Genomic DNA, 288,358 nt, shown 5'->3' with positions numbered 1-288,358 from the left:
TACTATTCTCTATAGCTAAGTCCTTTATGGCATGGATTGTACTAGCTTCTTCTCCTTGCTCATCTGTAACCTTCCACTTCAACAGTGAGAAATCTGGTTCCTACCATCTGTCATCCAATTTCTTAATTGTTTAATTCCAGGACACATGTATAGTAATTTCCGTATTATAAATTTGTACCTCCACATCAAACAAGTTTATCAACTACAGTACAGTGTTATATATACAGTGTTATATTTACCTTTGCTTTTAGTCTTATAGATTCCATTCATTTCCAAAGTTATGGAGATCAGGAGATTTTTTCCCCCTAATATGAAGTTAAACTTGATCACCTGAGCTAAGATGGAATCCAGAACACTGGATAATATTCCATTGTGTGGAATTATCATAGTTTGTTTATACATTCATCTACTGAATAATATCTTGGTTGCTTCTAATTTGGGGTGATTATGAATAAAGGTGTTATGATCATTTTCATGCCAGTTTTGTGTGGACATAATTTCAAATAAGTTGGGTAAATATGAAGGAATGCAATTGCTGGATTATATGGTAGGGTTCTGTTTAGCTCTTAAAAAACTGCCAAACTGTCCTCCAAAATGACAGTACTATTGTGCATTCTCATCAGTAATGAATGAGAGTCCCTATTGCTCTACCTCTTCACTAGTAATTAGTATTATCAGTTTCTTGGATTTTGGCCATTCTACTAAAAGATGACATATGAGCAAAAGCTAACATTGAGAAGGATGGAAAGAGTTGCACTGAATTTCCATACACTATTCAATCTCATTATTTCTCCACTTTTAGACCATGTATATTTGGAACTTGGGTTGGGAAAAAGGCTTGTGTGTTAGTGTTATAAATCTTGCTTTTAAAACTGTCTCGTGTATTCGTTTCATAAGAGAAATTGTCACTGCAACTTTCTTCTGTGCAAGCTCTAGACACTTGCCATGATCCTGTAGCATCCTCTGTCTCTATCAGAGGTCCTCCATTTATATCTCTAGAATCCCTGATTGCAGTCCTTTAATCCCCTTTTCATTTTTTCCAGAGCAGTAAATTTTCTCTTTGATCTGCCATTAAACTTCCAAGCCATACTCAGGAGGGCTTATTTCCAAAACCAAACAAATCCATTAAGGAGGATTCTTGTCCAGAAAATTCTCTTCTAGAACTCTATGACTAATGTTTTATTTAATAATTTTGTTTTGTTTCGTTTCCTACTACATGCCTTATCACCCATGGATTACCCCAAAGAACATCTACTCACCCACCCAACTGCATGACAGACTTGGTCCATCCTGGGACTCCTCAGTCTAGAGTGAAAATAATTTTTCTTAAGTGAGATTGGGAAGCATAGAGACTGAAATAGCTCGTTTGGGAAAGAAAAGAGAACTGGCTGATCCAGAGATGGAGGGAATGAATTTTGGAATTGGCTGCATTTATAAATAATGACTGGCCATGATTATTGGTTAAATATTAGAGCTTCTTAAGGAAGTATCAACGTGGCTGTAAACTTTTAGGAAATCAGTGTACTTTGGGAGGCAGCCAGAATAAGAAACTGTCACAAAGCTTTGCATGATGGGCCTCCACAGTGTCTCCGGTTCTGAAAATTTGTCACAGTCCTGCCCACCCTTATTCCCCTTAATATTCCCATGGATGAGATTTCAGACCTCCTTGTAGGACATTACTGTGGTAACATAGTTGGTTAAAATGTCAATTTGAGTGATTTTAAATGGCTAACTTTCAAGGCCATCATGGAGTATCCTTTATCTTTAAGGTGTTGTACATAGTTTGAGTAATTAACAAATCATACACTTCATAACTAGATTTGTCTACTATGTTTTTAAAACCATAAAACAGATATTTGAGAAATAGTAGTCAGTTAAATTTATATGCATATGTGATTCTTCTCCACTTTTATTTGCCTTTTGGTAACACTTTGCCTATGTTTTTCTTCTGATTAGCATCCCCATCTTTTTTCTCTTCTTTGGCTCAGTTTTGCATGTATAAATACTCCCTACTTCTAGGACCTATGGTTATCTATGCCCATATTGACAGAAAGAAAAATCATAGAGCATTCTGTTTTCCTCAACAATAATTCTTATTTAGTGGTAAAGTGACAACTTATAAATGAGAAAATTTCAAGTAGGGTAAGTTCATAGAAACTTTATTTTTCCTTTGTTAATCATTCACTTCTGTCATCCTGTCACCACTAAAATTTTTCATCTTTAGAAACTAATTACCAAGGTCAATTTCTAACAATTCCTTTATTCTGTAACTATGGAAAAAATGAACCATTTGAGTAGAAGCTCTGATTAAAAATGAAACAGTCAAATAAATTGAACAGGTGACATTCTTTTCAAGGTTTATAATTCATTTTTACTAGTAGAAATTGTGTTTCATATAATTAATAAGAAGTTTTTACTGGGCTCAGAATGAGATTCAAGCAGGAGTTTGTTAGTTATAACGCAGAAGAAATATTTCTATTTGGCCAGGATTAATAACTTCTAAACTCCAAATATGCCAGTATGTATTCAAAATCCTAAGTTAAAGACTAAATTAGAGATGTTGTGAAATTTTGCACAAATTCGGGCTTTCAGAATGATTTATTTTCCATCTCTCCTTCATTTTCAACTGAAAATACTTCCTATTCACTCATAGTTTACTTAAGGTGTAATTATAAACTCTCGGTTTTCTTTAAATGCTTGGCAGGTGTCATGTGAATTTTAAGCGAGGTTCATTCTCATGCCATGTAAGAAATATTTGTTCACAAAGAGCCTTAAGCTTCTCTAACCTCTGGTAGTAAAATATGCTTATTGATTCATTATAGCTATATATTGAAAATAAGATAATGCATAGGGTTTTTTTTCTTATATTAGAACTTACTCTTTTTTATTAAGTTGTACCTGACATAACATTATACTAATTTCAGGTGTACAGTGTAATAATTCGGTATTTGTAAATATTGTAAAATGATCATTACAATAAGTCTGGTTAGCATCCACCACCATACATAGTTACAAAATTTTCTTTCTTGTGATGAGAATGTTCCAGATCCACTCTACTAGCTACTTTCAAATATGCAATACAAAATTATTAACTACTGTCACTATGCTATACAGTACATCCTATGACTTACCAGTTTTATGACTTGGAATTTGTACCTTCTCACCCCCCTTACCCATTTCACCTGTCCCTCCCAACCCCTCACCTCAGGCAACTACAACCTGTTCTCTGTATCTAAACTCAAGTTTATTTGTTTGTTCATTTTGTTTTGTTTTTAGATTCCACATATAAGTGAGATCATACAATATTCATCTTTTCCTATATGATTTATTTCACTGAGCATAAAGCCCTCAAAATCCATCCGTGTTGTCAGAAATGCCAAGACTTCATTCTTTTATATGGCTGAATAATATTCCATTGTATACATTTGCCATATTTTCTTTTTCTATGAATCCTTTGATAGACATTTAAGTTGTTTCCATGTCTTGGTTATTACAAATAATACTGCAATGACCATAAAGAGACATATATCTTTCAATTTAGTGTTTAGTTTTCTTTAGATAAACACTCAGTAGAATTGCTAGATCACATGATAGTTCTATTTTAACTTTTTGAGGAACTTCCATACTGTTTTCCATGTGGCTATACCAATTTACATGGGGGTTAAGATTTCAGCATATGAATTTTGGGGAGACATAAATAGTTAGTCTGCAAGAGTCACCTTTAAGACAAGAATTCTGATATTGGAAGCCTTGATTTTGGGGGGAGAAGAGAGAGGATACACAAATGTAGGAAATATAGAGAGGAATCCTTTGGGACTATCCTAAGTTATAAAATAATATTTTCATAAGCAGTGTAGCCTTGTGATGTTACAGAAGAAGAAAAGGATAAATTTGTTACTATATATGGGGCTCATGGGTGGTTCAGTCATTAAGCATAATGTCTTCAGCTCAAGTCATGATCCCAGGGTCCTGGGATGGAGCCCCACATCGGGCTCCCTCTTTAGTGGGAAACCTGCTTCTCCCTCTCCCACTGCCCCTGCTTGTGTTCCCTCTCTCACTGGGTCTCTCTCTGTCAAATAAATAAATAAATAATCTTAAAAAAAAATTTTGTTACTATACAAAACATGATAGTCCATGAAACACTATGTCAACTATGAAATATAAGTCATAGTTCAATTTGGTAAGCAACCATGTAAAAATTCAGAAATTTAGCAAAATGTTAGCAAATTAGCAAAAAGAAAAGAAAGAGAGAGAAAGTATCAGTGCCATATTATTGTAAGATACACTGATAAACCTTCACATTATGTCTACTTAGTCAATTCTTTCTGATGCTACTAGCCAAGGAACACAGGAAAAAATTGCCCATGTTACTGAGATAATAGATGAAGTTTATCTGACTTTGTGTTAAGAACAGAAATGATCCCGTCAGACTAAGCCATTCTGATATTGGTTCTCCATCCTGTTTTCAAATAAACACACTACTAATTATTGAGAATTAATGCTGAGGGAAATGCTGGTTTCATTAGGAACTTCAAGAAGTAGGGACCCCTAGATAATGTGATTGGCCATATTTTTTTGGCCAAAAGACTGATTCTTATATAACAAAATCAGTAGATTCTAAACCACCTATATCTTAAGGCTGATCCTGCCTCATTCCTACTCTTACTCGCTGCTTGACGGTTAAACACTATAAGTCATTGTCACTCAGTTCCAATAAGAGATTTCTGTTATGTTGTTTGGAGTGCTCTCCTTCCTAATCTACCTTTGCTGGGCTAAGTCTTACTCATTTAAGTTGTTACTGATCGTTGGAAGAGTAATGGCCTCCCATAAGTACCCAAAGCTTAACCCTGGAAACTGAATATACTGGATTACGTGGCAAATGAGAACATTGCATATGGAAATAAGACTTATAATCATTTGCCCTGACATGGAAAGATGATCCTGGATTATCCAGATGAGTTCAGTGTAATCACAGGAGACCATAAAAGTAGAGGAAGAAGTCAGGAGAGAATCGCAAGGGTGGCAGCATGAGACCAGTGTGACAGCTACCGTTGCTGCCTTTGAATATGAAGGAAGAAGGCCACAAACCAGGGAGCCTGGTGATCCCTAGAAGCAGGAAAAGGCAAAGAAACAAATTCTTCCCCCAAAAGGAATGCATCCACGGAAATCTTGATTTTAGCCCTTTGAGACGCATTTTGGACTTTTGACCTCCTGAAATAAAAGATAATAAGTTTGTGTTATTTTAAACTAGTAAGTGTGTGACAATAATATATACTATCATTCTTAAATGGTCTTAAATGGAACTTTTTAAATTGAGCAAATACTGTTTAGTAATATTTGTTACCTATCTGAGAATGTATGCTCGATGAAGACAGGGATTATGTACCTTATATCCCAGCAATACTTTCAATGTGTAACATAGGACACAACTCAATAAGTACTTGGTAAATACTCATTAGATAAGATGGATTTTTAAATAAGAAGCTGACTGAGGTTTGCTCCTCTGTGGCTAAGGACCAATCTGAAAAAAATAGATGTTGATTTCCTTATTTAAATATTTTGAGAAAAGGATCCCAAGAAAGTAAGAATAGTTTGCCAGGGAAGCAAAAAGACTTTCCCCAGGGGAGTACTATTAATACTAGGACTTCCTCCTTGACTTCCTTGTGAATACATCTTCTCTCCTTTGAAGGCAGGGTATTTATTGCCCTTCAATCTGAATTCTAATTCATATAAATTTACCTGAATCAGAGTATTACTTTTATGACTATTTACAAATATTCCTAAAGGTAGGTGGGGCCCTAATCCAATAGAACTGGAATCAGATACATTAGAATCTAATCTGATAGAAGAGGAAGAGACACCTGCGGTCTCTTTTCCCATGCATGTACACAGGAAAGGCCACATGAGGACGCAGAGAGAAGGGCAGCCATCTGTAAGCCAGGAAGATGTCTTACCAGGAACCAACCCTGATGGTACCTCTTTTGGACTTTCAGCCTACAGAACTGTGAGAAAATAAATTCGTATTATTTAAGCCATTCAAATGTGTGTGTGTGTGTGTGTGTGTATTCTTAGTATACATATAGAATATTTATTTAATAAACCTACTGTTGGTATAGGAAATTAAAACAATTTAATGTTTCATAATGTTTCTATATCAGTATTGCTTTCATGATAGTTCCATGTTCAAGAATAGATAGTTAAGTAATACAAATTGAGAAGAAATAAAAAACTTACTTTTTTCCCTACACTTAAAAACAAAAGGAATTAGCTGTCTGGAAATGATGGGAGACACTGATACTGTCAAGTCACAGAAGGATATTTAGGAAATATCCAGTCATTAAAAAAAATTATCAAATGCTATAAATCATGATTCCATGAAGCCCTGTCATAGTTCATGTTGCCAGAAGAGTGACATCTCTACATGAAGAATTGGTTCCAAACTTTCTGAGCATAACCAAATTCTTAGGAAATGTGAGTAAATATCAAGAGAAGTGACTGCTTTGTTGGCAGATTTACTGGGACATCAACCAAATCAATTCAGCAAAGGAGGCTTAAAATTACTTGCAGCAAGTAATCCTTGCATCTGTTTCTTAGGAAGCTATATTCTGTTATTTTTGCTTATTGAAATTATTTTCAGTCTGTAGGTTTCAATAAATTTTGTTGATTTCAAATAGTTTTTTATTTATTTATTACTAACCTCTACATTATAATGACCACGAACCAAGGTCAATTTACCAACACTTGTTAATTTTTTAAAATGTAAATAAAAGTACAGAAATACTAATTGCACAATTCATAGCCTTATACCCTACTTGAAATTTTCATTACCATTTAAATAAAAAAATGCATTATTATACAAAAATATCTTTGTCAATATGCCAGATACTAAAAGGACACTAAGAAAATATGTTTTGTTATAATACTCCAGATTAATTAATTTAATAAACATATTTGAGCATTTATTATGCATCATGTCTTCTACTGGAGTCCTAGAGGAACTTATAAACAAATAAATCTATATGATACAATGTAGTAGAAACCATGATAAGTGAATACAAATATATATAGTCCATTAAAACACATAAAAGAGAAATAATTCACTAGGGAGAAGAGCACTTTAAATAAGGGGAATTGAGTTAAAATCTTAAAGACAATGTGGAAAAGAGGCTACTCTGTGTTTGAGTATGCCAGAGAGAATGCTTTATTTACTTGCAGTGTTTGTTACAAAGCAAATACAAGATCCAAAAGTCTAAAGATTTTTTGGTAACAAAAACACCTCTACTTTATATATAATGTAGCACTTACTACTATAGAGCTTGCAAACCACTGGAGTAGGACCCGAAGGACCTTAAATGTGTGATTTATTCTCTGGGCCCTGGGCAAAGTTTGATGTCATCTGGTGATGGACTTCCTGGGCCAGGAGGACAAACTGTGGACACAATGAACTTTTAGGCCATCACGAGCTGCCAGGGCTATGTGCTGGGAGGAGGTCCTGGCCAAGGAACCATCCCACTAGGAGTAGTACACCTGCTCATGGTGGAGCTCTAAGGGGTTGCCCAAAGGCCCTGGGTCCCCCTCCTTTGAGGCAGTGACCTCTTGACACCCCCCCAGCATTCCCTCAGTGGCTTGCCTCCCTGGTGTAGCCCCTGATGGCGCCACACCTGTCCTTTGCTTGCCTTAACCAAGTGCCCCTCCCCGAACCCTGAATGGTATTTCCCTCCCTCCCTCCCAAACTTGTCTCTTATTGGCTGAAGACGCCTGGGGTAGGAGCTTCCTCATCATCCTGCTCCCCACAGCTATAACTGGAGCCAGGCACCTATACCCTAGACATCCTCCTAAAGCCTCTGCCATGTCCTAAGGTGTTGACACTGGCAGGGTGAGGAGAGGCCTGCCTGCTTCCCTGCTGCCCCGGTGCTCTACTAGTTGTGGCACCCCTGGCCTCCTATCTTACTGGTTTCAGGTTGCCAGTGCTGCCCATGCACCCTGTTCCTCTTTTCCCAACCTGCATCCTGTCCCCACTAATAAATTCTTGTCCACAGGACACCAATTGAAAAAAAAAGAAAACTCTACATACATATATATTAGTATATATAATTTTACATATCTATATAAAATGAGCAAATCTTACATTTCTAAGCAAGAAGTTTTCTGCTAAAATGTGCACGGCTTATAATAAGATTAAATTGTAAAGACTTCTATTACTAGTTAAGATGTAGAAATTAAACTTCTAAGACACCATCACTCCCAGCAGAAACAATGTGAACAAGCCAGATAAACAACAAAGCCTTCAGGATGTTGTTTGGTTTTGGTTTTGGTGGAGGTGGTGGTAGTGTTTTATTGTTTGTTTGCTTTCCTTTCTTTATTTTCTTACCATACTAAGAAAACTAAATTAATGTGTAGCACGCAGCCTTTAAGTTAGTCACTGATGATGCCTTTGTTTCTGATTTTCTCTGAGGGCACGTCAGGTCCTCTCTGAGTGCAAAACAGTGGCCCATGAATGCCATGCTTGGGTTAACAGAGCTAATAAGGGTCCCCTTAGCCACTCCAGACCTTCCCTGAGTACACTGGAGCAGCACTCAAAGTCTGCAGACAGAGTGAAAAGACAGATGGAGATTTTCCAATGCCCAGGAATCTAGGGACAAGGCAGAAGAAAAATCAAACCAGTGATCAAACGAAAAACATCCCCGGAGGAAAAAGGCTGGAAGCCAGGCTGTAAAGCAAAGAGAGACCACTCATGTTTGGGAAAACTGGAGGTACTTTTATAAAATACAAAGGGATTGCTAAGATCTCTCCAGTGCTTAGGGTGCAAGCATTGCTGAAGGAAAGTCTAAACTGTGTCTTCAAAATATTTGAAAATAATAGTGAACTAACTAAACTTGTAACCAAGCCCCCATACAACTCAACCACAGACTATAATAACTCAATCTGCACTTACAACAAACACTAATGGCCTTATAGAATGTAGGGTTTGTGCTGTTCTTGAGGTAAGTATTATCTACTTTAGTCTCTATTTTTGCACACAATGATTGCCATATAACCATGTTACGAGAAATTTGAAAGAGCAGATATATGTGATCCATAAACAAGGGTTAAAAAAAAAAAAGCAAGCCCACAGGTGGCCAAATACTGAAATTAGACAAAGACATTATTTTTTGTAATAGATACCATAAAGAATCTAGAAAGAGTAAACCACGTGTACAAAGAGTTGGTGACTTTCCAGCAGAAAATGGAAAGTAAAAAAAAAAAAAAAAATGCTAAAAATTTAAAAGTATATATAATATTAATCTTAAAGCTGACTTGATACAAAGAAAAAATAATGAGCAGAAATGAAACAGACCAAAAGGAGTTCTTTAAATTGAAACACAAAGAAAAACAAATACATAAAAAGTTGAAGCAACACATCTGAGATCTGTGGCATAATATCAAATGGCCTAACATGAAAGATGCTGTGGCTTATCTGGCTTGAAATTGGATTTCAAGAAGGAAGGGAAAAGAATAGAGCAGAGAATTTGTATGGCAGGATAATGACCAAAAAATAAATCCTAAAATTAATAAAAAGGCTTCAATCCCAAAACCTAACAGATTCAGTGAAATGCAAAGGAAAATACAAAGAAAACACCAAGGCACATAAAACTGCTGAAAAACCTGAGAAAGAAAGAAAATCTTAAGAGCATCCAGAGGAAAATACATTTTTCATATACAGGAAAACAACAGTAGGAATTTTGACTGACTTCTCAGCTGAAACAACAGAGCTCAGAAGATAATGGAATGTTACCCTGAAAGTCCTGCAAAAAGATTAGGCTGTTAAAATATTGCTTTTTTATAATTAGATTGTTAAATCACTGCTTTATTTTCTGAGAATTTTTCTTAATCAAAATAATAGGTATTTTACAGTGCAGGGTAATCTTAGGTTTGGGCCTGGTAGAAAGAAGAAATTCGTGGAAAATGTGTATGATAATCATGATAATATCTATGTTGTCCTTGAACCTGTGAACTGAGAGTAGGCACTTAAGAGTATCCTGAAGTATTGGGAGGGTTCAGAAAAAAATCAAAACCCCCAGGTTAAAAAAAGTAAAAGACAAAAATTAATTAATTTTGGGATCTTCCATTCCAACCAGGCGATGGCATCAGTAATTGGTCATAAAGATTCAAGTGCTACTGTAGCTGTGTGAGCTTATGGGTATCCTGCTTTATAGAACTATGATGAGTTAATTCAAGTGCCCTTTACCCTCTGAATTAGGTCCTTTATTAAACAAAACAAAGAGAATATTTTCCCAGTGTCTGTGGAAGTCTTTTCAATAACCAACATGGCTCTAATCAAAACATTTAGTAGTTGAATCTTACAAGACTCCAGCTCCATTTGGACATTTTGTTTTCTATTTGATTTAGTGTTCTAGTATCATTTAATGTAAACATTTTTGAATCTTCTATTTCTTATCTTTACTGAGAAAAATAGTAACTAGCATAGATTGCCTCTATCACTCCCCTCTTCGATGGAGTGTATTTTGCAGTTGTCCTGACCCTTTTCCACCATTGTATGTTCATGAATGAGGGAGACCAAGTCTCTTTTTAGAGGACGAAATTATCTTCAGACTTTGATGCAATTTGATAAAACCTTTTGAGTAGAAGAGATGAGTTTTTGCATTTGGAAGGGATGAAATCTTTGGGGGCAAGGAATGTGAAATATTTTTGTCACTGTACAGATGTTGGTAGGCAGTCTCCAAACCTGGCTGCCATATATTTCTTCCCTTTATGCTCATGCCACTCTTTAAGCAACAGATAGAATTTATTTCACTGTTACTCATTTTTTTCCATCCCCCTCATGCTCTGTCTCTGCATGACACTTCTTTCTTTAGTTTCTTATTTTAGTCACTATGGATTATTCACACTAATATTGATTATTTAAAACACTGTATTAAAATATTACCTGTCTTTGTTACTGAGGTGTTTGGAGCTTCTTTAAATTTTGTACCTTTGGTGAGTACATCTCGTCTGCCTTGCCCTAGTCCTGGATGGGTGAGAGGGTAGAGAGTAGTCAAAAGACATCAAACCTATTAGAATATAAGCTCTATAAAGACAGTTTCAAATATGTTTTGTATATTACCTTATCTCTGATGCCAGGGGGGCGCTGGTGTTCTTGCAACTTCTCTGTGATAGTCCCTTTTCTTCCTCTCTTCCCTGAACTAAGGTTTTCCTGCAGGTTACCTTAAATGATCCTTTACCCTAAGTTATCCTGATTTTACCATCTTGCAAAGCTCTGGAAGGTGCTACTTGCTGACATTTGAAAAATAAACAGACCACTAGGCTATTAACACACCTTCCTCTAGTGTCATTTTTACAAGACTGCATTTTAAAAAGACTTTGTAAAAGCAATGCATGTGCCTAATTATTAGTAACAAATGCTGTGTATTTAGCAAATTGAAAATGCAATAATTTCTTAGACTTCTAAATGCTAATGAATTAATGAAAAAATCCAAAGTTGAATTCCTTATTGCTCTTTCTATACATTTTATAGAATTCTACTATAGAGTACCAATCAATTGAGAAAGCAATTTGAGTCAGAAATGCTAGCTTATTCACAGGAACATTATTAAATCAATTAACTTACTAATGGCATCTGCCAGTTCATTTTAGGAAAGGCTCAGTAGCAATAAAATTAAAGTACAGTCATAAATTTTTCTTTGTTCCAGGTGTTGCAGGAAGAAAAATACTAAAAATGTTTTCAACTTTGCCTTTAACATTAATCAGATTGGGATAAGAAGCTCAGAAACAAGTTATGCTGTCAAATGGGAAATCTATTCTGAAACATTTCTCATTAAGTGAAAATTATTTTTATGTAACCTTTTTTAATTGCTGAAAGTGCAATTACCTTTCACACATTTACTCTCTGTTTAGGGTCAAAATGAAACAAATCCACACTGCTACATTTTACATCATGTTTCTTCTGACTGCATCCTTCTCTTCAGTACTGTAAACAGTTCTAGTTACTGTCTCTTAGGAAGATGTAACATAATAGACAATCTTTGAAAACAGTGAGATAAGAACAAATAACCAAACATTGAGATGTATTTACTTAGGGTGTAATCAATCTGCCCAATGCTAGGTAGAAAATGTGAAAGATTTAAGAAAAAGCTAACACGTAGCCTTCTCTTAGGAAAAGCTGGCATTTTTTTTCTGATGAACCAGAACCTGTATCAAGATCACTAGAAAAAAATATGCATTTCTATTATAGTTCATGGGAAAATACAGGGTACCTGTGCATTTAAAAACCTAAGGTATAGCTCATCATGGACCATTAGAAATAAGGTAATTTCAAGTGTTCACAAAATAACAAGAGAAAAGAAAGAATAAAACCAATTGGTAAATGATAAGAAAAATCAAGTTTCATGAAAGAATGTTATGTTTGGATTATATTCAGATAGTCTTAAGTGTAGAAAGAAATCAAAGGTACAGCCTTTTTTTAAGAAAGAGAATTAGCCAAGTTTTTTAAAAATTGTCTTTCTATCCATTTTAATGAAAGTGTTGTCAGCAACACTGAAGCAAAATTAAGACTAAACATGAACATATTTCAATTCAAAAAATAACTTGCATATATAATTTTTTACCATCCTGGCAATAGCAATAAGCTTAAATAAAATGTAAAATTTGTGCTTCATACTGAAAGAAAAAAAAAAAGGCGATCTCTTTTCAGCTCTCCTGTTGATTATGTAGATGGCACTACGAGTTAATAATATGGTCAAAGATGAAAATTTCACATTTCAAATTGCTATAAAATCTTATTTTCAATGGGCTTCTATTTCAAAGGTGTTTTTAATGTTTATAGAATCGTAAGAAAAACCACTGGGTCAACTTCATCTCTTATATATCTAATGATTTATTTCCTTTTCCCAGAGTTTTGTTGTCTAATATGTGGTCTGCTACATCTTAGTGATACGTATTTTGTGCTAATTAGACTTGTAGAATGACCCTGATTCAAATGCCATTCCAGATGATGTTATATGATTTATTACATTGGTGGCACTGAAATGTTTGAAACAGTGCTAAATTATCAAATATCCCGGTCCTCTAACTTTAATATTCTAGATGATCATGCTTGGGAGATGTTGAATGTCATTGTTTGAGATGTTCCAAATTATTTGAAATGCTTCAGATGAGAGGTATAATAGCTTTGCAGCACTCATGTTCCCATGGCAATCTGTGAGAAAACCAAGCCTTACTCTTTCTGTTAAAGCTAATTTAATCCTTTGAATTAAAGAGATATGTCCAACCTTATAGCAACAGAGGTGTCAGGAAACATGAACTTTGGAACTCTGTATCAGGATATGATTTTAAGAGGAAAAAGTTGATAAAATACAATTTGTGTAATTTATTTGATCTCCCATAACCATTCTGTGACAAGAGCATGCAAAAATGTCAAGAATAGAAATTTCAGTGTTTATCGTCTGCCACAAGCCCAGTGAAGACTATAAACCAAAAGGATGAAATACTTTCCTGAGAAATCCAACCACATTTTTCCCATGTCCCAGAAGTTGCATAATGCATTTCTTTGTTAAAACTCAAATGCTCAAATTAAATATATGTTACTCAGAAAGCAGTGGTCTTTCTCAAAATTCTGAAAATTGGTAATATCCTCTAATCTGATATATACTATTACCACTATTAGATAAGCTTAAATCCCCTCTAAGACACATCTCAGGGTCTTTCTAGTCATGCTTTGTTTTTGTTTTTGTTTTTTTAATTCACTCATACAGGCAACATTCATTAAGAACCAAGAAAACCTCAAGCTTTGTGCTAGATTCTGGGAAAGATGAAAAGGTGTAACACCATATTGTCCATGATTCTGAGAATTCAGTAACTAGATGGAGAGAGACAGATGTGCAAACAGCACTGGTCCTATTGTATATAAAATCAAATATTGAAACACTATGTGGTACAAAGTAGAGGTAAGAGCTAGATGCTTTGTGAATGCGAAGAAAAGAGTGGTTAATTCCATTAGATGGAGAAATAGAGGCCCTAAAGTTAGAAGAATATTTGAGCTGGAACTTGGGAGAGGAACAGGATTTTATCAATCAGAAAAGGGACAACCATCATTGTCAGCTGGATCTACATACACAGACATTAAAGAACGAGCTTTGCTGTTTTATAAAAGATCATCAGTGATGATAAAGTAGAGGCTATATTTGAAGGAAACTGTTGAGAGGGGAAACTGAAAAAGCAAGCAGGACAAAAAAGGAAAGAACACATATACTAAGTTAAAGGGTTTGCTGTTTATTTAATTAATGGTGACTGAATGGAGGTTTTAAGCAGAAAAATTGTATGATAAAAATCTGTGTTTTTAACGAATTCTCAAAATACTATAGAGAGAAATCTGACATAAGAAGAGATGGTTTGCAAAGAGGGCAGATAAAAGGTGGCCCAAACAATATATGAGATCCTGAATATTAATGCAATAAAGGTAAAGAGAAGAACATGATTCAAATGTCTGTTGGGAAACTGAGTGGAGTATGATCCTGGAAACAAAGAAGGAATAGACAAGTATAGGGGGAAGTTTAGAAAACGGGGGAGAGGACAGATAGTAAGATTAATTTGGGACAACTTAAGCTGGAAATGTCTTAGAGAAATATAAAAGTTATCCAGTAGACCAGAAGTCAGCTAATATTTTCCATAAAGGACAAATAATAATTTTTGGTTTTATAGGCCATATATATCTCTGCTATTCTATCATGAAAACAGTCATTAGTAATAAGTATATGAAAAGGTATGATTGTGTTCCAATAGCATTTATTTGTAAAAACAGGCCCTCTGGCCATTGTTCACTGAACCCTACTGTAAACTGTTGAAAATATCTAACTTTTGCAAAAATGCCATTGTCATAGTTGGGTTCCTGGAAACAGATGCTGAGAAGGGGAAATCTATAGGGGGTTTATTGAAGAAGGCACTATAGAATGACAAAGTAAGTAAGGAATGAAAGCTTGAGCAGAAGTAGAACTTGTACTTGTGGTGTGCTGATAAACAGAAAAAAATAATTTAGCATTTGCTGAATTTCATGGTGTATCTAATCCTTCTAAGCTGACATTATAAATTCACTGAATGCAGAATTGGGTATAATTCACACAACTGGCTCTCAGAAGCCATTTGGAGCTGGTTCCAGTACACTGCTGAATTGAACTATAATGCAGTTGCAACAGAGGCCTCAGCAGATCCTAGAGTCTGGAGCTCAGACTCTCTCCACACCAAATTGAAGCAAGAGGGCTAGGTCTTTATACCACTACAGTCATTGAATGTGAGCTGCCTGAGGAAAGGGCAAAAGAACTCCCTTTAGCTAAGAACAATTCCTGGAGAGGAGTTAGCTATGAAGCTCAAGGATGGAGTGCCTTAACCATGAACATTATTATCTGTAATGAGCATCATAGTACCCAGAGATTGCCAGATAGTATGAGTATGTTTGGGTAAAATTATATTTTATTCAAATATTTCACAATATTTACCTCCCCAAAATAGTAGCAAATATAGTAGCAATTGTATCTGTCATAAATCTACCATTTCACAAAATATTTTCCAAAAATTTCCATTGATTATTTTGTTAGCCAAATGATTTTCTTTATTAGATAAAACAGGACATGAATAGATTAAGCAATTTCTATACAATTTGGTACTGTCGATGATAATACCAAAGTTAATGATCACAATTATAGCCTCCATCCTTCGCTTAATTCAATATGTTTCTTCTCGTTAAGAATCAGCTTTAACCATAATAAAGGGCAGGAGCTCTGCAGACAGAACCACATTTGAAACATGTCCACATCTTATTTTCTTGCCTTGACAAAGTATCTTAACTTCTCTGAGACCTGTTTTCCAAATCTATACACTGAAAATAACATCTGCTTTGTTAATGTCTGATTTGATATTATATGTAATCCATGTATTTTAAACCTTGCCCATCATCACTTTCCATGTGCTCAGTTCATGAATTATATCCCTTCCTCTACCTACTGCCTTATTTTTGTGCCTTCTTTCATAGCCAACCTTCTAGAAACTGGTGTCTCACTAGTGATTCTCAAACTTTAATATGCTGGACAATCTCCTGGATATCTTGTTAAAATGCAGATTCTGATGCAGTAGCTGTGAGGAGCTGCCTGAGATTCCACATTTCTAATAATCTGCTAAGGGAAGCTGATGCCATTGGTCCACAGACCACTGTTTGAGTAGTAAGAATTACTCCTAAGGAGGTAAATGCCACCTCATCCCCAGGACTCCACAGCAGCTAATGAAACTATGACCAGTTGGTTTTACTGCAATTTAGGAGATTTTATCTTATCCCTATGAAACCATATAGTCATGTATTTCCTTATTTCTTTTCTCTTATTCCTTAAAGTGCTTAATCTCTTCACCCTTTAGCACTAAATTTAGACTCAACCCCTCTGAGAAATATTCCACTCATAGGAACATGGAGAATGTTGTAATATTAAAAGGGGAAACAAAAAGAATCATATCTTTTTTAAACCAGAATACAATATATAATTCTTTATTAAAGCATGATTTCTTTCTTTAATTTTTTCAAGAAAAAAATGTGAATAATGATAGTTGTTAGCAAGTGCATATCAAGTAAATTTAAGACATGGAGACGTTCTATTACTGGAGCAGTTAAAAGCCCATGATGATCTGAAAAAAAAAAAAAAAAGGTGGAGAGGAAGTATCCTTACACCATACCAACCAGGATAGTTACTCTTTTTCTTCTCACATACCACACATGCACACACACACACACACACACACACACACACACACAATTTAGCTTGAGTTCCAACAATTTTTATACTACCATGAGGACATGGTACTCTATGAGGATATGGTTACTCATATGAGGACATGGTTACTCATGAGTAACACAAAGATTAAACTAAATAAGATGAGTAGATCAGTTATTTAAGTATTCACCAAAAAGGATTTGAGGTAAATGTCAAAGTGAAATTTTCAAGTGGGCTATGAATTGGTAGTAGGAAACAAAAAAATAGACTGAATTTATGATCTAATTAGACAAGAATGCAGCATCCTTCTGGAACTGAAGTGATCATATGCAACAGGAATAGAAACAGCCTGGCTACAAGCAGAGCAACAGATAACAGACCCATTTTATATTTCAGGAAACTGAGGCATGAACAAGTTAAATAACTTACCCAACATTACACAGCAAGTAAGTGGCAATGTTACCTTCTCATTCAAGTAATCTTATTCTAGAGCCTGCAGTTTTAACTCTTAATTATATCCCAGACACCCTTCTTGGAATTGGGGTGTACAAAACATGGCAAAATATTTATGAGTCCCTGTGCTCGTGAAATTTACAAATCTTATATTTGGATGTGGTTATCTTTCTGCTGAGACCTGGACAGAATTAAATTAAATATATGAAAGAAGGCTGCTAGAAGTGTAAAGCTGGGCACATTTTAGTGGCATCTACTCGTCCCAAATTCAGAAACACACTGGTAGAATCAGTGTCACCCAGAATCCCTGGATTACAGTTTAAGTGTCCCTGTACACGTACATACACATATAAACACCCATTCATACAAATGTACAAGGGACACACATACTTAAGAAGTAAAGTGTCTTTCCCAAAATCATAAATATTTTTAAAAGATAAGTTTAAGGTTTAATATTTAAAATGGCTACTCAGAACCATTAGTTGTAAGAATGACATTTACAAGACATTACTCTGAGCACTTCATTACTTTGGCCACATCCCGAAGCAATCCTTAATAATTTCTTTAATGGAATGAGCAGATCAGAACTGTAATGAACCTCATCAACTTTTTTAAATGGATATTTTATTAGTTAAAATAGATATCTGCTTCTCTGTGTTTAAACCTTCCATAAAAATCCCACATCAGTCATACTGGATATTAAAAAATAAAAACAAAAACTAGCTCTCTTCATTTTGATCAACCAGATCTAAATGCATTTTTGAGCTAGTCAAATCTAAGTATATTTCTGAGGACCCAACAGACATAGAATGCAGAGCTAAAATAATTTAAAAATCCCAATATTTTTCTTTCTTCCACCATAGCGCTTGTACACTTGTAATACTTATAAATGTAATATCAATCTCCTTTGGTTCTACTGGATACCAAGTGGCATGATGACATTAGCCCTGGTGGATCCCAGGTCAAAGCATATATAAGGGCATCACTGTGTCCTCATCCAAGAATAGGATCCTGAGCTGACCCTTTTGTCTAAAATGTCTAGAAATTAGTAAGTTCACTGTTGTCGATCAAATGATGGGGCAGATTTATAAAGTCAGTAAATTAGACCCATAAGCAATGTGGTAGAATTTTTATAGCCTGGAAACTATTGCAGAAAATGGAACAAAAAGATTTATGGCTATTAGACTGGCACAGACTCTGGTATAGGGTAGCAAAAAAATACTGATGAAGTTTTCAGATTGAAATTATAAAATCTATAAGTAGGCAAGTCCTGGATTTGATTTTCATAGATCTTCTAGCCACACATAAAAAAAACCCCAAAATATCTATTATGCAGTCAGCATCAAAAATGGACCTTCTTAACCACACATATATATGTAGGCGATATGTATACATTTAAACAAAATCAAACCATACTGTGTGTTAACAAATTATTATAGACATGTTCTTCTTTATATGACTTTATGTAAATTTACACAATGTATCTTATAAAGTTTCTTTTCTTTTAGATTACTAAAATGTGAGGAGTATAGACAGAGAGGAAAGGACAGAAAACGCATATTAGTTTGGATTACGAAAATGTGAGGAGTGTAAGCAGAGAAGAAAGAATGGAAAACACATACACAGTTTGTAGAGCTGACTTTTTTTCCAATCTCTTTACAAGCTCTACTTTTAAAATGCAAGGACATTTTCAAACATAACATAGAATTGTAGTGCAATAAATGCTTGATAAGAACAATTCTCAGTTAATGATTCAGTCTTAAAGAATTGTGTTTTTACTATAAGCCACTTCAAATCCTTTTAGCAGAAGGTGAAATATAAATGTAGAAGTAAATAAAATAAACAGCAGCACCATAATACTGGTTTATATTCCTAATTTAAAGTAATAGCGAATTCATTCCTTGCAAGAAAACAAAGAAATCTTACCTACCTCACTTTAACATAATATTGAGTTCCAGCTGCCCCTGCCATTGAACCCTCCTTCCAATATAATGTTTTCTGCCTCCCCCTAACTATGCAAAATAACAAATAACCAATAAGAAGTTGTATAATAAAGGATGGTGGGAGAATCTAATAACAAACACTATTTCAACTTTAAGTAATAGGAGGAAAGTCAAAGTGCTATTACCCAATGCAAGAGGGCTTGAAATTGGTAGATTAATTAAAATCCACTTTAAATTGAAGATCCCCTCCCAAAAAAAGACACATTTCTAACTTAAATACTTTATCATAACTTAAATATGAAAGTATATATTTGTTTGCTAAACTTTTGATACAGAGCCAAAGGTTTTTTTGAACGTAGATTTGATTGGAGCTTAGAATCACCTATCTTAAGTAAACCACACCCAAAATTTAACATCAGTTTACCATTTCTCAAATTCTATCAAAAGCACAGACACATCAAAATATGAGTAGAATGCATTTTTAAAAAAATATTTGTACGCCAACCTTTCAGAGTTGACTTACCCACATCTAATTCTACAGCACTTTAAAAAATCTTTTTTCTTTCTTTGTTGAGTCATTCCAAAGTATTCAATTCAGTTTTCATGGCAACAGAAATTGTTTTTATTTTTGCACTCAAATTCCATTGATTTATGTAATAGGTAATTGAATTTAGTAATTCAACTTAGTATCAATGAACTGGCATAGTGGGGGAACAGACAAGATTGACTGGTTAAGCCCTGAATTCAAAGGGCAGAATCAGGAGGGGTAGAATACTAGATAGGAACCTACTAGTCATGAGTACTCACTCAAACATTACTGCAATGAGAGGTCAGGATGCTTTCCAGAAGGAACTGTTGGTTAATCTGATGAATCAATCATTGGAGCACCTGGGTGGCTCAGTCAGTTAAGCGTCTGCCTTTGAGGGTCCTAGGATGGAGCCTCACGTTGGGCCAGGCTCCCTGCTAGGCAAGAAGCCTGCTTCTTCCTCTCCTGCTCCCCCTGCTTGTGCACTCTCTCTCTCCCCCTCTCTGTCAAATAAATAAATAAAATCTTAAAAAAAAAATTCTGTTGAATCAGTAAAGTGCAGACGGCTTCAGAGGACTTCCAATATATTAATGATTAAAATACAGCAGTGTCTGATGAAAGATATGTTTGGGGTGCAGCTGGGATTCAGGCAGAGGCAGAACCATTGTCTGCAAGAGGCATAAGAGGAAAGCTAGAAAGTTTCTGGTGGGAGAAGAGTGGCATGGCCACAGATAGGTCCTGTTAATGTAGTATTACATGTATCCTACCACAAATGAAATCTCCAGACCTTCTAATTCACCTAAGAGAAAATGACTGCCAGCAGTTTCTGGGTTTAATCTCTCTCTCTCTCTTTTTTTTTTTTATCCTGGAAAATTAATTCTAAGACTTAAATATTTTGGTACCACTTTCAAAGTTCCAGGGAAGGACTTTTAATTCTTAAGTGCCCATCTTGGCCCCAAACTATTTGGCTGGCTGCTCTTTGAAAGTATGTGCAAGTGGGGAAGATATGTTTAACGTGGGAAAAATACTGAATGTCTACTTCAGATAAACTTTCTCCAGCAGTGGAAAAAAAGGAAATCACAAGGCAGATTGAATTTAAATAAAAAGAAATCAAACTAGTGTTCCAGGCAGCAGGAAAGCCTGAGACCCACAGGCTTAAATAAAAACAAGCAAACAGAAAGGAAAGTAAGGCAAGATCACATCACAGTTTTGTAGGCCATGTTGGGAATTTTGCCAGATTACTTTGAATTAAATTAATAGCCATTGAAGAGTTTTAGGCAGAGATATGACTTTATATCAGTTAATGTTTTTTAAAAGGATCATCCTGGTTGCGGTTTCCAAATGGCTTCAGTGAAGACTCTCATGACAAAAAGCGATGAGTAAAGATGAGAGACAGAGATCTTGTAATTACATTTAAAGCAAAACGGTAAAAATAGCAAACATTATGGCAGAATGTAATATATTTGCAAAAAATATCTTGTCTTTGTGGAATTGTAATCAAATAGAGGGAAAGAAACCCAAATCAGAATTTGTTATATTCATTGGATAACCCTGAAGAGAGATGGTTTTTCATAGAGGCAAACCAAGCACTTGTCTGTCAGCAAGTATGCAAAACTCATTCAGAGGATATCATCTTCAACTCTTGGTTCTACTTTAAAAATTTACCCAAGCAATTTCCACCGCTATGCCAGTCTCTAGCATGTCTACATGCTAGGAGTGCTTGAGGACTGAAGATAGAACTTTCCTTTAACAAATTTAGGCTTTTTGACACACAAGCTGGTATCATCCTCTCTTTCAAGCATTTGTTTTTGGAGTTTTGCTTACCTCAATGTGAGCTCTGAGACAATCCTGAAATGTTCTGGGCTTGAATCTCTTCATATATAAAGTAGGGCTATTATTTCCCATTTCACAGGGTTATTTTGAAGTCTAAATCTTTAAGTGCTTCACTTACCTACTGAATAAAAAGCAGCCAATAAATAGCAGTTGTACTTAATTCTGGGATTAAGCTTCTATAGCAAAAGTAGGTGACTTACAATATAAATTAGTAAATAATAACATGATGAGCAGAACTTTTCTGCCTGAACTTCTACCATATTTAACCAATTTACAAACTAAAGTTTAACAGAGAACAAAACCATTATCAGCACATAAAAGCAGGTTTGGGATGAGTTTTAACTAAATGACATAATTCTCTTCTTGGACTGATTTCAAAGGATGGAATAGAGACTCAAGTTATCTCAAAAAAAAGTGGGATGATTTCAGTAATGCTTATAGACTGGACTGGAATGGAAAACCTACTACAAAGTGAGGCAACTGTAGACACAGGCTACTCTCTTTCCTGCTCTCTCTGAAACCATATTTGCACAACAGTGTAAATGTACACAACACTACTGAACTACAAATGGTTAAGATGGTTAATTTTATATTATGTATTATTTTACCACAATTAATTTTTTTAAAAGTCCCCGCTATGTTTCTGGACCCTTACAGAATCCCATACTATGATGAGAACCATGTTATCCACCACAATTACAGTTTGCACATTACCATCTGCCACACATGTTCCAGATCTCTCAAAAACCATCTTCAACAGCTTTTATGTGAAATCCTTTTAGATAATTTAGACTTAATTCCTAAAGCTGAGAAAAAAACAAATACCATAGCAATAACACCATAAATAACCTCCTTTTCTCTTTGCCTTGGGTACCACAGGAATCCCCTTATTTCAACTTTTTAGCAAATTTCTTTTACTGGGCCAATCTTGGAAATGGATGCCAGATAAGTCTAAAAGGAGGATGAGTGTTGATAACCTCCCATGCCCGACTGTCTTCATCTGAATTAAGCCAAATGTTATACCACAAGTGGCCAATTCTCTTCCTTACCCTTTGGCAAAGCATCCATCAATATAAAATTTCACGTAAACAACTGGGATGAGTCTAAGAAACCACTGTTCTTGTTTTATATTCAGATCTTAAATAAATAAAATATGTCAATCAAAATGAAATTTTAAAATTCAGTTAATTCATGACAGCAGCATAGCATGTTAAAGCCAACAATTTATTAAGAATTTATAATAAAAGATGCTGAACTCTAGGAAACAAACTGAGGGTTGTTGGAAGGGGAGATGCGTGGGGGAATGGATAATTGGGTGATGGGCATTAAGGAGGGCATGTGATGTAATGAGCACTGAGTGTTATATGCAAATGATGAATCACTAAATTCTACCCTTGAAACTAATAATATAGTATATGTTAACTAAATTGATTTTAAATAAAGAATTAAAAAATTACAATTAGGACTAGACACTATTCTAAACAGTTTGTATTTACTCACTCAATCTGCACAACAAAGCTATGAGCTAGTACTATAATCTGCATTGTGAAAGTGAGGGAAAAGTTCCAGAGACATTAGGAAATTTGCCTAATATCACACATAAATGGTGGACTGCAATTTTTACTTCAGCAAATCAGTTCCAGAACAAGTAATCTTAATCATTACTTGATACTGCTGAATGAAGAAAGTAAGATCCAGAGAGGTGAAATGATTTCTCAAGACCATACAACCATGTAATAGAAGAGCCAGACCTCTTATTCCCAGTCCAATGACTTTCTTCCCTTTTTCACATCAAAGCAATCAAAGTAACCATTTTGTAATCTCTCAGTAAGACAAAGTAGTCCTACTGACTATGATATGACAGTCTTCCATCCCTGTCATAGTAAGGAAGTGAGAATTTAAAGGGACTTTAGCCATCAGATATTTGACCCCTCTGTCATATTATTCTTCTCCTCTTTATGTTGGTTAAATTAGGTTAAATTACAGCACTTACTTATTAATTTTACTCTGATTAATTCAAGAGTTTATAATTTGAAGCAAACACCATGTTTCTTTCTTTTTTTCTTAAATATCACCATTTATTTATTTATTTTTAATATTTTATTTATTTATTTGATTGGGGAGAGAGAAAGCACAACCAGGCAGGGCCCAGAGGGTGAGGAAGAAGCAGGCTCCCTGCTGAGCAGGAAGCCCAACGTGGGGCACGATCACAGGACCCTGGAATCATGATCTGAGCCAAAGGCAGATACTTAACCTACTGAGCCACCCAGGCGCCCCTAATTATCACATTTAGACAATCTTTAAGTGGTTGAGTTAAAGCACAGCTAATATATAATTACAAGTTTAGGGGCCCCTGGGTGAAACAGTCCGTTAGGCATCTGATTCTTGATTTTGGCTCAGGTTGTGATTTCAGGGTCGGGAGATCAAGCCCCACATCAGAGCTCTGTGCTTGGCATAGAGTCTGCTTGAGATTCTCTCTCCTGCTCCCTCTGCCCCTCTCACTCAGGCTCTCTCTCAAATAAATAAATAAATCTTTAAAAACATAATTACAATTTTAATAACATTCTAAATTAAGATACATTTCTTTTAATATTATACATTCCTTTCCTGCATGTTGAATGGAAAATGCCATAAGATATTAGTTAGGTGGTCCTGAGATTTGATTAGTTGTGATATTCCTGAACTTTTAAAATTTTTCCTCTTCTTTTTGTATGAGATGACATCTTTTGGCTGTTCTTTGACTTAGTAGCTAATATATTAAGTTTTTGAAAACTGTATTACACAGACACGTATTTAGAATATGATTAGTTAGGAAAAAAAGAAGAGACACAATATAAATATAAGTTACTCATTCATCACTGTCATTTAACTGGCATAATCACACTGATAGTTTGGCCCCTTTCCTTCTCCTAGGCATTAAGAAATGATTTGATCTTATCGAACACACAAGTGTCACCAAATGAGTATAAGTCATACTGGTCTAAGCAGGTACTATCACCTTGATAATGTATAGAAAACTATTTTGTTTTACTTACATGTAAACATGCCCCCCAAAAAAATCTTGGTAAAGACTTGGCTTTTATTTTCAAGTAAATGACTGCCTTAAGTCACTTGAAGTGTACCAAAACAAAACCAGAACTCTTATTTGAAATCAGATCACAACTGTGTTCACGTATCACGTTACAATTTAATCAATAGCCAACAAACTATTCTGAAATGATTGCAACCATTAGAGTTGTCTAAGCAATTCTTACTTTCTCTCAAATCAATCCATTTATTAATAGAGAAAAAGAAAAGAAAAAATAAAAGGAGACTACTTCAAGCTCCCCCCCCATTATTCTTCTCAAAAGGGAATAGTACAAAGGTGAGACAATGTAAGCTGGTCATAAAATGTTCAAACGAGAGAAAGAAATCACGGCATGAAGAAGATCATTTTGTCGAGGCTAAAGGGAATAATATAAAATTGTGTTCTCTCAAGGCTGGGGCCAAGGCCCCAATTCTATCACTATTGGAGAAAATGATGCAAGTTCAAGAGTCAAACTAGTTTCTACTATAAAAGCAGTAGATTATTCTGTGATTAGTGCTTGAAACTGCTAAGCTTTACCTCTGCCTCTATTGAGCAGTATTCTCAAATAACCTGGTTTCTGGTAACTGTCCCTATCTACCAGGATATGTGAAGTTCTCTAATATTCTACATAAATGGCAACATTTGAGTAAGATAAATATTAAGCAATTTGAGGTAACAAACTGATTCCATTTTGAGGTAACAAATCTGAAATTGCATTTCCTACTACTTTGTTGTTAAGTACGGAGGTGATACAATTAAACCCAATAAGCACAATATATGTATTTCTTTCTATAATGGTGATTGGCTAGTGTCCTTCTACACTTACCCTCACCCTCTTCTTTGAGTATGCCAGATTCAGTGGCACTGTGTGGCTCAGCCGGTTAAGTGTCTGACTCTCAATTTCACCTTAGGTCATGATCTCAGGGTCATGAGATCAAGCCCCACGTCAGGATCCATGCTCAGTTCAGAATCTACCTGTCCCTCTCCCTCCCCTTTTGCCCCTCCCCTCACACTCTTTCTCACTAAAAATGGATAAATAAAATCTTAAAAAAAAAAGAGAGAGACCAGATCCACATTTGCACAGTTCTTGGCAAGGCTTGGAAATTTCATCATGGCCATTGAATAAGTTGATGGTAAGTAGTGGGCACAAGAAAAAAATCCCATCACTCTGGCCCAAACAGATGGATGTTCCAATTAATTAATCTAGCCATATTCAGTTCCTGACTCATGAGGGGTATCTACAACACTGATACTAGAGTTCAAAATGAAGAGGGCAGCATTTAGGCCAGAATATTCAATTTAACTACAGTAATATGCCAGAATTATCTAAACAGAAATAACATTGGTAAAATACAGAAACGCTAAAGTGGGAATACAGCTGAGACCGAATCAGGGCATATTCAAAATGGCTTCATTTGGTAGGAAAATATCTTATGGGTTACAACATGTGAACCATTTTATTATACACAAACACTTAGACTTCAATCAATATTGCTCAAACATGATGATGATTATAGCTATATTTATAGTTGATCAATGTTTCAGTGTTCAAGTAGAATTCTAACAAACTTTCTAGCAAAGAAATAATCTGTATCTGCTATCCTGTTTTGCTCCAAAACAAAGAATTTTAAGAAACTAAATATAGTAAAAAAAAAAAAAAAACTAAGCCTCATTCCTATTTTAATGAATTACACTATTGAAATTTGGATAGTGGCAATATACTTTTTTTTTTTTTAATGTAGAAGACAGGATCCTCAATTGTAGCCCATTGTGGGATTTTGTTTTGTTTTGTCTATCCCTTAGATCACCCTTTAGTTGTTAGATCCATCTGGACCTTGTTCTGATATTTAGTAAGTCAAAGGTAGACAGCAGGGAGGGATTTGAGGCAAGATTCAGGAAATGTTTGGGGACTATAAGGCAGCATGCTTAATGCAGTGAGTGGTTATAAAAAGTGAGAAGCTCAATATTCTACATAAGGCCATAAAACTTTTTAAATTGTATATATCAAGGCACCAAGGAAATAGTTGGAATATACAAATCATGATAATTCAAGGAGGGTTTTGTAAAACGATAACACAAAATTGTGGGCAGAGTACAGGAAGACTGTGAAGGATAGCAGTTCCCCATGGCTAGTGAGAGTAGTGCACCATTCTACCCAATAGACTGAAGAAGGAAAGAGTTACCACTGTTTAGAGGCTGAGAAGTCTTTGTGGAAAGATTGTCTCAAGGAGTTGAAATCTTTAGTCAAGGAACTCAGCTGGATCCTGGCTGTACCACAGGAAGGAAGCAAAAGTAATGATGATTCCCACCTCCTTCTCCTCTTCCAATCTATTGCTGAGCTTCCCAATGGCTAAGCCCACTGGAAGCTTGAGGGAGAGAACCCATTAATGTAATCCATATAGATCAATTCCTAAGGCTTTGGTGCAGATGGAGAAGGGTGAGGATTTGGGGGGGGGGGAGGTGGAACGCATCCAGCATGTATATAGGAACACAAAGTCATCCTTTCAAGCCTTACTGACATGTAACTATTTCTTTAGAACCATGCTGGGCGATGTGTTAGTTTTGTCTAAAGAAGAAGACAGAGATACTTAAACGTACCAAGCATCCATTCCTGGGTGCTTGGTACGTTTAAGCAAACAAGCTTTGGAGTCAAGCTGTCTCAGTCTGAATTACCCAACAACTCTTTAACTGTTTGACATTGGACAAATTACTTAGCTTCTCTGTATATAAATCTCTTCATCTCTGTAGTAAGAGTGTTATAAATCCTAACTCAGAGAAGTATTTGGAGCATTCAACAAGATAACAAATGTAAATTAATAAGCAAAATTAAAAGCAAACCTCAATAGATAATTATCATGATAATTTTGTGACACATTAGTAATAAAAAGAATGGGTAGCAAGGATGAGAGCTATACCAATTCAGACTCTCAAAGCTTTCTCCTGTTGATTTTGTTCTAAGTTATTTCAGACTGAAGAGCCATTGCAAGTGAAGAGGCAATGCTGAACTCAGCTAGGTTCATCTCTAGCTTCTTGAAGACTCGGTACAAATTGGAATTAACAAGAGATTTTTTTTAGATGTTTTCTTTCTACAGAACATGATAATGACAAGAATAAGTGAAATCATGAATAAATCTATCTGCTCAGTGTAAGCCTGAGAGTGGCAGAATCTGTAAATGCACCCCTCCAATGGTTTTGATTGGAATACTGTACAGTCACCCCCTTCTGGAATCAAAAGATGCCATTTTTCATATTCTGAAAGGAGCACCACAAGAGGTCAATGCAGAAACAACTTCCCCTCATAAATCTTTGCTCTCTTATGAAGTTAATCAAAAGAAGCCTGGAGAACAGGAGGATTATCTGTGCATGGTTTACTCCAGGGGTTATAAGGTTTGTGGGGAAAAAAAAAAATTACCTGCTCACAAACTGCAGGCTATCTAACACCCCTGCTGGCTGTCATGTCCTCCTGAAGATGTAAGCGCATTCGTCATTGCATAGAATGCCTGCCAAGTGTGCCTTTATAAGCAAGGATTTTAAAACTATTTAGATTCTCTTACAAGATTTGACTGAAGTATGTTTCTACTACCTTAATTTTCTGACTAGCTTGATTTTGCAATACAATCTAATATTGTAGGATAATTATTTCCACAGCCCTGCTTTGTCTAATGGAGGTCTGTATTTTTTGAACAGAACAGAAAATACAAGATAACTGCAATGATTTGCCCTTCTTGTGGCATTTGGATCCCCTGTATCTATGCCATAGCACTAATAGATTTTTAGGAAAGCATAACATCTTACTGGGTGCCCTACAATAGTATCCTGTAAACAGGAAACTTTGGTTTTCAAAATTGTTTATTTTATATCTTAGATTAGTTAAAAGATTAATGTATCGGTTTTTTAGGGCTGCCATCACAAGGTACCACAAGCTGGGTGGCTTAAACAACAGAAACTTAAAACACTTCTGGACACCAGGAATCAGAGATCAAAGTGTCTGCAAGCTTGTTTCTTCTAAGACCTCTCTCCTTGGCTTGTAGATAGTCATCTTCTCTGTCTTCACATGGTCTTCTCTCTGGGTGTGTCTGTGTCCTACTCTCCTCTTCTTATAAGGACAAAGTTCATATTGGAGTAGGGTCCACCATCGCGACCTCATTTAACCTTAATTCCCTCATTAAAGACCCTATATCCAAATAGGCACATTCTGAGGTACCGGGAGTTACAACTTCAACATATAATTTTGTGAGAACAAAATTCAGCCTATAATAGTCAATTACTGTATAAGATGTTTAAAACATACTTCTGAGACAAGAATTGTAAACTTTCTGTCAGGATTTTGAGCAGAGTCAAATTCATGACTGATGAAATATAACATACCCAATACTATTTCATTCTTTGCATTGGTTCTTCCCTCTGCTTTCCCAAGGATAGTTCCATGGCTCACTCGCTTTCCTCCCTAAGCCTCTACTTAATGTCTCTTTCTCAGTGAAACATCCCTGATTTACTATACTTGGACACTGTCCCCAAAACTCTCCATCACACTTTCCTTCCCTGATGTTTCCCAAAACACTTATTGCCTACTAAATATTTTACATTTTACTTATTTTTTATTGTTCTTTACTATTAACTAAACTTAAAGTTCTGTGAGCATAAACAGTTTTGTTCAATATATTTACAATAGTACCCCTAGTACCTGGCATGTAATAGGAGATTAGTAAATATTTGTTGAGTTAATATAAAATAGTTTCATAAATACCATTGTTTTCTATTAAATAAGAATAAAGAGTAATTTATTCTCTCCAACTAAGTCTCCTAAGTACTAGTGATACTTTAATGTTATATGTATGGTATTTTTGGAGGTATAAACACATCTAAGCTTTGTATTTCCAGATGCCTTTAGCAAGCAAAGAACTTCTTGCCAACATGGTGCTAAAAATTCCAAGCATACTCACTTCAAACAGATACTGATTTAAAACACCTCTTCAAGTACCTTGGAGTATAGAAGAATGTGACAATGAGTGTAATTTTTGTGAAGAGTGATATTAAGGTCTACACTGGGGTCAATGAGAGGATGGATGAAATGAGGTTGGTTGAGATAAGAAATTAATTCCAGATTAAAAATTCAGGGATGTTTGATGTACAATGGTGCCATTATAAATTAATAAATAGAGTAATGGTTTTAGAAATGAAAAGAATGAATATAATGTAAACCAAAGAAAGTAAAGATGGAGAAATAAAAACTCTGGAGCAGTAGATATTTATATTAGCTGTCTTGTTTAGGTGGCTTAGGAGATCTGTTGATTTACCTGGAAAGCATTTGAAAAATGAGAAGTTAAGCTCAGCCCATGTATTTTTTTCTAGAATTGCTAGTATAATATACTAGTACCCATAGTATGTACTTCATTAAAATTTAATAATATAAAGGTAAATAACTTCTTTCATGGAAATATATATTTAAATGACAAATGTGATTGTCCCTTTTCCCTCATCTCTTCCTCTCTCCCTCATAATTAACTACAGACTGCAATTCTGTGCACTGGCTTTACCATAACATCCCTACCTTAGCCTTTAAAAAACTCCTTTGTAAACTGGAGGGTGTTTATGAAGTCAGGAAACATAGGAAAATACACGTAATGTTATCAAGGACCTCTTCAATTATAAAAATAAACAAACATATTAACTATGTTTCAAGAAATCATGGACATCCTGTAAAAATACAGGGGCACACATTTTTACCACTTGTTTTGTATTATTCCCAAAAGGAGTAAAATCACATTTCCCAGTTATTAGAATAAAACTCTCAAAGAGTCTATACATGTACATCTACATAAACTTGAATTTCAAATAGATAAGTACAATTAGGGCAAAGGCTTACTATAATAACCTTAAAACAATATTCTAGAAGAAAGCTAAAGAACATTCCTACAACTTAATAATTAGAAATTGTACATGGCTCTTCCTAATAGTCACTACAGGTCACTTTCTAGACTATGTTATCATCTCTCTGACCTACCATTTTTTATCTTAGTATTAACAAAACTTCTTGTTTTCCTGGTGGTAGTGGCCATAACTTCCTTTGACCATCCCTTCTTAACTCAGTAACAAGATTAAATAAGAATATATTCCTTTTCTGGGTGGGGGGATGGGTTAGCCTGGTGATGGGTATTAAAGAGGGCATGTATCGAATGGAGCACTGGGTGTTATATGCAAACAATGAATCATGGAACACTACAAAAACTAAGGAATGTTATGTATGGTGACTAATGTAACATAATAAAATAAAATTTAAAAAAGAAAAAAAGAATATATCCCTTTTCTGTATTCAAATACTACTTCATATAGCTTGTGTAGTGTGCTGTTATAAATATCTCTTTACAAGTCTTTCTATTCAATTTGTTTGTGAATATCTTAAAGGAGAAACCATTTTTTATTCTTGTTCAGTCTTTTGTTCTTTTATTCAACAAATATTCACTGACAGCCTCCCTCTGTATTTCATTAAAACTAGCATGTCATTGATGGTAAGATATACTATATTATTTTATGTACAAATAAGAAAGAAAAATAATCTTTTCAATTGATCTATGATCTGCTATTGATAGTATAATGCATTCTGTTTATAAAGATATTTTAAAAGTTTAGCAATGTGCATTTCAGACTAGATGAAATTTGGTGTGTACAAGAGATTGTTTTGGGTGCCCAGTATATATCAGTGGGGAAAAAAAGCCAGATTAACTTCCCTGTCCTCAGGTGATGCTATCTGATCAATGACTAAAAGAAGTGAGTACCTTTTCTATGTGGATATTTTGTGATTGATCACTCCAGGCAAAAAGAAGAGCTAATGCAAATATTCTGAGACAGGAGTGCACGTGGCATGTTTGAGGAAAAGCAGGGAAGCCAATGCGATTGAAGTGTGAGCAGAAGAAAAACAGAAATTGAGGTAGGTGATAAAGAAAGGTAGGAGTTGGATCATGTGGAACCTTAATGGGCCATCAGCATAGCTAAGGCTTATGCATTAAGTAAAATGGAGATCTCGCATAGTGTTTTGAGCTGAATAATATGATCTTATTTGTGTTCTAACAGAATAATTCTTGCCACAAATAAAAAAGAAGGTTATTTTGGCTCAGATGTGAATGGTGGTGAGAGGGAAATTGACTCTGGATATATTTTAAGAGTAAGGCCAACAGAGTTTCCTAACAGATTGGATGCAGAATCATAAGGAAAAAAAAGTGAAGGATGTTTCAAGCACTTTGGCCTGAGTAAATAAAAAGATGCAGCTGTCTTTAACTGAAACAAGAAGGGTATATAGATAGATAAGAAAACCAAAGCCTGAGTACTTGGATACACCAACATTAACAGTGCAGGAGAAGAGGAGAAATCAGCAAAGAAATCTACAAAGGACTGTTCAGGAAAGTAAAAGGGATACCAAAGGTGCTGGCATCCTGGAGACAGATCCAACCTCAGGACACAGGAGTGTAAACAGTACAGAGTAAGTTCTCAATAACTATTAAATGAGTAAATTGCTTTTTACCCATTGGCTATTATATGGTTTATGAAGTCTACTTTCTCATCCAATTAGAGTACAGAGTGATGATATCCCATAACTTCTACCATACCTTACTCCACCATTAAAACCCACAGAGTACAGGTAGGAGATCCATAGCAAGCCCTTCACAGGGATCAATTAGGTATGAGAGGGGGCATTATACATAAATTCATAGAGAAGAGACAAGGAAAGAGAGGAGATATGAAACTCATTCTGTCAAGTGGTGATATTTATGGTCAGTTCTGTTAAGTTTTGCTGGATGAGAAAGCTGACAGTATTGCTCTAAATGATGTTTGGAGATTTATAAGTAGATTTAAATTCTTTTCTTATTCCCTTTCATATTTGTTTTCTTTAACAACAAGAGTTGAATTGTATTCGAGGGAAAATACTAATCCTCATAATTATTTGTAATTTTTTCTCCTTTTGGCCATATAAATTCTGGTTCTAGTTATGCCCATGAAGAAGAATTCAAGCAGACTGGTTGAACACTTACCACCCTCATGACAAATGGTGTTTTAGGTATGGCATTTCAATTTTGGTGCTGTGGATAGAAATGTAATAAATCAAATATTTATATGCTGTTCATTTTTGACAAAGCCTGTTTGAGAGGGACATAGAAAAAAACATATTTTATGAGGAAAAAAGCCTAGATAAAAATCCCAGTCATATAATTTACTGCAGTTTAGAGTTTACTACTGCTATTAATGGGCATTTTCTATTAGATAGTATATTGAGATAGTAGTAGACAGGTGACTAGAAGAGAAGGATTTATGAAATCAGCTAAGAAGAGATAAAACTGAGGTTACATGGAGACTTATAAGTCAGAGAAATTGAGGAGTAGATAGAAATAGCATTACAAAGTATATCAAGGTCAAGTAACTCATATTGTGGCATTGAGTGAATCGATCCAGCTGATCTGTAACTGTCAGAATACTACAGAAACTATTGCAGTGATAGGTTAAAACAAAGCCTTCAAAATATATCATTGTATTTGTCTTATAAAAATAATAAACTATATATGTGTGAGGATGTTTATATCCATATATGATGTAATCTAGTTGAAATGATTACAATTAAAAGGCTGGAAAATTCAGAGTAAAAATTAGCAACAGTAAAAGGGTAGTTTATTCAAATTAGGAAAAATTTTAATATTTTTTATATTATTAAGTAATTAGGGTGAGTTATTAGAGATTTGGGGTCAAATAATTCAGAGGTTTGTTTATAATAGTCTTCGTAATGGTTGCCACATCTTCCATCTTCCTGCCCCTTCTATCTAATGAATTGATTCCACATAAAATATGGCTTTAATTATGTTATCTCTCTTTGCTATTACTGCTATTCAGAAACACTTAATAACTCCACACAAAGAAATAAATCACAAATACTTTGACATAGCATTGAAAGCTGACACCACCTGTCTCCATCCTGCAGATGAATCACTTTATTACTCCTCAGTAAGACTCCTTGGATCCAGTAGATAGGTGGGAGCTACTTTGCTCATTACAGCCTCTTGGTTTTCTTATTCCTTAATCTCTTAACCAGAGTTGGCCTCTGCTTCCCACGCTCCACCATTGCTGCCTCATTTCTCCTCATTCCAATTCAAGCCTCACCTCCTCTCTAATGACCTAGTTACTGCAACCCATAAGTAAAATCTTATCTCTTATAATTGGATACAAATATTTTATTGGGAAGTAATGGTTCCTATGTTTATACATAACAACCACAAAGGCCAAAATATTGTTAGAATGTGAAGAATGTGATGAATAATGATGAACTCACTTATATTTGATGCTAGGAAAACTGATTTAAGCACAGTAAATATGTCATAGCCAAAAATATTAGTATAGATATTTAGTCAGTCATTTGAGTAAAATGCGGGATTACAAAAAACAGGTGATTCTAAAAACCTATAAATGCCTTAAACATTTTATTTGAATATAAAGTATTAAATGCACATCCATTCACCAATTATTTTTAATGTAGATCCCAAATCTTATATTTAAATGTTTAAAGTTCTGCACTATCTACTTTGCATAAACTACCAACTAATGTGTGAATTTCAGCTTGAGTTTTTTCAAAGATAGCTGGAATTTCAGACAGTTGCTAAGCAATGTAATGTAGGATGTCTCCAGATTTTTCTGATTTTCTCCCATGTTTTTGTGGTTTTCTGCCTATACATCAGTTCAGCAGATTTTTTTTTCCTCTCATCTTCATCAAGTCTATCCTAAGCATTCAAGTTCATTTTCACGCAAGCATCAACACTTCATCTTTCACACTCATATTTCATCTGAACAGGCATACTTAAAATTTATAATTGTAATGACAATGTTAACTGGAATAAACAAGTTTAGGAATGAACACAAAGGACTTTTGGTAGATTCAATTCAAACAGTACAAATACACAGGCTTTTGATCCAAGCCTTCAGTATGCAATGAGCAATCATCTGCATTATCTGCAGAGTTGATTAACCAAAAAGTCAGTTAAGAAGTTTTTTATTATAAAACAAATACTCAACATATACGAATTGAGCAATTATTAGCTGAACACTGTGACGACAGGTCTGCAGTTGTCAGAATGAAAGACATGTGAAAGGTGGGGACAAAGGAATGAATGAGTCTAAGCACCAGCATCAAACACATTACAGTTTCTCTGAGATCCTGAAAAATAGCACCAAATAAATAAATAAGCAAATAAAAGACAGTCCATGGTCTCAAGGCATAAAAAACTGTAAACAGAGATGGAAGCTGATGGAATTGTTCCAAGATTTCTTTTTATCCTTTGCTTAGAACTCTTTCACTCTGGGGCGCCTGGGTGGCTCAGTCGTTAAGCGTCTTCAGCTCAGGTCATGATCCCAGGGTCCTGGGATCGAGTCCCACATCGGGCTCCCTGCTCAGCGGGAGGCCTGCTTCTCCCTCTCCCACTCCCCCTGCTTGTGTTCCTGCTCTCGCTGTGTCTCTCTCTGTGAAATAAATAAATAAATAAAAATTTAAAAAAAAGAACCCTTTCACTCCGGTTTGCTCCTTTTAACTTCCAACCGGGTGCTTCTTACCAGTGCTGACTTCCTCTTCCACTTCTGCTACCCACCCTACTGAGGTCCAGTCAAATCAAGGGTGGTGGGAGTAATCAAGATGCCAATTATTACAATGTCTCTAACTCTAAAACAAGTTACACAAATATGAAAGCAATAAGGTTCAGTATTTTCCCTACGTTTCCTCACAGGCTGACAAGTAGAACACGCAAGACAATACAGGCATGAAACCACATGATCTGATATCTACATGGATTTGAATAAAGTTAGTAGGACAAAGTACAGTCCAATGGGATGTGAATACACAAGCTTAATTAATATTTTTGTACATTTGTCAAAGTATTTAATTCATGATAAACCCTTCCCAAACTTCTTATAGAACCTTCTCCTTACAGCTAGAGCATAAGTGACTATCCCTCAAATTATACTTCACTTCCTTTTTTGTAAGTATGTGTTTCCTCTTTTTCTCATCATATGATCATTGCCATAGAGAGGGAGCCTCATCACCTGAACAACTAGGATTTCCACTTATCCCATTCTGTGGCAGTTGACCCTCTACTCCATTTGGTCCAGCCTAACTATGTCTTCTTTTCCTTTTTTATTTTATTAACATATGATGTATTATTTGTTTCAGGGGTCCAGGTCTGTGATTCATCAGTCTTACACAATTCACAGCGCTCACCATAGCACATACCCTCCCCAGGGTCCATCACTCAGCCGCCCCATCCCTCCTACCCCCCTCCTCTCCAGCAACCCTTAGTTTGTTTCCTGAGACTAAGAGTCTTTTATGGTTTGTCTCCCTCTCTGGTTTCATCTTGTTTCATTTTTCACTCCCTTCCCCTATGATCCTCTGCTTTGTTTCTCAAATTCCACATATCAGTGAGATCACATGATACTTGTCTTTCTCTGATTGACTTATTTCACCTAGCATAATACCCTCTAGTTCCATCCACATCATTGCAAATGGAAAATATCAATTTTTGATGGCTGCATAATATTGCATTGTGTGTGTGTGTGTGTGTGTGTGTGTGTGTGTGTGTATCACATCTTCTTTATCCATTCTTATGTTGATGGACATCTAGGCTTTTTCCATAGTTTGGCTATTGTGGACATTGCTGCTATAAACATCGGGGTGCATGTGCCCCTTCAGATCACTACATTAGTATCTTTGGGGTAAATACCCAATAGTGCAATTCGGTCATAGGGTAGCTCTATTTTCAACTTTTTGAGGAACCTCCATACTGTTTTCCAGAGTGACTGCACCAGCTTGCATTCCCACCAACAGTGTAGGAGGGTTCCCCTGTCTCCATATCCTCGCCAACATCTGTGGTCTCCTGACTTGTTAATTTTAGCCATTCTGACTGCTGTGAGGTGGTACCTCATTGAGATTTTGATTTGGATTTCCCTGATGCCGAGTGATGTTGAGTATTTTTCATGTGTCTATCGGCCATTTTGATGTCTTCTTTGCAGAAATGTCTGTTCATGTCTTCTGCCCATTTCTTGATTGGATCATTTGTTCTTTGGGTGTTGAGTTTGGTAAGTTCTTTACAGATTTTGGATTTTAGCCCTTTATCTGATATATCATTTGCAAATATCTTCTCCCATTCTGCTGGTTGTCTTTTGGTTTTGTTGACTGTTTCTTTTGCTGTGCAAAAGCTTTTTATCTTGATGAAGTCCCAGTAGTTCATTTTTGCCCTTGCTTCCCTTGTCTTTGGTGATGCTTCTATGAAGAAATTGCTGTGGCTGAGGTCGAAGCGGTTGCTGCCTGTGTTCTCCTCAAGGATCTTGATGGATTCCTGCCTCACATTTAGGTCTTTGACCCATTCTGAGTCTATTTTTGTGTGTGGTGTAAAGAAATAGTCCAGTTTCATTCTTCTGCATGTGGCTGTTCAATTTTCCCAACACCATTTGTTGAAGAGACTGTTTTTTTTTCCATTGGACATTCTTTCCTGCTTTGTCAAAGATTAGTTGACCATAGAGTTGAGGGTCCATTTCTAAGCTCTCTTTTCTGTTCCATTGATCTATGTGTCTGTTTTTGTGCCAGTATCATACTGTCTTGATGATTACAGCTTTGTGATAGAGCTTGAAGTCCGGAATTGTGATGCCACCAGCTTTGATTTTCTTTTTCAACATTCCTCTGGCTATCCAGGGTCTTTTCTGGTTCCATACAAAATTTAGGATTATTTGTTCCATTTCTTTGAAAAAAGTTGATGGTATTTTGATAGGATTTGTATTAAATGTGTAGATTGCTCTAGGTAGGATAGACATTGTCACAACATTTGTTCTTCTAATCCATGAGCATGGAATGCTTTTCCATTTCTTTGTGTCTTCCTCAATTTCTTTTTTTTTTAATTTAGTTATTTATTTTGGATGTAGTGATCCGTGATTCATTGTTTGCGCATAACACCCAGTGCTCCATTCAATAGGTGCCCTCTTTAATACCCATCACCAGGCTAACCCATCCCCCCATCCCCCTCCCCTCTAGAACCCTCAGTTTGTTTCTCAGAGTCCACAGTCTTGAGTATGCTATAGTTTTCTGAGTACAGATTCTTTGCCTCTTTGGTTAGATTTATTCCTAGGTATCTTACGGTTTTGGGTGCAATTGTAAATGGGATCGACTTCTTAATTTCTCTTTCTTCTGTCTTGTTGTTGCACTGATATCTGTGCATTGAATTTATATCCTGCCACTTCACTGAATTCCTGATGAGTTCCAGCAGTCTTAAGCTCAATAAACTTTTGTGGTCACTTTGTCTGATTTCCACAAGGTGTCAGAGATTAGTATTTTGTGAATTCACTGACTTTATATTTTCTGTTTCTACTAATGTGATGGTTAATTATGGGTAATCTTAACTCGGCCATGGGGTGCTCAGAAATTTAGTCAACATGGGGTGCTTGGGTGGCTCAGTCAGTTAAGTGTCTACCTCAGCTCAGGTCATGATCACAGGGTCCTGGGATTGAGCCCAAGTTAGGCTCCTGAGGGAGCCTACTTCTCCCTCTTCTTCTGCCCCTCCACTCGTTTTCTCTCTCTCTCTCTCTCTCTCTCTCTCTCTCTCTCTCTCAAATAAATAAATAAATAAATAAAATCTTTAAAAAAAAAAGAAATTTAGTCAAACACTCCTCTGGATGTTTCTGTGAAAGTGTTTTAGATGAAAGTAACATCAAAATAGGCAGACTGAGTAAAACATACTGCCCTCCTTAATGTTGATGGGCCTCATTCAATCAGTGGAAGGATTTAATATAACAAAAATGATGAGCCCTCCTCAAAATAAGGAAGATTCCTTTTTGCATGATGGTCTTTGAACTGGAGTACTGGCCTTTTTCCTGCCTTAGGACTTGAAGTGAAATCAATTTTTTGGAGGTCTAGAGTCTACCAGCATTTGGAGTAGAACTACACCATTGATTCTCCTGGTTCTGAGGCCTTCAGACTCAGACTGGAACTATTACTATATACTCTCTGTGGTTTTCCAGCTTCCCAACTCACCCTGAAGATTTTAAGAGTTGCCAGCCTCCATAACTATGTGAGCTGATACCTTATAATCCCTCTCATATATATATATATATATATATATATATATATACACATATACATATGTGTATATATATACACACACACACACACACACACACATCCTATTGGTTTCTCTGGAGAACCTTTATGAATACAACTAAAAAGCTTTTCTATAGTTCTGTTTTCAGAGGAGATATCTTCTCCCCCTTAATTCTTGCTCTGATTAATACTGCTAAGGCAATAAGTTGTCAACTGCTATTAATCTTAGTCTCTTCAGACCACCAATGTCTGAGTTGAAGTGACTGTTTCACTTAGGTTTCCTTTTTACCCCAATAGTGACTCTCCAAATGCCTACCTCAATTTTATATACTGAAATTTATGAGAAGTTCTCATTTTGCCCCGGTGCTTAGTCTAGGTTGCTAGAACAACACATCCTAGCCCTGATAAGCACCCAAACTCCTACATATTTGATTTTTAAAATATTACATATGGTGAATTAGAAAAAATAATTTATGAGGCATATTTACTCTTAAAACATTGTCCTATCCTACAGAAACACACACACACACGCACATGCACATGCACACAAAACTTTATAATAATTCAACATCAAGTTAGCAAGGAATCTAAAATATTATGTATATTATAATATGTAAAAATTGTGAGTGATTTTATAAAATAAACCATACTGGACTTATTTAGAATGTTTAGAAATTTTTTAAAAAACTGAGCGTTTTATGCCACAGATGATGTGAAAAGACACAGACATTTTTTATTATTAAAAAAAATGACAATCTTTCTACAAAAAAATCTGAAATGGCCACTTGACCCCTTTTATCTGGAATGTTAGGATACCTTACATTAGATGGATAGTCTGATAGTCAAAGCAGATGAGAACCAAAACCTCAACACCTCACAGAAGTGCTGATATGTGCAGCAGCTAAATAGAATTATAGAAGTTCTGATGAACTAGACAGTAATGAGAACAAGAGTGCAAATATCTGGGAAATGTTGGGGTTTCCTGCACAGAGAGTTGTCTTCCCCAGCTACAATAGAATTTAATATTGGTACACCATATATGCTGATCTATCTTAAAATCCCAACTACAAATAAGAGAAAAACAAGGTTTAAAGATTTCATGTCCTTGAATATACTGCAGTTCAGTATCTAACACCTACTTTTATATGGGCCTTGAATATTTTTTGGTCTTCTGTGTATGTTTGGATCAGCAAGAAGATTCACAAGTCACAACTCAATTTTCCTGGCACCTTTAACTTTGTCTTAGAAAAGGAAGTGAAACATCAAAATGCTCAGCTCATGATTAGCACTGAATGAATTTGTCATACCTTATGTTCTCTTTGTGAAGTGAGAAAGTTTACCAGAGTCGATGAAACATGGAGAACACTGCAGGAAAAAACAAAGATTATATTATGAAAAAATAAAGCAATATTTCTAGTATTTATAATTAAAAGCAGATGAACTTAACATTCCATGGAATTAAACATGAAAATACAGCTGCTGAGAAGCACAAACAATATCTCTTAAATCCAGGATTTATTTGAATACCCAAGATCCATTTAAATATTATGCCTTATTTTCTCTTATTGGAAGAACCTCTTATGAATATACTTCCTACATCATCTTCAACATGAGATTCAAGAAATAGTCACTGAAAGTCTATTATATGCTAGGTAATGTATTAAGCACTGTGTGTTAAAAGATATATTGAATAGGGTACTAATCTGAATGATGCTAAGAGTCCATGGGAGAGAGACATGCAAACAAAAAAATATTATGTACTCTAACAGGCTCAAGTAGGTTTTCAGGGGGTTATGGGAATAAGGAGATTGAAATATTCACTTAGGCATATCAAAGATCACATCCTCAAATCAAGAAAGATCAGTTGGAATTTTCCAGGAAAATAAAGTTAGAACAAGCTTTTCAAGCAGAAAGAATATTACTTAAATAGGCATGAGGGCATTCAACATCATGACATAGTCAGAAGAATACAAATAGTTTAGTGTGGGTAGACTGGTTGATATGATTTACAAAGATTGACAGATGACCTAAGCCAACTGGAGAGGCCAAAATGTGAAGGGCCTCAAATTGCATGGTAAGAATTCTGGCTTTTATCTTGGAAGTACTCACCTTTTGCCAGGCATTTTGCATATATTCATTCATTAAATTCCCTTGAGAGTTGTGTGAGTTAATTATCATCACCCTACTCCTACATAAGAAGAGTGAGGTATATAAAGTAAAATGAGATGTTAAGAAATATATACATAGAAGTAGGAATGATTTTAAGTTCTGGTGTATTTTTTAGACTCTGGCAAAAATCAAATAGAAAATATTCATATATATCAGCTTATATGTAAGCCATCTATAATTAATCTGTCTGTGTAAGACCACACTCACAAGGAAAAGCTTCTTGATTTTATTCAGTATATTTAGAAAGACAAAATATTATCTCTCTTAGTATATTTTATTTCTAATGACATCATAAAAATAATCTAGTGTGGACATTCAAGTTATATATATATATATACAATTCACACACATACATATATGTATATATTTGTGAATATTACTGCCCCACCATTACCTGTACCACCACCAGTAACAATCAGATAGAACTTGTAGTGTTCTGTATTACATAAGAATAGTAGAGGTGGGAAAGACTTCAAGAGGGGATTTCAGTACTTGCTATTTTAAATATAAGCCTAATAACCCTTTCTGACCTTTTGGTAGTGTTTTGGCCCTTTGAAACACTACTTTTCAAACCTTTGGATTATTAGAAACAAATTTTATTTAAACTTTGTGGGTCACATTCTGCATTCCTACTTTATGAAACTGCTTTTTGCCTTATTAAAATATCTAAATCAAAATGCATCCCTTATTCTTATCATTTTCAAAAAATTAGGTGCAAAATGAAATTCTAATACTGCCTTAAAAACTGAGTTCCAAAAAAAATTAACATGAAATTACTAAGTAATGCACAAATTAACACAAATCAGAGTTCATTACGTGGCATTAGCAGCTAATTTATTGAAATCATTATGTCTGCTGTTAAAGAGAGCCATATGCCAACTCCAGAAATAACAGGCATTCAAAATCAGGGTCATTGCCTTCACATTTGCATATGTGATACATTAATTGATCTCATGTGCATATTAAAATTAAAACTGCATTTTTCTTGAATATTCCCTAAGAATTTTGGATAGCATTATATTATTAAGGCAAATGTTTATTTCTAGATAACTTCTTCTGCATATGTAAATTTACTCATACAAATCATTTAGTTACGTTTCCTTATTTTTCTTACATATCAAGCATGATTTTTTTCTTCTTTTTAGAAATTTTTTTATGCTTTTATACTTCTATCTTTATCCTATATGCAGTGACAAGTCTAATAATTTAACAGCCATTTCTGAGATACATATTTACCTTAAAGTAGAAGGAAATAAATTATTATTATTATGTGTTAAAAAAATCTTTCCCACTAAATTGTTCTAAAATAAACAAATTAAAGAACTTTTTTTTAGAGTTTCTCTGAAGCATTTTTTTAAGTTTTTATTTAAATTCCTGTTAGTTAACATACAGTGTGATATTAGTTTCATATGTACAGTACAGTGATTCAACACTTCCATACAGTAGCCGGTGCTCATCACAACTGCACTCCTTAATCCCCATCACCTATTTAGCTGATCCCCTCAACTACCTTCCCCCTGGTAACCATCAGTTTGTTCTCTATACTTAAGAGTCTGTTTTTTGGTTTGCCACTCTCTTTTTTTTCCTCTTTGCTTGTTTGCTTCTTAAATTCCACATGAGTGAAATCATATGGTATTTATCTTTCTTTGGTTAATTCATTTCGCTTAACACAATACTCTAGATCCATCCGCATTGTTGCAAATGGCAAGATTTCATTCCTTTTTATGGCTAAGTAATACTCCATTGTGTGTGTATGTGTGTGCGTGTGTGTGTGTGTGTGTGTGTATCACCCCCTTCTTTTTTTTTTTTTAAAGATTTTATTTATTTATTTGAGAGAGAGAGAACGAGAGATAGAGAGCATGAGAGGGAAGAGGGTCAGAGGGAGAAGCAGACTCCCTGCTGAGCAGGGAGCCCAATGTGGGACTCGATCCTGGGACTCCAGGATCATGACCTGAGCCGAAGGCAGTCGCCTAACCAACTGAGCCACCCAGGCGCCCATCACCCCCTTCTTTTATCCATTCAACAGTTGATGGACACTTGGACTATTGTAGATAATGCTGCTATAAACATCAGACTGTCTATATCCCTTTGAATTAGTATTTTTGTATTCTTCTGTTGAATACCTAAAAGTACAGTTGCTGGATTATAGGGTAGTTCTATTTTTAACTTTTGAGAAACCTCCATTTGTTTTCCACAGTGGCTGCACCAGTTTGCATTCTCACCAACAGTACAAGAGGGTTCCCCTTTCTCCACATCATCACTAACACGTGTTGTTTCTTGTGTTGTTGATATTAGCCATTCTGACAGGTGTGAGGTGATATCTTACTGCAGTTTTGATTTGCATTTCCCTGGTGATCAGTGATGTTGAGCATCTTCTTATGTGTCTGCGGGCCATCTTCTTTGGAGAAATGTCTGTTCATGTCTTTTGCCCATAATTTAGTTAGATTATTTGTTTTTTGGGTGTTTAGTTTGACAAGTTCTTTATAGATTTTGGATACTAACCCTTTATCAGATATGTCATTTGCAAATATCTTCTCCCATTCTGTAGGTTGCCTTTTGGTTTGGTTGATTGTTTCCTTCGCTGCGCAGAAACCATTTTTTTTAAAGACTACCCATACCTTTATTATTTAATTTTTTTAATTTTTTCAATTTTTTCATGTTATGTTAGTCACCATACAGTACATCATCAGTTTTTGATGTGGTGATCCACAATCCATTGTTTTCGTATAACACCCAATGCTCCATGCATTACGTGCCCTCCTTAATACCCATCACTGGGCTAACCAATCCCCTCTCCCCCCTGCCCTCTAAAACCCTGTTTGTTTCTCAGAGTCCATAGTCTCTTATGGTTCAGTTCTCCCTCCGATCCCCCCCCTTCATTTTTCCCTTCCTTCTCCTAATGTCCTCCAAGCTATTCCTTACATTCCTCAAATAAGTGAAACCATATGATAATTGACTTTCTCCTCTTGACTTATTTCACTTGGCATAATCTCCTCCAGTCCCATCCATGTTGATGTAAAAGTTGGGTATTCATCCTTTCTGATGGCTGAGTAATATTCCATTATATATATGGACCACATCTTTATCCATTCATCTGTTGAAGGGCATCTTGGCTCTTTCCACAGTTTGGCTATTTGTACAGAAACTTTTTATCTTGATGAAGTCCCAACAGTTCATTTTTTGCTTTTGTTTCCCTTGCCTCAGGAGACGTATCTAGAAGGAAGTTTTACAGTCCAGGTCAAAAAGGTTACTGACTGGGGCGGAGCAAGATGGCAGAAGAGTAGGAGACCTGGATTTCGTCTGGTCTCAGGAATTCAGCTGAATAGGGATCAAACCATTCTGAACACCTACGAACTCAACAGGAGATCGAAGAGAAGAATAGCAACAACTCTCTGAACAGAAAAGCGACCACTTACTGGAAGGTAGGACGTGCGGAGGAGTGAATCCGAGGCGATATTCGGGAGGATAGACAGCAGGGGAGGGGGCCTCCGTCGGTCGCTTCTGGCAAGAGATAGAGCCGCAGAACACAAAATCAGAACTTTTAGAAGTCGGCTCCGCTGAGGTTTGTCACTCCAGTGGCTAAGCTGGGGGTGGAACCCTTGCAGGACAGTGTAGTCTGAGGACCCTCGGAGTCACAGAAAGACCGGGGGTGCCTGAGTGCAGCAGAGCTCCCAGGTATGGAGCGGGGAAGCCGGCTGCAGAGATGGAGCCGAGGCGCGGGCTCTCAGCTCGGGGTTGCCATAAACTGATCTGCAGCCCAGTTGGGCCACTGCTCCTCCAACAGGGACCCAACAAGCGGCAGATCCGGGGAGACTCCCCTTCCTCCCCCGGGAGGAACGGCGCGGGAGTGCATAGCAGGGATCTGCTGGGTTTGGAAACTCCACACAGGGTCGGGTGCCAGAAATAGAAACACTCGGTCACAGGCCAGATGAGCACGGGGTGCGCCCGGAGACTGGGGACACGGGAGTGACTGACAGCTTTTCTCTGGGGGTGCACTGAGGAGCGGGGCCCGAGTTCTCAGCCCCTCCGGGTGGAGATTGAGAGGCCACCATTTTCACTCTAGTCCTCCAAAGCTGTACCGAGAGCTTGCAGGGAACAAAAGCTCCTGAGAGCAAACCCGAGCATCTTGCTTACCCCGGACCGACAAGGGCGGGGCAATTCCGCCTCCGGCAAAGACATTTGGGAACCACGGCAACAGGCCCCTCCCCCAAAAGATCACCACGAACAGTCAGCTAGCCAAGACCAAGTTTACCGATCAAGGAGAACAGGAGAACTCCAGCGCTAGGGGAATACTGCACATAGAATTCATGGCTTTTTTACCATGATTCATTAGTTTTTCAAAGTTAATATTTTTTAGCTTTTTTTTTTTAATTTTTCTTTTTCCCCTTTTCAACCAACATCTTATCAATCCCATTTTTAAAAAATATATTTTTTATTTTTCATTTTTAGAGTCATACTTTATCCCTTCATAGTAGTTACCCTTATTTTTGGCATATAGATATATATATATATATATATATATAAGTTGTTCTTTCTAAAATTTTTAGATACAGTTTCTTCTAACAGATCAAAATATACCTTAAATCACTAGTGTATGGCTTTGTTCTAGTCTCCTGCCTGATCACATTCTCTCCCTTTTTTTTTCTTTTCTTTTTTTTTAAATTTTCTTCTTTCTTCTATCAAAAAAATTCTTTTTAATTCCTTTTAAAAAATTCTTTATAATTTTCATCTTTACAGTCATCTTCCATCCCTTCATTGTATCAACCCTTATTTTGTACATATATAAGTCTTTCTTCCTTTAAAATTTTAGGAGGCACATTCTTCTAACAGACCAAAATACGCCCAAAATCTAGTGTGTGGCACTAATCTATGCACTAGCCTGATCACATTTGATCATATTCTGTTTTTTTTGTTTTGTTCAGTTTTGGTTTGTTTTTATCTTGTTCTTTTTCTCTTTTTTTTTCCTCTTTCTTTTTTCTTTCTTTCTCTTTCTTTTCCCCTGGTTTCAGGTCTTTTCTGATTTGTATAGAGTTTATTTGCTGGGGACGTTGTTAACCTGTTAGCATTTTGTTCTCTCATTCATCTATTCTCCTCTGGACAAAATGACAAGACGAAAAACATCATCTAAGCAAAAAGAACAAGAGGTAGTACCGTCTGCCAGGGACCTACTCAATACGGACATTAGTACGATGTCAGAACTAGAGTTCAGAATCATGACTTTAAAGATACTAGCTGGGCTTGAAAAAAGTGTGGAAGTTATTAGAGAAACCCTTTCTGGAGAAATAAAAGAACTAAAATCTAACCAAGTCGAAATCAAAAAGGCTATTAATGAGATGCAATCAAAAATGGGGGCACTAACTGCTAGGATAAATGAGGCAGAAGAGAGAAGCAGTGATATAGAAGACCAAATGATGGAAAATAAAGAGGCTGAGAAAAAGAGAGATAAACAACTACAGGATCACGAGAGCAGAATTCGAGAGATAAGTGATACGATAAGACAAAACAACATTAGAATAATTGGGATCCCAGAAGAAGAAAGAGAGAGAGGGGCAGAAGGTATATTGAAGCAAATTATAGCAGAGAACTTCCCTAATGTGGGGAAGGAAACAGGCATCAAAATCCAGGAGGCACAGAGAACCCCTCTCAAAATCAATAAAAATAGGTCAACACCCCGATATCTAATAGTAAAACTTATGAGTCTCAGAGACAAAGAGAAAATCCTGAAAGCAGCTCAGGAGAAGAGATATGTAACCTACAATGATAGACATTAGATTGGCAACAGACCTATCCACAGAGACCTGGCAGGCCAGAAAGGACTGGCATGACATCTTCAGAGCACTAAACGAGAAAAATATTGCAGCCAAGAATACTATATCCAGCTAGGCTGTCATTGAAAATTGAAGGAGAGATAAAAAGCTTCCAGGACAAACAAAAACTAAAGGAATTTGCAAACACAAATCCAGCCCTCCAAGAAATATTGAAAGGGGTCCTCTAAGCAAAGAGAGAGCCTAAAAGCAGCATAGACCAGAAAGGAACACAGACAATATACAGTAACAGTCACCTTACAGGCAATACAATGGCACTAAATTCATATCTTTCAATATGTTGAAAGTTACCCTGAATGTAAATGGGCTCAATGACCCAATCAAAAGACACAGGCTATCAGATTGGATTAAAAAACAAGACCTATCAATATGCTGTCTGCAAAAGACTCATTTTAGACCCAAAGACACCCCCAAAATGAAAGTGAGGGGATGGAAACCATTTACCATGCTAATGGACACCAAAAGAAAACTGGGGTGGCAATCCTTATCTCAGACAAATTAGATTTTAAAACAAAGACTGTAATAAGAGATGAAGAAGGACACTATATCCTACTTAAAGGGTCTACCGAACAAGAAGATCTAACAATTGCAAATATCTATACCCTAACATGGGAGCAGCCAATTCTATAAGGCAATTAATTAAATTGCCTTTATTAATTAAAAGCAAATTAAAAGCAAAGAAACACATTGACAATAATACAATAATAGTGGGGGACTTTAACACCCCCCTGACTGAAATGGACAGGTCATCTAAGCAAAAGATCAACAAGGAAATAAAGACTTTAAATGAAACACTGGACCAAATGGACTTCACAGATATATTCAGAACATTCCATCCCAAAGCAACGGAATACACATTCTTCTCTACTGCCCATGGAACATTCTCCAGAATAGATCACATCCTAGGTCACAAATCAGGTCTCAACCGGTACCAAAAGATTGGGATTATTCCCTGCATATTTTCAGACCACAGTGCTTTGAAACTAGAACTCAATCACAAGAGGAAAGTTGGAAAGAACTCAAATACATGGAGGCTAAAGAGCATCCTACTAGAATGAATGGGTCAACCAGGAAATTAAAGAAGAATTTAAAAAATTCATGGAAACCAATGAAAATGAAAACACAACTGTTCAAAATCTTTGGGATACAGCAAAGGCAGTCCTGAGAGGAAAGTATATAGCAATACAAGCCTTTCTCAAGAAACAAGAAAGGTCTCAAATACACAACCTAACCCTACATCTAGAGGAGCTGGAGAAAGAACAGCAAATAAAGCCTAAAGCCAGCAGGAGAAGAGAAATAATAAAGATCAGAGCAGAAATCAATGAAATAGAAACCAAAAGAACAGTAAAACAGATCAATGAAACTAGGAACTGGTTCTTTGAAAGAATTAACAAGATTGATAAACCCCTGGCCAGACTTATCAAAAAGAAAAGAGAAATGACCCAAATCAACAAAATCATGAATGAAAGAGGAGAGACCACAACCAACACCAAAGAAATACAAACAATTATAAGAACATATGCCAGCAAATTAGATACCTGGAAGAAATGGGTGCATTCCTAGAGATGTATCAACTACCAAAATTGAACCAGGAAGAAACAGAAAACCTGATCAGACGTATAACCCCTAAGGAAATTGAAGCAGTCATCAAAAATCAACTAATAAACAAAAGCCCAGGGCCAGATGGCTTCCCAGGGGAATTCTACCAAACATTTAAAGAAGAATTAATACCTATTCTCCTGAAACTCTTCCAAAAAATAGAAATGGAAAGAAAACTTCCAAACTCGTTTTATGAAGCCACCATTACCTTGATCCCAAAACCAGACAAAGACCCCATCAAAAAGGAGAATTACAGACCAATATCCTTGATGAACATGGATGCAAAAATTCTCACCAAAATACTAGCCAATAGGACCCAACAGTACATTAAAAGAATTATTCACCATGACCAAGTGGGATTTATCCCTGGGCTGCAAGGCTGGTTCAACATCCGCAAATCAATCAACGTGATACAATACATTAACAAAAGAAAGAACAGGAATCATATGATCCTCTCAATAGATGCAGAGAAAGCATTTGACAAAGTACAGCATCCTTTCTTGATCAAAACTCTTCAGAGTATAGGGATAGAGGGTACATACCTCAATATCATAAAAGCCATCTATGAAAAACCTACAGCAAATATCATTCTCAAGGGGGAAAAGCTGAGAGCTTTCCCCCTAAGGTCAGGAACGTGGCAGGGATGTCCACTATCACCACTGCTATTCAACATAGTATTAGAAGTCCTAGCCACAGCAATCAGACAACAAAAAGAAATCAAAGGCATCCAACTCAGCAAGGAGGAAGTCAAACTCTCACTCTTTGCAGATGATATGATACTGTATGTGGAAAACCCAAAGGACTCCACCCCAAAACTGCTAGAACTCATACAGGAATTCAGTCAAGTGGCAGGATATAAAATCAATGCACAGAAATCAGTGGCCTTCCTATACACCAACAAGACAGAAGAGAGACAAATCAAGGAGTCGATCCCATTTACAATTGCACCCAAAACCATAAGATACCTAGGAATAAATTTAACCAAAGAGGCAAAAGATCTGTACCCAGGAAACTATAAAATACTCATGAAAGAAATTGAAGAAGACAGAAAGAAATGGAAAAACGTTCCATGCTCATGGATTGGAAGAACAAACATTGTGAAGATGTCAATGTTACCTAGAGCAATCTACACATTCAGTGCAATCCCCAACAAAATACCATCCACTTTTTTCAAAGAAATGGAACAAGTAATCCTAAAATTTGTATGGAACCAGAAGAGATGCCAAATAGCCAGAGGAATATTGAAAAAGAAAAGCAAAGCTGGAGCATCACAATTCAGGCCTTCCAGCTCTATTACAAAGCTGTCATCATCAAGCCAGTATGGTACTGGCACAAAAGTAGACACATAGATCAATGGAACAGAATAGAGAGCCCAGAAATGGACCCTCAACTCTATGGTCAACTAATCTTTGACAAAGCAGGAAAGAATGTCCAATGGAAAAAAGACAGTCTCTTCAACAAATGGTGTTGGGAAAATTGGACAGCCACATGCAGAAGAATGAAACTGGACCATTTCCTTACACCACACACAAAAATAGACTCCAAATGGTTGAAAGACCTAAACGTGAGACAGGAGTCCATCAAAATCCTAAAGGAGAACACAGGTAGCAACCTCTTCGACCTCAGCCGCAGCAACTTCTTCCGAGAAACATCGCCAAAGGCAAGGGAAGCAAGGGCAAAAATGAAGTATTGGAATTTCATCAAGATAAAAAGCTTTCGCACAGCAAAAGAAACAGTCCACAAAACCAAAAGACAACCGACAGAATGGGAGAAGATATTTGCAAATGACCTATCAGATAAAGGGCTAGTATCCAAAATCTATAAAGAACTTATCAAACTCAACACCCAAAGAACAAATAATCCAATCAAGAAATGGGCAGAAGACATGAACAGACATTTTTCCAAAGAAGACATCCAAATGGCCACAGACAATGAAAAAGTGCTCAACATTGCTCAGCATCAGGGAAATACAAATCAAAACCTCAATGAGATACCACCTCACACCAGTCAGAATGGCGAAAATTAACAAGTCAGGAAACGACAGATGTTGGCGGGGATGCGGAGAAAGGGGAACCCTCCTACACTGTTGGTGGGAATGCAAGCTGGTGCAGCCACTCTGGAAAACAGTATGGAGATTCCTCAAACAGTTGAAAATAGAGCTACCATACGATCCAGCAATTGCACTAGTGGGTATTTACCCCAAAGATACAAATGTAGGGATCCGAAGGGGTACATGCACCCCAATGTTTATAGCAGCAATGTCCACAATAGCTAAACTGTGGAAAGAGCCAAGATGTCCATCGACAGATGAATGGATAAAGAAGAAGTGGTATATATACACAATGGAATATTATGCAGCCATCAAAAGGAATGAGATCTTACCATTTGCAACGACATGGATGGAACTGGAAGGTGTTATGCTGAGTGAAATAAGTCAATCAGAGAAAGACTTGTATCATATGACCTCACTGATATGAGGAATTCTTAATCTCAGGAAACAAACTGAGGGTTGCTGAATTGGTGGGGGGTGGGAGGGATGGGGTGGCTGTGTGATAGACACTGGGGAGGGTATGTGCTATGGTGAGCGCTGTGAATTGTGCAAGACTGTTGAATCACAGATCTGTACTTCTGAAACAAATAATGCAACATATGTTATGGAAAAAAAGAAGATAGTAGGAGGGGAAGAATGAAAGGGAGTAAGTCGGAGGGGGAGATGAACCATGAGAGACGATGGACTCTGAAAAACAAACTGAAGGTTCTAGAGGGGAGGGTGGTGGGGGGATGGGTTAGCCTGGTGATGGGTATTAAAGAGGGCACATTCTGTGTAGAGCACTGGGTGTTATGCACAAACAATGAATCATGGAACACTACATCAAAAACTAATGATGTAATGTATGGTGATTAACATAACAATAAAAAATTTTTTAAAAAAGGTTACTGCCTGTGTTCTCTGGGATTTTTATGGTTTCATGTCTCACATTTAGGTCTCTCACTCATTTTGAATTTATTTTTCTGCATGGTGTGAGAAAGTGGTCCAGTTTCATTCTTTTGTATGCTGCTGTCCAGTTTTCCCAACATCATTTGTTGAAGAGACAGTCTTTTTTCCATTAGATATTCTTTCCTCCTTTGTCGAAGATTAACTGACCATATAGTTATGGGTTCATTTCTGGGTTTTCTATTCTGTTCTGTTTATCTGTGTGTGTATTTTTGCGCCAGTAGCATACTGTTTTGATTACTACAGCTTTGTAATATAACTTGAAATCCAGAATTGTGATGCCTCCAGCTTTGCTTTTCTTTTTCAAGGTTGCTTTGGCTATTTGGGATCTTTTATGGTTCTATACACATTTTAGGGTTGTTTGTTCTAGCTCTGTGAAAAGTGCTGTTGGTATTTTGATAGGGATTGCATTAAAAGTGTAGATTGCTTTGGGTAGGTTAGACATTTTAACACTTGTTCTTCCAACCCATAAGCATGAAATATCTTTCCATTTCTTTGTGTCATCTTCAGTTATTTCATCAGTGTTTTCTAGTTCACAGAGTTCAGTTCTTTCACCTCTTTGGTTAGGTTTATTCCTAGGTATCTTAGGGTTTTGGTGAAATTATAAGTGGGATTGATTCCTTAATTTCCCTTTCTGCTGCTTTGTCATTGTTGTATAGAAATGCAACTGATTTCTGTACATTGATTTTGTATGCTGTGACTTTACTGAATTTGTGTATCAATTCTAGCAATTTTTTGACAGTCTTTCAGATTTTCTATACATCCACTATGTCATTTGCAAATATCTTCTCCCATTCTGTAGTTCACCTTTTAGTTTTATTGATTGTTTCCTTTGCTGTGCAGAAACTTTTTATCTTGATGAAGATCATATGATCATATGATCTGTATCATATTATCTGTAAATAGTGCAAGTTTTACTTCTCTCTTGCCAATTTGAATGTCTTTTATTCCTTTTTGTTGTCTGATTGCTAGGAGTTGCAGTACTATGTTAAATATCAGTGGTGAGAGTAATACCATTAGAGAGAAATTTAAAACTAGTGAAATATAAGTTATTCACTTATTGACTTCATTATAAATTTCACACAATTTTTATTCTATAATATATAGGGCACCCACAATAGATATCACAAAAAAATCTCAAAATCACACATTACATATAGGACCAACTTTCATACTAAATTCAGGCAAAAAAAAAAAATTGAGATAAACTGAAACATTATCTTGTGGTGTACAGATTGCAAGGGTCCAATATATAATTCTCTCTCTCAAACATATACACAATTGTTGTGAATGTGCCTGGTCAATATTTCATTATATAGCTAGGTTTTGCCATCTATATTCTGTGATGTTGAATTACATTGATGAGATATGTAATTGTTACAATGTGGAGTATTTGAACTTATATATTTCAACGACAGGAAAATGACACTTGTACCACAATACAACATAGCTCTCTGAAACAAGTTTCAGGGTAGACTTCAGAAAACCAATGCTTATTTCCCCATTTCTAAAATAAAATAAAAATTTCTAACTTGATATATTACCCTCGTAAGACTGCTGCAGAATGTGTGTATGTGCGTGTTTATGTATCTCTGTGTATATCTATCTGTTTGGAGGCTGCCTAATACACAAATTGTATAAGAATTTAGGGAAGAAAATTAAACAATTAAAAGTAGAGATATCCACTCACATGAAAAAGTATTTCTCCTAACACATAGGAGATAAAACTTTGAAATAAACCTATACATTTTGGGGGGAAACCTTCAGGAATTAAAGTTATTTTTTAATAAAAAATAGAAAAGATTGGATACAATTTTATTGAGTTTGAACCTAGACATAGAAATTAATTATTGAACAGCATCTTATAAAAAATAAATTACCTTAATATTACATAAATACACAGATGGCATTAGATTGATTGATAAAGATATAGACAAATAAGTATTCTTTCATGAAGAAGCAATCGTTTTTCTGAAAGATTTTATTTATTTATCTATTTGAGAGAGAGAGAGCACACAGGTGAAGGAAGAAGGGCAGAGGTAGAGGGAGAAGCACATTCCCCACTGAGCAAGGAGTCCAATGTGGGGTTTGATCCCAGAACCCGAGCCAAAGGCAGTCACTTAACCAACTGAGCATCCAGGCACCCCAAGAAGCAATCTTCTTAACTGTAGAAAGACAGATACATATATTGGAAAGTACACACAACCCTGTGTTAGGAAGCTGGAATTCAAAGAGGAATTTATTTAGTCAGAATATCAATTTAGTATAAAATAATGCAGTTAGACTTAACAGTCTCTAAGTTCCTCCCCAGTTACTTAATTCTATGAATAAAGTCCACTCTATCTATAATGAGAATTGAAAATTCATGACTGGAGTCTTAAGTGATCACATGAGATTCATAAACTTATGTTTGGTTAAGTTACATAGAAAATCAAAGGATTGCCCAACCCTTTCTTTCATCTACTTTCTTGCTTCTTCCTCCAACATGATCATTCATTAATCAAATAGGACAAAATCCTACTCACTGATTGGGCCACACTACTAATAAGGAATCATGCTCACAGATGTGGCCCCTTTCTTCTGCTTATTCTCATGTGTTAAGATAAGGAAGCTGAGCCAGAGACCCTTGAAGCCTGTTCAACTTTTCTCTGTTCTTCTAATTAAGGACCACTCAAATGCTTGACAGATTTCACCATGTGGGATTTTGGTGAACATTTGAGAAAGAGATAAGAACTGCATGAAAATTCTGCTTCTTGTTGGTCTTTAGGTAATAAATGTCATGTTCTCCAATCCATCTTTGACCAGTAAGCCCTTGTGATAGCCAGCAATGCTGTAGCCAAAGAGAAGTGTTATTTCATTTCCTATGTACTACTCTTTCTGGTAGGTCAAATCCTCACGGCTGTAAGTGACTCTGAAGAAAGGATTCAAAAACATTTTGCTCCATAATCCTGCAACATCTTCCTTTTAACAAAGCCTCCTCTTAACTCATTACACACTGTGTAGATCTTGCTTCATGTGCCAGCAGACCAACCTTAGCAGGGGAACCAACCTGGTGCAAACACAGTGTACCTAGAAATATTCATTTGTTCATGGTAGGTATGTGAGTCAAGGTAGGTCAAGGGCCTTCCCAACAAGCAAGAGCTCTCTTCCAGGGCCACAAAGGGCCACATAAGGTAGACGTAACTCAGGGAATTCGTTGTCAAGTTCACTTTCTACATCAGATGAGACTCTATTCAAAGTTGAGAGTTGAACATATGAGAGTTGTTCAGAGAGAGTAAATGTCTTGGAAACACTGGGTCACTTAGAATCCCCAGAAACATACTGGGCTCTGTACCTCTTCTTTTGATTAAGTAAAGTACATCAATATCACTTTAGTATACATATATTTTTTTATTTAAGTTAGTTCAAATTGTATTTTTGTAACTTGTGTCCAAAAGAATCATATTTCATCTTCTGAAAATTTAACTCAATATTTCCCCATAATTTAGAAGTTTTTAGAAAATATTTATCAGCCATTTCTACTTTTTGTCTTTGAAAATAAATGTTATTTAAAGATTTTTGGTTTCCAGATCTACAAAATTTTTTTTTCTTTGAATTCTTTCTCACTCTTTTAGTTTGTCTTCGGTGACTTGTGTAAATACTGTAGAAAGGAGAACTTAACTCTTTAATATACACATAAATATGGGAATATATCTTTGGTATGGACTTTAAATAAGTGTATTGCTTTTCTTTATGAAATAACATTTAAAAATTCTTACAGCCTCCGAGTTCTAGTTATCAGAGTCAGAAATTCCATTAAATTCTTCTCTATCTCAAAAATCCATAGAGTGTTCAGTGAAGAAATATGGAAGTGAATAAATCCGCAGAGCTTCACAGAATGGCAGCAGAGAAACATCACCAGTCAAAAGATTAGAATGAATTTCTGGAAGACAGAAGGCTGATGGGAGCACCTTGATGGATATGTTAGAATAAAAGGAGTGATTGTTCAGTATATTCAACGGAAAAAGCTGCAGTGGAACTAGCAGCAATTTTGCACAGTGCAGCTCCCTAGAGTTAGGAGCTAAGAAAGAAAGGGTATGGGAGAAAGGGCAGAAATCATGATGACTGATGGAGAATCAAACTGAAAGACATGTGCATGTTCCAGCCACCCCCATCCCTGTGCATTAGGAAGTGACATCTGCTTCAATTCCAGATATAGACTGAGTGATATGTTGAGGGAGATCCATGGCTCCCAGACTGAGAATTTGTTCACATTAATCAGACTGGCCTTGTTTTGGTATTTGAATGTGTCCGAATTCTTACCTATGTGCCTGCTTCATACTTATGACCTGGAAATATCACAGTAAAATCTCAAAATATCACACACACACACACACACACACACACACTGCATACATCTCTTTCATTCAAGGAACAGGCTTATTACAACAGAGGTAACCCCTGCCAGCCACAGAGGTAATCTATGTGACAACCAAGAATCTGTTGATCTCTTAGAAATTCAATAGTTCTAAAAAAAAAAAGAGTAAATTTGAACAAATGAGACAACTAATCCTGAAGGAAAAGCAATAATATTCAGATTAGAGAATAGAGTACAAACAATAAACCACTTCTAATTAATATGTCCAGTTTAGATAAGATATTGTTTCAATGAGGGGTGCCTGGGTGGCTCAGTTGTTAAGCAGCTGCCTTCAGCTCAGGTAATGATCCTGGGGTCCTGGGATACAGCCCCGCATTGGGTGTCGGGCTCCCTGCTGAGCAGGGAGCCTGCTTGTGTTCTCTCCCTTGCTATATCTCTCTCTCTGTCAAATAAATAAATAAAATCTTTTTTAAAAAAAAAGATATTGTTTCAATAAAATATAAACAGTCTTTTATAAATTGGAGTAATAGTTATCTAAAATTTAAAATATGGTTACTGAGAATTGAATCCAATAAAGTATTTGAAATGGAAGGTTAGAAATTACTTCAGAACATAGAACTAAAATGACAAATAAAAATGGTATAGAAGATACTGGCAATCCATATTTCCATATTCCTCCATTGGAAGAATGAAGAAATATTTAAACCAGAAAGAATGAAAAAAAATGGAAGGAAAGAAATTAGCAAAGAAATAAAAGAAAGGAAATTTTCCAGAGGTAAAAAGAAAGACATAGGTCTTCAGATTGGACATACTCAGTATCAAGAAGATTGATTCTTTTACGCCCACACTTACCCAGAGATCTCACATAAAATATATCTAAGAAAAAAATAAGGAAAATTCTCTATAAATTTCCAGGGGAAAAATAGCTAATCTTTATAAGAAAATAAGAATAACAACAAAGTTTAAAATTCTCACATCCTCATTGGAATCTAGATGACAATATATTCCATCTATAGAGAATGGGCAAAATAAGATGCAGAAAGTTTACTTTCCATGCATTCTTTCTGGGAAAAAAATTAATATGTACTGCAAGAAAGAAAAGTCACTCAAGCAAGTGTCAGACATGGGCTTCAGAAATGAGTAGATAAGACATTCCTATAGTAGCAACCATTCAGCATGCCTAAGGAGGAGTCACTATCAGAGCATTCAAGAAATCATTAACAGATTGACCTTACTGATTTGAAAAAGGCCTGTAGTTCCTGGGACCAAACAACAAAATGTAAGCAGAAAATCCAAGAGAAAATATAGAGCTCTAAATAAGGAAGAAAATGCAAAACAAATGAACATGTGAGATGCTTTTGAATGATGAATAAAAAAAGAGCGTGCTTTGAACTGTTGTTGGGATTTTCCCCTTTTAGTTGCAAAAGTTCTGAAATAAATGATTTTGACATAATTTTAATATGGCAAACACTGCATCTCAGCCTGAAGTTTTCAGGGTCAACCTCTAGTGAAATCATGGAACTCTATCAAGAGAGTTTTAAGCATATTATTTAAAATTATATAAATAATCAATAAAACCAAGATTTATTATAAAACATGGAAGAAAAGGGGAGGAGAAAGGAGTTTAATTGAAGTTAATCTTTAATAAATGGAAGCAGATAATGCTTACAGTTGATCAATCAGGAAATTGTGGCATAAGCCTACAATTTACATAATATAGATGACCAAAGAAATACTAAAATCAGAAACAGTCCAAAATTGTATACACTAGAAATGGGAGATGAACATGTGTCTTAGAGACAGATATTCAACAGTACATCCTTTAGAAAGTTTTGGAAATGTATTATCTTTGTATGTCCCAATTTTACAATAATAAAAATAAAAATGAAGTTATAGAGAGCTTGTTTTCAAATATTTTTTCTAAAAGATGAAATAATTTCTTCTTGCCATATTAGTCTTCTTTTCAACATATATAGGTTACATGGAAAAATTGTAATGGGGGCTAAATTTAAATTAATTGAAATATACCCTATTAGAAAATTCAGTCACAAAAGTATTTTAACTTTTAATTTTTATCTTTTGCATTTATAAAAATAAAATTAAGAAATAAGCCATTAAAGGTAATGTTAAAAATTGCAATGATAAATTCAATTTAAACTGTGAGGTCATTGTACATTTAGTGTGGGTCTTTGGGCTTCTTCATCAACATCAAGGTTAAGTGTGAATTTCAATTTGAAGTGATAGCCATGAAACATATAAAAGCTTTTCATCAAACAAGATAAGTGTTTTAGATAGTTTGGAATGATTTTCAATAAGGATTTTAAAAATGATTTTCTTCTTAACCACAATATTTTTCCCTAATCATTCTATCCTATCAACTATTATTTATGTGTTTGTCCCTTAATCAGAAACTTGTTCTCATTAGGTCTATCAGCTTGACCATTTTACCAGGTGGCTTGACAATTATCAGAGTCTGTTGCCAGGGGGGAAAAAAAGAGAGAGAGAGAGAGAGAGAGAGAGAGGGAGGAATTGGAAGAGGAAGTACATTATTATCTGTTTCAGTAGTTGAATTCCAGAAGAGCCTGAGCTCAGGAAACATGAGTAAAACCTGAGATTTTTAGAAGGCCTTCCAAAACTGGTTGACCCCATATTGTTATTGTTGTGCTGTTGCTGAGTCTAACACATATATCAAAGATCATCTAAGGTACACTGCTCTAGCATTAAAGCTGCTCCCTCCACATTAGAAAATTTGCATAGGAGTCTTAGAAATTAACTTGAGTGCCATCTGACTTTGAGTAAAATTTGTAACATATTGGTTAAAAATGTGGGCTCAGTTGGACTGCTAACCCTATTGCTCACTAACTATAAATTAATTTCTCTGTGCCTCTACATCCTCATCTATAAGATAAAGAATATTATACTTACAGCTTGGTGATATGATGAGGAATAAAGACATGATGCATGAAACACCCTTGAAACAGAGTCTGACTCAGCTGATGTTTACTGTAATTTTTATCTGCTCATTACAGAAACTCATACAAAGAAGATTCACAAATATCACTGGATTTTACAGCAATTTCTGTTCAATTCAGAGCATGGCCCTGTGTGATTGTCCTAATCTCTACTCCCTTGTATGGTTGGACATACAGAAAAGATTTCTTGAAAGTCATTTTGGAAGGATGGGGGAGGAAGTAGAGCTGGGGTACTGTATGAGATGTGTTGAGTCTCAAGAGTTTTAAGGTTTACAGCCCAGACAGGGAATCATAAAGTCCATTTATGGCTAGCCCTCCTGACAGCACTTTATCTATGAACTAGGATGATTTTCCTGACCTGCCTACAACTTTCTTTCTTAACTTCTTCTGATATTTTCAGATCTGGTATCTTGGCTTGCAATATAGTGGAGAGATGTGAGAAGCACATGGTTTTCCAAGTTGTTATTTTACTTCAGTTTCAGCCTTTCCTTTCCTCTACACTTTCATCAGTTCACATGTATCCACACCTACACACACACACACACACACACACACACACTCACACACACATACACACACACTTCAAAACCCTACATACTCATATAAATATATACACACACAGGCTTATAGCCAGAAATTCTTTGCTAATCTTATAAACTTCTTGTATTAATTTTCTATTGCTGCTGTGACAAATTATCATAAACTTGATGTTTCTAACAACAGAAATTTATTATGTTACAGTTATAGAAACCATAAGGCCAAAATTAATTTTATAGTCTGGAATTAACATACTGCCAGAATTGTGCTCCCTTATGAGACCTTAAGGGAGAATCCTTTTCTTGCCTCTTCTTCTTCCAGCTTCTAACTTCTGCTGGTATCTTTGGTTCATGGCTACATCAATCCAATCTCTGTTTCTGTGGATATATTGCCTTCTCTTCTTTCTGAATTCTTCTTCCTCTACCTTGTAAGGATGCTTGTGACTGCTCTTAAAGTCTACTTAGATAATCCAGGATGATTTCCCCATCTCATGGGGAATATAAGATAATATTTACAGGCTCCAGAAATTAGGACATAAATATCTTCTGGGGCCATCATTCTGCCCACCGCATTTCTCTTTTTGAACCCTCTTTATATAAATGGCACCATTTTCTTCCCAGCCACATAAGCTGGAAGCTTCACTATAATCGCTACTTCTCCATTCTCCTCTAACATTGACATCTCACAATATAACAAGCCCTCCTCCCCACCAGTGACTCTAAAATTTACAATATTCTCTCCATGTGCACTGTCACTGCTATAAAGATGTGAATTAGTCTCATCTGTATTATTTCAATAACCAAATGAACCTTCCTGCCTACAAGTCCTTCCTCTTGTGTTCATCTTCCGCATAGTTTCCAAAATATTTTAAAAACAAACATCATGTTCTTGCCCAACTTAAAAATCTGTCAGTGGTTCTTCACTGTTGTCAGAATGTATTTAAACTACATTAATGACACCATCATCCACTTCTTATCTCTACTTGCTCCTTGACCATTAGTCATGTATAAAATGTGTGCCCAGTGCTACTGAGCATGCCATTTCTGTCATGGGAAGAGCCCTTCTCCTTGGTACATTGGAACTTCCTTCTTAGTCTTTGGGGTTTACATTGTATATCTCCAAGATTTCTTCTGTGATCCTTTTTCTGAATTGTTTAGGTAATACCTCTCAAATATTCTTTAGCTCTTCATTTCTCTTAATAGAGCACGACATTACTACTACTCTCTCAGAATTTTAACTACTCATTTATAATCTTTCTATATTATTAGATTTTTGTATTTTAAGGTATTTTCTTTTCTTAGTACCAAGCAAAGTGTCATTATAGAATAGGAACTCAATAAGCATTATGTGAATCTGTAAGGACATGCTGGGGTGCTCAATAGCTGTACATCATAGGACATGTGCTCAAATATCCAACTCAACATACTGAACTTCAGGGCAGATAAAATGAACATAATTGCCATTTACATGAACAGGAGGTTATAATGAAATAATAAATTACACTAATGTATCAATGGCTTCATAAAACAAATCCTATGTCTTGTTTATGCAAAATATGATGAGGTTCAATAACTTTCCAGGACAGTTTTTTACTAAGTGGTGTCTTGGGAAATCTGCCTACTTTTTATATTATGATTTCTTCAACACAAAGCATGGCTTTGAAAATATAGAAGGTTGCAGAAGGATTTTACACAGCCTCATTCATAAGGTGACACCCGTCTTTTCTACTCATGTCTATGAACTACAATGAGTCATACAACTTACCCAACTACATCTAGACTGGGAAGAATAGTCTTCCAGGTGTCCAGATAGGAGACATCAACCAGATAAGCTTGAAGTGACCATTATATATGCTCTTCAATTAGCTTCTGAAGAGTTCCAAATCAATGGCCAGACTTTATCTTATTTATATCTCACTCTCTTCTTTTTCCTCTTCAAAATAATTAGCCCATTATAGACAGGAACAGAAGTCAGTAACACGTACATCCATTACCAAATCAAATGGTTGAAAACAGTTGTGGCTGATAGGTCTTAAAGTCATCATTTTTTTTTTTACTCTAACCAACCGTTCTGCAATTTGAAAGTATATTCAAATAATTATACATGTTTTAACAAATGCTTACTCAAACAAACCATCTGTCCTTCTATTAAATGAGATTTTTGGTTTTTTTTCTTAAAAATTATCTCTCAGTTGTAACTATTATCTAATGAACATGAGTTGGATCTTTTGTGTCTGTGGTTGATGCTAAATGATTTAATGAAATAATCAAAACTCTAACTGTCTACAAGAATGTATTCAGAAGATTTTCTTGGCAAGATGACTAACCGAATCTATAAAATTTTAATGGTGAATTTAATAAGATAAGGAATGTATGTGGTCTATGGATGCAATTCAGAGCAGCTTCATATCAACAATGCAAAACCTCATCTACCAGGACTCTTTCTAAAAGAAGCTGACATATTTTCCACAGTCCTTAACAAGTAAGAAAGAGGCCATTTGTTTTAAAATATTCAAGGGTACACAGGAAATATTTTCTCTATCCTATTTTTTTCTGCATAATAAACTATAAACTTGAACAAGGGTCTCATTCTCATTGTATCACATAAATATGCTAGAAAAGAACAACATATATGACATTTGGATATATTCTATGTCAACAAGACACTTTCCTCCTGGATGTGTTATAAGAACAAAAAGTTCAACTTGGTCTAAATAAATGAGCTACAAACTTCTATAAAGGCAAACAAACAACAAGAAAATAAAAAATAAACATAAAATTGTAACTAAAAATCCATGACCATAAATGCTATTTTTTAAAAAAGTAGTTTTCTACTGTTCATTCCACTAGAAATTTTATTTTATTCATTCACATATGTATCCATTCAACAAAAATGTATCTAAATATTTAATCTATTTGGATTCCACAAAATGGGTGATTTAAAAGTGAATGAGAAAAGGTCTTGCTCTCAGGAGACTTGCGGGTTCTAGTATGGGAGATCTATGTTTTGAGTGTTTGTGTGTATCACTCTTCTAGGACCTATGATATAGATACATGAAAAAGTATCTGAATACATCCAGAGTTTAGAGAAATTTTTTTAAGTTTCTTTTTTTAGAGTGAGAGAGAGAACACAGGTGCACAAGTGGGGTGGGAGGGGCAGAGGAAGAGGGGAGAGGCAGGGGAAGGGCAGAGTGAAAGGAAGAGAGAGAGAATCTGAAGCAGGCTCCACATCCAGTGTGGAGCCCTATGCAGAGCTTGATGTCACAACCCTGAGATCATGATCTGAGCAAAATCAAGAGTCGGATGTTTAACCGACTGAGCCACCCAGGCATCACAGAAAGAAATTTTTTTTAAGTTTATTTTTTTTTTTTGGTAATCTTTACACCCAACATGGGGCTTGATCTCATGACCCCAAGATCAAGAGTTACATGCTCTTCCGACTGAGCCATCCAGGTGCTAGAGAAATTTTTAAAACAGGACGCCTGGGATGAATATAAGTCTTAAAATGAAATCACATCTGAGAGAAAAGAGGTGTTGATTAAATTTCACATTAAAGTGTAAATGATCTAGTCCCACATTGACGGATTTATGGAGAAGACACGGGAGAAAATCCCAGTACAGAGTCAGTGGCATGAAGATTAGTGGCAGAGAGAAATATCAGGGAAAGTTACAGAGAGAGGAAGTTGCCTGGGATAAAAAGTATTTCCTATTTCACTGTTTCTCTTAGGTAGCCCTAATGCAAAAAATGGAAGAGAAGATAGGTTATAAAATGGTAGTATAAATATAATATTGGCAAATGGGATTACAAAATAGGCAGTAAATTAGCAAAGACACCATAAAGGTCACCTAATTATGAACAGGTAGAAATACAAAGTTAAGAATGAATCAGAATTTTCGAACTTGATCTACAATTCTGGCATTATAGAGAAAAGAGAGAGTAAATACTGACTTCTCCTCTTTCTTCGATACCAAACAAATCCTAGGAAACATTAGTTGATATTTACCTGTGGTATTTTTCTTTCATTTTCTATCCCATTCCTATTCTATTCCCCTTCCCTCATTACTCCATATATTAACCCAATATTTATACAGTGCCTATCAGGTGCCAGGCACTGATGATAGATACAACAGTGCCCAGAATTGACAAAGCCCTTCCCCTTGTGCACAGTACATTCCAGGGAGGAGACAGACAATAAACAAATATATAAGCAATATATCAAGTCAGGTGATAAATATAATGAATGAAAGTAAAGCAGAGAGGAGGGGGGAATGAGTATGAGAGTGGCAGTATATTTTGCTGTCTTGTAGGAATACATGATGAAAGCCTCTGTGGTTGGGTGACATTTTCACAAAACTGAAGGAAGTGATGGAGCTACCTGGCGAAGTGCCTAAAAGAAGAAGAGGCAGAAAAGTGATTTGCATTTTCTGTGTTCATTGAACCAAACCACCAAGAGGGCAGAGTTCCTGGAGCTAAATGAACAAGGGGGTTGGTGGTAAGGGTTAAATATAGTGAAAAACTTCTTTTCACACAAGAAGTACAGGAAGAGTTCTTATAGGACTACACACTCCATTGAACATCTCTCCTAGTTTTAATCTGAGTGAGGTAGAGATCCGCGGCAGAATAGTGATATGAACTGATTGTTATTTTTTTTAAATCCCTCAGTTACTTATTTTTGTGGAGAGTGCACTATGGGGGCAAGAGTGGAGGCATGGGGGAGTCAAATGCAATAACCCAGCTAAAAGAGGTCAAAGTGAAAGTACAGATTCTGGATTTTTTAAAAATATGGAACATAAGAATTTCTGCTAGATTGGTCATGGGGTTTTTAATATCCCACTAATATCTTCCTTATTTGCACACATATCCTATGTTCCTCCATTGAAATTCCTATTGCTTCAGGCATCTAATTTAAATTAGCAAGAAAGGGAAGGTTATTGTATATTATTGATCGTTTCCTTTCAACTCATTCAGGGGTACTTATGGTAAAAAAGAAAGAGAACGAATATCAGTTTGACTAATCTGAAATTCATAGGCTCTTGTGAAGTGCATTAAAATGAAGAAGAATATTGTGGTAATGTTGGGAGCATATTAAAATGGTAAGGAGTATGAGAACGATTTGTATGAACAAGTCAATTAATAGACCAGTGTGTGTAAGTCAGTTACAGATGCCTCTATAATCATGTGCCATTAGAAAATTTACAATAAGTCCTAACAAAAGACATTAAAGTAAAGAGGTTAAGTGAATAGACTTTAAAGACAGATGGCCTGTGTTCTAATTCTGGCTCTGCAATTGCCTAGCTTTGTGACCTTAGCAAAATAACCTCTTTATATGTAAGTTTTCTCATCTAGAGAACTGGGGTGAGGAGAATAATGACAATTACCTCATACAGTTGTTGCAAGCAGTCAATGAATTAACAAATCACATTTATAATAGTGCCTGACAAATAATAAGTACTCATTAAATATGAGTAAGTATTCATTAAGTGATATTCACTAAGTGATTAAGTGACACTGTTATAAATATAGACACACACACATACACTAAAGCTTCCGTCCAAGTTTAGATCATATTTTCTATTCACTAAATATCTTTAATAACATGGTGATTTGTGTAACAACTTATATGGCATTTTTTTGGATGCTAATAAGCCACTTGAGGGAAGTTTAGTCCCTGAAATGCTAAGAAATTTAATAGTGTTACCACCATAATATTTAATGAGAAAAAAAGTCATTCAAAATTCTTTCCATAAATAAAGCAATATGTTTTGATCCAAACACTAATACTGTACATCTTCTCTTCTCCAGCACTGTTAGGTCCTACTAATAAAGACTTGAATAGAGACATATCACTAACACAAACAGTATGTTCTTAGGATTTGAAATAGTCTTCCTTTGGATTAAACTATTTCTGTTTTGTTTTGTACTATTTGAGGAAAATGACCATATCTCTTCTTAAAAAAAAAAAAAAAACTACCCAAAATTCCACAGAGCACAGCCATGACTATGAAATCAGAGCAAAATATATTTAAGGCTGTGTTCTTGATTGTTTGAACATCACATGTAACATGCCAGTATAAAAACATTCTAAATTGTTCTGCAGTGGAAAAATCAGCATTTTAGTGATTTGCAATTTAATTTTGATGAACAACTTTCAGAGTTAAGGAATATTGGTTTCTCTGTCATAATCAGCTCTAAATATAAAAGTGCTCTAATTTAATGGTGTAGATTATGGAGATTTTTTAATCCTCAGTAGCAGAATCTGCCTTCTATTTATGTAGAGTCCTTCCCCTCTCCCCCATATCCTCACAACATTGGGGACTGAAGAATTGGGCCAATTGTCTGCGCCTGTTCATCATTTGCACCTGTGTCCCTGGTAACTCCAGGAAAGGTGGTTTCAGTGGGAACCAGTTGGAGTAATTGTAATGATTTGGGTACAGAAGAAAACACTACCACTGGTATATTTTCATTGTCTTTTAAAAATTCTGTTGACATTTTTACCCCTGAACAGTGTTCATTATGGTTGCAAAAGTGTACCAGGCCATTTGTTTTATAGCATAAGCGATTTGTTCTACTTTAAATGTGTTCATCAAAGCATTGTCTTTGGCAACTGAAAATACGTCATGCAGAATTGCACTCTGTTATCAAACGACATTAATCTAAGATCTGAGGTTACCCTGAGGTGAAGAAATAAATTGAAATTGGGAGTGTTGAACATGGCACATAGAGTGATGCTCTACACTGAACTGATAATAAATCTATTTGGGACATTGTTAGTCTTTTAAAATAGGGAAGAGTTTTATTAACTTTAAAATAAGAGTCAGGGAAGATCAGATTTTAACATATTTGGTAATTTTGGAGCAAGAGCAAAGGAGATGAAAAATAGAAGCAAAAATAGATATTTTCTCCAAATTGTATAACTTTAGAAATATTTACATTGTGAGAACCATTCACTCTATCTTTCACAAATGGCTAATTTAAGAGCAAATCTAGAGTTATTACGGTTACTGTGGCAGGTCCAAATAACAATTATATTTATAATAGTTATAATACTTTCTCACCTATTGCATTTAAAATATACACATATGATGGGAAATTACTAAGAATGATATGGGCTTTTGGGCTTTTATATCAGTATTTTCTGTTAATTAGTTGATGAATTAAGAACCACATTAAAATTGAGGTTGCTTATTTAAGAAGAGCTTGGGGTATTTTTGAAAACATGGTTCAGTCATTATTAAAATAGATTAGAAAATATTCTTAGACTCAAACCCTGAGTTAAAAGTCACATCTTTAAGATTTGTTACCTTTAATTATTTTTAACTCCTTAAGTGCTTTCACCTGCAAGTGTATATTATTTAGTCCTGCTTTGTTATGTTGGTATGCTTTCCTTAAGTCTTATCCCTGAATTTCTTCTACTTAGCTAATTGTTTAAAAATAAAAACTAATAAATGCAAAATTAATTAGCTTCACTTGGTTCCCTAGGCATCCTTATTAACAGTAGAGTGTAGATAGGTCAGTGCAAAGCTTTTTACACATATTCATTAAACAACATATGACCTGGGGTGCCTGGGGGTGCCCAGTACATTAAGTGTTAGCCTATTCGTTTTGGCTCAGGCCCTGATTCCAGGGTCCTGAGATCCAGCTCTGGGTAGGGCTCCACACTCAGAGTCATGCTTGTCACATTTTCAAGGGATGCCTTAACATACAGAACCCCTAAAGTGGCCTGACCATTAAGAAAGAACCAATTGGAACTCATTGGTAATGTGAAAAAGCCTGAAAATGAGCCTGTAACATTGGATTTCAAAATAATGAATGGGCTGAGAGATAGAGCACAGTTAAGAAAGAGGTCTTGAGTGTTAAGTAAGCACACTTCAAAGTTAAAAGAAAATAATAGTAATAAGCATGCCTTTGATTATATAACCTTTTTTATCTACAAAGAGCTTTTGTATTAACTCATTTTATCCTGGCAACCTCTTTATAAGATATTTTATCTCTATTTTAAAATCAGGGAAGGGAAGCAAAAAAAGCTAAGTGGCTGGCTGCCTGTGTCATAAGACTTGTAAGTGACTGAGCAAGGCCTTGAACCTAGGTCATCTGATAACAACTCCAGGACTATTTCCATCACTCCACATAGTGTTCCACAGCTAAGACCTGGAAAATTAAATGTCTCAGATGGATGGGAACTCTTAAGGAGCAATCTCAATGAGGGGTTGAAGAGAAGTTTATCATGATTACTTGTGAGATCTTTTTAACTGTTCACAAACACATACACACACACACATACAGAGACTCAACTAAATGCTATCTCTGCAGACTATATTATGCATAGTTTGGGGTACTGTCATAGCGAGCCACTGATATTGATGGAAATGACTATAAAAAGGTGTAAAGATATTTAAGAACTGAAATTGTTCAAAATCAATGATCCAATTATTTCATTCTAAAAAATAATCTTGAGTAATTTCTATCTGAAAGTAAGAATAAATGTGGTCAAATACATTAATATAAATGCCAAGCTGGTCACTGAGTAGATTAGGTATGAAATAAGCTTGTGTAGAAGATGAATAAAAGTCATACTAAAGGATAAAAACAACAGGATTTTGTGGATCTGAGAGGAGTGTCAGAAAGATTTAGACTTAGAATATATTGAGACACATAAAATGAAACAGCAAACAAAGATTTTAACAAAGAAATAAAACTTCATTTTTAATTATAAAAGAAAACATATTCATTAGTTAAGAAGTTGAAAAAATACAAAGAACTGAAGAAATTAAAAATTATCAAGAACCTCATAACCCAGAGAAAAGCACTACTAACATTATAGAATATTCTCTCATATTGTGTATACATTGTTTAAATATATTTATTGTTTTTCAGAGAGGCTGAACATGTTTTATACTCTTACCATACATATTCATTAATACTTCTGCTAACAATAATAATAATTTTTCCTGTGGACTTCCTCTCTACAGAGACATGCTACTAAGTGCTTAATGTGCATTATCTTATTTAATTCTTTTCCAATTGAAATATAATATTATATTGAAATATATATTGAATTACATACAACATTATGTAAGTTTAAGGTATATAACATGTTGATTTGACACATTTATATATTGCAATATGATCACCACTGTAGAGTTAGCTAACACCTCTATCACATCACATAATTGTCATTTAATTCTTTTAAATGACTCAGTGACCTTTTTCTATTTTCAGAATAATAGTGCTTCTTGAAACTCTACTTGTCTTAACTCATTTTAGCTTAACAATATAACCCTTTTCCTGGCATATCTAAAAGGATTTTTAATGCTAATTTTAAAGAAACATAATTAGCAGAGCTTTGCACGTGATTAACATTTAGGGAGGAGTGTTAATATATGACACAGAAAAGCAGAAAAGAGGGTAGGTTTATTCTGTGAATCTTCAGGAAAATTATTGAATTTTGTTTACATAAAAATATTTTAAAAGCTATAATTTAACATAAAATTACGAAACCACTTTTACTACTATGAGTATAATTTTTAGTTATTAATATCTAAAAGTGAGATTTCAGATTTTTTTTTTAGAGAGAGAGAGAGAGCACACAAGTGGGGGGGAGGGGCAGAGGAAGAGGGAGAGAGAGAATCTTATGCAGGCTCCATGCCCAGTAGAGCCCAAAGCAGGGTTCAAACTCACAACCCTGAGATCATGACCTGAGCCAAAATCAAGAGTCAGATGCTTAACCAACTGAGCCACCCACGTGGCCCTCAGATTTCAGATTATTAAATGAAAAAATATTCAGGCATTTAAAGTGGTCTAGTAACAGAATGAAAACCTGGATGAACCCCTTCCATCAATGGAAATGTCCACAGACAACCCAAAATGTTATGAGCATTTATTTGTGTATTGATGTTTGTGTGTATAAGGGTGGATACCTATATCATCGGTTCATTCAATTAAATTTTACACTTTCATTGAAAGTCTAATATATGTAAGATCCTATAACAGGTATTTTGGTGGAAAACATTGATGAACAGTATTACCTTGTAGTCTAATAGACATGATAAAATATACAATCAAAAATGCAATATTAAGTATGAACACCAACTGTGTGGGGAAATATTTCTTTTAGATAACACAATCAAGTGAAATTCCATGAAAGAATAAACATTAGGACTACTGATGGATGAAAGGGTTTTAAATGTGTTAGTGGAAAAGGCCAAGGTAGTATTATAGATAGATGGAAAGATGGGAAATAAATTACATAATTTAATACAGGTGAATAAATACAGTAAGCTAAATTCTAGAAGCAGCCATGGGAAGAAAAATGGGAGATTAAACCTCAGTTTGGTTTGGTTCAATCTAAGAAGCTTGAGAAGTGAAAATTATATCACAAGAGACTGACATGTTTCTATTCTTTGAGATGCTTACTCTTGAAAAAATTAAAAGGAGAAATATTAGAAAGATTTTGAAAAAAAACAATGAAAACCAATGATAAAGCCAATGAAACAGTGTGAGAGCCGTTGCCTACATGACGAAGAACTGAATGGCTAAATAGAGAGTGGTATGTAAAAAAAAAAGTAATGATGCTGAGAATCTAAACATGTCAATGCTATTAACAGAAACATAATATTAGAAAGAAGAGCAAATTGACTGTGGTATATATTTGGGTTGATTTGGAATTTATGTGACACAGATTACAGGTAGCCTGCCCTTAGATATTTCTATCAAAATGGCAAGGATATGTAAGTATATGCAGCAAGGGCTATGTGTTCCTTTGGATAAAAAGTAGTTAGGGGTGTGGGTAACTTTTGTCAATTGTGCTTAGTTCTGTGTTTCAGTTTCTGTTGAAATAATTAACTTGACAGAAAATATTTCCATTTTCTACATGCTGATTCTTCCACACCATGTGGACACAACCATAAAATGTAATTCCCTGCATATTAAAATTTCTGGCATACTACCAACTACTAAAAGGAAAACTATGAAAGATGAGAATTACCATTACCAATTACCAATAACTTATATACACATGATGTTCAACAAAAGAATTTAATCACAAGTGAGCTTGTCCTATAATTAAAAACATGTATTTTTGAACTTGCAGTTAACTCAATCAAATACTATAACCAAACAGTATCACAAATTTTTAAAGGTTTTCTCAACCAACATAAGGGGAGATATCTATCTTCTAGGCCCTGAGTTAATTAGTAGTTTACTTTGATTGACAACAATGAGCACTAATTACCATATTTTGTTGTCTCCCCCTTCTCCAGGGGGGGAAGCAGAAGTACACAATGATCCCTGCCTCCTTGTATTCACATTCATATGTAATACCATACACTTGAATGTAGGTTGGACACAGTGACTTTCAACAAATAAAATACAGAAAAAAACAGATTATTCACTTTTGAAGTTAGATTACAAAAAGACTTATTTCCATATGATTGTCCTCTCTTGCTCTGAGAAAGGCCAACTTCCATGTTGTAATCACTAAACAAGAAAGTAAAAGAGGTTTGCCAACAACCAGTGAGAAAAGGAAAATTTCAGTCCAAGAGCCCATGAAAAATTGAGTCTTTTCAAAGATGACTTGAGTGAGCTTAGAAGTGAATGTTCTCTCATTCAAGCTTTCAGATGAGACCACAGCTCCTGCTGACATCTTGATTGCACCTTATGAGAGAGCTTGGGGCCAAAGCATCCAGCTTACACAAGCCTGATTCCTGACTCATAGGAAATCAAATTTAATGTTTATTGCTTTACCTACTAGATTTGGGGAGGATGGGTTTCACAGCAATAGATAACTAACACATTGGGGAATGTTTAGAGGTGAGCTTCTTCTATTCTGTAAAATAAATACTTCATAAACCAAGCATGTAAATGTCATCCTGGCACTGAGCAAAATAAAGATATGTGATTATCTCATACTTCCACAGCATCTACTTTTTGTAATTTATATAAATTACCTCTTAGGAATGGAACCAGTCAAATCTTGCTTTGTCATATAACAAGTACTAGTTTATCAAGACATTTTCCCCTAGGAGACTTAGTCTGCTTCATAAGATGGAGAATCCCCGGACACAGTCAGATTTTTCTGAGGATCTGGGGACATGAAACACATTTACATTGTAGAGGTTTTAACAACATAGACACAAACATTATTCATTATGTTTCTTAAAAGTTCTAAGTTGTCTCTCCTCCTTCAGGTTTCATACTCTTACCATGTTAATTCAACTTCTTTCTCCTGTGTTGACCCACTCTCCTCATTTTCATCTTTTTTTTACCCACCCTAAAATTATTCTTCATTTATTCTTAGAAACAATTTGTTTTGATTACTTGCTTCCTGCAAATTTATGCTTTCATTTTCTTATTCTCCATCCACAGGTTTCCTATAAATGAATTTTTCCAAAGGAGAAAAATTTCTTCCAGATTACTAATTCTAGTGACAAGTTGTTAAGATAATATTTGGTTTTTGCCCTGGAACATTGGATTTGAGGCATCAATTAGCAACTAACTTATCAGCTTATATTTTAGCAAAGATTGGTGACATAAGATAAAATCATCCTCCAGGGAGAGGCCATCTTCAAGAGAAACTAATATTTTTAGTTTAGCAATGGCAAAAGGAGACCTACTGAAGGTATGTAAAGGGCCCCTGACCAAACTGTTCACAATCAGGTTTTTTTTTTTTCTCCCCAGTTTGACATTAAAAATAAATTTTCTAAAAGCAACTTAGAATGCTATCTCACAGTATAGTACCACTCAGTGGGTAAATCACTTCCAAATTGACAGTGTAAATTTTATTGCAAATTAAGAAGAAAGAAATATTTTGAATCTATGTGAGCCAGAGGGATGAACTCAAGCTAAGGTATTTTGTAAAATAATGTGATAAAATCATCTTTAAAAAAAATAACATTTTTGGCTTTTAGCCCAGATGAAGTAAAAGATCAGATTTTTCTCCTCCTTCCTAAAACAACCAAAACTGTACAAAATATATAACACAATAGTTTGTAAGGCAAATGCACATCAGGAAACAAAGGACAGTAATCACTGAGACCAGGAAACAAACAAGGTGATCACTGTGATTTCCCACAGCTTACTTCCTTAAAGGGTTTCCAGACAAAACACAGGCAAACGGAACCCAGGTAGAGCCCAGCAGATTACCTGAGTTAGAATGAAAGAGATGAGAGGATGGGGAGACTGAGGCAAACAGGTTTGCAGGACAGAGTACTGGAGAGGAAAAAATTATATGGAAAGAAAACTTGAGAGATCTGCAGAAAATTTCCCTTGAGCATTTCTCTGAGTACTGATTACTGCATGTGTATGAGGAACTCATGTGAGGCTAGGAAAAGAACCACCTGAAAGTTCTAGTGGTAAGTGTTCAGTACTCACATAAGGCGAGATACAGTGCTTGTTCTCACCAGCCAGAACAGACAACCTAACCTCAAGATTCATGGGACATAAAATAGCCTTCTGTAGTTAGTAGGGAATAAATAGTCTAGACTGGGCACTGCTCTGGTCCCACCTATTACATCTTAATAGGAAGACCTGAATGGGTCAAACTGCTTCCAAGTAATTTTATTATGTCTTAGTATAATGCTTAACAATATAGAAATACAACAATATTTAGCACAAAAAGCAGTTAAAATCCACAATGTCTTGAATCTAGTAAATTACTGGGCATTAGAAAGAAGCAGGGTATTCTGATGCATAGTGAAGAAAAAAATTCATCAATCTTAAATTACATTGGATTGATAAAGATCTTCAAATTAGCAGAAAAGAACACTAAAGCGGTTACTATAACTATGTTGCATAACTTCAAATGCTAAGTAAACACACAAAATATGTAAAAAAAAATCATCCAAATAGAAATTCTAGAAATGAGGGTACCTGGGTGGTTCAGTTGGTTAAGCATTGGCCTTCAGCTCAGGTCATGATCCCAGGGTCCTGAGATTGAACCCTGCTTCAGGCTCCCTGCTCAGTAGGGAATCTGCTTTTCCCTCTCCCTCTGACCCTCCCTCCAGCTTGTGCTCTCTCTCTCTCTCTCAAATGAATAAATAAAAATTTTTTAAAAAATGAAAGAAAGAGCAAAGAATAAGTGAACTGTGGGGAAACTTGAAGCATCTCAATATACAGAAAACAGAAACCATTAAGAAGAGAATATAGAAGGGACAAGGTAAAAAAAAAAATAATGGAAGGGAAGATGACTGGACATTTTCCAAATTTGATTAAAGCTATAAATTTCTTGTAGGTCACTAAGCTCCAAGCATAAGAAAAATAAACAAAACTATAAAACCAGTGATAAAGATAAAACTTTAAATTCACTCAGTGTAGAAAACAAGAGAAGAACTAAGATAAGATGACAGAAGATTTTTCATTGGAAAAAATGCAAGTTAGAGGTCAGTATAGCAATATCTTTAGAGTACTGAAAGAAAAATTTAACCCAGAATCTATACCAAGAGAAAATACCTTTAAAAAAAGAAGGTGAGGGGCACCTGGGTGGCTCAGTCATTAAGCGTGGGCCTTCAGCTCAGGTCATGATCCCAGGGTCCTGGGATCGAGCCTGGCATTGGGCTCCCTGCTCCGCAGTAAGCCTGCTTCTCCCTCTCCCTCTCCCTCTCCCTCTGCTTGTGTTCCCTCTCTCATTGTGTCTCTCTCTGTCAAATAAATAAATAAAATCTTTAAAAAAAAAAAAAGAAGGTGAAATAAGGAGTATTTCAAATATACACAAAAAATTCATCACCATACTTCAAGAAATATTAAAGAAATTATTCAAGAAGAGGAAAAGTAAACCAAATGGAAATATGGATCTACACACAAAAAAATGAAGACCATAAAAAATGGTAAGCGTTTGGGCAAGTGTGTAAAATATTTTCTTATTACTTAAATCTCTTTTAAAAATAATTGGCTGCTTAAATAAAAATATTCATGTAGTGCACAGTTTATAAAAAACATGAAAATAAAATATATAACAATAACAGAAAGATCAGGGAGGGAAATGTGTAAATATATTACTACAGTATAATGTTATATGCTACTCATGAATGGTATAATATCACTTAAATTAAACTATGATAAGTGAAAAATATATATTATAAACCATAAAGGAACCACTAAAATAATCAGTGATAGCTAATAAGCCACAAAGGAAAGAAAATGAAATCATTAAAAAAATTAATCCCAAATGAGGCAGAAAAAGAGTAAGAAGGAAACAAAAAACAGTTAGCAAGAAGATAGACTGCAACCTAGTCATATAAATAAACAAAGTAAATATAAATGACCAAACACAAATAAAAACCAGAGATATATGATGCCCACCAGAAATAAACTTTGAAAACACAAATAAGTTAAAAATAAAAGGTTGGAAAAACTGTATGTTAACACTAACCAAAAGAAATCTAGAGTGGCTATATTATTATTAGACCAAATAGATTTCGAAACAAAGATTATTGCCAGGAAAAAAGAAGGTCATTTCATAAAGAGGATTTAACAGGCCATTTATGTACATAATAACAGAACTTCAAAACACATGAAGCAAAAACTTATAAAATTGCCAGGAGAAATAGACACTTCCATCATCCTTTTTCAATAATTAACACAACAGGTAGACAAGTCGGCAAGTAAGGATATGTAAGATTTGAATAAGATTATCAAATTGTCTTAACTGACATTACTAGAACATTCCATCCAACATTAACAGAATACACTTTATTTTCAATTACACACACATAAGCATATTATGGGCCCTAATACCAGTCTTAACAAGTTTAAAAATGTTCAGGTTATACAATGCATATTCTCTGAATATAAGAAATTAAATTAGAAATCAGAAAATGGTCTCTGGAAATTCCTCAGACACTGCTAAGTAATCCATAGATCAAAGAAGGAATTAAAATTAAAATTAAAAAGTATTTTTAACTAAATAAAAATGACAACACATATCAAAATTTGTGAGATGACACAAAAGCAATGCTCAGAGAAAAATTTATAGCACTAAATGACATTATAGAAAAGAAGAAAGATATCAAATCAATAACCTCAGCTTCTACCTTGAGAAGCTAAAAAAAGAAAAGTAAATTAAACCCAAAGTAAGTAAGTGAAAGGAAATAATTTTAAAAATGGAAATCAATGAAATAGAAAATAAAAAAAGAAAAATTAATAAAACAAAATCTTATTTGAGATGATAAAAAGAATTAATAAACCTCTACTGAAACTGATTGGAAAGAAAAAGACACAAATTACAAATATTAGGAAGAGAAAGACATGTCTTTAACACAGATTCCCCAGATATTGAAAGGATAACAAGGCAATGTTGTAAACAAACTTAAGCCAAAAAATTTGACAACAGAGATGTACCAATTCATTAAGAAACATTATCACAAATTCTGCTCGGGAAGAACAGATAACCTGAATAGGCTTAAATCTACTGAAAACATGGAATTTACAGATTAAAACCTTCTAAAAAAGAAAACTCTAGGTCCAGATGGTTTCACTAATAAATGTGATCAAGAGAGCATTTAGAGAAAACTACAATACCAATACTACACAAGCTATTTCAGAAAATTGAAAAGAAAAGAATACTTTAAAATTCATTCTATAAAGCCAGAAGTACTCTGATACCAAAAGTAGACAGAGATAAAAATAAAAGAAAACTACGGGATCAATCTCTTTTGAACAATGATGCAAAAACACAAACAAAAAATATCATGACCAATCGGGATTTATCCTATAAATGCAAGGTTATTTTAACATTTGAAAATCAATGCATATATTTTCTCACATTAAAAACTGAAGAAAGGAAAATGCTAGAAACATAATCAACAAAGATGTTTAACAAATTCTAACATTTCTTCTTGATTAAAAAAATATATATAGCAAACTAGGAAACTGGTGAAAGGCATCACAAAAACCTATAGTTATTATCTTACAAAATGATGAAATATCGGATGCTTTGTCCTGAAGATCAGGAACCAAAAAAAATATATCTTATATACTATATATAGAATAAGTTCTATTCAATTTTACACAGAAAGTAATAACCAGTAAGTTAAAGGAAAATAAGTAACAAAATAATAATAACAAAAGACACCCAGATCAGAAAAATAGAAGTAAAAATGTGTTTATTCACAGACAACATGATTTTCTATGTAGAAAATCCACTGGAATTTACTAAAAAATAAATATTGACTAGAAAAATAAGAGAATTTATCAAAGTTGCAGAATGCATTACCATACAAAAATCAATTATGCTTTTATAAACTAGCAGTGAACAATTGGAAACTAAAACTTTTAGAACTGTATCATTTACAAGAGCATTAAAAATATAAAAATGCTAAGGGATAAATTTGACAAAATGCGTAAGTGCTCAACATTGAAAACGAAAAATACTAAAAGCAAAAACACACTTTGTCCTTGGATTGGAAGACTCAATATTGTTAAGACGTCAATTCTCCCTATATTGATCTTTAGATTCAGTGTAGCCACAGAGTCCTATCAGGCTTTTTTTGTAGAAATTCACAAACTAATTTTCAAATTTATATAAAAATGCTACCCAGTATAAATTTAGCAGAATTCAGGAGTTTGTGGACCTTATAAATATTAACTTAATATTTGAAAAATAAAATGAACAAGCAAATTGATTATGAAGCAGGCATTTATTAAAGTGTTTATACTACATGTATTATTGTTTTGTCTTACGTTGAATTATGAAGTTCTCAGCTATGGGGAAAAAATATTTTATGACTTCCCTTCAACTTGAGTCGGGTTTCAGCCTGGAGCAAATTTCTATGAAGATGATAGAAATGATGAGAAGTCATTAAATGCCTCAGATCAAACATTGCCACTACAATGTAACCCAGAATGGCAAGGCAACAACAGTTTAGGAGACTTAAAAGAAATTCTGAACTTATTCTCCAGAAGCCATTACATTAGTGAAGTTTATCTCAGTCTTGAAATTCGCATAAGTCATGCGCTGAATTGAATTTACTACTAAGGCATCAGCATCAACTACTGCAGTGTCATCTCGTTCCCCTTCTAAATCACCTTATTCTACTCAAAGATAAAAGGCCACTTTCATTTCTGCAGGGGACAGATTAAACATTAGCAGGCAGAAGCAATTGCTTTTCCCTTCAACATCACCTCTAGCCTTTTTACTTACAACACCCTCTCCAGGGATTTCCTGCTGGCTGAAGAAGAGGCAAATAACATTTGTGCCTCTGCACAGCACAGTTGATTCCATGCTGCAAAACTGAGTTCTTTCCAAACAATGTGTGAGGTCTTACCAGGTGAGAGGTAGAGCCGTAGAATACAGCTTTGAGCTCATAAATCTTAAATCAGCTTTCCCAGAAGTCTCTTCATGTTGCTTAGAATAACTCATAAGCTGTAAGTGCATACTTCATAAAAGACTACTTCAGCAGTATCTGACATCAGTATAGGACATCAGTCCTCTAACTGTTGACCAAGACAGCCTTAATCTTCACCTCTGCTTCATCAAACTTTAGATAGATAGCCCACTGACTACAGACGCCTGACCTCCCTTTTCTTAGGGTACTTACTTTAGAAAATTTAAAATTATCAATTCTTTTTCTACCCCTTTGAGATGTAAATATCCTCCCAGAAAGGTGATGATCAAGAAAGACAGGGCCACTATCTCCCAGTCTCTATGGGAAGTTAGAAGCCTAACTTTGACAAGTCAATCAGCAAACAGAGATGGCCTAGTCACATTGAACAAAGCTCCTCACTAATGTCCTCAAGTACTCTTCTGCTCACCCCAATGCTTAAAAACTTTTCTGCTTTTGTGTCAGTAGAGTTGAATTTAATCTCTCTCCCTTATTACAGTAGTCTTAAATAAATTGTTCCTTGCCCGTTTAACTCCATTTGACACAATTTTCTTTGACATTGCCCTTGAGAAACCACTGCTCTCTGGCAACCATTAGGGTACAAAAGAGATAGGGATATAATTTTTAGCAAAGTAACTTAAACATTTCTTAAATTTCAAAATTAAATTATGAATTACTAAAGGTTGAGTCATTCTGAATTGGCTCCCTGTTATGACCTGTTTAACATGAGGGGTTACAGAAATCCCAGCTTTACTACTCAAATGTTTCTTCTGTTGTGATTCTAGTTGCCTACACTCCTTGTCTATTAAACAATATTCACTGGGAGTAGACACTAAAACCCATTTGTCTTAGACTACTTTGTCTTTACCTGTTATTAGATATCTTTGTGATTTTGATTTCCTCCTGGCCTACTGATCTGAAGATGAGGGAGGAAAGCCAAAGGAAGCGCCCAATGGGAAACTACAGTGAATCCTTAATTCTATAGGGCTAGTAATTGAAGTATCACAAATCTATGGGCAGACAGAAGGAACTCAGTACAAACAACTCTAAGTTAAAAATCGCAAAAACAAACTACTTTCCGCAGGTTTTCCTGATAGTGTTTTCCCCATTCTCCATTACAGAATGTGAATCTTTTCCATGGGGGGAGGGAATTGAAAATAGGACTGGCTGCTGTCATAATAGAGTAAGCTCAGAGTTTTATAGTGGTCTCCTTTATGAACCTTGTTCAGATGACCATTTTGGAGCTTGGTCTCAAAAGACCAAGTTGGCTTATAAAAATTCCAGACCAGCAATTTCTTCCATAAAGTTATTCTAGGACCCCAAAAGGCCATGACTACTGTGAAAATGCAGTTCTGGTCCTGTGATAAAATCTATTGACTGTAAGACTTAAATTTATAACAAATTAGTTAACATATTATAGGGATATTGATTTTTTTCTGCTCTCAATTACCAACTGTTAACATTTAGCCCTGTCTTCTTTGATGGGTTGCTGTTATTTTCTGTACCAAACTGTCTCTTCAGATGAGTTCTTGCTGATATCTTCAGACTAGCATTGTGCTTAGCCTGTCCAACTAAACTTCAAAGGTTCTAGAGTTCTTATTGCTTATATTGTTATTCTTTATCTCTCAAGTCTTAGTACCTATGAGCCCTGTGTAATGTGGCCATGCAATATAGAGGTGCTGCAAGTGTATTTATATACACGGTCTCCTACAAGGAACTCAAAACCATTCTCTTGTATTCTTTCTTGTTTACTATGAAAAATGAAATTGCAACTATGGAGTAGGACCAAAAAAGCCTGCAACTTTAGGATTATTGCTCACAACCTTACTGTATTTATTGTAACTCCTTGTGAGTTAAAACAGGAGTAAATGTGTACCTAAAAATATAGTAAAGTGTTATTTACAGCCCTGGAAAAAATGATGTGGGAAGATGACTAAAATGACCACCTACAAATATTGACATTATTAACATTCATGGTAATTACAAAATGTATGAAGTCTTTTAGAAAACAGCATCTGGATTTACATGTTTTAACCCTGCGAAATGCATTCCGTAGTACTAGGCCCAAGTGAACTACGGAAATAGTAGACATTATGGTTTTTGAGGTTGCTATTCAATGGGGAGATAGAATAAGAGAAAATGTAAATGTATAGAGAACCGTATGTATAGAGAACCAATATTCCTTAATGCTTTAAGAGTTATCAAAACATTTTAACACCTCATCACCGTATTTGGTTTCCAAGAAGCTTACTAAAGAAATAGAATAGATTTAACTTTTTGAATTTTATGGCAAGGACTTGAGACCTCAGAGAAAGTCAAATGATTTGTCCAAATTTACATGACTTATAAATTCTTCTTATTCTTGTTTCACTTTTGCTTATACTTTCTTTTATTTTTTACACCCCAGCCTGATTATAGTTTTTAAAATTAAAGGAATACAAGAGGCTGATGAGTTTCTGGTGAAGACATATTTTGAAGATCTTTAATCATGCACTTTTTAATTAAACATGTGTGGGTCATTCTGGTACTCACTTTACTTGAATTCTCAACAATTCAGCAGAGTTCACCATTCCTTTATCCCGGTAATACTCTGCTCCCTGCTGTCATGAAATTTCTTTCCTTATTTCCTCTTACGTACTTGGTCATACCATGTTGGTGTCTTTTGCTTCCTTAGCAAGACGTTACATGTTGATATGCCTCAGGTCTCAGCTCGCTCTCCTTTCTACATAGTCATACCAACAGACGCATAATACCATGTGCAATTCCCAAATATCTATTTCTGGACCAGACTTTTTCCCGGATCTGCTAACCTTAATGAGTTATACGCACTGTTTTAGACTGAGGCAAACAATGCAACTTTCACTTTGCCAGTTGCTGCTAACGGAGTGTGGGGAAATTAACTTCTCTATATCTCAGTAAATTCATTTGTACAGTGGGGAATATAACAAAACCACCTCAGAAGTTCAATTACATGAAGTTTATCAGAGCCTAGACATCTCCACTGGCATATCTCACAGGCATCTCAGATTTAATCTACCCAAAATGACTCCTGCTGTTCCTCTGTAAATCCTGCCTCACCCAAACTTCTTTATATCAGAAATTGACAGGACTTCTTGTTCCCACATATATCTGAAAGTAAATTGCAAATATGTATCATTTTCTCCAACTCACGACCAGTCATCCCCTTTCCTGGACTAATGTTAATAGCCATATAACTGCTCATCCCATTGCTTTTACTCTTGCATTCTCTCCTTCCACTCATTTATCCAATGAACAGCAAGCCCTTATTAAAAACAAATAATATCAGGCCACTCCTACACTTAAAACTTTGCGGCAGTTTTATTTCACTAAGAACAATACTAAAACCCTGTATCATTGTCTGCAAGAACCTCTGCAACCAATCTCTTCCTCATCTCTCCATCCGTGTCTTGAGCCACTCCCTTTTCACAGTGCTCTAGTCACAATGGTCTTCCAACAATTCTCAGGACTTAACAAGCTCTTTCACGTCGCCTGTCCTTTATACTTCCTATCCCTTTTGGTTGAATGTGTTTCCCCTGGCTTTAAGCAAGGAAGCTTCCTTCTCATTCTTAAAGTCTTTGTTATTATTTCAGAGAGCTATTTCTCTGACAATCCTATTCACTCCCCCACAGTTAAATTGTTTTTAAACACAACACCACACACTATTTTCTCCTTCAGAGCATATATAACTGTTATTATTTTATTTCTTGATTTTGTTTATTCATTTTTCAAAAATTTTGAGTTCTTACTATGTTGTTTTGTTCTAGGTTCCAAGGGTAGAGCAATGCATGTTCCCGTGAGTCTTACTTTCTAGAGGGAGAGATAGAAAATAATCAGGTAATACTCTGAAGGGAAATATAGTCGAGTAAGAGAGTGTAGAGTTAGGAGCAGTTTTGACTATGCTCAAGCTTAGACTTGAAGGACATGAAGAAAATGTTTAGAAGCTATAAGGAAAAGCACCCCATGACATGGATTGAGCAGATTAAGAGAATCAGTGGTAGTCAGCCAGGTACAGAAGCAGCATGCTCGCTGAAACTAAGTGTCACCTGCCCAAGATAATATTCTAGAAACTGGCAGGATTTTCAGGGAGAGATATAGATAAGGGTTTTTTTTTGTTGTTTTGTTTTGTTTTGTTTTGTCTGTTGCAGAAACGTTAGAGACTAACTGGTGAGTACTTTTTGTATTAATCAGTAACTTCCTTTGGGTTTTGACTTCAAGTCTCTGACACGGGATTCTCACTAAATGGAACCCCACGGTTAATTGCCACAACTTCTTAGGATAGATACCAAGAGATTTTTATTCTGGTTATTTATGGCTTTGCTTTCTTCCAGAGTGAGTCATATCTTCTTGCTTTCATCCCTACATTTAGAACACTCTCCAACCTCTGACTGTGCTCAGCTTTAGGCCCATCACATGGTTTTCCCTTAAGAAACTTGCCAGGCATTTAATATGAACCATCTTAGTCTGAAAGGCACATATATGAAAGGTTTTTAAAATTATTATTACTCTAAACACATGACAAATATTAATTGATATTTTATAGCCAAAGTAGTAGGGAGAGGAGATGAATGATATTTTTATTAAAGTTGGATGTTGGGAAAAAGCTTGCTATTTCAGGAATTTTTTACTGAAGGTAATCTTCCAAACATTTCAAGAAACTTTAGCTAAGAATATATTATTTAAAACAATGTATTATCTTTAAAAACTTTGAAAAAGAAGCTTAGGATGTGTAAATGCAAGCACTGACTTATTTATAAGGACACATTTGGGAAAATGCTACTGAAAAATTATCAAGTTATTTTGGCTCCATTTAACAAAATTAAATGAACACTTTTACCAGTCCACATTATGACTCTATTGTGATCTTAAAATATTAGCCCCTAAAGCTATTTTAATTTGGTCGATAGACAAATAGAAAAGATTTTTATGATACCTTTTTTTTTTTATGAAGCAGAAAGCATCAAGAGTTTCCAAAGCTATCACAAAGTTTCAAAAGAATCAAAAGAATAAGCAAAGTGCTTGGTGAAGACAAGGTGTTGGGGAAGACCGGAAAGGTAGGGTTTAAAAATAGATGCTTGAAAATATTTTTGCTTTGGCCATTCCACATCATAATAATTGGTATCAAACACACAACTGCAATTACCACATAATCATTGTCAATGTCATGTGTAGGCAGATCGTAGCAATGTTTGGGAGAGGAGATAACACTGAATTTTTAACAACTGACAAAAGGATTGGCATGGTGCAAACAGAACACCACCACACTTGGCGAGCAGCCAGGCAGTCCCATGTGTTGCCATCCTGCCACTCACAGAAGGCTTACATGGTAAACAAGATAGTGGGTTTTTTCCTTAGTCAAAGACACAGACCTACAGAATGAGAAGAAAAAAAAAAAAAAATATATATATATATATATATACACGCATACACACACACACAAACATATACATATCAAAAAGTAAGTAAATGGTTGCTTTTATATTGTAAGGCTAATTTAATTGGAAGCTTTAACATAGTAGCCCAGTATGATATTCTGCCTATGATAGACAGCAGTAGCTCCAGTCAGAGTTGTATAGCATTCTGGTTAAGAGCAAGGGCTCTGGGGCCTGTTCAAAGACCAGCTCTCCTAAGTATTAGTTACGTGATTTTCAGGAAGTTATTTTATTCATCTGTACCTCCATTTGAACATCTTGAAAATGTGAAAACTAATAGAACCAACCAGTTTTAGGCATAATCATCTAGAAGGAGATCTGACATGATGATTCTCATGCAAGTGACTTCCGGAAGGGCTTCACTGAAGAAAGGAGAGGAGGTGAGAGGCAGCATAGAGCTGGGGAAGAAGCTAAGCAAGGGTGGTCTCAGCTGGTGTTCTTGTTATCTATTGCTGCACACTTCCTCCCAAATTCATGGTCTAAAACAACAATCATTTTATTATCTCTTGATTCTGGTGGATCAGGAACTTGAGGAGGGTCCAGCAAGTCAGATGGCTCAAATGACTAAAGGTGACTGGGACAACACAACTAGAGACCAGCTTGGGGCCCTGGTTTCTCACCCATGTTACATCCATGGATTGGGATTGCACAATCCAAGATAGTTTCTGCCCCCACACATCTGACACTTGAGCTGGGATAGTTGGAACACCTGAAGCTGGTCAGCATCTGCTCTGTCTCTAGCCAGACTCCACATGGTTGTACTCCTCACAGCATGGCCTTCCCAGGATAGTCAGATGTTTTTACACAGTGGCCTACGTTCTCCAGAATAAACATTATTAAAGACAAATGACAATTCAATGATTCTTATAATTTAACTTCAGAGATTTGCAGTGTTATTTTTGCCACATTCTATTGATTACACAAGGCTATCCCAGATTCAGTAGAGAGGAGGACCACACCAAAAGAAAAATACCAAGAGATGTGGGTTCACTGGGGAGCCATCTTGAAGAGTACGTAATGCTGCTGGAGCCTACTTCAGCTTGAACCCACGGGGGAAACATGGAGTTGGTCCCACCTTTATGCAAAGAGCCAGCCTTTTGTGCCTTCATATGAGATTGGGACTAATCTCTCCAGCAAGAGAGTTCCAGGCAGAGGAGAGGGCGATTGTCCAAAAGTTGGGGTTTCAGTGAACAGTTAGCACCCAGAACCCAGAACAGCTAAGGTATGACCTAAAACTAGGTAAAGATGAAGAGAGCACAGATACTGTCTACTCTGCTCCTCTGAGGGTTACTGTGAAGACTGCAGCATACACATGTTAATGAAATGCTCCATGAGAATCACTTTGATTTATATTTCTCAGTACTGACGAACTGCTTCCTCTGGGACACTGTGTTTCATAAAGGGCCTGAGAAAACATATCTGTAGATTAATAAGCTGAAGTAACCCAACTAACAAAAATTTCTTCTATTGTATATTTGATTATGCTACTTAAGAACAGTCACAATTAAACACTAATTATCAGACTCCTTCTACATTCTGCTACATATACAGAGTATTTTCTAAGAAGCATTATGGTATAAAAATTAAGGAACTTCAAATGACATTGCTCCGAATAAGCCACCTTAATTTGCACTTGGATTTCAAAGAAATTTTAAGACTACCAATAACCTTGTTGAGCATCAATGAGGCACTAATTACTGAAGGATTAGCTTGGTATACATTATTTTATCAAGTCTCATAATATTCCCATGAGATAGATATTATTTTCCTTATCATACACAAGCTGAAAAACTAGAAAGATTTGGTAATTTTTAATGCACGAACATACATATTTCAGTAAGTATGAAGTAGAGTTGGATTTGAACCTGGATCTCTCTAATTTTAAAACTCTGTTTGCCAATCATATTATATAATAATCTATGGCAAACACTCTGGAAGTGGTTATTTTGCGAACGTTATGGAGGCTTTTTTTTAAGTGTCTATGGTGTCACTAAGATAATTTGTCTAATGTTTCTCCAGGGAAACAAAGGCAGATTTTTGGATCAAAGGAATTGCCGGAGGTTTCAGTCACTATTCAGAGGAGCACAACAACTCAACAAGAAAAATCTTTAGCTCCTTAATGAGCCTATTGATATAAATAATGGCAGTATAGCTACTGTATTCTAACCAATAAATTATAGTGTTATCACAGCCAAGACAATTTCTGTTTTTAACTTTTTAAAAGGAAACTGGGTAATTATTCTCACTACTGTATTGTATAAATACTGGTTCTTCTAAGCCGTAGATACATTACCAATATAAAAAAAAGGACTGGCTTTTTCAACTCTGCCATTTTTCCAGTGAGCAGGATTTTAAATCCAGGGGGAAAAAAAGGAAATGTGCTCTCTCTAATTAAAAAGAGTGTTTAGTTGTACTCTCTCAAAGTTACTAGTTGGATATTGTTACCTTAAAAATTAGAAAATCAATCATTAGCATATTTTAACATGTTTAAATCGTATTAGTAAGCGGTGAAAAATCATGGATAATTAGGGAAGGAAAGTATGCTTATTATTAGAGGAAGAAGTAATCATTGTGCAGAAGAGAGTACCATTAATTCTACTAACATTTAAGATAGTTTATATGAGGGGTACATGGCTGGCTCAGTCAGTAGAGTGTGCAACTCTTGATCTCAGGGTTGTGAGTTCAAGCCCTATGTTGGGTGTAAAGATTACTTAAAACAAAACAAAACAAGAACAAAGAAAAGATAGTATAAATAAGTACTATCAAAATTAATTTTAAGGTAAAATTATTTTTATGGTGTCTATAAAAGACAGCCCAAAAACAAAGAATTTAGGCACAGCTGGAGCAGAAAGAACAGACAGGGGGCTCAACATGGAGTTGAGCTGGAGCCTGGTTGTGAAGTACTATATAGACCATGTTAAAAGAAAGTCTGGATTTTAAGCCTTCTTTACTTAGAGGTGAATGGTAACCTCCTGAATATGAACCTGTTCACACAGTCTCCTCAAAATCACATAAGCAAAAGAAACTTCAAAGAAAACCACACATAACCCATGCCTTCGGCATCATTAGAAGGTGGGAAATTCCACAAATTTTCCATCAGCATGGATATGTAGAAAAATAAACTCCAAATCCTGACAGAGATAATGCTGGAACACCCATGCATGACTACAGGCTTGTGTGCGTGGAGAGTGGACAAAGGAGGATTTGACTGCGAGAAAGGGTATAGCAGAGTGGAGATCTTAGATGGAGGACAGACAAAAACCACCTCCACAAAGCAAAAGTCCAATACAAGCATTAAAATACTGAAAACAGATATCTCTGCCCCAGTCATTCATAGCACCACCTGCAGGAAAAGGGCTTCAAAGAAAATGAAAATAAAAGTTTATAGACTTGGAGAAGCATTGCTTTGGGACAGAATGAGATAAATACAATTTCCTCCTCTTGGAGATTGGAAGTAGAGGGACAGAAAGAAGAAAAAGAAAAAAATTAAGGTGCAGAAATGAAAGAGAACAAGATGCTGCAAACCCTCTTTGCACCACCACCACCATCATGAACCATTAAAGAAACTGAATTTCACTATACAATTGCAGAGGGTGCAATCTTCAGTTAGGATCCCTGTCCGTGAAATACTTAGAAAAAAAAAAAAACAACTTAGATAAGTCACATTTAAATGATATGGAGTCCTTTTCAGGAAACATTAAGTCAGGTTTAAAGTTTACATACGATATGCTATCATGTATATAAGGAAGAAATAAAAACATATATCTGTTCAGTTTAAAAATAAACACAGGAAATATAAACCAAAAAGCAATGAAATTAGTGACCCATAAGGAGAAAAGTGGGTGTGAAATGGCACAGAGGAATAGATGAGGGTTGACACTTTTCTGAGTATCACATTGTTGTACTTCTGTCTTTTGGGAGAATGCTAGAGTTCCGTGTATTCAAAAACAAACGTAAATCAACAAGAGTTGGATAAAACTGCAGATTTTATCAAATGATGGTAAGCAATTGCAGGGGATTGAAGAGGAAGAAAGAGTTGGTGAGTTTTGAGTTCTCAGAGTTCATTTTAACTGCAGTGTGGAGAAATAGAACACCAACTAGGAGTATGAAATAGAGCAAACACATTCACTTTTCCCTTCAGGGGCTTGTTAGAGGGGCTTGAAGAGGCTTGTTAGAAAGATGATTTTTGAGGGTAAGTTTCTGAGGCCCTGAGGAGCTCAAATGCATGGTAGGTGGCATCACCTTCTTCAGTGTGAGCTGACTGGCCTCTTGGTATGCAGAACCAGTACAGAAGAACGCCTGTAGTAGCAGACAGCCAATCCAGAGAAAAGCATGAAACAAGGTCTGACACTATGGACCAACTTGGGTTCTTAGTACCAAAAACAAATCTAAAAACAGTTGAGTGTGGTTGAAATTCTGGAATCTGCCTGGGAAGCCAGGAGACCCTGCCTGATATTTGTCATGATACACCAAAGGGAGGTTATACAATTATTAAAGAAGTTAAAGAGGAGAATACGAAGAGTCTAATGATTCTTTAAAAAAATGCATCTCCTTTTTTTTTATATATATATATAATATATAAAATATATATTTTTTTCTATAGTATATATGTGGGGGGTAGATAGATTTATTGATTTGGGGTCTGCAGAAACTAACATTTCCTTCTTAATTAATAAGCTGGTAAATAAAATAACAAGGATATAGCAATATATCATTACAAACCAAAAAGAAATGTTCTGATATAATTATATAAGGTCAATGTAATTACCATAAGCTCAGGTAGGATTCTTGTAATTTGACAGTGAGACACAGCAGATTATAGATTTTAGAACATGACTCCTAGAAGGATAGATCTGAAACAACCTAACAGGTGATGAACAGAATCATTCAGACAGAACTATTTCCGCTATACTATCACAGACAGAAAGAGTTCAAATTTACTGTTACTTTGATTTTCTCACCTGCTAGCATGGGTTGGTACTCATATCAATGGAAGAGAAAGCTCTGGAATGTAGATTAAAGCCCTTAGGTGAGGGAAAGCTATTAAAATCATTCTGTGCTCATCTCCCCATTCAATAGCACAGTCATAATGATCAAAGTAAAATTGGGCCTTATTGTTTTAAAAGCAATAAATATGTAAACTTTTAAGACACTAAAATTCTGTCCAATGTAATTCTCCATACAGCCTATGTAAAGGATCTGGTGATGAATAACAGAAGTGTTGCTTTTGAATCTGAAGAACTCTTCTTGTAAAACAAATCATGCTTATGATATACATTGTTAGAAGGAGTAGAATCCATGAGGACATATCTAAATCTTTATCCAGTGGCAAGTATATATATAAAAAGTCCAAACTAATTTTTATAAAACACAACTACAAATTATATTTTATATTGAATTCCATAATTCAAAGCTATAGGAAAATAAGATGTTATCAGGCATATATGCATGACAGATAATAGTATCTCTAGAGTATTCACTATTTTGAAAGAGGAAGTAGATTCTTTGAAGGTGTGGCGAGGGAAAAAGAGAAACATTTCTGGTCCTTCAAAATGTTATTTGTTTAGTTATTCAGAACACATTCCTGATAAACTTAGAAGCAAATACAAAACAATATGTTAAAATTGCAAATTAAAATAGCATATACTGTAAAAGTATAGAAAAATCACTGAATAAGGGAAGAATTATGGGTGGGTGTGTTTAGTGGGAGGAGGCTTTCTTTTAGGACTAAGTTTTAAATATTGGTATAGAAGTGAATGGAGCAGTCCAAGAAAAGCGTATGGTGTATCCCTAGCTATCTAAGTAGATATTGCCACAAATATTAATAAGGAAATACATAAAGCAAATTAGATTTTCTTAGATGGAGAACTCTATCAAGTGTTGATATAATCCTTAGGTAGTTAGAACTGACATGAATTAACAAATTCATAAAGAAGGAACAATTAGTAGTTGCAAGAACATAGCAGAGAATCTCTGAGGGCTGGTGCTTTGAGGATCACACTGATTTTAAATAACAGTTAACAATCACTATGAGCCAAGCACATTGTACAGTATTCGAAATTTGTACTGAATCTTCATAGCACTGTGGGGTAGAGTATTATTATTCTCTCCATGCAACATATGAAGAGATTGATGTTCACATAGCTAGTTAATAACATAGCTAAGAATAAAGCTTGTCTGAGTCCAGTTGTTACTAGAGAATGTTGTCAAATCATGTAATGACAATGGGTTCCCAAAAATTAAACTGTGAAACTAGATTTACTCACTCAGCTATAAATAGCACTGCAGTGTCTCAGACTTCTCCAACTAAGGACCTTCTCCAGTAAAGTGAATGGAATGAAGGTATAGACCACAATGTATGCTTCCTTCAGGTACCTCGTCTCCCTGGAGGAAGAAGTAGGAAGGGCCCATTTCTATTACTGATTCAGAGATAAGTCATGTTTCCTCCCCCTGAGGAGAATTAAGTGAGATGACAGAAAACAATCCATATTATGCTAGTTGAAATCCCTGTCCATAGCAGGAAACCACTCCCTTCCTTGCACATACACAAAATGTCTAGAAGCAGAATGAAAGATAAATGAAGACATGTCCTACTTCCTGATCGTGATATGTCAGCTGAGGAAAAATAGGCCAGCAACCCCATCTTCAGAATGCTACCTAGAAAGTAGAATTTTCATGAAGAACTCCAGGTAGCATTATGTTCTGCAAGAAAAAAAAAATCAGTAAAGAAATAGATGATTTAAGAGACTTTGAATAAAAAGAAATACATATACACACATATGCATATACATATGTGTGATGTGAGATATGTATACGTAGAAAGAGACAGAGACAGAGAGAGAAGACCCAGAAGGCCCAGGTCCAGTAAAGAGGTCTGGGAAGAAGAGGAGAACTATAAGTTTGGATTAAAGAAGTACACCTCTGGAGTGAGAATACGGGAAAATAAAGATGACTTAAAAGGAGCTTTCATATTGCATTGGTAAGCATGGTTAGTTTCTTCTTTACAACCACCTGGTGGATGATGTACATTCTGGCCTCATGTAATTTGAGGACCATGTTCCTTTATCTCTTAACCTCTTGAGATTGCTAGTATCAGTGGACAACTACAAGCAAATTGGCCTTGGGATTCTTATGCGGCCAGGGTGGAGGGCCTGGAGGAAGGAGGAAGGGAAGTAAATAGTTTAACACTTAGAAGCAACAAAACTGTTTTCTGTGGCTTGTGTGGTTTGAATATTCAGTTTTAAACGTACCCCAGGGGGTATTTAGCAATGTATATACTTGGGAAAATGCCCTAAGTAACTGAAAATACTAAGCTGGAGACAGACATTAAGGTAGAAATTGAGCTTAGGTTAACATCTAAATGGAAAGGTTAACTGGAGCTACAGGAAAAAGAGCAAAGAGGGGCAAAGAATAAGAAAAGAAAGCATCAGAGAAGTAAATGTCAGAGAGGAGGGAGACAATTTAACAGAGTACAATTTAACGGAGTATAGTGTTCAAGGTTCACAATAAATTTTCAAGAAGAAACACGACCAGAACAACTGAACCCAATAATACAATGCAGGGCACACAGTGTTTCAGAACTAAATGAAGCCTGTTAAGAAGGAATTGCAGATATTCTAGATAATATTTTCTGTTGAGTGGTAAAAAGAGGTACCAGATTCAAGGGGTTAAGGAGATAATCTGAAATGAAATGATTGGCTAAAAGAAATGGAAAGATTGAGGCCATGATAAAAGCAGTAAATAGATTCAGTGGATTTGAGAAGATGGAGGTGATGGAAGGATGGGAGGTTGTAGTCAGAGAAACACATGTGAATTTGAGTGCTTGAAAGGAAAGAATTTTTTTAAGTGACATTTAAATTGTGGTCATCGTTTGTACTTCCACTAAGTAGAAGTCAAAAATAAATTTACCTGTTTTACTTAAAAAGTGGGGGTACCTAGTAAAGCTTAATTATTTTAGCTTAAGAAAAAAAATGGATTTGATTTAAAGGTTACTAGCAGTTTCCATCCCTGAGTGGTATATACCACTTTACATTTAAAATAGTTTGAGAAATTCACCTAACAAATACGTGAATAAAATAATAGCAAACATAAAATAATTAAAAACTTACTGTTGGAAAAGATATCAAAGGCAACATTCTCCAGCATGTGAGGGTTTCAGACTGGATGTTTTCCTTGTCAATCATCCTGGGTCAGTCAAGAAGTCTGGCTTTGAACCAGAGTAGAGAAAGTCTTCTCTTCTCTCTAGCTAGGACACATTTAATTTGGACCCTAGGCAGGGGAGTGTGGTCAGAGGCACCCTTTTTGAAGGGAGATTGGTTGACCCCTATACCATGAAGACAACCCTGGGGGGGGGGGGGGCACAGAAAGGGCTGGCCAGTAGAGGGCAGGCACCTATTTGAAAGGTGTAACTTAAGGACCCTATGAGCAGTGACTGAATTTAAAGTTTCCTTTTTCCTTCACATAAACCCAAGTTTTCAGTAATGCTCGTTAGTTCTGCATTGAAGAGTGAAGAGAGTGGCTTTTGTCCACATGTGGAGAAGGGGTGGTACTATAACAGAACAGCAGCAGCTTTGAGAAATTTATAATTTGGTGACAAGAGGTGACCTATAGAAAGTGAAAGTAGATATTTAAGGTAGAGTAGGTGTAGATGAGAAGTAACTACAACCTTTTCTTGGAAATTCCCAAAGACTTATTAGGGAGAAAAAAACAATTGGAAAATACAAACTTCTTAAGCTTTCAGGATGGAGGCTGTGAGAAACATGGCTGGCTTGAGGATTGTGAAATTTTTGAGTTCCGGATATCTAAACAACCTCTAATTATAAAAAAAAAATATTGTTTTCTGAGAAGATGCTTACATGTCAATTGGAATTCATGATACATTTTCAATAAAAATCACTTCAGATATTTTATGATTTTAAAGTAGTCTACAAAGCATCTCTAACTCACTACATTTGATTTCTGGTGCTTATGAGGACGCAATCTCTCCTCTAACCATCTGTATCATATTGTCTCCTTTAATTCTCATAATAACTCTATGAAATGGCTACTGTGTTAAGCTATGATTCTATATATAAGGTAACCAACATACGTTAGATGCCACACAGCTCATGAGGAATTCTACTGGGATATGAACACAAAATATTAGACCCCAAAATTTTCACTCTTAAATATTATACATCACACTGTAATACACTAATATTATTGAACCAAATAATTGTGTGTGCATGTGAGTGTGTGTGTGTGTGAGAGAGAGAGAGAGAGAAAGAGAAATAGAGAGCAGGCTCACAATCCAAACGGCAACCTTAAATTCCAGGAGTATATACTCCCAACATCTTTAAGAATGTCATCTCCCACCACTTACCTTATAGTGACAGTGATCTAGCTGCTATCTTTTAACTAAATGATACTCTAGTCATCCGAAATATCAACCTAGCAAATGGGCATTCCTGTAATTAATGTCACTGAATTGAGGCTCAGGAAACTTCTTGGTCTAGAAGGCAGATTGCTAGTACAGTGTCCAGAATGCAGTAAATAATCAAAAACTTAATTGACTGAGAGAAGTAAACAAGAAATATCTGGGGCCAAGGAGAAGTGTTGTTCTTGCAATAATTTCTTCATACATAAAGAATTAGTTAAGTAGAACTTTATATTTGCCTAAGAGTAATATACATAAAACCATGAAATGGATCCATGCCAGAAGTGAGAACAAAATGAAACAGAGTTTGGAGAGGCTGAAATTGTTATACGCTGGGAAGAAAACAAAAGAAACACAGAAAAGTGAGCAAAAAGAAAGAACAAAAGGAGGTATTATCCTAGAAGTCATGGATTTCATGATTTCCGAAGATGCAACTTCTTGTTCATTCTGTTCGTTGAATAGGTGTGAATGAGCTTTGTTCTACCTTATACCTTCTCAGAACATTGTCATTATTGATCATTTTAACTACATATACAGCATTTATAATTGATTGCTCTGGGTATTGACATGCAATACCACCAGGGATATTTCACAGGCAAAATTTAAAGAAATTTGAATAGTTTCCAGTGTATTAATTTTGGTTTGCTTATGTTTGAATGTTTGAATCCAGATTAAATATTAGAGAAAGAAGTCACTCTTTGCAGTTTTATAAAACCTGGGGAAAACACAAACATAAAACCAGGCATATTTTTCAAAATTCTTAAACCTTTTAATAGAGCTAATAGGTTCAACTAATATCATTCTCAAATTTATTCCAAATGAATTTTAGATTGGGCAGAGGCAGTGACTGACAACAGGAAATACAAGTGAAGAGGAGCTTAAATAATTTGGTATATCCATGACATGTCTCTGCTAGCATTTATTCTACAATAAATAAATGCAGAGTCTATAAATTATTTGGTCCCAGAGTCTGATTTTGTAGTTACAGAATACTAACTTTGAGAATGGTAGTGAAACAATCCTTCCCATTTCATTTTCATTGTAAATTTTCTCTTGAATATTTTTTCAAAGGGATTTGGTCATACTTCAAAAATACCAAAATGAAAGCTGAGTTTCCATGTCACTTGGGAAAAATGCAATTTGCTTTTTATAATAACTTAGCTCCTGAAAATCACCTCTAAATCAAATTAGTGGAAATGCAATAATTTAAAATGCAGTAAAGAATCTCACGATTAAAAAGACGAGTCAACAGTGGATTATTTTACAAAGTAAATAACTCTTTCTTGAAATGCCAGTCATTTTCTAATGTAAGTTTCCTGTATATGTGTTTTCTTAATATACATAGATGCACATGCATAAGATATTTTATCTCATGTAGAATCTGTATATGATCAGCTTTTATATTAGAATTCTCTATCAGTTCTTAGAGAACATAGAAATCATAACCAGAAAAATTATAAAAGCCTGACAAGTCATAGAGATAATAAAAAACAAAGGAGCCTGTGTAAGGTTGAATCATTTTGAAATCACCTATGTGAAAACACTCAGCTGAATTGCTTCAGGGAAAGAAATGAACAAAATATCAGTGACTACAGGAATGATCATTAGAGCTGCCCTTCCCTGCAACCTTGAAGTTAGGCATTGGCACATGACTTGCTTTGGCCAATGAAACGTGCGTGGATCTGACATGTGTCACACTTGAGCAGAAACATTTAACAGCAGAGTGCAATCATCCGTTCTTGTTCTTCTCTTATCTTGACAAATATGGAAGTGCATATTGATTTGGAGGTGCAACACTGAGCCATCTTACGGAGCACAGCTGCCCCAGAGAGTCATTCAGACATACAAGGACTCTGTATTAGCAAGAAATAAAAGTCTCTTGCTTTAGAACAGAGATCAGCAAACATTATCTGTAAAGAGTAAAACTGTAAATATTTTCAGCTTTGTGAGCCAAACACTCTCTATCTCAACAACTCATTCTTTCCATTCTAATGTAAAAGCAGCCATAAACAATATGTAAATAAATGGGTGTGGCTGTGATTTAATAAAACATTATTTATAAAAACAGGTGGATGGCTTGGTTTGGCTTTGTTTTAAGCCACTGAGATTTTTGGGTTGATTCCTGCTACAATATAACATAATACTCTAACACAAGCATCTTCTACTCTTTGTTGTCAGACACTTTTTATCAGGGAGGAAAAAGGTTGTGGTGTGATATGGGAACTATGGGAATGTAGCCCTGAGAGGGAAGGAGCATAGTCATCCCCATTCTTTTTCAAGATAACTATTTTCATCATCCACAACTCACAGATGTTGATCTGGACCCAAACTGATTTTTTAAAATACCAACTTTATTGAAATATAATTCACATACAATAAAAGTCACTCTTTGAAAATGCATGACCCAATGATTTTTAGTGTATTCCCAGGGTTGTTCAACCATCACCACTAATTAATTTAAGAGAATTTTCATTATCCCCAAAAGAAACTCCTTACCCATTAGCAATCATTTCCCATTCTCTCCTCTCTCCAGGGCCCAGCAGTCACTAAGCTATGTTTTGTGTCAGTAAATTTGTTATTCTCAACCCTTCATATAAATAGTGTCATAAAATATGTAGTTTTTTGTAACTGGTTTCTTTCACTTAGCACAATGTTTTTAAGGTTCATCTATGTTGTAGCATGTACCAGTCAGTACTTTATTCCATTCTATTACTGAATAATCTCCAGTTATGTGGATATACCAATTTTGCTTATCCATTAATCAGTTGATATATATTTATGATGTTTGCACTTTTTGGTTGTTATGAATAATGCTGTTAGGAAATTTGTGGTCAAGTATTTGCATTAAAAATGCATTTTCCTTTCTCTTGAGTACATAGCTAGAAATGTAAATCCTAGGTTGTATGGAACTCCATGTTTAACATTTTGAGGAACTGCCAAACAATTTTCCAAAGAGGCTGCATCATTTTACATTTTACATTCCCACCAGCAATGCAAATCCTCAACAACACTTCTTATTATGTATCTTTTTAGACATCCTACTGAGGAGGAGTACTACCTCTTTGTGGTTTTCAGTAGCATTTCCTAATGACTGATGAGGTTGAGCATCTTTTCATGTGCTTTTTGGATATTTATATACGTTTTTGGAGAAACATCTACTCAAATCATTGGCCTATTTTTATCAGATCATTTTTCTATTGTTGAGTTTTAAGAGTCATTTATATATTCTAGTTACAAAACCCTTCTCAGATAAATAATTTGCAAATATTTTCTCCTATTCCAGGGGTTGTCATTTTACTTTCTTGATGGGATCAGTGATGCACAAGATTTTAAAATGTTAAGGTCCAATTTATCTCTTCTTTTCTTTTCTTACTTGTGCTGTTGTCACATTTAGGAATTCTGTGCCAAATCCAAGGTCATAAAGGTTTACCCCGATATTGTCTTCTCTAAGAGTTTTATGGTCTTAGATCTTCAATAGCACTGCTTGTAGTGTAAGCCCTGACAGTTGGCTTTTCTTTTTGTAATGCAAGCAACTGATTTAAGCTTTGATTGCTGAGGCACCCACTTCAAAGAGGTATCAACTTCAAAGATGGCTATCTGGAATAAAAACATTATTAGCCATAGGACCAGATAAAGATAAATAAAGAATCAGGCCTACACCCCTGACCCCAGACTCCTTTGTTTTAGTGATCTTGCTTAATTTCAATAACTGACCATTTGGGCTACTTGTTTTTTCTTTTCCCACACTATAAATTCCCATTCTAACCTTTTAAAATTTACCAACTCATGAAACACTAAGCTCCCACTTTTAATCCCAATGAATGCAGAACCCCTGGCAAGGAATCTCTCTCTCTCTGTCTCTACCCCTCATCTCATTGGGTGGCCCCAGATGTGCTATGTAATTTCCAGAACTTATAAGTGGTAAAAAACCTTGTCTCTTTCAAAGTTTCTGATGGCTACTGCTGTCAGTATCTTGCAATCATAAGAACCACAGGGATGGTCCTGCCACAGTACTGGTTATCAACAGGCTGAGAACAACACACAACATTGTTATATCTATTTTAAGTTAATTTATCCATATGTATACATATCTATGGTAAGGGTATAGATTTATTCTTTTGTATGTGGCTATCTAGCTGTTGAAAAGGCTATTTTTGCCCATTGAAATGGTCCTTGAATCTATGTCAAAATTAGTTGATTATACATACATGGGTTTATTTCTGGACTCTGAATTCTATTGATTGGATTTTTATGTCTATCCTTATGCCTGTACCATACTCTCCTTGATTACAGTAGCTTTGTAGTAAGTTTTTAAATCGTGAAGTGTGAGTCTTCCAAATTTATTCTTTTCCAAGGTTGTTTTGGCTATTTTTCAGTCATAAAGTCTGTATGAACATTAAGATCAAGTTTTCAATTTTTACAAATGAGATAGTGAGATTCTGACAGGGACTGTATTGAATCTATAGATCAATTGGGGAATACAGTCATCTTAATATTAAGACTTTTAATCCATGAACACAGTATGTCTTTCCATTTATTTAGGTGTTCTTTAATTTCAAGCAATAATATTTTATAGTTTCATAGTTTTGTACTTCCTTTGTTGAATTTATTCCAAAGTATTTTATTCTTTTTGATGCTATTGCAAACAGAATTGTTTTCTTAACTTATTTTTGCATTGGTAATTACAAATGTATAGGAATACAATTAATTTCTGTGTATCAATTTTGTAACCTGCAACCTTGCTGAATTTGTTTATAGTTTCCAATGGTTGTTTAGTGGATTCCTTAGGATTTCTCTGTACAAGATGATGTCATCAGCAAATAGATATAGTTTTACGTTTTCCTACATTTTATAGAGAAGAAAAATTTTGGAGGTCCTTACTCTGTTGTTACAGAATGTTTCTCCCATCTGGTTATGACAGAAATGGTACCATTACATATGATGTAAAATAAAAATCAATAATAATGAGAAATGGAGCTTAAAATAACAGTAAGATACCTGGGAGGGAGGTTTTCTGAACATTTTTCTAAAAAGGTAATTTGTTCCATTCAAAAATTGAATTTAGAGACTTTCCAAGATGGCAGAGTAGTAGGAGACCTTACTTTTGTCAGGGCTCAGGAATTCAGCTAGACACCTATCAGATCGTTCTAAACACCCATGAACTCAATCAGAGATCTAAGAAAAGAATTGCTGCAATTCTACAAATAGAAAAGCAACCACTTTCTGCAAGAATGACAAGACAGAAAAACTCACCTCAAAAAGGAGAACAAGAGGCAGTACTGACTGCCAGGGGCCTAATCAGTATGGATATAAGTAAGATGTCAGAAATAGAGTTCAGAATAATGATTATAAAGATACTAACTTGAAAAAAGCATAGAAGATACTAGAGAATCCCTCTCAGGAGAAATAAAACTATTAAATCTAATCAAGTCAAAATAAAAAAGGTTATTAATGAGATGCAATAAAAAATGAAGTATAAATGAGACGGAAGAGAGAATTAGTGATATAGAAGACCAAATGATGGAGAATAAAGAAGCTGAGAAAAAGAGAGAAACAACTACTGGATCACAAGGGGAGAATTCGAGAGGTATCTGATACCATAAAGCAAAACAATATTAGAATAATTGGGATCCCAGGAGAAGAGGAAAGGGGGGGGCAGGGCAGAAGGTATACTGGAGCAAATTATAGCTGAGAACTTCCCTAATCTGAGGAAAGAAATAGGCACTCAAGTCCAGGAGGCACAGGGAACCCCCCCCAAAAATCAATAAAAATAAGTCAATACCTCAACAAGCTTGCAAATCTCAAAGACAAAGAGAAATTCCTGAAAGCAGCTCAGGACAACAGGTCCATAACCTACAAGGATAGAAACAATAGACTGGCACAGACCTATCCACAGAGACCTGGCAGGCCAGAAAGGACTGGCATGATATATTCAGGGTGCTAAATGAGAAAAATGTGCAGCCAAGAATACTCTATCCAGCAAGGCTGTCATTCAAAATAGGAGTGATAAAAAGCTCCCAGTACAAACAGAAACAAAAAGAATTTGTGATCACTAAACCAGCCCTGCTAGAAATATTAAGAGGATCCTTTAAGCAAAGAGACAGCCCAAAAGTAACACAGACCATAAAGGAACAGAGACAATCCACAGAAACAGTGCCTTTACAGGTAATACAATGGAATTAATTCATATCTTTCAATAGTTACTCTTAATGTAAACGGGCTAAATGCCCCAATCAAAAGACACAGGGTATCAGATTGGATAAAAAAGCTAAACCCATCAATATGCTATCTGCAAGAGACTCATTTTAGACCCAAAGACACCTCCAGATGTAATTATTCACCACAACCAAGTGGGATTTATTCCTGGGCTGCAAGCTTGGTCAACATCTGCAAGTGAATCAATGTGATACACTACATTAATAAAAGAAAGGACAAAAACCATATGATCCTCTCAATAGATTCAGAAAAAGCATTTGACAAAGTATAGCATCCTTTCTTGATTAAAACTCTTCAGAGTGTAGGGATAGAGGGGACATACCTAATATCATAAAAACCATATACAAAAGCCCACAGCGAATATCATTCTCAATGGGGAAAAACTGAGAGCTTTTCCCCTGAGGTCAGGAACATGGCAGGGATGTCCACTATCACCACTGCTGTTCAACATAGTACTAGAAGTCCTAGCCTCAGCAATCAGACAACAAAAAGAAATAAAAGGCATCTGAATCAGCAAAGAAGTCAAACTCTCACTCTGCACGACATGATACCCTATGTGGAAAACCCAAAAGATTCCACCTCAAAATTGCTAGAACTCATACAAGAATTCAGCAAAGTGGCAGGATATAAAAACAATGCACAGAAATCAGTTGCATTTCTAAACACTAATAATGAGGCAGAAGAAAGAGAAATTAAGGAACCAATCCCATTTACAATTGCGCCCAAAACCGTGATACCTAGGAATAAACCGAACCAAAGAGGCAAAGGATCTATACTCGGAAAACTATAGAATACTCATGAAATAAATTGAGGAAAACACAAAGAAATGGGAAAACGTTCCATGCTCAGGGATTGGAAGACCAAATATTGTTAACATGTATATGCTACCTAGAACAATCTGTACATTCAAAGCAATCCCTATCAAAATACTATCAACTTTTTTCACAGAACTAAAACAAACAATTCTAAAATTTCTATGGAACTAGAAAATACCCTGAAAAGCCAAAGGAATGTTGGTAAAGAAAATCAAAGCTGTGGCATCACAATTCTGGACTTTCAATCTTTATTACAAAGCTGTAATCATCAAGACAGTATGGTACTGGCACAAAAACAAACATAACGATAAAGGGAACAGAATAGAGAGCCCAGAAATAGACTCTCAGCTCTGTGGTCAACTAATCTACAACAGAGCAGGAAAGAATATCCAATGGAAAAAAAGACAGTCTCTTCAACAAATGGTGTTGGGAAAATTAGACAACCACATGCAGAAGAATAAAACTGGACCATTTCCTTACACCACACACAAAAATAGACTCAAAATGGATGAAATACCTAAATGTGAGGCAGGAATCCATCAAAATCCTAGAGGAGAACACAGGCAGAAACCTCTTTGACCTTGGCCATAGCAACTTCTTGCGAGATATGTCTCCAAAGGCAAGGGAAACAAAAGCAAAAATGAACTATTGGGACTTCATCAAGATAAAAAGCTTTTTGCACAGCAAAGGAAATAGTCGACAAAACCAAAAGACAACCAACAGAATGGGAGAAGATATTTGCAAATGTCTTAACAGATGAAGGGCTAGTATCCAAAATCTATAAAGAACATTTCAACTCAACACCTAAAAAAACAAATAATCCTATCAAGAAATAGGCAGAAAACATGAATAGACATTTCTCCAAAGAAGACATACAAATGACCAACAGACACATGAAAAAATGTTCAACATCACTCAGCATCAAGGAAATACAAATCAAAATCACAATGAGATACCACCTCACACAAGTCAGAATGGCTAAAATTAACACCTCAGGAAACAACAGATGTTGATGAGGATGCGGAGAAAGGGTAACCCTCTGAACTATTGGTGGGAATGCAAGCTGGTGTAGCTACCCCAGAAAATGGTATGGAGGTTCCTCAAAAAGTTGAAAATAGAACTGCCTTATGACCTAACAATTGCACTACTGTGTATCCACCTCAAAGATACAAATGTAGTGATCCAAAGGGGAACCTGCACCCCAATGTTTATAGCAGCAATGTCCACAATAGCCAAACTATGGAAAGAGCCTAGATGTCCTTCAACAGATGAATGGATAAAGAAGATGTGGTATTTATATACAATGGAATACTATTCACCTACCAAAAAGGAAATCTTTCCATTTGCAATGATGTGGATGGAACTAGAGGTTATTATGCTAAGTGAAATAAGTCAATCAGAGAAAGACAGTTATCATATGATCTCACTCATGTGGAATTTAAGAGACAAAACAGAGGAGCATAGGGGAAGGGAGGGGAAAATAAAAGAAGATGAAATCGGAGACAGAGACAAACCATAAGGGACTCTTATTCATAGGAAACAAACTGAGGGTTGCTGGTGGGGAGGGGGTGAGGGGATGTGGTAACTAGGTGATGGACATTAAGGAGGGCATGTGATATAATGATCACTGGGTATTATATAAGACTGATGAATCACTGAACTCTACCTCTGAAACTAATAATACATTACATGTTAATTAATTGAATTTAAATTAAAAAAACAACAACAAAAATAGAATGTAGCTTATGATTCTCTGGGTATCTCTCAAGATGTAAGTGATTCAGTTTTTCGATTTTTAAATACTGAAATAATGTTTTATACCAATAAAAATACCAGTATTTTGTTAGGTATAACTAGCATAATATATCCGAAAAGTTGTATTGCTAATAAATCAGCCTTGTTTACAAGAAAAAGGACAGCTATGGCATACATGCCAGGGAGGAGGGAGAATATACTTATTTAATTCCCGAAAACATTTTTGGTGAAGCTAAATTGAGGAATGACAGAAGATAGAACATGGAAGGATCCTGGGAAGTGGGTAAGGTGTCAGGAACGTGAAGTGTAAAGGAGGGACCTCAGAGTTGATTATTCCATCATGGGACATATTTGCCTAAGTTTAAAGATAAATAATTTACTGGAAAGATGTCTAAGAAATACATAATTTTATTAAAATTTGACTCACTCCCAAAATTACACCTACTCTGTATTTTCTTTCAATTTTTTGACTGCTAAAAGTAAACTACAATAGGAAAAATGAAGTCAATTTAAGCTACTGCTCTTGTTAATAGGACAACCCCCCACAATTCTGCAGTTAGCAAGCTATTATAGGCATTCATGTTTTATATTAGTGATTACAGTATAATTCATGTTAATTCTAAAGCATGTTATGCTGATAATAATACCAGCAACTTGTGTCACTGTTACATAGGAGAAGACTTTTGCTAATTATTTAATAATTCACTAACTGCAAAAAATAAAGGTTAGGACTCAAAGCTCCAAGTCTAGGAATATTTTAGAAAATCTCATCCACTTTTGAATTAATCTGTGAAAACCTTAGCAATGTCGCTATGCTAATGAACAAATGCACGCAGACAGTGGTTAATTTAAACTCTCAAAGAGATTATCCATGACTTAAAAAGTCCTGTGACACATGTGAATTGAGATATCAAATTCTAGACATCCTTAATATAGTAGATACTCAGGGGTCCCACACAGGTCCCCTTACTAGAGCTAAAGCAGGCCTCCCCCATCTGCTGTGTGCTGGGTGTTTATGGTACACAGCTTCCCCTTTTCCAGAGAATTCCTATTGGCTGAACAGGAGCCACCTTGCCCTGTAGAAAAAGCACATTGCTCCTCATTCCCATCCTGCACTTGTAGCTGGGAGCCAGGACTGGTCATGACAGACAAGGCTATAAAAATGGCTGCTCCCTTTGCCTCCTGGAGTAATTCTCAGGTGCAATTGGTGTTCCAGAGCTCCCATGCAATCAGGTTATTCTTGCTAGGGAATGAGACCTAAGACAATTCATATCCCTGATGAAAGGTGATAGAAGAAATCTTACATTTTTGAACACCTATGAAGTCCTATTCTGTACAAGTGGCACTGTTATTATTCTCATTTCATATTGAAGAAAACAATCAGAATCCAAATCTCATACTATATTCACTGACTCATGTGATTTAATAGAAAAACCTCAAAATGCCAAATTTGCAAAATTTCATTATATAAAATATCTCTCTAAATCTTCTCTGATTATGACACCAAAGTTACTCAGAAAAGCAAACAGGGAACAAATAAATAGTGTTGCAGCACAGAAGGTAATAGACATTCCTAAGTGAGACTGATCTGTCACTATTTCTATGATTGTAAGTTAATTAACTTTTCTGTGTCTTAGTTTCCATATTTGTAAAATGGGGATAATTATAGTATCTTCCTCGGATTTATTTTTAAAATTTATGAGTCCATAAATGAGTCTATAAAACTGATTACCTTTTGGAAAAGTGTCACAAATCTGCTACATTTGGAAAGATAAAAGGCAGAATTTTTTTCAAAAACATAGAAAATCAAAAGAATTATAAATTTGGTAACTAATGATTTCCTTGACTGTGAAAAACCCTAAAAGCTATTTTGTATTTTATTGCATGTGTTTGCTATATAAAGTCAGAAAGCTCTGGAATTTCCTCTCTGCATATCTAAAACCATTTTCATGTACTAAATATAGGGAAGCGTTACACTATTAACTCACACAGTTATTTAAAACAAGCAAGTTCCAGGGTTTGTTTGTTGTTGTTATTGTTGTTTCTCCATTTCACTTCCTGAATATCCAGGAAAAGATCTGAAACCAAAATAATTTAAAAAAAAATTTAAGGCAATTTGGCTCACAGAAAATCAATGCCCTAAGGGCCTTACTTAATCGTAAAATCTGATCCCATTTTAGATGAGTAAGAGATGAAAGGACTGAGCCAAATAGATGGGTCATCAACATTTAGTTTAAATCACTGTTCATCAAAATATTTCAAGAAATATAAAATAATCTAGTTTTTCTTCAGGAAAAAATCCCTATACCACATCCTTTCCTTTAATTGCTTCTAATAACATCTTCAGAACAAGATGTTTTATCTTCCTCTACATTTCATTCAAAACTATGTATTCAAAATGATATAAAGTTTGAGCAAAAATGTGTAACTCAGACCAGGAATTTCCTAAATTATTATCTTCCTGGGAAATACTGCATATTAATTGTATCCAACAGCAATTTTTAAGAACTGAAGGATCTCATGCTTCTAGAAATTGGATGTTTCTTTCACTCATTCCTTAATCAGGTATTTATATAATTACTTCACTCAGCCAGGCTGTCATAGATACAGCAGGTATTGATTGAGAATCTTCTAAGTGTATGGTACTTCCCCAGATATTGATATAGTGACAGACAAGGCTCTTGTTTCTTGGCGCTTACATCCCTAGTGTGGAAAATTTATATTGAACTAATAAATGATCAAACAAGATAATTATAGTTTGTGATCATTTCTATAAAGGGAATGAACTGTGTGTTGTTTTAGAAGAAACTGGAAGGTCTGGGCAGCTCTGAAAAGCAGCTTTAAAGAGCTACAGTTGGAAGACTGAAAATAAGCCAGTCAGGAAGAGTTGGGAGAAGAGCTTCTGAGCAGAAGAGCAGGTACAAAGGCTCTGAGTACAGAAAGACTTGGAGTGTTCATGGCGGTGACAGAAGATTATCACCACTCTTGAAGCACAAGTAAGTGGCAAAACATAAAGCAGGAGAGGGAGACAGGACTTAGGCCATGCTGGTTCATGTAGTCTGGTAAGGGATTTTAATTTCATTGAAAGAACAACTGGCAATCACTGAGGTTTTAAGTAGGGAGTGACATGATTTAATTAAAAATTAAATTTAAAAATTGACTCATTTGCATCTAAAATGGATTGGAAAATAATAAAATAAACTGAGGAAGATAAGTAGGAGGCTGGGAAAGAAATCTAGGCAAGAGATGATGGCAGCTTGAAAGTGTAGTGGAAAAGGTGGAGAGAAGTAAACAGAAGCAAGATACTTTGGCAGCTAAATTGAAAGGCTTGTTGACATTTCAAATATGGATAGGGAGATGAGATAAGCAGAGGAATTAACTAGATTTTTAACTTAAGAGTTGATGGTAGTGAAGCCACTGAAATGGTGAAGATTAAGGAAGGTAGAGCCATGCAGAGAAAGGAATAGAGAACCTCATTTTGGTCATACTAAATTTGAGATGGTTCTAGCTTGACATCCAAGTGGTTATAACAAGTAGGCATTTGGAAATAAAAATATGACTATCGGGAGATAAACCAGGTGAAGATACAGAATTGGAAGACATCAGTATATAGATAGATTTTCAAGCCATGGCAGAGAACAAGATCATCTAAGAAAAGGAATGTAAATATATGTATAAAAGAAGGCAAGTGAAGACTGTGTTTCAGGGAGGAATGGTCGACTTTGAATGCTTTTAGATGAACTCCAGTTAGAAAGGGATAAGGATGTGGAGGTGTCCATTATATATGGAAAATAGGAATGTTTGGTTCTCTCTGACAGGAACAGATTGACAAAAATATAGGAATGAAAACCAAGAAGGGTTGGAGTAAAAACAAATGAGAATTGAAGCAGTAGAGACATATCAGTGTAAATAACATATCTGAACAATTTTGCTGGGAAAAGATGCAGAAAAAAAGGTTTGTGATTAAAGGGAAATATAGAGCGAATTAATGATTTTTCTTAAGATGGGAAATACTGGTATATATTATAGGCTGGTAAAAATAAAAGAGTGGAGAGAAAGAGACTATTGATTCAGGAGAAAAATACCGGAAATTAAGAAAGAGCACAGTCTTTAAAAAGAAGTCAGTGGAGGGGCGCCTGGGTGGCTCAGTCGGTTAAGCAGCTGCCTTCGGCTCAGGTCATGATTCTGGAGTCCTGGGATCAAGCCCCGCGTCGGGCTCCCTGCTCAGCGGAGAGCCTGCTTCTCCCTCTCTGCCTGCCTCTCTGCTTACTTGTCCTCTCTATCTCTCTGTCAAATAAATAAAATAAAATCTTTAAAAAAAAAAAGAAGTCAGTGGAAGCATGAGAAACAAAAAGATTTGGATTTCACTTGAACGGAGTCATTTCTTCCATTTGAACAGCAAAGAACACAGAAAATAAGTACAGGTAGAGGCTTTTACTTTAAGTTTGACTAATGGAGATGAGAAAGTTTACAGCTAGTGGCTGGAAGTCAGGAAATTTAGGAGGAGGAAAGCCTTGATAAGGAAGGATGCTTTTTTGAAAAAGCTAGGGTTGGTTAGAGAATGAGATAGACAGTGGTGATAAAATGATAACAAGAGAAGTTAGTGGCCCAGCTAATGTAAAATACTTATAACTGGCCTTATTACTTCATTTTTGGTATTTGTCAAAAAGGGCAACTCTAAAGATAATGTGAAAGAACAAGAAATATTTCGAGGATGCTTAGAGTAGAAAATGAAGGCTCTGGACTACTTTTAAAAGGTCTAAAATTTTAATTTATTATGATGCACTCTTAGTTTTTTTGTTTTAATGGAGAAAGCACCTTTCCTCAAAATCTCCATAGAACACACTCCTCAAAATTTTTGAAATTCTGGTAAGCCTACCAGCTGAACTCTTTATTGCATGTGTTTCCTTTTGGTTGAAGACAAAAAAATTTCAAAAATTAATATTTTACCAATATGTCAGTTCCATTGTATTTAGTACAAATAAGATAATTTGTTTGGTTTTTTATATTTTTGTAAAACATAATACACATTCAGAAAAAAAGCTAAAATTTAAATATACAACTGATGAATTATTGTAATATGAATATCTATATAGCCAACACTAGAGCAAGAGAGAAAAAATATTGCCAAACCCCCAAGTGCTTCTTCCAGATGAGAACACCCTTCTTCCCAAAGTTAACCTGACTTTATAGTTTTATTCTTTGGTGGTATATAAGCTATATGGTTTGCTCTGACTGTTTTAAATTTTATCTGAATGGAATCATAAAGTATGTGTTCTTTTATAACTGAATTACTTTACTCAAACCTATGTTCTTTTTTTTTTAAGATTTTTTTTTTTTTTTTTATTTGACAGAGGGAGAGACAGCGAGAGAGGAAACACAAGCAGGAGGAGCGGACGAGGGAAAGGCAGGCTTCCCGCTGAGCAGGGAGCCCAATGCAGGGCTCCATCCTAAGACCCTGGGATCATGACCTGAGCTGAAGGCAGACGCCTAACGACTGAGCCACCCAGGCGCCCCTCAAACCTATGTTCTTAATCCCCGTCCTTGTTTGTTTTGTGCATCTATAGCTAACTCATTTTCACAGCTAAGGTACTCTAAATCTACACATCTTTTTATTTAACCATTCCACCATAATAATTTCCAGGTTGGGGCTATTACAGAAAAGAAAATGCTACAAACATTCTTGACCACACATTCTGGTGAAACTAAGCACTCAGGGCGCCTGGGTGGCTCAGTTGGTTAAGCGACTGCCTTCGGCTGACGTCATGATCCTGGAGTCCCGGGATCGAGTCCTGCATCAGGCTTCCCGTCAGGCTCCCCGCTCAGCGGGAAGTCTGTTTCTCCTTCCGACCCTACCCCATCTCATGTGCTTTCTCTCTCTCAAGTAAATAAATAAAATCTTAAAAAAAAAAAACAACTAAGCACTCATTTTAGTAATACGTAAAATAAGTAAAACTGCTAATCAAAGGGTTTAAATATCTTTAGTAGATAACATCAAACTGATTTCAATGTAATTGACTTATGTTTCCACCAGCTTTTTAATCAGAATTCCTATTGTTGATAGGAATTGATATTGATTGCCAACACCTGATAATATCTAGCATTTTTATTTTAACCAAATCTGTTGTGTGTGTAATAGTATCTAATTGTTTTAACTTGTATTTCCCTGATTACTACTGAAGTGTGGGACGAGTCGGGTGAGGAAAGGGAGGTTGCTATTGGTATTTTGTTGCCAGAAGACAGAGATGCTGCTAAAAATCCCATAATGTACAGACAGCCCCCACAATTATCTGGTCCCAAATGTCAATAGTGCTGAGGTTGAGAAACTCTGACTTAGAGAACACCCTAAAATTTCTGAACTATTAGAATCTGATTCTAAAATTTCTACGCTACTAGAAGCTGTACACATGGATGACACTGAGTTTGTGCTATTTTGGTTTAGAAAGAAAATTCATTGATCAAAGAAAATGAAATGTCAGAGCTGGCAGGAATTTTGGAAATCATCTAATTCAGCCTTCTTATTTGACGGTTGAGGAAAGATGAAGCTTAAAAATGATTAAGTTATTTGCCCACTCAGATATCGGCTTCCTTCCTTATGATAATGCCTTCCATTTCTACAGCTACATTAGCATCTTGTGTCACTACAGTTGAATTTACTAGATAGCTTTCTGTTTCAGAAAAAGAAAAATGCTTCTTTTCTACATAATACAATTCTCATTGGAAATCAAGACAAAATAAATACTTAGCTGGTCTTCAGTAAATGTTGCTGATAATTATGAAAATGAACCATCACCACTGAGTAAAACAAATCCACTTGCATTCTTATTCACCAGATTTGATGTGAAGTGTAAAGAAACAGACTAAAACAAACTTTGACCTCAATTACACACAAATGGATAATCAAGCTTCATTTTGGGACTGCAAAAACATATTAACCTCCAGTTTAGACTTAATCACCTGTGTTCTTTTTCAGTACTCTCGAAAGGATCTCAAATTTTATTTCTGATTTTACTTCTAGAATACATAAAAACTAGTTTAATATTTATTAGAAATATAAAGTACAATGATATCAAAAAAGTCCATACTTCAACTATTTTTACATAATACTACTGGTAACCTCAAATGGAAAACTTTTTGGGAAGAATTCCCACATCATTCAAGGCATTTTAGGTTTTTTAGAAGTTTTCTGTTTTAGAAGTTTTCTGTTTCCAAGAGGTCCATCTGCATTAATGGCTTTTATGTGGTAATTTAAACTGCCATTAAAACTCAGAATGGAATGATAGGGTTCCATTTGACCCTGGATAAAACACATTCTTTCATTCTGACCTTGTTTTTGCAACTTTTCAGTAAAGCCTGACTGAATCATAAGCTTCTGACCCAGCTCAAAGATGCCCTTGAATCCTGATATTTTTAGGAAACATTTTATATAGCAATATGTCCTTTAAATGTTATTTTCTAAAAGGGAGAAATCAACATGACCTCCAAAATATTTTGTTAATGGTTAAATCAAAATTATATATATTTGAAATGAGCTGACCTATATTCACTTCATTTTTCTACATGACACTAGCCCTAGATGCAGAAATCTGTTTGAAAGTGCTTACCTAGTTTAAATTTATACTAACTACAACCCACCCTAAGGGTTTGTTTATTTTAATCAGTGTGATCAGTAGCCCTTTCCTGCTGTCTGTCCAGAGAGCAGCTTGTAGTTATTACTTCCACCACTGAGATCTGACACTGTATATCGTCTAAATGGGACAGATGGAGCTTGTCTAAGGTTGTGTTTCGTCAGCCATATCCTTGGCAGGTGTCCCATAGACATCAGAGTAAAGCAGACTGATGCCCGATCTGTTATTTATTAAAAAAAAAAAAAGATTTAATATTAAATTACAAAATGCTATTGACACAATTATAGGAGAGAAATTAATAGTGTCAGATTCAGTAATATGAAAGTTTCTCTGACATCATAAAGCCATCATCAACCACTTTATTCATGCATCAGCATCTCACAAGCAAAAAGAATATGAGAGTGAGGCCCTTACTCCTATTAAGTTTTGGAGAAGCATTGGAGAAGCTAACTGTGGTAGTGTTTTTGCCCTGACTCTTTGAAGAGCAAGTCAGGCTTGAAAATGATGACTTCACTGCTGATGAGACAACTTTCAGTAAGTGGATCCACTGGTTCTTGAGTATTAAATCTCACAGACTGATTGAGAGCTAGAGATGAATAGTGACAATGGCCACACTATTCTACTGAGATGTTTTATTAGCTCTAGTTTTCTGCTTCTAATTTTTCATGGAAGGATGTGTTTTCAACTTCAATGTGGAAATTAAAAGGTCAGAGGAATTTCCAGACAAAGATTAAATTACTACGAATATTGTGCAAAACAATGGATCCCAGTATGGGAAGGATATAAAAGCAAACTTTAGCCCCCTGAAGGTCTTCTACAACACCCCCGCACCCCCAGTTTATTATGTTTGCCATCGGATATACTTCTTCATCTCCCAAAATCTCATGTTATTAATTTCCTGCCTCATTCAATTTGGCACTTAACTCAGGTTCTGTTTCGTGCAGTCCTGATGTTTTCTAGGAATGTATCTTTTGTCTCTTTAAAGAGTAGTAAATCCCTTTGAGGTAAATACTCTATTTAATACTATGTGATCTCCTCTACAGCACCAAGTAGAGAAATGAGCACAGTGGTAGCTATTTAAAAAATACCTATAAACCAATGAAAACTGAATTGCTTGAAAGCAGTGCTTAAGCAAATGTTTAAAACATATCAACATATTAATAGATTTTAGTGCTATTAAGTAAAATAAAAAACCAAGATATAGAAAAGCTCATATTTCTCCCACAGTCTCTTCTTTTTTCCCTTCTGTTATATTATATATTGAGAAACAAATACCAAAAGAGTTCCAAAAAGAAGGGTAAGTGAGACCAAAATAAAAATAGAAAATACTAATGTAGTGTGACATACATGCATAGGTAATGATTTATACCAGCTACAAGAGTGGCGTGAAGGATGCAGTGATCAGTTTTATCAGATAAATCAAGGAGGAAGTACTTGATCTGGATCTTGAGGCATGAGTAGAAATTCAGTCAGTATGTGGAAGAATCTAAGTGTGATAACTATTTCCTAGCTCTGCATACTGCCATAGATATTAAGATAGAGAAGCATTAATGATTACTGCAAATTCATGAAAATTTTTAAAAATCAAACATTAAAGGTGACTGGGTGGCTCAGTTGGTTAAGCGGCTGCCTTCAGCTCAGGTCATGAACCACGGTCCTGGGATCAAGTCCCGCATCGGGCTCCCTGCTCGGCGAAGAGCCTGCTTCTCCCTCTCCCTCTGCCTGCCTCTCTGCCTACTTGTGCTCTCTCTCTCTATCTCTGTCAAATAAATAAATAAAATCTTTTTTAAAAAAAGAATCAAACATTAATTAAACCCATATGGAAGTATAGAATGTAAATAAATTTAGAGGTACAAAGTAGATATGACTTTATGTAATAAACTTATTTACAAATGAGGTTAATTGTGGCTAGTGTTCTTAAAGTGAAGAAAGGCTACTCAAAAGAGCGTGTACAGCACTGTCTAATATCTTGACTCCAATTTGCATCTATCATCAAACAAGCATAGGTCCCCAAATACTAACCTTAATACATACATTTTATTGTTACGTGTTTTGAACTATCTGGCATTAGTCATTTTACACAGATGGAATCAATGAAAATATTTTACTAAGATATATTTGTACTATTTATTGAATTCACCACGATACTAATCTACTGAAAAATTCAAAGTCAAGCAGATAAAATAGATGATCAATATACCAATATCTGCTAAAAGAATCTATCTCTAGTATTGAGTCATATCATGCAAGAACAACTTTCAGAAACATTCTCATTCAGTAAGGAAGCACCTAAGAAGCTTAAATTGGAATCCATTTCTAGACAAACATAGTTGAGTTTATGTGAACTGCAGTGAATCAGCAATAGCAAAAAATATATATAATCCACTAAAGATTTATTGGCATAATCTCCTATGGTACATCTGGTGCCTTTAGATAGCTAATAGAACCGATTTACCAGGAATGACATGTCAAAGTCTTAAGAGAAAATGACTCCTGCCAGATGCCACCTATAATCACTTTCTGCTGGTTCTAATATCTGTCTCTCTCTGGATGGCCTCAATCCATTCTGGCAGACACAACACAGAGAACAATGTCAGTAGACATTAGAAATGAATGGGAAGTATAAATGAAAAGACTGCTGTGGAGTAGGTCACATTGCAAACTCAATACACAAGAGGCTTAAAAACAGCAATAATTTGATTCCATTTCATTTAAATGTCATCCAAACTGTTTTAAGTATTTCGTACTAAGAATGACTTTTTAATAAGAGATTTTTAAACCCCATCTTCAGGCTTAGAGTTTGTGGCCTTCAGAGCTAAGGAGATGCTTTGTCCTTGCCTTTTCTCCCTCTTATTCTTTTATTATTACAGCAAGACTTATCATATTCTGTGCCTATTATGTGCCTACCATTATACTAGTGCATTTGAGGGATACACAGATAAAGATACTGACCTCATGGAGCTTGACTTAAATTAAGCACCCACAGGAATGGAAAGAATGCTACTAGTCACCGGTCACAGGAAATTCTTTCTGGAAAAATTTCAAGTTGTATACAAGGACAGTGAGAATGCCCTGGCCAAGCCTTCATTTCTTGGTATCTATTCAATTTTCTTCAAATGCTCTAATTTCTGACTTCCCTGCCTATTTTCTTAATATACTTTGAAAAACTCTTTGAAATAATGCCATCACCAATGAGTATTTTTTTCTCCAAATTAAAAGGACAATAAATCCCGAACCCTGGAGATTTTTCTGTATTTGAGTGTATTGTCTTGATCATGATGTTTTTGCTTTCCTCTAGACACTGTTTCTCATGTTTATTTTTTGACAACTACCCTGATAAAATTCATTAGAGTATAAAGCTCCAAATGTAATATTTTGAAGGAATTTATTAAGCAAGATATAATTAAACCTCAAAGGAGAAAAATTCTTTTACATTTATGACAAAGGCTCTTTTATCTTTTTTATACTTTATTCATTCATAGCCCCCAATCATATCAATGTGTGTTGAAAGATTAGCTCGTGGGACAAGAAACACTATTTCATTCCTGTGCTGTTCAGCATCTAGATCACACTTGGCACTCCACAAGCACCAACTGGTCTACTTTAATAAGCCTTTAAAAAAACAAAGACATCATATGTACTCCACTAGGTTAAACTATATTCTCTTCAGATTCAGTTGCAACAATACTGGGGCCTGTTGAATCAATGAGATGTTCTCTTCCTGACAGCAAAATTCTCAAGATGAACATTGTTTGGCTTTACAATAAAGATTTAGTAAGTAGTAGCAAAAGATTCTATTATAAGGAGGGCAATCCAAGGGCTAGGTAGTTCCCAAAATGACTAATTTATAGAATGATAATGACTCAATTTTTCTTTCTCATTGTGAGTTCAGAAGCAGAGTGCTTTTATAAGTACTAACAAGGGCCTCATATTTCAGTCTTTCAGAGGTATACATCTCAGTTCTTTGCCTTTATAATCCTTCTCATGACCATTCTGCTGACTAGAATGAGAGTCAAGAAAAAAAAATACACCACCTTACTCTCACCATAAATACTCTTTTTTTTATTTGATTATTATTTTAATTTTAATGCTCCCTCTTTCATGGTCACCCAATGTACACAAATCATTAGCTGAGCTTCCTATCTTCCAGGTCTTTGTTTCAGGAGTGAGCACAGAATCCCAAAGCAGGACACAAATTCCAAGCCCAACACGTCTGTCAGTGTGAATTGTAGGGATGAGCTGAGATCAGACATAGAGCTGACTGTCCTGAGAGAGGGACATATGACAAGTATTATAAGAGTATGCTCATCTGCATCTGAGATACTTCTCTTCACAAGCATGCCCATAATTTTACATTTCTTAAATCTAAGATTGCATACATCAAAATGATTTTAGTAACATAATGCTTAGGCCGGGCCTTTCTGGAAAAGAACTTTACCATTAGGAGTGCCTGTTAGTGATTTACATTATTTGAGTTTTACATAATAGATATAAATAAAACACAAATGCCATTGCACGTGACAGTTTTAGTTTTGAATTCATTGTGGGATGGTTCAAAAGAGCAAGCAAACCCTGGAGTCAGACAGGCCTGACTAGTTCCAGGTTCTTCACTTAGTAGTTATAAAAACCTTAAGGAAATCACCATCTAGTCCCTACCTAAAGTGATGTTGAAGAATAAATGAGAGAACATACATGAAATCCTTAGCACTGTGCTTAAATAGATTCACAAAATAGTAGAATGTGTGTGCTTACATGTATATTTGCAGGTATGTACCTGCACATAGGTCAGGGGGCAGCATCTTCACATGAAAAAAGTACCATATTTTTAAACTTGAAAGAAGAAAGTAATGCAAGCAGTCTCCAACTCACTAATTGGATATGTTCTATAAATTGGTTGTTATAGTAGAAACAACAAATAACAACAAATTTAGTGGCTTTAAACAATATAAATCCATTGCCTTATAGTTCTAGAGGTCAAAAGTCTGAAATGGGTATCAGTGAGCTAAAATCAGGGTGTGGGCAGAGTTGTGCTCTTTTCTGAAGGCTCTAGGAGAGAATCTGTTTCCTTTTCCAGCTTCTAGATGTCACCCACATGCCTTAGCTCCTGGGTCTCTTCGTCTACCTTCACAGCAGGAACATCACATCTTTTTTGACACTCTTGCAGTATCACATTTCCCTCTGACCACAGCTTCTGACTTGGCTGGGAAAGGATTTTTTGCTTTCAGAGATTCATGATTAGATTAGGCCCACCTGGATTATACAGGATCCTCTCCCTATCTCCATCTCCTTCACCTTAACCACAACTGCTGAGTCCCTTTTGCCATGTAAGGTAATGTATTTATAGATTCTGAGGATTAGGCTGTGGGCATCTTTGGGAGGTCATTCTGCCCAAATAGTTGTGAGTGATATCTGATTAAAATCCATGTGAAATAGTTACACAAGCTAGCTATGTCCACAGATTAATTCACAACATGTTTAAATCATAATGTATCTCAACTATAAAAATGCACCAAATGAGCAAATAGGGGAAGTATAGTGCCAAAAGAGGTTTGCTGAATTTACCTTTAAGAATTTCTGCAAAATTCACCAACTTTAAATCCTTGAGCTGAACGATCAGGATTGGGGTGAAGAGAATAGAGCAAGTATGGGATGTAGGTACTAAGGCGTAAAGAGTTGTGATGATTAATTTTATGTATCAACTTGACTGGGTTAAAGGATGCCCAGATAGCTGATAAAGTATTATTTCTGAGTGTGTCTGTGAGGGTGTTTCTAGAAGAGATTAGCTTTTTTTTTTTAAGATTTTATTTATTTATTTGAGAGAGAGTGAGAAAGAGAGAGCACAAGAGTGGGAAGAGTCAGAGGGAGAAGCAGACTCTCTGCTGAGCAGGGAGCCCCACACAGGGCTAGTTCCTGGGACTCCGGAATCATGACTCCAGCTGAAGGCAGATGCTCAATGGACTGAGCCACTGAGGCGCCCCAGAGATTGGCATTTGAATTAGCAGACTAAGTAATCCCTTGAGGGCCTGAATAGATAAAAAGGCAGAAGAAAGGTGAATTCTCTCTCTCTCTTCTTGAGCCAAGACATCCATATTCTCCTGCCCTTGGACATCAGAGTTCCTGGTTCTCCGAACTTCAGACTCTAGAACTTACACAAGCAGCCCCCACTGGTTCTCAAGTCTTGAACTCAGACTGAACTGTATCACCAGCTTTCCTAGTTCTCCAGAGTGCAGATGGCAGACTGTGGGACTTCTCAGCCTCCATTGTCTTGTGAGCCAATACCTATAATAAATTACCTCTTTTATCTCTATATATCCTATTGATTCTCTGGAAAGCCCTGACTAATATAGGAGCTTCGATCCTTGCCTATAGTGGCCTTGTCATTATCCCATGATAAGTCTCCCTCTGCCTCAATAGATGGCAGGACAACATGCTTCCATTTCCTCTGCCACCTTCTGCTTTCTGCCAAAAGCTTCCCTTTTACCCATCTAGCTTAAGCCCAGAATATTAACGCACAGTTCATCCCTGCAGCTCCTGTACTTGAAATTCTCTCTGAGTTGTCCTTATGAGGAGAAAAGAGAAAACTCAAGATTCAAAAGCCTTCTCAGCATGCCTCCTCCTTTGCTCTCTTCTCATCTTGTTTTTACTTCCTTCCATTACTCCTGCCTTCAGTAAACACATCCTTTTCCCGAGGGAAATTTAAGAATCAGGACCTTGGGTGGATGAGTTTTCCTAGGCAGTGAAGTTCAAGGAGAATAGAGGGGATTCAGTGGGATGGAGACTAGTGGTGTCAATGAGCTATGTAGCATTGCTGATGAGTTCTTGGTGATCAGTCTTGCATAAAAAAATGATCATAAATCTGGTATAAACTTTGAAATAACAGACAGTATGTGCATCATTTTTACAGACAATACAGGCTAGAAAAAAATCATCAACAGAGTATTTAAAGTATGAACATCTTAATAGAGTCTACCTTTTCCCATACTGGGTAATACAAGACCTCTGGCTTCTTGTCAACAGTAGTTTCTGAGATTCTGCAAGCTATGTCACACAGTTGCTGATCATAAGCCCTCTCTAGCGCAAAAGCATCAGTCCTGATATCTCCATCTTGTTCCTGTGCCCTCCATTGCCCTGAAGCAGGGCTAAGGTACCTTCATGCTACCTTGAGCATCCACCCTTGAACCGTCCTCTGGTTGACTCTGATGTCTTCTCAGAAAACACTTCTAATCTCCCGCTGCTCCTGCTCCTGCTATTCCTACAGCAGACCCTCAAATTCCTGAAGTAGCCCTTTTTCTCTGGTGCAGAGAAGCCTCACCGAATCCTCATAAAATGAAAAGAAAAAGTTTTTTAAAAGTTTCTATCTTACCTTGACTCACATATCATTACCCAGCGCAGGGGTTCTTATGCCACAAGCAGCTCAAGTTTCCCTGGTGATAAGGCCTTTCAGCTCCCACTTAAAGCAGTTCTCTCTACAGGGTTAGAATCTGGGGATGAACTTCTCAGTTGAGCTCCCAAATGTCCCCTCCTTGGATACTTGTAAGGCTTTCTTTTGAATATCCTCATGTAAATTTGATTCTGGGTGAAACATGTCTGAATATGTTGGGAACAGCTCAGGGGAAAGCTAAAACTCCCATCACACAAAGAAAATATCAGATAAAAAATAAGGAAGAATACATTGGAAGTGTCTCCTGGCTTTATTGGAAGTGGATGTGTTACAACACTAAATAATACAAAGTGGCATCATATGTGGTTCAGTGGTGATGTCTTTGGTGGTGATAAGAGTTGGGTGATGTTTATCACCAGTTGGATTCCCATTTTGTTGTGACTCGTTGTCACTATAATAATTTGGTTCATTTGAAACATGAAGGTTCTTTGAGCATTGTGGTTATGTTATAATTCTTTTTATAGGCTCTATTGTAATCCTCCTGCTAATTGACTGCATTCACTTACACTCACTTAAATAAATGTGTACCAGTAACAACAATAGGAAGCACATACTCTTGAGGCCCTTAGGAATCAAAAATGAAAAAGACTTACAATCCCTGCCATCAATAAGATCATCATTTTGCCACGAACCATATTCATAAAACATACTAAAGTTGAACTACTTTAAAGATGTCAATGTTTAATTATATTAACAAATAGAATTTGAAATTGAAAAACATTTTACAAATATGTTGTAGATTAATAAAATGAAATTTTCAAGCAATTAATGTGGATGAATATTCTTTTTAAAGAGAAATAAAAGTAACAGAAGTAGATAAAGTTTAACCAGAAACTTACTTGAAACTCTTGAAGACAAGTACAGATTCATGTACAAGTTTAGGTGTGCTTACAAGTACAGGCATGGTTTCCAAAGCAAGCCTGCATAAAAGTACCTGGATTGGCTTACAAAAGGATCCAGCTGGGTAGTGGAGAATTCACTTTATGCCACAGAGAGGTCTGACATTTGCCTTGGGCTACTACTGAAAGGTGATCTCTAGGCCCCTGGAATGTCCCGTCTGATAAGAATATTTCTGTCCGCCTGGTTGCTTTCACTGCTTAGGCAGTCTTACAATGTGACTTATGATAGGGGTTTTGGAATATGCTATTTCAGTTGTGATCTCCAGAGGAACTGGAGACTAAACCTCCAGGAGGGGCTGGAAACTAAAGGTCATCCACATGAGCAGCATGTGATAGAACCCCAATAGGAATTCAGAGGCTTAGGTAAGCTTCCCTAGGTCACAGTACTGAGTATTGTAGCCAGGAGGAGGTAATATATCCAGGAATCCACAAGGAGGGCAACCAGAAGCTCTATATGTCCTTTCTAGACTTCACCCTATGTATTTCTTCCTTTTGTCACTTCTGATTTGTATCTTTACTATAATAAAACTTTAATTGTAAGCTTAGCCCTTTCCTGAGTTCTGTGTATCATTGCAGCAAATTATCAAAACTGATATGGGAGCAGGAACTCACAAATTTATAGCCAGCTGGTCAGAAGTTAGGGTGGCCTCTGGACCCATGAACTTGGGGCCACTGTCCATAGTGGGGCCAGTCTTGCGGAAGACTGTGCCCTTAACCTGTGAGGTGTGGCCCAGCTCTAGTCGTTGGTTTCAGAAGTCATTGTACCCACAATTTTTTTTTCTTTATGATCCATAAACAAGATAAAGGGCAAATAGGAACTGGGTAGAACAATATTTCATTCCAATTTTCATAAGAATTACTGTGAGTTAAGAAGAGAAAATTAGTCCCCCAATTATGATTGTGACTTCTCATTCATTGTAAGGTACTCCAGGCAATTAAGATGTGAGGGGAGAAACTCCAGTTCCTTATTAATAGACCTCCAATAAGCCAATCTGAAGTGTGAGGACTAGAGTAATCAGTAAGGTGAGGCACTCTTATTCAGTATTATTTCACCAATGCCAATTACAGTACTACACATAGCAGGTTACTGCACTGGAAGAAAATTTTCTAAATTATTTTATTTCCTCATTAGCATTTAAACAATCAAGCCTGAGAGATCTATGCACATGGAGTTCTCTCTAAAGAAATCTCCCAAGGTTACTCAGCCATAAGAAAAAGAATGAAATCTTGCCGTTTGCAATAACATAAATGGACCTAGAGGGTATTATGCTAACTGAAATGAGTCAGTCAGAGAAAGTCAAATACTGTATGATTCACTTACATGTGGAATCTAAAAACAAAACAAATGAATGAACAAAATGAAATAGAAAGAGGTTCATAAATATAGAGAACAAACTGATGGTTGTTAGAAGGGAGGGGGACATTGAGATGGGCAAAATAGGTGAAGGCAATTAAGAGGTTAAAAAAGAAAGAAATCTCCCAAGGTGGAGAAACTCCTTTGGCCTGTCTATTTCAAACTTTGGATTTACAGGGAGAAAAAAAAAAAAGAAAGAAACAAGACTTAAACAGTTATTCATATGTATCCCAACATTTCCATTTCAAGATTGGCTAAGTGATTAGTGAGTTATATTGGAGAAGTGTGGATAATGTCAAGAGCAAAGATAATGCATTCTTTTGCCATCTTCACCTCATCTCTATCTACTTTCTCCCCCATGTATCCTCAAAGATATTATATTTCAGATTGCCTCCTCACCTAGATGGAGTACAGACCTATCAATTTAGTTATTGTAGTCTGGTCATTGAATCCAGATAGACAGTCTGAGTTTTTACCTTCCTATGTCACCATTCTGGTTATATGAGTAGAGGAGACCCAGAAATAGTGGAGAAACCAGATGGAGGACTTACTAGAAGAGCAGGTGGCTGTGTATTGAGAGCAGATCACCCACATCAGGATTGAATGAAGTTCACAGCCAGACACATTCAAGGAGTCTCCAAATGCTGCTGGAGACAAAATGAAACCTGCTAAGCCAGACAATGCCTCAGGATTATCATCAAGTCACAAGATCTGACCCAACAGTAGGCTTCAGTTTCATGACCAGAAGACTGCCCAGCCATAAGGTGGACAAGAAATGTCTCCTGAAGATCAAAGGAAGGAGGGGTCACTCTACCTAGTAACTCATCTCTTCCATGCTAAGATCATCCAAACTGCAAAAAGGACCTCCTTAACGACAGATGGTGTTGTAGAATGTCTACTTTTGAAGAACCTAATATTGTCTGAAGACATGATTTAAAAGATTAAATTGGGCTGAGATTTAAATAGGATAGGAAATTTAAATTTTGCTTTCAGTGTTAATGAGAGAAAGAGGCTTAGAAAAGGAAGAACAATTAATTATTCATACCCCAAATAAAGATATGATATTTTTCTGCACAATCATATTGCAGATTGGGTTAAATTTTGCAACCCACTAAACAAATAAATGGCTAATTTTGCATCTCCAGCTCTCTTCAATATAAAGATCCATACCGAATACACACATATAAATTACTTGGAGAGGAAAAGATAGATAAATGATAGATAGATGATAGATAGATAGATAGATATAGATAGATAGATGATAGATAGATAGATAGATAGATAGATAGATAGATAGATAGATAGTTAGATAGATGATAGAAGAAAAGTAAAGACTGGTAAAAAATTGGGGCACCTGGGTGGCTCAGTCCTTAAGCCTCTGCCTTCAGCTCAGGTCATGATCCCAGGGTCCTGGGATCGAGCCCCACATCGGGCTCCCTGCTCTGTGGGAAGCCTGCTTCTCCCTCTCCCACTCCCCCAGCTTGTGTTCCCTCTCTCGCTGTGTCTCTCTCTGTCAAATAAATAAAAAATAAAGACTTAAAAAAAGAGAGAGAGAGGCACCTGCCTTCGGCTCAGGTGGTGATCTGAGAGTCGGGCTCCCTGCTCAGTGGGGAGTCTGCTTCTCCCTCTCCCTCTGCTTGACATTCCCCCCTGCTTGGGCTCGCTCTCTCTGTCAAATAAATAAATAAAATCTTAAAAAAAAAAAAAAGAAAAGACTGGTAAAAACTTTATGAGGGTTTCTCACTCTAACTAGTTTTAAAGCCTAGTAAACTATTTGAGTCACCATAATGGACTTATTTCTTTTTTTTTTATTTTATTATGTTATGTTAATGACCATACATTACACCATTAGTTTTTGATGTAGTGTTCCATGATTCATTGTTTGTGTATAACACCCACTGCTCCATTCAGTACATGCCCTCTTTAATACCCAACACTAGGCTAACCCATTCCCCTACCCTCTAGAACCCTCAGTTAGTTTCTCAGAGTCCATAGTCTCTCATGGTTCGTCTCCTCCTCCAATATCACCCCCTTCATTTTTCCCTTCCTACTATCTTTTTTTTTTAACATATAATGTATTATTTGTTTCAAAGGTACAGGTCTGTCATTCAACAGTCTTACACAATTCACAGCCCTCATTTCTAATTGACAAGTGACATATACCCAGGCCAACAGAGTTTAACTGCAGCAAGCATAACTTTGGTGCTGGCAGATGGATGCAAAACAGGACTTCAGATCTACTGAAAACTGGTAAGACCATCCTATCATATTAGAAACAGCTCATTATAACATCATGAGGACAATAAACATAGGCAGACTTAACTGCAACTGGTAAATTATAGTTTGGATACTGTCTTACCCTCTCAATGCATGTACCAGTTAAACATTAATTTAATCTACCAAATGAACACTCTTGTATTCAAACACTCATTTTTCCTAGGAATATAAAGTCAGTCTTGGAAACCTAGTATTTGACCAAAAATAAATTACTGTTTATTTTCATAAAGCGAATTTTTGAATCACATATCATAGATAAAGGCAAAATGATTTCATGTCCTCAAGGTAAGTCCCACTGAACTCAACTATCAGATATCCTTCATGTTCTTGATTATGTGATGTTTGCAGTCTAGGAAAAACCTGAGGGAAGGTTTTAATATACTTGTGTCTTTGGTGTCTATAATAAAACTTATTATTTTTCATAGTCCCTGAACCATGGGGACAGTGGCTTTGTTAGCAACCAACTCATCTATGTGTCAAAATCCACCTTACCTGATAAGCCAATAATGGACAGTTATTTATAGAAGTGGAAAATTCCTATACGCAGAATTTGTAAAAATAAGCACAGATATAATCTGACCATTTCTATAGATTCAGAGTTCATGTATTAAAAAACTCAAACATTGTCTAAAGAGAACACAGCCAAACCAGACTCTGAGGTAGCTTTCAGGGAATAACATTTAGGAAAAAGCAAATGCCTCTGTCCAGTCATACTGGAATTTTACCACAAGTAACTTGGTAGACATGCCTGTATTTACGAAATTGTCGAGTTGTGGGTGCAATTTTTTTTTTTTAAGTTTTGCTGATACTCTGTAAGCAGAATTTTTAAGTTAATCTGACACAAAAATAGAAAAAAACTGTGGTACTTCTACTGGGTAGAAACAAATGTTTTCATTTTTATTGTGTCTCCATAAATACTCATTTTTTGGAGGGTTGAAGACTCAGAAATTTAGCTTTTAGAAATTGATTTCAAATTTTCTCCACTTGTGATCTAAAAATGCTCAGGACAAATTAAATAGAATTAAAGCTCTGTTGCATTTCTCTTTCCTCTCACTTCAACTTCCCTAAGCTACCTATCTCAAATGGACATGCAAGTGGGAAGTGACAATCCTACCTACCTAAAAGGAGAATAGCTCTGGTGAAGAGCATAGTAATTCACAAACCCATGTTTCATTCCTGGTAAGAAATTACAGTGGACCCCTGAGTAAATACTGCTTGAGAACCCAAGGCTCTGAGGAAAAGTAGACTTTCTTCCTGGCTTCACCTACAACTGCCCATTGGTACCTAGTTCAAAGAATAAAACATAATTCTTTTAAGGACAGACTTCAAAGCAGTTTGGTCATTAATCTGATAGAGCCTGTTTGACCCCAGTGAAGATTGCCTTTTCCTAAAATTCAGTTTGAGACTATACAATTTTAAAATCAAAGATTTTAAGTAAATACTATATACTGAACACATATGTTATATTGAGTTTATGTGAATTATCTTATTTAATTCTCATACTATGAAATATGCACTATGACTATCTCTATGCACAGATAAGGAAACCAAAGCTAAGAAATGTTAAGTACTAGTCTCTCCAGCCCGTACTGATGCAGGACTAGGGCTGACGTGCATGATCCCATTTAACCACTGCCATAAAGATCAAAGGCAAAGAAACAAAATTGGTAAACTCCATCAAAATAATCATTTTTTAAATTTAGTTACCAAAAAAGGGGAGGGTGTATCAGGGAAAGAGAAAGAATATTTAGGGGAGGGAAAGAATTTATTGGAAAATATAAACATTATAAAAAAAACTTATTTAAACTAATGTTTTTTTACAATCTGGTTATAGTGCAGTTAACAGCCTTCCATCACCTAATTAGCAAGAGTTGGTTCATTTTAAAATCTGAGCTGTTTCTTCTTACCCTTTCTTTCTTGCAAACTAATTGCACATCATGCTTATATTGGACACTTATACACACAGTTGGAAACCACACAAAACAAGAAAACAAAAAAGCGTTCTAAGTCAAAAACTCATTTTTGTGAATCAGTAAAACATTTGACTATGATCAGGATTAACACTTTAATTTTTATCATAAATTTGTATTTGTGGGCTCTACTCTGCTAATTAATACACTTAACCTGATCTATTTATTACCTCAGAATTTTCTAGTATTAAAGAAATGCCTGAAGTCATTTCATAATTTTGGGTTAAGTGAATAATATTGACAGCTGAATTAGTTAAATGTATGTTTTAATTGCTCAACAAAGCACTGTTTTTCTATTTAAGGAAATCTTCATTTAAAAAGGTCCTTCCCATATCAAGTTCTGATTAAAACAGGTATATGACTTCCCCTCCAGATGCAGTTCCCTGCATTACATTAGCCTGAAATGTTTTTAGGATGCACAGACATTTATAATGAAACTATCCAGACTAAATACCTGTTCTAAGTTCTTTGCCTGGAAATGGTTTCATTATCAGTATATTGCTTCTTCAGTATTTAAATGCTGCACTATTTTAGCAAAGCACGACAGAATTAGCTTTGGATGTTGAATAGTTCAAACTGTTTCACATATTAAGTGTCTGCTTTCAATGTTTCCTGAGAGGTTATTTCACTTCTTGCTGCCTCATGAAGAGATGAAACTGTATATAAAGTCAGAAATGTTCCTGCCCTCTGGATTTCACAGCAAAATAAATCACAAGGGATAAATCATCCCCGATAATGAAAATGATGTTCTCTGAGGAACTCTCCTTACATAATACATAGGAAGGATAGTAAACATTTTAATTTTTCATCTGAATCTATTGCTCCAGGCCATTAGCAAAGATCATTACAGCCCTACACAAAAATCAAACTAATGTTGCATTGTCACCTTTCAAATGTGTTAAGAGCCATTCATCATGTTCAGAAACAGAAAGTGATGTTTCTTTAATCAAATAGACATGAATAAATTCATAATCTATGATATGAATTAGAAAAGGTCCTCTCACAAGAGAAAAAAGTAGCTTTAACAGTCCAGAGAATGGTTTGAATCTTTAAAAAAAATTTCTTTTTAAATTCTTTTCTGTATAAAGTGGGTATTATTAGCATTTATATGAATTGAAATCATAAATAGACATTTTACAATAATAATAACAGCAAAAGAACAAGACACTTAGGTCTTTATACCAAGCCAGCAATGTCCTAAATGATTTACATATTTAAATTCATCCAAAGATATGTACACTTATAAATTCCACTCCAAATGTCATCTGGCATACATACTTTGGGAAAAACCCTTCTAGTAGTTGACCTGTAACCTAAGGAAAATAGAAAGACTGTGAATCAAGGGAACATAATTACGTATTTTAAATTTGCTTCATTTTTTCATTCAACTAACTAATGAGAGGCCACTACATACAAGGCCCTGGGATGTAAAATTTAGAATCTCCCTTCAAAGAGCACACAAGCTAATAGAGGGATTGGTATTCTAGTGGGTTTTTCCCATTTTCAAAAACTAGGACAATTTAAGCAACCTCCCAAAGTGTTGAAATCTTCATAACAAAAATGAGGATAATTATAGATTCCTGATTAAAGTGTGTAAAAAATATTATGTAACAAGTCTTCACTTAGAGGATACTCAATAAATGGCAGTTAAAAGTCAACAATCCATTGAAATATTATTCTTCTCAAAAGTTTAGAAAACTCATAGGGGAAGCTTGTCAGAATTTTAGTGTTCTGAGTTTGAGCAGAAGAATATCTGGAGACCAATATAAGTAAGAAACTGTCAAGCATAACATCTAGAAAGTTGTGGAGAGTTAACTCTTTGGAGGACTACTTATATTGTGAAACCAACTTAAAGTTTGATATAATTATATATCATATTATAACCTTTATTTCAATATTTTTTTCTCATTCTAAAGATAAAACATGTTCACATGTAATAAGATTTTCATGAGAAAGTCGTCTCCTTCTTCACCCTTTCTTTCAGTAATGGGAAATTGTCTCAGGTATATCTCACAGGCCATTTTATTAGGGTTTGAAGAGCACACGTCCACTTTACACAAAATAGTAATGTTCCAAACCAGTACAGCAAAGAAAAAAAATCATATATATTGAAGCCTCACCAGTTAGGCTTCCATGCTATTTTAAGTCATTGTTCACCTTTCTTGGCTACATCATGTCCATCAGTTGCTGAATTCTGAAAAAACAGATGTGAGGCCAAGTCCTCCATTCTTCCAGAAACTTTGATGTTAGAAATTGTCCTTTCCATTCTCCCCAGTCATTTTGTATTGTATGTTTGTTTTATGAAGTATACAGAGGAACGGAGCTTCTTTTTCTAAAACATTGGGGGTAATCTCTTTCTTCTCATGGGCTTACATAATATGATGTTCTCTGACATGTTCTTCCTCCCTAAACTTTGAAAAAAAGTAAGTAGGTAGCCTTGGGTCACAGAAGCAAAAAGTCAAATTTTAATACAGTTTCAAGATTCAAAGTTAAGAACCTATCAAGGAACAATTAATAGGGATTTATGACAAAACAGAAACCTCAAATCTGAAGGAAAAATCTTAACAGTAAAAACAGGAAGACAATGAGAAGTTGGTAATCATCACTCACCAAGTGGCAGGGGAACCAGAATATCATCAAAGATGATGTATGAACTTCAGATAATTGCATGAGTGAGTTTTAAATTTAAGACAATGAGATTTGAGGGATTGAATTTTGCAAAAGTTTGGGCATTTAGTGAACAGATTATTTATGATTGTTAAAAAAACATTGTGGATCATTTGTTACTGAGACAGGAAAACATGAATAACTTAATAAAATATACATAATCCAGAGAAGATTTGAGCAAAATACCTCTGCAACATAAGGAGACACTTTAAGTAGACCTTGGTCCAGAATCAGTAGAATTAAAAGTGTAATTTCTGGCCAGTGAAGTGTAATAGGAGTGTATCTAAGAAAATGGGATTTTAAAGTGATATGTTGTTCCCCATATCCAAGGCCTCTATAATGCTGTTTCTTTAATGTTTACCTTTGAGATGGGAGTATAGACAGGAAGCAGAAGAAGAAAAAAGTTTGTCTTGTCTTCTTTTTTTGTTTTTGAATAAAGATATATTTATTTACTTGAGAGAGAGATAGAGTGCTGGGGAGGAGAGAAAGACGGAAAAGGAAGAGAGAGAATCTCAAGCAGACTCCCCACTGAGCACAGGGCTTGATCTCATGACCCTGAGATCAGGACCTGAGTTGAAATCAAGAGTGGGATGCTTGACTAACTGAGCCACCCAGGCACCCTAAGATTTTATATCTTTTCTTTCATTCAAGGAGTTTCCCTTATAATATGATATATAATTATATCAAACTTTAAGTTGGTTTCACAATATAAGTAGTCCTCCAAAGAGTTAACTCTCCACAATCCAATCCAAACCACAGGTCCAATTCAATAGAATCACTGATGAATAACCTCAATTCAATAGAATCACTGATAAATTTGTTAGAAATCCTTGGTTGCAATGTCAAAAAAGCCAACTTAGGGAAAAGGAAGATTGACTAGGCAGAGCACAGAGTATTTTTAGGGCCATGAGGCAACTCCCTATGATACTATAATGATGAGTACATGCCATTCTACATTTGTCCAAACCCACAGAATATATAATACCAAGAGTGAACACTAATGTAAACTGGGGAATCGCAGAGATAATGATGTGACAATGTGGGTTCATCAATTATAGCAGATGTACCACTCTGGTTGGGATGCTGATAATGGAGGAGGCTTTGCATGCTTGGGGAAGGGGGCATATGGGAAATCTCTGGACCTTCCACTCCATTTTGCTGTAAACCTAAAAGTGCTCTAAAAAATAAAGTCTGTTTTTTTTAAAAATCCAACTCAAATTAATTTAGGCAAATTGGGAGAGTTCTTATAAAGTGTATGTAGCCACGATAAGGTCAAATGGTCTTCAAGACACCAGGAACAAGGGACTAGACTGTTAATGATCTGTCTCTCTCCTCTCTCTTTCCTTCTGTCCTCATTCCTCCATACCTAGGCATATGTTCATGGTTTTCCTTGACAAAGCCAGTCTTTAATGCAGAAGAGTGCTATGGCATATCCATCTCACTATCAGCTATGGGGTAGGAACACATTTCTCCATTCCTAGCTGAAGACTCCCAAGACATGCCCCTGAAGATCCGAGCTGGTTTGGGTGGCTATTTTCATTGAAATTAACTATCACCAGAAACCTGGAATCAGATGAGAACACAGAAGTCCCACTAAAACCCCATGGCTGGAGTGGGAGAACTAGCTCTTCCCAGAAGATGTGGGAATGAATGCCAAACAGACCCACAATTCATTTTCATATGGCTCTACCCCCTATTTCCTTTTAAAGGAAAATAGAAGCACTTTTGGAAATTCTGTTACAAAGTGGCCATGCTAGATATACATTTAGCCTTGCTACTTATAATGATTCCATGACCTTCTCTTTTTGATCACTTTTGCCTGCTGTTAAGAACATAATTGCTTGTGAAATCATAGGTATAAGGAAAGCTCCAGCAGGATTCTGTGCAGAGTTTTTAAACTGCTGAAATATATCCAAAATACTTGGTTAAAGGTCTTTAAGTAATGAATGATACTGAGAGTTGGCTTACAATTCACGCTGCTTTTCTCCAGATCAAGAATCAAAAGTAGAAATTAGCATCATATATTGTTTCTTTCTTCCAACAAATTTTTGTTATAGAGGACCAAAAGATTTGCGTTGTTTAAAATACTCCTTTACCAACTCAAAGGGAACAATATTATCTTCCTTTCAATTTTTCAAATAGAGTAAATGATGCTACCATTTATATCTAATGCAGAATTTCTCTAAGTGTGGTCTTGGACCACCTGCACTAGAAGTGCTGGTATTCTTGTTAAATCTATTGAATTGAACCTTTATGAGTTGGCCTCAGTAAATGTGCATTTAAAAAAAAAAAAACACCTCAAGTGATTCTTATGCATGTAAAAGCTCAAAATCCATTGAAATTATGAATCTTCTGAACATTTCAACTCATCACTGCTTTTCACATATCTAGTACATGGTCAAATCATATCAGTTTTTTTCAGGGCAGCTTTATTTATTCAGCACACAATTCTTAAGTGACTAATATGTGTCATATAATCTGTATTTCTCTTGTATTTTTTCTTTTATTTCCCTTCACCTGCATCAGTTTTAGCCAAATGATAATCCAAGCTGACTGGATTCTTCCAGTGATTCATTTGTTCATTTAGGTGTTCATTCGGCCACTCTCAATAAATATAAAGTGCTTATTTCATGCCACATACTTTGTAGATACTGTGAATACAAATGAGTCAAGCATAGTCACTGCCTGGGCTCACAATGACAGACTTGCTCGGCTGCAGAGGGATGAGGGTTGTGATGCACAAGATGCAATGGGGCAAAAGGAGCAATTAATGGAAAACCATTATAACCAATTTCTTAAAAACATACACCTACTCCAAACATCATAATTACTTAGATCAGGTTTTATTAAACTTATCCTATGAAATCATTGTTTTAACCGATTCACAAAATTTACCTGAACACCTGCTCTGTACAGGGCAATGTTCTAAGTACTGATGGAAAACACAAAATTGTAAAATTCGTTCTTAAGTATGTTATGGTTGCTAATGAGACAACATACCATTAAATAGGAAGATATTTCAACATCCTACAATACATGTCTACTAGTTAGTGAATTGAGTTTAAAATATTACCAAGTAACTTCAAAGCCCTTTGTTACAGCACAGCCTTATGGATACCTTAAATCTTTTTGTTCTGATTTCTAGAGCTCTCACCCAAAACTATCCAAGAATTCTTGCTAGTCATCTGTTTTTTCCCTTTGAACTTGCCCTTATATTCATTAGTCCCTAGACACCCACTAATTTTCTGAGCAAACATAATGCCAGATTCCAATTTGCCCCAGAAATCGAAAGAACAAGTTATGAGAAACCACACTGTTGTGTATCTAAATATGTCTTTGTTTTATTTATTTGTTCTAAGCTACTCCCTGGGACAGTGTATCTTTCAAGTTCTTTCTTCTTCCGGGGAAGCTCTTCACCTCAAATCCTTATTTGACAAACTTCTACTCATTCTCCAGGTTTCAGCTTAAATGCCTTTGCCTTAACCATTTTAATCCTTTTCTCTAAACCCAAGTCATTTCCCTGTTACACTTTTTTTTAGCAAGTTATATTTTTCCCTTCAGAGAACGTATAATAAGTTGTGTATTGTTGGTCAGTATACATATTTGTTTAATATATCTCCTCCTATAAATTGTAATTCCATGAGGACCAGAATGGCATTTTTTTAGTCACCATTGTGCATGCAGCACTTAAGGCCTTGCCTGTCTTCCCGTAGGTATACACTAACTAATTTAGAAAGGATAAATTACAAAAACAAATTTCAAAACTGCGTTATGGAGGACTTCTGTGTGTAAAAGAATTGATATTAAATTTTGTTATATAATACCTTAAGTACAATTGCACTTATTATCTCCATCACTTTTCCAGTTAAGAATTAGAGTATATATTAACTCAAAATATTATGCAACTATTCTTTGAGTTTATGTGTTGTACTTGCAATTAAATTATGAAATACTTAAGGATCAAGGATTTTGCCTTATGCATGTTCTGCACTGCCCAGAGTATGTAGAATGACATTGAGCACATTGTATGTTTTTAATACTGCTTAGTGAATCAAATTGAGCTGAACTGAATTGAAATGAATCAAAGAAGAAAATTCCATAACATTTTGCCTTCTGGGTTCAGCAGATAGAACAATGAAGCACTAGTTAGAATTACTATACTTAGTTCTCATCTAGCTAGTGATTTGGAGCCATTTGAAAGCTTTCCAATACTCCACCTAGAGAATGAGGATAATGCCTATCATCTTCAAGAGGATGCTATGAAGATTAGAAACTATCTTCACATGAAAAAAATCTTAATATATATGAAGTATTGTCATTCGATATCTGAGCAGGTTAAACACAGACCAAATGACATAATTGAGGTCTTATTCGTGCAGACGGAAATCTGTTAGAGTACAGAAAGATACTCAGAGAAAGTTGTGAGATAAATTTTTTTTATTTGATTACACATATCTCATTGGCTTAGTAATTTCAGGATGATTTTGGATCCTTACCTGTTCTTAGATCCTGGAGAAGAATATGAGGCTTGCACTGATATTGTGTAAAATTTCTCCATCGATGGATGAAAGTTTGTTGTTGATATTATCTTTATCCAGTTGTATCATGCAAACTCCAAAATTAATGAGGCCAGCAGCAGAGTATTTCTAATAGTCCACTGACATACTTTTGCCTCCTGAGCAATCAATCTATTGGGGAAATTACCCCCCCACATACACAACATGAGACTACTGATTACACCCCCACCTTTACTACACTCTCCATCCTAAGTTTGGGCATACAAGTATACAGATGACCCAAGGAGGGCCAATCAGAAGCATGTTGGGGGAATCAGTAAGGATATTACATGGAAGAAAGATTCCTTCAATCAAATATTGTTAAGTCCCTTGGCCATTATAAGACTGAATCAACTACAGGATCTCACTGTTGCCACATATAGAGAGGTTGCCTGAGAATAAAGTCACCACAGTAGAAAGCAGAGCTGAGAGATGGAGAGAGAAAAAGGCAGATACTTGATGACGTGGTTGGAAATGTACCATCTGTTCCTGTAACCATTATCCATCATTAGACTTCCACATAGTTATGTATAAATCCATTGCCTATATCTTAAACAATTTGAGTTGGGTTTTGTAACTTGCACCTAACTAATCCCTTCTTAAAAACTCTACTTGCCATGGAATAGAAATCTTCTGTCTCATCTTCATTTTCCCATTCCCTACCAAAAAGCATAATAACAATCTTTGTAATTTGGAAGTTTTACGGTTAAATTTTTCTGAGAACTCAGAAATGATAGACTATAAATGTCATAAATAAATAGGAAACCTAAAAATAGGATTTAATATTGATCATGTTTAGCCTAAGCTTACTCATGAAAAAAAAATGCTTCGTATTTGATTAATTTACTATCATAACATTTCCTTTGAGTTGTGCCTACTAAATCGTCTTCAATTAAAGGAACCAAAGTAAAGACATATTCATAAAATTATATGGAGAGGGAAACTTGGCATAGGACTTCACTCAGTGTTTAAATTTCCAAACAAGTGGCCATCTGGTGCATGTGATCCCTCAGTAACAAAAACAGAAACATCAGTCCTGAGGAATCCATTCCATTTGGGAGCAGTTCTGTTTGAGAAAGTTTTCTTTATATTGATCTGAAATCTGCTTGTATTGGCTTTGTTTTGGTCAATGGTATTTATCTTTTCATTCTATAATCTCAAACAGACCAGGGACGATGTCTCTTGTGTTCATCATTATATTATGATTACACAGTAAGTGCGTGGACAATTATATGTGTCAATGAATATTTCTGAATAAATGAAATCATAAATTAATGCATGAATAAATAAACAGATGGCTATATAATCTCTGTGGCCATGCAGAATAATTCCAATAATGAAAAATAACTTGTACTAAGGCTTCAGTTTTTCAAATTCAAGAGTTTTTTATTTCAAACTGTTACTCAAACTCCTCACTACCCTATTTGTTCTTCTAATGATCCATTCTAATCTATTAATGTCTCCTTAGAAGCATATTCTTCTATAATTCTATGACCGCATTCTTAGGTCCTACTAATTTTTGTTTTGTATTTTTATTTTTTGTTTATCAGTGCATAATATTTCTGTTAATGAATATAGAGTAAGCTAAAACCCTAGAATGTTCTCAAAAACTGTACTTGTGCAGGTCTTTATTTATACATATAATATTTTATATCAAGATTCCTAAAGCTAAATTTGATCCATTTATCCAGTCTTCCAAAATAATTTTTCATATTAACTATGTTGTTCAACACATTTGTCTTTTTAGTTTGATACATTTGGTAAACTTTTACCTTTTATGACATTTATACAAGAATATATTGAATAGAAGATGCACTCTCAAATATTTTTGAATTAATGAAATCAGTGAATCTAATGAAATCCATGATATATCCATTGCAGTTCAAACTTAAGATGAGCAGGAAATCAGAGCTGTTGGGAATCACAGGTTTGGTGTTAATCACTTTCTTTGTCATATTACTTTCTGCACTCAGCATTGCAATATGCTAATGAGAACATAAATATTCTAGCTAGGACATCTATCAGAAGAGTTGGACTTCTCATCTTTGAGCTTTATTGTAATCAGTGGCACTTTGTTTTACCAATGTGTTGCCAATTTAGTGTTTGTCTGACTGCAGTAAATTTTCTTTGACATGCACTCAATATGAGCTTTTAGACACATATATTGCATCTAAAAAAAAAGAGGGAGAATTGCCATTGCTTTGGTTTTCTCTTCTACCCCACAGGCAGAATTTAGAAAGAGCAACAGGAAACATACAAGAGAAGCATATGCAAAATGGAAAGAAGTAGGTTTTGAAAATATCCAAGGGGATCCCATGCTGAATGATTAATTAGTGTCTTCATTAGTGCTTCACAATAAGAAATATGAGCATGGAGGGAGGGAACTCCTAGATTTCTCCAGAGAGATTATAAAACAAAGTACTCCTTGATCTGATCTCATCTGTTCCTCTCTTCTGTCTTTACAGACAAAGAGGAGACATAAATAAGCTCCCACCTTCTGCTAAGGGCCACAGTGCTTGCCAATTATTTAAATGATTATGGAGGAGATAGAACTATTGGAAAGTACACCTAAAAGGAGAGAAAGAGGCCAAAATATCTATATCCTGGTAAAAGATTCACCGCCCCCACTCCAGATTTGGGCACATTTAAGATAAAAACCAAGAAGCTCTGAGATATAAATCCTTGTCCCTTTACTTTGCATAGGCTTGACTGGATAAGAACTTAGAAGTGGCAGGTACCTGCTTAGACATGGCCCAGAAATAAGACAAAGGGAGGAGAGTCTGGCACACTTGCTCCTCCAAAACGACAGTCATTGCTTCAGAATCAACATGGTCCTGAAAGAATAGGTAACATTTCACTAAAACATCATTATTGCCAGACTTTTAGGAAAGATCATAGAATTTAGATTCTAATCCTAAGATTCCTCAGCAATAGTAGTAATAGCTGATATTGTGATATTTGCAACACACTGGGCAGTTTTCTGAGGGCTGTATATGTATATTAGGCTCTTACTTTACACAGAGATGAGGATGAGGAAACTGAGAGTAAGCAATTTGCCTGGGTAAGTGCTGGAGTTGGAACTGGAAATCCTGCGTGGGCTCTCAACCATCCCACGAAACTGTTGCTTTAGGGATCAACATACTTTAGCCATGTGTCAGACACAGGCCACAGTCGGGACCACAGGTATGTGGTTTCACTCTGGGGCAATTACTATGTAAAGCTTCTTTCTCTTCATTCACCACATAGAACTTTGACAAATAAATGTTGGCAGTGGCACCAAACTTAAATCAAGATTTAAATATCTAATCAAGTCTTGTCATATCCATTGGTTTACACATTATGAGTAGCTAATAAATTTTTTATTCCACTCTTTTTCTCCCATTTTTTTTACAATGTAAGCACAAAAACTGACCATTCTAACCATTTTAAATATACTGTCCAGTGGCATTAAGTGCTTTGTTATGCAGCCATCATCACTATCCATCTCCAGAATTCTTTATCCTGTAAAACTAAAACTATGCCCGTTAAACAACCCCCCATTCCTCCGTTCATCCAGCCCTAAGCAACCACCATTCTACTGTCTGTCTCTGTGAGTTTGACTACTCTAGGTACCTCATAGAAATGGAACCATACAGAATTTGTTTTTATGTGACTGGTTTATTTTACTTAATATAATGTCCTCACGGGATTCAACCATGTGGTAGCGTGTGTCAAAACTGCCTTCGTTTTTTAGGGTGAATACTATTCCATTGTGTGAATATAGATTACATTTTGTTTATTCATTCATCTGTCAATGGGCACTCAGGTTGCTTCTACCTTCTAGGTATTGTGAACAGTGCTGCCATGAACATGGGTGTACTCTTCCACTCTTAAGTGCAGAAGAGAATCCTCAAAAATCACTACATAAATTAACTAAAAATAATTATTTTAATTAAATTTTTGAATCAGTGATTGAATTAGAAAACTATTATTCCAGCTGATAAAAATATTTTTAAATTTTTATATATATCTGTATCATTTGGCATATTATAAGTTTAAAGTCCATTCATTTCACAAGCACTAAGGAATGCTTATTTTGTGCAGAGTACTGAGTATAGCAGGTTCTTGGAGGAATTCAACGATGATTAAGAAATCACCCCTCCCCAGAAGGGGTATATATACATATATCGAAAATAGGGGCGCCTGGGTGACTCAATCGGTTAAGTGTCTGCCTTCAGCTCAGGTCATGATCCCAAGGTCCTGGGATCGAGCCCCGCATTGGACTCCATGCTCAGCAGGGAGCCTGCTTCTCCCTCTGCCTGCCACCCCCGCCCCTGCTTGTGCTCTCTCTCTCCTTCTCTCTTTCTCTCAAACAAATAAAATTTTTAAAAAAGATAAAAAAATAAACTACACATGAAATATTTCATTTAATTAATTCATTCAAAAATAACAATCTGGGTATGTATTATTTTTGAATGAATTACCTCTGTCAAATATAGTCAGAGTAAGATGATAACTGCAATAACAGAAGTATAAACTAAAACTATGTTAGTATGGATGAATCTGATTGCTATTGCCGAATTAAGGACCACCCCCAAACTCAGTAACAACCTAGGCTGGGCTCAGCTGGGCATTTCTACATTAGCCTCAGCAACTGCGTGGCTCTGCTTCTTTTCACAACAACCTCATTGCATTGGCCAAAACAAGCCATACAACCACACTCAAAGTCAAGAGGGATGGAAGTATATTTGACTCCAGGTCTGAAGAACTGCAAAGTCACATAGCAAAAAGTATGATAGAGGAGGAGAAAAATGGCATCAATGAGGCAAACTACCAAGTGAAAAATAAACATAAAGTCTGAATAAAGGATTAGCAGTTGGCTTGCAAAAGAGAAATTACCTTAGTATGGAACCAGAATTGATAAAGATTATGTGAAATAAAAATTGTTGTCAAGGTATTAGATATGCCTTGAAACAAATAGCCATTGCAAATTGTGATTATACATCACTCAGAGTTTTCAGTGAAGCAGCGTAATACCTGAGAATTTACAGTATCTGGACTCCTTTAAAAATTGGAAAGGGCTATAATTGGAGATGTGGAGAGTGGATGAAGGAGGGTGAAAAAATGTGTACAAAAAACCCAGGGAATCTTCAGATGTAGAACAAATGATTTGTGTAAGGAAATAGTAGGATAATGGGAGATAAGTTACAGAACTTTTAAAAATGTTTTTTTAAAAGTAGTTTGGGGGCACCTGGGTGGCTCAGTCAGTTAAGTGGCTGACTCTTGATTTTGGCTCAGGTCATGATCTTGGGGTCCTGGAATTGAGCCCAAATTAGTCTCTGCACTGGGTGGAGAGTCTACTTGAGATTCTCTTCCTCTGCCTCTGCCCTTCCCCCTGCTTGCTCTCTCTGTCTCTCTCTCTCTAAAATACATAAATAAATCTTAAGAAAAAAAAGGTATTTAGTTTTTATTCAAAGGATTCTGTGGAAAATTAAAGACTTTTGAACAAATGCTTAAAATAACCGAAATAGTGAAGTGGGAGGAAAAATCTCCTGGGAATGTAGGATTGAAAGAAAGCGTCTAGAGGTAGGATTCTAGGTAGAAGGCTGCTAAAATGATGGAAGACATGATCCTCAACTGGGGAAGAAGTACAGTGACAAAGGAAGGAAGAAGGTTAAGTGAGAACATTTAGGACATGACAGGGCTGAGAAGCTGTAAAAAAAATAGAACTGAAAAAAATTTCAACTCAAAGTTCTCAAGTCTGGATGACCAGAGACATGAACATATAATTCCTTAACAAAAATGAAGAAGAGGATTTACTTTAGTGAGAATTCTGGAGAGATTGTGTGAGTGTCCCAAGGTGAGAGACTCTGTGACCAGTTCAAGAAATTAAAAAACAAAACAAAAGCAAAATAGAAGATGAAGAAGAACAATATACAGTAGTTCCCACTTATCCGAGGTTTTGATTTGCAAGGTTTTGTTACCTGTGGTCAACCGCCTCAGGAAGCAGATGATCCTGGTTCCAACATATTGCCAGAAGGTTCATAATGGCCTAATGCTACATCAAAATGCCTGTTTTTCCCCTCACTTCAACTCACCATGTAGGCATTTTATCATCTCACATCATCACAAGAAGAAGGAGGGTGAGAACCATACAATAAGATGTCCCTGCAGGTAAGAGGGACTACTGTAATTGGAATTTTAAAAGTTAGGAGGTGAGAAAGTGTCAACCATTTAAGACTGTGGAAGTAGGCAGATTCCACATAGAAAGTGCTTTTAAGTAGGTTAAATATTAGAAACTTCGTGAACAGTAGGAAGTTTTAAGCACCAGAAAAAACATGATCTGATCAATATTTTTGAAAGATCAATCTGATGTTTGAGTTGACATAGGTAAGGAAATTACTAATTAAACCAATTATATACAGTGTACACAATCTTTCATCATAAATGTGTCACCCCTAGTATTATGTCAACATGTCTCCTGTGTAAACAAGATAACTAAAATGAGTTAAATATGTTTTGGGTTTTTCTGAATACAAAAAGGAAAAAAAAGGCACAATCTCTATTTTACAAGTTAAAATACGCATCTTTCTTCATAGTAATACCATTAACTACCTGGGTATTGGCTAGAAATGTCCATGATTATTAACAGTACAATACAGCTTGTGAAAAAATAAAGTGATAGGCAAAACTGATATATCAAAGATTATCTACTAAGAAGCAGTGACAATAAGGTTATCTAAGAAGGAAGATGTAAGTCTTAAAAGCCACAGCAATTTTTACCCAATCAAAACCCATTTTATTGGTCAGAACACAATAGTCCTAGCATGCCAACACTATTGCAACTTTGTTTCAGGTTGGAGAAATGGGTATATTATTTTGGTGATTATCAAATATTCCTTTCTTTATTGTGGCATGATTTCCCAGTTTCTCTCTCCTTCTTGAACGCTTTGATACAAAAATCAGAATTTACAGACTATTCAGGTGATTTTTTAAAAAGAATATTTTGCTGAAGTACTGATTGGATGGAAAGGAGAGCAAAATAAATAGCACACCACATCTCAATTTTATATTTATAGCCTACATTTTCTCTATTTATAGCCTACATTTTTCTTTTTGTCCACAAAACTGACATTTAAGTACATCATAACTTTGCATGTTATTTCTCATTGAAGATTTATTTATCTTCTCCTGAAGATGATTAAACATTATATAGATTCATATACATATAATGTATCTCCTACACCTTTATTTAAATATGAAATAGTGATTTTTTTTTTTTTTACTTAACCTTCTAAATTAAACTTCTGAAAAAATGTAAAGGCCAAAGTTAGAGTGAACTTATTCTATTTTCATCTTAACCAAAGTTGAACTTACTCTAATTAAATTACTTAAAAGGAAGATGTAAATCTTCTTATAACTACGAGTTATTTTTAAGAGTATCAAAGTAAACATAATAGCAAAATACACTTGAACTCTCCCAAGGGCAACCACTAAAAGCAAAGGAATCACAAGAAGGAAATAGCAGAGGTAACAAACACCAGGTTCTATTTTAGTACTTTTTCTCTCATGTGTTGCAAATATTTTGGTTCTCAAGTTTTGTTCATATTTTGACTTTACTTAAGGAATTTTTTTTCATGAAAAAATTTTGTAATGCAATTCAACTCAACAATTATCCCTATTGTTGCTTCTGTATATTTTGCTAAGCTTAGAAATACATGCAATTACATTCTCCAATATTTCCTTCATGTATTTTTTATGGCTTCCATTTTATATGATGATATTCATCTTCACTAATCATCAGGAAAATGCAAATGAAAACTACAATGACATATCACCCCATATCCCTCAGAATGGTTATTATAAAATAAAATTAAAAAAAGGACAGCAAGTGTTGGCAAGAATGTGGAGAAATTGTAATTTTTGTACACTGTTAGTGGGAATGTAAAATAGTGCAGCTGCTATGAAAAAGAGTATGGAGTTTCCTCAAAAAATTAAAAATGGAACTGCGATATGATCCAGCTACCCCACTTTTGGGTATATGTCCAAACTAATTGAAATTCAGACCTCAAAGAGATATTAACACTCTCATGTTTCCTGCCGCATATTCACAATAGCCAAGGTGTGGAAACAAGCTAACGATGATAGAATAAAGAACACATGATATACAGACATACACTAGAATAATACTTAGCCTTTAAAAGGAAGAAAAATCCACAATATGGGACAATATAGATAGAACCTGGGGACTTTATGTTAAGTGAAATAAGCCAGTCTCGACTACTGCATGAAACCACTTATATGAGGCAGCTAAAAGAGATTCATAAAATGAAACAGTGGAATGATGGTTGCCAGGGGTGGGGTGGGGGGGAAATGGGTGTTACTAATCAACAGGCATAAAGTTTCAGTTAAGTAAGATTAATTGTCCCTAGATAAGTTGTACAACATTGTACCTGCAGTCAACAACAATGGATTGTGCACTTAAAACTTGTTAAGAGGATAGGTCTCACATTAAGTGTTCTTACCACAATAAAAATAATAGTAAGATATTTAGTTTATTGGAAAATTACTGTGGGATAATGATTAATGATTAGGGGGCCCAACTTTTTATTATTTTCCTGCGGGTTGTTTCAATGTTTCCAGCAACACTAATTGAAAGACTGACCCACTTTAATCAATGCCACTTGCATTACATATTTATTTGAATAGATTTCTGACCGCCAATGTGTTCCATTGTTATGATTTTTTATTTTTTGAATCAGTTATACTATTTTATGTATTGTAACTCTAAAATTTATTTTAACATTTACTAAGAATAGTTTCCTGCATAAACCATTTAATTGACAAATGCTGGTAGGAGGTCCATTTTGAAAGAGAGACCAAGACGGAGACTTTAATTAGTAAATTAAACAAATTTGACAAGATACATTAAAAAATCTGCTCAGTAGTTTTTATAGGAGAAAGGGCCGAACTATTCTCCAATGAGAGGTAAAGTATTAATTTTTTGGATCTCCAGAAAGGATACGCAGTTGTAGATCCTAAATATGAGTCTGGGAGAGCTGAGAGTCAGAACTTGAGGAAGTTCAACTATCCCCTTTTTGGTGCAGACTTACATGCAAAAGGCGATAGCACCACATTCCTATCTGGAAAGGTCTCCTGCTGGAAACCTCTGCCACTGGTTGGGGCACTCTTTTTTTTTTTTTTCTTTTAAATATTTTATTTATTTGTCAGAAAGAAAGCAAGAGCTGTAGGCAGAGAGAGAAGCAGACTCCCCACTGAGCAAGGAGCCTGATGCGAGACTTGATCCCAGGACTCCAGGATCATGACCTGAGCTGAAGGCAGATGCTTAACTGAGCCACCCAGACGTCCCTGCTGGGGCACTTCTTATCCTTAAACTTACGCAATGTACTGTTTGATCCCTACTAGTATGTGCACGGCAGGAGGGCAGGAAATATCTGTTTTGTTCATCACTTTATTCCCAGCATCAAGAACTGAGCCTGGCATGGAGTAAGAAAAAACAATTGCTGAATGCTAAAAAAAGGAGTGAGAAGGTTTCTGGGATAAAGCACACAATATACTTTGACTGAAAACAACTCTTTATCCATCACTGTCAACATCTTGAGTTAACACAGTTTGGCTGAACTTGTCACTATAGAAATGTGACAAGGGTCAGTTTTGTCACTGAGAGTTATGTTAATCAGATCCTGGACAAGCAGTAGGTCTTTTGTGAATCGCCCATATTATTCTCCAGTTTCAGAAACTTCTTGGTTATTTAGGCAAGTTTTCTGTTGTTGTTTTCTTTTTTTGTTTTGTTTTGGTTTGGTTTTGTTTTGGTTTTGGTTTTTTTCATATAAGAATTTAAAAGATTATCTGATTTTTAAAAAATCAGTTTTGGGGTGCTATCTTGTTAAATTAATACATTATTTGAGAGCAAAATGACACAAGCCCAGACCAGTAACATATTATGTCTTCCTATTTACTAAAGCTCTAGTTTATGACCTTAAGTAGCTTTATAATTAGTTTTTCATATAGGTCTTTTTTTTTGTGAAGTTTATTTCTAAGTATTTTATATATTATTTGCCTATTGTAAATGAGGTGATTTCCTTCATTATATTTTTTCATTGACTTTGTTTGTATAGAGAAAGATAAATACTTCTCCATGTAAATACTGGATACAGCTACTCTACTGAATGTTCTCATTAATCATCATAATATCCCATGTCACTCTCTTGAGTTGTATAATTGTATCGCCAATAATAAATATTTTTCTTTTACTATCTTATCTTTTTACAACTAACTACAGCACTAGTAACTCTAGAACAATTTTAAATTAAATTAAACTAAAATTAAATTAGGGCGCCTGGGTGGCTCAGTTGGTTGGCGACTGCCTTCGGTTCAGGTCATGATCCTGGAGTCCCAGGATCGAGTCCCGCATCGGGCTCCCTGCTTAGCGGGGAGTCTGCTTCTCCCTCTGACCCTCCCCCCTCTCTTGTGCTCTCTCTCTCTCTCATTCTCGCTCTCTCAAATAAATAAAATCTTTAAAAAAATAAAAATAATAAAATTAAATTAAACATTTTTGCTCCACCTTGATTGTGAAATTCTGGTATTTCATTATAAGACATAATGCTAAGGATAGAGAGATAGATGATAGATAGACAAATGGATAGATAGATGGATAGATAGATAGGTAAGCTAATTATCCCTATTTTACTAAAAACATTTTTTATCCAAAACAGCTAAAAAAAACTCTTTAGCCAATCCATGTTTAGCATTTCTAGTGATCATGATTCTTATTTTGAGTTAACATTGTGAATTATTAACAGCATTCCTACTTGTTAAATTCAAGTCATTCAAACATGACTACATGCCTGCTATGAGCCAGAATTACCAATGTCACATAATAATATTATATAGTATATTGTGATGTATCATATAATAAACATGAGTGAGTAGTTTATATTCTAATAAACTTTCATAAGTGCATTTGTTCCGCTGATGTGTTTTTGTGTGAGAGGATGTATGTATCTGTGTGGATGTACATATGTACTGAGTCCGTGTCAGCCCTGAAAATGCACTTAGCAAATCTCTGACTTCAGGAATGTCATTGAGTGACGGCCCCCACTCTACATTCTCCAGTCCAACACGGCATTTGTTCTGGAGCCATGCGTCCCATGAGCTACTCTCAACCAATAACCAAGCACAACAGGGATATAGCAGTGACTTTGTCCAAAGACCTTCTGTGGGCCTGGCTGAACTTCTTCTTTAGAGCCGTGCTGAAATCTAAGACTCATCCTTCCAACCTATATTTCCCTCATTCCTTGGTAAGGATCAGATATGCGTGGCACATTCCTGGCTTGGCGGCAACTTTGACTCACTTCCCATTCTCTTACACATTCATGTCTCCTAGTAAATCTTTTATATATCAAATCCCATTTTGGTATCCACTTCTCAGAAAACTCAAGACTATCACAAGTGTCCCCAGAATGGTCAGAGAAAACGGGCAGGTTGATGGGGATGTGGGACTGGCCTAAGTGAACAATAGATTCTAAAATGGAGTTAATGGCTCTGTGTGAGAATATTCTGTGATGACAGGAAAGAAAATAGACTGCATTTAAAGGATTGCATAAATTAGGTAGGTAGCATGTACCAGCAGGAGCCAGGGAAATATACCTAGCATTGGATTTTTAGGGTGCTTGATCAAGGTGTCTAGAATCTAAGACTGGATCAGAGTTCATTGATTTGGGGATGTTTTCTCTGGACATAGAATTAACAGCCCAGCAAGTATACGAGGGGTGTGCCTAACTCTGCTGGCAAGGCTCTTCCAAACATGGTAAAAGTGATGTAAAGCATTCAGAAAATAGTAAATGTCTGAATTTCCCAGAAAATGGCAGAGAAACAAGTAAAGATGCTGAGGGCTGCAGGCATGCTAGAATAATGTATATGTGAGACCAGAAGACTCATCAGAATATGTTCCATGGGAAGGCTCAGAGGACACACCTTCCATCAAAGCTTTTAGGAACTCTTGGTGACAGAGGCATCAGCATGACATAGAATTTCAGGCAGGCTGCAGGCCAAGCATGATGGTAAGTGTGGTGACCACAGAGCCAGGCTTATGAACACCTATAGGGATGATATGGCCTCAAAATGGTAAAAGTCAAGTGGCAGGATTTAATTGTCAGAACCGAGGAGGTCATAATTATTGGAAAGTTGCTAAAGGAGATGAGGCGGATAAGGAGGCTTGAAATGCAGGAAATTTTAGTAGGGGTTTATTGAGCATGGCAACAAAAGAGGCAAAAGGACAGGTAGCCAACAAAGGTGCCGTGCTTCTACATCTGCAACCAGAAAGCGGCAAGAATGGAAGAGTGGGGGTCTAAGGTTATTGCTGCAGTATCAGATTATGATCCCTCGCTTAGTTCTCATGCCTAAGCCAGTTTTCACATCTGGAACCCACTGACTGAAGGGGAAATATTCTGTAACACCCAAGATGATTCCCTGAGTCTCAAAGAGAACTATGGCAATTAACTCAGGTTGCATTGAGGAGTAAGAATTACCCAGCTATTTCAAGGACTATAAGACACAGGGTCTGAGTTGGCATAGATACCATCATGGCCCTTCTGTTAGCATAGGGATTTATGGGGTCAGGTAATAAGAGTCCTCGCAAAAGTCCTGCTCCCAGTGGCTCACCGAATCTGCAGACACACACAGTGGTTATTTCTGTAGACTCCACGTATATCACTGGAATTGATAAGTTTGGCAGTTGATGTACCTCCCACCTTGTGTTCTTGTCCTGTGAGGTAAGAGCTCAAGGAAATGTTAAGTGAAAATCTCTAAATCTAAACCCCCTAGCTTGCCCAAGATAATGAATGAAACACAGTATCACAAGCCTAGGGAATAACAGAAACTAGTGATGTGATTAAGGACCTAAAGGATGCCTGGGTCATAGCCCCTTACCATGTCTCCATTTAATTCACAAATCTAGCCCCTGAAGAAACTGAATGAATCCTGGAGAAGGACTGTAGACTACCACATGCTTCATCCAAATAGTAGCCCAATCAGAGCTACTATGCTAAATTTGGCATCATTGCCAGAACAAATTAATAAAGCTAATCAGTGAACGCATTATTTTCCATTAGAAGAGAAGATTCATTTATAAGGGTTTTGCCTCAGAGTTTTTGAAGTCTCCTGCCCAGAGTCATAATATCGTCTGAAGAGCAAACCATCTGATTTAAGAAAAAAATTACACTGACTCATTGATCGATGACATCATACTTACTGATAAAATGAGCAAGAGGCGGCTAGCATGCTGAAGTACTTGGAGTATACGTGATCTGCAGGGAGTGGGAGATAAACCCTATGAATGCTTGAGATCTGAACTTCTGAAGTTTTTAGAGATCCAATCATCAGATGCAATGTTAAAGTAAATGACAAGGGTGCCTGGGTGGCTCAGTTGGTTAAGCGACTGCCTTCGGCTCAGGTCATGATCCTGGAGTCCCGGGATCGAGTCCCACATCGGGCTCCCTGCTCAGTAGGGAGTCTGTTTCTCCCTCCGACCCTCTTCCCTCTCGTGCTATCTCTCATTCTCTCTCTCTCAAATAAAAATAAATAAAATCTTTAAAGTAAATGACAAATCACTGCATCACTCATTTCCTACCACACTGAAGGAAGCATAGCACTCTTTGGCTTCTGGAAGTAACACATTTCATAATAATAAGCCAGCCTGTATACTGGGTGACATGGAAGGCCCCAGCTTTGAGTGAGTCCCACAGAGGGAAGAGTTCTGCAACAAACTCAGACTGTGGTGTAAAAGGCATTATTGCTTGAGTCATACTGTCCAGCAGACACTATGATGTTGGTGGTAAGTGCTGGGGAAAGATGCCATATGGAGCTATGGCAAGCCCCAGTGGGAGACTGACAACACTGGTTCATGGGATTCTGGAACAAGGGCATGGCCTTTTCCATGGAGAATTATATGGCCTTTGAGAAACTGTTCCTGACATGTTAATGAGTCCTAGGAGAAATGGAATGCTTGACCAGAAGACACAATGTGACCATTCACCTACAGCGGCCATTATAAACTAGATTCCATTGCACTTGCCAAATCATAAAGTTGGGTTTGCTCAGTAGTGGTCCACCATAAAATAGAAATAATACACCTGGGAATGAACCTGAGCAGGGCCAGAGGGCATACAAGTAAGTTTTGCCTGAGAAGTACCCCTCTTTGGACTTGTACTTAGAGCTATGAGTGTGTCACAAACTAGCTGAATGAAAAGGAAAAAGACTGAGCTTCTTTTGCACCTAGGTTAGCTCACTATGTTTACACAGCCCAAACCAGATGTGAATGGATTTCGGGCACAATTAATGGTACTACTGAAAGATAGTGGAGAGGAGAATTCTCCCCAACAGCTGATCCAGTGCATCGGGTCATCAGCTTTAGGTGAAAGAGATTTGAGATGAGAATATATAGATTCTTAGGCACTACTCTGTCTTGGATTTCTTCAGGAGTTTGCCTATACATTTTGCTGTAATAAACTATTATACATGTATAACATAAAAGATAATCAGTTTAGATTATGCATTTTTCTTTTTTAATCTTTCTTAGTCATGTACATTGGTTTTTACATCAGAAATTAACTTATCTGATATTAAGATAGTTACTCTTCTTTATTTTTATTATTTTGTTCCTTAGTCTTTTCAAGTTCAACCACTCTGAGTCCATTTCATAATATTTCTCTTACAAATGACATACAGTTGAGATTTTTGTTGAGATCTGAACCTAAAATAATTTTCTCTTAATAGAAAAGTTTAGTTGATTCACACTTATGGATATAACATACTTCATCTTAGCCCTGGTAAATTGGTTTATATTAGGATGGCTGTTCCTAATGAGATTCTTGTTTTTATCTTTTATTAAATGTCACCACGCTTCCTTTCCCTGAAGATCCTTTGTAGATATAGTGGCCATCACATTCTAGCATGGGCCTGCTGCTGTAGTCTGAGGTTCTAAACTTTTCCCCTTCATAGGTGACATATTTTGCTTAAATGATCATCTAATTTGGGGGATATAATAATTTACTATATTATGCATGGATTATATGTTGCTTCCTTTTTATTTTTACTTATCTCTGAGTGCATTTAATTCTGCAGGGAAAAGATTATTGAGGCAAAAAGAAGTTGAAGCAACTCCTGAGTTCAGGAAATACCCTGACTTCACAGCAAAGATCCTTAAATACTGGCTTGTGGGTGATGGTTTCAACTACTGTTTGCCCACAATTTTCTACATTTCTGAGGCTCTTCTTTCAATTATCTGAACAGTTCCAGGTCTTTCAGATAAAATTCAATTTTGTTTTTTTGGTTTATCTTCTTTCTGCCTTCAGCCACTTGAATTGGGTTTCTTTAACTGACAACTGAAAGAAAACGGATACAAAGTAGTCAACATAGACATTTGAAGTAACAAAGTTGAAGGTTAAAACATCTTAGCTCTTTCAGAACAGTGGAACAAAAGTTCCAGACCTTTGAATGGTGGCATGCTTTCCTGTCTGTTTGTAGTAACTTGCCCTAAGCACCTAATGTATCCCCAAGGTCTTGCACAGTATGTGGTACTAGCAGGAAATTAACAGTGAGAAAGTTCCCGAGCCTCCGTCAGCCTCAATTATTCAATATGTGAAATGCGAGAGAGAGTATAGTTCAGAATAGGCATAAGAATTAGAAGCAATACATGCAGAACATTTGGTTGAATGCATGGCATATTATGTAAAGAATGTAAGCAGTATTGATTAATACTACAATGTTATTAGTAGTATTATTAATTAATGATTAAATTAAATTTGAATGGCACCTTCTTAGTGGTAACAATTTCTTAAACTGCTTAAATTTCTTAAATGATTAAAATGAAAGTCACACTACCAAGTCATCTAAGATGAACTTCAAAGGCTGAGGGCCTGAAAAAGAAGCTTTGTAAATGAAAGGATAAGAAGCTGGAGTTTAGAATATTCAATATTTGGTTCTTGATCGTCCCCACAAAATGATTATTTCTCAGACAATTTTTTCAGAAAACGTGTAGATGCCATAATAAAAGTGAGCTCGAGGAATCAGAAGCACTCTGGTATTGTAGGAAAGTAATAGCTGTGATCTTTGAATAAAACCCGAGACACAATGAGGCCGAAATCATTCTTGTTGGCAGGTATCTGACTCCTCCCAAAGACTTCCTTTTTTTTTTTTAAGATTTTATTTATTTATTTATTTGAGAGAGAGAGAGAAAGAGAGAGAAAATCGTGAGTGGGGAGGGGCGGAGGGAGAAAGAGAATCTCAAGCAGACTCTGTCCTGAGTGTGGACCTCAACATGGGGCTCGATGGGTGCAGGGGTATGGGGTGGCAGGCGGTTGGTGGCAGGGGGGCTCTACCCCAGGACCCTGAGATCATGATCTGAACCAAAATCAAGAGTTGGCTGCTTAACCAACTGAGCCACCCAGGCACACCTCTAAAGACTTCCTAATTCAGGAGCATTAGGGTGACTGTTAGCAAACTAAATCCATACAGAATTTTAAATTTCATTATAAATGAGTAATCACACATACGCACACAAAAAGTTGCCTGAATTCACCTATTAATCTCAAGTTGAAAAATAAATGTTAAAATTTCTATAAAGCAGGGAATTCTACTGTTTCTGGGTAAGTTAAAAAATATGATAAAATTTATTATATTGATCAGTCTCCCAAATTAATCAGAGGAGGACCCCGGAGGTAATTCTTTCCACTCTCCCAAGTCCATCCTTCTAGCAAGTTATTACAAATCTAACCTAATACAGGTGTGTGCTTTAGGCACATATTATACAATGAATAACAAATTATATTCCCCAGTGATATCTCCCAAGTCTCCATAACTTGTTATTAACACTAATCAACTAATCAATATAGGAATAAGCATTTCAGAAATGCAGAGTTTCAGACAGTGCAGTTTTTCCTATACATACTCACTATGTTTTGGTTTATACTGATAGAGAATCAACACACAATGAGATTTTTTGTAATCCTATTTCTCATTATTTTTACTTGCTTCCTTTCTTTCTCTTAAAGACGTTTTGCATTATAAAAAAGAAAGATGTTTTGCATTACAAATAAAAACATTAACTCTGTCTAACTGTAATTAAAGATAAAGTTCAAAGAATGTATTGGCGGCCTCAGAGTAGAAGAAACTATTGGAAGCCTGTATTGGCAAATACTATTTTGTGAGCTAGAATGAAAACCAAAAGCATAAGCCAAGCTCAGAGGGCCTAGCAGCTGGCAAGATAAAATGACAGCAAGCCTATTTAGAAAACGGTATCACCAAAACCTGAATGGCTCCTTGTTTTATAAAGCATTAGTTAAAGCCAAGAAATACACTTGGAACAATACACTATCCTTGTGGCCCTCTGATACTTTTAAACAATACACAGAACATGACAGAAATATAGTGTCCTCATCATTGATTCCCCTCCCACTTTGCTTTGGAAATAATTTTCCACTTGGAGGGTCCCTGCCAGTGTATTAAAGCCCATTTAACCATAAGCAGACCAAACCCTCTATCCATTGTGAGTTAATTCTTGGTCATCATCTTTCCTAAAAGAATGGGTCAATCAGTACCTAAGACATAATGTTATTATTCACTAAAACTATTTTTAATTGCACTCACTAAAATGTATCTTGTACATCCATTACCAAATTTCTAAATTAAAAAGATGTAACTCTTCTTATTCAGATAGGAAATCTTTTAAAACTGCTCCTCTCTTTAGATTCAACACTTAATGAGGGCCTCCTATGTGTCAGAGTCAGCTGGGCGGTTCCACATGCACAGTGGCGTATCTGTTAGATTTTGGCTTTTACCCACAGATCATGCCCCCTTATGTGGAATTAGGTAATGTAACAAGCAAAACATATTCATGTAGGTTATATAATCTCATAAACATTGTTAAAAATAACTACCATAACAACAACATTTATATATTAAAGTAATTTTTATCTACAGATCATTATCCATCACTTGGCAAATCCTGTATTCTCAAAATATTCCTGATTCAGATTTCCTGTCACTGTTATATTCAGAAAATAAAAAAAGTATATAATGGTCCAGGGACACAATTGTTAAATTAATAATAAATCATATTATTTTCAAAAGCAATAAACAACATATAATAAAAAGCTACAGTAAATGCATGTTTCTAAGGAATAGTAACTGATTTATATAACAGTCCAGACCCTGCCCCATTTTCTGTTATCCAGGGCGTGTGTTTGTGTGTGTGTAAGATTTTTATTTACTACATTCATTCTCTTTTTTTCCTTATTAAAAGAATGTAAAATCTATAGCAATTATAAGGACATTTTTCTTAAGTATGAATGTGTTTTCCTAAACAGTGGTTAAACAAATAAATTACAAAATATTGAGAACATTAAACATTTAATTTTATGTAGGTTCAGAAAGACAAAATACAAATGCAAAATGAGAAAATACATGAAAAATTAAACACATACCTCAAAATACAGTAAAATTCTTATGCCAATATTTTTTAAAAAGGTAGGGAGTAGTCCTTAGGGATAACAAGATTAGTTTGAGATCGTATGTCTCAGTCATTTAAATATTATGTTATAATAACATATAACTTATAAAATTAGTTATCAATTGGATTTAAATATAAATCTTCACGTTTTATTATGATGATTTAAACTCCTTAGGAATTCCCTATATTAAAATTTGTACAATAATAAAATTAGTTTATATAAAGCTTTAGAATTTATAAATCACGATCATGCACATTCCCTCATTAAATTCTCACATCAAGAGTGTGCATATTAATGCCATCTTGATTTTATACCAAAGTGAGCCATTCAGGGTCCCACCAACAGTTGGTAATGGAGAAGGAAATTAAAACCAGGTCTTCTAGCTTCTGGACCTTTCTGTTAACTTATGATGCTTCTGCATACAATTGCCATCTAATTCTCTTTTGTAACAGTACATTGCTCCTCATGAAGACTAAAAACAAGGCGGCATTTAAAACAAAACCAAAAAACTTTAAAGTCTGACAACCAGGTTCAAATCACACCATTGTCACTTGAATAGCTCTGAACAGGCTATAAAATTTCATTCAAATTAATCTGGTCTGTAAATATAGAGTAACCACCTTATGGAGATGATGACTTAAATAAGAATCATAAAGCAGTTACCCTATTATAAGTCCTCAAAATATGTGCATTCTATTTCCTTTATAGAAGTTTGTTTTGATATTTAAAAGTTTTTATTTTGGGGGGCACCTGGGTGCTCAGTCGTTAAGTGTCTGCCTTCAGCTCAGGTCATGATCCCAGGGTCCTGGGATCGAGCCCTGCCTCGGGCTCCCTGCTCCGTGGGAAGCCTGCTTCTCCCTCTCCCACTCCCTCTGCTTGTGTTCCCTCTCTCGCTGTGTCTCTCTCTGTCAAATAAAAAAAAAAATTAAAAAAAATCTTTAAAAAAAATTTTTTATTTTTAATTTTTTAAAGATGTATTTATTTATTTTAGAGTAGGGGGAGTGTCAGAGAAAGGGGGAGAGAATCCTCAAGCAGACTCCCCACTAAGTGCAGAGCTGGACATGGGGCTCAATCGAGCACCCTGAGATCATGACCTGAGCCAAAACCAAGAGCCAGATTCTTAACCACGGAGCCACCCAGGTGCCCCATATTGAAAATAATTTTATTCAAATGTAATCAATTTCATTCTCTTTATGTTTTAAAGTAAAACAAGTAACAACAAAGAAAAAAATCTTCAAGAATGGAATGTAGGAAAGAATTGTGTGAACACCAGGAAAATTAAAAGAAAAAATTGTAGAGCTGAGAGATAAAGAATAAAAACTCCTAGTTAAGGGATGTGTTTTATTTGTCCACTGAGGATGCAGATTTGAATCTTCCATTTAATCATGAAAGAGTCTCTCAATCGATTTTCTCAAAGACTCCTCACTCATATCGTTGACATTGAATTATCGAACAAGGGGCAGATCAGTGTGTGGAAATCTCATGTTCCAGAAAAATCTTGAAGTGTTTCTTGACATGTAGCAAATTCCATTAGCGTCACCTCACATACAAAATTAGTTCTTAATGACAATTCAGGGGAAGCACTACAGAGTAGCCAGATAACTGGAACAAATGTACTAGGGAAGACCAAGCACAGGAACTCAGAACAGTGTGCCAAGAAGAAATGAGAGCAGCCATTTCTGAAGGGATGAAACTGAAGAGGGCTGGCAATGTGCTAAGGGAAGGTCAAAATGTGGTTTCCAGCCAAGTGAGACATTCGGATTTCTATGAAAGGACAGTGTTTCCTCATCATCCCTGAACTTTGCTTTAGTTAGAAGCCTCTGTGATGGTTTAGAATGTTTGTTTAGATTAGTCAACAAAGGAAGTTTTTAGTAAGAATTAGATAATGTGTATCAAAGGAGAGGAAATAAAAATATCAGCAAAGCATCAGATCCTCTCTTAAGCACTCCTTAAATAATCAAACAAAAAACTTCTCTGACCGCTCTGCTAGCAAAATTGAATTCATTGCATCTAATGCCACACACTTTATGAAGTTAGTCTCTAAATCCTTTGCTACTTTTTTAAAAAAATACGTTTTCTATCCCTTCCTGCCCCTGTAGTCTCACTATACCCACCCTTCCCCAGCCCATCACGATACCAGCCCGAAATTATTAGCCCTTCCCCTCCTTCCCTGCTGACTGCAGCCCCTCCTCCTAATCCCCAAACCCAGTGCTGTCAGCTTCTAAATCTATGGAGAGTTACTTGTGGAAATCAGTTTATTTTCCAGTTTTCCCCACTTACTTGGAAAATGCCTCAGGTCACTCAGTTACCACTCATTCAGCTTCTTAACAGTTTCCCAAAATACACTGCTGTTGTCTTACTTCCTTTTCTTCCCCTCCCATCATTCATCCACCAGATACTTACGTTGTACCTCTTATTTTCAAAACACTGTTCATACAGCTCATACTGTTAAAGCGTTAACTCATGCAAAGAAGCTTAGGCAGTCGTATGGTCACTTTGGTACAGATTTTAGAAGTTTTATAAGCCATACATTCTTTTTTTAAAACATACTAACTGAATTTAGAATCAGGGAGATGACTTTTGGTGGAGGGCATCAGGGAAAATGTTGCAGAAAATGTGCGTCTGAACTGCACCATGAAAAGAGACAGGATTCCTCCATGAGGATTACTGTCTGCTCTGGTCTAGCTCTCACCATATAGTCTGTGTATGACATCTGATACCCTTTGCTTATAGCATAATGGGTGTGAACACATTTTTCTATTTTGGAACCAAACCATATAGTTTCAAATTCTACCTCTGCTACGAGTTTATATAATCATCGACATATTACCTAAGCTCTCAGTGCCTGAGTGTCTTTTCCTATAAAGTGAAGATAAAAATATTTACCAAATAGTATTGCCATATATATTACATTTGTTAATGTACAGCCAAGTCCTTAGAATAGGGCCCAGCATATGGCTCTCAGTTCATGTTAGATATTATTTGTATTCAAAATCCTACTGCCTACTGCATTGCCTTCTCAGTCTTTCTCTTCTTTTTAAGCTTCCATCTCTGACTCGCCACCTTCCCTTTGCTCTGGAACACTCAGGCCTATGTCCTCCCTTTGAGTCACATCTCCCCTTGCTTTCCCTACAATTTTAGACTCCAGAAATAGTCACATCAACAGGAATATTCTATGTTGTTAATTATTTGGGGAGCCCTGCTGCTCCCTGGGCTTGGAGTGACTCTCCCTGATCTTTCTTTGGTGATAAATTCAACCTCCAAATCCCACTCTAGAAATTATGTAATCTGTTCAGTCTTCACTTATCCCTCTTGTCCCCAGATTGACTTCCTCCATATCATATTCCCTCATATCATAAATATTCCTTTATATTTCTAACACTCTACCTAGTTAATTTTTCACATGTATATTCCTTAGGAAATACTCAATGAGTATTTGTTGCCTTGAATAGTAGATACTCAATATAGTTTTGTTGACTGATTGATTTGTAGTCAAATAAACAAAAGAGGCTTATGATTTTAAAACAGAAAAAATAGAAAAATTGGATTTCAAAGATGTAAAGGAGAGAATTTTGTCTAACCCCTTGGTTTTACGTCCAAAAATATTATGTAATTTGCTGAGGAAAGAAGAATGGTAATAATATCAGGTAAGAAGTATTGTGTACTATGCTCCAGGCACTTTGCTAAGTATTTTACGTACTTTACCTTACTTAATTTTCTTAACAACTCTCTGAAGTAGACAGTGTCACCATATCTACTTTAGAGTTCTCATGCCTTCCCAACCCCCCCCCCCCCAGTTGCAGGAGGAAACTGAAATATAAAGGGTATATTAGTTGCTAGGGCTAACTTAACAAAGTACCAAAAAATAGAGGGGCCGAAACAACAGAAATGTATTGTCTCACAATTCTGGAGGCTAGATGTTCGAGATCAATGTGTCAGGAGGGTTGGTTTCTACTGAGTGTTGTAAAGGAGAATCCTCAAGGAAAGTAGACTCCTATCTCCCAGTTTCTGTGGGAAGCCTTGTCCCAAGCTGCAAAACTACCTGTTGTCATAAAGATATGAAAAGTTTGTTTTCCTTCTGGATAAAACCAACTAGCTAACACAGACAGTCACTCCAATTACCAGGTAAAGTTAGCAGGAACTCTGGGTGACAAAAGGTGCCGTCAAGTCCTCCTATTTGACTAGTCATTGTTTATCTTGAAAATGTGTGTGCAATGGGGTATATCTACTTGGTTATACAAAAGGGTGAGGGTTTCTTTCTGTTTTTGCAATCTCTTAGCCGATTGTCTGTGATGCACATCACATTCTAGTTTAAATCACATTCGATAATAACACTGTTTTCTTTTCATAATACCTCTGTGGAAGGGTTCTTGACCACAAAGAAAAGTTTCTTTTAAGTTCTATTTCCCCAACTGTCCCTCTGTATCCAAATTTTCCTCTTTCTATAAGAACATCAGTCATATTGGATCAATCACCTCATCTTAACTAATTACATCTTCAGTGACCCTATTTCCAAGTGAGGTCACATTGTGACGTACTTGGGGTTAGAACACATGATTTGGAGGAAGGGTTCAGAAGCAATTCAACCCATAAAAGAATAACTGATTTATCCCAAGCTTAATTTGTAAGTGAAAGAACCACAGTATGTGAATGACATATATCTCCTACTAGTACTTGGAAGCGCTATATGTACTTATTCCAAGCACTTTTCCCACTGTGTAGAAACCCAAAAATAAAATGACCAGATTTCACACAAGAGCAGACTCACTCAAAATGAACTGCAATTCCAGCCACAGCTTCCTAATTGGTATTTTGCTGACGAAGAAATGCTATTCATCACTCATTCTTTTACTCTCAGACTCACAAAGAACTAGATCATCAGTGGAAGCAGTTTCAAACACAAAATACATTTGTAGATCTTTTAATATGAATTTAAGATGACATTGCATGAAAGTGCTTTAGAAAAACAGCAAGCTCTTGTTTCTTTTGTTTGTTTATTTTTTAGAAAAATAACTGCCTAGTAAATTGCATATGGGTTCATAATCTTGTGATTATAGGTGCAATTTTTACTAGCCAGAGACTTTAAAAGAAAAAGAAAACAAAGGCAAAGAGCTCCCTGCTTCCCAGTCACAGCCTCTGTTTCAAGTCCAATGATCTCCTTTTTCCTTCTCAATTTTTTAAAAGTCCTGCAACTCTTTCATTACAACATCTCTGCCATACAAAACCATCTGAACATGAATTATTTCTAATTCTTAATAAGACTTCCAAATGAAAAAAATGTGTTTATGGCCTTTATTGTTGCATTTCATCTATTCTCGGGCCAGACTTCACTGCTGGTTTCTTCTTTATTGGTACAGGAAAAGTTTATTGCATAATTCATAGCCCATTAATGATCTGGCAACCAACAAAACTCTTAAGGCACTGCAAAAATAGCCATGTCCACTAAACAGAGAGATTAACTGTGCTTGGATGCTGTGAACAGCTGTGCAGGGAAAATAGGTAGATCCAGGAGGAACATGCTTAAGCAAAGAAACTAAATTCACAATTCCATCTTCTTCATTAGAAAGAGAATTTTCTCTTAAGTATTTTCCTACTTAGGACAATCTAAGAAGCCCAATATTTCCCATACATTCCATAAGCACAGAAATATGTACTTGATGGTTAACAAATACCTCTTTACATGAAAACATAAATCTTCTATTTCTGTCCGTGGAAATAAAATTGTGAGCATTCTCCAATTAATTCAGGTGATTGGATAGATCACCATTTAAGATATGACATCAGTAAAGTCCATCAGCTGTTCTGTATATATCTATATCTACACCTCTCTCTCTCTCTCTTTCTCTCTCTCTCTCTCTCTCTCTATATATATATAATGTAGTCAGTAAACAGCATCATGAGGTGAAATTTATATTTTTCAGTTTTTAGCCATTCCTTATGGGCCCTTCCACCTAAGTATTTCATTTTTCATAGAAATGGATATAATGATTCTGCCAGCTTTCAATAATATTCTTCCTACCAGAGCAAGTTCATCCCAGCATAGATGATACTGCTTGCATGAACTATTGGACAATCAATCTCAGATCACTCTCTGTACCACCAGGTCTTACCCTGTTTCTGGGGTAATTTTCTCCAGCTGTGTTGCTGATACAGGTAATACAGCAAGCATTTATAAAATATTTGAAATCTTTCTTTTTTAGTTGAAGTCATGTTCAGAGTTTTCTCTAAGTCAACTCTGGGGACCTTTGACATATTGTGTACTTTCTAAAATAATTTAGAAGTTCTGGGGTTTTACTTTCATAAAGTAAGTTGTTGGACTTCAACAGAGAAAAAAGAAAGAAAGCTGATTGTTTCAGTTACATTCAGACACTCACATAGGCCATACATACTAGGTTTGCAAAGCAGAAAACCATGAAGTAATGTCTGAAACTTTTTTTTTCCTAAGAGTGGCACTGTGACTTATAAGTAGCCTTTCTTTTTCAAATCCTTTAAGTTTACATCTTAAGTACCTTCCCGTTGCAAGTCTTTGATGGAAGTACTATATGCATCTGTCCCAACAGTACTTCTCCAAGCTTATGTCCCATCACACCAATTCGAGAAGCCGGCAGCTATACTAGGCTAACTTCTTTACAACACTTAAATATGGACCATTTGTTGTTTCCTTTCAGCTATTTATTGCGGGACTCTTACCACCTACCACCTAGAATCCCTTCCTTTGGCTCGATGACCTTTTAAATTCCTTAATACTTAAAAAAAAAAAAAGTCCCAGTTTCTCCATGTCATCATGTTAATATCTTTCTTTTCTGCATTCCTACAGAATAGAAAGTAAGAGAAGGAAGAGATGTAATGGATACCCTAGAACCACACCCTCATTTTATAGGAAAAGATTCTAAGCTGTGTCCATGACTCATTCATATGAGTCATGATTTTAGAATACTTCCAAATCCCTCGAGGATCCTCCAGCAAAAAGATAATCCAATATTATCATTATATCATGTCTTAGAGGTCAAGAAGTAGCACTTATGTTGCTTTTGTTCAATCAACTAGTCGATCAACCAATAGGTATAAAATGAAAATCTACTATTTACTGGTATTGTATCAGGTACTATAGGAAATACCAAGAAGTACATATATGATGTCTCTCCTCTAACACTTGCAGGTTATTTGACAGATATAAGAATAACTAATGTAAGATGTGAAAAGAATTATAAGAGTGAAGATGGAAGGCCACTGTGGTCCAGAGAAGGGCTTCAAAGAGAGATGGACCCAGATGAATCTTGAGTTATGGGTTGAAAATGGCCAGAAATGAGAAAATACTAATAATAAAGACAGGAAAATGATGAAGTATAAAGTCTGCTTGAAGAACATACTTGCTTTAAAGTTAATACGAACAAGTAGAAAAGAATAGGTTTTAAAAGTTAGCCATCGGTCCTATTGTGAAATAGCTTCAATTCCAGTTTTAGAGGCCTAGTCTTAATCTTGAGAATGGATAATATGATGTGGTAAATGAAACCTTAAGTTTTTGAATACAAAAACATGGCCAGAAGGAAATAATGATTTTGGGGGGTGGGGGGTATTAAAAATGTATAACTATCTAGAATGACTTGTTGCAGAGTTATCCCATAACTCAATTTATGGTGATAATCCAGATGTGAAAGAACAGTGAGGGTAGGAAATATTAAGCAAACAAAAACAAACACACAACAACAGTGGCTTATGTAAGATAAATGATCTTTGCATGGTATTATGCATACAGTGTGTTTCCCAAACTTTCTAGATGACAGCGTTAATAAATAAGCTTCAGTCAAAAAGACAGTTCAAGGAAGTTGTATCAAGAGAAGTTCCCCAGGGCGCCTGGGTGACTCAGATGGTTAAGCATCTGCCTTCGGCTCAGGTCATGATCCCAGAGTCCTGGGATCGAGTCCCGCATCAGGCTCCCTGCTCCTTGGGAGCCTGCTTCTCCCTCTGCCTCTCTCTCTCTCTCTCTCTGTCTGTCTCTCATGAATAAATAAAAATAAAATCTTTAAAAAAAAAAAAAGAGAGAAGTTCCCCAGCCTTACTTGTAATTGAATCTAATGTTTACAGAATATTAGAGCAGACCTTTGCCCAACAGGGATATCATACTTCATCCTAGGTAGGGCTGGATTTAGCTAAAATGGCTTTGGGCACCCTGGAGGCACTAAGTTCTTAAAAGCAGCAATGGGACTTTTCTTTGTGTGTCCTATGCAGTTAAGTTTTCTAAGTCTATTATTAGTTGGAATAATACTATCAAAATCCAGAGTAGTTCATGAGGATTAAATGGTATAATGAAAATAGTACAATTAGCTCACTGACAGAAACAGAATATTTGTCCAGTAATAGTAGGTGGTCTGTTTTATACAAAGAAAATAAAGGAACCAATACTGAACGTCGAAAAAGGAATTGCAAAAGTTGAATGCCTTTATTAAGTAGGAGACAAATCAGATAACAATAAGGCTATAGGAGCTGATTTAGAGATGTGCACAGGGCAAATCTCTCACTATTAAAACTGGAAGCTGTACAGGGGCGCCTGGGTGGCTCAGTTGTTAAGCGTCTGTCTTCGGCTCAGGTCATGATCTCAGGGTCCTGGGATCGAGCCCCGCATCGGGCTCCCTGCTCAGCGGGAAGCCTGCTTCTCCCTCTCTCACTCCCCCTGCTTGTGTTCCCTCTCTCGCTGTGTCTCTCTCTGTCAAATAAATAAATAAAATCTTTAAAAAATAAAAAAAAACCTGGAAGCTGTGCAATATACAGTTTAGAAATACTCCATGATTATGTTAAAAAATACTTAGGGATAGTTTGATATCATCATTTCTTGATTCCTTTATTTGCATAAGCACACTCACAGAATAATAATGATAATGCTGTACAATTTAAGACAGTTAGATTTTTTCTCTTTTCTTAGTGTAATTCCAATTTCTACTTGTAGGACTCCAAACTGCCTATAGACAGGCCCGTGATTGGTACACACAGAATCAATTGCACATATATTTTGATAATATTATACTATGCATACATAAAATAAAAAAGATAACTTGCTAATATCAGCAGTTTTAGAAGCTATAGCATGGGTTTAGAGAAACCAAAACATACTACAAGTAAACATACCTTTAGAGACTGCATGCTCTAATCCACTTCTATTGAAAGAACGGTAGGAAAGAAGAGTGGATTTCATCTAAGAGTTTTCTTTCATACTTAGACAAATGTTTAATAAACTTGATATAGTATATAAAGCAATAATGATGATACAGGTTATATAGGTAAAGCATGTAAGTGATGTTATATAAATATGCTTAATATTTTCTCAAAACCTTAAAAATATGACAAAAGTATTAAAATAATTGCCATGTTGTGTCTTTCTCTCATATTCTGCATTCTACTGAGATGATCATAAAAACACTGAAATAGATTCAAAGTATTAGTAGTGCTGAAATTCTTGGACGAAGCATAGAATAGCACTTGTAAGTATGGACTTTGGAGCTAGGCAGGAATGGGTCTAAGTCCCAGGTATGTCTTTACTAACTCCATTACCTTAGGCAAATAGATGGAATGCTTTCACCTTGCATCATGTTAACATTATAATTGATGTTCTAAGAACCATTATTTTAATTAAAAATGAAACACTAAAGCAATAATACTATCATGATTATGTACCATTTTCTGTAATTTCTAATCAATGCAGTAACATATGAAATGCAAATGAGATAACTAATACAAATCAACAGAAAGTAAAAGAATACAAGAATTGCCAGGCAAATCAATTGAAGCCTATCGCCCTCCAAAAGGCTGTAATTTGTTATCTGATAAACTTGGCAACACAAATCAATGAAAAAGATAAGGTTACTAAATTGGGAAAATTGGTAACATATATAACATTTTTTAACCAAATATGTTTCAAGTGAATTAAAGAGGCAGAAAAAAAATATTGAAAAAAGAAAATGCAATAAACATATTTTTAAATCTCTCAATCAGAAAATATTTTTTAAGGATAATGGAATAAAACATGCAGGTCAGTGAATCCCTGGGTCCCTACAGCATTTTAGTGCCTTTTAGTTATATCCCACTTCAATTCTGAAAATTAAGGAAAAGCAAAAACCGTGGATAGCAAAATGATTAAGTGTACTGACCCAGAAGCACACCTTTGCTATGTCTTATAGCTGTGCAACCTTCCTCTTCCTCAGTTTCTTCATCTGTAAAATGGGGATCATGATAGTACCTACTGCATCGGTTTCTTTTTGAAATAAGAGATCACTTATAACAATGTTTGGCAAGTTGTAAGTACTAAGTAAATGCTAAGCAGCTATTATTATCATTTTATTATATATACACACAAAATCACACCTAAAAGAAAACATGATGGTATCATGAAATAATAAATACCAATAAATAAATAAAGAGTGGGGATGTAGGAAATCCAGCAATTTGACTCAATGGATATAACAAAATGATCCTCTCTCTTATGTTGGTAGGGCTTCCAATTTATCTCTACACTCTCAGCCAACCCAAAAAATAAAAATCAAGATTTACATACCTATTACCCACAAGTTAAAAATTAAAAATTGTTCTGAAGTAGCATTATTTTTAACTCTAAAGTCACTCAGGGATTTCTGCCCTGTACCATATGCCCCTTCAGATTCAGTCATTTCTTTTTTTGTTGTTTAATAATTTAAAAAAGATTTTTTTATTATTAAAAGAAACTAAGATTGCTTTTTTTAAGATTTCTTATTTTGTATTATTATGTTCAGTTAGCCAGCATATCATACATCATTAGTTTTTGATGTAGTGTTCAATGATTCATTAGTTGCATATAACACCCAGGGCTCATCACAACAGGTGCCCTCCTTAATACCCATCACCCGGTTACCCCATCCCCCCCCTTCTGTAACCCTCAGTTTGGTTCCTGGAGTCCAGAGTCTCTCATGATTTGCCTCACTCTCTGATTTCTTCCCATTCAGTTTTTACTCCTTTCCCTTGTGGTCCTCTGCACTATTCCTTATGTTCCACATATGAGTGAAACCATCTGGTAGTTGTCTTTCTCTGCTTGACTTATTTCACCTAGCATGATCCCCTCCAGTCCCATCCATGTTGATGCAAATAGTAGGTATTCATCCTTTCTGATGGCTGAGTCATATTCCATTGTATATATGGACCACATCTTCTTTATCTGTTCATCTGTTGAAGGGCATCTTTGCTCTTTCCACAGTTTGGCTATTGCGGACATTGCTGCTATGAACATCGGGGTGCATGCGGCCCCTCTTTTCACCACATCTGTGTCTTTGGGGTAAATTCCCAGTAGTGAAATTGCTGGGTCATAGGGTAGCTCTATTTTTAACGTCTTAAGATTCAGTCATTTCAACATCACAGTCCTTACATAAGCCCTTGCTACCGTTTAAACAGCAATGGCATGGTACTTCCCATCAATTATAAGTTTATTTCTCTTGGTGGATTTGAATGTTTTCCAACTCCATTATTTTAGTTTTCTTCTATCAGCATTCCTGATACACAGGAGAAAGCCAGCAGAGCTTCTCATTGAATCTGATGTAGAGGCCAACCCCTCTGCCTGGTACGGGAGGCCCCACCTGTCACTCCTCTCCACCACGATACACTCTGAGTTCAGGCCATTAAGATCGGATTGACATCCTATCCTCTCTGTGTTTCCAGTTCACTCACTGTTTGGAACCTCACAAAAAAAAATGTCCCTTTCTTTATCAGAAATGTTTCTCCCCGATCCAACTAGCTATCTCATAATCATGCCTCAAACATCAAGTTCCCTCCTCTGAGAAGTCTCTTCTGACTTCCTCAAGCCGAGGGAGATGCGACTCTTCTATCTCCCACAGCTCTCTGCAGAGACATCTTCCGTGCCACAGATAACATCCAGTCACCACTTATGTAACTTTCCCAAGAGACTCCTTTATCTGCATAAGCACACTCACAGAATAATAATGATAATGCTCTTTGCCAGCAACTTCTGCACATTCTTTTCTCCACATAGAAACTCATGTGCATGCTTGTTCAGTATTCGTCAAAACAATTATTGAGTGAGAAAGTGAGTCTGTGTGAGTATGGGACATGAATGGAAACTAAACTGTGGAAGGAATGAATGTCTCTCTTCCTGATTTTCTCCCACTAATTTCCTCTCGCTCATTTGATGGATGTCTTCTAGTGATATTGCAGATTTGGGATTCAGGTAAAATTTTTTTTAAATATTCAAGGACAGTTGAAAATCCCAGGCAAGAAAATGGGATAGAAACCTCCCCACTGTACTTGAACTAATGTTGTGGCTATTTAATGGTGAGGCATTTAACACAATGGGATTTTAAAGAGAGCCAATTCTAAAGTGCTTCATCTGAATGATGCAATTAGTTTAAGATGTTCAAAACTAAATTATAACGAAAATATTGTATTAGTCATGAAAAAACTGCCAATCATCTCTGTGATTTACAAAAAAACCCAGTTATTTTTGAAATATGGCATTTAACTACCACACTTTCATGAGATTAAATAATTCACTCAAAGTGGCAGCTTTTAATTGGCACAATTTTCAGTTGCAACCCCTTGTTCCATTTTAGCAATGCCCCATCACTTCTCTAAATTACTTATATGTGACTTTAATTCCCACTCTACTTAAATAAATTTGGAATGCTACCATTGTGATAGAAGAAAATGTCAACCTTTTATACAAAACCGCATACCTGGTCTGCTGAATTGTTACGTGTCTACATTAGACCATGGTCCATGATGATATCCTGTATGTATTTAGAAAGATGACTATTAGACATGCAAATAGTGTACATCTTATTCCTGTTAAAAAAAAAAAAGTAAAGTCAATTATCTAGTGATTTTTAAGTGCATTTGGATACCAGAAGGACTGGTGATGTGGAAAAAATAAAAATCAGACCGGCGAGAGACCAAGTGACCCTTGGAGAAGTAGGAGAACTCAGAATAATTGTACGCCAGCGGACCCAGATGAGCTCGAAGTTCTGGGCCCCGGGGCAACGGCCTTATAGGGCTTTTATAGGGGACTGCAGGCAGTCAGGTTCCAAGGGCTATGCTGACTGCTGGTAGATGGGTTTGAACTGGGGGAGCGGGGGCTGCTTTAGGCGGGAACTGTAGTGCAGGGAGCCTGTGGTGGGAAGCCTGTTTACAGAAGCAGAAACACCTGGTTATCTCTTGCTCCCAGTAGGGCTTCTGGTTATCTCTAGCTTATAGTTAGTAACTTTCCATCTTCTGGGGCCTCCTGCCCTGGGCCTGCTCTGGGTAATTTTCCTCTTCAAAAGGATTGCTGATACCTGGACTGGAAGAATCAGAAAAGCAATCACGATGGTATGAATGAAGCATTTAAACAGTTAACATTTCTTGCACTGGCAGTGAACAACTGGTAAGAATTATGTTAGAGCTATCATATTTGAGCAGACAGACGTCTTTGTGAAAAGTACCTTTAGACATAATATGTCCACCGAGAGCTCCTATGTAGCTGGTCACTGTACCGCCCTCATCTTTTGAGACACACTCTTTATCCAGTATTCTCTCTTTTCCCATAAATACTATGGTAATTATCAAAAAATAAATTTCAATTCTGAATCCAGATAGTTCAGGTCGGCCAATGATTCACCCTTTCCTCCAAAGCATCTGAATTTCTTAGTATTTAAGTCACTCTGCAACATCTCTGGAAGCTATTGACTTCCCTCCAACCCAATTTAAATCTGTGAGGCCCAGACACCAACAATGCTCTCCTGCAATCATGCTTTAAGCGTTTTCTGTATTTATTCTTGAACTTCTCCAATATACTCTCTACTGAAGATCTAGGGAAATTTTAAAGATACTTAAGTCAGTCATGTCACTCATCTACTTAATAACTGGAGTGAATTTCTACTGCCATACAGGGTAATAGGCAAAATCCTTTCATACCTTCTAAGACCTCAGTATTCTGGCCCCTGCCTAAATCTTTCACTTCAATTCGATTCCACAGTCTGTCTCATACTCGTTGCCCCAAAAACCCTTCCTCAGTTCTTTAATATTGTGATCTTTCCTATCCTAGAGTTTTGCCTGCCCTAGCCTGGAATTTTCTTCCCACTCTGTCCTTCACTTGAAAACTTTTATTAAATTTCAGGTCTCACCTTAAATGTCACTTCTTCAGAGACTGCCAGTCTTTTACATACATCTATATTTTGCATTGCTTCTTACCACATGTATCTCACTTTAATAATTCCTTAGATATCTGTCTCCTGCCTGAAATCTAAAACTCTGGGATGACAGAAGCCATGTCTGTCATGTTCAGTGTTATATCCCTTCTCTAATCTTAGGGCCTAACAAAATATAGACCAGGCACAGTGGGCTGCCTCTGAGCAGGAATGGATTGAACATCAACACCCCAGTTCCACTGAAGTTCATTGCACCAAAATCTGATTGCACTGAGTCAAAATCCAAGGTCAAGACAACCTGAGGACATCCTCACAGATGTCAGTCTACAACAGAAGGCAATGGTGTGCCACATGCCCCAACAACCTGACTTAATATAACAGAGAAAAAGAAAGAATAAAATGATTTTAAGATTAAAAATAATTCAGTTTAAAAGTCAGAATGAAAATGTTATGACTTGAAGTGGAAAACAACCTTAGGCATTGTCTGACACAACCTCCTAAATAATAATAATAATAAATTCTATCATATTTCCCCCTTTTTCATCCTTCTAATGGTGTTCCACCTTCTAAAAACAACAACAACAACAAAACAAAAACAAAGAACAAAAACCTGTGTTGCTAAAATCCCTGGGGATTGGGGCCTCATGGAGACAAAGGAATCCCTCTGTTTTTAGAGAAGAAGACAGAGGCCTTAGGGAAGAAATTCTCCTAGGCAAGTGTTCCTTGGCGAGGTCAGCTGCAAACCTCACTTCTTCCTCACCCCACGTTTTACTCTCCCATGTCTTTTCCCTTCTATTCCCTCTCCCATTATTCATCTCTCCCTCTACTTCTCTAGCTCTTTATCTCTATATTACCCTCTTCAATATAGGTAATCTTCTTTAATCAAAATCACTTCTTCAATTAAAACATAGCTTTTATTTCTACTTATGGGGCTTAAAAATAAAAGACAATGACAAAAGTAGGAGAAAAATGGTGAATTAGGGGCAGAAAGATATGTGGAAGAAATTTCACCCTGGGCACTCTACCCGATTCCTCTGTAAATTGGATCATATGTAAGAATGGTGAGGAGTGGGTGGCAGACAGCAAGCCCTAAAGGGATGCAGGAAGTGAAATGTGCTTAAACATCTGCTTTGCATTCAAGTATAAGCTATAATGGATTATACTGAGCCCATTGAATGAAAGGTAATAAAGGAATTGACAGTCAATCTATAACTACACAGATCATAAGATAACTAATATTTCTTCTAAGTATTTAATTTGAAACCTTAATACACCATTTCAGAAAAGACGTTAGGTCTTTCCTGCAAACCAGTTACATTGGAGTGGCATGAATTACTAGTTATTGTTTTTAACATTTCACACTCGTAATATCCTGCATTCACATTCACAGAGAACTGAAGGGCTGAAGAACCTTCCGAGATCAGCAGAGAAAATTGCTTCACCATCAGAGAGATGGCATCTCCTCTGAGGAAGGAACTGGCAGCTCTTTAACAACGCATAATGCCTTGTGACATTCTACAGGGGGTTTGAAAGCTGAATTCGAGCTCCGTTATATCACACTCAATAGTTAGTCCCTACCACATGGATTTTTTTTTTTTTTACTCTGAGCCTAACTTCTTATAAATAAGGCAGCTTATTACTCTGCCCTTTTGTCAGGTGTCAGGAGCTTTACTGATTTATGTTTTGGAAGTATGTCCAGCTGATTCTCCCTTATAAGATGTAAGAAAATAGAAAAAGAGGTAATTATGAAGACAGGGTCTCTGCACATGGTTCTACCTTTTCAAAGTGTGATCTCCTGCAAATCCCTTGAATTCTGTCTTAGGTTGATTAGAAAAAGTTAGATATTAGTATTTTTGTCTACCAGAGATTGTCTAGGTGCATATACCATGAAATCAGTACAGGTTACTTTTGTGTTGAGAAAATTAATTTATTCAACAGATTTTCATCATGGTTCCACACTTCCAAAAGTTAGGAATATAGCTATAAACAAAATGAAATTCTTGTCCTCCTGTAGTTTATACTGAAGTGGGGGCAGATAGACAATAAACAAACAAATGTCAGAATAAGAGGAAAAAAAACTGACAATGGTGGGAAGTGGCTGTTTTATAGAAAGTGGTCTGGGTGGTATTTCTGACAAAATGACATTTTAGCAGACTTGAAGGCAGTAAGACTATGAGTCATGTTAGTGTCTACGGAAGAGTGTCATACACAATGCATAAATTAAAGGAGCAGCAAGGAGGCCAGTATTCTTAGCTAAGAGAGAGCAAGAGCAAAGGGAGAATATCAGAAGATGAAGTCAGAGAAGTGTCAAGTGTCTGAGGAGGATAAAGTCTATAGGCCATGAAAAGGTTTGGATAGGGCACAGGAATGACAGAGTCTCATTTACGTTTTAACAAGATCACTCTGGGGGCGCCTGGGTGGCTCAGTCGTTTAGCGTCTGCCTTCGGCTCAGGTCATGATCCCAGGGTCCTGAGATTGAGCCCCGCATCGGGCTCCCTGCTCAGCGGGAAGCCTGCTTCTCCCTCTCCCACTCCCCCTGCTTGTGTTCCCTCTCTTGCTGTATCTCTCTCTGTCAAATAAATAAATAAAATAGTTAAAAAAAAAAAACAAAAAACAGAATCACTCTGGCTAACCAGTAGAGAATAGACTACAATGCAAGGTTGGAAGTAGGGAGACTAATTTAGGAGTCCATAGCAGAAGCTCTGCAAAGAGATGATGGTGCTTTGAATTATGACTTAAGACAGTATACAGAGTATGATATTCAAAAAGGAAAAACGTTCAGTGGAAAGCTTATCATAACTCACTCAAAGAGTTGACTATGGAAAACATAGTCATTCCTATCAAAATGGAAAGATTTAAAAATTTCACCTGTGATATCTATCACACTGGGAATGTGTAACTTAGCTTTATTATGTCATAGTCTACCAGTTGTTTGGTGACTTTTTTGCAATTTAGGGAAAAACTTGGAGTTTTCCCTTTTCCATCCATCGGTAGAGTCCTCTCCTTCAAAAACCAGCTCTTTCTTCTTTCACAGCATAAATCTAAACACACAAACAAGACATACACACAGAGATAAATGCACCGCATACACAAAACCATCCAATCCTTACCGTATGACCAACAACTTTACTTTTCATAGAAAGATACTTCATGTATTTTTTAGGATAAAAATGTTATAGCATTTTAAGGAACACACTGAAGCAGTATCAAATTTGTAAAAATACATACAGCATTCATGACTGAGCATGTCATAAATTTATTAATATATGTGCATAATTTATTCATACATGTGACAGCTATTTTTGATTACATATTATGTACTAAGTGGTTTCTGAGATATAAATAAATAGACATTACAGTGAACAATTGGCTATAATTATAAACAAATTCAATGTTTGACTATATTTAACCATTTTTATTTTTCCCATAAATATTAACATATTCCTGGCTTTTTCAATGTGTTAATGTGATATGATATGTGTCTTTTTCCTCAGAGGCAAAAGCGGTAAACCAGAAATACTAAGGAATTGAGAAATACTCAAGAATTGGGAGATACTGTCTTTTCTTCTCCTTTGGTTACATTTTCTTTTTCTCTCATTGATTCTCAGGACTCCATTTCAAGAATTCACAAAGCTTTCTTTACTTGGGTTGGGAGGTTAATGAATTTCTTGTATCCAGAAATCCATGAAATTATAAGTAAACTTTAGCAATTAGTACATGTGTTAGAGAAAAAAAGAAACCCAATACAAACTTTTTTAAGTGAAAAAGGGAATTTCTTAGCTCATGCTAACAAAAATCAATGAGTACAGCTGGCTTCAAGAAATTCTTGTTCCTGAGGCACAAAGGACGTTAGGGCTCTGTCTTTTCCTTACTTTCAGAACAGACATTTGAAAAGTGGCAGAAATTATCTTCCACTTGCTCAAGACTCACATCTTGCCACTTGAGAATCTGAGGGAAAGAGGGTACCATCCCAATAGCTCAGGAGAAAGTTCCATGGAGGGCTGTGATGAATAATTTTATGTGTTAACTTGATTGAGCTAAGATATGCCCAGATAGGTGGCAAAACATTACTTCCGGATGTATGTGTGAGAGTGTTTCTGGAAGAGATTAGCATTCAAATTGATATACTCAGTAAAGAAAATAATCCTCAATAAATACAGTGGGCTATCTACTCTCCCTGAATAGAAGAAAAAATGTGGAGAAAGGGTGAACTGGCTCTCTGATTGAGTTGGGACCTCTCCTGCCCTCAGATTTCATCACTCCTGGTTCTTGGGCCTTTGGACTCCAACTGGGACTTACATCATTGGCTCCCCTGGTTCTCATAACTTTGAGTTTGAACTGGAACAACACCATCAACTTTCCCGTGCCTCCGCATTGCAGAAGGTAGATTGTGAGGCTTCTCAGCCTCCATATTACATGGAGCCATTCGCTCAAAATATATCTTTTTCTATATATCTCTAAAGGTCCTATTTGTTTTGTTTCTCTGGAGAACTCTGGCTAATAAAAGGAATATATTGGGTTTGGCTTAGGTCATGTACCCATACCTTATTGAATTACTGAGGTGAGAGAGATGGCATAGCTGAAGGATCAGGACTGGGTAACATGTTTAGGCCTTGTTAAAGATTTTATTATGGTAAGAACACTTCAAATAATATCTAGTCTTCTAACAAATTTTTAGGTATGCAATGCAGTATTGTTGATTATAGGTACAATGTTGTATAACAGATCTCTAAAATGTATTCATCTTGCTTTAACTGTAACTTTATGCCTGTGGATTAGTAACTCTCCATTTTCTACAACCCCCACATCCCAGACCCTGGCAACCACCATTCCAGTCATTGATTCTATGAATTTGACTATTTTTGGATGCTTCTTATATATAAGTGGAATCACGTAATAGTTATCTTTCTGTGACCAGCTTATTTCATTTAGCATAAAGTATTTAAGATTCTTCCATGTTGCCTTTTGCAGAATTTTTTTTTCTTTTTTAAGGCTGAATATTATTTCATTTTATGTACAAGCAAATTTTCTTTATTCATTCATCTTTTGATCAATATTTAAGTTTTTTCCATATCTTGACTATTGTGCCTAGTGCTATAATGAACATGGAAGTGATAATAACAGTTTGAGATCCTAATTTCAATTCTTTTGGATGTATAACCAGAAGTGACGTTGCTGGCTAATATGGTAGCTTTATTTTAATTTTTTTGAGGCACTTCCATACTGTTTTCATAATGGCTACATCATTTTGCAATTCTACTAACAGTGTGCAAGAGCATGCAATTGGCATCCTTGCCAATACATGCTATCTTTCGTCTTTTTGATAATAGCCACCCCAACAGGAGTGAGGTGATATCTCATTGTGGTTTTGATTTGCATTTCCCTGATGATGAATAAAGCTGAGCATTTTTTCATATACCTGTTGACCATTTGTATGTCTTCTTTAGAGAAATGGCTATTCAAGCTCTGAGTCCATTTCTTAATTGGGTTAACAATCAGTTTTTTGCTGTTGAGTTGTAGGAGCTCTTTATATATTTTAAAGATTAACCTCTTATCAGATGTATGATTAGCAAATATTTTCTCCCATTTGGTAGGGAGAAAATTCCTTTTCTTTCTGTTGTTATGTCCAGTCTTTTTCATTTGGGGTATAGGGTAAGCTCCACAATTAAGTGGGTTCCACCACTGAAGGGGGGAAATTTTACCCTAAGAAATGAGGAGTGATACGGCCACTAAAAGCAACAGATCAACCCTAAGTGCATATGTGCATGTTTATAAGCAGAGAAAGGAATTTCTTCAGATTGTAACAAGAGTCCATGATGCAGCCCCCCCCCCAATTTAAATAGCGTTGCACTGAGCATAGAGTTGTATTGGAGGCACAGAGAAAAGAAAATCACCAAGAATGAAAAAGCAGGTATTTTCAATGTCAGTTAGATTTTGACCAGCATGAATTTTCTTTTGTCAAATAACCATAATTTAGCATCAGAGGACTTAGTCAAGTTCTTATAGAAATGGAGACCAGAAATGTTCAGAGCCTAAATCATGTGGTGAATATAAACTCAGCTTCTGGTGCGTGACTTTGTTGTTATTTTTCTTTTTTGTAACTTGTAGGTCTTTACAATCACGACACATGGTATATAATCACAAAGAGATGTTATATCCCACTTTCTCTCATTTAGTCCAGTAAATTCTTCACCTCCTCTTGGATGAAAACTCAGGCAGTGCCATGACTTATGTGGTAACTCCTAGACCATAAGAGCAAGGTTACTTTAAATCATCAAATACAGTGGGACTTGGGAAGTTAGAATGTCTATAGTAATTAAAACTCTGATCTTCATTTAATTTTCCTTAAAGTCCTGGCTCCATTTTCATGTCTAAGGATTTTTTGATGTGCATCTAGCATGCATCTGTGGTAATGTATGTAGATTGTTAAAAAAAGAAATCCTGAATGGACCCAACATAAAACACAACCAGATCACTGAACAAGCAAGACTAGGGGAATCCAATCCCAAAGCTGCTTTATTTTCTTCTTCCCTGGCCTTTTATCTTTATTCAAGAAAGCTAGCTTTTCCTACCTTGGGTAAAATTTACTTACTGTTCAAAACAGATAATTTAAGGGGCTTCTGGGTGACTCAGTCGGTTGAGTCCAACCTTTGGTTCCTGATCAGGTCATGATCTAGGGTCATGAGATCAAGACCTTCATGGGGCTCTGTGCTCAGTGGGGAGTCTGCTGGAGATTCTCTCTCCCTCTGCCCCTTTCCCCAAGTCCAATTTACCGCACTAAACACACCCCCACACTCAGACACTTGCTCTCTCAAAATAAATAAGTAAATCTTAAATAAATGAATAAATAAATAAATAAAACAAAAAAAAACTTAGATAATTGAATATTTCTTTAAAGCAACAAAACATAGACATGATTCATATCTTAGCATATCCAGACTAATATAATAATACAAGATTCTACTTTCATTCAAAGTTACAGCTACTCTGCTCCATGCTAGGGCCTACAGCAGAAAGATAACAGAGCCAATGAAGAAGGCATATTCGGCTTATTTTTTTCCCTCCTTCTCATCTTCCACTATATGCTAACCACTGTTTCTCAATTATCTGAAATTGGAGCCTAGGGAATGAAAGGTATTCATTAGGGAAGGGAATATTTGCACTTGATTGTTACTGTCATAGCTGGTTCTAAATTCTCTGAACCTGGCTGCTATTTAAAGTTGACTTTTTTTCTTGTGTGGGCCCGTTTGTTTGTCCTGCCACAACCATTAAGGCCCTGTCACCTGCAGTATCCCTGACTTGGGCCAGGCACCTTATGTCACTTCCTCCTTCAGAGTCTGGCAATTCACATCCAATCTTTTTTGTGCTGAGTTTGTTTGCTCCTCTAGGCAACCCACTTGGTCAGGGCTTGAAATAATTTTACTCGAGTTTGATCTTACCATTGTCCACATCGGCTGCAAGTGATACACTCACTCATCCTTAGCCCTCCTCTGCTCAGGGAATTCAGACCCATCCCCCAGAGCCATTTCCCTGACCATTAGGTAGATGGATGCAGACACCAGTCCATGGTATTCTTTATTCCTGCTCTTTCGATGAGGAGGGCACAGGCCATGCTCCCCTCTACACTTGGATTAGAAGGTGAGGCCAATGATAGTTATGTGGAGAACAAAGGCAAAAGAAATGTAGATAAAATTAAATTTCCTTATAACCTGCAGCCCACTGACAAATACTGGAGGCAGGCAGAGTACAAATTTCCTCCAAGAATTCCCAATCTTAATGTCAATGCTTTGCTAGAGAGAAAAACCTTAGCTTGATAATAGCCAGGCCTCCAGGATCCTGTAAGTCTTCTTTAACATATGAAAATCCTTGGGGAAACTTTGTCTTCACCTCCCCCAACTCCAAAGTATATAATCAGTCACTCCTGACAATCTCAGTGCAGCTCTTTCTGCCCAAGAGTTCTGTCCCCTTGTTGTAATAAAAACACCTTTTTGTACCAAAAATGTCTCAAGAATTCTTTCTTGGCTGTAGGCTCATAGACCCAAACTTCAAACCACATCAGTAGAGCCTTTCCAAGGAAATTCTTTCTCAACGTCCACTAACCTGACCCTTGATCTACCAATTTTGGCAAGGGATCATGTAATTGATTCTCAAATATTTCCTTCAAAATTTTGCATTTTCTGCTCTTCATTTTGGCATATCATGTTTATTTGATTTTGGTGACTCAATCAAATGTTCTAATTTAACAATTGGTTAAAATATTATTTGCTATTTTCAAATACTTGTCATTTTGTGTTCAGTAACATAATGATTCTAAATTAACTGAAGTAGAAAAATTCCTGTAGGATTCCAGGAATCACAGTGTTTAGATATTTATTCCAGTTATGATGTGGTTTGAAGTGGTGAAGTTCAGAGCTGATGGCCAAGAAAGAATTCTTGAGATGTCTTTGGTGCCAAAAGGTGGTTTTTATTAAAGGATGGGGACAGGACCTGTGGGCAGAAAGATCCGCACTGGGGTGGTGAGGCATGGCTGATCATATACTTTGTAGTTGAGGGAGGTAAAGACAAAGGGAAGTTTCCAAAAGAACGTATGTTAAAGAAGACTTACAGGATATTGGAGACCTGGCTATTGTCAGGCTAAAGTTGTTTTTCCCTATAGCAAAGCATTAACATTAAGACAGTTGGAATTTTTTGGAGGAATGTCATACTTTGCCCGCCTCAAGTATTGGTCAATGGGCTGCAGGTTATAAGAAAATTTAATTTTATCTACATTTCCTTCTTGCTTTTTTTCTCCACATCAGTTACAGTGTCCATTTACTCTAAAATTGTTCAATAAGAATGACTATATATCATGAATAATTGTTTCATCTTCCCCTTAGGTGGATATATTTGTCTCATGGATTTAACCTTTCTCTGGAATATTTATGGTTGTTGCTCTCCTCCAAGTCATAATACAGAGTCCATAAACATACACACGATCCATTTCATCCTGCTCACCTTAAATGGAACTTTCCTGCACATGGACATTGCCCCTCACTTACGGCATATGCCCATCCCCAAAGTAGCCCAGACAACCTTACCCTTGATTTGCCTGCTACTTCTAATCCTCTTATCTCCCCATCTTAGCTCCTGGCAACAACTTTGTTCAAAAGACTTTATGAAGGAGCTACCCAGGATCCTGTGGTTATGGAGGTGTGATTTGACTTCCAGGGGCCCACATCCTGGCATTCTCATCAGTGCCTCAGGCACATCAATTAAAAGGGATTGAAACACAAAGAGCCAACTCTTGTCATCTAATAGGGTGCTTGTGTGCCTTTCTCCTGGCAGTATTAATTGCTATCACAAGACCTAGGGATCTGTTACAAGTTAGCTATTTATTTGATAGCATCCATTTGATTAAGAGGTATTTATTTTTATCTTGAAAGCAGAGTGCAATTTTTAAAGTGAATCTGTCCCTTCACTCTTTAACTAAAATAGGGAATGATTCCTTCTTCTCATTCCATCAATCAAAGCATCACAAACAAAGCTTTGATGGATGAGCAGCCAAGATGGATTAGAATTATGTCATTATTAGAAAATGTCTCATCATCACTTTTCCAAGTGTGTATCAGTTATAGAGTCTAGAATTTAGATGTAATAGCCAGGAAAACATCTTCTTGTCCACACCCTTCACACAGATTTGCACCTTTAGCAGTTCACTCTTTCTTTGCTTTGTCCTTAATGGTTGTGATTTTTATACCATTGTCCAACCTAAATAATTGTTTGTGCTTCCTCTAAAGACATTCCTTTTGACAGTCTTCTTAATCATACTGCTGGATTCCTCCAGTACTTTCTAATACGGAGCAACCAACTGAAACTGAAGCGGAGAGAACATTTCACCCCACATCCAAACAATTGTCACTCATGCTAGTTGACATTGAGTCTCATTTTACTGTTTGAAGAATAAGTCATGCAATTACTATACACTGTCTCATAATATTTTACTAAAATGCTTCCAAACTGTATGATACAATAAAATTCCTTCGTACTCCACCTGCCAATATTTCCCTTACTTAAAAGAAAAGCCAATAAATGAACCATTCATTGTAATGCCCTCCTTAGGAAGGCAGCAAAGCCTGATGGTGTTTATGAAAGTTGAGCCATAGTGAAAAGTAAATGAGTTTTTGAGTCAAAGAGAATTGTTACATCTTTGATGCTTTTGACACCTTCTCTTTGCAAATTCTAAAGCACACTTATTTTATTACTGACATTTTTGATATCTGAAAATTAATATACGAATATCCAGCATGATTGAGAAATTAGATTTAGCACATTGAAGTTAATGATAAGGAAAAAAAATGTTTTTCTTGCAGAACTCAGTATTAGTAATATACTATATTCTTAAATGTTTTTCAAACTGGACAGTATGTACATTGTATCCCTTTGGTAAAGATGAGTGAAATGCAAAATGTTGATCTCTCTTCAGTGCCTGGAGGAAATTTTAGAGGAAAAGCAAAGAAAAGTTATACCAAAATTTCATTAAAGTGGAAATTATGGCATAGAAAAGAACATTTTCTTTCTGCTTTGATAGAATTTTATTTAATAATATTGAAAGTATTATTTTTATAACAAGAAAATATAGAAGCTATAAAATAGAACACATTGTGCCTTATCACAATTGCAGAAATAGTATAATCATCTAAATGCCGTATTCTCTCTTGTCAAAAAGGAAAAATAAGCGCCATTTGTAGAAATCACAAGCTTTACTTTTTGTTACTGTTTTCTTTTTTTTTAAGATTTTATTTATTTAGTTAACAGAGAGAGAGAGACAGCGAGAGAGGGAACACAAGCAGGGGGAATGGGAGAGGGAGAAGCAGGCTTCCCGCTGAGCAGGGAGCCCGATGCGGGGCTCGATCCCAGAACCCTGGGATCATGACCTGAGCCAAAGGCAGACGCTTAATGACTGAGCCACCCAGACGCCCCTCTTTTTTTTTTTTAAGTAACCTCTAGGCCCAACGTGGGCCTAGAACTCATGACCCCAAGATCAAGAGTCTCGTGCTCTACCAACTGAGCCAGCCAAGGGCCCCTTTTTGTTACTATTTTCAAAATTTCATTTTTTTTCCCAAAATTTCATTTTTAAATAAAGTTTGATGGAGTATGTTGCCACCAAATAAATCTATATTTATGTGGAATTTTCAATTTGTCTAGCTTCCTGTAAGCAGCTACCTAGTTTTGTAATTGCTGGGTAACAAGCAGACAGGAAGAGGACTCCAGTCATATTTTCAAAGTTAGTGAAATTCACTGAAAGGAACATTCTACTAAGGATGTACAGGACTATAGTCTAGGTCCAGATCTTTTATGACACCACTAATTTTCCTTTCCTGTAATTTATATGTAATATCACTCACCCTACATATCTCTTAGGATACTTATAAGCAAAAAAACAAAAATGAAAAAAATATATATAAATGCTCTAAAAAATGTATTGTGCAACCCAAGCACAAAATATCTTAATTGCAGAGCTCATCACAGTTGTTCTGGATTTTCCAACTTGGATGCTATTCTTCAGAATGGTTTTAGCATTTATGTTTAGCAAGAATAAAGAAAATTAGATGACAGGTAAATTCCAAGGGAGATACATCCATGCCACACGGCTCTTATCTGGCTATGACAACAATATTACATTAGCTGGGATGGCAGACAGACTCCAGGCCTGCTGCCGGTGGTGCCTGCCTCCCAGTGTATACATCCGTGTATGATCCCCTCCCCCTGAGCATGGGTGGGGCTCTCACTTACACCTGGCCAACAGAACATGGCAAAGGTGAGGAAATACTACTTTCATGATTGTATCACTATATATGACTCTGTCTCACTAATAGACTCTCAAAAGACCCTCCTTCCTGGCTTGATGAAGTAAGTGGCCATGTCGAAAAAACCAGATGGCAAAGAACTGTGAGTGGCCTCTATGAATTGTGAGCAACTTCTAGGAGCTAGGTACAGCCTCCAGCAGATAACTAGCAAGAAGCCAAGGTCCTCGGTGTAGATCTACCAGAAAATAAGTTCTGCCAGTAGCCTTTGTGAGTCTGGAAGTGGATTGATTGTTCCTCATCCCCAGACAGGAATGCAGCCCAGCCACTTGATGCAGCTTTATAAGACCCTGAGCAGAGGCCTCCACTACTCTTTGCCTAGCCTCCTGAGCCACAGAAACAGTGAAATAATAAATGTATACCGTTTTACGCTGCTAAGCTTGTTATTATTTGTTACGCGGTAAAAGAAAACTAATACTGTTGGCAAAGGATTTATTATTAACTTGACCTATCTAGTGATAACTATCAAACAAAGAGGTTAAATGATATTTTGACAAGTTACAAACCTGTACTGATTATTATTCCCTCTGAGATACTGATTATAAAAGGAATACTTAAAATATTTGCACTGAACGAATTGACTAAACTCTAAAATTTGGAAATATAAATCAAAAGATGATTTCCCTTTAACCATTAGCTACATGTTGTTTCTCACTCTAATTGTAAGAGAAATCAAATAATATTGGGTCTGTAGATAGATGTGGATAAGAAAGTATCTGTAAATTATGTCTATTCTTTCCCTATCACCGTCTATTTCATCACCAAGAAAACCACCATTAACAGTCTTTTGTAGCTGAAACAATAAAAATTTGTGCACGTGATTTAAGCAGAGCCTATTAAGTACCACTCAGTATGCCTATTTTCTAATAGCAAATACACTTTTATTTCTATTCTCCAATTATCCTCTATTATTTTACTCATCATTGGAGTTTTTTCTACTAAGAGGATAATGAGGAATTATCTAACACCAGTAATTATTCTTCTGGCCCAACGGGCTCTAAAGAAGTGAGAGGAAATCTTTTAGGTCTTCTTATCTGAGGATTCAATGAGATTAAGTTCCTAGCTTTAATGTTAAATGCATCCCCAACCATCCAAAACCATGTGAGTTAACTCCCTATGACTAAAATAACAACAATCATCTAAAACTCCTTTTTTCAAGGAAAACACATAACTTATTCAATTACAAGAAAAGTTTGTTATAATTGGACATGTGTTGCATGTTTGCAATGGCCAAGGATAGTTCCAACAGTCTACTCACTGACCTATTTTCATCATATGTTCTATCAAGCTGTATTCATCAACCCTGGCTCATGACTGGTCCCTGGGAATGCAAATTTCAGAATTTGAATCCTTGCCAGTTAGTCAACATATGGATCTTCCTTTCCCAGCAGAGAGACACCGAAGAGAACTTTAGGTCACTCAGTTGGAACATTTCTATTTAAGCCAGGGTGAATTAGTGAACAACAACAACAAAATCCTCTTCTCTTAAAGTAAAAGCTCCTCCCCAGCAAGCCAGGCAGTGCTCTCCTGAGTCACCTCCTTTTATGATCCCCTATTCTTACACCAGACTAAGTGCTGGAAATTGTTCAACTGCTATTTTTTAGTGTTTTCCCCCCATGGTTTTGTATGGATTCACCTCATGATTGTCCAAATAACTACCCAGCCAAGGATTAGAGTGACTTGTCTGTGAATCCCCAGAGCTTGTTCTCCCTCCTCCCCAGTACTGTGCCCTATACATTCTAGCCACCTTTGCCTCCTGATACTCTGACTTCTGTGCTCTCACTGGGGTGATTGCTGGGCTGCTTAGGATTTCTCCCTCCCTCCCTCCCTCCATGACAGCCTGGAAACTGCTTTTAGGCACTAAAGTAAGGCAATTCTAGATTAGCCTAATGTTTTACCTTTTCTTGGAGATAATAAATAGATCTATATTGCTTGTCTAATGTTAAAAAATAATTGTTTCATATATTTTCTTCTGTTTTTCTGGTTGAATCGAAGAACTGTAATCCTTGGCCAATAGCAGAAGTCCTCATTTCTTCTTTACCCTATCCCTCACAAAATGCATCACATCCCTCACACCACATCAGGTGTGACTTGGCATTATAGACAGTGCCAATATCACACAATTGAATCCCAAAGAAATGATAAGCTGGAGAGAGAGGTTTTCACTCTGAAGAAAGCAATTTGGAGGCTTAATGGACAAGAACACACATTCTGGGTTTATATCCTGGCTCACTATCTATTAGTTACATGACCTTTTGCAAACCATTTAAATGTTCTCTGCCAGGCACCGGGGTGGCTCAGTCATTAAGTATCTGCCTTCGGCTCAGGTCATGGTCCTGGGGTCCTGGGATCGAGTCCCACATTGGGCTCCCTGTTCGGCGGGAAGCCTGCTTCTCCCTCTCCCACTTCCCCTGCTTGTGTTCCCTCTCTTGCTGTGTCTTTCTCTGTCAAATAAATAGATAAAATCTTAAAAAAATAAAATAAAATAAAATAATAAAATAATAAAAATAAAATAAAATAAATAAAATAGGGGCGCCTGGGTGGCTCAGTTGGTTAAGCGACTGCCTTCGGCTCAGGTCATGAGCCCAGGGTCCTGGGATCGAGCCCCGCATTGGGCTCCCTGCTTGGCGGGAAGCCTGCTTCTCCCTCTCCCTCTCCCCCTGCTTGTGTTCCCTCTCTCTCTCTGTCAATTAAATAAATAAAATCTTTAAATAAATAAATAAATAAAATAAAAAATAAATGTTCTTTGCCTCAGTTTTCCAAGACATCAAATGTGGGTAGCAAAAATTACTCTCATTGGAGTATGGTGAAGGTTAAATGATTTGATATATATGTAGCATAGGTTTTTTATTATATGTTACCTATAATTATGAGTATTCTTACTACTACTATTAGTTTGAGAACATAAGAAAAGTGGTGTTGAGAAAAATGTGTGACATAGCTGTTTATTTGGTTGAAGGGTAAAGACAATAATCTTCAATACATGTGAGGTGTTATGTTACCAAGGAAGGCTCTGTAGTCCTTCATAAGGCTAAAGTTTAAGAAAATGTCTTGAAAGTATAAACAATTACAACTAGAGAAGAAACAAATTCCTTGACAGAAATGGTGATTGAACATTGAGTCAGAAAGTTTTGTGAAATGCCCTTCTCTGATGGCCTTAAAATGAGGAGGATCCAGAATCCTCTGAACACAAGGATAGTTTTAATTTCTCCTGACAACAGGGGGTTGCCCATTCACCATGTGTTTGTTTCTTTATAAAGGTGATTAGCATCTGCTATGGGTGCTATTTGAGGTCCTATTTGATATGAAGATGAATCACGTGATCCCCACCCTTGAGGAGCTCATGATGTAGAAGTAAAAAAAGATATAGAAACATAACTTCAAGGCAACATAATCAGATTTCTAGTCAGAGTAAGACCAAAATGTAATGAAAGAATCAAAAACTGAAAAGGGAATCCTCCTACACTGTTGGTGGGAATGCAAACTGGTGCAGCCACTCTAGAAAACAGTATGGAGGTTTCTCAAAAAGTTAAAAAGAGAACTACCTCATGACCCAGCAATTGCATTACTACATATTTATCTAAAGGATACAAACAGTGATCCGGAAGGGCGCATGCACCCCAACGTTTAAAGCAGCAATGTCCACAATAGACAAATTATGGAAACAGCCTAAGTGGCCACTCACTGATGAATGGATAAAGAAGATGTGGTATGTACACATACAAGGGAATATTATTCAGCCATAAAAAAGAATGAAATCTTTCCATTTGCAATGACATGGATGGAACTAGAGTGTATTATGCTAAGTGAAATAAGTCAGTCAGAGAAAGACAAACATCATATGATTCCACTCATATGTGGAATTTAAGAAACAAAACAATCAAGCAAAGGGGAAAAAAAAGAGAGAGAGAGAGAGGGAGGCAAACCAAGAAACAGACTCTTAACTACAGTGAACAAACTGATGGTTACCAGAGGGGAGGTGGGTGGGGGGTGGGTGAAACAGGTGATGGGGATTAAGGAAAGCATTTGTTGTAATGAGCACTGGGTGATGTATGGAAGTGTTGACTCACTATATTGTATACCTGCAAGTGATATTACACTGTATGTTAACTAACTGGAATTTAAATAAAAACTTTTTAAAAAAGAAAGAATCAAAAACAATTGTCTAAGAGTACTTACAGCTTTATTTTAATGTTAAAAGGAACAGTGTTGATGGTTTATTTTAAAATTTTTATTTTACTTCACATTATTTTCCTACAATCTCAAAAAAAGGAAAAGATGTTTTGATTCATTGATAATAAATTAGTAATCATTACATGCCAATAACTGTATTTGATCATTAGCTAAAATTTAATCTCCAAATATTCAAAAATAGCATAAAACAAAGATAAACAATGTTTCCCCCCACTTTGGTACCCCTTAGTACAGATTGCAAAACTCTATGATTTCAAAATATGAGAATGATGACTAACTCTAGACAATCCCATGATGATCTTGATCTTCAGGAAATTCATTTTATTTCATTTGTTGACCTAATCTTCATCATGATGAACTGAAGCTAGGTGTGTCGAGGTAATAGGGAATAAGAGATAAAAATGATAACTACTATTTTTAGACACAATTATGTGCCAGGAACTGTTCTAGGTAGTTAAGATCATTGACTGCATTTAATTTTCATAGTCTTCATTTGAAGTAGGTAGTATTATTTTTCCTTCTTAGGTAAAAGGAAACTAAATCTCAAGGGCAAGAAATGAATACAGGTTCTGTGGTTCCTAAGTGGTAAAGCTGGGATCTGAAACCAGAGCCATGTGTCTCTAAATTCCTAGCTCTTAACCACAGCTTTTGCTACCTCCAGACCTGAGTGGCAAATTTGGCGCAAACTACTACATTGAGCGCTGAGTAATGAAGCCCCCAAAGGGACTCCTTGTTCCTAAGGCATTAAGGTACAGGCATAATGGAGTGGTCTAAAACAATTCTTTAAGAGTTTTATTTAAATATCCTATAAAAATTAGTTTCTTCCACTTTATTTTCCCCCATCATTTTTCTCCACTAAAAAGATTTAGTATTCTTGTAGAGGAAGAAAAAAATCAAATTACTTCAACAGACAAGATTGATGGGACCTTGGAAAAAAAAATAATGATTGAAATTCTCAGCTGCTCTCCAAGATGATTAAATCCTAATTGAGGGAAGGGCCTTGTGTGGGACCTGTAGGCTATAGCAGGATGGTTCTGTGGGCTCTGAAGGAGATACAGTTGGATCTATTGCATTCAGCAATTGCTTTAGGCAGTTCCATATCGAGTGGTTACAATTCAATAATGGGAAGGGCTGACATTATAATGATTTCTACTCTCCCTAATTATTCTGTGATGTTTGTTGATGTGCGTAAGCAATGATTCTGAAGCACCATTTAAGAGGGCCCAGAGGACCTCTCATTTAGGTACACAGAGCTCAATTTTAGGTAGGGTGACGTTCTATTCCCCTCTTAAAATGTATTATATATCCAACATTTGAGCTTAATACCCTCTGGTTGTTATCATTACTTATCAATAGAAGAAGACTGTTCAGGTGAAGGAATTTCAGGTGAAGGAATGACAAAGTCTTCTTAATATTTGAGTAGTAATTTATCATTTAGATTCCCTCCAGAGACAAAATCTTGGAGAACATGTATACAGGTTTTCAGGGAAAGGACTTTCCCATTTTGCAAATTAGGAAAATGGGTTTCAAAGATGTTGTGTGGTTTATCAAAGACAAAGACAGGATATTAAGAGCAAAATCTGTGAGTTTTATTTTGTTTTGCTTTTGCCTTATGTGTTTTATTGACTTTTAAGAGAGCAGTCTTTTTTATTTGAGTCAAATTCACTTAGCAATTTTCCATGTAATGGGTAATTAAAAAGTGCTATATACCAAACTCATTTAACAGATCTTTTTGGATGCCCACCATGTACCAGTGGTGCAAAACTCAAATGCTATTGCTGTCCTTTGGGAGCTTATAATTGCGTGGTGAAGAAAAACACTGAGCAAGTAATTTTAAGTAAGATTTAGGAAATTTGAAAAATTCTTATAGGTAATGTAGAGAGAAATTGAGAGAGAAGGGTATTACTGTCTTTAATCAGACTCTTTTTGAGTTTGAAGAAGTAGAAAGAAAAGGAGAAGATCTTTGGGGGACAATCTGGGAAAACATTAAAAATCAAAAGTTTCATTAAATGGTCAACTTGTATAATAAAGCGTCTGACTCTGTTTTTGATGTTTGACTACTGACGGCTTCCAAGATCCACCCCTTTCTCATTCCCTTTTACCCCACATAAGAAAGTCTGGTGTTCCCTCCCATGGCACCCACACATGGTCTGTATGTAAGAATATTCCCTCCACCCCCATCCCTTAACCACAGTACAAACCAAAGCCATCAACTCTGATATAGCTGAAGCAATCCAAACAAGCTTGGGTACGTGTCTTGCCTCCCCCCACAAAGAGCTCCATTTGTGAGAAATAAAACTTTTCATATCCTCTTAGTGCTTGTGTGGCATCATCTGTCTTGACGTCTGAACCAATTTGGGGAAAGAAAATTTGATCCCACCCTCCATGGGACAAATATAAAAGAACCGTTGTGAACAGGATGATCAAGATCACCACCACCTGCAAACTGGTTTTGCTGCCTGCCAGTGAGCATGACCCTGTAGTGGCTGTCGGCTGGCCAATGTGCACTTTGGGTTGTGTTGCCGCCTGCTGGTAAGCTTGGGCTTTGAGCTGTGCTGTGGTGCTTTCACAAAGTCCTACCAAGTCTTGGTTTTAGATTTATAGACCCAAGTTGCAAGTTTCAACAACTGGCATTTAGGGACAGGAGTATGGAATTGGGGCACTTCTTAAAGGGCAACGGGGCTATGTGTCTCAGCTTGTACCTTGTCTCTTGGATTCCTTGTGTCTTGTATTGAATCGTATGTTTTGATTCCGGCGTAAGTCATGACTAAGGCCATGCTCAAGAGAATGACCCTCACCCTGTGACCATTGGTTATTTGTTTCAGTCAGGCATTGATCCATTCTATGGAGCTCTTGGGAGATAGACTGATCCCCTGTGCTATATATGAGCCCATCAAGTAGCCATGTGTGTGGAAGAAGAGATCTGTGCTCCTAGATACACATTAGCTTGGGATCCTGAGAGGCCTTACATGCTTTTACTGCTGCTGCCAATGCCTCTAACACCAAAAAAAAAAAAAAAAAAAAAAAAAAAAAAAAAAAAAACACTTCTATCTTTAGGGTTATAGAAAAAACTACCTATGGCATCCCATGGCACAAAATGTTTTAGCCCCATCCCTGTTAAAGAACTGGAAGATACCACACCCTAATGAATAACTTAAATGGACTGACAAAGGCTCTGGGTTCTACTGAGTGTCATGGCTTGTCAACATATCAAGGAGTTAATTCCAACTCAATTTAAGTCTAAAGGGTACCTAAATCCCAATAAGATAATAATCACCATAGATAAAGTTCCTAACCCCAACAATATCCAACAATATTTATCTGGGACATTCTGGAGAAAGAAACTTATAGATATGGGGAGGGTAGAGAGGACCTCCTGATATGTCTAGCAAACACACACACACACACACACACACACACACACACACACTCCAACCCTGATACCAACGGAGGAAATAAAAATTGAAAGAGGTCTATTACTTGACCTAGTTGGAAATCCAAAATTTTCTATGTTAATTGGAGGAAAATTACTTTGAAACCACATTTCCAAATCACTGGGGGCTCAAGTCCATGTTCTACTAAGTCTTATTCTATTAGTACATTAAGAAAGTAATCTTAGAGATTATGGGCCCTGTAGTTCTTAATGCAGCAAAGTATGATTAAGTCTGTGTGCTATGCTTTTCTCTAATCAACTACTTATTTCATACAAAATTCTTTGATTCCATACAGAATGTGCATGAGTTTCTTTTTTTCATTTTCTTTGTTAAATAGGAATTACCTTAAACATTAGCTAAGCATCTTTTCACATTTCAAATATATAAGACATTGGGTTATTTGAGAGACAACTTTAACTCCAGAATTTTTTCCTAAATAAATAAAATTTTTGTTAAGAAATGGCTTTTGTTACAAGTTACAAAAAACTGCATGTTACAAGTAAGACAAGGTATCCATTCATTCTTTTTTTTTTTTTTTTCAGAGAGAAAGAGAAGTGCAAATGCCCGCAACCTAGGGACAGGGGGTTGGAGTGGGGAGGGGCAGAGGGAGAGGGAGAGAGAGAATCTTAGGCAGGTTCTGCACTGGGTGCAGAGCCCGACATGGGGCTTGATCTCATGACCCTGAGATCATGACCTGAGCCAAAATCAAGAGTTGGAGACTTAACCAACTGAGCCACCCAGTTGTCCCCATTTATTCTTTAATATATATCTATTGTCTGCCTACGTGTATCAGGCATTATGCTAAGTGTATAACCATTCAAGACAAAGCCTATGCCTTTAGGAGTTTATGATTGGCTGCAAGTACACTAGTTATACAAAGGTGTTATTCTTCCAAAGATAGGATTAGTGCAGCAAGGTTGCTTCTTCTAACTATACCTACGTGGCCAAGTTTTGCAAATTTAGGCAACCCTGATAAATTGCATCTATGAGCTTCCCACCAATGGGTCTTGGAGTGCCAATTCATGCACTCATACGTGTGCTTCAATACAAGGTATTACTTGCTTTAATAGAGTGGGGGTGTAAAAGAGGAACTTAAGTTGGCTGGTATGTCAGGAAAGACTTCACAGAGAGTTGCCTGTGAAGTAGCGTGACCAATGTTGCTGGGATGTTATGTTAAAATCAGAGAGGAGTAGCAATTTGACTATAGTTAGATTTTCAGTGACTATAATTTATTCTTTAGTGTAGATGAATGAGAACCACTGAATGATTCTGAGCAAGTGTCAGTCTGATTTGGATGTGTGAAAGAATATTTTGATGGAGTATGAGGAGAATGAATTACAAAGCAATAAAGATACTGTGATAGTCTGGTAAGTGTTTTTGGCATGCTTTGTTTGAGGACTTTCTATGCTTATTTCTGTATATCACAATATTAGTAGAGAACATAAAAAGTGTGCTGATGACTTCATATAAAATGGTAACATTAAACAAAGTAAATTATTTACTCAAATTTAGGTGTAACTAGCTTATCTAGATATCCCTCTTATATGCCAAGCATTCTTTTAAGAAATAACAATATTGTAAACTAGCTACCTTTCTCTCCATTGGATAGTTGAAGAAACTGAGACTTGGAGAAGTTAAGTCATGTAATAAATAACAAAGCTGGGATGTGAATCCAGGTCTATCAAATATGGCTAACATCAAATCCTTACCTCACACACTGCTGGTTCAGGCCCTTACTACACCATGCTGCCTGCCAAATACCACCACACTCACAGCTTTTAGATCAGAGATGACAGTTTTTAGATCAGATTCCTAGTGACTTGGCTGAAGGTTTGATGAATTGAAGTGATGTACTTTAATGAAAAGGAGAAATGAGAAAAATATAATCACTAACCCATTGTTCAGGCATTCACTGGCAATTGTGTGTGATTTATTTTCTTTTTCAGGTAAAGAACAATTAAACTCACAGAGATTATAGAAACAAGGTCTGTGACCATGGCTACCCTCAGTTAAATGGAATTTGTTAAAAACTATCAAAAACAACACTTAGGTTGAGAATTCGGAGAAGAAACAGTTACATATACACATAAAAAAGTTGAAGTTTGGTAAATGCTTTGAAATTGAGTGCTTTTCACTTGCTACTTCAAATCACTGCCCTAGAGGCCAAGAACTGACTGTTGGAAATATAATGAAATATCAACATGCACCTGTATTCTTTGGTATATTATGTTTTTGTTTGAGAATGAAACATCCCATTGGGAAACTTTCTTTCAAAAATTAGGCAATGTGAATTCTTCACCTGTATCTCTCCTTATTCCTGTCAGCGGTATGATTTTATCAGTTAGGAAAATGATAAGTGGACTTCTTTTGAGTTCAACAAGAATTCACACTGAGCAACTAGATTTCAGCAGTGTTTTATAAATTATTTTGAAGAGTCTTGTAACACCTGTTAACCCCAAGAAAAATATAAATATTTTTATTTTGTACAAGAAAGGTATACTGGGAAAGGAGATGTTTTTCTCTCATATAATAACTTGCAGAACCCTAGTTTATGATATATAAACAGGTGACATTTGGGTGCCACAGGAAGATTTATTTAGCAATATGTTAGGGATTAATGATCTTTTATTCTTATAAAGGAAAAAGTTGCCTAGAAAACAGAGGTATAAGATTCATGCTCAGGATACAAATAAATGCATCTTTAGCATTCACAGAATAATCATGCAACCAACAAATATGTTTGGAGTATCCAATATACAATAATGTTCTCTGTTAAATGATTAGATTAAAAAAGAATAAATTATTTTATTTCAAGGAACTGACCTTCTAAGTCAAAGATGAAAAATGTGTGTCACTCATGCTGTCTTTCACCCTTTCTGGCCCTTGGCAATCATGATTTATCAAAGACACTCTGTCAGAATCCTGACTAAGTCACCTAAACCATCTCAATACAATAATTCTTGGACTCAAATGAATCTAAGAGTTGGCTTACAAACGATTTTGTTAACCAGCCTAGTGAATATGTTGAAGATAAAATGATAAGAAGATGAGACCAATATTTGAGGGATACCTATTGCATATAACATGGAGTCTAGGTGAGTTTGGGTAAAGATAAAAGAATAGTTCTAGATGCTATCCACTCATGCAGTTGAGGCATGAGTAAACAGAGTCAGGAGAAAACTGTTTAATTCAATACCATCTTTCAGGTAGTCAACAATAAAGCAAAATAGAAATTAATGGGCTTCTGATCAAGTTAAAATAAAAACACCATTGTCTAGTATTTAGATCAGTTTCCTAAATGATGCTTCATGAAACATCAGCACTGTGGAATGTTCCATAAGGAGAGCTATTAATCAGTTAAGTTAAGGGAACCATATATATTACTTACATATTCATTCAGCTAATAAATACTGAGCCACCTATTTTGTGCCAAGTACCTTTTTAGGTACTTGAGGTCCAGAGGTGACACAATAAAAGTTCCTAATTGGGGTATGTTGAAAGTATACAATAACAAAACAAATACACATGTATAATATTTCAGATGATGATAAATGTTATAAAAAATGCAAGTTGGAGTGATGAGTGAAATTTCTATTTTATATAAGACATTTAGGAAATGTCTTTTTCAGAAGGTGACCTATGAGTATAGAATTGAAAGAAATAAGTTGAGAGCAAAATGCAGATATCCAGGATAAGTTTGTACTTGGCAGAGGGAACAACAATTGCAAAAGCTCCAAGTTGAGAATGTGTTTGGTGTATTCAAGGCATTGTAAGGCGGGTGGTGTGGCAACAGCAGAGTGAGTGATGAGATTAATGAACCTATGTTATGCAGGAGCTTTTTTTAGGAACTTTGGTCTTCGACTCAGTAATAAGAGAAAACCATGGAAGGTTTTGAGCAGAGGACAGATGTTATCTGATGTACCGTTGAAGTGAGGCAATAGAGACTATGTGGAGAATACATTATAGAAGAAGAAGGTGTAAAAAGCAAGACACTAGTTTGGAGTCTCTTTCAAACATATAAGTGAAAAATTATAATGGTTTAAAAGGGTGTTTGAAATGGATAAGGAAAATAATGTTTGGATTCTGGATATATATATATTTTTTTTAAGATTTTATTTTTAAATAATCTCTACACATAACATGGGCTCGAATTTACAATCCCAAAGTCAAGAGTTGCATGTTCTACTGATTGAACCAGTCAGGCACCCCAGATTCTGGAAGTATTATGATGGATGAGTCATTAGAATTTACTAGCATATTATTTGTGGGATTTAAACAAAATAGAAGAGTTGAGGGTAACTCCAAGTTCACTGGCCTGGGCAAAAAGAAGAATTCACTGTGTAGTGGTAATGAGTGTGCACTGTGCAAACTACTCAGGTTGCACCTTAGAACTTCCACTTACTAAGTGGGAAATACTGGATAAGCCCTTTAATTTCTCTATGTCTCACTATGCCCATTGATGAAATGGGCATAATAATAGTACCTACCTCAAAGGTATTATGAGGGTTAAATGAGTTAATATTTAATAAGTCACTTGAAATGTGCCTGGTACATTATATGTCCCATTTAAGTGTTTGTTAAAAAAAAGTAAGAACTTGGAGATGACTACTTGGATAAAAAGTTTTGAGGTAGAAAAAGTCAGATATTCAGTTTAAGATAGCTATTAGATATCCAAAAGAATAAGGTGTGTAAGCAGATGAATATAATCACTTATCATTCAGAAGGAAAGTCTGCCAGATATAAATTTGGCATTAATCAGTGTAGAGATGCAATATAAAGTCAAGAGCCTAAATAAGATCACTAGTAAGGACAGAGAAGATGATGGAAGAATGAGCCTGGATCACAGACCTGTACTTCTGAAACAAATAATACATTATATGTTAATAAAAAAGAAGAAGAAGAAGAAGATAGCAGGAAGGGAGAAATGAAGGAGGGGAAATCGGAGAGGGAGATGAACCATGAGAGACTATGGACTCTGAGAAACAAACTGAGGGTTCTAGAGGGGCGGGGGTGGGGGGATGGGTTAGCCTGGTGATGGGTATTAAAGAAGGCATGTATTGAATGGAGCACTGTGTGTTATACGCAAAAAATGAATCATGGAACACTACATCAAAAACTAATTATGTAATGTATGATGATTAACATAACATAATAAAAAAAAAAAGAATGAGCCTGGAACCATTCAAACTCTGGAGATCAAAGATCTTAGGACTGCAAAGAAAGGAAAAATCAGGGTGGTAAGAGGAGAAACTAAGTAGGTTCTGGAAGCTAAACAAAGAAAATATTTCTAGAAAAAGACAGTGCATTTACACAGAAAAGTACATTCTACAAATTACAGCACCCATTCATGTTAAAATTTCTTAAAAATAGGAATTGCTGGTCATCACCTGAATGTAACAAACTATATAGCAAAACATAAATACATTAATCTAAGAGCCAAAAATCTTACTTAAAAAGGAAAAAATAATAGCTTTCTCACTAAAGACAGGAAGTAAGAAAAGGATGCCTGCTATCCCCACTATTATTTGAAATAGTTCTGGAATGTTAGTCAATGCAATGAGAAAAGAGAAAGCAAACAGAAGTATAAAAATGAAAAGAAACAAAACTGTTTCTACTTGTACATGACAGGAATATCTATCTATCATCTACCTATCTCAATATATCTTATATTTATTTGTGGATATGTGTATATAGAATTAATAAATTAAAATTCAAATATACAAACAGAAGCTAATTATAAGATATTACAGAAATTAAGATGCCATTTAAAATAACAACCATAAAAACACAACATTTAAACATAAACTTAACAAGATATGTACAAAACTTATATTTATAAAACCATAAAATACTCCTAAAAGACACATAAATAGACTTAACTGAATGAAAAACGTGTGATATTCTTGGATAGAAATACTAAACATCTTGAAGATATTGGTTTTCCCTATGCTAATTTACAAACTAAGCCATTCTAATTTATCAGTTTTGTTGTTGATGTTTTATATTTTTGAAACTAAACTGATTATAAAATTTATTTGAAAAATAAGCAAGAATAGCCAAGGAAAACACTGAAAAAAAATCACTACAATGATAGCCATACTAAACATCAACACACACTATAAAGCCTCTGTAATTTAAAAATAAAATCTGGTATCAATGCATGAATAGAGAGACAGATCAGAATGGAAAACCCAGAAATAGTCTAATTATGTATGAAATTCAGAATATAATAATGGCAGCACCTCAAATCTCTGGGGATGATTATTCTTTTTAACAGGTGGTGTTGATATAACTGAAGATCCTTATAGGAAAAAAAAACCAATAAAATTAGATGAATTTCAATTTGCAAATTCTTCTGCATCAGAGAATGGAATGTAAGTAAATGAAATTAGACAGTAGTAGAAGAAAATTTATGATTTTCTCTGTAATTTGAGCAGAAGAAATTTTACTAATTATGACACAAATCATAAAAACTAAAATCAACAAAAGAAAAGATCAATTTTAATTTCATAAAATTTTAAAAAGAAAATTTTTTGTATGCCAAAACACAGATAAGCAAAGAAGAAAAGATAACTGGAAAACTGGAAAATAATGACAACTTCTATCACAAAGAGTTGATATCCCTAATATGTAGAGACTTTAAAACAGAAGACAAAGGCCAACACCATTAAAAAAATAGATAATTCACAGAAAAAGAAACGCAAATCGACCTTAACCGTAAGAAAAAGATGTTCAGTCTTCTTGTAATAAGAGAACTGCAAACTACCACTGCATCGACATACTCATCTACTGTCAGGTTGGAAGAGTCTAAAGGTCTGAAAGCATATTCTTTAGGAGAGAGCGTGGGAAAGCAAACACTCTCAGATATAGTTGGTTTGTCAATACTTAGCAAAATGAACACACGTACTCTATCTGTTGAATCTGCAATTCTACTTTCAAAAATCTATCTAAAACACACACTGGCAGAAATGTGAAAAAAAAATGTATGTAGGAGACTGATGATCATGGCACCGTTTACAAACCCAAATTGGCTGACTTGTGTATTCACACTGTGGAATGCTGTGGAAACTTTAAAAAAGGACTGTTAACTATCTCTGTAAACCAGTATGGATGATCTTTGTCATACATCATTAAGTGAAAAAAGGAGGGAGTAAAAAGTGAAAAGTGGGGCATATAGTATTCTGTTGTTTATAAAAAAATATTTGCACTCTACTCTGACGATGATCGCATTGTAGTGTGCAATAGAATACACATACATGCATTCATGTGAGAGAGGAACTCAGAGGGAGTTCCCATGTGCATATAGTGTTGGAGTCTTTCCCAGAATCTTCTCTTGAGAGTTGTATCAGGCAACTAAAGGAATAAGAGGAACTGGGGTGAGACACTCTCTATGGTGAGGAAATGTGTCATTTTTAGTTAACGAAACAGTGCAGAGTGAAGAAATAGCATTAAGAAACAGATTACTTACTTTCTTAAAAGATCACGTCTGTTTGAGATTTTGATGTATGTACATTAGTTTGCAAGTTTTTATTACCTTCAGCTTCTTAGGAAAAAAATAAGATTTAAAAGGGTAAGGTGATTCTTTTATGCTTAAAGAAATCTAATATGTTTTAAAGTTGATAATTATAACATTTGCATTAAAGCAAAGACTTCTCACCTGTCAGACATTGGCAAAGTAATGTTCTTTTATTCTATATTCTTTTCTCTACTGAATAAGTAATGCCTTCTTTACAGTTTTGATAGTTTGTTATAGTTAATCAACTGGAACTAAAATATTTAATGTGTATATAAAAATAATAAAAGTCAGTCATAACACAACCATATAAATAAAATAAGTATTGCATTTTGGTCCCCAGTGGTAAAAGATTTCCTTAGAAATATAAATGAGATAAAATACTGGTGAAAAATTCTTCTCTAACTTAACTGCAAATGAACTTCCATAGAATAATATGGATTTCTGAGTTGCATGAGGTAAGTACCTTAAGGAGCGGGGCTTGCCTTAAACTTTTAAAGGCACTGTGCATTTAATCCCATGACATGGGATGGGAATGTAGTTCAGTCATATCTTTATAAATGTTAAATTTTATATCACAGGTGTAAAAAGCTCACAATTTTTTCCCAATCTGGTATATTTCCCATAACTAGTCCCCTGGTCCTGAGTCAGACAGGCAGTTGATATTTATTTAGTATGAATGTGTACTCACGCCAGGCACAGTGGCAATGTAACAGTAAAGAAGACAGATGTGGTGTGTGCGCTGGTTCAGCTCTATTCCTACACCAAATACCTCCTGGAATTGGACCCCCACCTGTAGGCTTCCTTTTGGGTTTACCGTGTTGTCTTCTGTTGTTCAAATGTTAGATTTGCCTTCCACCTGCCATTCCACATACCACCATGTCACAGGTCTTTCTTGTGTACACTGGTGCAGAATTGATTAATTACCTCCGGCTTCAAACATGGATAGTTCCCTAGATTCTGAAGAATCTCACACTGGTTTATTTAGAAGTCTCTATTCACATTATTAAAAGAATCCAATTAAACCGCAGTCATTGCAGAACTAACATCCTTGATTTTTATTTTTTTCCCATCACAATAAGTACAAATGCTCTGAATCTGTTTAATGACAGATTTTCTCCCCCATTTCTTTTTTCTCCACATTACATTCTGAGGTTGATTTCCCCTACCTGGACTCTCTACAAACATGTCTTTCCTAAAGAGTTCCACTTCAGAATATTATGACATGGAAATTGCCAGGAACTCAAATACCCCCTTAGTCTCCCTTTATTATTATCATAAGATGTCTTTTTGAAATTTATTTTAAGTTAGCTACCTACTATTACATAGATTTGGTACTATTTTCTTATTTTTCTCTGAACCACATTATATTATCATTAATTTTTCTTCTTTCATGCATTCTTCTTGCCTAATAAGAAAAAAATAAGTATAGAACAGAGGTTAAGAGCCTTCTGTATAGTGCGACTGTCTGGGCTAAAACCCTGACTCTGTCATTTACCAGCTCTGTGGACTTGAGTAATCTCCTCAATCTCTTTGACGTTCTTTCTTCAGATGTAACAAAACAAAACAGAAAACAAACAAAAAACAGGGTAGGATGGGAGAGGTAGTAATGTCACCTACATCAAAAGTTTGATATAAGAATTAAGTAGATTAACAGACATTAAGATCTGAGTGGCTTCAGGCACATAATAAGTGCTTAATACATTTTAACCATTATTCCATTATTCATTTTAGATGCCCTGATCTCCAGGGCACAGCTATTATACAACGTCTGGGCAGCAGGATTATAGACTTGGCAAGGTTGTTTCTCAGCTATCACTTTCTGACTTTGTTCTCTGGGACAGTTGAGTGCATATCCTGACACAGCAGCGTTGCAGAAAGATTTCCACCTCTTGATAACTCAAAACCCCTTGTATCTGGATAAGTATCAAGGAAATAGACTGGTATAAATCCATAAGAATATTTCCTAAGAATCAGGAAAAATGAGGACAGTTGAGACCTCAACCAGAAAGCATGAATGAAATTCTCAAGGATAATAGGTCCTGGAGCAATGACATATACTTTGAGATTCATCAAAATTACCTGAATTTCTTATGAAATACAGAAATTCTACTTCTTTGTAGATTATATACATGGAATCAGAATGCATCTATTCTATTCACTAGGTATGTGCTGGCACCCCAATATAGGTCTGGGCCAAGCTCTAGGAGGATTCCTATGTAAACTAAAGTTTGAGAATCATTAGCTTTGATCTGGGATTGCCAAACCATGGCCTGTGGGCCAAATCTGGCCCATTACCTGATTTTGTAAATAAAGTTTTATTAGAATACAGCTACACTCATTCATTTACATGTTATCTATGGGCTACTTTTACCCCACCATGGCAAAAGTTGAGTAGTTACTACAGAGAATATAGGATACACAAAGGCTAGAATATTTACTACCTGGTGCTTTACGGGAAAAAGTTTGCCAACTCTTAGCTTAGAGCATGGCAGGGAAGTGACTTGTCATCTGGAAGAGATTAAATTATCTTTTGCCAGTCCAGACAATAGGAAACTGAACCATTTTCAAAATTTCCAGTTGCATTAATTTTAAAAAAGCTGTACACCATGAAGAGTTTCTTCCAAAAGGAAAGAAATGAGAAGAGTCTCCAAGCAAATCCATTTCTCCTCATTTTTGGTGGGGAGAATGTAAAATAAAACCAAGTGGGAAATTACAGCTTTTTGTTATTTTTAGCATTTAAAAAAAATTTTAAGAACACAGTAGCTGTAAACTTCATTTTCTTTAAGAATAAATCGGCAATAACTGAAATCAAACATGGAATGGGAGTTAATAATGGGCATTGGGCTCCAAGATTTTATTTTAATAGTGGTTTGATTGAAGCTAGATGTTAATGACAGAGTGAATTATTTTTTTAAAATTACACTCCATCAAAAAAATCCAAAACTGATTAAAAAAATCCAAAACTGATTAATTTCAAAATTACTGTTTCTCATAACATTTCTATCATTATCCTCTGCTTGAATGCACACAGAAAATAGTTCTGGATGATAAAATAACTACTCCTGTTCCTCTATCTGCTCCACACATTTCACATGAACCTGAATGCTGCTTGGAAAGTCAGAATTCTGTGAGAGAAAGTATTGATTTTTACCAACCTGGAAAGTGAAACGAGAGAGAGAATGACATTGCTAGCCATAGGGAGTTTAGTTCAGGTCAACAACCCCTAAGTTTTATGAGAATTGTTCAGAAATTACAAATGTTGCAGTGCTAAAGGACTCTGACATAGAACTGGAAAACACATTTTGACGTTGGGTAGTGTTCAGCCTCTGTTCTGCCGCGGTCACTGAAATCCTGAGCACATTAAGTATACCACAGAGGTTCAAATGAGGCTGCTTTTTGGAATGGCATTTGGCCTAGATGGAGCAAAAATTCACATGCGAAGTTAATTCCAGGGCCGCAAACTGCAGTGTGTAAATCAGCCAGTTTGCTGTTGCTGCTCTATGTGCGCTTGCCCGTGTTATCAGAGATATCATTACATTAGGACATAATGTGACAGGCCCCAACAGATGAAAATGTGAACCAACAGAGCATGGGAAATAGTTTTATAAGCAATCTTTTTATATTCTTCTCTCTTTAAATCTCTTGGTTTGTTGGTTTGTTTGAACCAAACCTAATCTTATTGGGGAAATGATAAAGCCATGTTTTAGTTTTGTTTGCTTACATTTTTCTTCTTTAATTACAAGTCAGCCTCTGCAATTGGTTACACAGAAGTAACTAACTATGAGACACGTTATTTTTACTCTTTTCACTTTGGTGCATTTTATTATTATTATTATTATCTTTATTATGATGCAGTTCTCTAACATTGTTACTGTGTCTTAAATGCTGCCCTTTACAAGTCTATACCAAAGGAAAGGAGAGTTAACACCTCAGTCTGGAAAAGCTTTTCGCTCTAATGGGCTTGTAGTGTGTCATATTATTCAATCAGTGCTCTCTTAGGATCTTCTAGTTCATGTGCTACCATCTCGGCCAAATAATACACTTCTTATTTATTATAATCTCACTCGCTTATCAGACTGTATTGAGTTGATAGCTGAGATGTACAAAACAATTAAAAATAAAAATGTAGGCAATAAAGAAAAAAGAGTCAATGCATTTTGAATGTCTTCTGTAAAGGGCAGAATTCTCAAATTTCCTAATCAATCAATAATTTGAGTTAAAGCAAATCATTATGTTTATGGAATGTGTAACAGGCTGGCTAAATCAAAGAGGACTCAGAATGGGAATTTGTATTGGAGCCTTTATACCTATTCAGTGGAAGGGTAATAAGAGTTGCTCATGAGAACTGGGATTCAGAATTGCTAATTTTTTTTATTCTAAGACCGACCTTCTCCAAGGAATGTCAATGTCAAAAATACATCGTGTGGTCAATTTCAGGGGCTTTGAAGATGCTCTAAACCTGGCCTGAGGTTAAGAATCCCACCTGTATCATGTGTCCCATAACATCACATAGTACATAGTACAATAGCATATTTGATAGTATATAAAATCAATTCTACTTTGATAATAAATAAAAAACAAGTACAGACTATTTGGAGGGCACTAGTCAGTCCAACCTGGGAAAGAAGTGTAGATAACAACCCAAACACATGCATTTGCTCATTTACATCATGAAATAAATGAAATGTCTTCAGAGTAATAATACAATTTTTGAGGGAAAATATTATATAATTGTTATTATAAAAAATATTACAATAATAAATCGTTGTTATTTTCCATTATAGTCTACTATATCATTATAATTTGTGAAAGGAGGTTTTGACTGGAATAACTACTTAAAGAATTACATCACAAAGCTGAGAATTTCTTTTTTTCCTTTATATAAGTATTTTGGAGACTTCAAAGAAAGTTGCTATCTGGAAATGCAAGAACAATTATTCTTATTCTGATAATGTAATTAGAACCACACTCTCTTCATTGCACTAAATTATCCTAATGATCAATTTTAGACTAGGGTTTTTATTCAAAATCAGTAAAATTTTCCCACAAGAGAAGGTAGCACACTGAAGCAGATACATGAGTAAGTAACAAATACATTAAAATCAGAAGCATAGAATATGTCAAGCAGAAAGAAAATTTAGTAAATACATTAATTGTTTGGCTTACTTATTGTGAGGAAAACAGCTTTTTTCGGATGAAGTAATTCTATGCTAAGCCATTTGTTATAATTCCCATAATGAGAAGCACTTAGTGATTCTGAGATACTCATTAATTGATTCATTAATTCATTGGATAAATATTAACTGAAAGCCTACTTATGCCAGACACCGTGGTAGATCTGAGGATATGAAGATTAAAATGACAAAGAGCCCAAGTTCAGGCACAGGAAGTAGGTATGTAAGCAAATAATCTAATGTACTCAAGTAAAATGATAAGAACAAATGCTACACATAGAGAAAACCTGTCTGGGCAGAATTGATTTACTCAAATGTGACAGGTGGGGAGTGCGAGGGCACTACCCAAGACTTCACAGAAGAGTTTCTGCTGAGAAAAAGGAAAACTGATATTTTCACATACTTCTAGAAATCTAAGCCTCGTCTATCTGACAGGCCCAAAATACTGAATATATTAAATATACCTTGTTGCCAGTAAAAATAACTCAGTGGAAATTGAAAATTGAAATATAAATATGACTTGTTTTGTATGTTTCCTAATAGTTTCATTTTTCACTCTTAAATATCTCACGAATGTCAGCCTTTTGCAATATTAATTTCAGTTCAAAAAGCATAATTTAAAGTCTGTTGTACATGAAGCATTGAGTAGAGTAAAAGTAAATTAGCCATTCATGAGCTTATTCAACCTGTTATGTATTGAATGTGATCTAAGTGCCAGGCATTGTGCAGAGCATTAAACGTAAAAGGAAAAGCACAGGAAACACAATCCCTGCCAGAAGAGTTAAATCCTCATGGAGAAAGATAGGCATTAATAAAATAATCAGAAAAATGTGTAATTACAAACTGATATGAAGAAATAGTAAAAGGGGTATCTAGGGAATATAAGTGAGTTAATGTAATTTTTGGGTCAGGGAAGCCTTCACGAATAAAATGGTATTTAAAGTGAAAGTAGAAGTGTAATTTTGAGTGAACAAGGAGAAGGAATGTGTGTGTTGGCTTTTAAGGAGAAACAAGAGAAGAGGCAGAGTGGGAGAGGCCATTCTAAACTGAAGAACAACCTCTGCAAAGGCCTCAAGAAAAGAGATCATATGGATTACTCAGAGACTCACTGGCCATCATAAAGATTTCACTATCCATCCTCAGAAAAATAAGAAGCCGTTGAGGAGTTGAAGGAAAAGAACTGCCTCAAGGAACTCAGAGTATGGCAGGGGGAACTTCCACAGGCAATAAAATTGGTGATATGAAGAAGTTCTCATTGAGGGTTAGAGAAGCACAAAAGGGGGCACTTAGCTCAACCTGGAGATCCCAAATTCCTCTCTGAGAAATAAAATGCCTGAATTGAGTCTTGAAGAATGACTAAAAATTATCAAGAGAAAGGAAGATGGATAGGTATTCCAGACAAAGCAACAATCTATGTAAAGAAATGAAAATGTAAAATAAATGTCATAAGCAGAACACACAGACATTTTTTCATTACCAGGAAATAAAACGCAAGAATGGAAAAAGGAGTGGAAAGACTTGAGACTATACAGAATCTTTGTGGGTAGGGCCATAAAACCATGATAGGATTTAGTAATTCATTCTATAGGCAAGTCATTAAAGGGTGTTCAGCAGGTGTTTATATGATTCACACCTTATGTAGGTTATTCTGAATGGGGTAGAAAGGATAGACTTAAGGTGGTCAAGAATGAATGCATGGAGACTACTGAGGATGCTGTTCTAATAGGGGAGGAGAGAGGAGCTGAGAGGCTTAAGTAGAATAGTGATAGTGGGCCTAGGGAGAAGTAGACTTAAGACATGTCTAGGCTGTAATATTTGCAGGAATTAGTCATTAATTGACTATGGAGGCTATGGAGGTGAAGTAAACTGAGAAATCTAGGAAAATTTACACAGTTTATTGCTTGGCTACCTGGCTATACAGCAGATTCATTTAGTGATATTAATAATAGAAAATCAGATTTTTGGATAAACTATAATGAGTTCAGAAGTGGGACTTCTAGAATGACACTGTGAGAAGTTTGAGGAAACTTACCCCCTGGAAAGACATCTATTAAACTAGTCAAAATTAGCAAAGGCAGTCATCCAATTTCTCTGGAGATCGATCAAAGAGCTTGCAACAATTCAAGAAACATTAATTTAACATAATCTATGGAGCCTAGTGAAAAGGGTGTGATACCATGACACTCAAGCTAAGGGCTCCATCCATACCCCTGCAGCTTTGTGCTACAGAAGACTGTTCCAGCAGTTCCCATCTCCCTCAGATTCCTGAGGTGGAAAAGCTGTTCTGGGTGTATTCCCCAGCCAGTGAACATCAGCATACTCCACTTCCCAGAGCTCCATGCTGTGAAAGACCTATACCAAGCATGTAGTGGCATCAGGGCAGCATGACCAATTCCCCTACCCTCAACTTCTACTGCATAGAGAGGATACAAATCAGGACTACACGCAGTCCCCTATATCTTTTGAGCTGCTGGGGTGGGCTCAGCAGGCAAAATACAAATTCCATTTCTTCAGCTCTTGGGGTGGAAGAGCCATTCTGGGTAGATTTGACAGCCAGAGAAGATTGGCGGATCCCATCCCTTCAGCTCTGGGCTGCAGAAGATCTATACTATGTGGTTGTAGCAGCACCAGTTTCTGTTGCCACCTCTGGGCCAACACACACTGTCACTCAGACAGAGAAGATGTGGGTGAGGAACCTGGTGAAGACTGAGTTCCCAATCCCCCCAGCTTTTGCTCTATAGTGCAAAGGTTCTGTACCATGCTGCTTCCATCCCTCCTATCCATCCAATGGAAAGGTGGAGCAAGCCTAAAAGACTCGTAACACTCTGCTAGCCACAAACAGCATAATTTTATTTGGTTCATACTGTTACAAAGTATAACCCAGGGTATTGTTGAAAACAATAGAACAGTCAGCTAAAAATTAATGGAGTCTAACAGCTGAGTGTGATACCAATAAGACCTGACAGAAGCTTAATGGGAAGACCAGGGAAAAGACAGGCAAAAAGAGTGTGCTAAAATCAGAGTCATCCTGGTGGTCAGGAATGCTGTGTGCACGTCCTCTGAGGAACAACCAGAGAAGGAAATCCGGAGCTGTAGGTCCCAGAATGAACACGGGGCAACCTTGTAGCCTCCCTAAACAGTGAAAGCAGTCTTTAAGCCAACTACCATTATGTTTAGAAAATGATGCATGAGAATCAAAAAATCAAAACAAAGCAAAGAAGATTTGGCAATTATGTGTAGAATAAACAGAAACATGTAGCTTTGATTGCGGGGCTAAGGTATTTCAGAGTTGCCTGTTGTAGCAACTGGTGCCGCTTAACATCTTTTCCTTTGAGATTATAGGAAAAAGGAGTGAGGATACATCCTGATATCAATGAATCTGGGGCAGGAGAAGGAGGCAACTGATACTTAGAAGCCTCAATTGTTTTGAATTAGGAAGTAGGACAGTAAAGTCTGTTGAGAGATGGTGGGCAAGTAAAGGGTTAGCACAAGTGCTGTGCAGAGCAGAATTAAGCAAGCATGAATAAAATGGTTATTGTGCAAGGCTGAGGTACCATCTGAGGTTGGAGAATATGAATTTTGTGGTTGCATCAATCTTGAGGGCTAATTTGTTTTATTCAAACTCCCTTAGCCCCAGGAAGTCGCTAGCATGCACCCAGTATTGTAGTTTTGCTGGGAGGATGCAAGAGAGGCAGGGATGCAACATAGTTGATGGTACTGATCAGGGACCATAAAACATACCCTGAGAGCAACAAAAGTAAAACCAAAAGAGAGATGACTGAGAGAAGATTGTGGTATCAAGGAAGTAGAAGTAGTTATGTGATATAAAAAAATAAATAAAGTTGAAGTTAAGGGTACGGGAGACCTGAAAGCATTAAGGCTGTAAACAGAAAGTCAGACATTGGAATTTGGTGTTTTTGACAATAATAATAGTGAGAGTTACAGAGTGACTGTGTGTGTTATTGGCAATAGAATAGGAATGAAATCTCATTGAGTTCAGGATATCACATGGAACAGAAAGAACTAAGGAACTAGATTCATTATCAACATGAACACTGAAATCACCCTGATACTTAGACTTATGTGGTTGAGAGAAAACATAAAACTATATCGGATATAAGGAACAGACTATAATGTTGGATGGTGATTGCAGTTAGCAGATGTGGTGACACAGACATACAGTATTCACCATAGAGGAGGGAGACTTTCCCCTCCAGAGGTAGAAGGGTAGTGCTTTGGAAATGGAAATAAAGAGGTAGAAGAATGTCGACCTCACTTTCAGGCATTCAACTACATTGGGTATGGCAAAAAGTGTATTTCTGTGACAAATAATAATAATGGCAGCAATATCAGCATATTAACAAGTGTTTATTAAGGCAGGAGGTGGCTGGATGGTCATTGAAGAGGCTGAAGATTTAGTAAAGCTGCTTATCATGGAAGTAGGTGCTGGGCTGGGAAGTTTCAGAACTTAAAGGGCAGAATAGTGTGGAAATGTGCATAAAAAAAAAAAAAAAAAAAGGAGATGAAAGATGACTGAAGGGTGTTATGTTTCAGATGCTAGAGGAAAAGACTATGAGGCAAGGAGGGTTTAGTTAGCCATAGTCATCTAGATGTAACCTTGGTGTCAAACTGTGGAACCACACAGCAAGGGAGGCCCGGGGGGGGGACCTCCATACGAGTCTCAGCACTGTCATCCTTGCAGAGATATGGCTAGAAGATCTACAATGGTGCATTCCAGGCTCAGATTTTCAACAGTCTATGTATTTTATACCCTATTGCAACATACCCTAAGTGGGTAATTTATAAAATTTCTCCTTGACTGCAGATGTTAGGGAAAACATTCTATTGACATAATTATTTCAGAAAGAGAAGCAGAGTTGGGGGGATAGGGTAGAGACAGAGAATGAGGAAGAAAGGGAAAGAACTGAAAGGTAGGAGGAAAAAAGAGAATCAAATCATTCTATCAGTAGTTGTATGTAATCAATAAGGGGACTAGAACCAACTTGCAGACGGGATTCTTTTTGTTTTCCTGTGAATGTTGACATTCTCTAAAAATACAAGTTAAGAATGCAGGTGTCCTGTTCAAATATTTTCCTGGTAGCTGTGGGAGAGAAGCTTGGATTAAGGAGTCCCCAAGTGTTTGTGTTGCTAACATTAAGTTAATCAGTGTGGTATAAATCCGGATGCTTATGATTTTGTTAGAATATAAATTCCTCATGGGAAGGATCTAGCTCTTTTCCTACTTAAGGAAGTGTTTTGTATTTAAAACATACATAAAAATACCTTCAATAAATGTATTTGATAACTTGATGATAGTACTCACACTGTAATATTTTTTCATTCTCTAATTCACTACCTTCTAGGGAAATCAATATTAAATCCTAGACTAAGATATGTAGGATCTTCCTTCTGCTGCCCTAGTATAGACTAACTCACTGTTCAACAGCACACACATATACATGTACCTCACACAAGGAGACACATACATGCTTGCTCATACAACTACACACGAAACTATGCCTAGGCAACTGTATATATGACTTATATGTATAAGTCATGTTTCTGCAGTTAAACTAGAAACTTCCATGTTTTTCTTCACAGCTGTTATATTTTATACTCAATTACATGTAATGTCACCGAGTATAATAGAGTCTGATTTCCCTCTGCTTTGTATAAAGCACTGTTTTTTTCAAGTGCCAAATAAAGCCACAATTTCATTTTAAGATAATTAACATGGGTGACAGATTTCCCCTCCCAAGTTTACAAAGCAACATTTAAAAGTTATGTGTATTTTAATATGGAGGAAAAATGTTTATTAAACTAGATTCTGCGAAATTAAAAATTCATTTTAGGGGGTTTTGGTGCTTTGGAAGGTGCATGGATTCCTCAGGACAATGTTATATATTCTTCAGCTATTTCAGACTAAAGTATATTTATATAACCTACTATTATTTATGTCCAATTAAAGAATTGTTTTCTCTTCTGAAAACCTACTGATTTCTTTTTCACTCTTGTGGCAAACATGTTGCAACTATTGATAAGACATTCAACAGAAAAAAAAAACAGAGCTAGAAATATTATCACAATTCATGATTGATCATCTTTTTCTGGGTATCATACTCAATAATTCAAATTCCCTGAAGCATTTGTTTTTGCCATTGCTATTTTTAAGACTTACAGAAACCTGTTGGTCAAGACATAGATTTACATATTTTGTTTTTAGTATATCAGTGCTTTACTTCTTTCACATTCTGTACATTTGTGTGCAATTATAGATGGCTGAGAAAAATCTCCCTATGTAGTTTGGAATTTGAAAACAGTTGTTTAATTATCATTTATGTTAAATATTTGAAGCTAAGTATCACTTCATGTGTCAGGCTAAAAACTTTTCAATTAAGTGACTCTCCAGAGAATATATACTACCTTGTAGTATAAATGTGACATGACAAGAAAGGAAAGACAGGGGACAGAGTTGCCTACAGCTCTACAAGTGAGTGGAATTAATTCTTACAGGTAGTGGTTTATTCAGGTGCCCTGGAAGCCAACTCCGTGATGGAGATTTAAGTGCTGGATGGAGGTTTATTGAAGAATGGTCTGGAGAACGATGCCTGAAAAGAAGAGAAGGGAGCAGGACTGAGAAGAAGGTGAGTTGAACTGTGATGCAGTTGTTTAGAGGCTTCAGCTGGTCTCCAGGGAGCTCCAGTCCTTCACAGTCACCTCATACTGAAGCCAGAGGCCAGGCCTTTGCACCCTGTATAAACCAGTCCTTGGATGCAAAATTCCTTTGGAGGCAGGGAGAGCGTTTGGTGAGGCAACCTGGAAAGGGATGCCTGTGTGGGCCATCAGCCAAAAGGAGGAATAATGGCTATAATCCTAAAGGTGGATCTCATTAATGCACTACAGTATCCACTACCTTTAACAAAAGTATTAAAAAATAACAAAAGTTATTTTTACCCCTCAGTCTTCTCTGATTTTAAAACCTAAACAGTGGTACTTCCTCAGACATCACCTGATGGTCACTAGTATCATTCTTATCTTTGTCACCTCCTAGAGGTATCAGTATATTCCCAAGCATTGGCTGGATTTCTGTAACATGTTTTCTGTCAAAATCTCAAAATGCAATTCAGAGAAAATTTAAGATAGCATTTAAACAGTGCTGTTACTTCTTAACATTTGAAAAACAAAAGAAAACAAGAAAAACGTAAGCCATTTCTTAGCTTCTCCCTCTGACCCTCTCCCCTCTCATGCTCTCTCTCTCTCTCATTCTTTCTCTCAAATAAATAAATAAAATCTTAAAAAAAGACATTTCTAAGAAAAAAAAACAATGTAACAATTCCACTCATTGACATCTTATTAATGGTAAGATTATTTCTAAAAAGAGGTCATGCAGCATGAAGAGAAGACTTACAAATTTCCCATGAAAACATGAAAGTTTATTATACAAAGACTTTATGAGGAAAGGAATTACAAAAAATAAAGCAGAAAAAAATAATTTTTGGATAGATGACTATAGGTTATATGCTCATACATGAAATATAAGCACAATACTTGAAATTTAATATATTTTGTAGATGCCACCAAGACTTTTTGACTGGGAATCATAAAGATAATATGACAATGTTAGGATGATTCTAAGTCACTGAAAGTTTTACCCGCAAAATACATGTGCATCTCTCTGTACCTATGAACCTCAGAAAGTGAAGTGTCTTGCTACTTAGCCAAACATTCACTCATCCATGCATTCAACAAAAATTTAATGAATACCTGCTATGTGCTAGGCATGTTCTCAGATCAGAACATTGAAAAGGGTGAATAAAAAATACAGTTGTTAGTTGTATTTCTAGTCTTCATTTTCTCCTCTCCGATACCATATCCTTTAAAAAATTTATTTTTTTAAGTTTTTAAAGATTTTAATTAATTAATTTATTTATTTATCTGAGAGAGTGCAAGCAGCAGGAGGGGTGGGAGGTAGGAAAGAATCTCAAGTTGTCTCCCCACTGGGCACAGAGCCCCACACAGGGCTTGATCCCATGACCCTGAGATCATGACTTGAGCCAAAATCGAGTCGGACGCCCAACTGACTGAGCCCCCCAGGTGCCCCATCCTTTGAAAAGAGTGTTCTCCCACTGTGGATGGAGAATACTTCCTTGGCTCTTGACTTTGGAAATGGCCATATGCTTTGATTCAGCCAATGGAAAAAAGATAGGCAAAGTGGACGGTGTGTTAGTTTCAAACCTAGTTGTCAAGAGACCTTTCCTGTCTCCACTTGCTCTCTTCATCTCTGGTCAACACAATGAGAAAAGTATATCTGGACTAGTTTTCTAATCTCAGGGGGAGAAAGAAAGAGACATTAAGAAGTACCCCAGCTAAATTCAGATTAGATCAATTGACCTCTAGACAAACTCACAGTTTCAGGAATAAATAAATGCTTATTATTGTATGTCACTGAATATTGGAATTTTATTATAGTTGCTAACTGAAAAAAAATACCTTCAGGCATTTCATAATTAAATGTGATAGAAAAACATATGGATATAACACACTTTGGTAAATAACATAATAGTAATAGGAGCCAAATCCTGGGAGAAATGAAACGAAAAATAACTGCCTGAAATGATCAAGTACATAAGTATAAAATTGTGGTATTGTGAGAACAGGCAATAAATTACCTAACATTATAGAGAATGTAGATCCACAGATTGTTTTTAATATAAAAATACAAAACTGGCACCAATTCAGGATATATAAAAGGATAGGCAAGTACTCAGACATCTAATTCTAATTCTGCTAAAAGCTGATCATCCAATAAACAAAAGAAAAAAAAAGAGCATTATTTATCTTTCAGCCAAGTTCATTTCTCAACAGACTGAAAAGGGCAGTGAGAAAAACTGCTTACTCTGGATTTAATTTTTAACTAGCAAAGAATGACTTGTTAGTGAACTCAACTATATAAAATAATATCCATATGTTGGACTCTACCACATGAATTTTTTTAAATGTCTTATTTAGAATAGTTTTAATTGTGGAAAAGTTACAAAAATAGTACAGAAAGCTCACATATACCCCACACCAAGTTTCCCTTATCTTTAACATCTCCCATTTGTACAGTTTATTTGTCATCATTAATGAACATTTATAAACTATTATTTTTTAAAGCCCATATTTCTTTCATATTTCCTTAGTTTTTACCTAATATCCTTTTTCTGTTCCAGGTTTTCATCCAGCAAATCACATTACATTTATTTGTCAAATCTCTTTAGGTTCCTTTTGAATGTGACAGTTTCTCAGATATTCTTTGTTTTTGATAACCTTGATATTTTGAGGAGTACTGGTCAGGTATTATATAGAATGTGCCTCAATTGGGATTTGTCTGATGTTTTCCTCATGATTAGATGTGGGGTTATGGGTTTGGAGAGGAAGATCACATAGGTAAAGTGTCATTCTCATCACATCATACCAAGGGTATAGACTATCAATATGACTTGTCCCTGCTGATCACCCTAACCTTGATCACCTGCCTCTGGCTGAGGTAGTGTTTGTTAGGTTTCTCCACTGCAGAATTAATTTTCCTTCCCTTTCCATATTGTACTCTTTGAAAGGGAGTCACTGTGTGCAGCCCACACTTAAAGACTGGGGAGTTATGCTCCACCTCCTCAAGGGCAAATTATGTACATACAATTATTTGGAATTCTACATGGCAGATTTGTCTATGCTCTTTTATTATTTATTTATTTATTATTTATTTACTTTTAATTATTTTTATTTAGTCATTTATATCGTATAGAGTCATGGATATTTATTTTATACTTTGGATTATAATCCAATATTTATTTATTTTGATATTCAAATTGTTTCAACTTTAGCAATTAGAATGGAGCTCTTTCAGTTGGCCCCTATATCCCTCTGACATACTCCACTGGTGTGCGTGTGTGTGTGTGTGTGTGTGTGTGTGTGTGTGTGTGTGTGTGGCACTACACTTTCTGGCACTACACTGGAGAATGATACTAGAAACCAAGTTCTAGGTGCTATATGTGTTCATTGTTACTGGAGTATCATTGTTTCTAGTGCCTCTCAGCTGAAAGAATAAGGAAATATATATGGTGTACCAACTCATATATAAACACATATCTACCTATATTAAGCCAAAACTTCAGTTCATACTAATGTCCCAAACTCTAATCCACTCCCACATGGATCATTCTAGCCTCCTCTATTTGCTTATTTGTAAACTTCCACTCCAACAGTGGATAACTGGCTCCCCCATCTACTATCCCCTTCCTTAACTTTAAAATTCTTAACCTATATGCCCATGGGGAACAATTTTATCAACTGGAAGACATTGCCTCTAGTTTTTCAACTTCACTCCTTTCCAAAGTTGCATAGATCAGCACCATTCTTTCTACTACCTTCAGTGAACTGTTTTATACATTTGTGCTACAGATAGATTCCTTTTTCACATTATATATTATATAGTGAGATTCCTTGACTGCCTAAATACTCTAAACAATTTTTCATACATTAAAGTTCATCCTTTGACCTGTAAAACTGTATAGGTTTTGACAAATTCACAGTGTTATGTTTCTATCATTAAAATACCATACAGAATACTTTCACATCTTAAACATTCCCTTGATTCTCCTATTCAACTTCTCCCCAAAACACTGTCAAACATAGATCTGTTTACCATCTCAACAGTTTTCCTTTTACAAAATACATAAATTGGAATCATACAGTATGTAGCCTTTCCAGATTGGATTCTTTCACTTAGCAATATGAATTAAGGATTTGTCTATGTCTTTGTGTGCTTGATAGCTCATTCCTTTTTATCATTAAATAATATTCCATTGTACAGATATACCACAGTGTGTTTATCCATTCACTACCGAAGAAAACCTTGGTTGCTTCACATTTTTGGCAATTAAGAATAATGATGCTGTTACCGTCTGCATGCAGGTTTTTCTGCAGACATAGGGTTTCAAATCATTTGGGTAAGTATCTTGGGAGTGTGATTGCTGGGTCATATGGCAAAACTATGTTTCACTTTAAAAACAAAATACTTTAATTCCTATCTTTGTTCCCTTATTCCTCCACAAGCAAGGTGGTTTTGTTGTCCCCTTTAGATTCTTTCAAAATATTCTCTTTCTCTTTGGCTTTCTGCAGTTTGAATATATGATATGCCAAGCCTGTGGAGTTTTTTTGTGGGTTTTTTGGTCATTTTTTGTTTTTATTTTTTTTCTATTTTTTCTACTTTATCAGTTTGATATTCTCTGAGCTTCCTGGGATCTGTTGTTTGGTGTCTGTCATTAATTTGGAAATTTCTCAGCCATTTAATAATTAAAATTAAATATTTTATTTAATTTTAAAATATTTAAAATTATTTAAAATTTTTTAAATATAATTTAAAATTTTAAAAATTATTTAAAAATTATTTTAAAAATAAAATTAAAAATCAAATATTTATTCTGCCTCATTCTCTTTCTTCTCATTTGGAATTCTAATTTTGTATATGTTATAATTTTTAAACTTTTTAAATTATGTCCCATAATTCTTGGATGTTCTGTTTTGGTATTTTTTTTTGTTATTGTTGTTCTTCTTTTTCCATTTAGTTTGGAAAGTTTTTATTGACCTATTTTCAAGCTCACTGAATCTTCGTTCAACTATGTCAAATCTACTGATGAGTTCATTAAAAGTATTCTTCATTTTTGTTATAGTGTATTTAATTTCTAGCATTTTCTTTTAATTCCTTCCTAGGATTTTTCTCTCTTTCTGCTTACATTACTCATTTTGTCCTTGCATAGTGTCTGCTTTTTCAACTAGATTCCATAACATATTAATCATTGTTAATTTCAATTTCTTGTCTGTTAATTCCAACATCTCTGTCATATCTAAATTTCGTTCTTCCTCTCTTCAGATTATATTTCCTCTTCCCTTTTGACACAACTCATAATAATTTGTTGAAATAAATTGTTGAAAGTCAAATATGTTGTATCAGGTAGTGGAAACTGAGATAAATGGGACTTTAGTGTATTTATTCTAATTTGGCTAGAAGCTGGGCTGTGTATAATGTTTGCCATAGCTATAGACAGTCAAGGCTTCGGTTTCTTCTATTACCTTTATTTTTGTCCTCCCTCTTGATGTTGAGACTTCCCAAATATTCATCTTCAGAGAGAGAGCCTATATTTTACAACTTTTTGAGTTGTAATCCCCTGTTGCTATACTGAAGCCATGTTTGTACGGTGATAAGGTGTGAGTAGGTGAAACATTACATGATTTTCTGATTCAATCTCTGTCTCTTGGCTGGCCAATGTCTCTAAGCTGTGACTTAACAGAATTGTTTCTCCAATTGTAGCTCCCCCTCCAACTCTTTCCTGCCTTACTGTTCAGTCTATTTCCTTGTTGCCCCAACATCGTTTTGACTCTGTTTTCCCACATATATTTTGGTGAGACAGTAAGGTTTGATGGTCCTAAAGTGGAAACAATGTCTGTTCCCAAATAGGATACAAATCTGGTGAAGTATTTTTCCCTAGAGAGTAAGCCTTTGTTATGGAGAAAGCTCTGGGTCCATTCACAGTGATTACTCTTCTCTTCCTGCGGGAGCTACAAAGCAATTCTCCTCCAAGCTCTATCATGGGAACCTTGTAGAATTTCTGGAAATAAAAGTCTAAATAGTGTGGGGAACCCCCTCAGGACAAAGGTCCCCAGTTGTTCCTCACTCTTCATGCTAGCCTACACCCAGTCTCCAGAAATTCATCAGAATTAGTATTTCATTGTTCTTACCAGTTTGTGCTTCCAGTGACTTCTGTTCCAGGTAAGCAGATCTCAGCTATGATTCTGGATGCTCCTATCTCTCCAGACTTAAAGGAGATAGTTGGCTCTTTTATCTCAGTTCTCTGATGGGTCCAAAAGAAATGAATGATTTTTAGTTTGTCTAGCTTTTTCTTATTTTAAAGATGAAAGTGATGGCTTCCAAGCTCTTATTATGTCTGAGTTCAAACCAGAAGTCTCAGATAATTCTTAAACAGTCAGGATCTTTCAAAGTAGATGTGTTTAGGAGATTGTGATTTCACTCTAATTGAACAATATAATTTATCACGAAAGGAGGAAAGCATGTGGCATAAACATTATAGAGGTAATTCATATATGAGGTATGAAATTGGGCTAAATAATAATTGGAAGGTTTTCCAAACCTGAGATTCCACAATTCTCTAAATTGTGATGAGACAGAGCAAGTCAACCCAAATGAACAAATTCTCCAATAGTATGTTTACCAACATGAGAATGCCTTAGAGCAGGCAGGGAGTTTTAGCTGAAAATCCCTAAATTGAATTCAAGATTATGATGAACTTTCTGAAGCTATATAAAAAACTGTGCATGTAAGAGCATCTGTGCTTTTCTCAAGCTAAGAGAATCTATAGCTTTCAACAGATTCTAGAAGAGATTCCTAACTTCTGTAAAATATTAAGAATTAAAAATTTTGATATTGTACCCTATGTCTAGCTTTGTTCAATAAACAAAAGATATGAGTGGTATAGAAGTTTTATTGCTTCATATTAAGTTATATTCAATTCAGAAATCAGGTATTGTTTATAAAGTATCAGGCACCAAGGGCTGAATGCAACAGGTCTTGCCCTAGTGAGGGAGAAAACTGACTAAGCAGAATATTATATCTTTTTGGTAAGAGGTTCAATGCATTCAAAAGTCCAGATATAACAGAGAGGGAACTACAAAGAGTTCAATGGGTTGGGCAATGTGGGATCTCATTTTGTAAACAAAAGGATATTTGGGTGGAAATGCAGGCAGAGGTCAATTCATAAAAGGCCTTGTGTACCATGCTAAGGATTTTAAACATCCTGAAATCCATGAAGAGTAACTGGAAGGTATTTTTAACTGAAGAGAGATACATTGTCCATTTAAGTGATAGAAAATTCATTGTGGCCCTTACTGTGAGGAATATATAGGGTAGTAAGGTAGGATACTCAGGCAAAACTAGATTTGAGAAACCCGGCAGATAAGTGCTGAGGTAATCCAAGTGAAAAAGGAGTACCTGGACTATGGATATGGCAATAGGATGGGAAGAAACAATATGGATTCCAGAGGCATTGAGATGAACACTGGATATGGTGAGGAGGAGAAAGAAAAACAGCCTGACTTTTCTTGTTCCTAGCTTTTACATTCCCAGGTAGTAATTAGAACTTTTCATCATTAATTTTCAAATTAATTAATGTATTAATTTTTCAAATTAAATAACAATTTTACTCCTAATTTTATTTTTTTACTATTTTTTATTATGTTATTATTTTTTAAAAAATGTTTTCATAGATTTTATTCAAAGCTGGAGTGTCAAATGAAATATCAGGTAAATACTTATGTATACAACATACACTTGTTTGTATATTTGTTTGATTTGAATTTACTGATGCAAATATGAATGGTGCCTCTGGAACAGATTTTTTTTTCTTTTTTTGCCTCTGGTACAGTTTTGCACTTTTCTACTAGATTGTTCTTCTAAACATGGTTTAAGCATAAAATACTTGGAAATATTAAACCTGTATCTTTTATCTGTACAGTAAAAAAGATCTGCTTTCCTCTGGTTGTTTCTTCTCTAGATTATTTGAAGTGATGGCTAAATCATTGAATATGCTGCTCAGTGATGCCATGTTGTGAAATATTGATGATGTATTACTGTGAAGCAATTTTAGGCACTGATGTGAAAGGTGCTATTCAAACTGAAGTTAGAATTTGTTCTTAGGCAACACATGGCAAAGTTTACGAGCATCTGTAAGCAGCTAATCTCAAGCTCAATTATACTTAAATTGAAAGAGAGATACCTGCTATCACCATCAGAGGCCAAAGTAAAAATAAAAAGAGGGAAAAAAAAGCCACTGTACTTCCTAATGAAATATCAAACATAGAAAATAAAAGACTCCAAGATTGAATTTTATCAGCTTGTAGCACATTTGCAACAAATAATTCCTCTAAGCAATGAGGACAACTTCCAGAGCATAAGACATTGGATGAGGGACTGACAAGAGCAAAGTAAAATCTTCCTGAGCAAATGACTCTTCAGTGGCTGTTTGTTCTTTCATAACAGTTGTCAGGTCCATGCTGCAGTATCTTTTATATCACAAATAGGTATTTGGTTACCTATAGAAATATGTAATGTTCTGGTGGAGATAATATTGAAGAGAATGCAAAAAGTATGTTACTACTTCTTACTGCTTTCTAACTTTGGACTTCGAAAATTAATAGGTCAGCAGTGGAGATAAGACACATTTCTCGTTTTCTGGTCCCTGAATGTAAATGGTTCTTAAAATGCCTCAAAAGAGTCCATTTTCTGGAACTAAATTATAAGAGGACCTTGGAAAACATCTCTGGAGATCCAGTTGTAAAGGGGAAGCCCCAGGGAGAGGGGATTCTGGAGAATGGATCTAAAACTTTTACAAACTAGGCACAAAGAAGGCATTATACACATGTGATAACAACCCCTACCCCACTTTCTCTTCCATTTTTTTAAGGATTTTTTTTAAAGATTTTATTTATTTATTTGATAGAGAGAGTGAGAAAGAGAGAGAGCACATGAGCGAGCAGGGGCAGAGGGAGAGGGAGAGAAACAGACTCCCCTGCTGAGCAGGGAGCCTGACACAGGGCTTGATCCCAGGACCCTGGGATCATGACCTGAGCTGAAGGCAGATGCTTAACTGACTGAGCCACCCAGGGCCCCCGACCATTTTCTCTTCCTAACACACTACACAAATTGCCCTATTTCTCCCCCATTTGATTGATCATATTAACAGTCTTCACTTCTTTAATTTTATTTTTATTTTTTTAGATTATTTATTCATGAGAGACAGAGAGAGAGAGAGAGAGAGGCAGAGGGAGAAGCAGGCTCCGAAGGAGCAGGGAGCCCGATGCGGGACTCGATCCCAGGACCCTGGGATCATGACCCGAGCCAAAGGCAGACACTTAACCATCTGAGCCACCCAGGCACCCAACAGTCTTCACTTCTTTAAAGATTTTAGATGGTAGGGGTTGAGATGAATGGAATGATTCTAGGCCATCTCACCTGTTGACCACATAGCAAGAATTCTAGAATCTAAATTAGTTATCATTTAGAAATCAGTAGTGGTCCTACAGATGTTGGTGCTGCCCATCCATTTTCTCCATCACCCATGTAGTACTCAGCACCCTGTAACCTGGGGACTTCCTGCTTCCTTTGCTTAACCTTTACCACCATTTGGTGGTAGCCTACTTCTCAAAATATATTACAACACAAAATCTCAGAAAACTTGGCTCTTTGTAAACAAGACTTCTGTAGACCACCTTCTCCAATAGATGACAAAGGACTAGTCTTAGAAGAATTCTACCTCCAGTGAGGAGTCCATCAATCATATTTGCATAAATGAAGGAATGGAGGAATATGCCCCTAGAAGAATTATGATACATGGTGTTTCTTTTTTTCCCTGAAATGCTCTGGCTGGAAATACCAGGTAATTTGTTTAAGAAGTTTAAGAAGTTTTTTTGACCCTCTAAAGTCAAATCCAATTTAACTCAGCAAAATTTTAATTAGTGCCTACTATAAGCCATGTGCTGTAGTAAGCAAACAAATGTGAAAAAGACATGGTCTCTATCCCCAAATCCAACAGCAGATAGGTATGAAGACAGTCACTACACAATACTGTGGTATGTGTCATAACAAAGGGAGGGTCTAAGTCCTCAAACTACACAAATAAGGCAGTAGCTTTCCATGTTTCTTGGGGATACAGAGAAGACACACAAATGGAATTAGAGCTGCATTTTGAAGGTTATAATCATCAGATGAAAAATAAAAAGCAAACAGAAAAAATATATTAAAATGATACATGCAAAGGTCACTGACAAGAAGGAATAGCAGCTGCTTAGGGACTTTTAAGCAGTACAATGCATCCTATGTCCAGCACACTTGACCCATGCCCTCTAGAGGCAGAGATGACTGATTAGGTTGCATCTACATAATGATGGTTTTATATGCCAAAAGAGGAGTATGGATTTTATTTTGAAGTTAGCTTTTAAGCATGAAGTGATAAAGCCAGAAATTTAACAGACAGGGTATAGTACAGGGAGACAAACTAGAATAGGAAAGATATTGAGAAAGAAACCATAATACACTTTTCTAGCTAAAAGCAATGGGCCCTTCAATTTCCAAAGTAATATATACATACATACATTTAAGCATACATAAAAGATTATAAAATTAATTAGTATTTTATTATAATAAAAATTTAACATTTGGCATGAGGTCCGGGGTTTAAAGATGTAAATATAAGTAAGCCAAAAGAATTGAGCTTCCTGTTCACATAAAATGATCATTGAAGTATTACCCTCATTACCTCAAAAATGTATTTCTGATTTTAAAAGCATTGAAGAGCAATGCAGGATTTTACTGAATTCTCTTGTAAAGGTGATAGGGGCTTAAGAAGAAAGGTGAGAAATTAAACCACACAAACACAGCAAAATGTCCTTAAAATCTTTTGTAGACAGCTTTCTTTTGAGAGTTCCTCTTGTCATAGCAGTTGCTTACAAAACATTTATCCTTTCTCCATTTCTACTCTCCTACTCCACTCTCTACTATTTCACCCAACCACGCATTCCTCCAGCCTCCTTCCACAAAGCACTGTATGTCTTTTCTAATAGAAATGTTAGTTAACCCTCTTGATGGTTTCTTCCAGGTTTCCTCTGACCTCTATCAGCGCTAATATCAGATATTAACACTTACCAGCAAAAGCCTGGAAGACTATCAGCATGATGAGTACTCTATCTTTAGAAGACAGGAGATGAGGACAGCATTATGAACTCTTTTACATTCATATTTTGTCCTGTTACTAAAGGACAAAAAGCAGTGGAAAAGAGGAGAGTTTTGTGTCCCCGCTGTTAATTGTGTGCAAGGAGAACATGCATGCATAAGCACTCATTCATATTCCGCTCTGTATATAGAGGAAAGATAAGTAGAATTATAGTTAGTGTAAAGCACACTTGTGTGGAAGACATGAGATTCAAATTCTGTTCCTTTTAAATTTTTGTAATTTTTGCTATCTTGGCTTCACTTTCTTTATCTATAACTTGAGGGTCATTATAGAATATATTTCAAGGGCTCTTCATAGCAAAGCTACAATTTAGGCATTGACTTTGGTGTCTGAGACCTAGTTTTGAGCTCCCACTCCACTATCGTTAATTAGCTGTGTGGCATTGAGCAGGTCCTGTAATAACTGCAGGTATATTTACTCCACTGGAATATGCGGAGTCAAGCATCCATCTCAAAAAGAAAACAAAATAATGATGTAAAGCGCTATCTAAACACATTAACTACTATTCTAGGAATCAATTCTCTAGGATTCCAAGTTACGAAAAGAAATACTGATAATATTTTTATAAGATAATTCTGAATCTATCCCCCTAGCCACATATAGACTTCAACTTAAAATGTTCTTGACAGATGAATAACCATTCTTATTTATGTTAAAGTCTTACTGGGAAAATATTACTATCTCTTTCAATACTATAGTCTACTAATATTTAAATCCTAATCATCTTTTTCTTTGCCTACTTGTGATGGAGAACAACCAGTTATCATTCTTTATATAATAACCTTTCGTAAGATGTGCTCAGTATAAATTACCTTTTTATTAATATTACCAAGATGCTGTTGTTATAGTCATGGTACTTAAAACAACAGTTATCCACAATTCTCTTATCTCTCCATACAGAATCCATTTACTGCATTGCCTCCCTTCACTGCTGATTACTTCAAAGGGATAAAGAGAGCACAGGGAGGCTATGTTCCTTGTTAAGATTAAATAATTAATTGAGTAAATAAAATCAAAGCCAGGAAGAAAGGAACTAACTGCTCCTTATAAATGTTTACTTGGTTTGCCTTGATGCCCACAGGTGATGGTTCTTATCAAAACCTGGATGCTATTTATGACACCGTAAGATATTAAATGGTAAGAAGAATAAACAAGTGAACAAAACACTGATCTCATTAGCCTTGGTTAGTGAGAGACCATTTTTCAGCATCCTCTGCTGACCACAAACAAATACATTTTGAGAGATTTTCTGAACTTGTCTCCATGTTTTGGTATTGTTTGTACAATTTCATGTGCTATGGCCTTAATTTGTACTGCATTACTCATCTCCTTTCCGTGATGATCTACACCCTACTCTGTTTTCAAAAGATTTAACAGAATATTTGAATATTTTAGTTTACATTGACTTCTGCTTTCTAGCAATTTCCATCATGCCTAACAATGTAGTATCTATTTATATAATATGGTGCATTACCCTTTTTAAAAAACATATTGTAAATTTTGTTTCTATAACTTTACCTACAAATACCCGATTCAAGAAAGCATATATAATACTTGTTTTTGTAGCTCCAAAGACATAGGGGACCTAGCCCAGGATTGGCTCTATATCCAATGCTCTACAAATATATTTATTGGTTATTTTCAACCAGGATACTATATTACCCAAATTCAAAGGATGCTATTCATTTAGCATGCAGCATGGAGACATTTGCACTATGGAAATGGGAGTGGTCAACAAGACCAAATGCATTGGAATAAAATAATGATGAGGACCCCGGAGTTATTCCATGATGGCAACTGTGCATAGACTACATTAAGCATTCTTTGAAACTACAGATGAATGATAAAGAAATAGTCATAGTTTTAAGAAAAAGAAATAGTTCATTTTTGCTTTTGTTTCTCTTGCCTTTAGAGATGTGTCTTGCAAGAAGTTGCTGTGTCCAAGGTCAAAGAGGTTGCTGCCTGTGTTCTCCTCTAGGATTTTGTTGGATTCCTGTCTCACATTTAGGTCTTTCATCCATTTTGAGTTTATCTTTGTGTATGGTGTTGAGAGAATGGTCCAGTTTCATTCTTCTGCATGTGAGTGTCCCATTTTCCCAGCACCATTTATTGAAGACACTATATTTTTTCTATTGGATATTCTTTCCCAAAGATTAGTTGACATTGAGTTGAGGGTCCATTTCTGGGCTCTCTATTCTGTTCCATTGATTTCTCTGTCTGTTTTCATGCCAATACCATACTGCCTTAACAATCACAGCTTTGTAATATAGCTTGAAGTCAGGCATCGTGATGCCCCCAGCTTTGGTTTTCTTTTTCAACATTCCTCTGGCAATTTGGGGTCTTTTCTCGTTCCATACAAATTTTAGTATTGTTTGTTCCAGCTCTGTGAAAAATGTCAATGGTATTTTGATAGGGATTGCATTGAATATGTAGATTGCTCTGGGCAGCATAGAAATTTTAACAGTGTTTATTCTTGAGACAAACCATATGAGACTCTTGAATCTGGGAAACAAATTGGGGGCTGTGGAAAGGGAGGTGGGTGAGGGGATGGGGTAACTGGGTGATGGGCATTAAGGAGGGCATGTGATGTGATGAGCACTGGCTGTTATACACAACTAATGAATCGTTGAACATTATATAAAAAACTAATGATGGGCTATACATTGGCTAATTGAATTTAAATAAAAAATAATAAAAAAGAAAAAGAAATAATCATGGTTTTAAGAAAAATGACTATACAACAATCAATTCATTTTTTAAGAAAATATAGCACCTCTGGCATGATTCAAATTTTCCAGAAACTTAAAGTATCTAAATTTATGAAATTAGACCCAACTTCAAATTCAATAAATCTAGGAATACAGCCTTGATACCTTCTCAGTAGCAAAGGCAAAGGGTTATTTCTCTGTGTTCCCTTAACACTCCTATATACTTCTGGTATGGCATTTTATCATCTCCCATTCGAAATTTTATTAGTCTTCTTCGTCAGAATTTAAGCTTGTCATAATTGCAGTGTGGTCAAGTCTATTGGGAATTCAGTTGCATGGTCCAGAGGAGCAGTAAGGCAGAGTGTTGCCCAATCAACTTTGGGAACCTGACTAAAATCAACATCTAACCCCTAAGAGAGAAATCAGCAAACCACCAGGCAATGGTCAGGGCCACTCAGGGTTGGTACTAACCAGCATGCAACAAGTGGTAGGAAACATACCATTACTTCCGTTCAATGCAACAGCAGCAGAGGTGCAGCAGTTAGTATACACAGTATGTTATGGAGAGAAGACACATTTAACCAAAACATGTAGCTAATAGAAAAGAGGGTTAATAGAGAACTCCAGGAAGAGGTGGTACTTGTACTACTCTAAAAGGAGTAAGACAAGTTAAAAAAGCATTCTAAACAGGCAATAGCATAAAGATAAGAGGCAGGACCCAGCATGTATGCATAGGAGTTACAAGTGCTCCACAAAGATGAAAAATAAATTCTGGGTTAGAAACTATGGGCAAAAAAAGCTAGAGGGTAAGCAGAGGACAGATTATCATGGGCTTTGCATGCCATGTTAAGAGCCTCAAACATTATCTTGCAGGTAAAGGAAATCATTGAGGCGGTTAGAGAAAGAGTGCCCATATGTCCTGATTTATCCAAGGGCTTCAGGGGGAAAATGATGAGTTTCCTGCAGGACATATAGATTAAACTGTTCAGCAGATAGAAAGATATTGGAGACCAGTGATTGAGGAAAGGGAAAAAAGAGGAGACAATTACCAGGGAATATATTTGGGATTATCACTTTGTAGGTGTTGGGCATAACTTTGAGACTAGATGAGATCACTAAGAGATCATCTAGTTTTTAAATCAGTGTGGGAGTTTAAAATGCACAGTTCTAGGTATACATACTATCCCAACCATAGGTCTCCTGATTCCATCTTTGGAATTCCATCTTTGGGTCCATAACATCTGTAGTCTTAAAAATATCTTCACTTTATTCTGTTGTGCAAAAAGGATCAAGAACCAATGTTTAAAGGGTTGAATGAAAGAGGGGAATCTGCCAAGAAAACAGATATGGTACAGCCAAAGGGGTCAATGGAAAAAAAAGAGAGTGTAAGATACCAAAAGATAAGGGAATGCAGAACTTTAAGGAGATCCACCTTCAGCTCTGGCTTTGCCACTTAGTAACATTGTAACCAAGCAATTTACCTAACCTCTGACTCCTAACTTCCTTGTCAGTAAAATGAGGATAATAATAGTAACTCTCTCATAGAGTCTCTAAGGGGATAGAATGAGATAAGTATAAAATGCATAGTATAATCAAGACATATCATACAATGCTAGTAAATGTTTGTTTCATTAATATGATATTGTGATTAAGGGTCTCAAATATTACAGCTGTCCTTTGGACTTGAGTGTTAGTAAATTATCGGTGGTTTTGGCAAAAGTAATTTTGGTAGTGTGCTAAGAACAAAAGCCAAATTATAATGGATTGGAGAATGAAGAAAATAATAAAAAATAGAAAGGAGTGGTAACCATTTTTTTCAAGAAGTTTGGGTGATACATGTAAAAGCAGAGTTAGATGGTAACCTAAAAGAGACAGATGATATAAGCAGGGCTCTTTTGAGGAATAGAAAATACTTGAATATGTTTCTAGACAAAGAGGAGCCAAGAGTGATTGGACAGGAAAGATACATGAGACAGAGAAAATATTTTGTTTTTAGCCCCAAAATTTCAAGATTTAAGAAGATAAAGATCTCAAGTCTCAGGACCTGAAATTAAGGAAGGAAGTGAAGATGGATATGCTATTTGTGGAGATGGAGGAAAATATGGAAAAGTAAAGAAAGACCACAGTTGAAGACATTTTTAGAAAGCATTTTAGGGGCACCTGGGTGCCTCACTCATCAAGAGTCTACCTTCGGCTCAGGTCATGATCCCAGGGTCCTGGGATCAAGGCCTGCATCGGGCTCCCTGCTCAGCGGGAAGCCTGCTTCTGCCTCTCCCACTCCCCCTGCTTGTGTTCCCTCTCTCACTGTCTCTCTCTCTGTCAGATAAATAAATCTTTAAAAATAAATAAATAAATAAATAATAAAAAAATAAAAAGCATTTTATTTTACTCGTTTTATACCTTTTTATCTCTTTTTAAATGTTCTTCTATGCTTTATAAAAATGCCCATAGGGCTTGAATTGGTTTTTGCCCCTCAGCAGTATGGTAAGTCTTCTTTGCTATATGTGTTAAACCCAGCTAACATTTCTAAGGAATTCCAGTTGCATTGAATGGAAGATTATTACATGGAGCATATACACAAACAATGAATCATGTAACACTACATCAAAAACTAATGATGTAATGCATGGTGATTAACATAACAATAAAAATCAAAAAAAGAAAAGAAAAGAAAAGAAAAATGGCTGAAACCCTGACCAGTCCATGTAAAATGACAGATGATCAGTGCTCGAGTCCAGCTAAAGGACATGAATATTTGCAATAGCTGACAAAAATTCAGGTGCAAAAACAAAAAAGAATTACAACACTGACCAAAGACTGAAATTTTTCTGACTAGGTCAGAATGAAAGCTAAGGGGACAAGGGAATTAAAGATTTTGGTGAGAGTTTAACTCAAAAGATTAGTCATTAAGTTTGGAATAGACAAAGAAAGAAGAGAAAGCAGAAAGTGGTTGATAGATTTGGTAGGAAATGGAGCATGCAAACAACTGTGAGACTAAGGAATAGATAGAGGGGCAGCAATAAGTAGGGCAGCTTTGATCAGTATTTAGTATCCAATCCCCAGATGCATTAGGTACCATGTCTAAAGTAACAAGATGAATTATAGACCCACTGACTGCTGAGAGAAAGGTAAAACCTAAAGGATGGGAGGCATCTGCTTCACTCTTCCACTGTAGACTTTGGTTTCCCCTAGGTGATCTCTCAAGGCACAGGTAAAGTGAGACTTCTCTAGTCCTCCTTCTATTTCATCATGTACGAAGAATTCTTTCTTTTCAGAATATCAGTGTTCCAGAGTGTCTACACCTAAAATCACTTCCATTAATATGACTTATTTATAAGCTTTAAACAACAATAGTAAATTTTAGAGCTCGGGACATTATACCTTAATTACAAAGGAACTCAATAGAAAAGACCCCTTCAGTCAAAACTCTTGGGGAAATTTGAAACTTCTTGCTCAAAGCTATCCTAAACCCAATGTAACATTAAAGACTTAAAATTCTTTTGGTGTAATAAGATAACCAAGTAGCATATATATTTATTTCTCCAACAGTTGAATGGGTTTTACCTCAATCATTAATCCTCTTGTAAGAGAATAAAATGGAATAATAAATCACCAGTACAGATATGCTGAATTTGATCAACGTTTCTCTTCAGAAGAAGTAAATAATAGAGCAACATCCACTCTGCAGTATTTATGTACCACAGCATTCTGTCACTCAGGTATGGGGATTGATATGGACTGCTGAGAGAAAGCAAAACCTCCTCTCCCCTACAGAACTGCTAAAGCAACAAGTCATCATTTACAAGGCAAATAACACCTCATTCCAGAGCAGTGTAATATGTTCTCAGGAAACAACTGCCCTAATCCTCAAACTCTTCCTCCCATAAGGAAACTAACAGTAGCTTATTTCATTAATCATTCTAACTGGCAGAAGAAAGGGAATAGCATTTAGAAAGGAACTACTCCACAGTGAGCATTTTACATATGTCTTTTTGAAGTAATCCTTAAAACACAACTGTGAAATTACCACACCAATTTCCAAAGAGGAACACTTTAATGTAGAAGCTTCATATAAATTCTAATGTCACACACAAATCAAGCTAGGTTGGAATGCTGATTCTTCTACTGAATATCAAGTCCCAAATTCCATCTATCTGCTGTCTGCTATAATATGTTTTTTATAAGGAGAAAACATTTTATTCAAAACTCCTCATTTCAAAATCAAGTGGAATTGCCTATTTCTAGTAAATGTGTCTTTAGACAAAATAGTCATGTCTGGTAATAAAAGCAAGGAATTAAAAATGTTTATGGCCATGTACCCCTCAAGAGACTACCAGAACCTTCAGGAGCCAGTATGTCTATGAGAAGATTCAGGGATATGGTATGTGTATTTTATAAAGTTGCCTAGAGTCCCCAGGTGTTTTTGATTGTGTTAGTGCCTCTCCTTCCTCTTCAGACCACATTAGCTGAAAAATCACTCTTCAAATGAGTGATTAAAAATGCTATTAAAATGCTATAAAATGCTATTAAAATAGTTGTCCCTTCTCCAAGCAAGATAGCAAGTGCAGTAAACTTTCACTTGATAAAGAGGCTGATAAACTGAAAAAAGTGGGAGGTGAAGAACAGGGAGTTTGTGTAGTTGAAGAGCATGAGGCTGGATCATAAATAAATGAAGTTAAGGCACAAGCAAAAGCATGGCAAGACATCCATTATCCTTCCCAGAATTCAGGCTCCTCATCTGTAAAATAAGGAATTGGATGAGATGACCTCAAAGCCTGTCCCAACTGATAAGAATCCATGAGGAATGATACCAGAGGTTTTTGGTTGTTTGTTTGTTTTTTATGGTTGAACAAGTTAGGGAATTCTGTAGACTGCTTCTCTTTCTAGGATATCCATAATGCAGAGTAGCATTTAAAGCCCCATTCAAAGACCCATTCAATTTTGCTTAGCCTCATTCTTTTCCAAGTATAATTATATTCCTCTACTCTAGAGGAACATCTGTTCATACTTAAATTATCTGCAGAACAGTTTAGGAAAAGCTAGCTTAGAAAAAAAGAATATAGAACATATCAATAAATATATATAAATATTTTGGATATTATAGTAGATAAGAGTGGGGTGATGAGGCTATGACATGGATAGTATACATGACAATTTCCTAGAGTAATAGTGGTACTGAGTAACGGTGTTTGGGACAAGTTTGAAACTCAAATGCCTATAGGGCCTGGAAGTAAATGTACATCAATGAAGAAGAGAAAAGTATAAGATGGTAAATCAGAACTGACTTCCACCTTAGACACAAAGAAGGAACAGGGCATAGTGCAAACTTTAGCGAAGTGGATAATATAAGCTTCCTTCAGGAGGATAGCTACTACTGTCTGATGTACCAGTTGCCACATAGGAATATGGGTGCTCTTTTACCAGTGTTCCAATTTCAAAGAAGCTGGAAATTCTTATTTTTAATGGAAAATTCCCACACTTTTAGATATTGGAAAGTAATTCAAATGAAAACACGGTGTTTTCCATTACTTGGGAAGCAAACGACCTGAAGATCAGAAAACATGATGATCTTCAGGTCATCCTTGGCTCATGAGCCATCCGCCTGTGGTGACTGTCTGTATTATCATATAAACATATTGAGCACTTACTACAGGAATCACCACAAACAAGCACAAGTGAGAGAAGGAGCAATCTTGAATGGAGACTTTATGGTGAGATGATGTTACTTGCCCCCCCCAAAATGATTTCAACTAAGGTTAGTGAAGTGTTATGGGAAAGTTTGGGGATGCAGAGTTTGCTCACAGAAGTTCCACAAAGCTCAGTGGGATAAGCTTGTAGTGAGATTGATAGGTAGCCACAGTTGTAGTGAGGTTAACTTAAAGACAATGAAATGGAAGGAAATTAAATTTGAAATAATGGAGCCACAGAAGCAAAAAACATCAAAGCATCCTTAATGAATAAACATTCAGGGTACCATGCAGGTGAGTGGTTTACCAAAGATTGTGCTCCTTATAGTGCTAGCATTGGGGGTGGCACAAAAGGCTTCCAAATTCCAGTCTAGTCTTTTTTTGTCAAACCATGATGCTTAAATTATCTTAAAACTATACTTTTACCATAAATTTGTTAGATATACTTGAATAAATGCAGTTTTTGATAATACTTTTGTCACCTTTTCCAGACCATAAAAACGATATAATAGAGTGTCCTTTAAAGCTAACCGCAGGCAGCCAATACTTTACATGATAGGATATTAAAACGAGATCCACTGAGTAATTAAATTTTTCTTCAACACAGTTAATGTAATTCTGAATTCTGAATCAAGACATAATAAAGCATGACATGAGAAGTTCAGTTAACCCTACTCTTAGTATTTTTTTTAAAGTTATCCCAGATGCATTGCTACATTGAAGAATGGATGCAGAGTAGAAGAGAAGTTGAGGAAATCTCATATATAGTCCATAGTAGACATTTCCAAATCTGATTGTATAATAACCGGTGGACCTTTTACTAAACATTGATTATAGAAACTCACTGCAAATATTCTGACTTAATAGGGATTGGGTAGGCTGTAGAAATATATACCTTTATAAAACTACATTTCAAAAATTATGGTAAAAATGTATAACATAAAATTTACCAAGCCAAGCATTTTTAACCATGTTAAAATTTACCATGTACAGTTCAGTGGCATTAAGTACGTTCATTTGCTATAAAACCACCACCACCACCCACCTCCAGAACTTTTTAATCTTCCCCAAATGAAATTACTTACCAATTAAACGATAACTTCCCATTCTCCTCTACCCATCCCCCATAGACAACTGGCATTCTACTTTTTGTCTATATGACTTTGACTACTCTAGGTACCTCGTATAAGTGGAATCATACAATATGTGTCCTTTTGTAACTGGCTTATCTCACTTAGTATTATGTCTTCAAAATTCAACTGTGTTGTAGTATGTCAGAATTTCCTTATTTTTTTAAGACTGAATAATATACGGGCGCCTGGGTGGCTCAGATGGTTAAGTGTCTGCCTTCGGCTCAGGTCATGATCCCAGGGTCCTGGGATCGAGTCCCACATCGGGCTCCCTGTTCCTTGGGAGCCTGCTTCTCCCTCTGCTTCTCTCTCTCTCTCTCTGTCTTTCATGAATAAATAAATAAAATCTCTAAAAAAAAACTGAATAATATGCCATTGTATGTATATACTAAATTTTGTTTATTCATTCACCCACCAGTGGACATTGGATTTCTTCTACTTGTTGGCTATTATGAGTAATGTTACTGTAAATGTTGGTGTAAAACTTTCTGAGTCCTCACTTTCAGTTCTTTGGAATATATTCAGAAGTGGAATTTCTGGATCATATGGCAATTCTAGATTTAATGTTTTGAGTAGCCAATATATCATTTTCCACAATGACTGCGCTATTTATATTCCTACCAGCAATGCACAAGGGTTTCAATCTCCTCACACTCTCACTACTTGTTATTTTGTTTTTTTATTTTGTTTGTTTGTTTTTTATAATAGCACTCCTAACAGGTGTGAAGTGGTATTTGATAGCGGTTGTAATTTATACTTTCCTAATAGCTAGTGATACTGAGTAACTTTTCATGTGCTTACTGGACATTTAAATATTTTCTTTGGAGAAATGTCTATTCAAGTCCATTGCCCATTTCTAATTGGGTTGTTTGGTTGTTTTCATTGTAGAGTTGAAGGAGTTCTTACATATTTTGACTATTAATCCTTTATCACATATATGATTTGAAAATATTTTTACCCATTTTTGGGTTGCCTTTTCATTCTGTTAATAGAATCCTTTGATCCACAAAAGTTTTTAATTTTGATAAAGTACAACTTATCTGTTTTCTTTGCTGCTTGTGCTTTTGGTGTCATATTAAACAAATAGTTTTCCCTTACACTTTCTTCTAAGAGTTTTATAGTTTTAGCTCTTACATTTAGGTTTTCTGTTCTTTGAGTTAATTTTTATATATAGTGTAAGATGAGGATCCAACTTCACTTTTTTGCATGTGGATATCTAGTTTTCCCAACATCATTTGTTCAAAAAACTGTTTTTTTTCCATTGAATGATCATGGAATTCATCAAAAATAATTTGACAATATATTCAAAGTTTATTTCTGGGCTTCCTATTCTATTCCACTGGTATATATATGCCTGTCTTTATACCATACCATTTTGATTATTGTAGCCTTCTAGTAAGTTTTGAAATCAAGAAGAACTTCGTTTCTCATTTTCAGGATTGTTTTGGCCATTTGGAGTCTCTTCAGATTCCATGTGAAATCTTGGATGGATTTTTCTATCACTATAAAAAGTCACTGGGATTTCGGCACAGTTGCGTTACATCTGTAGATCACTTTGCGAAGTACTGACATTTTAACAATAATAAATCTTCTAATTAACAAACAAGGTGTCTTTTCATTTATTTTGTGTCTTTTTTAATTTCTTTCAGCAATGTTTTGTAGTTTTCAATGTAAAGTCTCTCACATCCCTGATCAAGTTTATTCATAAGTATCTTATTCTTTTTGATAGTATTTTAAATTGAATTGTTTTCTTAATTTCCATTTTGAATTGTTCATTGTTAATGTGTAGAAACACAACTGATTTTTGCATGTTAATTTTGTATCCTATAACTGTTAAATTTCTTCCTTAGTTCCACAGGTTTTTTTTTTTTTTGAAACTCTCACTTTTTTTTTTTACATTTAAGATCATGTCATTTGCAAAGAGAGATTATCTTACCTCTTCTCTTCCAATTTCAATAACCTTTTATTTCTTCTTCTTGCCTGAATGTTCTGGCTAGGACTTCCAGTACTATGTTGAATAGAAGTGACAAAAGTGAACATCCTTGTCTTCTTCCTGATCTTAGAGCAAAAGTTTTCAGTCTTTCACCATTGATTACAACGTTGTCATGGGTTTTATAGAGAGAGCATTTATTATGTTGAGGTAATTTTCTTCTACTCCTAATTCTTTTAGTGTTTTTATCATGAAAGGATATTAATTATGTCAAATGATTTTCTACATCAATTGAAATGATCATGTGTTATTTTTCCCTTCATTCTGTTTATATAGAATATTACACTGATTAGAGTATGTTGAACCATCCTTGCATTCCAGGAATAAATCTCAACTGGTCATGGTGTATAATCTTTTTAATATGCTGTTGAATTCAGTTAGCTAGTATTTTGTTGAAGATTTATGCATCAGTGTTCACAAAAGACATTGGTTGTAGCTTTAATTTCTTGTAGTGTCTTAGTCTGGCTTTGGTATTAGGATAATATTGGCTTCATAGAATGAATTTAGAAATGAAATTGTATTTGAATTAAAATTCATCTGTTGATTCTGATTCTCAGCTCCCATAGAAAACCATTTTTCTATTGGCAGATACGATATTTTAATATTATTTACAATTCCTTTAAATAAGCTTTAACAATAACATTGTTAAGAAAATCCTCCTGGGCACCAGGGTGGCTCAGTCAGTTAAGCCTCTGCCTTCAACTCAGGTCATGATCCCAGGGTCCTGGGATAGAGTCCTTCATCAGGCTCCTTGCTCAGCAGGAAGCCTGCTTCTCCCTCTCCCTCTGCTTGACACTTTGCCTGCTTGTTCTCTGTGTATGTGTGTGTGTCAAATAAATAAATAAAATCTTTTAAAAAAAAAAAAAGAAAATCCTGGGCGCCTGGGTGGCTCAGTTGGTTAAGCGACTGCCTTCGGCTCAGGTCATGATCCTGGAGTCCCGGGATCGAGTCCCACATCGGGCCCCCTGCTCAGCAGGGAGTCTGCTTCTCCCTCTGACCCTCTTCCGTCTCGTGCTCTCTATCTCTCATTCTCTCTCGCAAATAAATAAATAAAATATTTTAAAAAAAAAGAAAAAAGAAAATCCTCCTTATGCTTATATAGGTTTTACAATGTATTAAGCAGTTTCACAAAAAGTTTTTCCCAGCAATTACTCAAAAATGAAGTTCATTAGACTCTCATTTTACAGATCATGAAATGTTGATACAAAGAAATTAGCTTAAATCTTGCTAACAAATGATAGAGCTGAGAGATAAATCAGGGACTGAATTGTGGTTTAATATCCATTAAATAATGTAGCCCTATAAAAATAACTGGAGTAGAGGAAAAATGTAGAATGATTTTGTAAGGTATGATTGTATTGTATGGACATTTTAATTGTGATGATACATATTAAGTATACAAACTTGTCTTATAGTCACAAATATCATGGATACTATATAACAGCTTAAAATAGTAAATAGAGTTTTAAATCAATCGTTTTCTACAGTATTATCTCAAGTTTATAGTGTTTTCTACAAAAAAAGAGTGATGATTTCTATTGCTGGTTGGTTTCTTTGAAACACAGACTCTGAGAAGGATTTTCATGTGCACAATGTTAAAGGATAAGGAAGGGAAGGAAAGAAAACATAATCAGACAAGGAGAGAAGTTGAGTTGTTGTTATGAACTGAATTTTTGCATGCCCCCAAAATGCATATGTTGAAGCTCTAACCCCTCATGTGATGGTATTTGGAGGCAGGAACTTTGAAAAGTAATTAGATTTAGATTAGATCTCAAGGGTGCAACACAGGATTGGATTAATATTCTTATAAGACAAAGAGAGACCAGAGCTTTCTCTCTCTCTCTCTCTACCATGTGAGGGCACATTGAGAAGGCAGTCATTTGCAAGCCAGGAAGAGAGTTTTTACCAGGAACCAAATCTGCCAGCACCTTGACCTTAATATTCCCAGCCTCCAGAACTGTGAGAAATAAATGTCATATGTTTAAGCTACCCAGTCTGTGGTATTTTGCTATATCAACCCAAGCTGACTCATACAATTGTAAAATAGGTCTAACAACCTTAGAAAACTCAAGGAGGGTTCTGGAGCTGGAATGGCCTTTCAGAATTGTCTCTAGTTGGGCTAAAATCAGGTCTTTATAGCTCCTAAAAATTTGGGTATTGATGTGAGCTGCAGTGGGAAGGGGTGTGACATTAGGCAACGTAGCTCTCTGTAGCTGAGGAAATCAGTCCTTCACTCAAAGGATCTGCCTAATGTGTCAGGCTGTGCTATTGAATGAACTTTTTCCTGGATTTATTTAGCTGTATTTTCCTGTCTCTCTTTCACCTGTTAGTTTTACACTAGCATGCTTTAAAATTGAATCCTCTGTTTTTGAAGTTGTACGTTGAAGTTTCTATATAGGTAGGATTTTATAACTTTATAGAATAACTTGGCAAAATGCCCCATGTTCATTATCTTAAGAGACGTTATTTCCTATTCCTGGTGTCAATGAGAAAAAATGTGCTTCATTTTCTTTCAAGTCTTTTCTTAAAATAAACCAAACACATGTGGCTTGTCAGGCATTAATATACTTTTTTTCTAGAGACTGAGTTTTTACATATTTCATGATATAGTATATATACACCAAAAACACAAATTTTTCTCTATGAAAAGAGAAAATTATGTTTTCTTTTTCTGAGGAATTAGCTGGTGAGACTTCAGAAAAACCGTAAAGATTGCTTTGTCCCAACAAAGTATCCACACATTTAGATATTTTCCTTAATTTTTTCATTTTATGTTTTCTTACATTTTTTCAACACATATTCATCTATTATTTACTATATATCAGGTACTATACTACATATTAAAAACATGCATGACTCAATCATATAGTCCTTTCTCTAGAGATCACAGTCAAGTTGAAGAAATATACAAAAACAAACCAAAGCAAAAATGCAGTGCAGAATACAATACATTGATACACTGACATAGAAATAGTGGTATGAGACAGGAAATTAACCAATAACATCTGATAATATAATTCAAGACACATGCAAACCATGGAATTGTTTCAGAATAAATCCCAAGGGTCATTTATACAAATCAACCAACTGACACTTGAGTACCTTCTACAGTCTCTTTGCTCAGAGATGGTTAATCTTATGTTGATGACTTTCATTGACAAGTAATTCCAATTCCATCTACAACTATCTCTGATATTAAAAAAAAATCGAAAAGAAAAGAATATTAAGATGGACTCTGTCCCTTCAAAGTTGATGCTCATTAGTCCTTTTTCATCCTCTGGAGAATGAATATAATCTCCTTTCCACATGTCAGCCCTTCAAGTACATAAGAACAACAACGGTTATTTGGTTTGTTTACCTCCTTCAAACTGCAAAACATCACAGGATAGGAATTAAGACTTTATTTTTTATACTAAACAGAAATTTGTAGGAGGATAGAGAGAGAGCAAATATTAAAGAGAATGCATACCTAATCCAAACATATAAAGAAAAAAAGCAAATAATGAAATTAAACTAATGGGGTCATCAAATATGATAAAAAATTTTCAAACTTTTAAGGAAATAGCAAATCAATAAATATCCTTCAATAAATAAAAATAACAAATGAATGGCAATTCATAGAAGAAGAAATAGAATAGTAAATATGCATACAGAAAAAATTCTCACTTGCTAGAAAAAGTGACATTAAAAACCATGGCACAATTTTATCAGGGCTAAATTCACAATTTTATTTTTTTTTATTTTTTAGTAATTTTCTTATGTACAGGGTTATGTTTTAAAATGATAATTTTAATGCTGGTGAGGTTAAAGTGAAATAATAAGTACTAGATGGAATTTTAAATCAGTAAATTGTATCTTAAAATATTTGTACTTTGGAATAAAAATGATAGCTATATGTAATAGTTATCCAGCATTTCCTATTGCAGAGCACTATGTGAGATTTGTATATATCTCATATAAATTCCATATAGGCCCAGAAAAGTAGGTGCTTTCATATTACCCTCATTTTATAGATAAGATTTCTCAAGGTCATAAATATTATAAGCAATGGAACCAAGACTGATACCCAGGATTAACATCAGTTCACTTTCCATGTGAACTAGCCCCAAGGAAATAATGCTACAGAAAGAAAAACAAACAAACAGCAGTTAAACAAAGAAAAGGATACTAATCATAGTGCTATATATAATAACCAAAGAGTAACCAAATAAAAAAAAAAAAGAGAGTATGCACATAGAAAAGAGTGTCTATTTTTAGTCATTACTATGAGGATAATGTAGAAATAAGGAATGTCAGGGGTTAAAAGTGGAATGCAAATGATATGTACATTGATTACAACCATATGTGGTAGCAGGTAGAAAAGGAGAGGAACTACTATGTACAATAAAAGAGCTATGTCAGAGACAATTTTTTCAAATTTTCATTTTATTTTTAATATTTTTCCAAGAGTGTTACATTTTTCTTGCTTTAGACTTTTGTGTCATTAAATTACATATATCTTTGGGGTGGGTGCACATATAAGCCATGTTAGTCTTTTGCACCTTAATATTAGTATAACTAATCTTGAAAAAAGAGGACACACACTCATGAGGAAAGTGCAGAGAAAAAGGAAATGAAGAGGAAAGACTTAAAACTAACCTTATTTTCTGGATTTAATACGAATAGTATTGGGGAAAAAACACTTAGAATTATGTGTGATCATTGTTTGATTGTTTTAACTGAAAAGTTAGTTTGGTCGTAAGTTGAAGTCAATCTTCAAGTTGCTTAGTAAGAAAAACAATAAGAATTTTTATGATTCTATATAAAATCCCTGGCAATACTCTTGTTTCCTATTCTAAAGAGATAATACAGGCAGAAACAAGTATCTAGCAAAATTTTATAACTTAACTGTAAAATACACAAACAGTGTAAGGAATATCAACATGGAGTGATCTCCCAAATTCCACAGGATGGCATCAAACTGGAGGGGCCAGATGAGATAAGTCACAAACCATTCGTTTCCCTGTTGTGGGAGAGTCAATTCTGTACCAATTCATGGAAGCATCCAGCAAGATTGGACATCTCCCCAAAACAGAGAGGCAGATGGGAAAAGGCCAGCAAAAGCTAATTAAAGGGTGCCTATCTTGCCATAGGTTGGTGAGATCACAGGGCCTTCCACCAAGACTTAGGCCTGACTGCTATTGAAACTTGCCTTTGTGGCCAATGTAGAGATATGCAAAGTTGTTAAGTGGCCAGCACACTGAGGTAGAGCCATTCTTCTATAAGCATAATAATCTGAAGACCTTCAAACCGGAATGAGGATCTTATAAGTATATTCTCTGTGAGTTTAAGCTTTATGGAAGTGAAACATATGTAATGAGGGAAAGAAACACAAAGAGAAATTTTATTAAATGAAGATGCTTGAATAGAAAGCAAATTTACTACATTTGTTAAAACTCAGCATTTTCCTTTTATTGATTTTACCACAGTTAAGGGGAAAAGAAAAAACTGAAAAAATACTCCATATCCAAAATAGCAGCACTTATTAGAATAGGTCACTAAAAATCTATGCATGTACCTATAAATATATTTGTAAACTAAAGTTTAGCTCTAACCCAAATGATAGGTATGAGAATTAAATCAGTGCTTCTCAACCTTTAAAGTGCTTATGAATGACCTGAGTATTTCATTAAGTGCATATTCAGATGTAGTAGGTCGGGATGTGGTCTAAAAATCTGCCTTTCAAAGAAGCTTGCAGGTGAAGAAACTTGCATATTGAAAACAGTGATAGTTACATGGTTGTCTTCTTTTGCCTACCTCTCAAAGGTTTAAAAATATTAATGGAAGTTTCAATAGTAAAGTTTTGTTACACTTATTTTTCATCAGTGATCTATAGTCATGGTGAAAAGAGTTTACTGCTGCATCAAATTCATATTTATAAGAACACATCTTATTGGACATACATAACAGTGTGAGTGGTATGAGTGTATTCATGTTGGGGGGTGTTGTATGGAGTACCTAAAATGGTAAGGAAATGCATCTCTGATATCAAGGTTACAATCTACTTGGAGAAAAAAGACACTGATAAATAATTACACAACAATATTCTTCATTAAAAAAATCATAAAAAGATGAAACTGGGTTTGCCAGGAGGAACTAACACTTGAGATGAGTAGTTGACAACACTGCTCTCTTGTCCACACTCTGGTTGGACCAGGAGTAACTCCAGTGCCCTAGCCAAAGGTCAATCATCAATAGGCCAGATCCTTGAAACAAACTTTGAGGAGGCTCAATATGATGCATTTATTTAAAAGGGGTATTCCATTTTGAATTGTGACAGAATTTTCATTTTTGGAGCTTTGAATGTAAAGCCTTGAAAGAGGTGACAACAACAGAAACAGCGGGGAAAAAGAACAGCAGAGAAGAGCTGAGTCGTAGCCATAGCAGAGATATCCATGCAGGTGACAATGAACAGTTGCTTCTGAGGTAATTTTGAGATGATGTAATTGAGAAAGCAGTGATTCTCAAAATTGGCTGCACATGAGAATCACTCATGGAGCTTTTCAAAATCTCAATGCCCAGGCTGAATGAACCCTAGCCTAGAATCTCTGGGGATATGAGGTTTCAGTGTTTGTTTAAAAAGCTCCTTAGGTGATTTCCAAAGTACAGGCAAGGTTGAGAGTCACTTACGTAGATCTACTGTCAATCACTAGATCAGCTGCTGACTCCTAGAAATCAAGAAACCATTGTTCTGGTTCTCCTTGATGCTGAGTTATTAAGTTGTGACCTGGTTGCCTAGGTCACCTTACACCATAGGTTCTCAAGCTTAACTCTCATCAGAACCATCTGGAGGACCACTTTTATAATACAAATTGCTATGTCCCTTCCCAGAATTTTTTATTTAATAATAGATCAGGGATAGGGCCTGAAAATTTGCATTTCTGACAAGTTCCCAAGTGATGCTAATGCTAGTGATCTTAAAGCCACACTTTAAGAACCAGTGCCTTATATAACAGAAGAATTAGGAGATTGGGAGAAAGTAAAAAAGAGAGAAGGAGAGAAGGAAAGGAGACTGTTTCTAGGCTTGGGAATAATCTGAAAAAAATATACATTTGTGAAAGATGGCAGTATGTCCATAGAATTTAAGAAGTTCATTGTGACTGTAGTAAAGGGAACAAAATGGAGAGGCAGGAAATGACACTGGTAGAGGAGGCTGTGAAAACCAAACTAAGAATGTGAATTTCATCCTATAATGGAATGGTAATTACTCTGACCAAAGGTGGGAATAAGAAAGATAATTTTGGCCTTAGTATACTAGTGATTAATGTAAGGATGAAATTGATCTTTATTTATTCCCCAAAAAACTGAAATACACATTTCTTGAGGTATTTTTTTCACAAAGAACATTTTGGAAACAAGGTAAAAGAACATGTATAATATTCTGAAATGTGATGTTTTACAAATGAGATTGTGAAATAATAAATCAAAGTTTTAGATATGTAGAACACAGTATGAAAATTATTTTTCAAGATAACTGAAATTTCTGCCTCCACATATTATAAAAGTATTTCTTAATGGTGTTTCAAAACTAGAATTTCTGTTCTTCAGGGTTTTTAAAAATACTTTATTTATTTGTTAGAGAGAGAGAGCATGAGTCAAGGGGGGGGGGGCAGAGAGAGGGATAAGCAGGCTCCTCAATGAGCAGGAAGCCCAGTGCAGGGCCTAAACGCAGGAGGCTGGCATCATGACCTGAACGGAAGGCAGACGCTTACCATGCTGAGCCACCCAGGGGCCCCTCTGTTCTTCAGATTTTTGAGAATATGTGTATATGTCTCCATACATCTATTTACATTTGTTTAGTATTAATTTTTGCTTTACTCTGAAAAAGATTTCAAATGTATTGTTATTCATTAATATAAGGCATAGATTTTCAATTAAAAAACATTTTTCTGGAAAGTTTCCAAGACAAGCAAAAACTAAAGGAATTCGTGAACACTAAACTAGCTTTGCAAGAAATACTAAAGGGGGCCCTTATAGTGGGAGAGACCAAAACAACAAAGACTAGAAAGGAACAGGGAAAATCTACAGGAACAATGACTTTACAGGTAATACAGGAGCATTAAATTCATACCTATCAATAATTACTCTGCATAAATGAAAAGACATAGGGTATCAGAATGGAAAAAAAACAAGACCCATCAATATGCTGCTTACAAGAGACTCATTTTTGACTTACAAATACCTCCAGATTGAAGGTGAAGGGGTAGAGGGGCACCTGGCTTGCTCAGTTGGTTAAGTGTCTGACTCTTGATTTCGGCTCAGGTCATGATCTCAGGGTTGTGAGATCAAGTCCCACATCGGGCTCCATACTCAGTGCAGATTTTGCTTGAGATTCTCTCTCCCTCTGCCTCTGCCCCTCACTCTCATAACTCTCCTTCTCAATAAAAAAAAAAAAGAAAGAAAAAGAAAGTGAAGAGGTAGAGAATCATCTATCATGCTAATGGACGTCAAAAGAAAGCTGGAGTAGTCATACTTATATAAGACAAACTAGATTTTATTTTATTTATTTTATTTTATTTTATTTATTTATTTTTATTATGTTATGTTAGTCACCATACAGAACATCATTAGTTTTTGATGTAGTGTTCCATGATTCATTATTTGCGTATAATATCCAGTGCTCATTACAACACATGCCCTCCTTAATACCCATCACTGGGTTCGATCATCCCCCCTCTTGAAACCCTCAGATTGTTTCCCAGAGTCCATAATCTCTCATGGTTCATCTCCCCCTCTCATGCCCCCCCTTCAGTTTTCCCTTACTTCCCCTAATGTCCTCCGTGCTATTCCTTATGTTCCACATATGAGTGAAACAATAAGATAATTGTCTTTCTTTGCTTGACTTATTTTACTTAGCATAATCCCCTCCAGTTCTATCCATGTTGATGCAAGTGGTGGGTATTCATCCTTTCTGATGGCTGAGTAATATTCCATTGTATATATGAACCACATCTTCTTTATCCATTCCTCTGTTGAAGGGCATCTTGGCTCCTTCTACATTTTGGCTATTGTGGACTTTGCTGCTATGAATACTGGGGTCATGTGCCCCTTAAATTCACTGCAACTGTATTTTTGGGGTAAATACCCAGTAGTGCAATTGTTGGGTCATAGGGTAGCTCTATTTTTAACTTTTTGAGGAACCTCCACACTGTTTTCCAGGCTCCCCAGATCATATGGTTCTTATCTTTTCTTTTATTAGTGTGTTCTATCATGTTGATTGATTTGCAAATGTTGAACCACCCCTGCATCCCAGGAATAAATCCCACCTGGTCATGATGGATAATCCTTTTAATGTATTGTTGGATCCTATTGGCTAGGATCTTGTTGAGAATTTTGGCATCCATATTCATCAGGGATATTGGTCTGTAATTCTCCTTTTTGATGGGATCTTTGCCTGGTTTTGTGATCAAGGTAAGGCTGGCCTCATAGAACAACTTTGGAAGTTTTCCTTCTGTTTCCATTTTTTGAAACAGCTTCAGGAGAATAGGTATTATTTCTTCTTTAAATGTTTGGTAGAATTCCTCTGGGAACCCATCTGGCCCTGGACCCTTGTTTTTTGGGAGGTTTTTGATTACTGCTTCAATTTCATTACTGGTTATTGGTCTATTCAGATGTCAATTTCTTCCTGTTTCAGTCTTGGTAGTTTATAGGTTTCCAGGAAGGCATCCATTTCTTCCACGTTGCTTAATTTATTGGCATATAGTTGCTGATAATAATTTCTAATCATTGTTTCTATTTCATTGATGTTAGTTGTGATCTCTCCCCTTTCATTCATAATTTTATTAATTTGGGTCTTTTCTCTTTTCTTTTGGATAAGTCTGGCCAGAGGTTTATGGATCTTATAAATTCTTTCAAAGAACCAGCTTCTAGTTTCATTCATCTGCTCTACTGTTTTTCTGGTTTCTATTTCATTGATCTCTGCTCTAACCTTTATTATTTCTCTTCTTCTACTTGGTTTAAGTTTTATTTTTTTGTTCTTTCTCCAGTTCCTTTAGGTGTAAGTTTAGCTTATGCATTCGGGATTTTTCTACTTTTTTGAGTGAGGCTTGGATAGCTATGTATTTCCCCCTTAGGACCACCTTTGCAGTATCCCATAGGTTTTGGACCAATGTGTCTTCATTCTCATTGGTTTCCATGAATTGTTTAAGTTCTTTAATTTCCTGGTTGACCCAAACATTCCTTAGCAGGATGGTCTTTAGCTTCCAAGTGTTTGATTGCTTCCAAATTTTTTGTTGTGATTGAGTTCCAGTTTTAAAGCATTGTAGTCTGAAAATATGTAGGGAATAATCTCAATCTTTTGGTATTCATTGAGACCTGATTTGTGACCCAGTATGTAGTCATTTTGGAGAAAGTTCTGTGTGCATTCGAGAAGAATGAGTATTCTGTTGTTTCCATTCTGTGAGATGTTCTGCATATATCTATGAAGTCCATCTGGTCCAATGTGTCATTCAAAGGTTTTGTTTCTTTGTTGATCTTCTGCTTAGGTGAACTGTCTATTATTGAGAGTGGAGTGTTGAGGACTCCTACTATTAAAGTATTATTACCAATATGATTCTTTATTTTGGTTAACAGTTGGCTTATGTAGTTGGCTGCTCCCAAGTTGGGGGTATAGATATTTACAATTGTTAGATCTTCTTCTTGGATGGACCCTTTAAGAGCAATAGAGTGTTGGGGCTGATATAGTGTCCCTCTGTATATCTTACTACAGTCTTTAGCTTAAAATCTAATTTGTCTGATATGAGAATTCTACCCCAGCTTTCTTTTGAGGTCCGTTGGCATGAAAGATGGATCTCCATCCCTTCACTTTCAGTCTGGATGTATCTTTAGGTTCAAAATGAGTCTCTTGTAGACAGCATATGGAGGGGTCACGTTTTTTATCCAAGCGGCATACCTGTGCTGTTTCACGGGAGCATTTAGGCCACTCACATTGAGGGTGACTATTAAAAGATATGATTTTAGTGCCATCATGTTGCCTATGAAGTCCCTGTTTCTATAGATTGTCTCTGTAAATTTCTGTTCTATATTACTCTTGGGGTATTTCTTCTTTTATAGAACCCTCTTTGATATTTCTTGCAGGGCTAGTTTGGTGGTCACATATTCTTTCAGTTTCTGCCAGTCTTGGAAGCTCCTTGTCTCTCCATCCATTCTGAATGACAGTCTTGCTGGATAAAGTATTTTTGTCTGCATGTTCTTCTCATTTAGTAGCCTGAATATGTCTTTCCAGCCCTTTCTATCTAGCCAGGTCTCTGTGGACAGGTCTGATCCTATTCTGATGTTCCTTCCTCTGTAGGTAAGAAATCTCTTCCCCCTAGCTTCTTCCAGGATTGTTTCCTTGGATCTAAGATTTGCAAGTTGTACTATTATATGTCAGGACGTTGATCTGTTCACATTGATCTTGGGAGGGGTCCTCTCTGCCTCGTGGACATGAATGCTTGTTTCCTCCCCCAGATTAGGGAAGTTCTCAGATAAGATTTGCTCAAATATATCTTCTAGACTTCTCTCTCTCTCCATCCCCTCAGGGATCCCAATAATTCTGACACTGGAAGTTTTCATGGTATCATTAATCTCTCTCAGTCTGATCTCTTGAGCTTTAAGCTGTTTTTCCAGGCCTCCTTGGTTTCCTTTTTTCTACCCTCTTATCTTCTAGCTCACTAATTCGTTCTTCTCTCGTTTACCCTGGCAGTCAGAGTACCCAGTTTAGACTGCATGTCATTCATAACATTTTTAAGTTAGGCCTGATTAGATCTCATTTCTGCCCTTAGAGATTCTGTATTGTCACTAATATTTTTCTCAAGTCTAGATATCGACTTCATAATTGTTACTCTGAAGTCTATCTCTGACATCTTGCTTATATCCATCTCCATTAGGTCTGTGGCAAAGGCCATAATCTCTGATTCTTTTCTTTGTTGGGGGTTCCTCCTCTTAGTCATTCTGGGGCGGGGGGAGTGGTTGAGGGAATGTACAGAGTCCAAAGTATTAACCATGACCCAAACAAGAGGCACTTGTTTTATAGGTGCCCTAAGGCTATCGTCCTCTTGTTCTTCCAGCCTGTCTCTTGGGGGAGAGGTCTGACATGCTGTTACTCAGGCAACCCTGCTTGGGCAGAGTTGCCCTGCCCCCTGGGGGCAGAAGTTCTCAGTGAAAACTGGTTTTTTGAGCTTTTTTCCTCTGGCAGCTTTCCATGTCTCTTCTGACAGAGCAGAAGTGACCACACCCAAACCTCTGTCCCAAAGCAATCGCAGTCTGCTCTTCACTGAGCTCTCCAGGTCACAGTCTCCGTTTCTGTCTGCACTGCTAAAAACAACAGCCTCCCTGGTTGTGTGCCCCACAGCAACTCTCCCAAAGGTTGATCCCAGGGCCGGACATGTCTCTGCCCTTTGTGCTTCTAAAACCACGAGCCGCCCCCAGTTTGCATGTGCGTACCTGCAGCTCCTGGATCCTGTCTGGGGGCTGGACTAAAGTCCTTTCCCTGTTGCTACTGGTCTGCAAGTCTGTGCCCAGTCCCCAGCGTAGGATGCTTTTGCGCTTCAGTGTTATATCACCAACTTATGGTGGCTCCCTCCGCCTTCTGTTTATCTTCCAGTATCAGCACATAGAATCATGGCTCCACCCTTCATACCTCTAGACCGCCAGAGATTTTCTGCTTGTAGAGATCCAGATATATATTCTTACATTGCAGGCTGATTTCGTGGGTGTTCAGAATGGTTTGGTATATATCCAGCTAAATTCAAGGGACCAGTTGAAATAGGGTCCCCTAATCCTCTGCTATCTTCCCTCCTCTCTCCAAATTAGATTTTAAACCAAAGACTGTAATAAGAGATGAAGAAGGGAACTATATCATAATAAAGGGGTCTATCCAAAAAGAAGATCTAACAATTGTAAATATTTATGTCCCCAAGTTGGGAGCAGCCAAATATATAAATCAATTAATAACAAACATAAAGAAATTCATTGATAATGAAACAATAATATCGGGGGACTTTAACATACCAATCACAGCAATGGACAGATTATCTAAGCAGAAGATCAACAAGGAAACAATGCCTTTGAATGACAGGCTGGACCAGATGGACTGAACAGACATATTCAGAGCATTTCATCCTGAAGCAGCAGAATACACATTCTTTTTGAGTGCATATGGAACATTCTCCAGAATAGATCACATACTAAAGTCATAAATCAGGTTTCAACCAGAACAAAAAAATTGATATCATACCATACATATTTTCAGACCACAATGCCATGAAACGTGAAGCCAACCACAAGAAAAAATTTGGAAAGACCACAAATACACGGAGGTTAAAGAACATTCTACTAAAGAATGAATGGGTCAACCAGGAAATTAAAGAAGAAATAAAAAAGAAATACATGGAAGCAAATGAAAATGAAAACACAACAGTCTAAAACCTTTGGGACACAGCAAAATTGGTCTTAAGGAAGTATATAGCAATACAGGCCTCCTCAAGAAGCAAGAAAAGTCTCAAAGATACAACCTAACCTGAACCTAAAGAAGCTGGAAAAAGAACAGCAAATAAAGCCTAAAACCAGCAGAAGAGAAATAATTAAGATTAGAGCAGAAATAAATGATATATAAATTAAAAAAAAAACAGTAGAACAGATCAACAAAACTAGGAGTTGGTTCTTTGAAAGAGTTAACAAAATTGATAACCTCTTAGCCAGACTTATCAAAAAGAGAAAGGACCCAAATAAATAAAATCATGAATGAAAGAGGAGAGATCACAACCAACACCAAAGAAATACAATTATAACAACATATTATGAGCAATTATATGCCAACAAATTGGGCAATCTGGAAGAAATGGATAAATTCCAGAAACATAAAACCTCCAAAACTGAAACAGGAAGAAATAGAAAATTTGAACAGACCCATTACCAGCAAAGAAATTGAATCAGTAATCAAAAATCTCCCAACAAACAAGAGTCCAGGGCTTCCCAGGGGAGCTCAACCAAACATTTAAAGAAGAATTAATACACATTCTGCTGAAGCTGTTCCACAAAATAGAAGTGGAAGGAAAACTTCCAAGCTCATTCTATGAGGTCACCATTACCTTGATTCCGAAACCAGACAAAGACTCCACTAAAAAGGAGAATTACAGATTAATATCACTGATGAACATGGATGCAAAAATTCTCAATGAGATACTAGCTAATCAGATCCAACAGTACATTTAAAGGATAATTCACCACAATGAAGTGGGACTTATTTCTGGACTGCAGGGGTGGTTCAATATCCACAAATCAATAAATGTGATACACCACATTAATAAAAGAAAGGATAAGAAACATATGATCTCAATGGAAGCAGAAAAAGCATTTGACAAAATACACCATCAATTCTTGATAAAAACCCTGAAGAAAGTAGGGTTAGAAGGAACATACTTCAACATCATAAAGGCCATATATGAAAGACCCTAATATCATCCTCAATGGGGAAACACTGAGAGCTATTCCCCTGTGGTCCACTCTCACTACTGTTGTTCAGCATAGTACTGGAAGTCCTAGCCTCAGCAATCAGACAACAAAAAGAAATAAAAGGCTTCCAAATCGGCAAGGAAGAAGTCAAACTTTCACTCTTCACAGATGACATGATATACTATGAAGAAAACCTGAAAGACTCCACCAAAAAATTGCTAGAACTGATACAGGAATTCAACAAAATTACAAGATATAAAATCAATGCACAGAAGTCTGTTGCATCTTTATACACCAACAATGAAGCAGCAGAAAGAGAAATCAAGGAATCGATCCCATTTACAACTGCACCAAAAACCATAAGATAGGAATCTTAGGATTCCTAGGAATAAACTTAACCAAAGAGGTAAAAGATCTGTAAGGCTGCAAATTGTAGAACACTTATGACAGAAACTAAAGAAGACACAAAGAAATGGAAGAACATTCCATGCTCATGGATTGGAAGAATAAATATTATTAAAATGCCTATACTACCCAAAGCAATCTACACATTCAATGCAATCCCAAACAGAATAACAACAGCATTTTCACAGAGCTAAAACAAATAATTCTAAAATTTGTATGGAACGAGAAAAGCCCCCAAATACTCAAAAAATGTTGGAAAAAATTAAAAAAAAAAAGCAGGAAGCATCACAATTCCGGAATTTAAACTGTATTACAAAGCTGCAATCATCAACACAGTGTGGTACTGGTACAAAAACAGACACATAGATCAATGCAACAGAAGAGAGAACCTAGAAATGGACCTACAACTCTATGGCCAACTAATTTTCAACAAAGCAGGAAAGAATATCCAATTGATAAAAGACAGTCTCTTCAAGAAATGGTGTTGGGAAAACTGGAGAGTGGCATGCAGAAGGATGACACTAGACCACTTTCTTACACCATACACAAAAATAAATTCAAAATGGATGAAAGACCTTAATGTGAAACAGGAAACCATCAAAATCCTAAAGGAAAACAAATGCAGCAACCTTTCTTACCTCAGCCGTAGCAACATTTTACTAGACACGTCTCCAGAAGCAAGGGAAATAAAAGTAAAAATGAACTATTAGGACTTCATCAAGATAAAAAGCTTCTGCACAGTGAAGGAAACATCACCAAAACTAAAAGGCAACTGACAGAGTGGGAGAAGATATTAGCAAATGACATATTGGATAAAGGGTTAGTATCCCAAATCTATAAAGAACTTATCAAAATCAACACCCAAAAAACAAATAATCCAGTTAGGAAATGGGCAGAAGACATGAATAGACACTTTTCCAAAGAAGACATCCAGATGACTAACAGACACATGAAAAGATGCTCAACATTACTCATCATCAGGGAAATACAAATCAAAACTACAAGATACCACCTCACACCTGTCAGAATGTCTAAAATTAACAATTCAGGAAACAACAGATGTTGGCAAGGATATGGAGAAAGGGGAACGCTTTTGCTTTGTTGGTGGGAATCCAAACTGGTGCATTCACCCTGGAAAATACTATGCAGATTCCTCAAAAAGTTAAAAATAGTACTACCCTAAATCCAACAATTGTACTACTAGGTATTTATCCAAAGGATACACATGAAGGGGCACATGCACCCCAGTGTTTATAGCAGCACTATCAACAATAGCCAAAATATGGAAAGAGCCCAAATGTCCACTGACTGATGAATGGAGAAAGAAGATATATGCATACACACACACACACACACACACACACACACACACACACACACACACACACACAATGGAATATTACTCAGCCATCAAAAAGAATGATATCTTGCCATTTGCAATGACGTGGATGTGGATGGAACTAGAATGTATAATGCTAAGCAAAATAAGTCAGTCTGAGAAAGACAAATATATGATTTCACTCATATGTGGAATTTAAGAATCAAAATAGATGAACATAGGGGGGAAAAAGAAGGAAAAATAAAATAAGATAAAAACAGAGAGGAAGGCAAACCATAAGAGATTTTTAAATATAGAGAACAAACTGAGGGTTGCTGGAGGGGAGGTGGGTGGAGGGATGGGCTAAATGAGTGGCGGGCATTAAGGAGGGCACTTGTTGTGATGAACACTGGGTGTTCTATGTAAGTGATGAATCACTAAATTCTACTCCTGAAACTAATACTATACTATATGTTGCCTAACTTGAATTTAAATTAAAAGAATACTGTTGTGGAGGATTTTTATTTTTAAGCAGCTTTATTATCATTTCTGCTAGTAGATTGATACACAGGTGAATTCATCTTTCTTCATCTTCAGGAGATACATTTATTTTACTGTTTTAGCTTGTATAAAAAAGCTTTAAAAGTAGTAATCACTCAGCTTCACTCTCAGTTTTACCTGCTTTCATTCTATTGTTTAATACATCAGGGATATCAACTGTAACTGCTTCAGCAATAGTTTATTTAAAAGTCTAATGCTAGAAATGGAAATGTTTTCTTCTCATTTATATTCAGTCTTGAAAGTTTGCACTTCTATTTGTATTTGAGTTTATTCCTCAAGTTATCTAGCCCTTAGATACAATAAAAATATAAACTATAGATCACACTTGATTTATTTTTGTCATTATTTTAATAATGATCTTTGATGAATCAGGAAAGTATGTTACAAATATCACAATTTTCTTTCATTTTAGTACTACTTTGTTCAATCATTTGCAAGCCCATGTATTTGATCTTGAAGAATGGTCTTAAAACTTAAGTGTTTTTCTTAAGAACATTTTTCTAAGCCAGAGCGCTGTATATAAATGTTCCAAGGGTGCAGAAGTCCCCAACTATTTGCATCTAATCAGTTCCCTTGGTATCAGCAAAAAGATCCAAGAGTCCTTTTCCCTTGGACAATCATTTGGTTGGCCCCTTTAGCTTCTTGTTAACTTGTTCTTGGAAGTGATTACTCCAATCATGGTATCCTTAGATTACATGATATGCTTTGCTCAAAAATATTTTTTTTAAATGGGAAGCATGATCAAAGACAATTTAGAATTACAATGGAAAAAATATATACCCAGCTTGGGGAAAACATTATTCACCACTGACAATGCAGCTTTGATAAGAAGGTAGAAGTTGAACGTGTCAGCTAATATGGGAAATACAGACTCAAAGAAGGTGCCTGGACTAGCTATGCAGACCAGAGATGTCCTGGGAGAAGGTGATTCCAAAACCATTTTGAGTGATTTCAAAACCATTTTGGATTCCATAAAGAACTTAGAATTCTACACTATACTAGGATTTTCCATTAATTAAAATATGGACTATAGTCAAATATAAATACATTTGTGTAAAAGAAGTGCTGCTTTTGACTGATGACTAAAAAGAGAATAACAAGAAAAATTTAGGAATTTGTGGTCACACGTATTGTTCTTCTCTAATTGCACGAGACTTGGGGAAAGAGTTTAAGGATCTTACAACCAGTTCTTTATCAAAATAATACTAACTAGAAGATCTATTTTAATTTAGACATTCTAAGCTTTGGCATAATAATACACAACATCAGAAAAGTAGGAAAGGAATATAATATATAATTTGAAAAAGAAAAAAGCATGTAGTTTTAAAAAAGGCTTAAGATAAATTTTAGATTTCCATATAATAAGCAAATAAGAATATAAAACTTTTTAATATATTAAATAAACATGTAATATTATTAAAAATTAAATAGTAAAAGACAGAAATTAACTAACTGGAATTAATATATATATTATGTATAGCATATTTGTATAATACTGTCATATAAATATAATCTGAAACATATATAATAAATATAATATGTAATATTATAACATAATTATTAATTGATTCATTATAAAGCTAACTATATATCAGCAGCATTTTTTAATGGAAGATCAATAAATGTTCCTGGTTTTATTTGCTTGGTATCTAGACTATCTTTCTTGACTCACTAATTCGTTTCAACTCAAGTTGTCCACATACTGGTAAGATAGTGAAACAGAGTAGTTGAGGGTAACAAGAGAAGAGTGAAGTATTGGGACATTATATCTTAAGCTGGAATATGAAGAAAGTTAGTATAGAGGGAACAGATAGAATGAGAGTAGATATAGGAGCCAGCGGACTGGTTTTGTAAGGTCAAAGAATTATTGCCTTAAGAATTGCTGATTGAGAAGGTAGGAAAGACAGGAGCCTAGTAGAGTGAATGGGGGCGCCTGGGTGGCTCAGTTGGTTAAGCGACTGCCTTCGGCTCAGGTCGGTCATGATCCTGGAGTCCCGGGATCAAGCCCCACATCGGACTCCCAGCTCAGCGGGGAGTCTGCTTCTCCCTCTGACCCTCCCCCCTCTCGTGTTCTCTCTCTCATTCTCTCTCTCTCTCTCAAATAAATAAATCTTTAAAAAAAAAAGACATTTATGAGTCACCTCTATCATCACCCTGAAGGCTGACTGATGAACACAATACGTTCATGACTTTTATTAATACAATAAAAAATAATTTACTCATTCAGACTTTTCAGATCTTTGACAAAGTTTGTATTATTATGTGGTACAATTCTAATATCCAAACCTATACTTTTTTTTTTTTTTTGAGAGACAAAGACCGTTTGCGAGCACTGGCATGAGTGGGGGAGAGGGGAGAAGGGAGAGAAGAGAGAGAATTTTAAGCAGGCTCTGTGCCCAGCCTCAAGCCAGATGCAGAGCTCAGTCTCACAATCCTGAGATCATGACCTGAGCTGAAACCAAGGGTCGGATGCTTAACTGATTGAGCCACCCAGGCATGCCCTTAAAACCTATAATTTTTATATAAATTGGGATTAATCTAGTCACACTGACATTTCATATATACTTTATTCCCTTCTATGACATTTGTTTGTTATGGAAAAGAAGAAACACTATAAAAACATACCACGAAGAAGGAAGTTACAAGTCATAATGAGGAAGATATTTTAACATTTCAATACCCACTTAACTCAATAAATATCAAGAAGCATATTTCTATATCTTTTCTTGGTTGTGTGCCTTTTATTGTAAAAGAAACTTTAAAAACCTTGAGGACATGTGCCTTAAACTGTGTTTTATTCAAACACTCTTCACTGTGGCCCCATTTTGTACAATTGCTAATATCCATTAACTACAGGAAAATTAGTAGTCTGTACCTGAATTTTTACTTTACATACAAAGGTGTATAACTTAACTAATGATTCTTGTTCAGGGTAGAAAATAAAGGTGTGCTTTTCTCACCCTTTCTTCCCCAAAGGCTAATCATCAAGTCATTTACTTCTCTAGTCAGTAAGAACCATTAAGAATTCAGTAAACAAATATTAGGATATGAATAAGCTCAACAACTCAAAATCTATTAATATTTATTACTAATAAATAGTAGGGTCAATATATAGGTTATCAATACCCTTTATCTGTTGTCAACTATCTCTGATGACATAAATTGACTGAATCAATATCTGTGGGTGAATTGTGTTTAGTGGGTACAATTCATTCATTCTTCATATAGTCTAAAATATACCCGTAGATTTAAGTTAAATATGTGGAAAACTGATATATGGACTTTGGATTAATTATAGATTATTGAATCATGCTTTAATGTCATCCCATTAAAATATATTAATTATAACTATAATTATAAATAACTTAATTTTGAAACATTCTGTTAATACATTGATAAATATATTGTTCAGTTTGTTATACACAGTAATACTTATATATGAAAACCCTCAAAAGAGATTCATACCTGATTTTAGGATTAATTACAGTTGTGCCTTTCATAAGATATTGAATTGCTCTTAAATTTATGGACAGTGAATTATGTGACTTACTAGATTTCCCTCTTTACATTAGCTAGAAGAACCAAATTTGTCACCAATAGCTATCAAGAGCATAGACACTTATGAAGTACTTTTTAATAAGCACATTTGGTTCAGTTTATTTGCTTTTAACTTTTTTGTCACAATTACTTCTCATTTACATTAATTTGGTTTTTTAATATCTGTTCAGAAGCCTTAGCATCTCCTTTTTCTTTGGAAGGAGATATTTAATTAAACAATTAACAAAGCAATCAATTATAGAAGTGCTGGTATGAATACAGTTAATAAATCTATTTCATATATGTGCACACTTATATATGACTCCTGTCATTCTTCATTAATTGCTTCTTTTATTAATGTTTCATGTTCTTTGACCAAATTTAAATCAGATAAGCTAGTTATTCCATGTGAGTGACTTATATAAATTTGTTTACATTGTCCAATTGTTGCTATTTTTAAGAAACATTGAATTTCCCTTTAGCAGCAACTGTTTCATTTTTGTAGTAATTGTCTCTGTTTAAGACAATTGGGAGTGATGGGGACTTTATTAGTTAATTAGCAAGTCCGGAGGAATACTGCTCCACCAGCATAATTAAATCCATTTTAAAATACACAGTATAAACCATAGCTGGTTGTTAATGATCAACACATCTTGTCTATTTGGCTCTATTTTTTCCTCTAAATCTTTTCTTTTAAACCTGTGAACTTCCAGCTGTTTCCTCAAAACAAAGTGAAACAGCCGCTGAAAGATATTAACTTAAACATCTAAAAGACATTCAATACCTTCAGATTTCCTATTTCCTATACTGTTATTGTGGCATTCACTTTTAAAGGTAACTTTTTTTTTAATCTCACCATTTTTCCAAGTAAAAATTTTTCCCTAAAATAATGAGTTATTCAGGAAATAGGGCAAACCTTTGTTTATCTCCTTCTTTGAAAAAAAATAATTTTATTGAATACAAAATCCTTCTCTTCTTCTTCTTAATGACTTGAACAACTGAATATAAAAATGTCCTATCCTTTGGCTATTATTTAAATCTAACTTAGACTTTTTCATTTGTATCATTTTTTATTCCTTTCTTTTTATTTTAGTTCCCCTTCTACTATAATCTATATCTCTTGTGCATCCATCCTGACATCTTGGTTTGTCCTTGTTTACACAGATATATGTACAACTTATTAGCTGAAAAGAGAATAGTGAATGAAACAAGATGGCCATGCTCTTTTTATATAAACTATGATTAACTTGAAAGAGATTGAAAGAGAAGACAGAAGAGAAGAAAATAGAGAAGAAAGGATAGGCATTCCATCTATGGACTGGAAATCCTTTCTTAGGTCCTGCACTATTTCAGTTAACAGCCAGACGGGTACTAACAGATCACTCTGTGTACAGTGGTTTTGGAGAGGAGAGTCAGAGACAGCTAGCTGCCCACCAATAGCCATTGTATATTTTTCCTCCACACATATAACACTAAACACATGTTGTTGCAGTATCAATGTGTGTAACTGAAAACTACATTCTTCAGCCTGCCTTACAGATAGGGGTGGTCATGTGATTAAGTACTGGCCAGAAAACCATAAGAAAAAGGTTTAAAAATGACTTCCAATAATACTCCTTTAAAAGGGAGAGCCTAGAAAATGTCTCTTCCCTTTTCCGTTCCCTTTGCCTCAAATGTAGGTGTGATGGCTAGAAATTCAGCAATGTTTTTGTGACCAAATATATTTATTCACTGCTGCATCCCAGCCTCTAGAAGAGTGGCTAATATGGGGCTCAAAAATATTTGTCAAATGAGGGGCACCTGGGTGGCTCAGTCAGTTAAGTATCTGCCTTTGGCTCAGGTCATGATCCCAGGGTCCTGGGATCCAGCCACACCTCGCTTTGGGCTCCCTGCTCAGCCAGAAGTCTGCTTCTCCCTCTGCCTCTCCCTTACCCTGTTCGTGCTCCACCTTTCTCTCTCCCCCTCAACCCTGCTTGTGCTCCACCTCTCTCTCTCTCTAATAAATAAATAAAACCTTTTAAAAAATAGTTGCCAAATGAATGAATGAATCAACCAATCAGTTGATAAATGAAGGATAAAGTTATTTCTTCCTCAATAGCTGCCTTATTTTGACTCCTTCATGGGATTTCTCTTGTTAGTTTTGAAGATCAGCATTTTTAAGGCCAGATTTTGGAATGGCTAGGTATATTTATTTGCTACATGCCCTTTAGCAAGTCATTACTTTTCATAAACTTTGGTTTTATCACATGTAAACTGTGATAATAATATCTATCATGCGTGGTTGTTGTAAAAACCCGAGATAGCTTATTATATCCCTGCCTTGTTGCACTGCATATTATAGTTTCTGAGTAACACATCCACAAATGTCTTGTAATTTATATGTCTCCAATAAATTCACTAATGAAAATAATGCAAAAAAACTAAAATTTTATTGAATTTTTACTGGTTGACATTTTATGCTAGGTACACAGAATTTCCTAACTAGATACCCTTCCATTTAAGCTACTTTTTATTTCATCATTACCATACACTCATTTCAGAATGTCATTATGTAACATTAAAAATATAAAATATAAATAAAAATAACATCTTGGAAAATCTCCATTGTTTTCTGATATTGTTTTCTATTGACAAGATAGAAATTATAGCTAGGTTATTAAAATGTAGTTTCATAGTAAGGGTGGGACACTGAAGGAGATTTTTCTAAAGTAGAGGAGATAACCATGATGTAAGGTAAAATATGAATTCTATTAGAGAGAGAAAAAAGCACAAGAGAAATTCAAGGGAGAAAGAGATTTCTTTTGGCTGGGAATATGAGAAAAGGCTTTGGAAAAGAGGAACCACATTAGCCAGGATCTAACAGATTGAATAAGATGGAAGAAAGGGCATACAAACTGACAGAACAGCATAAGAAAAGACAGAAACAGAAAACATGTCTAGGTAGCAATCAAGAAATTGGTTTGGCTGGTAGACAGAATGAAAGAATAAAGAAATGTAAAAGAGGTAGTATAAGATAGCGCTGGAATGGCATCAACTCATAAACTTAGTGGGATAAAAATAGTTAACCATTTCCCAAAAGAAAGATGTATGCTCATATACTTCACTCAATAAGAAGGTGAGTTTCTGGAGATGGGAGAGGTGACTGAATCAGCACTATTTTAATAATCAGAGCAATCTTAGAGTCTTTCACTGGCATTTGTTCATCCTTTCCTTCAATCACCTGAATTCACGACGGGCACAAACTCTATTTTCTATAACTGGTCAAATGGCCCAGGATGCAGAGATATTTTAGATGCATTTCCTGGTGTTTCCAGAAGTCCCTGTTGTCCTTACCTTCTTGTCCATTTCCTGGACAAGAAATGTGCCTCTGACCTGTGCCGCTTGATTGATTTCTTTTGGTTCTTTATAACAGTTCGACCCTATCACTTAAACATCATGTGGCAGATATGATGGGTCAAAACAACTTACCAGGCCACATCAAGTTCAACAGCAGGCATTACAGAACACATACAACAGGAAGGGTACATTATCTAAGAGAGTGTTAGCACAGCCAAAAAACAAAAAACAAAAAACAAAAAACAAAAACAGAAACAAACAAAAACCCTGATTTCAGGATATATATTTTTTCTCTAGAAATGAATTTTTCTTCTTTCCAAAACTTTTTTTCCTATTTCATAAACTGAAATATTGTCTTATCCAAGAAAGTTTGGATTTTATTTTACATTTAATTGCTCTATCCTTAAGGGAGGGCAAAGAGAAAGAAAAGAGAAAAAAAGGGGGGGAGAAAGGAAAAGAAAGAAAAGCATTACATAAGCTAATGGCCCCACATCTCCTTCAAGTCTCTTTTGATAGTGTGTCTGACAACTAGAATAATACATGTGGAAATACTCTTCCCTACACTCAGTCTGTTCTTTGTCAACTTCAATAGCAAGGTTCACTGAATGGTCTATCTCATTGTCTATAAGCAACTCCAGAGCCCCTTAAAACTCACCAGTCAGGCTGGGAGAATCAGTAGACGTTTGGCCTTTTATCACAGGATGGATCCATAGCCTGACATGCCAATTAAACTGGGTAGAATAGGAAAATGCGGTAACTTTGAACAAATCTCATCTGTTAATGACACTTCAGCCTTGAGCTGTTCTACAGCTTCTAAAATGTCAAAGGCTGAGAAATCTTTTTTTAGTATCTCATTCACTGGTGGAGTCAGGCGGTCTCAAATATGATGCAACTTGTTTCTGGGGCATGGCATGGAGCAGTTTACCTCCTGCTTTTTCATATACTTTGTGGGACTTGTTAATCAAACCGCTGGACCCTGTACATTAGGAGGTAGTCACGGCTCTTCAGAAAATATCTGAAAAGTCAAAACTCAAAAAAAAACATGGATTAAAAATGCAGTGGAACCTTTAATCTGCCTTAGATAACTGCAGCAACATCTAGGGGCAATCTTCATCATGCTGAGTCAATTGAAAGGATTCAAAGTCTGAGAAGATTCAGTTTATTTATAACTAAATGTAATTTGGAATGGTTTATAGTTCATTGAATATTGAAGAATAACAGACCCCCAATTAAAAATGTTTTGCTGGTGTAATGAGCAGTGCTTTCTTTCATTAAACACACATACAAGAATAATTTGAATTATCTTCTCTGCTTTTTTTTTTTCACTTTTACTACCTTCTATTTCATGTGGGTGCTATAAATGCCAAATCTCTTTTATGCCAATATGCTGACCTCCTACCAGGATTCTTTTTTGAAAAGGCTTATTTTTCAGTGATGAAGTTTAGATTTCTGAGTTCTTAACAGCATTCGTATCAAATCCTATTGAATCTTTACCAAGTCAACCTACTCTGCTTTCTAATCTCCATCAATAACTGAATTTGCCTACATGCCAGTGGTTTTTTTTTTTTTATATTTGTTTGGCGGCATACTTTCCCCAGAAATATAGAGAGGAATATTTATCTCCAAGGAACATGGTAACACCTTCCTGGAACTATTGGACTTTTTTTGTTGTTTGTTGTATTTTTGGTGGTTGATGGAAAAGATAGTCTAAAGGACAGTATATGTATTCATTAGCTACAGAAACGTTGGAGGTACCCAAACATGGGTTTAAACCCTATTTCCAACATGTATTATTTGTATAAATTTGGGTGAGTTACTTACCTTCTTTGAGTCTCAGCTTCCTTATTCACAAAAGGGTAGTATCTACTGAGTCACCCAAGCTCCCCTACATTTTTTATTCTTAAACACTAATTTAATCATATCCCTTTTGTGATAACAAGAAGCAAGTAATTCTATTTCTGTTACTATTGAAGAAGTTGAAACCCAGAAATGTTAGAAGATTTCAGCAGAGGCAGCAGAGGGAAGTATCTAGGGTTTAAAACAAAGCTTGAAGCCTTGACAGAGCTGTCCTTTAAAGAAAGGTGAGCATCTGTTTTTAAATTTACTTCTTTTTATCTCTTACTAATAAAAAAGAGCATGTAAAGGGCATGTAGCCCATTATGGTTTATTTCAGTGTCATCAAATACATAGTTGGTACTAACCTTCAGAGCAGCCCTTTGAGGAAGACTTACTTCCTCCAATTTTACCTGTGAAACACTGATTGTAGACACTTGGCCAAGGTCACATTACGGGAGTCACGTCTGAATATTAATCTAAAGCTACTGACTCCAAAAACCAAAACCATGTGCTCTTTCCTTATGATAAGTCACATGGCCAAGGTTAACTCCATGCTTAATGTTCTTTCAGGGACTTTAGAAAAGAGTCTATGTCCTAAAATATCTCTTCACTAATGCCTTGCAGTGGAACATAAATACTGCACTTTACTAATTTCCTTGAGTAAAAGCACAGAAGAACCTGTGATGTAAAAAAGCCATCAAAAGTGGTAACGTGTCAAGATAGCTTTATATCATTTTTAGTCATTATCAACCAAGTTTGACTGAATTTATTAAATTAAATCAGCAGGTATATAAGTTTTTCAGATAATCAGTACAAAAAACAAATGTTTGCAGGAAAGTAAGTTGCAAGTCAGGCATGCTTGGGTCTAGCCCCTTGAGGAAAGTGGTAGAGAGTGGATAATTATCAAGTCCCTGCACTGTGAGATGGTGGTGTCAAGTAGTGAGAATGATGTCTATACCAGAATGACACTGAGGTTTTCTTGGGTGTCACTCCTGGTCTCATGGTTTGAGTCTGATTCTGATTAAAGCAGAGATACTAAGATACTTCCAAAAATTCCCTTTCAATTTAAACAAATTGTAGCAAACGCTGCTGGATGCTTAATGAACACTTATTTTCCTTCTCCATGTTAGGAAATTACTGTGGGATTTTGGAGTGGTAATTGCCAGTTTAAAAACCAAATAGCCTACAGGCCCCCTGCTGTTTTTACAGCCAACAGTGGCCTATGAGATTCAATACAAGTCTCACAGAAACTTCTGGGAATATTTTGCCTTCCAAATATAGGTACTGTCCTTCCTCTTTATTCCTTCCTCTTCTTCCTGCCTGAAAATTAGATGGAAATCTGTAAACTGGGAAGGTTTATGAGATTATGAGGAAATCAGGAGAATTAAACTATAGGCTAGAGACAGTGGAACAGAAAAACAGTAGGATCCTGAAATACGGATTTTTTTTAAATCTCCTGTGTCATCACTATACACTTATTTGCAGACTTATCTAAGAAACATAAGTTCTTATTTGGTTAAACCACTATAGTCAAACTTTTCATCATTGTAGGTGATGCATGATCCAGAAAGATTCTTTTTCAATAAGGAAATCTTTACCATCCACATACACAGGCTGAAAATATAAATGTACATGATTTATTGACATAAGTCTCTTTTCTGCTACTATTTGACCTAGCACAAGTGATTTTAATTTGCAGAATCCTAACATCCAAAAGCGAGGTAGTTGACCTAAGTAATATTTAAGATGATTTTTTTTCTTCTGAAGTCTAGAATTTCAGGAAATTTCCAAATGAAATTGAAAAATAAGAATTTCTTCACTTGTAATTTCTTTGTAAATTGAATCAGTTATAGCTGAGAGAAGAGAATGAAATGTTTCAGAGAGATTACGAAGGATTTGATTTTGTGTAATTGGGTGAATTTGGGACAGGATGTCATACACTCTACAACTGGAAGCTAAGTGGAACATATATCTAATTACAGATAACAAAATACAGAAATTTTATTTTTAAATGAGCTTATGAGAAAAAATTAGGACAGAGCTCTGCAGGATAATAAGAATTCTAAAGGTATTATTGCACACATGAAAAAGGCAGCATGTCAGAAGCTCCTCTTTGATATGAAACAATATATTGGTCATATTCTAGTAGAGGGTGCTCCTACCTACTTCAAATATTTGTCATTTATTGGGAAACCACCTTTTTGAAGATGTACTACATGCAAATCACTGTGGGAAATACAATGGAGTGAGAGAGAAATAACACCAGTTCAGATAGCTTTCAAGCCACCAAAAACAGATAAATCAGTGTCATAAATAACTATGAAAAATAGCATGGAATCGGGTAAAGAGCATAAAAGCAGGGTGACCATGCATGTGGTTTATGGAGGACAATCCTGGATTAATCCTACACTGCCACTCTGGTTTAATTACTAGCATTGCCCCCTTCCATATTTAAAAGTGTCCCACAACTGTTACATGGGTTTGAAATTGAAATGTTACTTCATATATTTATTAACCCAAAGCATTGATTTTTATCCCCATTCCTTTTACAATAATGAAAGAAGAAAATTATAAATCTCTAAACTTATCCTTCTGCTCTTTAATTCACCAACTTGGTTCTTTTTCATCTAACCTGGTTACTAACAACACAAAAGGAATCCAAACAAAATCTGAAGAAGCACTATTTTCAAGAATGGTGATAAAAATGGTCCACTATAGTACCTTTAGAAATTATATTGAATAAGACTAAGTTAAAAAAAAAAAAGATCAAATCCAAAGAACAAAATGAACCTGTAGGGCATACATGAGAATTATTAATAGATTAGAGATTAAAAGCATCCTCCTTGCCTAAGGAAAGATGCTATTACTGTGTTCTCTGATTGTAAAAGATAAAACTTTACTCCATTATAAGTGCCATTTACCAAATGAATTTGTGATATCTTATTTTACATTATTAGTGGTAGTATTAGTTCTTCTGGCAGGAGCTGACTTCCAGAAGGCATTCACAGGTGATGATGATGTGATGATGAAAAAATAACTATGTTGAAGTTATGTGTGTTGGCCCTGAAACTAGTGAAAGGCAACTAACTGATTTCCTGGTCAGAGGTCACATCTGACTTGTGCTTAGGGCTCATTCTTCTACACAGGAAACTCTTTTTAGGGCCACTACTGGACTTTTATGGTTGGTTTTAGTGTTTTCCTTTTCTGATTCCATTAAAGAAAAACTAAAAATGCTTTTCATACCCTTGGCACCCACTAGAAAAATTATCTTCTAATAATAATGGGAAGTATTTTAAATAGAAGCACAGAGATTTTATTCCTTCTAAGTGATTTGACTTAGCATAAAGCCCCTATCATAAAACCATTTATCAATGGTTTGTTGAGACATAATTAGACTTTTAAAAAAAGCAGTTTTGGTTAATAATCAGTACTATAAATTGAGCAGGATAAATCTAGTACACTATTCCAGACTTTAAAATAAATTAGGAGAGGCAAGAAAACAGAGATTTTCCAACTTTTCACTTGTTACCTGAAGTGAACTAAAAAGATTTTTAATGTATTAATGCTGAAAAAAAATATTTCCAGGTTTAGACAGTACATATTAGAAAACTCCAAAAAGCTGTAATTTGGGGGGTTAAGGCAAAATTAACTGGGAGTAGAAATTTGATTGAAAGTAAAGGCTGGTTGAAAACAAACCATAAAATAAAACCACTCTTCTCCATCTATTCTTGAGGCTCTTGTCTTTCAATACTTAGAGAAGATTAAGTTTGCACAGGTAACATCTAATAGTGGCAGAGAATTCTATCCCTTATCTCTCTGATACCTCAATTATGAGGTTCATCCTCTTTGCCAACCTAAGTTCTTCCAAAATTAAGATCATTTCAGCTTTCACATGGTTAACTGGTTAACTTAATCAATACCCTGATAGTGTTGTTCCTTGACATATAGAATCCAACATAATGCAGCTTAACAATTTAAGAAAGGATAGTTAGGGCCTCACATCAGGATGTTCTATCATTTGGATGTTCTTCATCTTTGAAATCTCAGCCTCCCAATTCCCACTTTCTGGCTATAGCTTCTCTTCTTTTATATTCCCTGTGGTTATGCTCCAAATGCACCAATTATTCAATGACATTTAATTACCCTTTTCCTTAACCCTTCTCTAGTCTCTTCCTTCAAAAGCCCTTGTCTATGTTTCATCTGCTTTCTTCACTCCACTGCTTGATGATTTCAGATCATTCCTAATTCTTACCTAGCAAAATTTGGTTAAAAGAGCCCCGAATGTAAAATAATACATACATAGGTTAAAATTCTGTTTCTGCCACTTAGAACTCATGACTTTCTCTAAGTCTCTAGGATTTTTCAACTTTAGATTCTTATTCAGTACAAAAGAAATAATGTCTACCTCTGAACAACTTTGTGATGACTAAATGAGGTATGTGAGTAAAGTTGATCAGTAGATTTAGAGGCTAAAGTTTAATTCACCCTTCCTTCATTTTCTTTGTCCTTCTGAAGAATTCATACTGCTAATTCTCATCCCAAGGCCTAACCAACAAATATTTCAACTTCTGCAACTATGTTATTGAACTATGATTTGACCAAAAAAATTATATATATATATGTATACATATACATATATATAGCCTCAAACAACTCCAATAAAGTTTGACATTCCTTTTACTTTTCTCTAAGCCTTTCCCTTTAACATCTCTCTTTTTTTTAGTTATTCTAGGTCCTTATTATATTTTCACAAGCCCATTTCAGTCTGCTTCTCTCAATCCTAACAAATTATCTTGCCCCATACACCTCTGAGAATCTAAAAGGCTGTGAAACATGAACTCTATCAACTTCCCTTCTACCACATCCATACTAATCTATTTCCTATCTACCAACCTACTAGTTTTCCCCATACCTATTCTTTCTTTTCTCATTTATGTCTCAAAAGAAGAGATGCCCCACCTCACCTCCAAGACAGACAGCCCCATCTATGTTGAAGATCTCATCTCCCTACCGCTCCTTCTGGGACCCTGCCTGATTGAAGATACCCCCTTTCTTTTGGAGTCTGCACTTTTCTTCTTAGCACTCAAACATACTTATTCTTTTCCGTTGAAATATGTTTTTTTGGATCATATGTTCCTCTCAGGGCATAATCCTTGCTCTGTAATTCACTTTATAATACAAGTTCTTAAAAGAACAAACTATACTTATTTTCTTTACTTTCTCACTTACCATCCCCTTCTTAATCCACAGAGATGACTTCTGCCTTTATTACTTAAGAAAATGATTTTTGATAATATAATTGCATACTTCTTAATTTCAGAATCTGGTAGGCATTTTTAATTTATTACTTTGCTTGATCTCTCAGAGGTACTTGCCATTGTTGTCTTCTTAAGAATTATTTCCCTCTTGACCTCAGGATATAGTTCTCTCAACTCCATTACCAATTCCCTCTTCTTCCAGCATTTTATCTTACTTCTTTACAAAGCCTTAAAATATTTGTTTCTTAATTTCTATCTTTGATCTTCTCTTATTCTATACACTTGTCTCTCAAGATCATTTTCATGCTAATGACTTCAGTGGCCAAATATAGAACTTGAGAATACTCATATTTGCATTTTTCCCTGTACTGATTCTTAAGCTACCAGATAAATTTGTAACTGGTATTAGACATCTGCAACTGGATATTCCCTCATGAATAAATAATCTACATTAATCCAGTCATCCAATGTAAAAACTTGCCATAACTCTTTTTGAGTAGATAACACGTGTTCATGTTAGAGTTTGAATGGAGAAGCTAGGGAGAGGTCAGTGGTCCTGTTTCCATATAGTTAAGAGAAAATGAGTGCTGAGCCTAGAACAAAACCAAAAGAAATACCCTAAGTCAAAGCTGAGGAAAGAAACACACACACACAATTGGCAAAAATTCCCCTAAAAAATTCTGGGTGATTATTTATAAGGCCAAGCACTTTATGGGTAGATCATGTAGACCTAAAGGCAGGCTCAGTGAACACTGGTCCTTCATTCCTCAGTTTCTAACATCTTTACGTAAAATCAACCCAATTACCAAATCCATTGACTCTTACCACCAAAACATATCTCAGAACAATTCTCTTTCCTTCATCCCATTGTCACTGACTCAGTTCAGGTCATCGTCATTTGTCACATCCACTACTCCAATAGCCAGGCTAATAGGTCTCTCTTGGTCTCTCTGCTACTAATGTGTGTGAAGTCTAATAAATCTTCCCCGCTGCCTTTGGAGTGATCTTTCCACAACACAAACCTGGGCAAGTCATTCCACTGCTGTAAAAGTCCTCTGCTGAAAAGTCGAAACCTACATTACTTAGCATGCCAAATAAGAATATTCACAAACTCGCCCCTGCCCACTTTTCTAGACTTCGCTCCAACTGCTCACATCAGTTGTGTTCCTGTTCTCTGATCAGATCTTTCACACCTTGTATTCCCTGCAGGTCCTGACTGTTATTGTCCTAAAATCTATGTTTTCATCCAGTGAAACAGCAATCATTCTTCAAGTTTTAATGGAAATATTATGCTTTGTCGTGGCTACCTGTACTGTGTTGCAAGTGGCATGAATTAATATTGTCACAATTAAATATTTTATCTCTAAGATTATGTGATCCACTTGAGGTCAGGGACCACATTTACTTACATTTGCATGCCCCATAGTTTGATGTGTTGTGTACCTAACACCAGTAAATGCTCAAAAAAATGTTTGTAGTTCATTTGGATGGATGGATGAATTAATGAATGACAGATTATTATAAAAATTACCATATCCCATATAAATTCTAAGCTGGTCTGAGTATATTTTACTATGGGAAAAAAACACTTTTAGTGCTTTCAAAAAATTCACAATTAGTCACACAGAATGAAATGGATTGCCAGCCCCACACACTAGGTGACAAGGTCAACAATAGTAATGTTTCTGATCGTTACTATTTTTAAAATGTTTAAATGATACTTAAGTATAAAAAAAATACTATTTCTTCCCATTATTGTAGATTCAGAATTTAACGCAGACTCAGGGGATAAAGAACTATCTGGCAACAAATCAGTAATTATGAATGGGGTGAAACTGTTCAACCATCACCCCTGCTCCCCCTTGCCCCTCTCAATAAGTATTAATATCTCTCCCTGGCAGTCTCAGCACCACCCCTTCCCTAGGCAGTTCATGTGGGGTGTGGTCAGCCTCAGAAGTTACCATCTGGCACAGTTAGAAGTAACATGGGAAGCTTTCATCCTATTCTGTTGGTTCATTCTATGCCACTCTTTCTTGACTGACTCACCCAGGTCTCTATCCCAATCTGTTCTGTAAGGCTCTGAGACTTCACTTATCTTTTGTAAGCTTTCTTCCACTTTGGATAAATGAGTGGATCATTCAAATTAAATCACTCTTGCTTGCTCCAATGGCTATACTATTACTTGCCACCTGAAAACTTCTTGAACTCTGAACCCTCTGTTTTATTACAATGTTTGCTTAAATCAAGCTTGTGTTTGCATCTTACCTTCCAACATTCTATACGCGAACCTGGATCCTCTTCTGAAGTATCAATTCTAGAATCTCGGTGTGTTTTTAGGCCTCTTTTTCAGTTTACATCAAGCACAGTGGTTCTTAATGAAAGGAGGGTGGGCTTATTGTTCCCCATGAAACACTGGCAACATCCAGAGATGTTTTTTGGTGGTCACAATGGGGGATGCTACCGGCATCCAGTGGGGTCAGGGATGCTGTTAAATATCCTGTAACATATCAGACAGCCCCCAGCTCCATCTCATAGTAAAGAATCATCTGCCCCACAAGGTCAATAGTATAGAAGTTGAGAGATCCTGTATCTAGCATTTCCTCCTTCCTTGCCTACCTACTGGTGTTTAAAATACCAATATGCCACATGGTTGTGCTGACCTCAGTTATAAAACCAGGGTAGAGAGCATATAAAGTTTGCCAAATTTTGATACTATAAGCTAGTCCCTTGGATTCCTTTTTGCCCAGGTTTGCCATCTTGATAAATAACAGCTGATCATCCCTCTTCTACAGAGGGCCCTGTAAGTTTAATAAATCTATTTTAATGAGGTGCTTTGCCATCCTCAGGTGAAAAATGTTCCATGAGTGTTACTCCTATCACAAGGAAGAGCAAGGATTGCTTTGCAGATTGGCACATGAAGTTCATTCCTGCAAAGCACCTGCATCCCATAGCTCTAAAAAGTACAAAATCTGCTCATAAAAAATAGAAGTGGACTGACCACTTCAGCATTTTCTTTTACTTCTGTCAGTAGAAGTAAAGTCACTGAAGAATCAGCTGTCAGGTGGCTGTATCTCTAAATTATCCAGTGCATCACCCACCACTGCTACTGAACACTTCCCTTGGTCTATAGAATTCCCTAATGTATGAAGCAGATAGTGGATGAGAGTACATTGACTACCAAAAGGGGGATTAAAACGTCCTTAATGTAACCACCTAAACTTTCATTCTGGCAAATGTGGCTTATGAATTGGGAAAGCAGGAAAGATTGGGAGAGAAGAGATGAAGGACTTTTTCTCCTTAGCGTTCAGAAAAGGCATAGTTTCAATCCATCTGATAGGATTTAAATGCTGATCTGTCTCTGGGAAGCTGCCTATATATGGTAGTCTAGATGGATTAACTTTGCTTTCCCTTCCAAATGAACCTATGACCAAATGAAACTTTAAAAAGCTAAATTTAATTTTTTAGTCATTTACTTATTTTGACTAGAAAGGCATTAATATAAGAGTGACATAACTCTTTCCCCTTTTATATATTATTTAATTTATTATATGTATTCTAACATGATTGCAATTGGGATGAATACTAGTTTTGTGGTCTTTTAACTAAATTATCATTTTAGTAAATTATTCATTTATTTATTTATTCATTCAATGCTTCTTTCAAGTAAATATTTACACAGTGCATTCTCTAAGCCAGCATTACATTGAATTACCAGCTCCATAAATACCACTGTGTCCAAAAAACTATCTTTCATTTGGACTACTTTGATAACCCTCTGACTTATCTTTATTTTCAATTTAAGGAGCGAATTTGGCTGCATATTGAAAAATAACTCAAATAAAAGTGGCTTAGATAAAATTGGAGCTGATTTTCTCTCATGAAACTAGAAGTAGAATGTAATTGTCCAGGTCCTATGCAATAATAGTTCACAGTCCCTGACCCATTCTGTCTCTCAGACATCCTTGAATCATAGCTTCCACCCTTGATCTCCTTACAGTTACAGTTTGGTCCTTGTATCTCCATCCTTTACCTCCATGTTCTGGGGAGGAAGAAGCAGCAGCAGGAGAAGGGAAAACCACTGTTGGCTGAGTCAGCTCCATATAGAGAGCTTTTTCCTGAAGTCCCACCCAGAGACTTCAGCTTCTCTCTTATTGGCCATAGCAGTTACATGACCACTTCAAGCTGCAAAGGGAACTGAGAAATATAATTTTTACTGTGGGCATTGCTACCTGAAAAAAATGGGGGTTATGTTAGTAGGAAAAAAAAAGAGAGAGAGAAAACAAATATTGTGCAGGCAATTGGCAGGCTCTTCCATATCTTGCTTCTACTCTTGTCTTCCTACAGTCTTTTTACAACATAAATCATATCAAATCATTTCCTGGTAAAAAGCCATCATATCTAGAATCAAATCTAAGTTATTTTCCATGGCCTATATGCCAATCTATAGTTTGAAATCATTTCCTACATTTTCCCCCTATTTCCTGCTATAGACACACTGTCTTCAAACAGCCCTAGTTCATTTTAGCTCTCATCCCATAATCTTGCTATTCCTTTTGCCTAGAACTCTCTTCCACAAGGAGTTTTTAATGGCTTGATCTTTCTCATTTAGTAAGTAAACTCAGAGAAATCACTGATCACCCAGGAGAGTGCTGAATTCTGAGTTTGTACTTCCTAGAGTCAAATCCTGGTTTCAACCATAAGTCAGCTGGGTGAATTTAGGCAGGTACAGACCTCTTTATTTCAGTTTCCTCATGTGTCAAATAGGTTTAATTGTATCTACCCCATAGGATGGTTGATAACATTCAGTGAGTTAATGGTATATACCACATAGAACATTACCTGGCACATTGTAGTCATTTGATAAATGTCAGTAAAAATTTTAATGGTACTTCCCTACCCTTCACAAGCCACTAGCTATGCTTTTGGTTTACTTTTTTTTTTTTTTCAAAACATAGATTGCTATCAAAACTAACTTATTTATGTTACTACTTATTGATTAATCACTCCAGGAAAATGTAAGCTATGTAAACGGAACCACTGAAAAACCACAGTTCCTAGCATAAATAAGGTTCTCAAAAAAAAAACCCAAATAATTTACTGAACGGATTATGAAACAATTAATATATTTATTTTCCTGATATTATAAAATTAGGTTACATCTGATAGATTAAGGGATTATTCAAATATTTGTCACTTGATTATTGAGATTCTTTTTCTAGTTCTGACCTGATTTCAAAGGACCAAGTTAGAAGCTTGAAAAAGAAACTAATTTAGATAAACTTTATTTGAAAGCTAAGAAAGAAATCAGAAGATCTCACAGGTATATTTCTCAAAGTTTAGAGCAGTGTCAGCAAACTTTCTGCAGAGGGCCAGAATGTAAATATTTTAAAGTTTTAAGGGTCTATTTTTTAATATTAGATGTATCTTATTCACATTAGCTGTGAATATACAGGTATATTTATTATAAGACATTATCTTAGTGAAAATACCAAAGAAAAGTTTTGACTATTACTTAGTTGGGGTTAAGTGGTTGCTGTGCTGATATTATAAATCACCAATGGAAACCAGAGAACTGTGTCATCCAGAAATGAATTAAAGATATAAAAAAAGATTATCTTAAGTTCTTTAAATTTTTAAGTTTTCTAGTATAATGATGAAAATATGCTTGAAAATTATATAGTGAAATAAAAAGTATTTTTATATTTGAATTCTTTAAATGATTAGCCAAAAATGTTATATAAGTTATTTCACCTTCTTGGTCCTCATTTTCTTGTTTTTAAATGAAGGAGATGAAATAGATGACCTTTGACATCTTTTTCAACACAAAACATCTATGACTTTATAAACTTTTTTTGCAACTCAAATTGTTTTATTCTCCTAAAGACATGCTCTAAAATTTATTAAACAACATAATTAATGAACCGATCGAAAAAATATTTATTGAATGTCGGATACCATGATAATTTCTGACATGAAGGCAAACAAAGTCCAATCAGACAAGGGCTCAACATGTAATCCCAGGGGTATCTCAGAAAGCCTCGCTTTGCAGGTAACATTTGTAAGAAACTTTGTCATCAGCAAACCACAAAGACTACAATCAAGCAGCAATTGGGTAAAAGTAATTATTTTTGTATAAAAAAATCAAAATTAATATCAGAGCTAACCAAATAATTCCTAATCATTTTAGAACGTTGTAATGGAGGGAAAAGGTTAGATTTTGGAAGTTAATCCATGTCCATAGATTTATTCAAAATTTAAAAACTATTTAATCTTCAATTTAAGAAATAAAACTAGTATTTCTTCTCAAGACAAAGACCTACAACACACAATGCACTCCAGCATTGTCTTCTTTTCAAAGGGCAAAAAGTGACATTATAACTATGTAAAAGCTTTAAAAACTCATTTTGATTGCATGGACATTTAACATGTGCACCTGCTGTTGTGCTGAATTGGCAGGTGGCTAACAATTTTTTACCACTGTGAACCTTTTTCTTTAATGCCTTGCTTGTAGTTTCATGTCATTTTCTGCCCTGAGGAGAAGAGTGTACCTGCTGTTTAATCTGCCTAACTATCCTGCCTGATGAGCTTGCCATTTTGTGCACGCCTGTATTATAGCTGTAGTTTCATGACACATTCTAGAGTTGCCCTGTTTCCAAAATGGTCTATTCTTAAGGCCATAATGTGTTTCCACAGAGAAATTCAAGAGAGCCAGGAGCAATGTAACACATGAAGATCGTGGGTCTGTAGAGTGGGAAGTCACCCCTGCATGTGGTCACCACTTTCTAAGGGCTAGCCTCCAGCTTTGCTAATCTCGAAATCTAGTTTGATCATGTCACCAAGAACTGATCAGGCTTTGGGGAATTGAGTCAGGGTGTGAGTAACCAAACACAGATATCTCCCTCAAATCACCCATCATCGAACTCAAAGCAGCTGGAAGATAGAATATATCATTTAAATGTAGCTTGATGGGTGTGGTTAAAGAAGTTGGACATTTTTGAAAGAGGCTTCATCTCTTAGAAAATGTAAGGAACTAATACTGTTTCCAGCAGTGGAAAACACTTCTCTTAGGAGGAAAGAAATTCACACCTATTAGGGTTTACCTTGTGTCTGATATCATATTATACGTGTATACAATTTCATTTATTTGCACAACAATCCAAACTGGATGATGGTGTTATTTTCACTTACCCAGAACAAATCTGAAGTCAAGAGAAATCTGGCTGCTTTAGGGGGTAGAGCCAGAATGGACATTCAGTCCTGTTTGACATCAAAGCCCAACCTAGAAATTTCCTATTTCAATCAAAACTCTTAACCTCTACTTCAAATGCAGTGCCTTTCCTGAATGAGGAACACCAAGTAAAAACTGACCAAAAAAATTTGTTTTTATTTTCTCTTTTCTAAACTCAATATAATACCACTGCACTCTGGTTGACACTTCAATTCCCTTAGACACTTGTACAAACTATAAGTTTTTTATCTCCATTCTTATCCTGAGGCTTCCTTGTTCATCTTGACTGGACTTGGGTATTTCCAAATCTCTAAAAACACTTTTAGAAAGTAAAATTGTATTATTGAGACATAACTAGCCCTTGGTGAACTCATTTTGCCTTCTAAGTCTCATTATTTTCATTTAAGTAAACTGGACTTTTTAAAAGAGCGCTCAACTTGATGGTATAAAATATAAAATGGTGGGCACCTGGGTGGCTTAGTCGGTTAAGCATCAGATTCTTGATTTCGGCTGAGGTCAGGATCTCAGGCTCCTGAGATTGAGTCCTGCATCTGGCTCTGTGCTGGGTGTGGAATCTGCCTAAGATTCTCTCTCTCCCTCTCCCTCTGCCCCTCCCTACCTGCTTATGCATTCTCCTTTCTCTCTCTCTCTCTAAAATATAAATAAATAAAAATAAATAAAATATAGAATGATTTATTTTTCTTTCATCACTGCCTTCCAAAATGTTCTGTTGAATTCCTATTCCTCAATGGGAAGCAGAGTTTTTAATGATCATCCTAGGAAGCTTCTGTAGCTTTCCAGACATTGTTGAATATATAGTCAGTCCAACTCAGTTTAAAATTCCACATGATAATCTATTTAAAACTTTCATCTTTCCCATTGTTTGCTATAATTGTGACTTTAGGAACATTAATTGGAAATGAGATATGTCTTCTTTTTCAGTCCTTCCCTTTCTTCCCTCTTCCAAGAAGTAGTTCCTCTAATAAGGAAAATTAGCAGAAAGGAAGGGAAAAGGGTGAACATCAGTGTACTTAACTGTGAATAGCTGAAATTCTCTCACAGTAGCTATTCTACTTTTCTGGCCAATGCTGACTGATGTCCACTGTGTGCCAGGTGTGTCTCCCGCATGATGACTCCTGTCTCAGAGCATCCCCCCACTCCACAGTTCCTGAATAGCGAAGTTCAAGCTCTTCCTCTCCCACCATGATCTTCCCATCTTCCACCCCTAGCTATCCGCCTTATGCAAAGTCTTCTTCCTTGGCCATCAGTCCTCCTGAGTTGGTTCCCACAAGGATGGCTAAAAACCTTCCCCACTGAACACTTGACACAAAAAATTCTCACATCCCTACCATGCCAGTGAGCATGCAGGCAGCTTCATACTCACCCCACCCCACCCTGCCCCTCCTCTCCAATTCTTCTTTTTTAATTTAATTTTATTATGTTATGTTAGTCACCATACATCATTAGTTTTTGATGTAGTGCTCCATGATTCATTGTTTTCGCATAACACCCAGTGCTCCATGTAGTATGTGCCCTCCTTAATACCCATCACTGGGCTAATCCATCCTCCCACCCCCCCTCCCCTCTAAAACCCTCAGTTTGTTTCTCAGAGTCCATAGTCTCTCATGGTTCATCTCCCCCTCTGATTTCCACCCCCTTCATTTTTCCCTTCCTTCTCCTAATGTCCTCCATGCTATTCCTTATGTTCCACAAATAAGTGAAACCACAGGATAATTGACTTTCTTTGCTTGACTTAGTTCACTTAGTATAATCTCCTCCAGTCCCATCCATATTGATGTAGAAGTTGGGTATTCATCCTTTCTAATGGCTGAGTAATATTCCATTGTATTTATGGACCACATCTTCCTTATCCATTCATCTATGGAAGGGCATCTTGGTTCTTTCCACAGTTTGGCTATTGCAGACATTGCTGCTATGAACATTGGGGTGCATATGGCCCTACCTTTCACTACATCTGTGTCTTTGGGGTAAATACCCAGTAGTGCAATTGCTGGGTCATAGCGTAGCTCTATTTTTAATTTTCTCAGGAACCCCCACACTGTTTTCCAAAGTGGCTGTACCAACTTGCATCCCCACCAACAGTGTAAGAGGGTTCCCCTTTCCCCACAACCTCTCCAACATTTGTTGTTTCTTGGAGGAGGAACCCCCCCAAATAGGAAAGACTCAGAGACTACGACTTATGCCACAGATTTCCAAAAGGATACAGATATAACCAAGATGTCAGAGATGGAATTCAGGGTAGCAATTGTGAAGACAATAGCTAGAATGGAGAAATTGATTAATGGCAACATAGAGTCTCTAAGGGCAGAAATGAAAGCTGAATTGGCAGAATTTAAATATGCTATCAATGAGATCCAATCTAATCTAGATAATCGAACAGCTAGGGTAAGTGAGGCAGAAGAACAAATTAGTGATCTAGAAGACCAATTAATAGATAAGATGGAAAAAGAGGAGGCCAGGGAAAAACAACTCAAAATCCATGAAAATAGAATCAGAGAAATAAGTTACACCATGAAACGTTCCAATGTCAAAATTATTGGGATCCCTGAGAGGGTGGAGAGAGAGAGAAGACTAGAAGATATATTTGAGCAAATCGTAGCTGAGAACTTCCCTAATCTGGGGAATGAAACAAACATTCATGTCCTAGAGGCAGAGAGGACCCCTCCCAAGATCAAGGAAAACAGGCCAATGCCCTGGCATGTAATAGTAAAACTCACAAATCTTAGAACAAAGGAAACCATCTTAAGGGCAGTTAGGGGAAAGAGATTCCTTATGTACAGAGGGAAGAACATCAGAATAATGTCAGACCTATCCACAGAGACCTGGCAAGCCAGAAAGGGCTGGCAAGACATATTCAGGGTACTAAACGAGAAGAACATGCAGCCAAGAATACTTTATCTGGCAAGGCTGTCATTTAGAATGGATGGAGAGATGCAGAGTTTCCAAGACCGGCAAAAACTGAAAGAATATGTGACCTCCTCTCCAATTCTTTTCCTCTGCTCAGAAAGGTAGAGGGGAAGTCAGAAATCCACTGCCTGAGTGCATATTCAAATAAGGAAGAACATCAGTCTCTTTTGTTGTAGTAAAGGTATGTGAGTGACTCTTTTAAAGAGTCCCCATCATTTGAATTGGTGGTAGAGTGCCTACCTTTCATCCTCATGGTAGAAAAGCCTCTCACTATCTGCAATTCACTTCCCATGACAACAATAATGCTGGTAACACACTTTTTTTTTTAAAGATTTTATTTATTTATTTGAGAGAGAGAGAGAAAGCAAGAGACAGAGCAGGAGCAGATGGGGAGGGGCAGATGGAGGGACAGAGGGAGAGGGAGAGGGAGGGGCAGAGGGAGAGGGAGAAGCAGCCTGCCCACTAAACAGGACCCTGGGATCATGACCTGAGTCAAAGGCAGAGGCTTAAATGACTGAGCCACCCAGGCACCCCAAGTGATAACACATTTTTTAATCTCTTGACTCCCTATACTTCTTAGATATACTGGGCAGGAAGTAAGGTTAAGGTGGTAAATGGTAAAAGGAGAACTGATTCCTATAGCACTTAGTGAGATCTGAGAGGAGAAATACAGCACTGATTTTTGATAGCTATCTTTAGACTAGAATGCATTTTGTGACTTTTTCTTCAGCTTTGGCTTAAAAAAACAGAAAAAGTCCTATCATATTTCCTACTACACATTTATTTTTAATATATTCAAAAAATTACCAAATGCCTTGTTATGACAGCCATTGTACTGAATGATATAAAAAATGGATAAAATAGAGTTACCACACTCACAGTTAAAAGAGTCAAGTGCATTAGTTCATGCCCTGTCTTTGGCCACAATGCTTACAGCTGCCCTCTAACTTTAACTTGAACTCTTTCTCACTGTAATGATAGTATTTATTAAGTGTGATAGGAGCACCTAGAAGGGTGAGAATGGTTCTCTGTGGGAGGTGGGAGGTCAAGGAAGGCTTCATAGATAGAGAATTGTTCCAACTGCCTCTGATAGAACAAGTAGGAATTAGCCAGATAAAAAGAAAAGAATGGGCATTCAAGAAGGAAGGAATGGCTTGTGAAAAAGCAAGAAGGCATAAAAGAAATAGGAAAATACAAGTAATCAAGCATGGCTTGAATAGAGAATCCATAATAATAGTTGAAGTATGAGCAAGGCAATCATATTTCATGACTTTTATTTTTTTTTACTGTCTTGAAACTAGTGATATTTTTTAAAGATTTCATTTATTTATTTGACAGAGAGAGACACAGCGAGAGAGGGAACACAAGCAGGGGGAGTGGGAGATGGAGAAACAGGCTTCCCATGGAGCAGGGAGCCCGACGCGAGGCTTGATCCCAGGACCCTGGGATCATGACCTGAGCCGAAGACAGACGCTTAACAACTGAGCCACCCAGGTGTCCCGAAACTAGTGATTTTTAAACTTTATTGGGCATAAGAATTTCCCTGGATTCTTGCGCAAATGCAGATGCAAATTTCCAAATCCTACCAGAGATTTCCCAGTCCCACCAGAAATTCTCAGTCAGTACTTGTGCAGAAAAGCCTACTATTCTGAACTTTTTAAAGACATTCCAAGGGAATCTAAGCAGTAGCTTATGTAGTTCATTGTCATAGATTCTGGGACATTACTGAAGGGTTTTAAGCAAGAGGGTAACATGCTTAAATTTGAATTTTAGACACATACCTCAGGCAACCCTGTGGTTGAATGACTGGAATAAAGCAAGACCAGAACCAAGAGACTAATGGCTATTACAGTGGTCCAAGCAAGATATGAGGGTGGACCAAACTGTCAGATTATAGGATGGACCAGTCAGGCAAATGTCTGCAATCACAACATAAAATATGCTAAAATAATCACTGGACAGAATTGAGAATATGATACACGTTAAATAGAAAAGATTTATGACATAATTAACAAAATGGCAAGATGCGTGTTGATCATGCTCCTTCTGAATTAGAGAGTAGCAATTTTTAGTGACTCCTATCTTTGTCCAGTATATTGTTTGTTTGTTTCAGGTCAGATGTTCAAACTGGGGGATACAACTATAATTCAAACATGCAGCCATGAAACCTTAAGTGTGATATTGTGATCAATTGATTTGCCTGTGGAGTAGAACATTGCATAATGGATTGTACACAGGGGTTGGGAAGGCACAACTAGTGATGTGGAAGTTAAGGACTGTAGTCATGGCCTCAGGAATCCAGAGTCAGAACAGGAGTGGAACTTCTCTATTCCATGAGTCTAGTCTCATTTTGCTCTAATTTCTCCACTTACATCAGATAATGGTGACAGAGGTAGAAACATCCACCCATGATGGAAACATGGAGGTGTAAGGATCTGGTCACTTGCTTGGAAGCTCTCCTTTTTTCCCAAGGTTCTTTGCGGGCAAACTTAAACAGAGACAAGGGGTATGAGGTGATGTGTCAGTCTGAGAAGTCCAAAGACTAGGTAAAAAATTATAAGTCTGAGAAGAAAGAGATAAAGGTAAGTGTCCCTGGGTGACTCAGTCAGTTAGGTGGCTGACTCTTGATTTCAGCTCAGGTCATGATCTCCGTGTCGTGAGATCAAGCTCTGTGCCAGGCTCTGTGTTGGCTGTGGAGTTTACTTGGGATTGTCACTCTTCCCCTTCCTCTGCCCCTCCCCCCCCACTCACTCTCTCTCTCTAAAAAAAAAAAGAAAGAAAGAAAGAAAAACAAAAGAAAGATAAGGGTAGGGTTTTAGGTGAGTGATAATGCCATTGTCAGCTTAGCACCTAAAATTTCCACATGGCTGGCATAAACTAGAGATAGCTGTTTACCTTCCAGTCTTGCAAAGGGAGTTCTGCCTGCCTGTCTCTGAACTTTAGAAAGCAGGGTGACACTTGAGGCCCAGTGTTGGGAAAATAAAGAATCTCATGAGGCAATGAGGCTGCATCTCCTGATGAGGAACCTACTCAACCCTACTCAATTTCCAAAGCTTGGCAGTTAATATCTAGGAAAAAAAATCATGCCTGATCTTCTTGGACAGCTCTGAGAAAAAAAGCCTAAGAAACTTTCATGACTATACAACAATTTGCTGAAAGAGAATATGTCTGACATAATATTCTGAGATATTAATTTGTGCACACTTTGCTCTTACTTTTTTTTCCATTTCTTTTACTAATACTCATTTTGTAGCAGTACCTGAAAATCTAATATCCTCTATCCCTCTCTTGTCACCATGCAAAACCCTGGGAAAGTGGGAACTCCTGGAAAGCCCAAAGTTTTTCATCAGTCCAGTAGTAACCAAGTATTCAAAAGCAGTAATTAAATGAAAGATTTGAAAATTTTAAAACACTAAATCTCACATCTGAGTCTATGAACCAAGATTCATTCATCCTGATATGTTATAAATAGCTTATTTTGAAACTAAAAAAGATTCATACCTTTAGTAAATAAGAAATTAATTTTCTTATCCACTCAACTGTTAAGCAAATATTTAAAGATTATCAGTTTAAAAGTACACCAAGTCATTTTGTTGTCCAGGTGGCTACAGGCCCCACCACCGGCCTACATCTGAACTTGGGAAGGCAAGAATAGTTTTAAGAGATACTTGGAAGGAAAATCAGTGCCTACCCTTTGATCTTTGATCCAGTGTTTCCTTTCAGAAGTTTATTATGTGTCTTTCTCTCCTCTGTGTCTTATGTTAAGATGAATTGTGTATATGAAGCTCGTTGGAGACAGAAAATGTGACATTGTGATGTACACACTCTTTCATAGTACAGTTCACATAGTAGGCACTAAAAAATATTTGCTGAATGACTGGATGAGATGAAATTTAAAAGTGCTATATAAATATAAGATATTGTTTTGATCCAGGCTGAAAAATTGCAAACACACACAGAGAAGAAGTAATCTGCCTCCTTTGATTGAACAGTAAAACAACACATAGGGAGTTAAGCAAGTAATTTCAGATTTCTATTGTATCTGTGACCTTGGTTATAACTTTGGGTAGCTGGCTCAAGCACAGTTTCCATCTATTTCCATATCCTTCAATTCTTCTATACATAGAATCATAGTAATAAAGATAATTCTTACTGACCTCATAATGGGGGTAAGAAATAAATAATCAAAGCTATGGTGAAGTACTTTATGACTGAAAACATAATGTGCCTTCCTAAATGTTTGTGGAAATGGTCAAGCTGACCTTTCAGCGGCCAACTAATTATTCAGATTCCATTGTCATTCTAAAGCAGCCTGGATACTAATCATATTCCTTTGACATTGATACAAGCCCAGTACACATCATTTGATATGTGAAACAATTTCATATAATAGTTATCATATTTCAATTATGGAAAAGCTCTACCAAAACAAACTAAAATAGTATTAGTATAAAAAAACTAATGTATTCTCAATAATTTAATTAAAATGTGAATGGTGGTAGAAAAGTATTAGGCAGGACAGCAGGCCAAACACTAAAAACCATAAGCTTCCAGTTTTAAGCTAGATTTCTGATAGTTACTGTACTTAGCTATTATGTTTTAAAAATGCTGATGAGATTTAAAAATCTACCTGAAATATGACAATTTAGATAAATATATAAATTCAAAGCCTCATTTGCAGGCAGAGGCCTATGTAGAAAACACATGAGACAATACTACTAGGAGAAAATATAACTTGGACACACAGTTAAGATTGCTCTATTCAGGATACTTATTCTACAACCTCTTTTTCACCTCCACCCAAACAGTCAAAATAAGAAATAAAAAGAGAGAAGTAGAAACTCCCTTCATACATTTGATAAAATGAAAAATATTGTGATTATCTAAAAAACCAGCAGGAAATTCCTTCAGAGCTTAATGATGATGATGACATTACCCTTGCTCTGCCGAAAGGATGATCAAAGGTGGTAATGAGAGACAACATAACCTGACATTAGTCAGATTATAAAAGGGATTCCATCAAAAGATGAAATCTCCAAAGTGTAAAATTGAAATGTTACAACTTGTAGAAGACTCTGTGTCATCTTTTCCTGCAACAGCATTAAAACGTCACAACATCAAAGAGAAGGAGAGTATGTTATTACTGAGATGTGATAATGTTATATATAGAGATGTACTTACATGAATAATATATAATAATACATGAGGGTATATATATTTATAATGTAATATGTATTATATGTTATATAAAAAGCATATTCATGTAAGTACATAAAACTACTCTTTTCTTCTATCAAACTAAACAGACTGACTAGGCCTGACAGACACAGCTATAATTGGTGAGTTTGAATTCACCACATTTGTGAGCTACATGGCCCTGTATTCTGATTCTTTGGAAGATTGAAATGAACTTTATTCTTCTTGCATTTCATGCAAATTCAGTCACATCAGCCCAGCACTTTTATTTACTAGAGCAAGAAGTTAAGATTTCTCCCCATTCCAGTAATTCACAAAAGCTATAGTAAGGGTTTCCTCAAGAATGTTTCAATTGATCATGAAGTGTTAAAGGAGAGAATATATAGAATTCCCTCCCTAGCAAAGACAGCAGAATAAAGAATCCTAACTGCTTGAGACTATTTGCTGTCTCTATGAGACCCATGTTGTTTAGACAAAGTCTAAATAAATTCTGTTTAAAGAGCATGCATCAAATACTATGAGTAGAGCATTGTGATACATGCTAAAAGGGAAACAAATGATATATACGGTCCCTTAGGAAGTTCAAACTCTAGAGCCAAAAGTTTAAAACCTAAAAATTGGGGCACTTGAGTGGCTCAGATGGTTAAGCATCTACATTCGGCTCAGGTCATGATCCCAGGGTCCTGGGATCGAGCCCCGCATCGGGCTCCCTGCTCAGTGGGGAGCCTGTTTCTCCCTCTGCCTCTCTCTCTCTCTGACTCTCATGAATAAATAAATAAAACATTTTTAAAAAACCTAAAAATTTGCGGATTTGCTGTTTTTTCAATTTTTGAAAAATCTCCTTAGGAAAATGCCACACTGGAAATAAACATACGTTTCTTAATTAGTCCAGCACAGATAGAGAAGGAATGACCTATTGAGAAATGCTTCTTTATCATTGGCCTAGCATTTTGGGACACTGCTGAAATACACACAAAAAATGCTATATCCTCCCAAACTAGGGCCACATCAGGCCATAACTCAGTACAATGCCCCATCAAAAGCCTGTGGGATCTGAGACCTACATGTGGAACTTAAGATCCATGGCTCTTAACTCATGCTTTCTTTGAAAAGAAAGCAGGCAGAGATGAATTCAACAGTACTATTGAGATTCTGAGCACATATATAGAGATTGAGTAAATTAAATGAATCTGTGATAAAACAGCACTTTATTCATAATAAAACCAAAGCAAAGTAGAGATCCAAACCAATTTCCCTAAGATTTCACAGGAATGAGCCTCTTGTATACCAGAAATAAGGAGGCATTTCAGGTAAAGCCTTGAAAGTCTAGGAAGACAATGACATGTAAGAAGGATTGGAAAGAAAAGTATTCTAAGTGATAGAGACATATGAAATGGCAAGTCTTGGTTATGGGGAATATGCTGAATTCATTGAGGTTTTGATTTATATTAAACTACATATCTTAAAAGGCATTAAATTTCATGCTAAAGAGTTTGAATTCATTCTGCAAGTAGCAGAAAACTGGAAAATTTCTGAGATGGAGAAAGGTCATTGTGAACCAACTTGTGATTTAGGAAGAAAGTCCTAGTGGTTGCCTGGCTAATGGAATGGAGTGGCAAGAAATTAAAAGCAAAAGGTAAAGTGCAGGCCAAAAGGACTAGAAGTGTAAAGAGAAAAGAGGGGAAAACATACGAAAGATATTTTTGAAGTAAAAACCACGATTTTGTGATGAAGATAAAGGAGAAACAGAGAAGAATAAAGTATTGTATTCTAGGCAAGTGGAAGATTGATATCACCACTAATAAAAATAATGACCATAAAAGAAAGTAAATTATTTCATCAGGGATGAGAATGAGGGTGGGTGTAAGAAATCCATTTCATTTCAACTGCACTGTGTTTAAGGAATCCAGGTATACACAAGCAAAGGGATTCATTGGGCCCTTGAAAATTCAGATTGTCAACAAGGAGAATGCTTGAGGCTGAAGAAGGTGATTTATGAGCAACCCAAATAGTGGTAACAATTAAAGCAGTAGATATGAATGGGTTAGCCCAGAAACGGAAAGATGTTACCAGTGTGTGTGAGTAGAGAATGGTTTATACAGCCTACTTATCTCATAAAATGATCAACTTATCACAGGCCAGGAGTATGACTCAACATTTGAAATCTAAGGATAGTGTGAGCAAGGGGCACCTGGGTGGCTCAGTCGTTAAGCATCTGCCTTCGGCTCAGGTCATGATCCCAGGATCCTGGGATCGAGCCCTGCATCGGGCTCCCTGCTCAGCGGGAAGCCTGCTTTTCCCTCTCCCACTCCCCCTGCTTGTGTTCCCTCTCTCGCTGTGTTTCTCTCTGTCAGATAAATAAATAAAACATTTTAATAAAAAAAAAAAGGATAGTGTGAGCAAAAAGAAGAGAGACATTACTGATGCTAGAAGGAGAGAGTTAACCATGTTATTGTCAGATGCTTTCTAAATAATGCAAAGTATTTCCTGTATAATAAAAGCCTTAAGGAAGCAAATTATGTAGGTCCCAAGGAAATACCTTTAGAAAACAAAGGAGGGGGGAAAAGCCAACTTGAAGCCATTTGCAAAATGGGATGGAAATGGTTTTACAAATATATATCTTCCAAGAAAGTTATGTCATAAACATTTTATTTTTAGAAACATTGCCATCTAAGAAATTAACAGCTCAATAAAGCATTAAAGGAAACTTAAAGTTGACTATATTACATGTTAGGATTAAAACTACAGCAATAGCTGCAGTGTTTGTGGGATTTTTACTCTAAAACCAGACACAATCAAATGAAGTAGGATAATAATACATACATGAAAAGTAATCTAACTTAAATAGAAGTTTCCTTCAGGTTGATCACTTTGACGTAGCAGGCTGCAAAAGAGAACTGCCTTTGGCTTCTTGGCCTCTCCTGCTGCCCCCAACCATGTAAAGACTTGCTTTGTTCCTGAGCTGTTTTGTAGGATTGGGGAAGTCAGAAAAGGGCGACCTCTAGAATGGGAGGCAGATAAATATTCAGACAAATACTAGTTCAGAAGGCCAAAAAATGCTGCTTGTGTTGCACCTCTATTCTGATTGCATGGTGTGTGTGCTGCAAAGGTAGTTAAAAACATTGATTATCAACCCAGGAAGAAACAAGAACAATGTTTCTCCAACTAGCTATGATAAAAGACTAGCTTCCCCCTGCCCTACACAAACCAATCTATCACAGACCAACATATTTTTTTAAATATAACTAAAATAAAATGATAAAAAAATAAATTTTTTTAAAAAGGCAAAACTCAAGCCCATGTTTTGTTACTAGATTCACCAAACAACAACAACAACAACAAAAGCTCTATCAATATGCTATAAAAGGTTCTAAATGTTTCCTCTCAATTTCTGTACTTTCCTCATTGCGGTTGGCAGCATCCATCTCTGGCATGACATGAAACTCCACACCACTCTTAGAGTCACCCTGAACTGGAAGACATTGTATTAAAGAAGGACAGAAAGAAAGTCATAGGTCCAGGAAGGTGACAGGACTGGTGAAAAAGCCAAGAGCACTTCAGCTGGATTTGGAGAGGTATTTTTGGTGAGGAAGGAGAAGTGGAGCTTGAAGAGAAGCTTTGAGGGCATCTGCTAGGGAAAACAATTTTAAGAACTATTGCCTTGGTTAAAAATTAGAGTTGACATTCTTTGAGAAATGCTGAGTAAAGAATGGATCTCCTTTTTATACTTTTGGTTGCTGACTACTGAATTTAATACTAGAAAAGACAAATATGCAAATATAGTGTGGTTAGCCCAAGGTTTAGAGAAAAACTACTCAGCTCTATCAAAGCATGCTGTATACCATAAACCTATACAGAGATGTATGTCAATTATTTCTCAATAAAAATGGAGAAAAGGTTAAAAAAAAGAAGTAAAATCACTCCATCCACAAAGGGAAATAACCCAGGTTTTTATCCAATTACTGCCTCTAGCTCCAAGATCATCACCCATGAGTGATGTTTGTTCTAACCAGTCATATTTATCTGGAGCTATACACATTCTGGCAATTTTAGGAATCTAAAATATCGACCTTGAAAGACATGTTTTGACATTTTATCTAAAATAGATGGCTGTTTGGCAACTACTCTGCTTATGTATATAAAAATATGCCAACATTGCAGCCTTGGAAAGGAACTCCCTATTGCCATTCAATCTATCTCTATTCAGCACATTCCATATTTTAGGGTCTGATACTTGGAAAGAGTAAGCTCTTTTCCTATGTATTACATTGGCCAGTTTTCTTAATATTTGCAAATGTCATAAGTCTAAAGTTCAGGGGGTACAACTGGCTAGAGGGGTTGCTGAATTCAATGGGTTATCTAAACAAGTAATCAGTGTATCTCTTTCTATCACTCTTCTCACTTTTCTCCTGTGTTGGCTTATTTTAGGACTAAAATTTTCCTATGAGATGGCAAAGATAACCCCTGGCAGCTCTAATCTTAAATTTTTGGAGAAGTAACAATTCCAGGAAAGAAAGGGATGTTATTTTCCAGCAGTGCTAACATAATCCTATTAGTGTGATTCCTATCAATTTGGCTTGAGTCATGTGCTCCTGAAGCCATCACTAAGGGGCTGTGGTTGCACAGGCCTGCACAGGACATTTTTACACCTAGAACCAGGAAGTAAGACCAACCCCACATTAACCACATAGACCAAGAATGAAGGAGAGGCCATTTCCCCAGAGGGATGGTTAGCAGAAAAGCAGACATCTAGTGCATCTGGAGTCTGTATGGTTGAAGTTGCAAGAGAGGAGACTGACTCATAAGTGAGTGAGGCGCTTGTAACTACCTTCAATTTCTTTTGATGGTCTTTTGTACCATACAGTATCAACAGTAAGTACCACAGATTGACTTTGGTCTACTTCTTTCAACTTTCACCAATTTCTCTCTCTCCTCTCCTACATTATTCAATTTAATTCCACAATAATATATTCAATACCTGTTCTTTGCTTTTAAATACATATGATGTACCCTTCAATTAGTGGTATTGTAGTAGAGAAGGCAGGCATGTTAAATGAGTAACTTTATTATAAGAGAAAAATGAATAAGTACTGCAGTGGAACTTAACTGTATTGGTTTATCAGATTAGAATTATAAGAACACTCTTTTCCAAAATACATATTCTGTCTCTGTGAGTCAGTTTTTATTCCTGGGAATATAATAATGTTCTTCAGTGGTTACAACAGGTCTTTGTTTACTCAGATTTTGTGTTCACTTAAAACAGATGTTATGTAGCAATATGCTAATCTCATGCAAACTGCATAATTAAGATATGCCATGAATGATATTATTAAATGAGCTACCTGGAGTCATTTCCCACCACTTACATTGGTATATTTTATCCAGATATACCAAAATGGTTTCTTATGGTATGCACTGGAATCAAAATATAAAAATCTCCCTAGAAGGTGAAGATGAGGAAATATGGCTTCTAAAAGTATGCAGCATTTTCTGAATTTAAAGATACCAATATAGTGCTGACACTTTGATTCATACACAGGACACAGGCAATTAACAGTAATAGGAATTTAAAGTTCACAAGGAGTGCAGAGTTATCACTCAATAGTAAAATATTGGAAAGTTTTCCTCTACGTATATCTTTGAAATAACCTGGACTTGCCAAGTTTGTCATTTTGGCATAAATTCTCTCAGAATATATCTGGGAAAACAAAGCTCATAAAATTTATGGGTTTTGTAGGGAAAATCATCTGCTGATTTCTTCATCTCATTGTTAATGATAAGGTTTATAAAGCAAGGAATAAGTAACCAAAAATGATGAAACGAGATGTCAGATTTTATGGTATTCTAAGATATATACAGTAACTTATAGATGTGGTTTCAGAATTGCAATTTACTGGCAAAAACTGTGTATCTAAGAGACAGGCTTAATATGATCATGTTTCAGCTATGCATGGCTGCCTACATAACCATAAAATGATCAATACATGCTTTGAAAGGGATTCTGGGACAGGGACCATTTCTCAGGAAAAAGTGAGACAGGCTTGTTTCCTATTTGTTTATATGAGAACACAAATACAATTTTCCAAACATTTACTGCAGAAATGTTGCCATGTGATTAAGAAATGGAGAATTAAGAAAAGAAAAATTTGGATTTCTTTATTTTTCCTCGTAGTGTCTGAATTAGAGGTCCTTTAGCAAGTGATTGGATGGAGCAATCAGACATATACTCTTAAGATATATGATGATGCGTTATCATTTTTATTAGCCTTACATAGTGGTATTGCCAAAGGATACCCACTAGAAGCTACATCCACCAACAATTAAAACAGCCTTTCAGCTTTCAATATTTCTCCTTCAAATGTAACACAGAGAACAGAGAAAATAGGGAAGGTGGAAGGAAAAAAAGAGAATTCTGAAATAGAAAGAATACTTGAAAATTAAAAAAAAACTTCATTGAAAATTTTTACTCATCACTTGTATAGTTCTAATAAACCAACATTAAAAAATAAACAAAAGCTGATGTTAGATTTAAGAACAAAGGAGAATCTACAGCTTTTACTTTCCTGGGCTCTAAGCAAAAAGGAAAATAATACTTTTCTCCTCAATACATTAAGATAATTTCATAAGAATTATGCATGCTGTTGTATAAAGAATTTCAGAGTCCATGGAAAAGATGGGTGAATGTTATCTTCTATCATTAATAAGCTATAACTGCTGCAATAGGGTCTTGAGAATGTAGACAACAATATTTGGTTGGAAAACTGTCAGATATTCAATAGTTATATCTCCACAATGACACCTCATTAAGACTTGCAGCAGGAAAAAAACATTAACTCAGTTATATACAATTATTTTTGCCCAAGGCTTCAAGGTTAAGATGATGGGTATGAAGATTAGACAGCCAAATCTGTGTTAACACCTTGAAGAATGCAAGACTTCCCACCCAAAACTCTCTTTCCCTGACCATAAAGTCTGTTTTGCCACATAATGTAACATATTCATAGGTTCTGGGTTTTTGGCATGGCATCTTTAGGGAGCCATTTTATTCTGTCTACTACAGTCTCCTTTTAAAATGCTGACTCCTAAAGAAAGGAGTCACTTTAAATCAGGGTATCTAAACTGATCACAGACAAGAATTCTTTACACACAGACTCCATAATTTGAAATTTTGTATCTAGTCAACAAAGTCATTTATTAAGTGGCTAGAAATTGATTGCATCTTTATTAATCAAAGTACTTTATTATTGACAATTAGACCTTTTGACTACCAGAAGGTAGCCACTGTTATTAAAATGAGTTGATATCACAAAGAAACATATTTGTCTTCATTTACTTACCTTTATCTTAAGTTCCTCAGGTTAGACCTTTTGGAACACTTTGGATATTTTGGATTCATGCTGAATTGTTCCTAAATAATGCTAAAATCTACTATCCAATTATAGCTTTGAATCACAAAAAAATCCTGATGATAAAGAAACGAAGCATTTGACTCCTATGCACTCTTGTTTTGGAGAACATAATCATTCCTAATAGCCCTCCAGCACACTTTCTCTCAGGTCCCATTTGTAGGTTTCAGTTTCTGCCTCTATTGTGGGAGATATGTTGTATCAATAAAGAAGAGGAAAGAAGACGCTGATGGACAGCAACCAACACCACCATACTGGCACACAGTTTAAAAATAAAATCCAGGGCGCCTATCGGTTAAGCATCTGCCTTCAGCTCAGGTCATGATCTCCGGGTCCTGGGATTGAGTCCCATATCCGGCTCCCTGGCCAGTGCGGAGTCTGCCTCTCCCTCGGCTCCTCCCCCCACCAACTCCTGTACTCTCTCTCTTTCAAATAAATATATTAAATCTTTACCAAAAAATTTTTTTAAAAATCCATAATTTGTACTGTGACAAAGTTTGGCTCTATTTTTGAAGTTTGGTTGCTGATAGTTTTTAAGACCTACCTCTCCTCCTCCCCCTACTGCCCCTCATCTAGATGAGCTAATAAGAAATAAAACTAGGCGTTCTTACATTTGGTGCCATGGGACCCTCACCCTAGCCCAGTCCCTAATCATCATAAAAACCCCATGTCTCTTTTTCCTGCTTTCTCAAGCCATTTCAGCCAGAGAGTCTGTTCTGCTTTCCTCAGGAAACCTCATTAGGTGAGACATAAACCATTTCATACCCTCTTGGTATCAGTCTTGACAACCAAACCAAATTGGATGAGGGCCCATCCTTTTTCTGTGGGATGGCTCAAACAAGTTCTCAACTTCTGCAAAGTGTTTTTAAATGCATTACCTCTTTTGATCTTTACAATAATCCTTTCAGGTGGTTTTAATTATCTAAATGGTTATAGATCAGTAAACTGGGATTCTAGGAAATGAGTGACTTTCCCAAAAACCTAAGTCTCAAAAACTCCAATTCAGCATTATTGCTTCTGTACTACAGTATCTGTGATACATTCTCCAAATATGGTTTGATAAAATGCCTTTATTTCAAGAGCAACTTAAAATTAAGGATATATTATATGGAACTTACAGAAATGTCTTCACTAAAAGAAAATTCTACAAAAACAGAAAAGATTTAAATGTCAAATAACTGTATGATAAGGATTATAAGAAAAATACTACCATTTTAACTTTTAAAAAATGAACTATTTTAAGACCGCTGGAAGTTCCAATGACATAAAACTAAAGTTAAGCTACACGGGTTAGGAATATATAACAACAAATTATGCATAAGCGTGCTTGTATGTATGTCTGTATATTTTCTACAACTTGTGAGAGCTTCCTATGAGTTAATCACTATGCCAAAAGCCTAACATAGTCCATCCTATTTGATCCTCAGAGTCATAGGAAGTAGATATTTTTCCTTTTCCACAGATGACAAACCAGAGGCTTAAAGAGTTCATATAACTTGTTCAAGATTATAGATTCGGGATGTGGAAGCCCTGGGGTTTGAACAGAGACTGCTTGAATCCAAATAAAGTCTGTAATCTTAACCAGCTTTCAACACTATCTCCTTGATAATTACTCTTTTAGAAATCATCAAAGTTTGGGAGACTATTAATCAGTATATTTGAAGTGTTTTTAACTGTAGTTATTGTTAAAAATCCAATATTTACACATATTACTAACTCAGACTTACCAATTATCTTAAGGTAATGGTTACCAAATGTTTTTTTCCATGCCTTAGGAGATGGCCTGAGTCTCCATATCTTATCACATTTTTAGATATTATTGTTAAAGAAAATAAAAATACCTTCAAAATTGACTTTATATGTTCATTATTCATTTCAATAATTCCTTGCATTTCCACAGTTATTTTTATCGTTCTAAAGTGCTTTTATATTCTCATTTACTCCTCATAAACAACCCATCAAGGTAGGAAGAGAAAGCATTTTTATTCCTATTTTATAGCCACAGCTACCACAGAGAGTTTATACATCATGTTTCAGAGTCTGATGTAAGGCTTTTGACTTGAGAATAAACAAAAATGTTGAAAATACAACAGCTTCTGAAGAAATATTTTTTTTAAGTCATTTAATATGTCATTATGTACTGCACTTCAGGAATTGATTTATAAGATATGCTTCCAGCTGAAAAGTTTCTGGAGCCTTTTTAATTTTTTAAAACATCATGCATATTCACCATGCGTTATCTTGCGGGGTGTGGCATTTTCTGCACAATGAAGTTATCAAGTAATCAACAGAGATAAAAGAAGGCTTATTTTAATTGGCTTTAGTTTATATTACTTTTTAAAATATTACTTATAAGCTGACACATTTAAATTAAGATCCTACGAAATAAATTATAAAGTTTATATTTATAAATAAAGTTTATTATTCATTTGTTCATTCATGCAGCAAACTTTCACTGAGCACAAACCAAGGTGGCCTTCATGTTCCCTCAGCTTGACTAAACTTTAGACAAGCTTCTTGCTGACTAGACCCTTGAACTCCCTTTACTTACAGAATTTACTTCAGAAAGTTTGCAGCTATAAATATTTTCTCTAAACTTTGAAATATTTTAAAAGCACCTTGCTAATTTTACAACCCAGGAATGTCTTTCTCAAGAACCCAGGACACATCCCTTTGAAATGTAATCACCAAGGAAGATAGCAACCCTGTTTCCTAGTTTTTGTGGGAGGGTAGGAGCCTTACTTAGGCAGGCACCTAGCTCTAAGCTATAAAACCACTTCCTGTCATGAAGACAGGAGAAACTTTACCTGCAATCCCTCCAGCCAGCTCTTAAGAGCTCTCCAAACTTTTGTTTCAGCAGAGTTGAGCTCAGACTGAAGTTTGGCTTCTCTTCTATTGCAATAGCTTCAAATAAAGTCTTCTTGCCTGTTTGACTCACTGGATGTAATTTTTGCTTTCACAGCATTAATTACCTGCTAAGCACTTTACTAGGCATTGAGGGTAATGTAGATGAGTAGCATGGTTACCACATCCTCAAGGAATTCAGAGTCAAGGAACTGGCAGAGAAAGGAGGAGGAACATGCATTTAATTAAACAGATCATTAGAATCTGCCACAGTGGTGTTATAAAAGGCACACACAGAGTGATAAATAATTTAAAAGATAACAAAGGTAGCTATAGAAGTAGGTCATGCAATACTTTCCAGAACAAAACTTGAGGTAAGACTTAAAGAAAAGCTAGTAAATTTTAGAATTACCATAACAAGCAAGGCCTTGTTACTGGCAAGTTACCGATTAATACTGGCCCTGTTACAGTTGCCCCAGAGACAATGGTATTCGCCACATATTTATTCTGTCTTGACCATATTCTTTGTGCAATGCTGAATGCTGAAAGTCATTGTGCAAGGCCCAGAGGATATAGATATTAGTAAGGTTTTAAATCTGGCCTCAAGAGCTGACTCTCGGCATTAATCCTCAAAATGTAACCAGCAGTTTAAACCAGGCAAAACTGCAAAATAGTGCGATCTGTCATTGGCTCCACCTTCCACCCCCTCTGTACACTTCTAGGCATCCAAAATAATAAAGCACAGAGCCACCCTGGCCTCCAGCTACTCGAACTCACGCACTGTGCTAGCCTGCAGGGTTGCCTTCCTGTGCTTTTTCCTGCGAATTAATTAAAATTCCCATAACATATTTAATTGTCTCAGAGACCAAATCCCTACATCCATTTTAATGTTAACAAATAGAGTAAACAAATTGGATCTAATGTAGTAAGTGTTGGTAAATTCAAGCCCTTCCTATGGGCATCGTTAAAAGATAAAGTAAGTATATTAGAAGTTTCAAGAATTTATCTGAGCGGAAACCATTTCCAATCAGGCAGTACCAAACAGGAAGTGGTTGGAGCACCCCACTGACAAAAGTGAAGGGAGAGACTTTCACAGAGGAAAGGAAAAAGCAAAGCAAGGAACTGTTTGGCTATAGTTTTAAGCATTAGTCTTGTTTGGAAAAGTCTAGTTGGCTGTGATTGGTTGTTGTGTTTTGATTTCTTAACCTTGAGGCATTTATAGGCTTAGGTTTGGGTTTGCTTACAAAGGCTGCTAAGGTATTAGAACCACTTCAGTCTAATGGCCTCCTTGTTTGATTAATAACAGGGAGTGTTGGGTGAAAGAACCTTACAGATTATTTAAGTTAACCACATTCTGAAACTTGACACAGGCTCAGGAGACTTATACAGCACAATTTTAGAACTCTGCCTCCTCCACTCCCCTTTTCTTTCCCTGTGGTACCTTCATTTCTCTGAGCTGCAGAAATTAAATAGTAACTGCCCCTTCCTATAAAGTTTTGAAAAATTAATCTGCCTGACCAATAATGAGGACTCCATAGATTTTAGTTATAAGTAACTTCTTTCTATTCAATCATTCATTCAATAAGAATTTGTTGGTGGGTAATGTGTGCCAAACACTGCTTTGGGAACAAGTGACAAATACTAAATACACTTCCCCAGCTGGTCTTAAACTTCTATTTGAAGATCTCCAGTGATGGGAAACCAATACCTCCTGAAATGGCTCATTCAGGTAATTGTGATTGTGAGGAATACTGCCTTATATTAAGTAAAAAATCAGGTGCTCTGCAATTTCTATCCACTAACACTATTCCCACAGAAGTTGAGCTCCTACTGAGTGTGTTGGCTTTTCACCACATAGGCTTTTAAATAATAATAGAAGGCAATGTAACATGATACCTGGCTTTGGCTTCTTAAGAGCCTGCAATTCTCTATAACTCTAGACTAGTCACTCTCTCCAAATCTACTCTTTGCTTGTTTTCCTCTGTCTCTTTGAAAGAGTAGTATACACAACTAGTCATGGTATTTCCTCTTTTAAGGTAATGTACCTTTTTTAATAAAGTCTAAGCTCAAAGTAGATTTACCAATAGCCACATTACAGTAACAATTCATATTGAGATTTAGGTCATCTGGTCTAAGCTTCGTAGCTCTCATACTTGGAAAGTTTTCTGTTTGTTTTTTTTTAAATAGACTACAGAATGGTTTATATTTTATCTTTCTATATTTATCACAGCAACATATTGACATCAACTTCCCTCTACTTTTTACCAGGCAATACTCTACTTATCTCTCAGTTTTGTGTAATTTGCAAATTCAAACATGTCCCATGTCCTCCCATATAAGTCACTGGTATAAAATGTAGACCATTGTCAGTGCTGAGACAAACTCGTTGTTTCTGTGTTAAGTGTTTTCTTCCAGTTTAAAATGAAGATATCCATCATCACTGTTTGCACACCATCAATCTGTGATAAATCCATCTGATAATGCTATTCTCTCTAGACCCATATTACCATGGTGAAAATTGGAATTACAATATCCAACCTCTTTTTGTGGCATTTATCTTAGTCTTTATAATTCTTAAAAGCCTCTCTCTAATATACCTTCTATAAGTTCTCTCATATAATAGAATCTAATCATAGACCAAAAGAAATACAAAGCTCACTTTTAGAATCCAATCACTCCCTTACAATCTCTTTATCTTTTGGGGATGTCTTCTCCTTTTTCTTCCTTTCCAGTTATCATTTGCTTTGCTTGAGTGGACAGTAATTTGAGAAGTTCCAATGATATCTTCACATCTTTCTCATTAATATTTATACTTCTAAACCCAAGTAGTGGGATCATTTCCTTCCTTCCTTCTTGCTTCCCTCCTCTCTTCCGTCCTTTCTTCCTTCCTTCCCTCCCTCCCTCTCTCTGCCTGGACCTCTTTTTCTTTCCCTCCTTCACTTTCATATGTTTTTCTTTCTCCAGAAACAATTATAATTCTTTTTATATGTAAAGTCCAAAGAGCAAAATGTTTGGCAGGGCAAGTATTTCTCTGTGACTTGGGCATTTGCTTAATCTCTTTAAGCCTACTTCATAAATTTTTATTAACATTAATTGAATAGATATAAAAGAATTAGAGCATCTTTAAAGCATAATAGGTGTTAAATAAATGTTAATGCAGCATGAGTTTAAATTTACACACTACAATTTGGATGGTTCAAATATGTAATTTGTGTTTTTACCAGAAATTTATCCAGTCTCTAATCCGGATTCCTCATTCCTGCTCAGTGGCGAGAAGAAAGGAGGCAGAGTGATGGAACCTTCAATTTGGTACTAACACTTCCTCAGTTTATATCAGTTTTAAAACAGTGTTTTTTAACATTTTTTGCTGTTGTTGTTTGGGAAATACACAGTACATCTTAAAAATCAAATACTCTATTTCCTGCTTCTAAGGCAACTCCCCTCTCCCTGCTCATTTCCATGCTGGTCTCAGGCAAAGTTTTCCTAGTCACCCTTCCTCTGGCCCCATTTACAAAGCACAGCACTTTCTCCTTCATCCCTTTATTTCATGGAAACTTACCTAACATCCTATCTTCTATCCTGACTATGACTTTAAAAAAAAAATTCTATGATCCTAGTCCCCCAGCGAAGGCTTTTGAAATATAAAGGGGAGAATTTGGAGCTGACTGGCTTTGAGGAAATTAAAAAAACAAAACAAAACAAAAAGCCCTCACACCTTCTTCAAGTTGAAGAAAGGAGTGAAAGTATATATTTTTAAATAAGAACAATGATAAGAAACATACAGTCATTCTGTACAAATTCTATAAATCAAAATTTGAAAATAATATAACAAATTTGAATTTATAATTATTAAAAGTTTAAGTTCACTTAGGATATAATAATTTCTTGTAAAAGAGTTATGTTCCTTGTTTTCGTGGAAATAAATGCTTATTACAATTTCCAAGCATACTTGCTCCAATATTTGTTTTCTATTTAAAAAAAGGATTTGAGTCATGTGACAGAGTGAAATTTAAGTAATTTTTAACATATTTTTTGTTGTCTAGAAAATTTGTGTCCAAATATATTGCAAAACTATAATGAAAGCTGCATTAAGTTTTATAAAATTTAAGCATTTTGGTTCTTCAAGAATAGAGGCTTTATAAATACTACATTTCTTACTATGTCCATCAGTCAATTTCATTGGTAAATATACATGCCATGTTAAATGTATAAAATCTAATTCTTTCAACAGAGTAGATCTTTTGTAAGGAAGAAATTTCACTTGACATGAGAAAAAATTGATTTTGAGATTATGTTTGAATCATAGATGTGCTGATGTGAGGTTCACACTCAAAATGAGTCTTCTTTATTCTTTTTCTACCGTGGTTTTGAATTAGAGAGATTGGTGTCATTACTATAGTCTGTAATTTGTTTGGCATCAATAATATTTTCATGAACATAACAATTTGTATTCTTCAAAGAATTTCATAATCTCTTCAATCATTTCAGCAACTATTATACACTGACTTTTATTCATGTATCATTTTGCCTATAACATCAATTTTGCTTAAAATATCATTAGTAAAGAGCAAATAAATTCTAAAAGTATATATTTTTAAAGTATATCTTTGTATTTCATCACAGAATCTAGATCTTTATTAATACATCAATAATTTCTAAAAGAGCATTAGAATAGAATCCTCTAATGTGTATTCCGTGGCACAAAAGCACCAATTCAACTTTCCCATTGCCTTTGTGACAATGGTTGCAAATTTATGCAGGTAAATGAATTTTTAGTATCTTTCAACATTTACTCCCACTGAAAAATTCTTTTTTTTATTAACATATAATGTATTATTTGTTTCAGGGGTACAGGTCTGTGATTCATCAGTCTTACACAATTCACAGCACTCACCATAGCACATACCCTCCCCAGTGTCCATCACCCAGCCTCCCCATCCCTGAACCCCCTTCACTCCAGCAACCCTCAGTTTGTTTCCTGAGATTAAGAGTCTCTTATGGTTTGTCTCCCTCTCTGGTTTTGTCTTGTTTCATTTTTCCCTCTCTTCCCCTATGATCCTCTGTCGTGTTTCTCAAATTCCTCATATCAGTGAGATCATATGATACTTGTCTTTCTCTGATTGACATATTTCACTTAGCATAATACCCTCTAGTTTTATCCATGTCATTGCAAATGGCAAGATTTCATTTTTTGATGGCTGCATAATATTCCTGTGTGTGTGTGTGTGTGTGCGTGTGTGTGTGTGTGTGTACCACATCTTCTTTATCAATCCATCTGTTGATGGACATCTTGGCTCTTTCCATAGTTTGGCTATTGTGGACATTGCTGCTATAAACATTGGGGTGCATGTACCCCTTCGGATCCCTACATTTGTATCTTTGGGGTAAATACCCAGTAGTGCAATTGCTGGGTCGTAGGGTAGCTCTATTTTCAACTTTTTGAGGAACCTCCATACTGTTTTCCAGAGTGGTTGCACCAACTTGCATTCCCACCAACACACACTGAAAAATTCTTATAATATATCAGAATGAATCAATATTTTTACCTCATTGTTTACCACCAAATTTAGGTAATGAACAGAATAAGAAATGTAAAATATCTTTAACCATTTTGATTATCTTCTGTCCATTCTCTTTTTCAATTATATTTATAGTATTGTTATAACTGTAACACCTCAAATTATATTTTTATGTCTAGATTAAGGTTTCTTTTTCCTTTAAGTAATCTTCCAAGAATATTGTTCTATGATTACAATAGTGCCATCTTATCCACAAGGGATACACTCCAAGAGCCCAAGTGGATGCATGAAACCAGGATAGTAATAAAATTTATGTACTGTGGTCTCTCTCTCAAAACATCTTATTGTACTGTACTCACCTTTCTTCTTGAGATGCTGTAAGATGATAAAATGTCTGCATGATGGGATGAAGTGAGGCAAATGATGTAGGTATTGTGTCATAATGTTAGGCTATTGCTAACCTCCTGACCATATGTCAGAAGGAGGGTCATCTGCCTCTGGACCTACAGCTGATTGCCAGTAACTGAAACCACTGAAAGTGAAACTGTGGTAAAGGGGGACAATTTTACTAGATAAAAGAACTGAAATGTTCATTTTGATAGACTTTCTTCAACAGAAGAAAATCTATGATATATCATAGAGCTTCTTGGATTGTCCTCTAAACACCAGTCATTGCCTTGGCAAAAACTAACTGTATAAAATTTGATCAATGAAACTTTGCCAATATTCTTCTTATGCTAATTTACTCTCTATTTAGGAAGCTTCAATAGTTTGTTGGATTTCAATTTAGAATACTTAACATTCTTTTCACTCTTTTCATGTTTGCCAAGACCATTTGATAAATGCTGCCTATGTTTTGTCCCATCTCATTCTTAAGTTAAATATTTTCCATTCCTGCCTAATTTGTAAAATAGAAAAAAAAATATATATATATAGAATCCTTTGGTTTGTAATGAAGTAACAAGGATCTGGTATATTTTTAGCAATTTAGAAGAACTCATTAATGCTTCTGAAATCTGTTCTGTCATTTGGTAATTTAAATTTTTTCCATTGCTTAACATTCAAATTACATTATCAAGTATCCAAATCTTCAGAAAATATATTTTGTTTAATGGGTTCTTCAAGTATATTTTATCCCAGTTTTTCCTGAAATTTATCACTTATGGTTGACATGGAGGTAGAAACTAAATTCACATCCTTCTTCATCAGTGACATATTAGTGCCACAGTATAATAAGACTAATAGCTCTGAAATCTTTTTATAGCATTCTATTTACTTCTTCAAAAATGCATTCAAATAATGCAAAATATTTTCTTTCATTTACTTCTCTGATAGCTTTCCATTTTGTTTTCTAAAACTTATCTTTTTATCCTGACACGTGGGTAAAGCAATATGTAATAGCTTAGAAATTATTTTAAAATGTGTAACAACTAAAAATAATATGAACATGATAAACTCATCAAAATTTAACAGTCAGTAATTTTTGTACTGACAAAAATTACCATAACAACAATAGAAAACACTTGCTCAAAAATAACTGGCCAAACAACTGGCTGATAATTCATAACCACTTATAATTACGATAATTTATATATATGCAATGTTTATTTTGTGTTTATTGATGATAAGTGTATTAGTCAGGGTTCTCTAAAGAAAGAGAAACAAATAATATATATATAAAGAGACTTACTATTAGGTATTGGCTCAAAAAATTATGGAGGCTGAGGAGTTCATAATCTGCATTCTGCAAGCTGGAGACCCAGTAAGGCCAATGGTGTAGATAGAAGGCCTGATAGCTGGAAAGGCAATGGTATAGTTTCTAGATTGAGTCTAAAGTCCTGAGAACCAGGAATGCCAAGGGCAGGAGATGATCAATGTCTAAGAAGTCATGGGGGATAGAGAGAATCTTTCCTTCCTCCACATTTTTGTTCTATTCAGGCCCTCAGTGCACTGGACACAGCCCACCCATATTGTGGAAGACAGACCCTTTACTCAGTCCACCAACTCAAATGCCAATCTCTTCTGGAATCACCGTCACAGACACACCCAGAAATAATGTTTAACCAGATATCTGGGCATCCCCTAATCCAGTCAAGTTGACACATAAAATTAATTATCACAATAATTATTAGTTATTACACAGTGATTCATATAATAATGGAAGATACTTGTACATTTATATTGTGAATGCAGCAATCTGATTTTTGCCCTATAAACATATGGCAGATGATACAAAGAACAATATCACATATCAACTTAACTAGCCCACTTACAATAGAGAATTGTTTTCCTTTTAATTTTAAAAAAATAAAAAATAAAATTGTTATGTGGAAACACAGCTAATTTTAAATTTTGTTAGATCGACAAGCTCTTTCAGTTACCAAACTCATTCCTCTGTTATAAGTCAAAGCAGAATGATATACTAATATAAGATTTCTGCAA

General features: G+C 35.9%; 1 long non-coding RNA gene across 3 annotated transcripts; it reads right to left on the bottom strand.

Annotated features, from left to right (window-relative positions):
• Window positions 1-165,513: 165,513 nt before the first annotated feature.
• On the bottom strand, window positions 165,514-286,328 carry LOC112836030 (uncharacterized). Of its 3 annotated transcripts, none has more exons than XR_012377720.1 (4): window positions 286,276-286,328; window positions 280,361-280,609; window positions 207,495-207,607; window positions 165,514-165,597 (listed from the first exon to the last, which is right to left on the bottom strand). It is a non-coding gene; the product is annotated as an uncharacterized lncRNA (long non-coding RNA). The 3 variants fall into 3 exon arrangements; XR_012377721.1 differs by having other exon boundaries at window positions 280,526-280,609; XR_003211365.2 differs by lacking the exon at window positions 165,514-165,597 and adding an exon at window positions 201,291-201,325.
• Window positions 286,329-288,358: the final 2,030 nt, after the last annotated feature.

Source organism: Callorhinus ursinus, unplaced genomic scaffold (assembly GCF_003265705.2).
Source record: "Callorhinus ursinus isolate GAN/ISIS: 27379988/994484 unplaced genomic scaffold, GSC_fseal_2.0 scaffold4, whole genome shotgun sequence".
NCBI lineage: Eukaryota > Metazoa > Chordata > Mammalia > Carnivora > Otariidae > Callorhinus > Callorhinus ursinus.
Note: the sequence above shows the minus strand (reverse complement) of the source record. Positions and strands in the feature narration are given on the sequence as shown.